Source organism: Centropristis striata, chromosome 4 (assembly GCF_030273125.1).
Source record: "Centropristis striata isolate RG_2023a ecotype Rhode Island chromosome 4, C.striata_1.0, whole genome shotgun sequence".
Taxonomy (NCBI): Eukaryota; Metazoa; Chordata; class Actinopteri; order Perciformes; family Serranidae; genus Centropristis; species Centropristis striata.
The window spans coordinates 32,801,354-33,089,711 of NC_081520.1; the positions used below are offsets into that span (position 1 = coordinate 32,801,354).

Genomic DNA, 288,358 nt, shown 5'->3' on the forward strand with positions numbered 1-288,358 from the left:
TGTAGCACATAAAGCTTATTTTGGCAGTTGACATATAATTGAAATGTCCTTTCAGTCTGTGTGACTGAAGGTCCACCCATGCTAAATTAAATTGCTAAAATTAGCAAAATATGTCCACCCTGTCATGACAGGGTGGACATATTTTGCTAATTTTAGCAATTTAATTTAGCATGGGTGGACCTTCAGTTAGCAACATGACTTAGTTAGCTAGTTGACTGTGTACTGTTTAGCAAATATATTTCAGAATTCAGAAAGGTTTTTATATTGATATTTCACTATGACAGGGTACAAGATAGTTCTGCATGTGGTAGTTTTTAGAAAATAAACAAACAAGATATAACTTGTTAATTAGTAAGCTTTCTCTGCAAATTTATAGTCTCTTTTGACAGTCAGGCTAGTGGTTTCCACTGTGCTACATTAAGCTAACTGGCTGTATTCTTACAGGAGTGTGGTGTCAATGTTTTCAGCTAAATCTCGTCAGGAAAGTCAAAATATTCCAATGAGATAGGAATGGCATGTAGGAAGAAATGAGGCTCAGTATGGTAACATTACAGGGATTCCTCACTGATCACTGTTGTGTCAGGGGGGGACCTCAACCTGGAGTCTTATCGAAGGTCTGCCAGGTTTATTAGTGTAGGACCTTTTTCACAGAGAAGGGATTGAGAGTGATTAAAGTGGGCATAGAACTGCATTAAAACCACATTTTGGAGAGTACGAGAAGGAGGAAAAAATAAATTCATCCGGTATAAAATCAAACACAAGTAAGCATACGAAGGTGAGGGATGTTCTGTGGATACTGCAGGTTTAATCCTTTCAATACACAACACTTCAATTAAAGACGTCAAACAAGCTGTAGGGAGTTTTTACCACACATACTGAACCACATTACTGCAGAGTTTATGACCTAACAGTACCGCCATCCTTGTCAGCGCCCTGGTGACCTCCCGTATAGACTTCTGCAATTCCCTCCTTTCTGGTCTACCTCTCAAGCTTCTACATAAACTCCAACTTGTCCAGAACGCTGCCCGGATCATCACCAGAACCCCTTCATTAACCCTTTATCAGGCAAAGAACTATATTTGGTAACTTCAGGTAATATTTCGAGAAAAAAGTTGCAAATTTACTAGATTAAAGTGGCAAATTTACAAAAAAAAAGTTGCAGATTTAAGAGAAAAAATTGGAAAAAAACAACTTTTTTCTCGCAGATTCACCACTTTAAATCTCATAAATCTACGCATTTTTCTTGTAGATTTGCCACTTTAATCTCGTAAACTTTTTCTCAAAATATTATTTTCATATGTTTTCTTTTACACATTCTGGCAGCATGTAATATCCTCCAATATCCTCTAGGGTTGAAATTTGGAATTTGCAAGTATTTCAATAAGTGCCCCATTAAGGGTTAAAGTGGTGAATCTGGGAGAAAAAAGTAGCTTTTTCCCCACTTTTTTCTCGTAAATCTGCGACGCAGATTTGCCACTTTAAATCTCTTAAATCTGCAACTTCTTTTCTTGTAGAATTGCCAATTTAATCTAGTAAATTTGCAACTTTTTTCTGAAAATATTACCTGAAGTTACCAAATATAGTTCTTTGCCTGATAAAGGGTTAACCATATCACTCCTTTCCTCCAACAACTGCCCTGGCTCCCTGTCAAGTACCGCATCGATTACAAGACACTTCTTCTCACTTTCAAGGCTCTTCATCACCTCGCACCTCCAAACCTTTCTGATCTCTTTCATGCCTCCACACCCTCCGGGACCCTCCGATCCTCCTCCTCCATCCTCTGTGATATTACCTCTCTCTCCACCTTCAAATCACAACTCAAAACTCACTTGTTTAGATTAGCCTTTTCTGTTTGACCTTGCCATCCTCACTTCTGCTCTGTCTGTTGTTTTTATGTAGCCGATTGTGTTCTTGTTTTTATTTAATGCTTCTTGCTGTGTTTGTGACCTTGAGTGACGTGAAAGGCGCCCATGAATACAATTTATTGTTATTATTACTCCTTGTCAAAATCTCTGCCTGTCAATTTGAGATATAAAGAAAATTACATTTGAGATATTTTATTTCACATTTTAATGGTTGTGTGAAACGACAAAAAGACAAAACAAAAAACAGAAAAACCTACCAAAGGCAACTAAATTGTTTTGTGAAAACAAATAAAGACAATTGTTTCTGAATCTTTGGAATATTCCCCCAACTGCAGCTGTCTGAGCTACTTTTCACTTTCAACATGACTGGTGTGCACAGGGGATCCACAGATGCTGACAGCAGAGGCAGTGCTGTTCATCAATGTTTAAAAAGCTAATTTATCAAACATGCTAATATTTTCAATCACGCAAACATGAGCTTGGCCAAATTTTTTTTTTACAGCATCCGAGAAGGAGTTCTATGAACAAATCAATGCAGATCCCAATGGAGGTATGCAAATTTTTCCCAAAGGCTTTTAAAGTTTTAACATCTGCAACAAATTCAAAACAACACATCAACTTGTGGGATGAGAACAGTCTTGGGAAATAGAAATATCTGAGGGAATGATGATCACAAGAAAGCTCCGTGCAGCACATAAATAAATAAAAAAAGAAAAAAGAAAACTGAACTTTCTCAGGGGGACAGTGAACTTTAGTGTTAATTCAAAATTGTGAACTATGAACATGAAATACTTCATTTTAATGTGTAAGGTGCAATGTTGTAGTACTCAAGATCGGTCTCGTCTCGTAAACGACTGGATTTTTACTTGGTCTTGTCTTGGTCTCGGACAAAGACCGGTCAAGACCACACTTGTGCATTTCTGGATTTACTTGTTAATATCATTACTGTGATTTTGCATAAATCGTAAGTACAACCAATGACATGACGCATATATCATTTAAAATTGTGGTCACCGTTAACGGCTGTTACCCCTCCCGCCTCCTTTCACACGCCCCCCCACAAAAGTGCATGTGAGTGACAGGAGAAGAGGCTGTGAGAAGATGTCAGCCAGTTCATCTGGATTAAAATTTGGCAACCTGAACCACAAAGATTTTTTGTGCACAACTCCAAAAAACACAGCAACTTTTCTTACAATTCTGCAAAGCAACGCAAATTGAGACGGCTGGGACTGGTCGTGGTCTTGACTCGGTCTCGATACACCCTGGTCTTGGTATTGACTTGGTCTCGGTTTAGGTGGTCTTGACTACAACACTGGGAAGGTGAACTTTGAGCTAGCTCTTGGGAAGTGTGAACTTGGACAACATGGTGGGAAAATTCACCGTAAATGCAACAAAGCCTTCACTCGGAGAACCGTGGTTACAAAGTTAGGTCAGTTCGTTTAAAGCTGACAAACTGCTTTGGTTGTTCTCAGTATTGTATTCTTTCAGTGATGGCATGTGTTTCCTGTCTGTATAATGGTGATCTACAAGAAATACAACTATTACACAACATTATGGGCCAATCTTTTCACAGTTGTTAATGGAATTTTAATCAAAGCTGCATAATGTTGCAGACATTCACACACACACACACACACACACACACACACACACACACACACACACACACACACACAGCTTTCTGCTTTGAAGTGCAGCAGGTTTATTTTAAAAGCAGCTGGGTTGGAGTGGGGTCATTTCTACATCTTTTAATCATACAATAATTGTACAGGTCACTGTATCTATTTACTGCTACATTAGAGGAAGTCATGGCTGTTTTCAGGAATAAAGCAGGGATGAAAGGGGCTATTCACAAAGCATGATTGAAGAATATTGTGCAGCTCTTTATGATTTATAGTTGCTCCTCAAAACACAATAACTTAAAGGTTCCTTCTGTTAATACTTTCTTCTTCAATACAAATATCACGGGTTGTTTTTCTTTTAAACGTTTTGATCAACTTGAATCATGATGTGATCAGATTTTTTTCATTACTCAGAGATCATCCAACAGCCCTCAACAGAAACTAACAATAACATTGTTATGCAAAATTCACATTAAAGCCTCCTGCTTTTCATAAATCAGCGTGTCAACAGGTTCCAAACAGCTTTAATCCAGAGCACGCTCTTCTTTGACCTTTCAGTGAGTGCAAGCATGGACACTGCACAAATAACAGAAGCATTGCCAAGTGTTTATTGTAAATTGTTCCAAATGGACACAGAAAAGACCATGTATTGAAAATAAAATATTTAATGTGTATAAAAAAGAACAGACATCGTACCGAAGCAGTATGGAGACATTCAGAAGAAATGAGTTGGGGATGTGAAGTTACACCGGACAGAAAACCTTCCCATCAAGTCTTCAGACTGGTCATTAAACTCTGCTGCAGAACAGATGGCAGCTGATTGGCAGGAATAAAACTGTTTTAAGCCTCTATTTTTTTTTTTGTGGTAATTTTGTTGTGGTACTTTAAAAGTAAACTTGATTTATAGACGCTGCAAAAAAATGTTATTCTTGCACAAACCAGGGGCCGGATTCACAAAAGTGTTCTCAGGAAGAAAAAAAAAGCTTCATAAGTGCCACTTTTAAACTTTTAACTTTGCTCTTAGGACAAAATTTAAGAAGATTTGATATTTATGAAGAAATTCTTATCTTTCTTTCTTTTTTTAACCCTTTATCAGGCGAAGAACCGTATTTGGTAACTTCAGCGGATATCCAAAATAAAAAAAAGGTTGCAAATTTACTAGATTAAAGTGGCAGATCGACAAGAAGAGGCAGATATGCCACTTTAAATCTCTTAAATCTGCAACTTTTTTTCTTGTAGATTTGCCACTTTAATCTAGTAAATTTGCAACTTTATTCTCGACCGCATTTTGATATTCACTGAAGTTACCAAATATAGCTCTTCGCCTGATAAAGGATTAACTTTCTTCTTAAGTTTTTTCCTAAGATAGAACTTGACAACAAATGCGACAAATTTCTTCACAACTAAGAGAAACCCTCACCAGTCTTAAAACGGCTACAGGGAAAGATTTGTATTTACTTGATCAACTTTGTTCAATGATCAGAGATGGTCAGAGTAGTTTTTTTGTGAATGTATCACATAAATATTATTCTGGCAGTTGACATATCATTGAAATGGCCTTTCAGTCTATATTCCTAGATTACACTACAGTGTACTCTTAGTAAATCACGGAGGCAGTTGTTGTATTTGATACTACCCAATTAATGATCTAGTGATCTTAAGTTAAAAATCTAAGAACGAAGAGGACGTACGAAAATGCTGAAAAGCATGTAAGAACATTCTTAGGAAGATCTTATTTTTTTTCTTAAGAATTTTCCTAAACTTTATCTTAAGAACACTTTTGAAAATCCAGCCCCTGGACTTTTTTTCCCGATGAGCGCATTGTCTATTGATTGATGTTATTCATATGATGTTATGAGACTGCTATCCTGATGCGTTTCAACTACTACCAGGCCACTGCACTTGTTCCCACATGTATCTCATCCACATGCTGACAAGGACTGTTTTTTATTTTAGAGACAATGTGCCAATATGGAAATACAAATGTAAAAAAAAAAAAAAAATCCCTTTTTAAAAGCAGATAAAAGCATAATTCAGTGACAAACCGATTCGAATTCAAACCCAAAAACATGTTCACCTTCATATGAAAATGAGCACAGAATAATAAGAAGACATCAACTGCTAGTAATGGAGTTGACATGCAAGCTTATAGAACAATAACTTTATGCTGTGATGAGTTAAGCTCCACATACCGTTGTTTAAATTTGGTCCAGAGTCTTTTTTTTTTTTTTCAACCTTGTCCAACTGAAAACTTTTCACAAGCATTCAGCAAAGTTCATCCAATGATCAATATCTTAAAAAAAATCAACCATTTTACAGTTGTATTTTGGCTCTTCTCAGGCAGTTCATTCACGTACAACCTGCATGTGGACATAGTCAGTGCCGGCTGCAGTTTTTGCGGGACATTACACACAATATTCACTTCAGTAACACTGCATTAAGCTATCAACAAGTGGAGGTTTGGCAGCAGCTACAACCACAGACAGTCAGTAAAGGGAACAACTAGGGACAAAAACAAAAGCCTCAAAGAAGCGCTGCAGACAAAGAACAAGGTACCATACCAGTATAGCAACACATTAAATCAGTGTTAAAAAAAAAAAAAAGAAAAAAGAAGAAAAGATACAAAAACATTTTCCTAGAAAAATATATTGTTAAATACACAAGACATGCATGTTAGAAATATATGATGGACCAAAGACAAAACAACTTATTTCCACAGGCAAAATAATAATAATTAAAAAAAATAAAAAATACACGGTTAACCCTGTAATATCAGATTTAATGTTCAACTTTTTGTTAAAATAAATTCAAGTTTCTTTTGTATCTTTTCAACACTTCATTGTTCAAATGGGCAAATGATGGAAAGCAAAAAAGAGAAAACCAGGATTGAATAAAATAAAATAAAAAGTTTGATTGTTCATCAGTTTTTCTCCAGCCCCAAAAAAAATGTATTCGGTAAAAATAACAAAAATAAAATCAGTAAAAACGTTAAAAAACTTGCTGGTTGAGGATTTGGCCGTTAGTATCAGTTTCTTATACAGGTGCATCTCAATAAATTAGAATATGATGGAAAAGTCAAGTCAAACAGCCCCAACTAAGTATTGAGTCATATAGATGGACATACTTTTTAGAGGCCAATATTTCCATATTAAACATACTTTTTAAAATTGGTCTTTTGTAATATAAATTTTTTTGGAGACACTGAATTTTAGGTCTTCATTAAATGTAAGCTATCTATATATATCTATAATCTAATTATAATGATTATAATTAGAAGAAATTAAATAAATTAAGACATGAAATGTTTCATTCTGTGTGTAATGGATCTATATAATGTGTTATTTCCACTTTTTCAATTGAATTACTGACATAAATCAACTTTTCTATGATATTCTAATTTATTAAGATGCACCTGTAATTGATTGAATTCTGGTTGAATGACTAGGAAAACATATTTTTTAAGATATAATGTTGGACTCTGATAAGTTTTTGTCATTAACTTTGACAGCTCAGGGAATATTTTCTATTATTGATGGCACTGATCTGATATGAAAGGATAAACATGAGGATATGAGTCACATCAAGAGCATGATAATGTGTATTATCATAATTAAATGTATCTTTTTCTTGTCTAATACAGACTTTTTTGGCAGTGGAGTGCTGCACCTAACTTTTCACTCAAAGCCACAGAGAGCCACATTTTAAACCTGTTCTCTAAAACCAAATAAAACCAAATATATATAATCACAAACAGCTGAAGTGCTAGTTTGAACAATAAAATAATATTTTTGTTGGTTGCGGCGATTGTCTGGATTAATTCAGAGATGCTGTGGGTGATTTTTTATTCTGATTGACTCCTCTTTGCATTTCCTCCATTATTTCTTACATAAGCCACTAACAGATATGTTGCAATGCTCTCAACATGACAGCACAGATCTGATGTACACCGTACCAATACGATTCACAATCACAGGGAAATACAACTCTACTGAACAATCATGTGCTATCAGGACTCCAAACTGAACGCATGCAGTCTGCTTGCCTAAAAAGTAAAAATGATACGAGGAAATCATACACAGAAACCATATATATATATATATATATATATGTATATATATATATATATATAATTTGTCTCCATTTTTAAAACATTTGTATTCAAAATACATTAATTATTTTTTTCTTTTCAAGTCAAACCTATGAAATTGTCTTTGGTCGAGAAAAATATCTTAAAATCTACAGGCTATAAATGTAATTGTACAGGAATGAAACAAAAAATGTACTCAAGATCATGTAACTGATCAAAATGGGGAAAGCGGATACCAAGTATCTAATCATTTCCATTTGGAGTGCTCCAAATATTTAAAGTGCTTCTGCATTTTTTCTCTCAGCATTTAATGTGAAAGAAACATCCATCAGAGTAAGGCAGATTGGTTTCCTCTACTTAACTGTCCTCTGAAAATATATATACACAATTTGTTCAGAAGAAGAAGAAGGACACTAAGAGAGTAGAGAAAGATTAAAAGGGGCACAAATAGAAAGATGATTATTATTAAATCAACTCTAAAGACAGATGTCAGAGCAAAAACCTTAAAAGATTTGGGAGAGCATCATCACAGCTGTTGATATAAAAAAAAATTGGGTGAATAAAAAAATTAGCAGCCTATTCACACACCATCTAATGATGCCTTTTTTTCACACAGCTGTAGACGTCGAAGAGGACATAAATTAAGACGAGGAGAATTGTCTCTTTATACGGGACCAGAGCAGAGGAGGAGATGCCAAAGATAACATCTAAGGGTTCGTTCGAGAAGCTCGATCCGGTTCCCCCCTCTCAGGTGGTCACTCCTGTAGTGGACTCATAATGTCTGGAGGTATCGTTCACTCTTCTTCCGGACACACAGCGGGCGGTCTCGCTGCGACAACTCCATGGGCTCCTTTAGGACTGTTTGTGTGGTGAACTTACACCTGCTGGCATGGCTGTTTCAGTCCACACCTCCACGCCCGGGTTAAGAGGTTTTCCCTACAATGGGGTTGTCCCTGAAACAGAAAGGAGATTCTTTATCTCAATGGGACTCTCCAGGTTAAATAAGGGTGAAAGAAAATAGATATGTTTAACCCTCAATCCCCACCATCCTATCCTGTTTTATAGAAACCAGGCGGCAACCTCCGGGTCTGAGCAGGGAGACAAACCAGGGAGTAACACTATGGTCTCAATCACTAGTAAAAAATTTTCTTCAAGACAATTTGATGTGAATAGTGTAAATAATGGTCCCAGGAAGAAGAAAATGGACGATAAAGAATCATATGATTTGGGGCGTGGCTACCTTTGATTGACAGGTCACTAACAAGGCGAGCTGTCAAAAGGAGAGAAGCAGAACAATGCGTATCCACGGGAACGTGTCAATAAAGTTATACATATAATGTTATATAGATATAAAAAAGGGCATTTAACGATTTGGTCTCATAACTTTGACCCTTTCACTGTATTTTCACTTAACGTTTTGTTCAGTAAAAATGTCTTGTTCAGCGTTTGGTTGGACTAACAGACACTCCAAGGAGTCGCTGTTCATTTTTCTGAGGTAAGTAATGAGGGGTTCAGTGGGTTAATATATATAGATTTCAGTACAAATATAAATATGACTTACAGGCTCCCATACTGCGCCGTGGTGTCGTTCCTGATGTTGTGCTGCCTCTGAAGTTCCTCCATGATGTTTCGGAGCTGCTTGAGTGTCTGAAAGGTCTCTTTGGGTTCCTGAATGGTGAACTTGGAGTACTCCTCCTGCTCCCGCTGAGGGCCCTGGTAAACCGCCATACTGGCACATGCGTCTATGGAGAGGAAGCCATACATCCAAACACATCAGGAATCAAAAGGGTTGCATTTTGTTTTAGCTGGGAATTGTGTTATTTAGTAACTATCCCTTTCCTCCACTTTTAATTTGAGAGTTATGAACAATGTATGACTGTATTTAATTAGTCTGTTCTGGGCTACTGTAGAATCATTGCAGCGCCACACGGCGGACTCTGTGGAGGATATGAAGGGCTCTTTCTAAGCTAACAATGACAATTCTCAGTTTCAGGTGACGGATATACACTAATAAAAACACTTGAATCCTACACACGTCAGTGGTGGAAAGTAACGAAGTACATTCACTCAAGTACTGTATTTAAGTACAGTTTTGAGGTACTTGTACTTGAGTATTACTATTTTATGTAACTTTATAATTCTACTCCATTACATTTTAGGCAAATATTTTACTTTCTACTCCACTACATTTAGCTGACAGCTTTAATTATTTTTTAAGACATGATTTAACATAAAAACATGAAAGTGAAGTGATTAAAGTGACATTTGTTTAAATTAAACCTCATAATAGTAGGTTAAGAAAATAATGCTTTTATGCTTACATAATGCATATGAAATTATCATCCAATAATATATTTGAAATATATATATGTAACAGTGGGTCCATTCTGCATAACAAGTACTTTTACTTTTGATTCTTTAAGTACATTTTGATGCTGATACTTTTGTACTTTTACTTCAGTAAGTTTTGAATGCAGGACTTTTACTTGTAGTGGAGTAATTTCACAGTGTGGCATTAGCACTTTTACTGAAGTAAGTGATCTATATACTTTTCCCACCACTGCACATGGTACCTTTATCACATGAATACATCAAACATTACAGGTCATAATCTCTATTATATTCTTGGAGCATAACATCACTGTTAATATCCAGAGTCAGTTATTGTGACAAAATGAAACAATCAGATCCCGTGAACTCTAACAAACTCAGGATTGCACTGACAAACACTGACCCTCCATGTTCTGGAGCTTGGTGTCGTTGGAGGAGAGGAGGGAGAAAATTCTCTCCGTCTCCCGGTCACAGTCTATGTCCAGCTGCAGGTTGGCCAGCACGGTGCTGAAAACAGGAGAGAACAAAAGGGTAAGAAGATCTAATCCATGAGGGAAGAGAAGGATAAAAACATATGAACTTGTTCAGAATAAAAACCTAAATCCATCTGGAATGTGATCTTAAATGGGGGTGGATGGGGGAAATTACATTTTAATACATTTCTTCCCAAACTATTTGCAACTTCTGCTAAATCTACTCAGTTTTGGCAACAGACAAAACTCATTTAGCAGCTCCTGTAAAACAAATGGTCCAAGTTTTTCGTGTAAGAGAGTTTCTATCTGTGTGTTCTCAAATCTACCCAACACGCTTTTATCAGAGCTGGATCGTTGGAGTAGCATCGGTTAGCGGTCAGATTTACCACCACTGGCAAAATCCCAAAACAGCAGTGAAAGATTTATTAAGTGTTTATTATGATCTTGAACATATGGACCACAGAAGAGCAGCAAATACTTTGAACAGTTTACAGATAACACATTTCTTCTGATGGTGGTGTCGATGTGGGCAAAGACTCACGTTGTGCAGGGCTTACAGCCCGGCGCGTTGGTACTGATGCTTTTGCAGCACTGCCAGGATCCACTGGTGTAATTGGACGGGTGGAAGGTGGTTAGGCGCCCCTCGTTGCAGCGGCAGACGGGGCCCAGGACCTCCAACCACTCACTGGCCTCCACACAGTTTCCTGCTTGTACGTACAGAGGCTTCTCAGAGTGGACCACCTGAAACATCTGACACAAGAGAAACAGAGCAAAGTCACAACCAGCCGCCATTTCAAGTCTGTCCGTGCTTAGAGAGAAGATAAGATATTTATCCTACAGCAGGGGAATTTAGTCATCATTGCAGCTCAAGATACAGACAGGAGAGTTTACAAAGATGTTAAAACCGAATAAAGAATACAAAATAAGACATATACATACATATACACCTTATATACATACAATCCTTCCATGGCTGCTATTTGGCATTTATTATTAGTAAAAAAAATTTGTTTGTTTATTTCCTGAGAGTATTTTGTATTTCACAGATATTGCACATTAGATAAAAATATATTTTAACAGATTGTTGAATATAGTAATACGAATATCAATCAATAACATATACATATATATACAAATATGTATGTGTGTGTATATATATATATATATATACATATATATATATATATATATATAAATACACACACACACACACACACACACACACATATATATACACACACACACATATATATATGTTATTGATTGATATCAATATGTGTAGATATATGTATATATATATATATATATATATATATATATATATATATATATATATAAATAAATAGTATTAGGGGTATAAAAACAGTTATATAATATTGAAAAATATATAGAAGATAGTTATATATAAAGTATGCTGTACAGCAAATATAAAGTATATAATATATATATATATACATATAATATAAAGTAATATAAAATGACAGCATTCTTGATTTGTGATAACATGTCACTTAATTTGGTTTCGCATTACAATTTGACAATTTCCTGGACATTTTGTTTAAATTTGTTGTTTTTTCCACACTTCTCCATGCTTGAGCAGTTTTTGGCTGTGTTCAAGTGTTCAAAACAACTTGTTCCTCTGCCGACACTTAGTCACATAAGTATTTAATTAATTCTGTAAAGGTAAACTCATTTATCAATCAACTTAGGAGCTGGTCCGGGTTAGAGTTTCCATTACACCGGGGTATTACTTAAGAGGTGATGATTGGGTGTCTGATGGGAGTTGGCTTACGTTTTTGCGGTTAAAGGCACTTTCATCCAGTTTCTCCACCGCCTGGATATTTTTGACATTGATGATGCAGAGGGCCTCTTTCCCTGAAAGGCACAAGTCATTTGTGTGTGTCAAAAATATTACACAGTGACAGTCAATCATATCAACAACATAGGTTTTAGGTTCTTAGTTTGTGTAAACTATGTGTTCATTCTAAAAATAGAAAATATAAGAAGGTGCAAGTGGATAACTGCAAAAAAGCCACTTTATTCTGCTGAAATCATCATTTTACAATTGCTTCCCACAATGAAAAAGTATATATCAATGCTCAACAATTGTTAAGTTCAAAAGGCTTATGAAAAATTATATGCTAAATAAGAATAAGTTACAAACTGGATGAGGACATTCTTGTAACTGCCTTCAGTGTTTTGTTTTGTTGTTGTTATTTGCTTGTTCGTTTGTTTTCTTTGCGGGAGTAAAAGAAATTCTCTGATCGAAATAGTTTGAAATACTATGGTTGCCTGAAACAAAAACAAAAAAAAAATTATTTGACATTAAGTGGCTATATATAGAGAAACTTTCTTATTTGAAGTGTGGAGTACCAGGGGATAGGCCTAGAGAAGTATTTTTTACTTCAGCATGTTCTTTTTTTTTGGACCAAAATGAAATGATATAAGGAGATGTGTATTGAATATTAAGTCGACCGGTTCTTATATTTATCTCATTACTTAGACGGGGCAGATGCATGTATATGTATAGGGTTATATATACTGTATGTGTGTATATGTGCAGGGTTATATATACTGTATGTGTGTAAATGTCTATATGTTTATATGTACATCTGTATGACGGTGTGTATGTGAGGATGTGTATGTATAAATGCATCTAGCCTACGTTGTTGTTGTTTACGTTTTTGTTTATTTTCGGTTCGAAAAGAAAATTAATAAATGAAAATGAATGGTTAGGATCAGAGTATGCTCCAAAATATCCAATTTGTTGAGTTCTCACAGACTAAATGGCAGATGAGTAACCCAAAAAAAGCACTGCATGTGGTGTCAACCACGGTCAAAATGTTTATCAAATGGTGCAATCAAAGGACTTCTACAGATCTGACCTGGTCAACATGACATGGATCTTATTCAAAATCAATGATCCATGGTTAAATCTAAAGGACAGTTTGGATGTTTTGAAGTGGGGTTGTTTGAGGTACTTATCCATAGTCAGCATGCCCCAGTAATGAAATCTGAAGGTCTGCATGAAAGTTCAAATACAGTTCTTCTACAAACTTCTCAGGAGGACATCTTAACTGATTGTGATTGCACAAACTGATTTCAGTTATTTTTTTTAATAAATGCTTTATCTCTTCAAGATGTGTTTTTTTGTGAATAGCCAAATAGTGAGACAAATTCAGTCTGATACACGTTTATGCCACGGATAAAGATAAAGATAAAGTCAATCACTCTAGTTTATCATTACATCCTCCCTTTCTAATAAATGATTCTACAGCTCAATCCTTTCATTGGATCCTCTGAGAAGATACAGGTGCATCTCAATACATTAGAATATGATAGAAAAGTCCATTTCCAGTAGTTCAAGTCAAATAACCAAGTATTGAGTCATATAGATGGACATACTTTTCAGAGGCCAACATTTCCATATTAAACATGCTTTTTAAAATTGGTCTTCTGTAATATTCACGTTTTTTGAGACACTGAATTTTAGGTCTTCATTAAATGTAAGCCATAATCATTATAATTAGAAGAAATTAAATACATTTAGACATGACATGTTTCATTCTGTGTGTAATGGGTCTATATAATGTGTTATTTCCACTTTTTGAATTAAATGACTGACATGACTGTCAAACTAAACTGTGTGAAAATATATTATATCTTATAATGACCCAATATCATCGACCAGTCCAGACAACATGTAGTCTGCTGGCTCTCTATTAATAATAATAATAATAATAATAATAATAATAATAGTTTCTGAGGCTTTATGAAGAACAATACATTGTTAAGGTCTCAACTTTTGGCCAAGACATGAAGCATCAGCAAGGTTTTTACATTGGTGCCATCTGGTGGTCGTATGAAGAATGACACAGTGTTAGAAAGCACTGCATGCAGCCATCTCCTCTTACTTTTATCTTAAAAAATGCTGGTCAGCTGTGGCTCAGTTGGTAGAGCTGTGATACAAAGGTCGGTGGTTTGATCCCTGACTACGACAGTCTCCTTGTACAATATCCTCAACCCCAAATTGCTCCTGATGCCGCGACATCGGTGTGTGAATGAATACCGGCACCATGTAGGGTGAATGTGTGTGTGAATGCTGACCTGTAGTGTAAAAGTGCTCATTGTCATTTGTTGCAGAAACTGGTCTCACCTTTATGTTTGTGGTAGGAGAGCTCTCTGTTGGTCACTCTGAGCCATCTCTTTTTAAAGTTTTTCTTGCCGAGGCGTTTTCTCCCCTGGGCACGTTTCTGTACTTCCCTGTAAGGACACACACGAAACAGACATTCACAAACTAACACACATAGTACTGGAGGTAAACAAATTCATTCTTTTTAGCATTTTTTTGTGGTTTTCTTTGAATTACAGTCATGGAAAAAATGATTAGACCACCCTTGTTTTCTCTAATTTCTTATTCATTTTAATGCCTGGTACAACTAAAGGCACATTTGTTTGGACAAATATAATGAAAAACAACAAAAATAGCTCATAAGAGTTTAATTTAAGAGCTGATATCTAGACATTTACCATGGTTTTCTTGATAATGATTTTGGTTATTCTCAATAAAATCATGGAAAATGGTACCTTTAATTGTACCAGGCATTAAAATGAATAAGAAATTGAAGGAAAAGGGTGGTCTAATAATTTTTTCCATGACTGTATACTGTCCAGCTGAATGTGGCTGGTGGTTCATGGTGCTGGTTTAAAATGAATCTTAACTGAATTCAAAGCAATAAAGTTTACAATAACTTCATAGATATTTTGTGTCCAGTGAAAATATTTACTTGATTTTCTTAGTTGATCCAGCATTTTTGGAGCTTTTTTGATCTAGTAATTCATTTATTATTTACTTTATTTATTTCTCAAAGAATCATTGAGGGCAACCCCTCATTAACAATAATGTCGAGAGTACAGAGGAAACACAATGAAGAACAAACAGCACAGACAGAACACATATAAATATTAAAAACAGTTCAAGTGAAAGGCAGAGTTATTGGTTATCATAGTTTTAAACTGGCCCATAGTTATAATTGTGTTGAGTTTGAGTGAATGTTGTAAGTGACGTAAGATGTTCTAGGTAGAACTGAAAGCATGAATTAAAACTTTCTTTAGCCGTGGTCGACAATGACAGTGAAGGAAAAGTGGTTTAAAGAAGCAGCAGCCATGAGATTTACTTCATCTCACATCTCCTTCCTGCTGATCCTGGCTGCTCTCATCATGATCACTCACCCCTCCTTGAGAACCACTGCGTCCTCCAGCCCACTGGACTCCTTGCTGATGTTGGAGGAGATCTCGTCAAGAAACTGAAAAACAGAATTGACTGATTGACTGACTGACAGATTTCAACATTAGCCGTTAAAAGAATAATATAGATAAACATTCACATTCTACACAGCTTCTACAGGTTCATCTCAATACATTAGAATATGACGGAAAAGTCCATTTCCAGTAGTTCAAGTCAAATAGCCCCAACCAAGTATTGAGTCATATAGATGGACATACTTTTCAGAGGCCAACATTTCCATATTAAACATACTTTTTAAAATTGGTCTGACACCTTTAAGTTCACCAGGATCGTTAGAGTCTGCTTTTATTGAGACAAAAACTTTGAATTGTCACCATGATAAAAGCAGCTCAAACTCCTCGTAAAGGGGGTTCAGACAGTATTAATAGTTATATATTAGACACTAATGTATTTCAACACATAACTGATAATTCAAGTATCTACTATTTTTGAATGTTGAACTACTTTTCAGGAGTTTTCATGGTTGTTGAGTAAAACTTGTTAAATGTTGATTCATAAAGCTTTATGAAGCTAATTTCTTTTCCAAAGGTAGCATTATCACAGGAAGAAAAACAATAATCTACAGGTGCACCTCAATAAATTAGAATATGATGGAAAAGTGTCTTTTGTTATTTTAAAATATTTTGAGACACTGAATTTTAGGTCTTCATTAGATGTAAGTCATAATCATTATAATTAGAAGAAATTAATAAACAAATTTAGACATGAAATGTTTAATTCTGTGTGTAATGGATCTATATAATGTGTTATTTTCACTTTTTGAATTGAATTACTGACATAAACTTTCTATGCTGTTCTAATGTATTGAGATGTACCTGTAGTATATATATTTTTTTAAAATACCTTTTTAACTTTTTCGATACACTTGTCCTCTTGGAATGATTTGAAGAAGTCGTACATGTAGGTTTCTTTGAAACTAGACTACAAACAGAACAAATAAAGCAAGAAAGTTAATAAAATACATTTGATACAGTCAAAAACATGAAGTGTTAGTATTGGCCAATCACACTATGGGGGTCAGTGTTCGGTGCATGCAGAGAATTCACATTATGTAGATTAATGCTTACCAGTTTTTTTGACAAACTACCCCAGCTGCCCAGCGTCTGGATTGTTTTTGAGATGAGTGTAAGTGTTCGGGAAATCTCAGGATCCTGGAAAAAAAAGAGAAATGTACAATAACAGTAAAGTACTCTATCGGTCATATGTGATTCTGCTCATCTGCAGTATATTTATGAAATGGTGCAAGGGCTGTGCACTCACAGGGTGGTGTGAACGGAGCTGGAAGGAGTGTGGAGAAAGAACAGCAACAGCAAAGAACCGCAGGAAAACAAAGCTGCTAACGGCTGAGTACTGAACATGCGGGTCAGCTGTGGAGAGAAACAACATTTTAACAACGGATTCTGGCTTTTCAGCACAAACACAATCTGTCCTTTCAATCCCTTAGAAAAATAAAATTAATGAATAATTTATTTTACGTTATTCTTAAAGGCGTATTATGGCCAAGTATGAAAATGAAAAAAAATACGGAACCAGGGTAGGGGGTAATATTTTGAGAAAAAAAAACAAAAAACAAATTTGTAAGATTAAAGTGGCAAATCTGTGAGAAAAAAAGTTGCAGATTTACGAAATTTAAAGTGGCAAATCTGCGAGAAAAAAGTTGCAGATTTACGAGACTAAAAGTAGCAATTCTACGAGAAAAAAGTAGCAGATTTATGGGGAAAAAAAGTCAGAAAAATAGTAATACGGATCCGGGGTGGGGGGTGGGGGGGATTTTTTGCAAGATTATAGTGGCAAATCTACGAGAAAAAAAGTCGCAGATTTACGAGATATAAAGTGGCAAATCTGTGAGAAATTTATGAGATTTAAAGTGGCAAATAGCAGATTTATGAGAAAAAGAATTCAGAAAAAAAGTAATACGGATCCAAGGGAGGGGGGTAATATTTCGAGAAAAAACTCGCAAATTTGCAAGATCAAAGTGGCAAATCTATGAGAAAAAAAGTTGCAGATTTACAAGATTTAAAGTGGCAAATCTGTGAGAAAAAAATTCACAGATTTATGAGAAAAAAAGTGGCAAACCTACGAGAAAAAAAAGACGAAAATTAGTGTTTTTTCTCTGTCAAGGAACCTGAACACACCACAGTCGCCACCCGGAAAACAGGGGGTGGTATACGGACATGTTAGTGAAGAGGTGCAACAGTATGGAACATACGCGTATACATTGCGGTGAGTCTGGACAATCGGCTCCCCAAATAGCTTTTTCTTCAGCCCTTATGGAGCCAGTGAGGCCCAGATCTAGAGGGCTGTGCCTATACTCATAGAATCTGGAGTTACAGTACGTAACTAACGTTCTATTTTGTATAGGCTTCGCCCTCTAAGAGCTATTGCTGTTGGGTTAAGGGCGGAGCAGGATATGGTCCATGTCTCACTGGGTCCGTCCGGGACCACAAGAGTAAGCACAAACACACACACTTCAGAGATGAATAAAGAATCCCTTAACCCAGCCACCATGGCACGCTACATTTTCATGTGGTTTCCGTTTACTAACACTATTTTTCACTGCTCATTTTTGTTTAAGTTTCAGTTTATGATGATAACGCTGGTGTAAATTCCTGTCCTTGGTCCTTTTATTTTGAAGGACAGAGAATCTGACCATATCCTGTGACTCTTCCACAGCGTGAATACTGTGGAACTCAGTGTACTACCACATGAAATACATTCCACAGCACACGGTGGAATTAAAACACCAGAAAAATAAATAGAGAAAATACATAGAGTTTAGCAAACACATTGTAAAGTAATTGAATTTGGTGCCGGGGACTGCCAACATATTTAGTTCCTTTGAAACAATAAACTCTCGACCTGCTGAACAATTTCAGCGCATCAGACGAACCAACAGAGATAGGTTAACACTGATCTTCCCATCCACGTCTGTGGAGGGTCCGAATAATACATTTTTCTGACCCAGTGGCTGCAAAAATACACTTTTTTGCACTTTTTCTGGTATTTACCTGAGAAGCGTTTGCAGGCCAACTGTCTCAGTGACCTGAAGACATCACACATAAGTGGGGGACAGCTGGAACTTGACTGAGTGATGGAGGAAAAGACTTTCTGGACATAACCCTGAAGGTTCTCCTGCAGAGGGAACAGCAACATTAGTACTACTTTACGTATATAGAGACTATCCCAAATCCCAAATCGGACACGTTTACAATGCTGCACTTTCCGGTGTTTTCACGGTCACTTCGAATAAGATCACCGCCACCACCAGTGTAGGTTCAATTGATTTACACATATTTAACAATTTAAGTGTGAAATTTAGTTTATGTACATGGAGATTTACATGTCTAATTACAATATGAAAATAAATCTGATGAGAGAAAGCAGTAAGAATGCTTGGGCGAAGTACATCTTTCTTTTACTGTACTGTATTTTATTGTGAAGGACAGAAGTACGGTCCAGGTGTGTTGATAACGATGATATTTATTTGGCTTACACAGAAACATCCAATTTCCTCTGAAAAACTCAGCAGCCTCCACTGTTTTACAGCGAAGAGATCCAAGTGTCCGATTTGGGATACAGTTAGCACACGGCAAATTCACCAGCGTTAGCGTCCTTTTGGCGACTCTTGTAAACCCGAAAGTATACGGTTAAAACAATACACGGTTCGAAAGATAAGAAGTTAGACTTTAGTTTCACATCATTTAATTAATTGGAAGCATAACATAATCATTTATATGAGCAGTTAATGTGAAATTTTGATAGAATCTTAGTCGAACGGTGTCCGATTTGGGATAAAGTTATGTTAGTTCATAGTAGAGAGGAAAAGAATGTCATGGCCACTAAAACTAAAAGTGTTAAGCAAAACTATACTAATATAGTTCTATTACAGAAGGACTTTAAAAGATGTTCTGCTCGTCTGCAGACAGGGTTGTAAAGGTCGAGAGCATTTACCTTGTTGACCTCCACGTTGTCGCCTTCCTTTAGTTTAACAGGGTCTATCTCACATGTTTTGTTGGATTCACAAATCTATGAAAATTCAAAAAAGGACAAAAAAAAACATAACCAGCAAACAATTAGTCAGGTCTAATGTATTATTGTGAAATTATCATAGAGGGAGATTTTGTGTTAGTATGTAAATGTGATTTATTCCCGTTTTCTTGGCATCTACAGTAGATGATGAGTGAGTACTTCAGGCAGTTTTTCAGATGTGTTAGGGAAATAAAATTAGCATTCAATAAACTATTTAATAAAGAGCAATATTAAGTCACAGATTAAAGACAAAATATGAAGATAAACAAGACTAAGCTATGATAAATACTGAAAATGCAGACAGACCAGTGTCAAAAAGCCACAAATATACCACTCACAAATAACTAAATACAATATCAATTCTTATTAATGCAAGCTATTGAGAGGAAATTATTCAAACAGAAGTAGTCAATAGGGCTGGGCAATATGGACCAAAAGTCATATCCCGATATATTTAGGCTGAATGTCGATATATGATATATATCCTAATATTTGTATTGCAAAGTGAGAGCAAATGTTCAGTTGTTCAGTTGTTTATATCGATATATCACCCAGCCCTAATAGTCAATGCAAAAATCACCCAATTACATCTACTTGTTTGTGGTGGAAACACAGCTGTACAAGGGGACTTTTCCACACTGACCTCAGTGATTCATGGCATCCCTACTCACTGTGTGTGTGTGTGTGTGTGTGTGTGTGTGTGTCCTTATTACTCATACCTCATCTATTACAGGCTTCAGGGTAACAGCCAGGTAATTCTTTCCCACAATCTTCATCATGTCATCGATGCAGCGAGTTGCCAGTGAGTTGCCACGGAATATAGTGTTAGCCTCCCTGTGTGGATACAATTCATATACAGTTTTTAGTTTTGGGACAATCATAAATAAAGAACTGCTCATCTTTTCAGCATCCAAAGGTTTAACACCACCCCAGAAAATAAAAGATCCTGAATTTAGAATAAGGGCACTATTAAACAAATTTTACAAGCGTGTCAGAGTAAAAATAAAGGTAACAGTGGAGTCCCCCTTTAAAAAATCTATTATATTGCAGAGCTGCTGCCTGTTTCAGACTCAACTTTGGTAAAATGATCATAGTCCCAAGGAATAATCACAGAAAGGTTCCTACACCTTTCCCAAAGATTCCCAAAATTCAAGCACTTTTCCAGCATTTTTTCAGCTGTTCCAGCACCTTACAGCTGTGGTAAATCACATATATATATACTTATACAGTGCATACGTTCATTGGCCACTTTATTAAGAACACCTATACTGCCCTACCAAGCCTAACTGCAGTAACTACATTTTTGTTCGAAATTGAGTTATAACTAAAAATGACCTCCTTGACATCTGTTTAATCTTGTGACAAAGTTTAAGATTTCAATTTGCTTTATTTCAGAGAAATACTACTGTAATACAGTGTAGCCTTTTAATTCTTCATTGTGTTGAAAAGTGAAGACAAGAATAGAAATTATAAGTTTATTTGATAGGGAAATTATTATCTAGATAGTAATTAAGTAAAAAAAGTGAGAAAAATTATATTTAGACTAAAATATAACATTACTTTATAATGTTAAGTCTAAAATACACAAAACTTTGAATAGAATTGTTAATCACTTTTAAAACATCATTGTAGTTACTGCACTGTGTTTGTGCATTACTATTCAAACCTTTTACAGCAATGCAAAACCAGAGTGCAATAGCTACATTTTTGGGGTCAAAAGTCAAATAAACCATCATGATTTTTGAGCATAAAAATGACATAATCAATACATGTAGAAATAAGTGTCGTATCAGTTACCTAGCTATAACCCGTTTGGCTGCCCAGTTAAAAACGTAAAAAAACTTTAAGCAGTTTTTCTCAGTTTTACCTTCTGTTAGGCTTTGTAGATCAGTACACAATCTAATGAAATCCAATACAATAGTTTTATGTGGCTCATAAGCGCTGGTGAGCCTGGCTCCAAGCACTTTTCAAAACTTGAAAACACAACATTAAAATTTAATTGTATGAATATTTCCAGCAGATCTGACATCTATCTGTAAACATGCGTCTTAGTAGCCACATGCCACTGTCTGCCCGTCCTGTGTAAGTACTCACTGAGTGTTGTCCAGCTCTAGTGCTGCCACAGCAGAGACAAAAGGCACAAAGCGATTGTGGTGGAGCAGCAGTCGAACCGTGGGCAGAACAGCCTCGTATCGCTCTCTGCAGATTTCCCCCAAGATGTGTGCTGCTGACGCCGAGATGGGCTGAGGGAGAAAAAGGGAAATACATGGATTGATGGCATTGAGAGGGGGGGAGCAATATGCTACTGAACACTTACATGATCATATATTTTGATAATTTAAAAAAAAATAGTTTTGCTGAGGGGGCATTTTGTGGCGTCTTCTCTTCTTTTTGTTGCTTTTTTTTTCAACACAATCCACCGCACACACTAGAGCAGCTGAAGCCAAAAGCTGCTTCTCCTCCATTTTGTAAGTTTTTACTAAGAGCATGATGGGAAAAAATTGCATGGTAGGAAAAAAATGCTAAAAGAATCTAGTGGTAGTCTTGTAAATAGTTACCCTGCAAGATTCAAAGTCTTTGTAAAATCTCAGTCTGAGACTAGGCTGGGACTAAAAACTCTAAACACTTTTCCAAATCTTTTCAAAGTCTTCTGATGTATAGGAAGCATTATTTGAGCTCCTGTCTAACCTTCACTTCTGGGGATTTGAGCAGCAGGTTGCAGAGTGGTGTGTAGTAGGTAGATGGCAGCACCGTGTCTTCTATGTAGGTCAGCTTTAGACGCAAGGATCCCAAATCATCAGACTTGGACTTGCTGCCGTTCCCTTTGGGCTGGAGGAGATACCTGTTCGACCACAGGAAGACAAACACATTAATAAACACTGTGCTGTGATGTTTGGGAAAACAAATACTTTAGTACCGTGTTCAGGAAGGCTGACGGATGGTTGATCACCTGCTCAACACATCAGAAACCAATTATACCAAGTTTTATGCTAACACTAGGGCTTTTACATCTCAATAAATTAGAATATCATAGAAAAGTTTATTTATGTCAGTAATTCAATTAAAAAAGTGGAAATAACACATTATATAGATCCATTACACACATAATGAAACATTTCATGTCTTAATTTATATCATTTCTTCTAATTATAATGATTAAAACCAACTATAAACAGGAAATCATTGTATTATATAACCAGTATGTCAGCCAGTGCCCAAAGTCGTTTTCTATGATTTATGTTTTGGACAAATTCGTTGCTAAAATTAATATTTTTTTCCAGCGTTAGTTACACCTGGCTAAAGTAAACAGCTTGCTGCAGTGGTGGAAGAAGTATTCAAATCTTGTACTTAAATAAAAGTAGAAATACTACAGTGTAAAAATATTCTGTTGAAAGTAAAAGACCTGTAATTTAAATATTACTTAAAGTCCAGGGAAAGTAAAAATCCTGGGGGCATCCAGGGCGTTTTCAGAGCAGAGACTACTGCTCATTATTTCACCATTTTAAAACCAATTTTTTTTACATTTGACGTTTTTTTTAATTATTATTTTTTATTATTTTAAAAAAAAATTCTGATTCAAATTTGGCTGTGTGTTTAATAACACATTTTTCTGTGGTGTGGAAAACTCAGATCACATATATATTTTTTGCTTTACCCGAACTTCAGGGCCAAAGTACAGGTGCATCTAAATAAATTAGAATATCATAGAAAAGTTTATTTATATCAATTAAATTTAAAAAGTGGAAATAACACATTATATAGATCCATTACACACAGAATGAAACATTTCATGTCTTAATTTATTTAATTTCTTCTAATTATAATGAGTATGGCTTACATTTAATGAAGACTTAAAATTCAGTGTCTCAAAAAATTGTAATAAAAACTATGTTTAATATGGAAATATTGGCCTCTGAAAAGTATGTCCCTCTATATGACTCAATACTTGGTTGGGGCTATTTGACTTAAACTACTGGAAATGGACTTGCTGCCTTTGGAAAAAAAATAGCTTTGTAAAGCTTTATAAATCAACCGTTAACAAGTCTTACTCAACAACCATGAAAACTCCTTGTAAAATGGTTCTAAACCAAAAAAGTAGATAATTGAATTATCAGTTATGTGTTGAAATACATTACTGTCTAATATATAACTATAACTATTACTACTGTTGCTCTGAACTGCCTTTACGAAGAGTTTGAGCTATTTTTATCATGGTGACAATTCAAAGTTTGTCTCAATAAAAGCAGACTCTAATGACCCTAGTAGACTTGAAGGTTTCTACTTAAAAACAAATCCAAAAAACTGAATGATGTGTCTTTAAGAGAAGATTTCTGCTGCATGCACGTCTCCCTAGAAGCCAACAGGTGGAGCAAAACACAACATGATTAAATGCAGAGTTGAACTGCAGTGCTTCAAAAAGCTGCAGCTACATACAGAGGGCTTGTCCATAAAAACTGCTGGATCTGTAATCAAGGTACACTGGTACACAGAGACGCTTCTCGGAAATAGTCAACAGATCACCTGTACTGATTTCACAGAGCTGAACAGTCTTTATGTGTGCAACATGGACCATTTCCAGCATAAACACAGGACATGAGGTACTGCCACCATGCAAAAAGCCACCCACGCACTCAACTCACAGCCCTCATGTACTAACAGATTGCTATCTGGCACAATCCCCTATCACCTACACTGACGCAGAGCTAGGAAACACCCACACAAATGGAAAAACTGCTGAACACTGAGAAATCTAGGAAGATTGATCAGATCACCTGGTTTCAAGTTGTCCTAAGGGATGAGCAGAGTGGAGTTTCTTAGCATAAAGAGGCAAAAGCTAGAAGCTCTAAAGACCTGATCTAGTTAAGAAGAAGAAGAAGAAAAAGGTGATCTGGCTGCAGGTCAGAGTGACTTTGTGTGGCCTGGTTTTGCTAAATTTTTTGAATTGCACCCAACATCATAGCAATATGTTCGTCTTCTGTGTCCAGTGCGGCTTCCAGCCATCACTACCAAATTTGTTTTTCTTTTTTTGTTTATTTGCAACAACATACAACAACACCATTTAACAGGAATGTGTGGTGTCTTAAGAGGGGATGGCCCAATAATGTGTTTGACATTTAAATTAAAATATGCATTTTGTCCTGAGTTAATGTAAATAGTCAGTTTTATATAGTAAATACTGAATTTACCAGCAGCAGAAGTGTTTTTTAAGTATTACTTTGTATTATATGGTGGGTTAAACCTGGTTGTAATTTTGGTTAAAAGTTCAGTATTTAGAATTCAATGTGCAGATTTACAAACACAAAAGTTTATCAGTTTGAACATGAAATAAACTGTCTTACAGTGGTGGAAGAAGTATTCAGATCCCTTGTAAAAGTACTAATAACACTGCAGAATTACTCCACTACAAGTAAAAGTCCTGCATTCAAAACTTGAATTGACATGAATGAAAACATGAATATATGTAAGCACCATTTTACTGTTGTCCAAGGTAGAGCTAATTTAAGTAATCAATAGTAGTAAATGTACTGAGTTACAATCCACCAGCGATTACAAGCAATCCAATTAATTTATTCAGAAACATAATCAGGCATTGGCAAGGATAGGACACAAAAAGTGCTGGACTTATTTTCATGATTGTCCCTGATGTTTCCACAGTCCCATAAACTCGACCAGAGAGAGGCTACTCCTGTTTGACCCAATTAATATACAGTCATGGAAGAAATGATTAGACCACCCTTGTTTTCTTCATTGCATTTGTTCATTTTAATGCCTGGTACAACTAAAGGTACATTTGTTTGGACAAATATAATGATAACAACAAAAATTTTCCATGGTTTTCTTCATAATGATTTTGGTTATTATCAAGAAAAATTATTATTATTTATTATTATTATTTATTATATTTGTCCAAACAAATCCACAATTAGTTGTAACAGGCATTAAAATGAACAAGAAATTGAAGAAATCAATGGTTTAATAATTTTTTCCATGACTGTAAATTGAAAAAAAAAAAAAATGAATAACTGGTGGTTGATAAACATGGATCTTCATGTCTTCCATGGAAATCTAAAATGAACCCATTTATTTTCAGCCATGGCAGTACACTAAGCCCTGGAAGGTAGAACAACAGGTCTGTGTATAAAAGACTGCATGGGGCTGACATACATGTGAAGAATTTTAGTGCGAAGAGCAGTTCACAAATCAGACTATACTACAGATTTTTTCAGTAGGTGTTAATGTTGTGGTCTGAGTGGGAAAGACTAGTGGAAACTGGAGGTTTGGGAAAATAAAAGTCAGAAGAGTACATTGAACGTTAAGTACAGTCATGGAAAAATGATTAGACCACCCTTGTTTTCTTCAATTTCTTGTTAATTTTAATGCCTGGTACAACTTAAGGTACATTTGTTTGGATCAATATAATGATAACAACAAAAATTGCTCATAAAAGTTTAATTTAAGTGCAGATAGCCATTTTCCATTGATTTATTGATAATGATTTTTGTTATTATCGAGAAAACCGTGGAAAAAGCTCTTGAATTAAACTCTTATGAGCTATTTTTGTTGTTATCATTATATTTGCCCAAACAGCTGCACCTTTAGTTTTGTGAAGCATTAAAATTAACAAGAAATTGAAGAAAAAAATTGTCAAATTTTTTCCCCGATGACTGTATATTCCCAATGATCTGGAGTTATAAATTGATTTCTAAACTGATTTTTGGATCAGCTTGCACCACCTCAGCAAAGATTGAGTGCAGCAAAATTGTGTGATAGAAAAAAAAAAGCAGATATATGGATGCCGTTAGTGTTTGTTTAGAGCACATCAATGCCTTTACATTTGTTTTCATTTCTACTGGATAATAATGTTAGAAATTAAAAGACATTTTCTTCTGTCTAGTCCTCACCAGGCTTTGTGGATGCTGTCGTTTCGCAGGATCTTGACAGGGACCCGCGTCTCCCCCAGAAACACATCCTGAGCCAGATTCTCATTGTTCCACAAATCAACTCTGCGAAGGTAGAGGACGGGAAGTGAGACAATTATTTCATGTATAAATACGTGGCATTAAACGACATGTACCTCGAGAAAGACACTTTTTTTCGTTGTTGCTGTGTGTGTTCAGCACAAACACATAACCACCAAAAAAAAGGACAAATAAATGTCTCTACTGGAGTGGTGCTTACCTGCTTGGTGCATTAAAAACTAATACAATACCCGTGCAATGACACCACCTCAAATCCAAACCTCAAAACCATGCATGAGTGTTTACCTTTGAATCTGTCTAGTCTTACCCAGTGAGCTATGAGTCCACTGTGACGGAAGCCCCACATATCCTTAACCAGAGACCAAGGCTCTCTATCAGTAGTCAGAACACACCAGATCTAAATTCACTTTTTTGTCCTCAAGTTGTTAAGAAATAATTTTTCTTCTGTCAAGACGATAGAGGGGAAACGAGACAGAGAGAGAGAGAGAGAGAGAGAGAGAGAGAGAGAGAGAGAGAGAGAGAGAGAGAGAGAGTCACAGAAGGTGAAACGCACAGATGAGAGAAAAAACAAACCAACTTACTTGATCTCAAGTTTTTCTATGTCCTCCTCCTCCACTTGGAAATGAGACTTTTTAGAGTAGCTGCTTGACCGTGTGACCTGAGGGTGGACATGTGGAAGATTATTCACATGCTTACTTACTTTGTTTTTTTCAGTTTCTTGTTCATTTTAATGCCTGGTACAACTAAAGGTACATTTGTTCGGACAAATATAATGATAACAACAAAAATAGCTCATAACAGTTTCATTTTAGCGTTTTCTTGATAGTGATTTTGGTTACTATCAAGAAATCCATAGAAAATGTCTAGATATCAGCTCTTAGACAGACAGACAGACAGATGGACAGAAAGACGGATATGACTTTATTGTCCACTGTGGTGTAAATTTGTCTTCTCCAATATATAAAATACAAAAATGACACACATAAAAACAAACAATCACACACATAAAAACATTAAATCTCTGAATAAACATAAATACACATAAGTAATTAATAAACACACTAGCAATACACTATACACAGTAAAAACATACAGGAACAAGCAATTGTGCAAATGGGCAGGAAACAGCAGCAACAGGTTAACACATTTAAATACTGAGGCCTTCATAATTTGGCGTTCAATTTAAAATGTATTTTTTTAATTTAAAGTCTTATGAGCTATTTTTGTTGTTATCATTATATTTGTCCAAACAAATGTACCTTCAGTTGCACCAGACATGAAAATGAACAAGAAATTGAAGAAAAAGGGTGGTCTAATAATGTTTTCCATGACTGTAAATAAATAGTGTTTAAGTAAGCCAAACAGAATTTACCTCGAAGAAGAAGGTCTCTTCAAAATGAGGGTTGCTGGTTTTCTTCTTTACCTTTGTTTTCTTTTGGTCAGACCTGAGGACAGACATGTTACAGGAAGTCACATTTTAAAACTTTCTCTAAATACTAATATTTATGCTTTTACTGTCACTTTTTAAATTCTCTTTTTATTTCTTAGCATCAAGATTACAGCCATTTATTTTTAAACTTTATGCAGGGACATCTGTTACATGTGGTCTTTTCTTATCTCATGCTCTAAACACATGGTTAAAGACTTCCTTGTCTTTCTCAAGATTAGATCATTGCACTGCTGTGTTAGCCTCCGTTTGGTAACTGTAGCAACTACAGTTTGGTGCAAAATGGATAAAAGAGATCACACTGATGTTGGCTACCCTCCATTGGCTTGGTGCATTAGAAAATAAATCACAAAACTATAGTGTTACACCTGCAATAACTGTTTGTTTTTTGTTTGTTTCTTGCAGCTCCCCCCAAACCATCAGTTAAATAGTAGGAAACATGCCGCTTCTAGACCTAGAAAAATACAAAGAATAACATCATATGTGTATATTGTAGAGCTGGGCGATAGATCGATATAAAAAATATATCGATATATTTTTTATTATTATTATTATTATTTTTAAATGTGATATGGAATTAGGTCATATTGCATATATCAATATAGTTCAAATGTTTTCTTTTTATATATATATATATATATATATAAATATATAAATGCTGCCCTTAGTAGGGTTTGTCATATTTAGTTCTTTTGTAGTGTTCGTCATTCCTTTCTCATATAAATATATTTATTTCAGAAAAAGATTATTTTATTTCATAGGCTATTTTTATTTAAGATATTTTTTTATTTAAATGTGCACTTTATGGAGCTTTGATTTTTAAAACTTTTTTTTTTTTTTTTTTAAAGGTACTCCTGTTGTTATACAGTACCGTATTTATGTCCACTTAAAAAAAGGTTTCAATAAAACTACTTGTGACATCATTTGTCATTTGACTTTGACATTAAAATTGCACTAAAATTATCGGGATATACATCATATATCGATATTCAGCCTAAATATATCAGGATATGATTTTTGGTCCATATCGCCCAGCCCTAGTATAATGTAGAACCTTCCACCTTGTGGTTATGAGTGGCAACTATACACTAACAGACAGTAAAAAATATAAAAATTGATAGGATAAAAAGTGAGGATATTGTTGCAAATATTAAAGACACAATTCTCCATTGTCAGCTTTTTGGTTTTGGCTTCCATGTGTAACTTGAAATGCACCGGCAAAAAACAAGCTCTAAATTCCCCAAGCAACCACAATAAAACTCACTGAATAAATGTGAGATAAACAAGATTATAAAAACATTTTGGTTTAGCTATGGGTACCTGGCAGGTCCAACGAGTGACACGGTGGCATAGGGGTCACAGTTCTGCCCACTGATCAGAGGCAGTCCCTGGCACTCGATTATCCTGAGCAGGTCACAAAGAAATCAAGAAGGACACAGTTAATACACTTATTGTTCAGGGACACAACATGGACAACACTTTAGTACCATGTTCATCATCAAACCACTATCATCAGTTGAAATATTAGTCAGAATTGTTTTTCCTTTACATAATTTACGTCAAACAAAAGTTTTAATACATTTCCAGCAATTATGAACTGACAAACTGACTGTAAAGTGACCCAGACCTTGGGAGAGATCAGCTGTTTGAGAGGATACATGGTAAATAACTTATTGTTGGTTCAACAGATGCCTGAGTGGAAATGCTACAGGATTACTATTAACCCTCTGCAGTCTGCATTAGAGTTTAAAAAGAGGTTTACTTAAAACAATCAACAAAATAGTTTAACAAGAGGTGCAGCTCTATTACAACTATATCAGAGATAACAAAGGTTTCCATACATAACTTGATGAATTGACATTTATGGCTTTTAAAAATGACATATAATCTTTAGAAAAGTTTTGTATTGATGTGTTATCCTAAGTTAACATACAACCACGTTTACAAAGTCGGGATGTTGTAAAACATCAGTGTAAAACATCAAAGTGTTGTAAAACATCAAACAACAGACAGCAGTGGTGGAATGTAACTAAGTACATTTACTCGGGATACAATCAATTTAAAATGATTATGCCCTACCTGGACAGCAGTAAAATACTGCTTACATAAAATGCATCAATAACAATAATCCAATAATAAAGTTGATACATACAGGTGCATCTCAATAAATTAGAATCTGACGGAAAAGTACATTTCCAGTAGTTCAATATATAATATAAATATATATATATATATAACAACAATTGAGATACTGAATTTTAGGTTTTTATTAAATGTAAGCCATAATCATCATAATTAGAAGAAATTAAATAAATTAGGACATGAAATGTTTCATTCTGTGTGTAATGGATCTATATAATGTGTTATTTACACTTTTTGAATTGAATTACTGACATAAATAAACTTTTCTATGATATTTTAATTTATTGAGATGCACTTGTATAAAAATCTGAGTGGGTCCATTCTGCATAACGAGTACTTTTACTTTTGATACTTTTAGTACATTTTGATGCTGATACTTTTGTACTTTTACTGAAAAAAAAATTTTGAATACAGGACATTTACTTGTAGTGGAGCAATTTCACAGTGTGTTATTAGTACTTAAGTAAGGGATCTGAATACTTCTTCAACCACTGTAAAACAGTCTATTTAATGTTCAAACTGACAAACTTTTGTGTTTTTAAATCTACACACTTAACTCTAAATACTGAACTTTTAACCAAAATTACAACAAGGTTTAACTCATCCATATAATACAAAGTAATACTTAAAAAATGATAAATGGTTAAATGGACCTGCACTTATATAGCGATTTTGTAGTCGCTTTGCGACTACTCAAAGCGTCTCATACTACAGACTGCGCTCATTCACCCGTTCACACACACATTCATACTGGTGGCAGAGGCTACCCTAAACGGTGCCACCTGCCACCATCGGGAATTCATCCACACACCGATGAACGCAGCATCGGGAGCAATCTGGGGTTCAGTATCTTGCTCAAGGATACTTCGACATGTAGGCTGCCATGGTCAGGGATTGAACCAGCAACCATCCGTTCAGTAGGTGACCGTTCTACCAACTCAGCCACAGCCGCCCTGTGCCACATCTGATGTTGATAAATTCAGTATTTACTATATAAAACTAACTATTTACATTAACTCGGGACAAAATGCATATTTTAATTTAATATGCAAACACATTATTGGGCCATGCCCTCTTGTTACACCACACATTCCTGTACAATAGTGTTGTATGTTGTTTCAAATAAACAAAAAACAAATTTGGTAGTGATGGCTGGAAGCTGCGCTGGACACAGAAGATGAACATATTGCCATGATGTTGGGTGCAATTCAAAAAATGATTTTCTCCTTTTTTAATTCCTATCAGTTCACAGACTTGCTTAATCTGGCATCAATTGTCAAGTTTGCTATTTAAAAATGACATCGCTGCCAAGTCTTCAATTCTCAAACAGACATTTTGTCAACAAAATTAAATAGCTCTATGCACTGACACGGTGGCGATACAGTCTTCATGTGGAGGAGTGCTTTGCCCTCATGTTTGGCTTGTGTCACACAGGGACCACAGCTTTTTTCACAGTTGTTTCAGGTGACAACAAACAGACACTGTAGGCACCCTAAACAGGATGTGGCTGCTAAGCAGGAGCCACCAGAGAATAAGAATGAATTCAGCCCGTCACTAAGTGAGGCCAGAGGGAGAAATCGAGCAGAACGAATGTCAGGATGTTTGTGTATTATCTTCCAGGGTGTCATGACAATATTCCCTATAGGCTCCTTTGCATCTCGCTGTGTTCTTACCGACTCTGGTGACTAATCACACTGCAACAGGAGCTTGGGACCTTTGATTCCACCTTTGCTGCCTTGTCTGGTCAGGCTGATGCAGGTCGAAACCATCTTTACACATGTGAGTGCTGGCAACGAGCAGGTGACAGCTTAAGCAAACAATCTGAGCGACACGCGGCGAATGACGGCAGAAGTAAAACCACATCGGTTGCAGTGTGAGAAGAGCTTCCTGCACAGAAGCCATCACTTCCTCCTCATTACCCCGCTATCCAAGTATGAATGGGGGATGCAAAACAACATACGTAAACAGCCCGAGGTCTGACACACACACACAAACACCTGTATGTATGAGCGTGCGTATATACGTGCTCAACCTAATTCTTCAATGAGAGCTTTCATTCATGCAGACCGTCTTCCCGTGTCGTTATCTGGCAACAGTGACGATGTTTTGATGTCAAACGTTCAGCAGGAAAGTAAAGGTGACAGATAAAGTCATATGTGACACAAGCAGCTAAAAAAAAACCCACTCAAGACTGACAAGTAATATGATTTTATCAGTGATGACTCCTTTTTGATAACCACTTTACAAACTTTTACTTCTCATATTCCTCTGACCAGTGGTGGAAAAAGTCTTCAGATCCCTTAGTTTAGTAAAATTACTAATACCACGCTGTGAAATTACTACAAGAAAAAGTCCTGCATTCAAAACTTACTAAAGTAAAAGTGCAAAAGTATCAGCATCAAAATGCACTTAAAAAGCACTTATTATGCAGAATGGCCCCACTGAATTTGGTTTATACAGGTGCATCTAAATACATTAGAATATGATGGAAAACTCAATTTCCAGTAGTTAAGTCAAATAGTCCCAACCAAGTATTGAGTGCATATAGATGGACATACTTTTCATAAGCCGACATTTTCATATTAAACATACTTTTTAAAATTGGTGTTTTATAATATTAAATATTTTTGAGACACTGAATTTTAGGCCTTCATTAAATGTAAGCCATAATCTTTATAATGAGAAGAAATTAAATAAATTAAGACATGAAATGTTTCATTCTGTGTGTAATGGATCTATATAATGTGTTATTTCCACTTTTTGAATTTAATTACTGACATAAATAAACGTTTCTATGATATTCTAATTTATTAAGATGCACCTGTATATTCCAAATATATTATTAGATTATTATTGATGCATTATGCAATTTTCTCAAAGATACTCATTTTAACTATGTAATATACTGTTATGAGGTTTAATAATAATAAATAAATAAAAAAGTCTAATCACTTTAAATTAATCATGTTTTTCATTTTAAATCTCAACCTGAAAAGTAAGCTCAAGCTGAATGTAGTGGAGTAAAAAGTACAATATCTGCCTCTAAATGCAGTGGAGTAGAAGTATAAAGATACATAAAATGGAAATACTCAAGTAAAGACATACACATACCTTGTACTTAGGTATAGTACTTGAGTTAAGGTACTTAGTCAGAGGCAGTGGTGGAATATAACTAATTACAAAATGTTTCCAAATTGGCTACAGTATCAGGCATTAATTGACCATTTTAAAATGATTTTCCCAACATAAATTTGGACATTGCACGATTTAAATCCATGCCTATGATCCCTGAGAAAATGTACACAATAGGAAAAAATTTGACTGACTCAAAAACTCTTCCTCTTCTCTCCTGTGCTGCAGTGACTACAGCCACTGAGTTTAAGTTATAGTTACTACCTCTGAACAAAAGCTCTGATAGAGTTTTGCATTCACAGTAAATGTAAATATATGTACATGTGGTGCTTTCATGTAAAGCAATTTACGACTTTTATTTTTTTTGTTACAGTTCTGTATAAATAAACCTCCTGTCGAACACCTCCTGCAAAATTCCCAGTTTAAAAGACAATTTAAACAGTTAGTTCAGACGTGGCCTACTCACCGGACTAGTAGGTGTTGACCTACTGAGCCGTTCTCTGTGATCACTTCATTCAACCGCATCTCCAAGTGAACCTTACCCTGTTGAACACGAGGAGAGCAGAGTTATAGTTACGGGAAACATGAAAATGTAATGTTACACTATGGCACAAAAAGTTTCAGGTCGAATCACAAGTTAAGATGATGGTTGTAATATTCATTTATTTTAAATAAAGAGGGGTAGGATTCAGTTCATTTGACTAAATAAACGCCCAAATATTTTAATTCCATTTAGTTATTGCCCATTTCCCCTCATTGTCATTTCTCTCTGTGTGTCATTTTATTCTCTAGGCCTCGTCCTCGGCATGTGGCCCGGTTTGATCTCCTGATTCATGTTGTTTTAAGTTAATGGTGGGACCATGTGTAACAAGAGCCAGAGCAGCTGTGAATTTTGTCATCACTCATAAAAGATCTTTACGGGGTCGGATGTGGTGAAGGCTGCCGGTCTCGCCTTCGGAAGTGTCAGAGAGAGTGAGAGAGGAAGAGAGAGAGAGAGAGAGAGAGAGAGAGAGCCAAACAAAACGCCCACACACTTGCACTCTGTCTCTGCAATTCAGCACTTGGCTGAGATGGCGAGTAGTTCTTTCTGATGCAAGATAGGCCTTTAAGCCAATATAATACTTATTATAATAAAATCAATATCATCCACAAATTAAAGCTCACATTACAACTACCCATCTTCCCTTTTCACGAGCAGATAATACGCTCAAATATGTCTGTATTGTCTGTCAGACCCTTGCAATGAGCAGGTTTAGTCGATTAAAGCTAACTCTCCTCACGTACATACACAGCCTACTGTTTGACTACAAACCAAGCAAGAGAGGCATTGCTTAACACCTCCATCACTTACTGATGTAACTTTGCAGTTGAAAGTGTCTACTTGTGAGTGAATCAGTGTAGCAGCACATACCCAGAATAGTCTGGCGTGGGCTAATGGCAGCTAGAGTCAACACGTTAGCTCCAGCAGCACAGAAGTGGTAGTGTGCTGTAGTTTCAACCAGACCACAAAAACTATCTGATCAAAGAAATCTACAGTTGAAATAGAGCAACCCACATGCATGGCCTAAATGTGCGAGAAACCAGAACTGCACCCTTGAAAAAAAAAAGATCAATAAAATGCTGAAAGGCAAGAAAGAGAAGTTTCGACACATCAGGCAGACACTGGACATTAAACACCTGATAAGTCTCAACTAGGGCTGGGCGATATATCCATATATATTTAAATGTGATAAGGAATTAGACAATATCACATATATTGATAAAGTTCTTTTTTTTTCTTTATGTATAAATGCTGCCCTTACTAGGGTTTGTCATATTTAGTTCTTTTGTAATGCTTGTTGTTCTTTTCTCATACAAATATATTAATTTCAGAAAAAGATTGGCCTGTTTTATTTCAAAGGCTATTTTTATTTATATACAGTATTTATGCTGACTTAGATAAACGGTTTCAATAAAACTACTTGTGACATGTCATATTTGACTTTGACTGAACATTTGCTCTCACATTGCGATAAAAATATGATATATGATATATATATTGTATATCGATATTCAGTCTAAATATATCGAGATGACTTTTGGTCCATATCGCCCAGCCCTAGTCTTAACTATAGTATCGTGATTATTAGAGTGCTACAGCTGCACGCCAGTGCTGGAATATAACCAAGTACTCAAGTACTCACTTAAGGACCTTTCAATTTTAAGCTACCTTATACTTCCAGGCAAATATTGTACTTTTTCCCCACTTACATTTATTTAAAAGCTTTTGGCCTAGTTCCTAGTTTATTTATGTATATTTTGTATCAATAATCTAAATTGGTTATAATACATTATTTGAGGTTATGCCACCCTGCAACATATAAAGTAATTAAAATTAGCTCCACCCTAACCAGCTAAGATGTATGAATGCACCAATAAGTATAATTCAATAATATATGTGTAATTCTGAGCTAGGCCACAGGTTTACTTACTGGCTGTACTGGTACTAATTCTATTTTATTAAGTATATATTGATGTTAATATTTATGTACAGGTGCATCTCAATAAATTGGAATATCATGGAAAAGTCCATTTCCAGGAGTATTGAGTCATATAGATGGACATACTTTTCAGAGGCCAACATTTCCATATTAAACATACTTTTTAAAATTGGTCTTTTGTAATATTAACATTTTTTGAGAGACTGAATTTAGGTCTTCATTAAATGTAAGCCATAATCATTATAATTAGAAGAAATTAAATAAATTAAGACATGAAATGTTTAATTCTGTATGTAATGGATCTATATAATGTGTTATTTACACTTTTTGAATTGAATTACTGACATAAATAAACTTATCTATGATATTTTAATTTATTGAGACCTGTACTTTAACCTAAAGTATGGGAAAAGCAAAAATATATATGTGATGTGAGTTTTCCACACCACAGAAAAATGTCTTATTTAAAGAAAAAAAATCACCAAATGTAAAAAAATTGGTTTTAAAATAGTGAAATAATGAGCAGTAGTCTCTGCTCTGAAAACGCCCTGGACGCCCCCAGCATTTTTACTTTACCCGGACTTTGAGTAAGATTTTAAATACAGGGGTTTTACTTCAATGGAATATTTTTACATTGTAGTATTTCTACTTCGAAGTACAAGATCTGAATACTTCTTCCACCACTGCAGCAAGCTATTTATTTTAGTCAGGTGTAACTAACTCTGGAAAAAAAAAAAATTAAATTTGTCCAAAACATAATCATAGAAAACTCAAGTTGTCAACCAGGCAGTCCTCACAGACTACTGACTTTGGGCACTGGCTGACATACCGGTTGTATAAAACAATGATTTCCTGTTTTAAGGCTGTATGCAAACAATAATTTATGCAGTTGCCAAAAAAGTCACATTTGCATGACAAAAAAGATCGGAGTGAGTTTTTGACAAAGTTTTAACCAGACTTTTGACACACTACAGAAAAGTCCATATTTATTGGTTTTGTTCAAATTTAATTCTGACAGGTAGCAAAAAATTATGAATTTCGTAACAATAACAATCTATCCATTACAGGTTAAAAAAAGACAGCTTGAACATAGACCGCTAAAGCTTATTTGACATGGAAACTGTCTTATCTATATGCAAATTTTAGTCTACCGGTACATGAATGTCCTGCTTGTTGTATTGTGAAAATATCCCTCGAGGCCAAAATAACTTTAGTAGGAACTTATACAATAGGTTGTATTATTCAGGATGGAATATGCTATAAATTAAGTGCCACATTTTCATTCATAGTTTAAAACTTTCCCAAGAAATTACCTGCACTTCTGAGTTAGGATCTACTGGATGAAGGCCAAACCAGTGCTCCTTCCCACTGTTTTTACACAGGTCATCCTTCCTGATTGACACCTTGCCTGAAAAGACACAAAGACACACACACACACACACTTAACTACAACTCGTCCCACTCAGACAAGAAAAATACACTTGTGCAAGCTTCTTACCAACAGGTAGGTCCCTTTGGAAAACGCTCTTGGCATAAACATAGAAGGATAAACACTGGAATGGACGTGGGATCTCAAAGTAAAAGTCCTCTCCGTAGAAAGGGCTGCAAATAAAAGCAGAGGTTTAAATTAGCACACAAGGCTGCACTGTTTGGGGAAAATAAATTAGTGTGTGAGAATGTGAGTGAGAATGTGTGTTGGTGGTGTTATGTGTGATTAACTGTGACCAGATTCATGGTTATAGCCTGATTTAAGCCCTGACACATACATGTAGGCTTAATTAATGATTTGCTAAGCATTGATGCTTGATGTTTGTATGATATCTGATTTAAAGAAGCAAACCAACCACCACATATTTTTTGTAGGCCAACAGGGAAGTAGCATCTCCTGGGGTCTATTGAGAATTGGTCTATGAGATTTTTGCATTGGATTTTGGGATCATTGCAGAAAATAAGCTCTGTGGCAAACACACGTTTCTGATGCTTTAACACATTTTGTTCAGCAGGATAATCTTTACAAATGAATACCACTTTTATGATTTTTTAACTGTAATGCAGCTGACTGAAGTAAGAAGCTAATGTTATGCTATAACAAACTACACCACAGTTGCACGACTTTAACGTCACTCACTACCGTTAGCTTCAGACAGTCTTCAAAAAGCTAACCAGTGGTTTTGACAAGCTAGCGAATCAGAAGCCTAATAAATTGTCTATTTACACAATCTACAATCTACAAGAGTTTGCAAAAGCACTGAAAAACACAACTAGAGGCTGTGAGGCGGACTAGTGAGAGGGTTGCTGTCTGTGTCTGGTGTGATGACGTTTAATGTCCCCGACAACCACTGTAGTCTCATTTAGCCACTTGTTAGCAACCTCCTTCTTAAGGACACGTAAAAACTCCAAAATTCACAAGCTGGGGGTATTTACTAACTAATTTTATGTCGCACAACATAACATGAACATCTCTTCAGCTTGTGTTTACCACAGACCTTATTTCAGGCATCTAACCAAAAACCCATTCAAAATCCTCATTGAGTTTGAGAGGTTAGACCTCATGGTGCTAAAATGCTAACTTATTTCTGGGTTTAAGAACTCATTCCTGTGGCGGCCTATTTGGTCTTTTCTTTTAATGTCTCTCTGATTAATACTACGCTGGAACTAAAGATAAACCCAATACTGATTGGGTTGATGCTGACTCAAATACTTGGATCTGGTATAAATCATTTTAATAGTTTGCATGAGACAAGGAATCTAAATCGTGAGCAACAGGATGATGTTATCAAAACTGACTCCTCTGTATGGTAAAAAATACACACCAAATTAACATTTCTTTCCAAGCTGGCCCTTGACTCATTGGGCAAATAATTGGGAAAGATCCTCTGAGTCACTTCATGTGCTTTGTATTTGTAATTTCCTCAGCTAGATCTTTGCTGTCCACCTGACTTAATTCTATACTGTGACATGTCATCACTAAACTCAAAGTCCTTGAGCAATAAAATGCTGTTGGGTTATAACAATCATGCAATTTCTGTGATACAAGTTTGTGTTTATGGCCTTAGATTTTGTAGAACAGAAACAGACAATTACTGATACAACTTGATGTGGTGCTCAAGCCAAAATGCAATTATCATATTTGAGCACAACTATCACAAACACAGGATTTGTAAATTTCCTGGGAAATGAACTGTCTGAGCAGACGGTGGACAACACAGGGTGCCCTGATGACTTATCAGGGTTGCTGTGGGGAATGTTCTTGCTATGTTGTGGGTTTAAATCTGTCACTTTTGCCGTCCATTCTCTCCAAAACCTTTCTTGTCATTTTCTTGACATGCAGCCATCAGCTATCAGATCCTGTAACAATTATCTGTGAAGACGCCTTTGCATTACATTCCTCTACCCTAACCAAATGACCAAATGAAATGGGAAAATTAAATTAAATCTGCAGGGTGGGAGCTGGGAGGACTAAAATATCTGGAATGTTACAAAAATATCTGGATAATAAAATGACAGGGGGCAAAGTCAGGTTTATAAAAAGCTGAAAAGGGCAATTTGAGTAACGTTTAGATAGATAATAGTAGTTACTAATAACAATATGAATGGATACTAAAACCTTTTTTTACAAAACATAACAGAAAATTATGCTTGGGCAGACTTAGAAATGGTGTCAATGGTGTTAATATTTGTTTATTCCTAAATTAAATCTGTAATGATGTTTATTTTGCCTTTTTTATTATTATTTATTTCCTCAGAGTTCATTTCTAGAATTGGGTGACAAAATACATGGCATGTATAATGTATGACAATGCATAATAATGTTTACTTTCTTTAGTAAAGTTATTTGTACATGTACACATCCTGATAAAAAAAAGATCCTTTTTCATTCCAACTTAAGAATCAACTACACGGTCACCCATAAAGTTTGAATAAAAATATTTTTTTTTACTTCTTTCCATTAACTTATTGTGACAATGTGATTTATTATTGACGGATAAAGTGTATATCTCCCCAAAACCTTATTAATCAATCTCTTCCAAACATATCACAATGAAAATGAAAACACAATTAAAAGAGGATTGTGTCTGAAAACAAAATTATTCCAACTTTATGAGCGGCTTCCATATCTAAATCTGTGTATTTTCCCCTCTAAAATCATTATCAGTGTCACATATATTGACTTTCAGTGATCACATGAAGAGTTTTGTCTGATGGAATTAATTGTCTGATTATTTGACTAGGGGTTTCATGATTTAAAGATCCACAATTTGATTAGGCTTTTCAATTTTGAGGTCACGATGCACTTAAATTTGATTTGAACATGTCTTTTCCCAGCACTGAAGGCTGCACCATTGTTAGACTATGGAGAATTGATTCATGAGGATCAACAGATCATTGCTTTTATGGCCTGATAACTGCCATTTACATTTTCAAATTCTTCTTTAAAAACATAGGCTCCATTGTATCAACAGTGATATGACAGCCATGTTTTTTTGCCAGTCAAATTTTTGATGTCCCTGATCTGGCTTTTGATTTCGATCATTGAAATAAAAAGCTCATTATGATCAATTTCTGACACACAGACCAAACTTTCACACCTACGGGTATATTTAGAGATCCATCCCACCTAACCTGTATGACTTTAGACTGCGGGAGGAAAACTGAGCACCCGGAAGACACCCATGCAGACACAGGGTGAACATGCAAACTCCAATCATTAAAACAGCATGTGCTACAATACTGCATAACTTAGCCTAACCAAAACAGACATTAGATCTCATGGGTTCATCGCGGGACCTACTGCCCTGTAGGAGCTGGCACAAACGCAGAGGGCCCAAGCATCTGTGCCACTCAGTCCTGCCAACATGACTACCTCACGACCAACACGGTGAGCCAGACAGCTTGATTTGACACAGCCGATTGTAGGTTAAGCACTACCTCGATGTACATGCTGCCAGCAGATGGACCACCTGTCCAAAACAGCCTGAACAGTGTTTGACAGTTGTACTGGTTTAACCACTCATGTTTAATTAAAACTGAAGTCTTTTTAAATGTTTCTTACAAGTCATTTACAGCAACGAAGTTCAGAGGTCTCTTAATTTTGGGGATAAAAATAAAAACAAAACAAAGGGTTTAAAAAAACAACCATATATTTAAAAAAAAAAGGTTACTCTTTCCATTAAATGATTGTGACAAAGTGATTTATTCTTGACTGATAAAGTTTATCTTCTCAAAACTTTCCAAACATGTTTAATGTTTAATATTTTTCAATAAAGTTATTTGTACATGCAAAGTCAAAAATCAGTGCACAATCCTGATAAAAAAGGTCCTTTTTCATTCCATCTTAAGAATCAACTACACGGTCGCCAATAAAGTGGGGATAAAAATATTTTTTACTTCTTTCCATGAAATGATTGTGACATTGTGATTTATTATTAACAGATAAAGTGTATATCTTCTCAAAACGTTATTAATCGATCTCTTCCAAACATATCACAATGAAAATGAAACCACAATTAACAAGGATTGTGTCTAAAAACTAAATTATTCCAAATTTATGAGCAACTGTGTATGTCGGCCAGTATAAAAAAAAAAGTTTATGGTTTACGGGTCATGTGCTCACAGTTCCACTTTCATAGCTTTTAAAAATAGAATCATGCCTGTTTACAAGGTTAATTTCCATGTCTCATCTGTATAAATATTCCCTGCTTTATTGAGGGAACGGTCCTGTAACTCTTAAATCCCTGCACTGAAGCCTCCCTCTACAATTTATGCATCTTGGATGGTGAAATATCTTGCCTGACACTTCCGCACTGGGTTTAGCCAACACATCCAGTGTACACCCACACATCCTCCTCAACATCACATGGAATTATGCACTTGCAACCTCCCTATTCTGCACACACTCAAACATACACCCACTATACTACCTTCCTTTCTGTTGTCATCCTAGCTTCTAAACAATATGAGAATGCAAGGTAGAGCCACTTGACCACAACTGTTTGAACATGCCTGCTTTATTCAAGGGATTAGCTGCAATTAGAGCTTCCACATAGCCTTTAAACCATTAGAAACAGAAGTCCGTGCGGCAAGCATGAGTCAAGCACCATCTTTTTTTTTTTTTTTAAAACACAGTGGGCAATATTTGAGTGATTATTAAGATGTGCTAAACAGAGGCTAAGGTAGTCGAGAGTGACACAGAGAAAAAGACAGGCGAGAGCGTGGGAGGACACTCTTCCTCAGAGACTGTAAAATCCTTTTGAACAGCACCGAAATCAGGAGAGAGAAAAAAAAGAGCTGTTGTGAAATACCTAGAGAAGGCAGACCCATGTTTACAGTGAGATTTGCACTGATGTAGATAGAAACCTAAAAAGGTTTCCTGGTGCCCATCTCCCACACCTTTCTCTGAACCGCTTGAAAATGTAGCCACATTGGTAAAATAGCTCTTTTCAGTCTGAATCACTTAATGTTTCCCAGCTAAAATGGTACCTTGCACACACACAGCTCTGAGACACAGATTCACAGTTTGTAAGATGTAATCAAATGACTGTGAGTTTTCAAACCGGACATTTCTCACATGAACGCCCTGCAACAAACACGACTGCTCCAGAGTTTAGTATAACCGTTTCCACGTGAGAGATTTTCTCAACAAGTTATTTTGGTTTTCTTTAAATGTTGCTTTCTTGGAAAGAAGTAAAAAAACAAACTGTAAATTGTACAAAGAATAACACAAGCCAACAGTAATATAATCAATTCATATGAGTATAACCTAATAAACGGCGTTCCTGAAACGGGATGTTGCACATTTTCTTGGTATTTATCTCTGTATTCGTGACATTAGCCCTCCAGTACTGATTTACATAATTCTAGATTGTTGTTACTAGAGATAAAACAAATGGTCCAACAATTAATCCATCAATTATTTAGCATATAACTTAGCAAAAATGACAAATAACTTCCTAAATTCCAACAGATGAATGGTCAACAACTAAAAGGCTTCCAATATATCATTCATTGTTCTTAACTGATTGTCTAAACTTGGGTCGTAGGGCCTGGAGCCACTTGCATTGGGCAAGAGGCAGGGTACACCCTGGACAGGTCACCGGACTATCACAGGGCTGACACGGAGACAAAACAACCATTCACGCTCTCATTCACTCCTACAGGTAATTAAGAGTCACCAATTGAACCTAAGCTGCATGTCTTTGGACTGTGGGAGGAAAGCGGAGAGAGGCTAAAGTGCCAATCACTACAAAACTGTGTAGCACGGCATCTAATATACAATATCAAGAGCACGGCAGCAAATCCTTATATTTATAAAACATTTGATTGACCAGATTATAAGCTACACCTTTACAAAACTTCCACTAGTTAAAACTGTGAGGAGGAAACGGCTAAGATAAAGACACTGAACCTGAAACGTCGCCTGCATATAAACAGAAGGATGTTCGGATTTCTTGTATAGTCAACATTACTTGCTATAGATGATGTGTGCAATGACTGCACATGAACAAACCCAAGACATTGAAAAACTGTACGCTACTGAAATAATTTCTCCTCCTTCTGAATCACTTGAAGCCTCACACTGACCCAGAAATGAATCATTGAGTACTACACATTATATTCAACTACCATTTTGTCTTTTCAACTTCAATCTCCCACTTTTTAAGACTGCTACTATTTTCTGTTAGCAAGTCAGATCTTATTTTACATTGCAATATTTTTCACTCCCCTTTATTTGCCAAATAAAGTAGTATTTAATTCGCCAAATGCTGCCATCGTGGCAATATTAGGAAACATATGGAAAGCTCTCTTTAAAAAAGAAGTGCTTATCTACAATATTTCAACACAAAGACTACAAGGCAGCTACTCCCATGCTCATTATCAATTCAAAGAGTAAATAGGCAAGATATGCTGAATTAAAATAAAAAATAAAAGACCTTTCTTTCTGTTTGGACATCCACCATATTAGGGCTGCAACTAATGATTATTTTCATTATCGATCAATTTGCCAAATATTTTCTAGATTAATCCATTCATTGTTTAGTCTTTAAAATGTCAGAAAATAGAGGAAAAAGTCTAAGATGATGTCTTTAAATCTCTTGTTTTTTAATTGAAAAAACCCAAAGACATTCAGTCAAATACAATATAACAGAGGAGCAAAAAGCAGGAAACCTCCACATGAAAAACAGCATTTTCCTTCTAATTTTGAATGAAAAATGATCTTATAGATTAACTGATCAAATAGTAGGCAACAAAATCGTTTTTAATCATTTTTTGTTGGTCAACTAAATCATTAGTATACTATTACCAGCTGTATACCTGCAGCCCTGACTGGTAATAAGACAGTAAGAAGATCCAGCAAGGTACCATTGCTTACCTGACGCTTTTGTCAATCACCTTGGTGCGGAACACCTCCTCCTGATCCAGACTTATGGTGCAAAAGGTGCAGAGATCCCTTTGTCGATTTGGACCCGAAACTGGACCTAGGTTCTTAGCTTCACCTGCAACACCAAGAGGAAAGCATCATTAGCATCTCGGCTGGCGTCAAAACAACAGCAGTAGGAGAATTTATAGAAAAATGTGCACTCTGTCATCGGCACATCAGTGACAACCCACATCCATAATATTTTGTAATTTTTCTCGATGTCTATAGCTACGTCAAGTCTACAGTTATAATATTATTCTAACAGGTATGCTTGACTTGAGAAGTGAACGACATGTCACATATCAACAGAGATATACTTTATTAAATATGAACATCTGTTATAAATTTCAGATCTTTTCTTTGCTATTGTACTGCAATCAACAAGTGGCAGTCTTAGAGTCTATGTTTGTTTGACAAGAAGAGAAAAAATAAGAAAAGTTTAACCATAAACATTATTATCAAATGATATGGTAATCATACAGAGTTACACTTTTAAAATATGCTTTAACATTCAACATCCTCATGTTCATATAGGAAGAGTGGCTCATGCCAGTTGTTAGGGCAAGCTGCAGAGCGGATGTAGCTGATGTAGACTTGAGGCTCATATGTGGTTAAAAACACGAAACATTGACTTCCTCTGCATAACCAATGGTGACGCTAGAGCGCTGATTCACAAATGACAAACACCTTCGTAACAAACACTGATCACACACACACACCCTTCCAATACAGTGCTGGCAGACCCAGATTACATGTGCACCAACTCAAAGACAGATAAGTTAAAACTGAGCACAAGAGTGTCACTCAAACACAGTGCTATCAATAACTTCACAATTAATCTGATTTCAACTTGTGGATTAAAGGGGTAGCAGTCTAAATTGGTCCTCTAGCTTCGGATAGGTACCCTAAGCCTGGGTGAAGACCTAATTAAGAAAAGCCACCAGTGAGATCAGCTTTTTAACAGACTATTTTTAAAAGTGTATGGCTAATCTTAGGAACGACCAATTAAAAACAGCCAAGTTGCCACTAAGCTTGATCGAGGATGACCTGGTGGGAGTGGAGCACACAAGCACATATGCACGCAGAAACAAACACATACAGTATACTGGCCAACCAACCCTTATGTCATCTCTTCTCTCAATAACATTTCCACTAAAACAGAAGCATGTCACTCTGTGGAAACCATAACTGAAAGGTCAGATAATATACCTAAACAACAACCCAAATTAGCCAAAGACTGCTGAGTCAACAGACCTTTTCCTGATTTTATTCTGACAATAACGCAAACAAGAGCTTACATCGAAAGTATCATCTAAAACCTGCCATAAGAATACATCTTTACAGAGTGCCACCTCCATTGATGTAGGCTAAAGGAAAAAGGACAAAGTGTGAACGAGGAAGAATGGAGTTTCGTAAGACTGCAAAGTGAGTTACATGCCACGATAGTTCCCCTATTTTGTTCTGCTTACCATTTTCTCATTAATTCATAGTAGTGAAACTGACATTTGTCTTCCTATTGTGTGCCTATGCATGCATACAAGCCTAACATACTAGTAAGCCTATATTCAGCTTACAGTAAATACATAGTTAAGCCAGAATCATTGTTAGAAATCACATTTTAAGAATATAAAAATGTCTCCCAGTGTCTTGTCCAACATATGTAACACATTTAAAATAACAATAATCATTATTGTTATTTAAGAAAAAGCTCTGTCCTTAGTGCCAGCTTATTTTAAACTGGTTTCCTCTGAAGATTGATCACACTGAATTTTAACTTTCCCTGTAGAGATGAAGCAATGCCACTGGGGCATATTAATTCTAACCATAATCAATTACCTGAAACACCAACACAGAGAGGGTGGTGGAGCAGCGGGTGTGTAGACTAATGGATGTTTGTTAAAACTGAGAATAATCAAATCTGCTGCCGCATATCTATGAGTAAAGTACATAAAGAGAACCACTACAGCTTGTGTAATCTAAATCTTCAAATCCATACACATCTTGAAGTTGAGTAATTTGGCTTAAAACACATTTTCACATCCAAACAGGCGCACAGCCTCCCTGGCAGGTCCTCAACTGGACCAGCCAAGCCTGCGAGGGAGGATGAGGAAACTGGCTTGTGAGGTATTTGACTGTAAAGCCAACGTTTCCGATTTGGACTCTTTATCACATGCATGACTAGTGTATTACTATACTATTGCTTCAGGCAAGACAACTAAACTCATTCCCACAGGATGCTTTAATCATTCATGTAGTGTCAAATGATGAGACATGATAATTGCGTTTAAGTGTTTCTTGATTAATGCCTCCACATACAGGTCAGAGAGCAAACACTAAAGACTCAGAGACAGACCTGTTGTGTTGAGACAGCACTTGATTTCAAGTCTTTAGGTTGGTCGCTCTGTCAGCCATCAATCAAAACACCACTGTGATATAATGTACAATCACTGACACTAGTAGTAAACAATATATGACGCTGGCGGCTTGTAGATATTAAACGTTAGGTGTCAAAACATGTGTAGCTAACGTTAAGCTCAAATGAGTAAGTGGCCATTTATTCTGAATGGCATTTGATTGAGATCTTATATGATATGCGCTTTGTTTTAACAAGGTTCATACACTTTTTGAGTTGTCAAATTCAAGCTCAAGGTCCATTTTCAAGCTTTTCCAGTACCTTACAACGGTGGTAAACTGCATGTTTTAGATGAGTACTTACATGCTAGAAGGGGTAATTTCACTCAACCATACCGACAGCGATGGTTTTAGGTTTTTAACAACCAAAAGTACAGTTTGCTAATCTCAATATTCAATTTATTATTTTTTTCATTGAACATGTGATTAACTTCAGTCAGATTGCACGAGAAATACAGTAAGAATTTCCAGCATTTTCAAGCCCTTTATCCAAAATCCAAGCACTTTTCAAACCTTGAAAATACAATATTAAAATTTAAGCATTTTCAAGGATTTCAAGCAGCCGTATGAACCCTGTTTTAAGCTTCACGTTATTGTTGTTATCTGTTCTCAGCCTGCAGTGAGTAACGTCAACGTTATAACTGAATGTAACTGTTGGTAGTAAGGTTAGCTAGGCTACTTTGCCACCAACGTTAATTAGCTTTTACAGGGCAGGTCCACACAAAACGCAAAAACACATTTTAAACACGTTACATTTTCTAATAAAAACACCTGATGTGCTAGAAAAGCTTAACTGGTTGTCGCAGAGCCGCGCTCGATGAATGAAATCATTCACAACAAGCGACTAGCTGCTGCTAGCATGCTAGGCTAACTTGACGTTAAGCAGCAGCCAGCAGGCAGCAGAGCGACCAGATGAACTGGTCGGCTGGTGGTGGCACGCCGCGCCGCGCCGCGCCCCTCCGGCTTCCCCTCTCGCCGCTCGGCTTCTTCTACCGACCTCTCTCCCCCTCTGCGGGAGACGGTAAACACCGGATAGCCAGTCACACTTACATATTTTACCCCGCAGGCTCTGTAAAACCCGAACCCTCTTGTCGTCCTCTTCCGCCATGGTCAGAGCTGACTGTTGTCGCTGCTCCGGTGCTTTCAGCGCTGCTTTATCATCATATCCGTTTATGAATGCAGGCAGAGCGGAGGAAAGCCAGCCCCACTGCCGCGTCACGTCAGCTCCCCTACACACCACTGGTGCCTTGAAACGTTTGGAGAAACACCAAGCTTCCTCTAAAGCCGAGCGCCTTTCCGCGGGGCTAGTGCTTCAATCTGGAGATGGTAGGAGTTTTAAAGGGATTTAACCCTCTGAAATCTTGGACTATTATGTCCTTTAAAAAATCTGTTAAAAATCTTTACCGTGCCATGTTGGTATCAGTTGTTGATGTCCTGATAATTAATGTTTAACTTTGCCTTACTTGATAAAAATGTTGAACCCAAAAGAAACAAAGGAAAACATAAAATCTGATCCTATATTGAAATTATATTTCAATACACAGAATTTTAAATATATGGACACAGGTTGCAAACGTATATAACAGGTAAAATTAGGATAATCTCTAGTTCTATATTTTTATACTAAATATATTTGACATTATCTCCGGTTTTACTTGGCTGAATATAATAAAAAAAAAATCTGGTATGGAGTTTCAAGCCAGAAATTTAGAGGGAAGCTGGTGGAGAGGCTCAATGTTGCTTCATTTGTATGTCTTCACGTCATGAAGAAGTAATCTGCAGGTGCTTTCATGGACTCTAGAGGGTCTGCTCATTATGCAACGACAACACACCGAGAACTGATACTTTTGAGCTAGTTAGCTTAGCAGGCTAATCCTAGATACTAGTGCTTAAGGTAAGTTTAACCTGCTCTGTATACGGCATGGCTGCAGAATGTAACTAAAGTACATTTACTCAAGTACTACTGCAGTAACTACGCAAAGGGTAAAACTGAGAAAAACTGCTTTAAAGTTAAACATTTTTTTTAACTTGCCAACCAAATGGGTTATATGTAGGTAAGTGATATGACACTTATTTCTACATGTATTGATGATATAATTTTTATGCTCAAAAATCATGATGATTCATTTGACCTTTGACCCCCAAAATTTAGTCACTGCACTCTGGTTTTGCTGTAAAAGGTCCTAATAGTAATACAGAAACATAATAGCAAAGTCAGAGTGCAGTAACTACAATGTTGTTGTCTTCTTTCAGCTTTTATATTTTGTTTTCAAATTTCAAATTGATTTTGTTAGAAGTGTATTTAAAAGTATTTAACAACTCTATTCAAAGATTTGCGTATTATAGACTTATATTATAAATTAACGCTATATTTTAGTCTTGATATAATTCTAACTAACTTTTTTACTTAATCACTATCTAGATAGTAATTTCCCTATCAAATAAACTTAATAATAACTTAAACATAATTTCTATTATTCTTGTCTTCACTATTCAACACAATGAAGAAATACAATGCTACATTGTATCACAGTCAAAGCAGACCACAGTAAGTTCACTTGGTGTCGTCTGCTTTGGTTTTGAGTTGGATTTTGTAGTTACTGGAATTTTTTAAATCATTATTTCTCTGAAATGAAGCAAAATTTAAATCTAAAACTTTGTTACTTGTTATAACTCAATTTCGATCAAAAGATGTAGTTAATGCAGTTAGGCTTTGTAGGGCAGTGTACTTAAGCAGTTTTGAGGTACTTGTACTTTACCTGAGTATTTCCATTTTATAGAACTTTATACTTCTACTCAACTACATTTTGAGGTAATTATTGTTCTTTTTTACTCCACTACATGTAGCTGCCAGCTTTAGTTACTTTTAAGGTCGAGATTTAACATAAAAACATGATCAATTAAAAGTGATTAGACACTTAATTAAACCTCATAACAGTATATTAAGTAATTAAATAACCCCTGTTTTTTTTTTTTTACAAAATGAAACTGCTTACATTAAGGTATCAATAAAAATAATCTAATAACATATTTGGAATAAATATAAAACAATCTGAGTGGGTTCATTCTGCATAATGAGTACTTTTACTTTTAATAATTTAAGTAAATTCTGATGCTGATTTTGTACTTTTACTTCAGTAAGTTTTGAATACAGGACTTTTACTGATAGTGGAGTAATTTCACAGTGTGGTATTAGTACTTTTACTCAAGTAAGAGATCTGAATACTTCTTCCACCACTGCATGCCTGTGTCAGACAGATGTAGCCTACATTTGTCACTGGGTGTGAATGAATTGCCTCCACCCTAAAAGACACTTCCGAGGAACACAGCTTTAGGAGAGGTGAGAACATTTTCACTTTGAACAAATTTTTGCAAAAAGAAACCCCACAAAGCTCTAAAAACACTGCAAACATACAAAATCGCACATTAAATTACAACTAGATCCTATATTTGTCAAGTAGGCCTACTCTTGGAAAATATAACAGGCTAAATGTTAACCAAAGAGTAAGACAATATACAGTCATGGAAAAAATATTACACCACCCTTGTTTTCTTCAATTTCTTGTTCATTTTAATGCCTGATACATTTGTTTGGACAAATATAATGATAACAACAAAAATAGCTCATAAGAGTTTAATTTAAGAGCTGATATCTAGACATTTTAAATGGTTTTCTTGATAATGATTTTGGTTATTACCAAGAAAACCATTGAAAATGGCTAGATGTCAGCTGTTAAATTAAATGCAAAGGTGGTCTAATCATTTTTACCATGACTGTATTGTAAGACTTTTCATGTTTACGTTTGTATATTTTCATAAGGCAGCATATGTAGCTATTTTTCTACTATATACTTTCATAATGAATAATAAAATATTTCTGATTGTGATTCTGATTTAGGTGGCTCTCAAACCACAGGTTATAGTAGAAATGCTACTATAAAGGGTGTCAGTTTGCGTTGCAAATATCAGCAGCAGTTTCATACATGTTCGTGTAAAGTACATTCTGTGATGTTTTTCTATCAGTGGCATTTTCATTGAACACATTTTTTTTACCTTGGTTACAGTTTTTTTAGGGGAATAATTAATCAGAAAATACCTGCCTAAGTGATAGCCAACCAATAGTACATAGGGGGCACTCTGCGCAATTTGCAATAAATATAAAATTTAAAAAAGTAGAATGAGGGACAATAACATGCTAACAAGAAATTAAATAATAATAATAATAATAATTAATTTTTTTTCATTTGATTTTATTAATTCTTCTTTTCGAACCGAAAAAATAAACAACATAAACTACAACAGCGTAGGCAAGATGCATATACATATTCATACACATACTCACATAGGCACCATTAAACAGATGTACATAAACATATAAACATAAGTAATAAGATAGAAATAAGAACCAGTTAACTTAATATTCACTACACATTTCCTTATATCATTTTGGTTAAAAAAAAATAAGAATAATAAGAGTAGTAGTAGAATAATAATGAGGGGAACAAAAAATCCAATATTGATACATTAAAATAAAATAAAATAAAATAAAATGAAGGTAACAGGCTGCTTAAAGTTATACAATGTTGATTTTTTTTTTTGCAGTGAAAGAGGGACGCCACATTAGATTAAGAGCAGGCAAAATAACATGCCAAGGTGCAGTATGAAGCATGTTTGATTTTGTTAAATTGAGAATTTTTTTAAATATTTACTGGTCTCTCTTTATGTTGAATATATTGTATTTCTGCGGATGATTTCAGCATCATAAAGGTTCTAGACCCATTATTATTTATTATATATTTATTACCCTTATAAAGTTCTTGCAAATTATTTAGTATAATCAGAAATATAAAGTAAGGCTTTTTCTTTATTGTAGCTCTTGTTGAATACAAGACCAGCGGAAAGACTCTGCAGGAAAGCATCCAAGGAGAGATTTCAGGAGACCTGGAGGAGCTGCTACTGGCTGCCAGTACGTACTTTAACTTTTTAACATATTATATTAACACTACAAGACCAAAAGTATATGGACAGAATATGGAGGAAAATCTTCACAGGAGAGAAGCAAAATAATATAAATGTCTTTTTAAAAGTCTAATGTCTAATGTAGTTGAGCAGTATTATGGATGTCCTACCTTTTAATACATGATTGCTTTTTGGAAATGTAAAGCCACTTCAATTTAAAGTATTTGTTTCCGAATTGTGACACTTTTCTGCAGTTTTCTTTTCTAATTTTAAAATTTCAAAACTAAAATATAATGACAATTGTAAAGTACTTATTAAGCTGCTCTTCTGCACATTTGTATCACTTATATTTTCAACTTCCATTTTATGGTTTGACTGCTTTTAATATGTTAATTTTTATGCCTGTTCAATGTGAAGCATTTGGTGCCTGTAGTTTCTTTGTTATAAAACAACTTATGCTCCATTTAATTTATGAAAGGTGGTATACAAATAAAGATTTTATTTTTATGAAGGAACCACAGGTATGCTAGATTAATAATTTCTTAAAATTTTAGATGGTCTAAATTATTTTTTTCCTCATAATTAGTACCAAATGACATAATTCTTTTCACGACACCTCCTGGGGAATTACAGTAAAATATTATTATATTGCTGCCCTCTAAAACAAGCTATATGCACTATATATGAATTGTTATAGAATTCTGATCAAGAAAAATTAATAAAACTGCCAAAGATGTAAAAGTTTAACTCGAGATATTATGAACTAAAAAAAATTAACCTTATTTAGAAAACACACTGTCTGTATTCAGTGTAATTCCAGAGGTTTGTGTGGTATATCACCCACAATGCATCCAAGAAAATACTTCCATGGTTAGATGGAAGTAATTTCCTTAAAGCTCTTTGCTCAACAACTTAAAGGGAGATTAATAATATTAATGGCATTATAAAGTAATATTTATTTTGATTTTATATAACACAGACCTTCTTTTTCTTCTTCTTTTTTGTTGATGCTAATACACAGACTGCTCCTGTGCTAAACATTTGCATGCAAGTTATCATGACAAAACACATACATTTTAGATCCAAACTGTAACTGTAACTGGCTGAAAAAAGTCATTTTAATTTATTTATATCAAACAGCAATACAATGCACAGTTACAAAGAAGAAGAAATGAGTTACAGAAAGATTAACAATGCAATAAAAATAGAAGTAAATATTATTTTAAAAAATAAAATGATAATGATAAAATGATAATGAAATGGAAAACAATGAAACAAAAACAAATATATAAATAATAAAATAAACAGATGCAAGATTACATGTTAAAGACATTAAACACAGTGCATATGTTGGCAGTCTTCACAGCTTTTTTGTTTTGTAGATGGGAGAGAGTTGAGATATACTGTTCAAACTTTGACTTAAAAAAAACAAAACAAAAAAAAACTTATGTTACTTACCTCAGAAAACTGAGCAGCGACTCATTTTTCAATGTCTTGTTCACCAAATGCTGAACAAGACATTTTTACTGAACAAAACATTCAAATCATTAAGTAAAAATACAATGTGAAAGGGTCAAAGTTATGAGACCAAACGATGATGATTGTGATGAAGGAGGAAAACTCAAATTTCTTAATGTTAATATAGATAGGCTGAAACAAAGCTCTGTAGTGTAAAAATAAACAAATATACTCACCTGTTTTTCAGTGGAAGACATCAAATCTTCTTTGTCTTCTTATTTTGATACTTTGACCAAATCCTCTAAAAAGTAAATTATTTCTTAAAAAATATATAAATAAATATAAAAAAATCTTTAAAAAAGAAAGAAAAATAAATCACAGACCCCACTCTCACACTGTGCTAACATATACATGTAAGGTATCAATGGAATCATAAAACTACTGTAATGTAACTGCTATAATGGTGGGAAAAAAAGTCATGAAATTCTAAGTAAATTCTATGTCAATTCTAAGAATTTACATGAAGTAAATTGAAACTGGTCTCTTGACTTGGCGGTACATTAGTCACAAGATAATGTGGATGAGATCATGTGGTTTTTCGGGGGGGGGGGGGGGGGGGGGGGGGGGGGGGGTGATAATTGGGTTTAGCCGTATAGAAAGGCGAATCAGAGCTTTGTATAGTGTAAAAAGTTTTTCAGTTGGAGACATCAATAATCTGCTTATTCTTCTCATTTTTGTTAATCATACTACCAGCTCCTCTGTAAAGTCAGTTCATTAAAAAACAAATAATAATATATATATTTTTTTTAAAACTGCATTTTCACTGAAAACTTAATAGAAAAGCTGAAAGAAGAAAACCACATTGTTGTTACTCCACTCTGTTTTTGCATTCCTATTAGAATCTTTTAGAGCAATGCAGTACATTGTACTACATTGTTGGGGTCAAAGGTCAAGAAAATCATGATTTTTGAGCATAAAAATTACATCATCAATACATGTAGAAATAAGTGTCATATCACTTACCTACCTATAACCCATTTGGCTTGCCAGTTAAAAACATTAAAAAACTTTAAAGCAGTTTTTCTCAGTTTTACCTTTTGCGTAGTTACTGCAGTTAGGCTTTGTAGGGCAGTATACAATGTGCTGATTTTAAATTACAGGAGTTAATCTTTACTTATCTCTAAGTGCATTCATTGGCTCCTGATGCCATTAGCTATGCTTAAGGGTTATGAAGGAAAAGTAACTGAAAATGCTGTTCACATCTAATCTAGAATGCTGTCAGTGTTATTAATAATTTATTAATTAAATTAGTGAAAAATGTTGCCTCCATGGCATAATCAGCGTGTTGAGCAGTGCCTTATACCATAAACTTATGATCCATCTGTTACATCACAATCCCAGTCTTAGAAAGAAGCAAGGAATTTAGGGACATCTGGAAATTGTGTCTTGAGGCCCAACTCTAAATACAGATGCAGTTTGTGTGGAAGAACGAGGGAATGGACTTCTCAGATGGGCTGCAGGTCCCTGAAGAGCCAGGAAGAGCAGATAACCACTATGTGGCTTTATATTTAGGAACCGTTTGCTGTGGAACAGATTTTGTACCAGTATGACTACTACACGGTCGCCCATGAAGTTGGAATATTTTGTTTTCAGACACAATCCTGTTCATTGTGGTTTCATTTTCATTGTGATATGTTTGGAACAAGGTTATAATAGTTTTGGATTATTCATTAATTTTAATTTCGTTGTGATTTTTTGTTTTCAAATTCAGTTAGTTTTCATTCATTTTTAGAGTGAATTTGCTAGTTTTAATTAGTTTTAATTTTTCGGAAAATGCTTATTTGTAGTTCAGTTTTTATTAGTTATAGTGTTAGTTTTAGTTTTTTTGTAATGAGCTATTTGTTGGTTGCCAGATTCAAAAAAGTCACAATAAATGTTGCCTTTATTTCCTTTTATTATCCATCTCAGCCCCAATAAGTGTATTGAGTCATAAAACCAGATAGATTAAATAGATTTCATATCAACCAAAAAGGTTCACTTATGAAAGAAGTTGACGAAAACGAAGGGCATTTTCACTATTATTTAAGTTAGTTTTGTAACCACACAATACAGTTTCAGTTAGTTATGGGTTTTTTTAACTCTCGTTTTTATTTTTATTTCAGTTAACAAAAATGTTTTTTCAATTCTAGTTTTCATTATTTTGTTAGTTTTCGTTAACTATATTAACATTGGTTTGGAAGAGATATATGCTTTATCTGTCAAGAATAAATCACATTGTCACAATACTTTCAATGAAAGCAGTAAAAAATATTTTATTCCAACTTTATAGACAGTCAAGCATTTACCGGATCTCTAACTAAACAGAAGGAGGACAGGAGACAACTGTTTAGAATTTCAACAACATTTATTTAAATAGTTTTACATGTTTTATACATAATAAACACACAAAAGTATTAACTTCAATCTCAATTGTGTTAAATAGAAATTAGAATTATATCAATGGTGCTTAGAATTGAAATATCAAAGTATTTAAGCAACAGATTAGCATAGTCTAACTATAAAGTGCAACTCACCATGGCCAGTTAACTGATTCAGAAATGTGACTGTGTTGTTAAAAAATGTTTTACTGTTTTCCTCCAGACATATTTTAAAAAGTGAAGATGTAACCACATTGGGCAGCTTTTGAGTTTTTTTTAAAACATCCTACTCGTGTTCTGAAATTGCTTACAGTCATGTTACCGAGTCTGCCACATATGCATAGACAATGAACAAAGTACAGTCCGTGTCAGAAGATCCTATATTATCCAAAAAAATATTGTCTACAAAGGTAAAAAAATCACTCAGTCGTTGAGTTTAAAAGGGAGGAAATTTGTTAGATCCTCATGTTCGGTGTTGTCCATTCAAAATATTTTATTGAGCTCAGATGCAACACTACGGTGGCCCTGAGAGCTCACAATGTTGCAACTTAAGAAAACACATGCAAATACACAAAACACAAGCAAATTGAGAAAACATCTTCATCAATTTGACAACACAAGCGCAGCATTTAGAAAACACGCTGCAAAGACCACAACACAACAGAAGTGTTTCCAGAGGACACTTAAAAGTGATGCACACGTCTGGACACGCTTGTGATATTATCACATTATTTCAAGATAATTTCATGATAATGATATTTTCATTTTATAACGTAATATATATCGTTAGCCCGCTAGCGTTAGCCCGCTAGCCTGTATCAATCACATTGCAGTTAACAAATCAAATAAATGCATGATAAACATTTTAGTTGGTCTTCTCAACGGCACCGAGTTGGTCTTGGTCTTGCTCGCCTGCTAACACTAGCATGCTATCGATCGCCAGCTAACGTTATATGATCGTGTATGTTATAACGTGAGATTATAATTATCTTGAAATAACGTGATAATATCACAAGCGTGCCCAGACATTGTGCATCACTTTTAAATGTCCTCTGGAAACACTTCTGTTGTGTTGTGGTCTATTTGCAGCATGTTTTCTTATTGTGTTGTGTTGTGGTCTTTGCAGCACATTTTCTAAATTGATGAAGATGTTTTCTCAATTTTCTTGTTTGTTTTGTTTGTGTATTTGCATGTGTTTTCTTCAGTTGCAGCACTGTGAACTCTCAGGGCCACCGTACAACACTCTTACATTTCCTAACCAAAAGCAGAGGCTTATAGTCAAGTTTCATTCACTTTCTGTTTTGCCAATTGTCGGCCCTTGAAGATCTTTAAAAAAATGGCTCCTCTTTGCACCTCCATTTCGCCGGCTTGTGTAGAGAAATGTGGCTTCCTTTTGTTTCAGAGTCACTTCTCCTAAAGAGCTTACAGGACTTCTCAAGATCATTGTGACTTGTCGTTGTCGGTCCCATCAAAAAGTCCTTGTTGCTGTCGGTGTCTCTGTCACACGCTTGTCTTTTTGAGATGAGATGCATAGAATGCTGGGCGTCGAGCCTTTTTTTCGCCATTTTGTGTTTCACTTTTGAGGGTGTCACGGAGAACAGTGGGTCAATGCAGGGTGATAATGGACTTTTAATGTTGGAATACGGCATGTCTTGATAGGGTGCTAAAGACATAAAGTCAGTTGTATCCTCGATTTTAGGCATAATATTATCAATGGAAAGATGTCCATCCACCATTTCACTTTTTAATTCCACTTGATTGTCACTATCTTCCGTCTTGATGGTGTTTTGTTTATCGTCTTCACTCAGGTGTGACGAGTATTTAGAACAGGGTGTGAAGCTGTCAGAATTGTATCCCTCCTCATTTGTCTCCTGGTGTTTTTTCTCGTGGCTTCTCTTCGTGGCGAGGTAGAGAAAACGCTGGGGACAGAAGGAGCAGCGGTACTTCTTCTCCGGGTTGGGGCTTCGGGGTGTATTGTCGAAACAGGAGCCGTTTTCCATACAGCTGTTGCAGATGTAATCTCCGCCAGCAGGTGCCTCGCCAGGGGGACCTTGTTTACCGCAGGTCCGGCAGAAACACGGGTGGGAACCAATAACGTGAGCTCTCAGACCGGTCTCTGTGATAAAAGAGCTGTCACAGATGTCACAGTTGTAGGTGGCCCTCGGGCTGGAGTTCCTGCTGAGACTACGCTTCACCTCTCCGCTGCCACCGGAAACGCTCTCTTCTGTCGGCCAACTATTTTTATCAGTGTGGGCCTCGCTGGCTGTAGTCCTCTCTACAGATGTTTCGGGATACCTGTGAAACAAAGCCTTCCTGTGCTTGAATCTCAACTTCTTCCGTTTCTTTTTAGCTTTGTACGAATAGTAGGGACGCCAAAGCATATCAGCTGTGTCGCCGTCATTGGGATCGTCGTATGTCTCTGGCTCTGTCGCAGAAGTTGCTTCTGGTCTCAGGCGGAGTCGTGGGCTTTCTGAGTTTTCCCGTGTTGGAGGACTTGGGCTCCTCTCCTCACTCAGTTCTCTCATTCTTCTTTTCTTTCTGGGGAAGAGCTTAGATCCTTTGATTCGGCGGCGGATGATGGCTTCGTTGCCTATTTTCACCGTTATCTGACAGAGCGGCATGGCAGCACCGTCCACAGATGGACCGGGACATGCAGGTTTTGCGATATATGTTTCTGTCTTTGCCCCCACCCTTTTATCGCGTACAAGATTCTCAGTGCTGGATTGAAGTATCTCCTTGGTCATATCCTCAACTCTTTTTGCAGAAGCTGATAGCTCACCTAACTTTTTAACAGTGTTCAAAGAGTTTAAGAATGGCACATTATGACTGATGTGCTCTGAGTTACTAAGTACAGGAGGATCATCTCTGTAGCCCACTGCAGGAGACTCAGCTTGCAAAGAGAAGGGACTCTCATAGTCAATGAAGGGGGAATCTCTATTTTCAGCGTCTTTTCTTGTGCCTCTTTGATTTTCCAAATCATTTTGGTCAACATCTTGGTCAAATGGCTTGTCAAAGCTGATGCGAGGCATTACAGGAGCCACCATCTTTGTCGTTGCCATGAATGTCAAAGGGAATGTGACGGTGTCAGGGCTGATCAGACCGTTTTCTTCAAAAGGAGGAATGAGAGAGCTCTCTGGTGGGGCTTCGTCCCCTCTCTCAGCACTCTCTGAATATGTCTGACTGTATGTCTTGTACTGCCTCTTTCTAAACTTCATAGGCAGAAGCCTGTAGAGTTTGATTGGATAAACACTGGCTTTCAGACCACCGTTGGCAGATTTTTTCCTAACAGCTAGACTGGGATCAATACCGTGAAAAGACTTTTGATGGTTCTTTAAGATATAATATGTCATGAATGTCTCCAGGCAGAAGATGCACTGATAACGCCGTTCACCGGTGTGCCAGATTTCATGTTTTGTACGGTACTCTGCCAATGCAAACACTTTATTACAGTAATGACAGGGGTATGCCCTCTGCCAGGAATGTACGTTCTCGTGCCGCTTCAGACTGGATAGGGTGACGTAGACCCGTTTACACACACTACAGTTGTATCTCCTCTGAATGGCACTCGGCCTCAACACCTTCCCATCCTGTTGAGGCTCAGATTGGTCCACTTCAGGGGTCTCTGGAGAGCAAGGGGTTGGGGGATCATCAGAAGGGATTAAGCTCTCCGTGTTATCATCTATATGGAGTTCAGTGTCTTTGGTTGATGAGCCAGTTGCATCCAGTTTAGGTGGGCCTCTTGCAGCTTTGGGACAGACCTGCTCGTGGTTGCGCAGCCGTTTGAGGTGTATGAACTTTCTGCGACAGAACTTACAAAACAAATGACTGACAAAACGCTTTTTATGCACCTCTGAGTGAATGGTGAGAAGAGCTTTATTTGTGAATATCTCCGGACAGTGGTCACATCCATAGATTGAAATGCTCTCCTCTGTGTGAGGGGAAAGGGTTGGGGGACCTAACTCCATTTGAACATTGTCAATGACTGTAGGTAGCACTGGGTCCGTACTTTTTTCTGTTTCTGCCTCTGAAAACAGCGGTGGTGGTGTCATAACTGCAACAGGTGCTGCAGAAACGGCTAACATGGGGGTTATTGTATTTGGTTTATCTGTTTGTGGTTCAGCTGGTGTTGGAAGTATACTTTGATACGAAGTGCCTCTCAGCCTGTGGCGCTTTTTAAGTGGGCCTGCGTTCCTGTACATGAGTTTTGGCTGAGATATTGCAGGCTTGCAGACCTTCTTGTTGTCCCACTGACTGTTGTCTTTTCCTTCAGTAGATTTGCAGACTGCATACGAGTGCTCTGAAAGGGCTTGGGTTGTCTCATTGTTCACGTTGAGGCAGGAGGTTGTGGGGCAACTTGATGGCAGCTGTCCCACATCTGGTGACTCCTTTTCCCCGTTGGTTTGAGTGAAAAGATTGTTCCCAGGACAAACTTCAGTGATAGAGAAGGCATTTGTTATACGTGGGCCTGTATCAATGTCCTCAGGCCTCGGAGCTTCGTTCTTTGTTTTTTTTGACACTGGGGCTGCGCTGGAGTCCGTGCATTTAACACATTCACCCTGCTTCTCTTGTTCTGCAAGCTTCTCTAAAAAGGGAATTCCAAGTCTTTTCCCAGCTGCCACCAGCCCCACTGTGTCCTCCGCACCAGGTGACGTCACCTTTGAGCAGTAGATGAAGTTGAGGATACTGGCGAACACCTCCGACTTCAGGTCCATCAGCTCCAGCACCTGGCCAGAGCTCCATGTCTCAGGAGTCGTCAGAGCGTTCCTGAAGTACCCGCTGCAGGCTGCCAGGATGTTCTTGTGGGCCCGAAACTTAACATCCTCCACCACAATGGTGACGTCACAGAAGAGGCCTTGTGAGCGCTGCTCATTGAGCTTACTGAGCACAGTGTGAGGGTGAGCACTATCCATCAGGTTCTGAGTGCACGGGGACACCACAGTCATCTAAGAACAAATGAAAAGAGAATAAGAAATCATTTGATCAGATTATTACAAAATGGTGGATCTGACTATTTTGATATTGTTAAAAAAACATGTCTGTACAATTTGTATTTGTTATAGTTTAGCTATTCTAGTGTTTCAACACTAGATGGCAGTAATGTCCTGAGAGATGGGCTCCAGTGCCAACAGTCTGGTCAACAGTTCTCCAGCTATCATCGCCTCCATCCTGTTTCTTTAAAATAAAAAGTTTAACATTAATAAATGGGTCACATACTGAGTTTAAGATGGACTATAAAGCAAAAGATAATCTATTGTAAACTGCAGGAGCTTTTATTGTGGTGAGTCAGGATTGTGCCACTACTGTCTCTTCTGTTCTTTTGTTTCCTTTTTTTTTCTTTATCTTGTTTCCCTTGTGTAAAAGAGATCTTTAATCTCTTCTTAAAGCTAAGGAAGACATTGTTAAAAGACTTGTTTATTATTCTGGGGAAGATCTCATTGATGGGATACTGGAATAAAAATACATTTGTTTTGATATTTCAGTATAGTGAGCTGTAAACCATTTGTCAGTGCTCAGATGTGGGCCAATGATTGTTTTGAGGAAGGAGACAGTTAGGAATTTAAAGATGCCAACATCAGCAGTGTTTTTTCGGGAGTTTATCGATATTTTGCTATACTGAACAGTCACACTGCAAAAAATGGGTGTCTAAAAACAAGATAAAAACACTAAATCTGAGGGAAATTATCTTGCCGCATGGACAGATAATTTCACTTGACAAGATTTCTTGAGTTAAGATAAAAGTGAAATCTAGAAATAAGCATGTTGAACACTTAAAAAAGAAAATAAATGAACTCTTAAAAACAAGATAAATTATCTAACACTTCTAAATCTAAGTTGTTGTTTTTTTTTATCTTGGTAAGAACCAAATCATTTGCAGTGCAGGTTCTGGTACCGGTTCTGAATATCCATCTATGACAATAATATAGAGAGATTATAAAATATTTAGACGTAGTGATCAAAGGTCCTCTTACTGCAATACTTCCTACATTATCTTTTCAATAGTTTTCTTTCTGTTCCATTGCTGACTTGGTTTTTCATGCATGGAATATTCTTGTCAAGAACAACCCAAGTTGGTGAATCTTTCTAAAAACATCAGCAGGACACTAAATGAAAGGGAAGTCCTGGCCTGTGCCTGGTGAAATATGCTGTCTCTCCCTCAGTTATATATTTTCTTTGTCGTTACTGTTTATAATAATTCAATTTGGGTGGTAATCCATTCAGTGTGCTACCACAGGTTAACCCTTTATGGCCCTCAGGCAACATACCCATTTTGGGCCTGTCAGATTTCTACAATGCATGTTTTTGAGTGATGCAATACTTTAAAAAAGAGGGAAGAGTATAGGTAACCAATAGCAATGCTTTAATTTGTCACATGAGGCCATATTGAAACCCCTTTTTGCAGACTTCACCAAAGGAAACAACTTTGCCATTTTGAGCCACAAAAAATCACTCAAAACGTAACTTCCGGGGCCTTTTCCATCTGGAAAAAATATATTTCTACTAACTTTCATTTTTGATAGTTTCATACACTTGGTTCAATGGTAAAACATTCAGACAAGAAACCGGTTAAAAAAGTATCTTTTATAATGTTTTTAAAGTTTAAAATGTTGTGTATTGTACCCTGTTGAAGCTACTGAATCTTTTACACATGTTTATTAAATAAATTATGTTAAAATCAATTTAAAAAAACGTTCTTTTTCACTTGTACACAGTTATGGTACAATGTTGCCTACGGGCAACAAACCCCAAAAACTTCCAAAAAAAAAAAAAAAGAATTATAAAATTTCTTCAGATTTTGTTTATTTAGTCTATTTTAAGACAAAAAACACTCCAAACATTTTTTCCTAACTGGCATCATAATGCGTACCATAGAGGGTTAATATGGAAATGACATACAGACAGTTACACACTGAGGACTTATATGCTCCCTTCTTCAGTTGTCTGTCAATATGCAGTGGAGGCATCCTTTCACTTTTCCCGCATGCATTTTTTTGTCAACTCTAGCAACTAAAGGGCATTGTTAATGAATGCCTCATGAGGGAAACGGCAGCCAGGAAGGACAATAATTACTGCTATTAAAAGTAGAAACATTCTTTGGCCTGTTCAAAGTAGCTGACTTTTCTAATTGCACTGCACTACATGCTATATCTTGACGACACGTTAGTCCTCCAGTTTATACACAAACTACACAGATTTCTGGTTAGACAGGGAATGACAGTTTTGGTTTATTGACAAAGCATCATTCGTGGAGTAGTTTGAGTTTGACAGAGAGTGAACTAAACTGATCTGCAACCCTTAGAGGAAGTCAAAGTTCATTCATTCTCACTTTGGAAAGAGGATGTGTCACCCTGTGTGTTATTCTAACGGTGGCCTACTCATAACAGAGTTATCATGGTTTGAGTCTATACTGAGTCCATTAGCATGTCTCACTTAGCATGCTGACTGCCTCTGCTAAGACACACATAGCTTGCCCAGTAGTGGAAGAATTATTCAGATCCCTTACTTGAGTAAAAGTAGCTACTAATACAACACTGTGAAATTACTCCAGTACAAGTAAAAGTCCTGCATTCAAAACTAACTGAAGCAAAAATACAAAAGTATCAGCATCAAAATGTACTTAAAATATCAAAAGTAAAAGTACTCGTTATGGTGAATGGACCCACTCAGATTGTTTTATATATTCTAAAAATATTATTAGATTATTTTTATTGATGCATTTATGTAAGCAGCGTTTTAATTTTTCTCAAAGTTAGCTCATTTTAACTACTTAATATAATCCAATCCAATCCACTTTATTTATATAGCACGTTTATAGCAAACACAGGGTTTTCAAAGTGCTGCACAAAAAGATAAACACAATAAATAAATAACACAATAAAAACACAATAAAAAAGATAAGTAGACCATAAAATGATAAAATACAATAACATAAAATAGAATAAAATAAAAATAAATAAAATGCACTGCCCGCACAAAATAAAATATGCATGTATACACATAAAATCATTTTTAAAAAAATCATAAAATCAACTGTTATGTGTTTCACTTTAAATTGATCATGTTTTTTTATGTTAAATCTCAACCTGAAAAGTAACTAAAGCTGTCAGCTAAATGTAGTGGAGTAAAAAGTGCAATATTTGCATTTTATTCAAAATGTAGTGGAGTAGAAGTATAAAGTTACATTAAATGGAAATAATCAAGTAAAGTACAAGTACCTCAAAATGGTACTTAAGTACAGCACTTTAGTAAATGTACTTAGTTACCTTCCAACACTGAGCTTGCCTTTGACAATCGTGCATTGAGCATTTAGCACAAGACCATGAGTCTCTTTCTCCGGAGATGTTTTTTGATAGCTGCTACTCTGAATGCATATTAGAAGTGTCTCTGTCGCAAACCTGTTCTTTGTTTTAGATGCTTACTTCATGGAAAACAGGAGAAGTTGATTTTGTTGCGGTATGAGATTTAGCCTGTGCAAATTATACTTTGAAGCTGGCCTCCAGTTATTTTAAATGAACAGGAAGCTCCATTTTTGTGTCGTGTTTGGCAGTACGCACTATTTGAATTTTTCTTTTATTTTAATAATACATTCACAGTATTTTCCATTTACTCCAAAGAGGTTTAGGTAATGTATCAGCGATGTCATTTTATTTTTTTTCCAACACTCATTTCCAATTTTGTGTTCATGCAACAAATGCAATATGGCCGCCGTCCTTTAAAGCCTCTCAGACGACTGAAAACACAACCAGCCTCCTGCCTTCTTTCACAGACAGGCCTCCGTTGTCATGGCAACATGCTATGGCGCAGCACTTATTGGGATTCAGCCGGATGGCAAGTGACTGTATTAGCTGTCCGGGTATTCGGTCCCCTCTCTCCCACAAACATCCTGCCCACTCTGAGAACCTGCAACACACAGCAGTCTACAGAGTAATCGAGGTTTGCCTTTGTCTCTGCTTGAATGTACTTTGTGTATGTGTATCGGTGTGTGTGTCTTTGTCTGCAGCAGAAATGCTACCCGAAGGACTTTCTCATCTGATAACAGCAAGTGATGTGCCACGGCTTTGTACTAATTTCTCAGTTTGTGCTGTTTACGGTTTCATATTCTCTTCTGGGTTGCTGTTTTACTTCATCACTTTCATTTTCCAAAATTTGTACCAATCGTTGTGGTTAAGTGCCACCACATGCTGAGCGGAAATCTTGAAATTGTTCTTAGAGCTTATGATTTTGCCACACCCAACCTTACTTTACCTTCAATGCTTGTGTGATATTAATTTTTAAGCCTGAACCTGAAAAACAAAAATCCCCACCTACCAAACCACAAACCATGAACTGACAGTTCAGAGACACAGACACAATCTTGTCAAACAAAGAGTGAAATGTCAAAGCAAAAGCCACTTTAAGCATCTCTGCAAAGCGTACTTCCGCACAAACGGGTTATGAATTGAGGGAAACCATGCAAAACATACCTTAGTAAATCAGAGAGAACGATGCAGGGCGAACGGGAAACAGTGCCATGCAGAATCCCTGTTCTACAGCCCTCAATATACCCAACTATACATGAAAAACAGTTTCGTGAGAGCAAGGCGAAAGTAGTTTTCTTTCTATGATGGTCGCTGAACAGTGGTGTTGTCAGAAGCAGAGCTTTTTCTGACGTCTTTCTTCCTCTCCCTCCCACTCTGTGTGCAGATGACTCCAGCTCCAACGTCCTTCGCCTCTATCCATGCAGCCCAGGTCCTGGGCTAGATCTGCCCTGCCCTCGTCTCACTGTCCCTCTTCTGTCCTACTACAGCGATAGGAATAACTCACAGTTCATGCAGCATGCTAAACCGGAGCATGGGTCTGCCTTTGTGCTAGCTGGGCAACTGAAGCGTTCATTCTGGAGCCACTGAGCAGGAAGCGGCAACTTTTATTAAGCATGGCAGAGGGCTGTAGGGAGAGCGGAGAGATGCTCGGTGCTACATCACACACCAGCTCTGTGCTCGATGCTACAGCCAGCTGCAATGCTGGTTGCAGCGTGTGTGAAGGGTGCTCTGCTGTACCACAAATGCTGAATGAAATCTCCGCAGCATCACACCAGCTAAATTGCAATGCATTAACGTTATAACAAGAAAAGATGTCTTTTGCATGAGATAAAATCATCTGTATCCTTCATCCACCTTGAATGCATAACGCCACACCATCTGTTTCATGCTTGTGCACACACACTCTGTGCAGCAATATATTACACCAAAGGCTTTCGTCTGTGCTTACGCAGTCACTGTGGTTAGGTAATGCAGAACCCGAGAGAACATGGCAGTGACTACTGTCCTATTGTGTACAATAGCAGACAGGCACAGGACAGATGTTCATCGATGCTTTTTCTCACAATCGCAGTGAGCGTGCAAACTGGAAGCAAGGCTGAGAGGAAGAAAAAAAAAGAGTCCTGCTATCAGCGGGGACTGGTATACCTACATAGAGGCTGCTGATTGATGCAAAAGCAGCAGATGCGTCAGCACTGCAGACGAGGGGGAGGGGAGGAAGCTGAACCCGACATGGCACTGTGAGCCTCTCGCTAGCCCTCTGAGGACGGAAGCAGCTCTTTAATTTACACAACTGAGTGTAGCCAGTAGTATGACTATGTGGGTCTTCTCGGCATGCTGGCTCAGACTTGCTTTAAACCAGTGAGCTGTTTCATCATATACACTGCTGACTTCAAAAGTAGCAGGTGCCATATTATTATGCATGCACTCACTTATTGCCCTAAAAAGGAAGAAAATGTGCAATTCACGGAGGGTTTGTACGTCTATAAATTATACTAAATGATCAGCCTAAATCTAGCTGTTCCCTATATTGAGATCGGTACGTCACTTTATGTTGGTTTCATAAATATACAATTAACCACAGGCTCAGTCTTCTATATTTGGAGCTGACAGCAGGACCAGCTTTCTTGAAAAACCCTTACATTAGGCTGGAGAGCAGCCAGTGAACCATCCAGTCATGTAATTAAACCTACAAGGAGACATATTGACATATTTTTTTCGGGTTCACACTTGGGTTATTGTCTACATGGTTTAATGTTAAAAATGCACATAATTCTCTCATACTGTTTGTCTGAATACACCTGTATTTACTCTGTTTTAGCGCCTGTCTCTTTAAGTCCTACTCCTGAAAAAGCCCAGTCTGCTCTGACTGGTCAGTGTTTCTGGTTCCTCTGCATCTGCGCTCTCTGCGTCTCTGCACCATCACTGCAGACGGGGAATGACTATAATGGCACTGTAGGAGCACTTTCTACCTATATATGCAGTATAGCTGTGACATCAAAAGCTTAAAAAAAGTCCTGAAGACTCATTTCTGAATATTGCTTGTGTGAATTTATCTGCGGATTGAGATTTTTGTAGCTTTCACAGTATTTATATAGCACCTAGACCTGCTTTAAAATAAAAGTCAAATAAAAAGTCAAATAAAATTACACTTGGGAATCTCACTCTATAAAATATGGGACCTTTTAAGACTTCTGCCACACTGGGACATGTTGGATAACAATCCAAGAGATGAGGCAAAAGTAGCTTCAGTGCATAGTCTCTGTAACTGGAGCCATAAAATCTAAATTTGGGGAACAAGAAGGGAGCCTGGCTGGAGTTTAAGTAGGACCCACAGCAGCTGACTGTGATTTACAGAGACTGCTGTCCGTCAAAAGTATCGTGAACTCTCAAGTTCTCAAATTCATAGCGAGGACACATTAGAAGCAGCCAAATTAGCACATAAGTCCCCTCGGTACTTGTGAACAAGGATATTGCCATTATATTTAAAGATCGAAGTTGGAGGAGTTTTTTTAAACTGCAGTATATAAGGAGTTTTCTCTGAGCCAGGCCAAGAAGGTCAGTAGCATTTAAAGAGAATATGCATATGTTTCCTCTTTGTAACATTTTAAGTTTGTGTCCTCAGTGGCTTTTGTCCTTCTAAAATAAAACAACTACTAATTTGTATGTACAATATGTACTTTATACATTATTTTACCATGGTCTAAGTGAAAACTCAATTCTGAAAGTTATAATGCCTTGCAGACAAAGTGTTTCATGAACTGAGCAGACTAGAAATAGCTCAAGTCAAGTTGTATTGGAGGTTTGGCCTTTTCACTGGAGTAGTGAACAACATTTTTGTTGCATAAAAATCTTAAGGGATGGTAATATTGGTCCATCTATATCCAGGCATTAGTCAAAACATTAGGTGTTACTAGGGAAATAAAGTGGCGTGGGAAAAACTGCAGAATGCTTGAAAATATGAATTAATAGTTTCATTTTTTTCCCTTAAAACCCTTAATATTTTCCAGAATCTGGTAAACTAGCCTTGCAGTTTACATTATAGTGAACCATTTTTAATTTGAATTAAAACATTGGGAAACTTCCTGTTATAATTCTATTTATTATTCTAGGGATTTTTTGATATTTTTGATATTTCAGTATAGTGAGCTGTAAACCATTTGTCAGTGCTAAGATGTTGGCCAATGATTGTTTTGAGTAAGGACACAGTTAGGAATTTGAATATGCCAATTAATGTTGCATAAATGCCAATATCAGCAGTGTTTTTTCGTGAGCTTATCGGTATTTCGGTATACTGAACAGTCAGGTTCTGGTACCGGTTCTCAATATCCATAACTACATATGACTCTAATATCGAGAGATTATAAAAGATTATACTCAGATTTAGTGATCAAATGTGGTCTTACTGCAATTACTCCCTACTTAATATCTGCCCAATAGTTTATAGGGAAACTGTCCCTGTTATAAATTCACATACAAAGTAGATCTCAAGCTTAATTGGAATTAAAATGACGAATAATTCACTGCCCTTACATAATATTACTCTGTATAGTGGATGATGTGAAATATTTTGTAAGCGACACATTGTCGCTCCCACTTGTTATCACAGCTATTATGTGTTCAAAACCGCAGGACAAAATATACAGGCCTCTGATGCTCAGTAAGTTCAGCTGTGGCCTGTAGAGACGCCGATCAGCAGGGAGGCACAGACCGCCCTACAAGGCTGAGTAGGCCTCATCCTCATTCTCAAAGCATTCAGACTCTTAGCATACAAAGACACTCATCCCTGGTAGCACTTATGTTGCTGCCGTAACCCCGCACTCACACTTTGAGTTGCCTACCAAAATGTCTCTGTGCGGAAGGTCTCTGCCACTGTGGAAGCCTCTCTGGTGTTTGTTTAGGAGGAGGAAAGGACAGTGACAGCCCGGCTCTTGTTCTTTTCCTTTTTGGCTGAGATTAGGCCTTCACCATCTTCCCTCTTCTCTGCTGTCTGGAAGTTGCCTGTGGACCATGGTTCTGGCAGAGGTCCCCTGTTCCTGCTGTGTATAGTTGTCTTCTGGAGGCTGCTGTCACTGCTGCGTCACTCCCGCTGCATCACTGACCCACAAAGAGGAGCTGTGAAGGAGGGGTGGTGCGGTGAATGTGTGGAGGCAAGGGATAAGCAGGAAACAAACCGGCAACGCTCTACACTGCTCCAGCAAATAAATGGATGAGGCTTCCGCTCTGCCTGGGTTTGGGGCCTAGTTGCTGCTGTGGTATTCAGGAAGTGGGTCTGGGAGACAGATCCTTTATTGTTACGTAATGAATATTTTTCCTCCTAGACCAGACTCAGCTGAGAAGGCGGTATCCAGTGTTCAGAGGCTAATAATAGGCCATAGTAGCTACCAGTCAAGGCTTTATGCAGTTATGTCAGATCATTCCAACACCCAGCTATCATTTGGATGGAAGAATATTTATTATTAAGGGGAGTTTCAAAAAAACTTGCTGGAAAAATACACATTGTTCTCATCCCTTGACGTAGCACAATGGAACGTTTGTGTTCGTCATCCTTTTGTGACAACACTGTCAAGACAATATTTTAGTCTATAGCTGTTTTGCTAACATTAATTGTACCATATGTTGTCTCTGATCCACTAAGATACCTGTGGGAAACAAAAAAAAAAACAGTGCATACCTTTGTCCTACTTTACTGTAGCTTGCTTGTACAGGTTTCAGGTGAGGAGGGACCGGTTTGGCAGATGCCCTTACAGACGTATTTGTACAACGTTTCAATCCAGAAAATGTGTGTTGTGGTCTTTAGGCCTGGATATGGTAACCAGAATTACAGCACTTGTTTTGCACACGTTACCCAAGGGTTTATTTGCTTGATCCTCCTCCTCCCATCATCTGACTCTAGTTTTCATTGCCATGTTGCTCCCTCTGCTGGCTGCACAAGTGAACAGAGCACAGATACCTTATGCAAACCCAGGCTGGCTGCAAGCAGAGACAGCATTGAGTGCCCAGGGTGTTAGGCAGAGGGTGCAAGAACAGTTATCTGGCAAATGTAAACAGGAAGTATGTGTTGAAATTGACCATTGACCTTGATATGATGTCAGCAGGACTCCAGTTGCATAGGTAATCAATCATTTTTATAGATCATGTTTTCTCATTAAGGAAAAATAATGGCACAGCTGTATTACACATAGATGTGCTTCTTTAATTTACTTGTAATATTACACAAATAAACTCTACAACTCTATTTGATAGATGATCTATCCACTGAATACTGGTGGTAACTGTTTCACAAGACATAAAAATACTGATTATTTTTAAAGAATGTTTGGCACTTTTCAACTATTGGAATATACATATCTTTGTTGATCACAAATCCCTATGGTAAATTTAAAATGTAAACACTCATTAAACCTAACTGAAAACACTGGCTGATATTTTACAAAGTACAAAATGATGTATTGCTGTTTTCTTTCAGGACAAAAACAATAATAACAAAACTATTCAGTTGCTTCACTGCTGCTCCTTAGTGCCACTGGTGAGGAAAAAGGTAAAAAACAGCTTCCTCCAGCCCATGGCGTTTGCTATGCCCTCCATGTCACTGGTGAACTCAGCACAGCGTCTCCTCACAGTCTCTTCCCAAAACTTCTCAGAGTTGCAGAGCTGGTACAGTCAAAAAAACAAAACACCAGAGGATTTGCATGTGTGGTTATCAGTGAACAAATACAAATAAGTGCAAAGGTACATGCCAGAGAGAAGCACAAAATAAAAAACAACACACCACCTGAATCATCTACAGTTACATCTCAAAAAATTAGAATATTGTGAAAAAGTTCAATATTTTTTGTCAATCATTTCAGGAAGTGAAACTGGCAAAGGTACCAAAAGCTGGTTCAATGACCATGGTGTTACTGGGCTTGACTGGCCAGCAAACTCTGCGGACCTGAACCCCATAGGAATCTATGGGGTGTTGTCAAGAGGAAGGTGAGAGACGCAGATGAGCTGAAGGCTGCTATAAAAGCAACATGGCGCTGTCGGCTGATCAACTGCATGCCATGCCGTATTAATGCAGTAATTCATGCAAAAGGAGCCCAACCAAGTATTGAGTGTATAGAAATTAACATACTTCTCGGAAGCCTGACATTTGTATTTAAAATATCCTTTTTCTTTATTGAGCTTATGTAATATTGTAATTTTCTGAGTTTTGTGTTTTCATTATATGTAAGCCATAATCATAAATTACAAGAAATACAGGCTTGAAATATTTCACTCTATGTGTACTGAATCTGTATAATATACGAGTTTTACTTTCTGAAATAATTGACAAAAAATATTGAACTTTTTCACAATATTCTAATTGTTTTAGATGTGCCTGTAATATGGAGACTACTGCTGTAAATTTCTCATTTTAAGGGGATCTCACCTTTCTGAATCTCTGTGAAACCTGTGCCACCAGTGTTGTATCTTTTAGCTCTAGGTAGTTCAGGATTTGGAGCAAAATGTCATCAGGTAATCGCTCCAGGTAGTCAAACTTTCCTTGACAAAGTGAAATTGTGTATTCCAGGATCCTCTGCCCAAAAACAGCACCAACTTGTTCTACAGTTTAGAGGTGTAAAGAACAGCCTAAATGGATTTCCATGACAACAAATACTGAGCCCAAATAAAGTACTTTTAACACTTCACCAAACAAAATTAAGAACAAGTAAAAAAAGATTTTCAGAACCACAAGCATAATGTAAGGTTACTGGGCAGTGAAGAGGTTTCCATTGTGATTAAGAACCATACTGCTCCCCTTTTCCAAAAACTCAAGATAATGACAATTTTTCTAGATCAATACATCCCAAATATGCATTTTTATCTTTAAGTATATGTATAGTCCAAATTCCATTCCTAAAGCTTTCAGTGAATATTTCCATATCAACTCACAATTACATAAGTACAATACTAGACAACTGACCAGATTTCACCCTCCTCCCTATCGTACAACTCTTGGTCAATTTTCCTTAAAATACAGAGGTACAATACTCTGGAATGATCAATTTAATAGTTCAATACAGTGTTCCTCTATTAACACATACAAGAGCAGTTTAGTGGCTCTGATTGCTTAGGTCACTAAGTAGTACACACACATGCGCGCGCGCGCACACACACACATTTCTACACTTTTGTTTTATTTTACTTTTTAATATTATTATAATTTTAAATTATTTTATAGTAATTATTATTTTTTTCTATTTCATAGTTACTTGTTGTTAATTTAACTTTAATTAAACAAAAATTATAGATTATATATTAATATAGGTAGAGGCATGTATAAGCTCTATTGGGTTTCTTGCCGCTACCTTGCACCTTCATTTTGTTGTTATTTCTTTATCCTTTTCTTGTTGTCTTATTACTGTGTAAAATTTAAAAAAACTTAAACTTAAAAAACTTACGCTTTAACATTTTCTGATGCAGAAACTCTTGATGGGATGTCTTCAGCTCTTTGGGTGCAGCACCCCGGCTGTCAAGTCGCACTGAAATCTTCCATGAGTTCCATATTACCTTGGTTAGAGTTAGAAAGGAATAAACAGTTATCATAGAGTGAACATATGACTTAAGTTAATTTCAGGAGAACCTTATGGTGCATGTGGGTCAAAACTACAATTTAGTTTATGTATTATTATATCTGTCATTAAAAAAATGACATAAGGGGTGAGGGATATTGATAAACAGCAATATTTATTTGACATTGATTATTTTTTCAAGTTATGTAACTGTATCATTCTGCCATCAATTCACTATTTACCTTAACACTCAATTCAACTTGAAATGTAAATTTTCAGTGAATGGGAAAATCTTTTTTTCTTTAACTTGCCATAAAGTAGTCTACAAAGTATAAAATTGAAAATAAATAAATAGCCCAGCAAGGTATTATTTCATCACACTGTTAAAATAAATCGCCTAAAGTAATTTTTTTGTCAAAATTGTTTTGCTTTTTTTTGCCTAAATCGTCTCCTCATGACGCCGGTCACCTATGGTAAAATCACCTACATCCTCAGTTGATCAGATCATGAGATTTTACCCCTTTAAGATCATCACTTCTTTGACCATTTGCCACATTCATAGGCATCAGATAAGAACCCAGCAAAGAAGAGCTAGAGGGAGATAGTTTAGTTATCAGTTTTTGGTTTATCGGTGTTTTATTGTTGACACTAATATTGGTAACACTTTACTCTAAGGTGTCTACATAAGAGTGATATGAGCGTGTCATAAACATGACATGGGATGTGTCATGAACATTAATGCCACTTTGAAGTAACATTAATGCTCATGATACTTGTCATGTCATGTTTATGACAGGCTTGTGTGACTCTTATGTAGACACCTTCAAAATAAAGTGTTACCATATCTTGCTTAAGTCACAAAGGCATGTTCAAAAAATTGCCCAAGTCATTTATTTCTCTTAAGTTACATAATTTACACACAGTGTTATTACTATGCCAATAGCCATCCTTTGTTACATAATTTTTGAGTGAAATGATCAATAAAGGTCATATGTTACACTTTTGGTGAAGTTTTTTGTGTTTCCTGCAAAACTTGAAAAAATGAGTTAGACGATTATTTTAACAGGGTGACGATTTAACGTTAAAGTAGTAACCGTTAGCTACCGTTAACTAACTTTGTGGGTGAAAATGAAGCTAACTTCAGTTACATGTACAGTTACACGGTGACTTTATCAACTCAAAGTTATTCGTTGAGGCTCTGCTTTATAAATAGAAACTCATACAAATACTCAACCTCATTTCTGGTGATAAGCAGTTGGAAGAAATCTTTAGCAGGAGGTGGACCCTGACCACTAATTTGAAATAGATGCTCTCCAAGTAAGGACGCCATTTTGGACGCAGAACTGTAACCATGGCAACTGAAATAACAGTATTTACTCAGCTGCAAAGGAAACAGTTTGATGGATGTTTTTGTTAGAAAAATAATGTATTGAGAGAACTGTTTGAAAAGGGGGGGTCACGACCCAGCGGATTGATACTCTGTATGTGTGACAAGCTAATGTTACCAATGACTCCAGTGTTGCAGTAATTGTCTCTGATAACCGACAGATTTACTGCTTTTGTCTGAAGACGTTGGAGCCACACATTTAAAGAGCTAAACACCTGGTGTTGTCGGCGGCACCGTTTGCTAAAACAAGCAGATGCCGTCAGCTAAAACCTAAAAGTAGCGTTAACTAGTCCCTGAGCAGATGAATCACGCGGATGTATATTGCAGTTGTCGGCCCCTCAGCTGATGTGAAAGTAGCAGAGAGAGAAAAGAGGAGCTGGTGACTGTCTGTTACAACTACAACACTGGGACAAATAGGTAACAACATTATACAAAAGGTAGACATTATCAGTGACATCTCAGACAACAGGCTCTTGGACCTTCGAGATTATTCACTATCGAGATACATCGGGGGAATAATGATTCAGTGGTGCGAAAATATCTCGAATCCCGTTCCTGCTTTCCTGTTTTTTTGTGTCTAAAAGGTATCAGAGGCCATTTCTTTTTGCTAGCTAGCGTTAACGTGCTAGCTGCTAGCTGGACAACTTGTAAATTTATTAACAAAAACTGGACAATATTGTTCTCAAACGGTCGATTCCGTGAGTTGTACTGAAGCTGTTGTTTGTCAAAGAAATCCCGTTACCGTCTTGTCGAAGTGGCAAAGCGTCAGCCAGCGACAACAAGGCTTGCTAATATTAATTAGCCTGCCTGCCAAGGTTAGCTGGTGATAGCTGTAAGGCTCTTGTTTGGTTTGACAACGCTTAACGTCATCTACGTGACTGCCCTGCAGCAGCTCGTCGGTATCGGTAAGGTCAGTGGTTTTATTGTCAGCCGGACATCTAGCTAAACAAACACCAGCCAGTAACAACAGCCTGTCCAGCTCACCGTCAACTGTTTATTTTTGGTCATTGACGAAACATTCGCTATCTTATTTGGCTAAGCTAGCATTAGCGTGCTAATAATTAGCAACCATACTTGTTATTCCTATCGAGATACTTACCTATACTAGCATATATAAAATAGCTTGACGGTATTACGTGTCTAAATAAATAAGAAATATATATACTTTGTTGACATGTTGCTTGTTAGTGGTTAGTTTGTTTTTGTCTGGCTAACATTAGCTCAAACGCTAGCCACCACTGTAGTGAGAGGCAGCATTGGCCTTAAGTCAGCTTAGAAAACATCCTCACAGCTAGCTCACGTTAGTTAGCTAGACTTGTGTACTCAACATTTGCGTTGATAGTTGCTAAGAGAGTGATACTTTGATCTGCCGGCTACCTTTCGATGTGACAGCTGTGTATTTTTGACTCGATCGTCTCATCAAACAGTAAAGGTGAGCTAACTTGCGGGCGAGACATGTATGTTTTTTTTCTTCTTTAAACTTGATCGTGAGCCAAACACCGTCCAGTGTGTCATGGCAGTCAGAATACCAGGTTAGCCTGCTAGCTGTGTTACATTAAACCGCTTGAGAAAGATGGTCCAGCCGATGCTGCCATTTTCGATGTGTAGCAGATCAGAGGTGGACGTAATCGTTATTTGCCATTTAAAAGGCTCGTCTTCGCCGTTCAGTTAAAATGTCGCCGTTTCATACCACAACAAGGTACAAACGAGGTAGTTAACTGTTGTAATTTACTCCTGGAGCTGAAGAGGTTGACACACCGGTACGCCAACTACGCATTTCCATGTAACTACTGCTACGTTAGCCAGCGTAAGTTTAACTAACGAGTCTCTGCTATGTTCTTACTAGCTTTGTAGCATTTTCTTGTCGTAATATTCAATATTTAGCGGTTACAAGCTTAGCTTCTGGATGTGGAATTATTGTGTATAAATACGAATGCGACTGTCAAAATGTGTATGGGACCTGCTAGAGCAGCTAAACATGCTAGTCGGTGGTGGTAGAGAAGTACGTCAGAAACATAGGCCTCTGTAAATCAGGGGTATAAAAATTGGACACTGACGTGCTTGTTTAGTGGTATAGTATAAAAAACTTTGTACAGGCGAGTGTTTTCCAAGCTGCCGATCATCTGATGTGCTTAACTAATCACATTATACGCGAGTGTGGTGCACCAATTGTCAGAAGGGACGAATAAACAAAGACTAGGATGCACTGTCAGTGCAGGCCTAAAATGGCCCTGTGAGCTTGCCAAGTATGGCGTATTTTTATTATCAATGCTACCATGATTTAAACCATAAATAAATGGCTTAATTGGTAATCTTTCTTTTTTTAGACGGAAAAAAGTATTTAGGCTGCGATTCAGTAGCCTTTGTGTTTCAATTGATAAAATCATCCTGCTGTGTATGCGTGTGTGTGTGTGCGCGTGTGTTCAAAAGATAGCAATCACTCCTGTTGTCAGTAGCCTCTCATTGACTCATGAGAATTACATGTATGTAAAATAAATTTTCTATCACATGCTGACTTAAGTAATTATATCAACTTACCCCAACAACAAGCTCTGTTGGCCAGGTATGTACATGTTATAGTTTAAAAGAATATCAATTACTATTGATTTTCTTTAAAAGGAGTTTAAGTTGGATTTCTCTTTCTTTGTGGTTCATTTGACTTGGAGTCAATGTTAGGTTTCCTTTAGTTTGTCTGCGACCTTGCTCATTATTACTCAAATTAATCTTTGTTTGAATTTATTATGTAAAGCGATATTTTGATTATTATGATTGGGTGAATTAATACCAATTGTCCCTCCTGTCAATGATCCCCACATACAAATGCATATTTTAAAACAACAAAACAAGTTAATTGTACTTGGGGTTAGAAGCATACTTGGTAATAGCTTTGAAGTATAGGCCAAACTGAATTCATGACACAAAACTGTTGAAGTTCTGTATGAAGTGGTGTCTTTTAAAACCAGTACATTATAATTTGATACAGGCAGTAGGAGTTAATGTTTAAAGGTCATTTAGTGGTTTACTGTAAGTGGTTCACATTAGTATACATTATGTTGCAGGCAGGAGAAAGGGAGATGTTGATGGGAACATAATATATATTTTTTAAGGAATCATAGTCCTGACTTGATTCAATATTTTTGATTATTAAATACAATCTACTCTAAATAGAGTTTATAAACTTATTTCAATCTAATTCTAAGCACACAAATCTGTGAATTATCTGGTTTCTCTGCAACCAGACAATTGATGAGACAGTTGCTCCCTTGATCATCTTGAATGGGCTAGAGAGGATAGCTGTATGGTGCAAACACTCCATCAGCTGTCACCTATAGCACAGACACTCATTTTAAACCATGGACAACCCAGTGGTTGTTGTATAGTGTAGCTATAGAGCACTGCAATTTGTCAGTATTCTGATATGGTTTCTTTCTCTTTGATTTCAGTGAATGGTAGTGTCTAGAAAGGGTATGTCCCTTCAGGAGAGAGGTGCCAATGTCCAACCGGCCTAATTCCAATCCAGGGGGGTCACTGCGCCGTTCACAGAGGAACACTGCTGCGGCCCAGCCACAAGACCATACAGTCGCAGGAAGGTGAGTCTACCTGCACATTTAGATTCCAGTTTTGGTTAAAATCTCAATCCAAAGTAAGAGTTGATATGGCTTGTGGGGAACATCAGTTGAGGTTTACTTAAAGAGGGAACAAATGAGGAGTGTATTAGTGAAGGGATATTTGTACTTACTTCATGGTAGGTGTTTGTCTGTAGTTAATTGGATTTCAACTTAATGCATGATGGTTATATTGGCCTCTTTGATCAAAAAAAATCTTATCTTTTGTTCTTTATTATAGTCAAATGCTGATTAACTCTGTTTTAGTGTTTTTCTTGCTACTTCAGAGGTGTTAATGATCAGAGGATATGCAGATGCAGTCAGCCAAAATGATTTGGGGATTGATCAAGTCTCTTTTTCGTGTGGCTTAATTACAGAAATCCACACTATCACATGCTCTTTAATTCCCAACCTTACAGGTTGCAGTCAGAGCAAGTAAAACATAAAGCAAATTCCCCACCTGAAAGTAGAAGACCTAATTCTAAGGCTTCCAAAGCCACAGCCAGCTCAGCCGCTGGCCAGTCCAGAGGGCACAGCTCAAGAAGGTACCACTCCTCTGTACTTGGTGTGTGTTTGTGTGTGTGTGTGTGTGTTATACTAAGTAAAATTCATATTGAAGAACACAGAGTGTTGTACACCTTTTTGGGTTTTGTTCTAAATCTGAATGAGTACAATGAATGTAGCGTTGTAATTTTTACGGTTTCAGTTGTTTATAAGCCGGTGTTTTGTTTCCCTCTTGCTCCTTAGCAGAAGTGGTCTTACTTTGTCAGTGGCTTCATTTGTATTGCAAGACGAACCAGAGGCTGCAGGGACATCTGAACAAGTGCGACCAGGCCACCAGTCAAAGAGTGAAGGCACCCGAGGGGTGAAGCGAAGCGAAGCTCCTGACCAAATTAGTACCTTTGGACCCACCCCTGCCAAGAAGCCCAAATCACTCCCACCACCCAGAGACAATACCTCAGAGACCAAGAAAGGCCCAGCTAAGTCCAAGAAGAGGTCCCTTGCTTCAGAACCACCTGCATCGTCAGGTCGAGGCCAGAGCAAGAAGAGCGGGCCCGCTGGGGCCTCGCCAATCCAGAAACGGAAGAAAGCGGACTCCCTCCCCGGTCTAAGTAGCACCGCTGGGTCCCTCCCCAATCGTACCGAGGGCAGAACTGCAAAACCCACCAAGCTGGCGTCTAAATCGTCCGCCTCAGCCAAAGCTGGGTGTAGCAACGTGACAGACTCCTCTTCCTCGGCCTCCACCTCTTCCTCTTCCTCCACCACAGGCACCAACAGCGCCACCACGCAGGGCGCCCGAGTCAAACAGGGAAAAGACCAGACCAAGGCACGACGCTCTCGCTCGGCTTCAAGCCCCTCTCCACGCCGTTGTACCCGTGACAAGGAGCAGGCCAAAACCGCCAGCTCTTCAAAGTTTGAGTGGGCAGCACGCTTCAACCCCAAAGTCAACCTGCCAAAACCCAAACTGTCCTTGCCCGGATCCTCCAAAACTGAGACCTCCAAACCTGGGCCATCAGGATTTCAAGCTAAACTAGCAAGTGAGTATCATTACCTGTGTATGAATCCCTGCTGTTCATAATAGAAAAACGCTAATTTTCTTTTTTGTATGGAGAGGGATGCATCTTCAAGCATTTGTTTTTATGTTTTTGTAATTGTAGGGGGGTTTATACAGTTTGATTGGGTTGTAGTGGGTCAACACGTTAATCTTGCGTGCTTCAATGGAGGTTACACCTCTGGGATTAAATGTCACAGGGCCTGTGTTATAAGCAAGGTCACAGCATCAGTTGTAAAGCCTCACTCCTAAATACTGGGAGCAAATATATTTGGTTATACTGCTGCCCAGTTGAGGCATATTACAGCACACATCCACCACAGGGATAAACCATATGGATGAATGCTTAACTTCTGATAAAAAATGGCACAGTAGCAATTTGAGCATCTAGAAAATTGTGATTCACTTCATTCTGTGATTGTCAGAAAGAGAAAGTACCTATCTACCTTTATTGTTCCATTGTGGAATATTTGAGGGCGCTCTCAGCTTGATACATTTACAAACTCAGAATTTAGACACTCACATAAAATGGTGGACGGTAAATACACATCACTTTATAGTAAATAAGAAAATTATTTAGGGCACAGCCAAAGCCTTTTATCCAGATAGCTGTGTAAGTCCTGTAATGTACATGCATCATGTACATTATATCGTGTTGGCAACACACTGCAAACAATATAGTGTGTGTGTGTATGTGTGTGTCTTGACTAGCATATCTAGTTTACATGTGGTGAGTGTGGGCTTCACTGAGCTGGTGAACTGGCTCAGATTTCAGGCTTAAGTACCAGTACCCTGAAACTGGAGAAATACTGCTGGTGTGGGGCAACGTATGATGTCACAGGTATGGTAGAAAATTCAGAAAGCCTTTTTTCAGTGAACTACCCTTCATGGTGGTCTTCATATAGTCTTTCACTTGACAATTAATCAGAGGGCTGCACCGATGAATACCAAGAGGGCGGAACTCTGAGGTATAATGTGATGTCATTGCAGTTTGTGTCTTTTGAGGTAGCAAGGTGTTGAAGTGTTTGTACTTCAGCTATATATTGATCTCCTAATGATGTTTTCGGATTATTCTAGTAGCTCTGTTGGTCAGCTGTGTACATGCTATAGTTTTAAAGAACATTAATTACTATTGCTATTTGTGCCTTGCTCTGGTCTGCCAGTACCTAGGCTGTTGCGTTAGCATTGTGTTCAGTTTTTTTATTATATGTGTAAATTTGGCAGGTATTGTTAGAACATTTTAATAACTGCAGCACTATAAAAACTGATACTTGGTACCAGTCAGCCAGTTTGATACCCGATTTAAAAAAAAAAAATTGTATATATGTTTTATAAACGCTTAACATTGTCATTTTTGACAAGGAAACTTTAGATTTGTATCTGCTCTCTGTTGAACAAACTATGTAATGGCTCTCTAATATGTACTCAGTTTTAGTAACAGTTAGGTCCTTTTAGGTGCTTTCCACTCAGTCTGTACTGTACTGTACTGTATACCCTCAGTCTAGGCAGGATTCCCAGCTGATCGCCATAGTACCACAGTGTGAAACTGACATCATCTTCAAGGCAACATTTTCTGAATTCTTTTGTTGGTACTCCCAACAGAGGAACCTCTGCCCATTGTCCATTGTAGGATGTAGTGTAATAAGTAGTTTTGCAGAATGCCATTTTTAAAAATATGGCTTAAGTTAATTAAAAAAGAAAACTGTAGTTGTTGTTGACATTGTCTTTGCTGTTTTAAAGGCTGTCCCACGTTGCTAATGAAGTTTATTGGTCAACCGGTGGTCTGTAGTGTTTTACCAGCACCTTCTCCAACCCTGATTCCAAAAAAGTTGGGACGCTTTAAGAATTGTAATAAAACCAGGAATTCTTCAAATGTATTTACAAAAAACAAAAGTTTCATAGATTTTTACTGTATTCAATTGAATGTAGGTTGCAAAGGATAGTCATTGATTGGTTTTATATCATGTTTTTCCAGCATCCTAACTTTCTTGAGTCAGGGTTGTAGTATGGGCTCAGCTTGCATGAAACATTGACCAAAAAAGTACCCGGTACTACCCACAGCTTTTGTTAATGGAAAATCAAAAAGGTTCATGACAAAGTGTCATGCCATACCATGCAGTGGAGATGTGGCATTAATTACAGAATTACATATGTATCTGTCAAGCTCTTGCCCCAATACCGTAGATACTTTGTCAGATAATAGATTGGCTCAGTAAAAGACTTTTCTGTGGAAAGTAAATAATGGTATTTGACAAAATTTCTCAAATGTAGTACATCATTGTTAAACTTTTCCTTAACACATACAACTCCAAATAAGCCTTTAGTGAAGTACTTTAGATAATCAACTAAACACATTTAAATTTAGGCGATATTTCATCAGTGAACAAAACTAACTTTTAGTATGTGACAATTAAGAATATGCAATGCAACAGCCTCCATTTAGTCAGTGCTTAAGAAGGGTGAATAATAAGTTTGATACCCATCTCTATTAAGAATAGGGGAACAATGCAGGACAGTAGGTCAGATACATGGATATTACAGTAAAAATTTGGTGTGTGTAATGAAGTGAGAGTAAGCTGTTCAGGTCAGCGTGGGGTCAGGCTGTTCTAGGTAGGTGAACGGATAGAAACTGAGGTGGGCTCTGTGCCATTGGCCCCAGGCCCATATGGAGAAACCCCTCCTAAGTTGGCTAAGCTTGTTGGCCCACCAGCTGACCAGGGATATGTTTGAGGGCAGGGAAGGACTCATAAGCTGCTCCTGTCAAGAGGAAAGAACTTCGCCTCTCTCTCTCTCTCTCTCTCCATATCTTCACCTTTCAGCCTCTGATATATTTTAACATGTATAGAGTTTGATGCTTTCAGGTAGAATGGTGAGTAAGCATATATATATAATACAGTTTTCTTTTCGTCCAGTGATTCTGTGTGGCTTTACATTGCACAGTGTTGAAATGATATGTAACAGGAAGGTGAGTGATTTGCATTGTGTGGTTCTCTGTGATTTTAGCTTTATTAAGGAGTCTCTGGGGAACTTTAGATGTGTGTGAGGGATTAATATTTGACATGGTTTCATTCAAAGTCAAGGTCAGATGAAGTTGAAAAAGAAAAAAGAATAGTTATTTTATGTTTAATTCATTTGGTCTTAACTTTCTCAATGTTTATTTTTGTACTGCTGAATTATGAGTCACAGATCTAGCATGAAGGTTTTCCTGTCATAGGGCCATGGGTTGGGTTACTATTAATACCCGTCTAGTCGGTGGTACAGGGCTCACAGTAGAGCCTTTACTATACTGAAAAGTAACACTGCATCAGGCTTTGCTCTAACGGCTATGTTGACAATTTTTTCAGGCATGTCAGCAATAATCATGATATGGAGGAATGTTTGCTATTATGGTCCTACAGCCAAAATAAGCTACTTAAAAGTATAGTTCTTGTGTTTAATGATTCATCTGAAACTTATTGTGGATTGCCTGTGATAGTTATTATACCTAAATGACAAGTGTTTCATATCATCTGGCAGTTAATCACCAAAAATATCACGCTGGTTTTGATTGCCATTTTTTTAAATTTTGATTTATGTTCTGAGAATTCATCCAAAAAGTATTCGATACTGGTGTTGGTGCACAGCAGGTGGGTTATATGTCCCTTTTTTCACTGCAGGTTTGAGGAAATCCACAAAGAAGCGCAGCGAGTCTCCTCCAGCAGAGCTCCCCAGCTTTCGGCGGAGCACACGCCAGAAGACCACGGGCTCCTGTGCCAGCACCAGGTACAGATCACAGTGACTGTAATGTAAATATTGAAGCCTAAAAAAGGAAGTATGTAAAATTTGGGAGTGTTAAGTTCCATGATTAGTGCACACCAGAAAGGGTAGACTTAATATTAGAAACACTGCTCAGTATAATTTAGTATTCAGTTGCTCTGTAAATTATAACCTTCACATTGACCACACCACTGTATCAAACAAAATCTGAAATATGGTGGTGTTGCAGGGCCGGTGTATTAGACTGCATTGGTTAGCTAGGTGTAACTTATAATAAACTGGCATTACAGTGCATGTTTTCAAGAGTTTTAAACAACATCAATCTCAAAGCACTAACTAAGTACTGGTATTTTATATTTCAAGGATATATTTTTTTTATTAAGTCGTCCATCTCAACATCTCTACAAAACAAACTATTGTAACAGTTGTAGTAATGCATTGACCCCAATTATAAATACTACTTCAGGATTTCACAATGGTTTCTTTTTCTCATTTTAAAGATTTTCTATTGATACCAAGTTTGAGCGGATATTTGAAGAAATGCTTATTATCTCGTGCTATTTTAAAGTGATGCTTGAAATTTTGCTATTCAACTAAGCTACTTTATTAGTTAAATAGCAATATTTCAAGCAGCAGTTAAAACTACTTGAATATTACCTTCAGGGTTTCGGCCAAGTTATGCCCACTGCGACTTCAGAGATTGTTTTATTTTTTTAACTCTGTAGCAGTGACCACAGAGGTAGGCTCCGCCGAACAGTCTTCCGCTCTCTCGTGGAGGGGACAAATCGAATGGATCCCTGCCAAGACGTCAAACACTTGATGTCATAACAACCACATCAGCGCGAGCTCTCTGTTAGCATTACTCCAGTTTCTGAGTGAGGTTAGGCTACCTGTTAGAGCAAATGGCTAGCTGACTTTACTGGAAGAGAACATGCTGCGGTCAGTCAGCCTCCACTTGTTTTCCCGGTGCATGTATTTACTAACCGTTATGGTAAAGACCCATCTTTAAAAATAAAAGCGATGTTCCAGTAAACTTTATTTTACTGCATTTTGACAAAATTCACAAATTCATGAGTGCATCACTTATGAATACATGAGTGGAAGCACATAAAGGTTATTCAAAACGTATCCAGGGGAACCACTGCTCTGCTTTCATGTGTTTTTGAGCGGTACCAATGAGCTGTACTTTGGGGTTACTCTGCAGTCACTCATACTGTGAATCTGTTGTCACTTGTATCACAGTCGGCGGGGCTCAGGCCTGGGCAAGCGCGGGGCAGCCGACGCTCGCCGACAGGAGAAAATGGCCGACTCCGACAACAACCAGGATGGGGCCAACTCATCAGCCGCTCGCACTGATGAGGCATCACAAGGGGCTTCAGGTACCTGTCATGCCACTTTTTCAAATCTTGTTTGACAGTAGAGTATCTGTCCTTTTTTAATATGCATTTTAATCTACCGAGGACCAAGAATTTTCTACTAAATTTGTGTGGGAATTAAACCTCTTCATGCCCACGTGGGTTTTTAAGCTTTTCCTTCTGACCCAATTTTGAAAGTGATCAAGCCATCATCTTAAAAGATGGATATTTTTCTTTACTTTTACTAAGTAATTTGATGTGATACTGTTATTGTTTTTTTTGTCTAGCCTCAAGCTCAGTTGCTGGAGCAGTGGGCATGACCACCTCTGGGGAGAGTGAGTCTGATGACTCTGAAATGGGAAGGCTTCAAGGTAAATTTATCCCCCTTTTCAGATTTTCCTGTAAATCCCTGACAAATTTCCCCGTTTCTAGACTGTCACTTCATGCTTCAGGTATGATGACTTCACAAGCATTTGTATCCTTTTGTGAAAGTTGCTCAACCTCTTAACCTGGCTGTTTCTGTCCCTATAGCCCTCCTGGAGGCCAGGGGTCTCCCCCCACATCTTTTTGGGCCCCTGGGCCCCCGCATGTCCCAGCTGTTTCACAGGACGATTGGCAGCGGAGCGAGTGAGTACAAACTTCTTACCTTTTTACGTCAGTGTTTTTCACATTTGGTAAACTCAAAATAAATGTTAAATTCTGCCCCCCTTTTTCCAGGCTCCAAGGCTCAGCAGCTGTTACAGGGCCTGCAGGCCACAGGTGACGAGTCTCAGCAGCTCCAGGCTGCCATTGAGATGTGCCAGCTGCTGGTGATGGGCAATGAGGAAACACTTGGTGGATTCCCCGTCAAAAGTGTGGTGCCCGCTTTGGTATGCCGTATGTAGATTGGCTGTCCTGTATGTTGTATGTCTAAAATAATTTGCAGGGTTTGGCATATTGCATTGTGCAATATGAAAATTAAAAAATGTTTCTTAAAATTCTATACATTTCTGTTGAAATTTGTATGATATTTGACTCCTACTTACTCCACATTAATGATCTCAATGTTTTTCCACAGATTACACTGTTACAGATGGAGCATAACTTTGATATTGTGAGTATGATGAACGTTTATCTGTGTAAATGTTTGAGTCATTCATTTTTGTAATGCCACTACTTATTTGCATGCCTTTGATCCATGCACACAGATGAATCACGCCTCTCGTGCACTCACATATATGATGGAGGCCCTCCCTCGATCATCTGCTGTGGTGGTCGATGCAATCCCTGTCTTCCTGGAGAAGGTCAGACACTGTGCACCCTTTCTCCCTAATCGGTTGTTAATTCGCAGTGGTGTCCTTTTGATATGCTAATGCCTTGTTCCACCTTCTTGTGTGCAGCTTCAGGTGATTCAGTTCATTGACGTAGCAGAGCAGGCCCTGACTGCCCTGGAGATGTTGTCAAGGCGACACAGCAAAGCCATTTTACAGGCTGTAAGTGTTTTTTTGTCATGCCACCCAGAACTTGTCCTCTTTTTATTAGCCACAATTATACACCACAATAATGTTATTTCATCTCTCATCAGGGTGGGCTCGCCTTCTGCCTCCTCTACCTGGAGTTCTTCAGCATCAATGCTCAGAGGAACGCTTTGGCCATTGCAGCCAACTGCTGCCAGAGTATTACTCCAGATGAGTTCCACTTTGTTGCTGATTCTCTGCCTCTGTTGACTCAGAGACTCACACACCAGGTGCGTTTTTGAGACACTGAAGAACTATTCAATTCAAAAACATCCCAGCAGGGGTTTGTTTCAAGTGGGCTTCCTCTTGGATAATATTACAATCCTATTTTTTTTTTATTTCAGTCAGTCAGTTCCTTCCATGTAACCTTTTGTAAAGCTTCACTAATGCCTGTATTCATTATATTCTCTTTCAGGATAAAAAATCAGTAGAAAGCACTTGCCTCTGTTTCGCCAGACTGGTGGACAACTTTCAGCATGAGGAGGTTTGTAAAGTCAGTTGTTTCTATGACCTAACACCATTTTGTTGTTGTTTGTTGCTTGCTATTTCTGTTCGATCTCCTACTATTGACATCCGACTCCTGGGCATAATGTACATGTATGTGTTGAAATAAACAGAACCTGCTGCAGGAGGTGGCGTCACGGGACCTGTTGACCAACATCCAGCAGCTGCTGGTAGTGACCCCCCCTGTGCTCAGCTCCGGGATGTTTATCATGGTTGTGCGCATGTTTTCGCTGATGTGCTCCAACTGCCCCTGTCTGGCAGTCCATCTTATGAAACAGAGTGAGTAACCCTTACACACACACACGCACACACACACACACCAATAGGTCACAACCTTGCCATTCACTTTTGACTTACACCCAGTCATTACTGTTATGCATATTTGAATGACCTAAAATCAGTATCAGGATTAATTGAACATTTTACCATGATTATTCAGTCATGGAAAAAATTATTAGACCATTGTTTTCTTTAATTTCGTGTTCATTTTAATGCCTGGTACAACTTAAGGTACATTTGTTTGGACAAAAAAGATATATATAGATATAGATATAGATATATAGATATAGATATAGATAGAGAGATATAGATAGATAACCAAAATCATTATCAAGAAAACCATGGAAAATGTCTAGATATTAGCTCTTAAATTAAACTCTTATGAGCTATTTTTTTTGTTTTTCATTATATTTGTCCAAACAAATGTACCTTTAGTTGTACCAGGGATTAAAATCAACAAGAAATTGAAGAAAACAAGGGTGCTCTAATATTTTTTTCCTTGACTGTATATACATGGTTCACTGATATGTCTACTGTAAATATGTTCAACTAATAAAGCTTGCATGTTTTTGTGATTTGAAAAAAAATTAAGGAAACGCACACAGATTTTGTATGAATAATGAATAATAAATAACTTTGTGGTTATTTATTGAATATTTTGAAATTGAATCAAAGCATCACTTGAAATCACAACATCACATTTTAGTTTTAAAGTTGAAATTTACTCCAAATAATATAACTTGCATTTCTTGCAAACATTTTTTTTGCAGTGTTTTGTTCCACTTCTTTTTGTTTGGTGTCGTTTTCCCTAAAGTCAAAATGTGTCCAAACAACAGACACAGCATTTTTCTTGGGTATAAGCCACTCGAGTTGCTCAGTCAGGTCGGTGTTTGAGTTCTCCTCCATGTTGCTTCCATGTCATGAATTAGGCAGGGTGGAGTCATGCGAAGTAATCGACGTGGGCTAGATTACGTCAGTTAGAGGTTCTGAATGTCGGTTTTGATTAATTTTCTATTAATGGCCCAACCCTACTCACCACAAAGGGTGCTGTTGTACTTATTTATTGGAATAGTTACTAGTAGATATCGCCTGAGAAATATATTTCAGGTGGAAAAATATTATCATAAAGTTAAATGTAGAGTAGCAAAGAACACACAACTCAAATTCAGCCAGGGAAGACTAGCAGCAGTTCTGGGTCAAACCTGTGTAAGAGCAGCAACAGAAAGTTGCTGAACAGGTGGGGAGTTCCCCCTTGCTGCTTAAAGTATTCTTGAAGAAACTAATAAGGTACATATTTGACACCTTTACAATCCTAGTAAAATGGATTTGCTGTCTGTTTTGAGGAACTTGGACAATACAAAATTTAGCTTGTACCTAACTAACAACACTTAACAACTGTGTGTATTTGTGTGCTATACCTTAGTCATGCTATAACTGAGACGTGCTATATAGCAAACCTACAAATGAAGGCAAACAATTGTCTGCTCAAGTTGAAAAATGTTTTATTGATCTAGACTGAAATCACGTCAGTTTGCATCAACTCACACCTCATTGACTGTGTCTAAACTTTGCATTGCATTCAATTTTAACGGCTGTAGTGAAAGAATATTATGTGTTGAAGGTGCACCTGAAATGTCACCTGACAGAAATGTGTTTGTTACCTTTTCTAAACAGATATAGCAGAAACTCTGCGTTTCCTCTTGTGTGGTGCATCAAACGGCAGCTGCCAGGAGCAGATTGAACTGGTACCCAGGAGCCCCCAGGAGCTCTACGAACTGACTTCCCTCATATGGTAATATCTATTTGCATGACTTCTTTTCAGTACGATATGGGTTAAGATTATGCGAGGCAATATGGCAAAAAAATATTACAATTCATGGAATTACAGTTAGTTGGGGGCACTGACATTTAAAATTGTGTTGCCAGCATGAAAAATTGTGTTTACTGGATTAGAAAATCCTTATAACTGACTTATTACAGGACTTGGAAGCCTGTTAAATGTTCTTACATGGTCCTCTGCACAATTTACAGAAACTGTATCAAACACGCTCTGCCACACAGATGTGGGGACTCGAAATTTTACTCCTGCTTCTGTGCTTCTCACAGACCTTGAAGCGCTGATATCATTGTTGGTTGACTTGCTGTGGCAAAACAATTGCAGTTGTCAGTGCTCCAGACTAACTCATTTTACTGGGAGCACTGGTGCTCCTAACTTGAAATTTTAAGGGACACAAGCAGAAAATTTAGGGGCACACCTTAAATCGACCTGCAACTCAAATTATTCACATTTACCCCATTTTAACTATATAAGGCCTACTAATAAATGCTTCAGTAATGAATAAAAAACTACTTTCAGAATATTACAAATATTTAATTTTATTTTAAGGTCACAAATTAATAGAAATCTCTATCATTCTTTCTCAATGAAGGTGCACAAAATGACAGAGGTTTAAAAAAGTTAAAAACAAAATGGACTAATGAAAGGACTTGTGAAAAAAGTCAAAAGTAAAGTGATGAGTAAAGGAGTAACAAATTCCATCACGATTTAAAGAGGTAACTTGCGAATTATAACCGTAACCACAGAACCTAGTGTTTTTTGTAGGAGCCATAGGATGACGTGTTCCGCACTGTTTATAACATGACTCCTGGATCCTACACACACCAATTGCGAGCATTTGGTCGCAGTCTGGAGCCCTGCTTGTCATTTGACTAAATTGTTTAAAAAAAAAACAACCAATAAAACCCATTCCACTTAATGACGATTAAACTGAATTTAGAATAAGTGTGTTGCAGCTTTCTCAAACCACTCTTCTTCTTCCAGTGAGCTGATGCCCTGCCTGCCTAGAGAGGGCATCTTCGCAGTGGATGTAATGCTGAAGAAGGGCAGTGCCCAGACGACAGAGGGAGCCATCTGGCAGTGGAGGGATGACCGGGGACTGTGGCATCCTTACAACCGCATTGATAGCCGCATCATTGAGGTATGAATACATCACCCACGTTGTGTCATCATCAAAACCTGACAAATGTATGTGGGGCGTATCCGTCTTGGATACTGATGTTGCACGTATCTGGATGTTTTCCTGCCCTGCAGACTGCACACCAGAACGGGGAAGATGAGATCAGCTTGTCGACCCTGGGCCGTGTGTACACAATTGACTTTAACTCTATGCAGCAGATCAATGAAGACACAGGAACAGCACGTGGCATTCAGAGGAAACCAAATCCTCTGGCCAACCCAAACACAGGTAATAAAGATCTTTTCAAATCACAGTTTTGGTGAAAATTATAGTGAATTGTGTATATATAGATATATCCTTTATTTAACCAGGTAAAAGTCTCATTGAGATTAAAAAAAATCTCTTTTCCAAGAGAGACCTGACTAAGAAAACCGCATAAAAAGAGACAAGTTACAAGATTTAAACACAGTTAACATAAACAATTAAATATAAATACAGCCATCACAACAACACTGAAGGAGTCTCAGTAACGACTTATAAGGAGCAGTCACACTGACCAAGGGAAGAGGTTTCATTGTCCTTTTGAATCGATTTTAAATTCACCGATTGTGATCAGTTCAGACAGTTTCAAGTCCTTTTGAAAATTGTTCCATGATAAAGGGGAGTAACTAAAAGCTTTCTTACCTAAGTAAGAAGAGTTCTCACTCTTGGCTCCAGCATCTGTACAATATTTTGAGAGCGTAGACCATGTTGGGTTTGGTTTCGACAAATGTATGCACACAGGTATGAGGGAAGCAGCCCAAGAATAGATTTATAGATAAAAACTAACCAATGAGACTGTCTGCGAACATACAAAGAGGGCATTTGAGCCGTGGCATACACAGTACAATGATGTGTGCGATTTCCCAAACCAGTCATGAAATGCAGAGCACAAATATCTATCAAAAACAAAACAAAACCAGGAACACTCTCTCTCAGTGCCTTATGTTTAATGGCAAGTTCAGATGACATAATATGTTTGTCTGGTCACTGTGGCAGATAAGGCGATATTAAAGTCATAAAATCTTGTTCTACGCCCGATTCAAGATTGCCAAAAAAAAAGTTGAAAACACTCAGTCACACACGTCAAAGACCCAAAGATGGCCAGGTCGGTCAATAATCTGTAAAATGTCTAAGTCTGCTGCCACTGTGTAGGGTTAGGGTTGGCAGCTGTAATCAGCTTGGAGTCAAAGCCGTTACAACTCCTACCCCAGTTGCATGGGGTAGGAGAGGAATAATTATAAGTCCGAATTGTTGACAGTAATTTGTTATTTTATAATCCCACAAATAGTTTTGCATTTACTGATTGCAAGTCAGTGGCATTTTGTCCCTGAGACTTTGGCTACTTCTCCCATTTCTTAAACTTGGATAAGTAACTGAAAGTTTTACAGCTGCTTTTATCTTAGAGTAGGCTGCTGTGTTTTTTCCATGTGTGTATGTGTTTTCCTGGTGTGTATAATGCATCCTCTCCAGTGAGTGACAGCCAATCTGTGACATTCACAATGTGGTTGAGGAAATAAACCTGACCTGTTCACCGTCTGTCTGCAGGGAGTCACCAGGAGGTTCGTAGAGAAGATGCACGAGCCCAGTTGATGAAGGAGGACCCTGAGCTGGCAAAGTGCTTTATCAAAACTCTGTTTGGGGTCTTGTATGAGGTTTACAGCTCATCAGCTGGCCCTGCTGTCAGACACAAGTGCCTTAGAGCCATCCTCAGGATCATCTACTTTGCTGATGCGGAGCTGCTGAAGGATGTGCTGAGGAACCATGCTGTGTCCAGGTAACCATGCCTTAACACTGGCATTAAAGCGGGATCTGAACAACAACAGGGAATTACTGGTGACAGGCTTTGAGTTGAAATAAATTGACTTTTTTCATTTTCTATTTTTTTTGTGTATTTCTACAGTCACATTGCCTCCATGCTATCCAGCCAGGACCTGAAGATTGTAGTGGGTTCTCTGCAGATGGCTGAGATACTCATGCAGAAGCTGCCTGATGTCTTCAGTGTCTATTTCAGAAGAGAAGGTAGTGTATCACCCCGAGATAAACTAAGTTACTACCTTGTCTTTAAACTGTAGGTTATCTACCCTGCTAAGCATCTTCTAAAATGACGTACATGCTTAGCAGATGAACCGTACTGTACAGTCATTATAAGCATTTTTGGGCAATCGTCTGTGGGGAAAATGGAGAGCTTAAATTTCCCCACATGAATATTATTGATGCTCTATTGGTGGACAAAATGGCAAAACCTTTACTGCAGTTTAGCATTCTGTTTTGACAATAAGAAGCATTACCACCAGTCTTTTCATTTGCATTTCTGTTCCTGTTATTCATTGTATTACCTGCTTTTTACATTGATCCACTTTGCCTCTTGCCTAACTAGGAAGAAATTGCTGTGTATTCTGATGTTTTTAAAGGCATTTTCTGACATTTTCTAATGCCAGTCTTTCCCGCCTCTCTTCCAGGTGTGATGCACCAGGTGAAGAACCTGTCAGAGTCTGAGAGCTTTCTAGTCACTAGTCCCCCAAAGGCTTGCAACAGTGGTACTGCCAGTTTGTGCACTACCACTATCAGCACTGCATCCACCACATCTGCTAATAATGCAACTCCTGATCTGGGCTCACCCAGCTTCCAGCACAGCATGGACGACTCACTGGACCTCAGCCCACAGGGGTGAGTGTGTGGCTGTGGTTTTGCTGTTTACAGACTTATTTTAAAAATAAGTTTCTAAAGTGGACCCAGCGCCAGTGGCACACTGGAAACTATCCTTATCAACACAAATTGCATTTGCAATGGACCAAAATCACCTTAAAAGAGAAAGCTATTTTTATTACCTGACAACTAGTCCTACAAATTATCTTGGATATGGATATATGTTTGCTAAATACATAAATAAATGCACTAATAGTGTCTAATATGCCCAGTATATGCTGTATACTGATATATGTATGTGTGTCAAATGTGAAGGTAATGAATGTGCAAACAGATTTTTTGTTTCTTTAACTCCCAAGAGCATTAAAGTAATTATTTTCTCCTCCATTAAGGCGGTTAAGTGATGTCCTAAAAAGGAAACGATTACCTAAAAGAGGCCCCAGAAGGCCCAAATACTCTCCTCCAAGAGATGATGACAAAGTAGACAATCAGGGTAAGTTAAAGTGTTACTGTCACTGTGTGTGTGTGTGTGTGTGTACCAAGGTTATATATAGTTTGGGATTTTTCATTAGTTTTAGTTTTAGTTTCGTTGTGATTTTTTGTTTTCAAATTCAGTTAGTTTTAATTTGTTTTTAGAGTGAGTTTAGTAGTTTTAATTAGTTTCTATTTTTTGGAAAATGCCTTCTTTTAGTTTAGTTTTTATTAGTTTTATTTTTTTTTTGTAATGGGGTATTTGTTGGGTGCCAGATTTTTTTTTTTTAAAAAGTCACAATAAATGTTCCCTTTATTTCCTTTGTCTTATCCATCTCAGCCCCAATAAGTTCATGAAGTCATAAAACCAGATAGATGAAATAGATTTCATATTAATCAAAAAGGTTTACCTATTAAAAAAGTTGAAGGACATTTTCACTATAATTTTAATTAGTTTTAGTTTTGTAACCACACAAAACAGTTTCAGTTAATTATTGTTTTTTTTTAAATCTCTCATTTTTATTTAATTTTAGTTAACAAAAATGTTTTTTCAATTCTAGTTTCCGTTATTTTGTTAGTTTTCGTTAACTATAATAACCTTGGTGTGTACATGGGTTGTTTAAAAGAGCAGCTAAATTATTGCTGCCAGTTTTGTTTTGTTTTTTTATATTACTGTTGAATATAATTTACAACACTGATCTACTATGCTACTATATCCAATTTTACCAGCCAGCTAACACCAGCCTTAGTAATGAGTCACTTCAGATGTTGAAGCACATTTGAGTGGTCATGGATTGAAATGGCATTTTGTGGTTTTTGTAATTTCAAGCCATAGATAAACGTCCTAATCTACCGCTTGGTTCTTTACAGCTAAGAGTCCTACCAGTACTCAGTCACCCAAATCATCCTTCTTGGCCAGTCTTAATCCCAAAACTTGGGGCAAGCTGGGTGCCCAGACCAACAATGCCAACTCAGAGCCGTCACGCACAGCGGGGGTGAGTGGCCTGGCGAGGGCCCCTCCCAAGGACTCAATTTCAAATAACAGGTACGACGATGAGAGCGAATGATTCCAGCTCCCTGTTTTCATCTCCTGTAATATCCAAAATCAAGTTGTTTTTTCTTTTGGTTGATAAGTGTTAAATGCAGAATGATTAGTCACTGATTGTGGGGTAATGTGTGCATCATCATCATCATCATCATCTGTAATCAGGAAAATGTTTTTTATATTGGTTTACAGAGAAAAAATAAAAGCCTGGATTAAAGAACAGGCAAGTAAGTTTGTGGAGCGCTACTTCAATTCTGAAAATGTGGATGGCAGCAACCCTGCACTGAATGTACTCCAGAGACTTTGCACAGCCACCGAGGAGCTCAACCTGCAGGTAAAACATTATTGAACAGCAAGCATAACCGACAAACGACAAACCTAAGGACAGAATTGCTGTTTTCTAGATGTTTTAATGAAAATTCCTTAAAGTTTATAGCGTAACTGTATCCCAAATCGGACACCATTCGGCTGAGATTCTATCAAAATTTCACATTAACTACTAATTTAAATGATCATGTTATGTTTCCAATTAATTAAATAGTGTTAAACTAAAGTCTAACTTATCTTTCGAACCGTATATTGTTTTAACCATGTGCATTAGCCAAAAGGACGCTAACACTGGTGAATAAACCGTGCACTAACTGTATTCCAAGTCAGACACTTGGATCTCCTCTCTGTAAATCAATGGGTATTGCTGAGTTTTTTTGGGATAAATTGGATGTTTCTGGGTAAGCCAACTGAATAACACCATCGTTGTCAACACACCCGGACCATACTTCTGTCCTTCACAATAAAATACAGTACAGTAAAAATACAGATGTGCTTTTAAGATCGTTGCCCGAGCGTTCTTACTGTTTTCTCTCATCAGATTTACTTTCGAATTGTAATTAGACATGTAAATCTCCATGTACACAAATTAAATTGCACACGTTAAAAAATGTATAAATCAACTATACCTACACTGGTGGTGGCGATCTTATTCGAAATGACCGTGAAAACACCAGAAATTGTGCCATTGCAGATGTCTGATTTGGGATACAGTCTCTAAAAACACAGAAACATGAATTGAGATATGGATACTAGAATTGACTGAATCAAACATCAGCATTGAGTCATTGTTTTGATGATGTGTTCTTATTTCCCAGGTGGACGGAGGTATGGAGTGCCTGGTGGAGATCTCCAGTATTGTATCAGAATCTGATGTGTCGTCTTTCGAGATCCAGCACAGTGGGCTTGTGAAGCAGCTCCTGGTCTACCTGACCTCCAACACGGACAGGGACTTGCTCAGCCGCGACGTACGGCTCAAGAGGTTCCTCCACGTGTTTGCTGGCTGTCCGGTGAGAGACTAGAACATTTTATATTACTGTATATTATCGAAATATTCAGAATTTAGTTTGAGTATTTTTTCCCCCTCCTGTTTTGTTTGCAGGTTCCAGGAATGGAGCCCGTAGGTCGCCTGGACCCAACAGAGAACGGTCCATACCTGGCACTGGTGCACAAAATGAACAGCTGCCTGAGTCAAATGGAGCAGTTCCCTGTCAAAGTGCATGATTTCCCAAGTGGGAACGGCAATGGCAGCAGGTCAGTGGCTTTAAGAGTTATTTTTTTATCACAATAAGTTAATATTCTAACTAGGGGTGTTCCATATCGAATCGTTCACAATTATATCGGTATAATTTTTTGGAGTAAAAAAAAAAAGCTACTATTACTTCCTGTCGCTAAACAATGCAGCTTTCAAAATAAGAGCACAGTGTGTTAACACCACAGAATTTACAAGACTGTCAAAATAAGATGCCTTAAATTAAACATACAAGAACTCTTATTCCCCTTTACAATAATTCATTAAAATAGGCAATGACTAAGATCAGTGTATATGATGGAAATTGGCATTAGAATGTGTGGAAGGCCACCAAATGTTGTGAATAAAATTCTCCAGATTGGGGGATGCCCCCGGATCCTCCAAGCCAGCTATTTTTCAACACTGTCTGGCTGCTCCATGTCCAAGTGGAAAAGTGGACGAGATTGATGCATTTTACTTAAAAATTCCCCTAGATGTTTATTTTTTATTATTTGCTAATACTCAAGAGTCAAGAGTAAATCTTTTGTATTTGGCTACTGTTGAGATTTGCACTTTACACTACATTTTAGATTTATGATTGTATAAATAATAAAAAAAACGTACAACAAACTAAAAATCTGACAAAAAAATCATTTTCTATTTATTTTTCAGTATTTTATAATATCGCCAAGAGTATCATTATCGCAAAAATACCCTGAAATATCGTGATATTCTTTTTAAGGCCATATCGCCCACCCCTAACTGAAACAATTAGGATCAATTATGAATTAGTATAGATTGATATACATCGTTAAAAGTGTGTTGTTGTTTTTTTTATTGTGTTTCTGCAGGGGCTCTCAGGCACTGAAGTTCTTCAACACGCATCAGCTCAAGTGTCAGCTGCAGAGACACCCAGATTGCACTAATGTTAAACAGTGGAAAGGCGGCCCTGTGAAGATTGACCCCCTGGCCCTGGTGCAAGCCATAGAGAGATATCTTGTTGTCAGAGGTGAGGGACTGTTGTAGACCCTCATGTGCCTCCTTTTAATACAGATGGGGCCCCCAGCAGCTCCTTGAAACAATTGTTTTAACTATCATTTAGCTGGATTGGATTGCTGACTTAAAATCTTGTTTGTACAGGGTACGGCCGAATCAGAGAGGAGGATGAAGACAGTGATGACGATGGCTCAGATGATGAAATCGACGAATCACTGGTATGTGATACTGATCATGCCAAATAAGGCTATTTTTTTTAACTATACACACTTAATCCTGAGTTGATGCGTACTGAGAGCCAAGTCCTATCATTTCAGTGTCATCACTTACCTGTATCTGTAATTTATTGGTTACCCAGGCGGCGCAGTTCCTGAACTCTGGCAGTGTGCGTCACAGACTACAGTTCTACATTGGTGACCACCTGCTGCCATACAACATGACGGTGTACCAGGCTGTACGGCAGTACAGTCTGCAGGCGGAGGAAGAGAGGGAGTCCACTGACGATGAGGCAAACCCACTTGGGCGAGCTGGCATCTGGACCAAAACGCACACGATATGGTACAAATTATTTATAATTATTTTGTTTTTTTAAATTCATTTAACTATTATTTTTTATATTTATACTTTCTTTTATCTGAGAAAAGGTCTGGTGTCTCTAAACTGATCTCAAGTCAACTTTATTTATCAAATGCAGCCATATGTACAGGACATACAGAGAATTGAAATCGTGTTTCCCTCTTATCCCCAGTGCAAACAGCAATAAACATGAAATATAAAATATAAGTAAAAGATATAAAATGTAAACGTAAAAACATATATACAAGCAACAAGACATTGAAGAAAAGATGGTGGCAATCTGGGAGATGTGAATAGTAAATATGACGGTATGAACAGAATAATGGTATAAATATGGCAAATCGTATCAGTATGGCAATATGGCACAGTATAAACAGATATTACCAGTATGAATTCTGCATCTTGAAACTTGAAACAAAAGAACCATTTTTGAGCTTGCTTGTTTGAATCTCATCAGCCAGTCCTTGAAGGGTCAGACAAATCCATAAAAAATATATATATATCAAAGTCAGTTACTCAAGCAGTGTCTAACCATGCTGATTTATTTTTCACCACTACTTGAAATTGCTAAATATTTTTGACCTTAGTGCAGTTACTCCCAAAGTCTTGTCACAAAGGTGAAGAGTTAAAAAAAAAAAAGCTTTGTTTCTGATGTAAAAACTGATGTACATGCTTATCAAATGCCCCGTCATGTGTCCTGACAGGTATAAGCCTGTGAGAGAGGACGAGGACGGCAGCAAAGATGCTGTGGGAGGAAAGAGGGGCAGAGCCCAGACCGCTCCCACCAAGACCTCACCTCGCAACGCCAAGAAGCAGGATGAGCTGTGGCATGGTGAGAATCCTAAATATTTCAGGAGGACTTCTTTAACCAGGAATAACATGCAGCATCCGCTTCTTTCTTTTACTTTACTTAAATAAACTTTTGTACTTGAACTGTTAAATTTGCTGAGCCCATGCCCTGACACTCTAAGTTTAACTTGGGGAATTCCAGGCTACGATATTTACAAATAAAAAGGAGTTAAATGACCAGAAACTGAAGCACATTATCAGTGTTTTAGTCACACAGCTTTTCCTTTTTTATTTTTCTTACAAGCCTGTCTCTGTACAGTCAATTTAAGATAAGATATAACTTTATTGGATTTAGTCGTCTGTCACAGCAGCTCAAGATACAGACACATAGATATAAGAACAGAATAAGAATATATAAAATGACTTATACATACATTCTATATGCATTTTATACATACATTTCTGCTATTATTGCGTTACTATTAATATATATTGTTTTGTTTGTTTTCCTGAGAGTACTTTGCCCTACTTCATTACTACTGTTGATTTCCATCACTTCCAGATGGTGTGTGCCCCAGTGTCATCAATCCCTTAGAGACATACCTCACTTCGGAGCCACCAGAGACCATAACCTTTGATGACCCCTCTTTAGAGGTCAACCTGCTGCTGAGGGTCCTGCACTCCATCAGTAGATACTGGTTCTACTTGTATGATGTAAGTCTCCTTCCTAAAGAATAAGGCAGTAACTTGCAGTCGATTTGTTTGTAAGTCAGTACCTTGTTATCTCATCTTTAACATTTCTGACGGGGTTTAGGTGTGAACATAGTGAAACTTTAGGGGCAAGGCAAGTTTATTTGTATAGCACCTTTCAACAACAGGGCAATTCAAAGTTCTTTATACAAAACATTAAAAGAATTTAAAAAGACATATATAAAATGACATTCAAATATAAGACTAAAAACAAGCAGATAAAATATTTGGGAAAAAATATAAAAGTACATTCAAATATAACATTTTGAAATTGAAAGCACATCTTAGATCTGAATGAATGAAATATTCTTATTAAATACTTTGTTCTTTACATAGTTGCATGTACTGACAACAAAATCACACAAAAATTATCAATGGAAATCAAATTTATTAACCCATGGAGGTCTGGATTTGGAGTCACACTCAAAATTAAAGTGTAAAAACACACTACAGGCTGATCCAACTTTGATGTAATGTCCTTAAAACAAATCAAAATGAGGCTCAGCAGTGTGTGTGGCCTCCAAGTGCCTGTATGACCTCCCTACAATGCCTTGGCACGCTCCTGATGAGGTGGTGAATGGTCTCCTGAGGGATTTCCTCCCAGACCTGGACTAAAGCATCCGCCAACTCCTGGACAGTCTGTGGTGCAACGTGGCGTTGGTGGATGGAGCGAGACATGATGTCCCACATGTGCTCAGTGTGATTCAGGTCTGGGGAAGGGGCGGGCCGGTCCATAGCATCAATGCCTTCATCTTGCAGGAACTGCTGACACACTCCAGCCACATGGAGTCTAGCATTGTCTTGCATTAGGAGGAACCCAGGGCCAACCGCACCAGCATATGGTCTCACAATGGGTCTGAGGATCTCATCTGGGTACCTAATGGCAGTCAGACTACCTCTGGCGAGCACATGGAGGTCTGTGTGGTCCCCCAAAGAAATGCCACCCCACACCATTACTGACCCACTGCCAAACCGGCAGCAGAACGTTCTCCACGGCGTCTCCAGACTCTGTCACGTCTGTCACATTTGCTCAGTGTGAACCTGCTTTAATCTGTGTAGAGCACAGGGCGCCAGTGGCGAATTTGGCATTTGCCAGAGATATAAACAAAACAACCCCACCTGTGGACTTTGGGCCCTCATACCACCCTCATGGAGTCTGTTTCTGACCGTTGGAGCAGACACATGCACATTTGTTTTAAGACTGGTGGGAGATTCTCTTAAAGTTGTGAAGAAATCCAAGAACTTTGTTTCCAAGAATCTTACTTGTTCTCAAGTTCTATCTTAGGAAAAAACTTAAGAAGAAAGTCATGAAAAAAAACTAAAGAAAAGATAAGAATTTCTTCATGAATACCAAATCTTCTTAAATTTTGTCTTAAGAGCAAAGTTAAGAAAAAAGTGTCACTTAAGAAGCATTTTTCTTAAGAATACTTTGTGAATCCGGCTCCTGAAATGTATAAAATATAAAAGTATATTCAACTACAACATTTTAGTTTTTTTTTTAGTTATTTTTTGAAAGTGAAAAAGTGCAGTAAAGGTAGTGGCAAACAGAAAAGTCTTTAGTCTTGATTTAAAAGAGTTGAGAGTTGCAGCAGATCTGCAGATTTCTGGGAGTTTTATTCCAGATATGTGGGGTATAAAAACTGAACGCTGCCTCTCCATGTTTAGCTCTGACTCTGGGAACACAGAACAGTAGTTTCAAGGCATAAAATATACCAGTAACATGAATGTTTTTTGGTTGTTTTGCAGAATGCTGTGTGTAAGGAAATCATCCCGACCAGTGAGTTCATCAACAGTAAGCTGACAGCCAAAGCTAACCGTCAGTTACAAGACCCGCTGGTCATCATGACGGGGAACATCCCCACTTGGCTCATTGAGCTCGGAAAGACCTGGTAAGTGTTTCATACTTTAGAACACAATGTGGAATTTGAGCTTTCACCTGCACTGCACATCCTGACTACTGATTTTGATTTTGGTGTTTCTGTTTGGTTGCTATGACTTTGTTCTCACCTACATTATTCTCTCTCCCTCCCCAGTCCTTTCTTCTTCCCCTTTGACACCCGGCAGATGTTATTCTATGTTACTGCCTTTGATCGGGACAGAGCCATGCAACGCCTACTGGACACAAACCCTGAGATCAACCAATCAGACTCTCAGGACAGCAGAGTTGCACCACGTCTTGACAGGAAGAAGGTACAATGTGTTCCCATTACATTTTTTTTCTTTTCATTTGAATTGCGTTCTGCATTTTATTTTAATATAATTTATTTTTTGTAATTTAAGTTTTTATTCATAAACATGGTACATAGCCCATAGGGTACAGTTTACATAACAAAGGTCAGACTACAAAATAAGAAATTGGTTAGGTGTTCCTGGTTAAAAGAAAGAAAATAGAAAAATAAACAATACAGAGGTACAGGGTCACAAACAAACAGCCTTTTAGTTAGAGGTCAGGTAGTCCATAAAGATATCTCAACTTCCTAAAACCACAGGGATTTACTATTGTTTATAATTTTAGTACCTATTTTAGTTTTTTAATAAGTCTATAAACCTACTCTTCATCTGACTTAAACCTAATTTCTCTCCTCCCTCGTCTTGTGTTTCCAGAGGACGATAAACCGCGACGAGCTGCTAAAACAGGCAGAGTCTGTGATGCAGGACCTCGGCAGCTCCAGGGCAATGTTGGAGATTCAGTATGAGAACGAGGTACCTGTAGTATCTGATTGGTTAAAACTGAATCTTGACACCTGCATTTTGGTGCAATTAAAATGTCGTCCAAGCTTTTTTATTTTTTTTTTTTGCAAAAGTGATTCTAATTTAAATTTTTCTTCTAGGTCGGCACAGGTCTTGGCCCAACTCTGGAGTTCTACGCTTTGGTGTCTCAGGAGCTCCAGCGGGCAGATCTTGGCCTTTGGAGGGGCGAAGAGGTCACACTGGCCAATCCTAAAGGTATAAACACACACACACACACACACACACACACACACACACAGGATATGATGAAAAGCATGATGCCAAACATTAACAAAAAGAGACAAACTGGTTTATTGGGCAAATGTACAAACAACTTAAACTAACAGCCACTATTATACATTTTATTTTACTGCACTTTTATACTTAGAAATGTATGCAGAACAGGATTTACTAAGTAGTAATATGTATTTTAATTAAATAAAGGGGTATAAAGGTGCATCGCAATACATTAGAATATGATGGAAAAGTCAATTTCCAGTAGTTCAAGTCAAATAGCCCCAACCAAGTATTAAGTCATATAGATGGACATACTTATCAGAGGCCGACATTTCCATTTTAAACATACTATTTAAAATTGGTATTTTGTAATATTAAAATATTTTTGAGATACTGAATTTTAGGTTTTCATTAAATGTAAGTCATAATTAGAAGAAATTAAATAAATTAAGAGATGAAATGTGATTTATGTTATTTCCACTTTTTGAATTGAATTACTGACATAAATAAACTTTCTATGACATTCTAATTTATTGAGATGCACCTGTATATGTTGCCTTTAAGTTGATTGTTACTCTTTATAATGTGAGCTTCCATGGCTGTTTCCATGGTTACGTGGCGTCCGGTTGATGGATTTGCTTAAAGTTTACAAGTAGAAACTCTGACTTTGAGTGGCGTTTCATTGTTCTTTTTCTAGTCGGAGGTGTGATGTGAAATGTTTAAGCTCCAAGTTGTAAATATAAATGCATGTGTGAAGGTATATGTAGTTTATAGTGTAGTTTTTACTCTGACAATATTTATGTCTCTTCCCCAACAGGAAGCCAAGAGGGGACGAAGTACATGTTCAGCTCCAGAGGACTGTTTGCTGTTCCCTTTGGCAGGACAACCAAACCAGCACACATAGCCAAAATCAAAATGAAGTTCCGTTTCTTAGGAAAGCTAATGGCCAAAGCCATTATGGACTTCAGATTGGTAACGACCTCTATCTTCTGTGCTCTATCTTTGTTAATAGACTCATATTTTCAACTGAGCTTTGGCTTTCAGGAATGCTCCTCGACCAGAGGAGGATTAATCTTATTTAGACCTGCTGTCATGAGAGCTTTCAGGCACAATTTGGATGTCTGCTATGTGGCAGATACTTTATTTTTACATTTTTACGTACATATGTTGCAAAATGTGTTGTTGTTTTTTTTACTGACTTTGTGAGCCACTTTCTACCTCCTCCTTTCCCAGCTGGACCTGCCCCTGGGGCTGCCGTTTTACAAGTGGATGCTACGGCACGAGTTGTCTATAAGCTCCCATGACCTGGTGAACATTGACCCTGGTGTGGCGAAGTCCATCCAGCACTTGGAGGATATTATCCGCCAGAAGAAGAGGCTGGAACAGGACCGATCACAGGTGAAGCACAGCAGTGAAGTCCTGGGGATGGTTCAGGTTTCATGAAGGCATTCGCCTCTCAAAGTCCATCATCAGTCTCCACTCTAGTCCCCCTCTCTCTATGCTACTTATACATTAGAAGACTTTGAAAAGATTTGGAAAAGACTACCAGCTCACACCTGCTCACATTTAAGACAAGTGTTTAGAGTTTTTAGTCCCAGCCTAGTCTCAAACTGAGGATTTAGACAGGCTGTGTATCTGCAGGGTCACTATTTACAAGACTACAACTAGATTCTTTTAGCATTTTTTTTCTACCGTGCATTTTTTCCCCCATCATTCTCTTAGTAAAATCTTTTGGCTCCAGCTGCTCAAGTGTGCAGTAGTTTATGTTGAAAAACAAAAAGAAGAGAAAACGCCACAAAATGCCCCTCACAAAGTTGAAAAAAGGTTTCTGTTTTTCTGACATGAAAAGTTGACTACATACATTTATGTCCTATTTAATTATAATTTGTTCAATTGAATAATTATATTTATCAGCTCGATCAACTTTCATTTAGTTAATCATACATTAATAATTGATTATTTACTACTTAATTATGTATACATTTATTTATAAATGTTAACTGGGTCTCCTTACTTTTCTCTTTACTAAGAAACAGCTCCCCAAAAAATCACTCTTGTGGCCGTAAATATATGACATCACTATATTTTTTATTTAGGACTGAGCTTCCTAGTATTATTGTGATGTTACTTTTTATTTTCGAAGTGGTTTTACTGGCCGGTCTGGAACCGGGGACCTTTACTCTGCTCATCTATTGGTTGTTGATTGTGTTACGTCACTGCGACTAAACCCAGGACTAGGAAAAAACTGGTATGAAACAGCACAGATTACTACATTAAACTTAATGATGGAGATGACGGGAGCGCGCCGTGACTCCAGTAAAACTCCTAGATTTACTTTCAGTTTTTAGTCTGGGACTGTGGAAATCTTTTGGTGTAAGCCCAGCATTACCTAACCTGCTTTTGCTTGTGTGTGTTTGCACAGACGAGGGAGACCCTACAGCAGGCACTGGAGAGCCTGAACATGAACGGCTGCTCAGTGGAGGACCTGGGTTTGGACTTCACCCTTCCAGGATTCCCCAACATTGAGCTGAAAAAAGGCGGCAAAGACTTCCCAGTCACAATCTACAACCTGGAGGAGTACCTCAGGGTAGGTGTACTCTCATGCTGGTTCACACTTCTTATCTGTCTTTAATTTGTTCCTCTTAAGGTTGATCTTTCTTTTTTCCTCTCCCTCTTTTCTGCCCCTCCAGTTGGTGGTGTACTGGACTCTAAATGAAGGAGTGTCCAGACAGTTTGAGTCATTCAGAGAAGGGTTTGAGTCAGTCTTCCCCTTGCATCACCTGCAGTATTTCTATCCAGAGGAGGTAAGCACATTTTTCTTCTCAGTCCATCAGTTCAACTGACAGTATCATACAGCCATTTAAAACTACGTTAACTCTTCAACAATCACTCTAAATTAGTGCTGAAACTAATGATCAGTTTTCTTACAAGTCAGTTAAATTACCTATAAATGAAAACTTCTACAAATCAAATTTAAACATCTTTTCAAAAGATATATATAAGATGTGAAAGACAGATATTTGCACAGATTTTGACTTTTTAAGGCTATGGTCTTAAACTTTTGATCAGCTGTCAGTTGAAAAGCCTGTTTTTTTTTTTTGTCTCTTGCTCCTGTTTATTCTTTTTGCATTTCAAAGCTCTGCTTACAACCTGGTTATGTTCCACCAACTCGAAATGCGAATACTTGAAATTTTTCAGCATGCCCAGTAGCAGAAGCCGCCATGCATTTTTATTGTCCCTTATTGTTTCTTTAAATGTCGATTGTCTCTCCTCTCTTGCTGTAGCTTGACCAGCTGCTGTGTGGAAGTAAATCAGAGACATGGGACGTCAAGACGCTGATGGAGTGCTGTCGACCGGACCACGGCTACACACATGACAGGTGACACCAAACTCCTTTTTAATTATCATAACTAATCCGGGATTCGGGCTTCATGTCTTTGACTTTGTGAGCAAATCACTGTAAACCTTAGTTTGACACGTTTCATGTGTGATTCCTTTTCCAGCCGCGCCGTACGGTTCCTGTTTGAGGTGTTGAGCAGCTTCGATGCTGAGCAGCAGAGACTCTTCCTGCAGTTTGTCACAGGAAGCCCCAGACTGCCTGTTGGTGGTGAGTCACCGCAGTTACACAAATGCATCAAAGCAGTTCAGACTGCTGAACATGTAATGAGGCTGAAAATGCTCTTTTTTTTAACCATTTTTTTTTTACCATTAGGCCTCCTCACTGTCTCATTTTAAATCTCTTCTTAAAACCCACCTCTTCTCATTGGCTTTTAACACCACGTAGAGTGTTGATTTTATGATTTTATGACTGTATGTATATACATGCATATTTTATTTTGTTATTTTTTGGCAGTACATTTTACATTTTATTTATTTATTTTATCTTATTGTATTTTACTGTTCTATTGTTTACTTCATCTCTTTTTATTGTTTTATGTATTTATTGTTGTGCAGCACTGTGATTAATGTTAAGCGTATGCTCCAATTTGAATATACCTTTAGCAAAACGCAAGTAAAGTCAATATGAACAGCTTGTAAATGAAGAAAGTAATTCTTTCTCATTTTATTTTTAGTTGAATTTATCCTAACAATTTAGAAGCTTCAGGAGTCTTATCTATGTTGTAATGTACCTTGAAAGTGCAAGAATTTTAATAATAGAATAGAATAGCCTTTATTGTCATTGTATATAATACAATGTGAGTGCAACTCCTGTTGGTGCATAAAACAATTAAAAACAACAATACAAAAAAAAAACTTAAGGACTATAAAGGTATAAAAGGTATAAAAATATCACAAACAAGAATAAATAATTGAAATGTCATGAAAATATTGGAATATAGAATAAATAGCTATGTGCATGGAAAAGGAGGAGAATGAGGAGGAGTAGTAGCATACAGAGGTAATGTTATTAGATAATATGAATATAAATATTATTGCACTATAAATATTATTTCACTTAGACAGTCATTACACATGGTGTACAGTAAGTGAACAATATTGCACTGGAGTGGTAATTGCACATAAAAAGTAACAGAACAAGACGTAGCAGATACAGAGAACAGATGGAGGTTCTGTTTGGAGCTACTTGTTTTGAGTATTTATGGTGGTGATAGCTCGAGGAAAGGAGCTAGTTTGCCCGTGCTTTATGTGAACCTAGCTTCTTTAAATTAATAAAACTTGAAGCCGTATCTCCACTTAATCTGACACCTGGTGCTGCTGTTGTTGTGTCTCAGGTTTCCGGAGCCTGAATCCCCCTCTGACGATCGTGAGGAAGACATTCGAGTCGACAGAGAACCCGGATGACTTCCTCCCCTCAGTCATGACCTGTGTCAACTACCTGAAGCTGCCTGACTACTCCAGCATAGAGATAATGAGAGAGAAACTGTTGATTGCGGCCCGCGAGGGCCAGCAGTCCTTCCACCTTTCCTGATCTCTCCACATCTCACATTCAAATGCCTTCTACAGCGACTGATGAAATCATGACTTCCTTCTTAGTTTTTTTGTAACCACATTACATGAAGGCTACATGTACAGCCTTCTTGTTAGAGAAAGCAGCTTGCAGAAAAATTAAGACTTTAAATATATATTTGCTGCCCCGGTCTCTCAACAAAAAAAAAAAATATAAAAAAAAAAAATGGAAAAGTGTTCCATGACTCACAGAACTTAAAATATAAAAAAAGAGAGAGTAAAAACTTATATCAGTAGTTGAGTAATGTTAAAAAAAAAAAGATGAAAACATCTGGGTGACATTTTAAATTGCATTGCTATGTGATATTTAAAAAAAGGGATGTCTCCTCTTCAGAGTGGTGGACAACGTCACTGGGTGTCGGGGAGGAAGGGGCGGGGAGGGAGGGATTGTGGGGGGGGGGGGTCCATCGAGCAAGCTAGGTTTACTTTAGCTCCAAAGATCATTTGTACAGACAAATTTGCAGACTTTGCTCATTCTACACATTTGATAGAATAGCTCTTTGTTCTCATGTCTCTTCCCCTCAGTTTGTCTGTTCGCATTTTGTTCTGTATTATATTGGCCCCAGTTTGTGTGTTGCATTTTGGTTCGGCTTTCCCCCCCTGTGTGTCTTTGCTTCAATTTGTGGAAAAACGAGAGTTGCAGTTGGTTGAATGCGGGTAGTGATGAGCGCATATTATCTTTTTTTTTTTTTTTCTCCCCTCTACCCAAGTTGAGATTGTGTTCTGGCCTCCTTTATTATAGAGAGCTTCAGCAGCTCAGATGAAGAGTTGTAACCAATGTGTTGATCAGGTAAATTTTGTTTTGCTCTTATTTTGATAGAGTTAGTGTCTTTCTGTTGGGCCCTACCTGATGTGTAGGGTTTTATCTTGGTAGACCAAGCTCTGAGCAACCCTCAACACATAATGTAGCTGGGCACAAAATTTGGCTGGTCTCATTTTATCGTTTCATGGCCAGATAGCATTTCAAGTTCATTTTTGGAATAAAGTTTATATGCAGTTTCACACCCTGTTTGAGGTGGGAATGTCTGCTTTACTTTTTTTTTTTTTTTTTTAATTTTCTATATTGTCTTTATTTCTTGCTGTAGTTGATTATTATTTTTTTCTTTGCACTGCTGGCTTGGAACAAACCGTGGTGTGCACCTGCAGTCTGTGGCCAGGGGAGGGCGCCACTGTATGTTCTCCTGGCCCAATCGTTCATGTGCTGGTTTCTAAGATCTGCAATAATTTACTGCATCAGGTTCATGTTTTTACCTGAACATAAATAAAGTAACTGTTTGACTCATTTTTGTTCATTTATTTACCCATCCTTCCATCAGCTTTGCTGTTTTGTGCTCATGAATCCTTCACAGCTAATTTTAGATACAGAGCTCAGGACAAATCTTGATAAGCTATGGTCCACAGGTTTAAGTGGGTTCCCATGGCGATGGCAACAATTTAGATTAATTTGCCTCACCTGGAATGTTGCTCTTTAGATCTCAGCAGGGTTTAAAAACACTCAGACTCAGCTGTAGAATAATCTTTACTCCAAAACTCTGAGAAACCACAGAAAGCTTAGCCTTGGATTTAACAATACATGGTGTGTGTGAAAATTATGATAAAAGCAAGACACTACAAGCAAAATCAGTGTTTTTTTTTTTTTTTCACTGGTTAATTTTGAGATTTGTGGATGATGAAGGTGTTTATTTTAGATCACTGTTGATTTGTGTCTATGGATTTCTTCTAAATTCATCAGTGGTGGAAGAAGTATTCAGATCCCTTACCTAAGTAAAAGTACTAACACCACACTGAAATTACTCCACTACAAGTAAAACTCCTGCATTCAAAACTTAGTAAAAGTACAAAAGTATCAGCATCAAAATGTACTTGAAGTATCAAAAGTAAAAGTACTCGTCATGCAGAACGGACCCACTCATGTTATTATTCTAAATATATTATTGCATTATTATTGATGCATTTATGTAAGCAGCATTTTAATTTTGTTGGTGTAGTGATCATTTTAACTATCTAATATTGTGTTTTGAGATTTAATTAAAAAAGTCATTTATAATTGATCATGTTTTATGTTAAATCTCGACCTGAAAAAATAACTAAAGCTGTCAGCCTAATGTAGTGAAGTAAAAAGTACAATATTTGCTTCAAAATGTAGTGAAGTAGAAGTTACATAAAATGGAAATACTCAAGTATAGTACAAGTACCTCAAAATTGTACTTGAGTAAATGTACTTCCACCACTGAAATTCACCAAGTTGGCATCAGATAATGCCTTATTTGCATATTTTAACATTACATTTCAGAAATGGTATTCAACTTGGGAAGTTTCATTGATGTATGTAAGTTAAATAGTTTTTACCCTATAATCAGTAGTGTCTTCTGTTAATGCAATTCTAGCAATATTTTCCATGTAAAAGCTGTTTATCATCTTTACTGTAAACTTGTGAGAAGCCGAATTGGATTTCTGGTTCAGAATGACTTTATTCCTGTTGACTGTAAACAGAAAACATTTCCAGTCTCTTCACAGCAGAGTCTCAGTGGGCGACATTAGCACAAGCAGCAACAGGCTGTGTGAGTGTGCAGTCTGCAGCTCAATGAGCTAACTGGAGCGCTGTAAGGTGACAGATTCATTGCACCATGGAAGGACTCATTATGGAAATGGAGAAAGTTAAGGCCATAGCGTAAGGCAGACATCTCATTAACCACAGGGGTTTTATATTGATCATAGTGAAAGAACACCACCTCTGAAACATGCAACTACTTTAAATTTAAAAAATGAGGTTGTAAATCTCACAGCAACCTTTGTGAGTCTAATGGAGAAAGAAGAAGAAGAAGAAGACAAGGTCAAGGACAGCAAAAACTTCTGCTTCATATTGAAATGAAGGTAAGATAGTTTTGTTTCTTAACTTGTTCAATGACTTGACTATTTTGTCTCTAATTTAATAATTCATTGTAGGTGGGTGGTAAACACACTCTATATTGATACAATTAACCATTGTTTTAGTGCCTCGTTTGAGCCTTTACTTGTTTTTTAGTTTAATATCTCTGCTTTGTAGCCTGACCGATATGGGATTTTAGAGGGGGAAATTAATTGAAAACCAATATGATGGTCAATATAGTAAGCTTTTTGAGCTGGAATAATAATAGACTTTTTAAAAAAAATATGTATTGTGCACTGATTTCCACCACTGTTCCACACTGTTATATTAGTATATATAATCATACAGTCATGGAAAAAAATATACCATTGTTTTCTTCCTTTTAGTGTTCATTTAAATGCCTGGTACAACTTAAGGTATGTTTGTTTGGACAAATATAATGATAACAGCAAAAATATCTCATAAGAGTTTAATTTAAGAGCTGATCTTGTTCATTGTTCATATGTTTATTTGACATGTTTACCCTCCAACAGGAGAAAAAGGGACAATGCAAGAGAAGTATGAAAATAAGGATAGGAGTGGAAAAAGGTTTCATTTTACTTCACATTTATTCTACTGTAACTTTACTTGAGAATTTGTGTCTAACTATGTTTCTGCTCCGTGGTGGAGAAGTATGGGAATATTCTATACTGTTGCAAAATTGTACAGTAAATGTAAAATGTCGATGGAATATTAATATGTGGAATCAATAAAAAAAAAAAATTAAGAATTTAAGAGCTGATATCTAGACATTTTCCATGGTTTTCTTGAAAATAACCAAAATCATTATCAAGAAAACCATGGGAAATGGCTAGATTTTTTATTAGCTTTTAAATTAAACTCTTATCAGCTAAACTGTAAAAACTACCTCGACCAAGTGTAACATGATTACCCAACATTTTGTTTTTTTGTGTTTTTATTTGTGTTTTTTGTAATTTTTTGTGTCTTTTGATTGTTTTTATGTGTATTTTTGTAATTTTTTGTGTTTTTTTGTGAGTTTTTGTGTTCAAAATGTTGATCCAGGAAGTCAAAATGACAAAATAATAATCAGGTCATATAGGTGAGGTTGTGCTGAAAGAAATTATACCAGCATGGCATGGCACACATTATTTAAGTGGTATATGGCAGAATGAAAAGGAGTCGAAAACCAACAAAATAGCCCCAAACTCCAAAGGTTAAAGGTTAGGCTCACAATTTCAAACTCTGTCATGTTTTTGTATTCCTGTGATCATCCCCATATTCATACTTGTTATTATTATCCGTTTTGAACTTTGGTGAAGTCACCAGTTTGGTGAAAAAAAGGTATATTTCATAGTTAGCGTGTCAAAAGAGTCAGTACGTCCATACTTTACAGTAATGTGTAAATGATATGATCTCCATATTATATTGTATATATTGTACACACATGTGACTGGAGGCACAAGCAGACAGCAGAAAATAATTTTGTGTACCTCTGACTTCTTTTTCTTTCTTTTTGCTGCAATATAGAGTATTTTTTCTTTATATTATTATAATAAATCAACATTTAATCCCTCTATGATACGATGTTGCCCTCAGGCAACATACCCATTTTTGGACTGTCAAATTTCAACACTACACGTTTTTGGGGGATTCGATACTTTAAAAAAGAGGAAGAGTACAGGGAACCACTAGCAATGCTTTAATTTGTCACATGACCTCCAGGAGGCCATATTGAAACCCTATTTTTCAGACTTTTCCAAAGGAAACAGCTTTGCCATTTTGCGCCCCAAAAAATTAGTCAAAATGTAATTTTCTGGCCCTTTTTCATCTGGAAAAAATATATATTCCTACTCATAGGTGAGTAAACCTTAATTTTTGATAGTTTCATACACTTTGACTGTTCAAGACAATCATTTCAATGGGTCGTTGGTTGTTTTTTAAATAAAAAAATAAAAAAAAATAATTTAAATTTAAAATGTTATGTATTGTACCCTGTTGAAGCTTCTGAATCTTTTACACATGTTTATTAAATAAATGATGTTAAAATTAATTTAAAAATCTTTCTATTTCACTTGTGCACTGTTATGGTACAACGTTTTCCCCCCCCCAAAAAAAGAGTTATAAAATTTCTTCAGGTTATGTGTATTTAGTCTATTTTAAGAAAAAAACACTCCAAACATTATTTTCCTAACTGGCATCATAATGCGTGCCATAGAGGGTTAAATTCACCTTCAAACATGCCTGATCCTGTTCAGTACCTTCCAGTTCACAGCATCTTTTCTTAGACTCTCCTTGTCTTTCAAATTTCATACTCCAAGTTTGTAATCCCCGGATAACTCAGGTGATGCCACCTGTCTCAAATAATATCATTTAAAAGTAAATTTATCATGTAAAATCAGTGATCTGCCCCTTTTTAAAGTCCAGTCAGTTAAATTAAAAAGTATGAGACCATTCACTGCAGGATTTCTAACAAAGAAGCATTTAGTCAGATTAGAGATAATCCACCCCAAAACAGAATTCATAATAATGACCTTACCAAAAACATGATAGTGATTTATGTACATAAAAAGGTGTAGAAAGCATGACTATATAATAGACACGTATCCTTTGTTCAACTTTTATGTCAAGGTGTTCACTACCTTGATCTCTGACCTGAGCACCGTCCATCTTCACTCAGCTTTCTGGGGATTGTTTTATGAATGAGTTTGCACATTTTTAGTTTTGAACCACCTTGAGTTCCTTCATCAGCATCATTCTGCTATTTTTGGACTTGGAGTGCATCATCTCTCTTGTGGTAATACCGCCTGTTATCGCTGGAAAGCAGCTAATCTCATGGCAAAGATGATGATGAGGATTTTCTTCAGAAACTCTCTCTTCCTCCTCTGTCTTCCCCAACTACAGCCTCCTCCCTCCCACCTTCAAGTCCCGGCTGCAAGGAGAGGTTATGGATGATGAGACTCTAAATGAGGAGGGTGCAGCGCTTCCCCTGCTACGCTTTACTGTGTGAGAAGCCAGGAAAGAGAGTGTGAAGGTGGTGGTGTGAGTGTGTGTGTGGGGAGAGGAGGGTAGTGTCGTCAGCTATCATCGTCACAGTGACTCGGAGACAGAAAAGAGCCGAGAGCCCTCCCCTTCTCCTCCTGCATCCCCACCGTCTCTCCCTCAGCCTCCACACCGTCAGCCAGTCAGTCTGCCTGCGCACAGCTGAGGCTCCACATCCTCTACCAGCCTCCTCCTCCTCCTCCTCCTCCTCCTCGCTCTCTCTCTCTCTCTCACACACACACACACAGTTGCTCACACACCTCTCAGCTGCTGTTCGAGCTTTAGCTCTGAAGAAAGAGCCACAACAACAAAAAGAAGAAAAAGAAGAAACCAGGGGATGAGGATGAGTGTGTGCAGTGTGCCGGCAGTTCCCGGCTGCCGTCCCACTCAGACCGTACGGAGCTTCACCCCCCCCCTGCTCCTCCTCCTTCTCCTGCTCCTGAGCAGCAGCAGCAGCAGCAGCATCGGAGCCGCCACCTCTGCCTTCCAGCTGGCCCCGGACACCCCGGCCCCGGCCGAGCCCACCCCGACCCAGGCCACACCTCGTCCGGACCCCTGCGAGGGACGACCCTGTCTCAACGGGGGATACTGCCTGGCCCTGCCGTCCGCTGGCAGGCCAGAGGACACCTGGGAGTACACCTGTACGTGCAGCCAGGGCTTCACTGGACGCAACTGTGAGGTATGGACACATTAGTTTTTAATGTCTATATGAACAAAGAATTAATTAACAGTCTGTGTGTGAGCTCATTCTTTAGTTTTTGCTTGCTTGAGACGACTGAGGAGCATATAAGGCTTGCTGCATGTGTTAATTACTTTATAAAGCAGATAATAAGAAGCTGCATTGTTTGTTTTCTCATGAGGATGTGTTTCTTTTCTTCTATTGAGCATATTAGAGCATCCATTATCATTCATTATTCATAGTCATCATCTCTCGGGGTTCACCCTGTTCACCGTGTGTGATATAAAGCCCACAGCCTCTCTGTGTGTTTATTTGCATGTGAGCCTTACAGTAGATGACGGCATGTGAGAGCACGTTCTTGCCGTTCCTCAGATGGTTTTTTAATGGGAGCATGTGCTGTCACTGAGACACGGAGACGAGTGCTGCGTTGCTGTGGCAACAGGAGGGAAGAGAGGCAGCAGAGAGATGCGAGTGAAAAATGTAGATTTGTGTGTGTGTGTGTGTGAGAGAGAGAGAAAGAGTAGTAGAAGAATGCATTGTGTGAGTTGATGAGTACTGTCTTCTGTCTTCTTACAAGTCACAGTAAATCCTGTGGTAATGGTTAAAATATTCCTATGTAGTGCTCCTATGTATGTGATAAAAAGTCAAGTGTGGGTGAATCCATTAACATAAGGACCTGTATCCACACTACATTCATTAATCAAAACATCTGGACAGTCATGAAAGAGATACATTTAAAAAAAAGTTATTGTCTATTTGAATAACATTCTGGAAGATAACATTGTTCAGATATAAGTTTATTGTCGGTCCAATGCAAAATTACAAAATATTATTTAAGCATCAAGTTTGCAAAATGTAGATTTGTACGCAGATTTTCTTTTTTTCCTCTTGGGCATTCAGCTGTTCAAGGTGTTTCTGCACTTTTCTCAATGTCATTTTAGATTGAGAGTAGCTGAGAAAAATGCATAAACATGGCTGAAAATAAAATCTTAGACTTGTTAGATTGTTGGATTGGGTTTGTAGCACGTCCATTGCTGAGAAATGATATGAGAATGATGATCTTCCCTGAATCTACGTACCGCATCGTTGTTTACACCTCTGTCTATTCAAGGACATTTAAAGTTATGGGTATTGTTACATCAGCACTTTCTTGATCTTCACATAAACCTGCTCCTCTGCTGGGCTGCATGTAATTCACTGGAGCTTTACAATAAACTGTGACTGTGGATGAGGCTCGGCAGCATTAGGCTCAATAGGCTGCCAGGCCTCTGAGTCATACTGGGGTGAAAGAGAGCATCCGCCAGCAGCAGAGAGGATAAATGAGTCTGCTGCAGCATCACGGAGAGAAACGGCAAGGTGACTGGGTGAACTTTAGCAGAATCACCAACAGGTGGCAGCCATACCCCCCCATGTGTTTACATGTGGATCTGCATACAGTGCGTTTGCTTGTGTAGTGCATGTGTGCCAGCATATATCTTACAGCAGAAGGCATGCTGGTGGTGTGCAGGCGCTCAGTTGAAGCCATTTAGTGGAGCATTCAGCCAGGGACCTGATCACTGTCTCCTTGTCTGTCCCGGTTTCATGTCTCAGAATAGAAAGCAGCTGCAGTTAGTTACCTCTGCAGGCTGCTCCACTCTGCTGTGCTCTGCTCCGCACAAACCACAGAGGACGATGTTGTCACACGGCCCGCGCTCAGGCTGGACAATACATGCACACAATTTTCATATTTTGCATGCAAAGAGGAAACAAACATTGACACTGAGCCATAGTTCTGCTCCTAAGACATCCACTCCAGTTTTATTATTATCCCTCTTATGCGCCAAATCTCAGGTCCGGCACGGGCCCAAGCCGGGACCCAAGGGGAATCATTGATTTTTAGCTTCTCTCCCCTCCCGCTGCTTGTTTCTTCTCCATGGAAACTGGAGCAGCAGTCAATTGAGATTTGGTAAATGACCTGATTGGCTGAGCGCAATGCTGGTTTGCATCTCCCTGTCCTCTGCATGCGTCACAACACAGATGGTCCAGTGAGGAAGGAGACTGAAGAAAGGGTTCGCAGGAAATTAAGGAAGGAAGGAAGGAAGGAGGAGGAATTAGAAATTGGAAGAGGAGAGGGAGAGGAAGTAGACTGGATCTCTTCTTGAAGAGAGTAGAGTGTTGGTTTTGAAGGTTAGTGAAGAAATGCGGTTGTAAACGAGTGTTATGTACAGGTACATCTCAAAAAATTAGAATATCATGAAAAAGTTCAATATTTGTTGCCAATCATTTCTGAATAGATTAATTACGCATAGAGCAAAATATTTCAAGCCTGTTTTTCTTGTAATTTTGATTATTCTAGCTTAGAGATAATTAAAACCCAAAACTCTATGTGAGTCCACAGTCAGTGGTGTTTTGGGGCCATGTCCTCTGCTGGTGTTGGTCCACTGTGTTTTCTGAAGTTCACAGTCAACATAGCAGCCATCTAGCAGGACATTTTAGAGCTCTTCATGCTTCCACAAGCTCTTTGGAGATGCTGATTTCATTTTCCAGCAGGACTTGGCACCTGCCCACACTGGCAAAGATACCAAAAGCTGGTTCAATGACCATGGTGTTACTGGGCTGGACTGGCCAGCAAACTGGGCTGACCTGAACCCCATAGGAGTCTATGGGCTGTTGTCAAGAGGAAGGTGAGAGACACCAGACGCAGATGACCTGAAGGCTGCTATTTATCTTAAATTCTGTCTCAAACCTTGTGTACCTACACAAAGCGGGATCAAGCAGAATCTGTAAAACTAGACTTGAATGGGGGGTTTAGGATTGAAACCCAGTCATGCCTGTGGATTTCAGGATATTTCACAACATTTTTTTGAAATGAGTGCTAATCCTGCTTTGTGCCTTGCTGTGTTTTATACAATCAAAGCAGCCTGATGCAAACCACAGCAGCGGGCACCAGGGGAAAACCAACCCACTTTACTTGTTAAACTCGCTGAGTTTTAATATCAGCCTGCACCTTTTCTGGACGGCAGCCTGTAAGCTGTCCTGTTGGAATTCACTGGCCTTTCTCTGAGTTATTAGCTTCTCAGCCTCTGGCTTATTCATTATTGAAAGGCCTGTTGTGTGCCCTGATGGATTTGGTAACTTGCTCTACAACACAATAGAGCTGTGGCAGCGCAAAACAGCCATCTGTCATGAAGCAAGTCCAGGGAGCTCTCTCTCGCCGGGCTGCTCAGCCATTCAGCGATATGAAAGCAGTGGCTCATAGCACAATTTGCAGACTTAGGTTCGGTTTACAGCCCCGGCATTATGACCACAGGATGCATTTTTTATTTTGCTGTTATTTGGAGAGGGAATGTGGGACTGAAGGTGGTGGAAGAGGTGATATCTCCGAGGAAGCACAGAAGTAATTTAGCTGTTTCTGCAGCCGATATTTCCGCCTCAACTTAATAAGCTCGCACAGAGCATGTCAGAGCAGTGATGGATTGGAGGCTTTTTGATCCATGTGATGAGGGTTTTTAGATCTCAGCTCATCTCCGTTCCTTCTCTGAACATGTACAGGTGCTTTCTCACTTATTAATGTCTTCAGGCTGTGACTTTCTGATGTTTTCTACCCCCAGTATTTTGTGTTAGAACATATTAAAGGACTGGTTTGATATTCAGAGAGTTGGTTTGGAGAATGAGAGGATTGACACCACTTTCATGTTCTTATGGTAAATATGAAGCTTAGCTCAAACTGGTTACAGCTAGCCCGGCTCAGGCTGTTCTCATCCATTGTTCGTAGGGATATCTATGAAAATGAATGCAGTAAAATTGGTAGAAACCCCACTTAAGTGTGAGCCAGGAGGTGTAAAGGAGCAAAGCAGGCATCAGAGTTGACATAGTAGATATAAATACTGATAAAGTCCATTAAGGCTAGGTGTTTTATGCTAAGCTTAACTAACCATCTCCTGCCTTAAGCTTCAAACAAGTACATTTTTTAACGATTCCTTCAAACTTTATTGTGTCATTTATGATCTGTGCTATCGTCTGTAGGGATAATGTCTATGTTAGTGTTATTGGTGTTGACTCTTTAATTAAAAAAATGCTTACTTTTTGTTGTTTTTTAAATCAATTTGCCTAAAGTGACAGCATGTTGACACATGATGCAACACCTCAGTTTCAAAGAACTGGATGCACTTCATTCAGGTTCTTGAAGTAACATGATTTGCATTGGAAAGTTAAATGTTCTCACACTTGGCAGGTTTTTCTTTCTTTCACAAGATTCAGCTACAGTCTGAAGATGTTAATTAGATGTTTAGATGGGAATGAAGTGAGAAACTTGCTATTTACATCTGAGATCCTTTCCCCTTGCAATTCTGCAGTGGTGGAATGTAACTAAGTACATTTACTCAAGTACAATTTTGATCTACTTGTACTTTACATGAGCATTTCCATTTTATGTAACTTTATACTTCTACTCCACTACATTTTGAGGCAAATATTGTACTTTTTACCCCACTACATTTAGCTGACAGCTTTAGTTACTTTGCATTTTTTTTTATAATTAAATCGCCATAACATTATATAAAGTAGTTAAATGAGTCATATTTTTTACAACATTAAAACACTGTTTACATAAATGCATCAATAATAATAATAATCCAGTAATGTATTAAGAATATATATAACAATCTGAGTGGGTCCATTCTGCATAATGAGTACTTTTACTTATGATATTTTAAGTACATTTTGATACTGATACTTTTGTACTTTTACTTCAGTAAGTTTTGAATGCAGGATTTTTTCTTGTAGTGGAGTAATGTCACAGTGTGGTATTAGTACTTTTACTTAAGTGAGGGATCTGAATACTTTTTTCCACCACTGTAATTCTGCCAGTTCAAAAAGTGTCGAATAGGAAGTGACATTTATTTGGTAAACATAGTTTCTTTTGCGGTTAGGCGAGATGTAACAATTGCTCAACGCACAAATTGTTGCTTTAAAAAAAACCCCCACTTCCTGGCCAGACTGGACGCTGTGAAAATAAACAAAACAAAGCTGAGTCCTGAAGCTGTTTCATTGTGTGTGTGTGTGTGTGTGTGTGTGTGTGTCTCTTTCGCTCTTTCTCGTCTCACAGGGCCATTCACTCTGCTGCTACAGATTCAGCCTGAGCTCCATCTAATTAAGCAGAGCTCAAAGCTCATCACCAGCCTTTGGTCTCTTTGATATCCCTGGCTTGTTAGTGAGCTGGAAGATACAGTGGAAGCTACAAGGAGTTCTGTATAAATAAATAAATAAATAATTATAGGGTAACGCTTTAGAATAAGGTCCTTAATAACCATTAATTAACAAGTAATAAGGCATTGTTCTTGCTTTAGGTCCGGTAGTTGCAAAAAGCATAGTTAACTTATAGTTAACTTATAATAGATGAGCAATAAAGTATATTTTAATATTAATAAGCAAACAAAATAAGATTAATAAAGGCATGGCAAAGACATAATGGGTGGGTCATGGGTGTTTGTAATGCCATTATTAACACTTATATAAGCTTATAAACACACAATAATGTTTGAATCTTGTCAGGACTTACAAGGGCCTTATTACTTGTTAATAAATGGTTATTACAAGGACCGTAATATAAAGCGTTACCCTGAAGCACTTCTGTTGAACTCGATAGTGTTGTTAGTTCAGAGCTCTCGCTACAGTATTTTCTTTTTTTATTGTTGTGTTTTTTTTAGGTAGTTATGAAATCAAGTTCAGCCGCAACAAACTTTTCATTATCATTCACAAATACAAAAAATCTGAAAAAATCTTTACATTTGAGACACTGGGACCAGAGAACATTTGACATTAATTGACTTGACAGTGAATTCATTATACATTTGTTGCTGATTGACCTTCTGCCAATAGACTGATCCATGAACTAATTGTTAATTCAGAAATCAAATGTAATATCAAGACATGAACGCATACATACAGACATGGAAAAAATAATTAGACCACCCTTTTCCTTAAATTTATAATGATTATAATGATTTTGGTTATTATCAAGAATACCATGGAACATTTCTAGATATCAGCTCTTAAATTAAACTCTAATGAGCTATTTTTGTTGTTATCATTGTATTTGTCCAAACAAATGTACCTTTAGTTGTATCCAACAAAATGTGACGACCGCTGTTTTAAACGTTATTACTGTAAAACAGTACAAAGATCACTTCCTTAAGGTTAGGAAAATAAAACCAGATTAGGCTTAAAAAACTCTACTTCTGGACAGAATGTATAACAACAGGAAACCAGCAGCGGTCTCCTTGTTGAAAGTGAGGCTTTTAGCATTACGTAGCTTCATCATTGGTCAAAATTTAACAGGATACCAATGAATTCCAGTTTTTTTTCGTAGGAAATCATAAGATCTGTTCAGGAGTACCGTCTGCTTTAGAACCTCTCTGCTAAAAATTTAAAATATTTAAAGTGACATACAGGCACATCTCAATAAATTAGAATATCATAGAAAAGTTTATTTGTGTCAGTAATTCAATTCAAAATGATAGATTTAGATCTATTACACACATAATGAAACATTTCATGTCTAAATTTATTCAATTTCTCCTAATTATAATGATTATGGCTTACATTAAATTATTTTTTTTTAATATTACAAAAGACCGAAAGCATGTTTAATATGGAAATGTTGGCCTCTGAAAAGTATGTCCATCAATATGACTCAATACTTGGTTGGGGCTATTTGACTATCTGACTTTTCCATCATATTCTAATGTATTGAGATGCACCTGTGGAATCCACATGGAAAATTCTCCTGATCAATCTAACCTGGTCAAATCCATCAAGTGAAACTAAATCTTATTTATGAATTTCTGCTGTCAGATGGACTCAAGCTGACTGCAGTGATCAACATGCAGAGCAAGAGCACTTGGTGATGAGCCGCTCACATCCTCTGCAGACCATCTCCTGTATCATCCATATGTATCAGGCCGCACTAACACATCATACCTCCCCACACACACTTCCCACAGATCAAACGGCCAGGTGACCTGTGATGTGGAAATGACCAAAGTGGTTGGCCACGAGCCCTACTGCTCAAAGGCAGCTTGGTCCGCCTCGTAACATCTGAGGACATCAACATGAATAGTGATAGCTCAGTGATAATAGCTCAAAGGAGTCTCTGCCTCTTCTTTTTTTTTTTTTTTTTTTGCTGATGGGTAGCTGCTGTATCAAAGGTAGCGGCAGGGTTATCAGCAGCCTGTTAACACAGTGACATCCCTGCTTTCATCAAACCATCTGTAACTGATTACATGACGATCTTTGCGCTTTGCAAATGATGCAACCATTTGCAGTTGTTTACCACTGCAAACTACCATATCATAGAAAAGTCCATTTCCAGTAGTTCAAGTCAAATAGCCCCAATCAAGTATTGAGTCATATAGATGGACATACTTTTGAAAGGCCAACATTTCCATATTAAACATACTTTTTAAAATTGGTCTTTTTGTAATATTAAACTTTTTTTGAGACACTGAATTTAGGTCTTCATTAAATGTAAGCCGTAATCATAATAATTAGAAGAAATTAAATGAATTAAGACATGAAATGTTTCATTCTGTGTGTAATGGATCTATATAATGTGTTATTTCCACTTTTTGAATTGAATTACTGACATAAATAAACTTTTCTATGATAATCTAATTATTATAAGATGCACCTGTAGTCAATACTCTCACTGACTGTCTGGTTTGCTTAAGAAGCTCATATAGAAGCATCAGGATTATATTAAAAGCCAGTTAAAAACTCCTTGTAGTATGTTTAGGCAGGTGATTGGAGTACTTCTTTTCCCATCACTGCCTTAATCCCTAAACATGAAAATGTCATATGTATTATTTAATGATGAGATAGTTGAAGATATTAGAAGAATATTATTTACAAGAAACTGGTTAGAGGACAATCCATTTTGAAGGCAGCACGTACACAGAGATACTCTCACCCATTCATTATTAGTTTGCAATTTGGACTGTTTTCAAAATGGAAAAGAGGAGGAAGTCATGTAAGATAACAAACCAGGTGTTGTTGTGTGTGTTTGACTGGATGTGTCTGTCTATCTGTCTGTCTGAAAGTGTGTGTGTGTGTGTGTGTGTGTTTGGGGGGCAGGCTTTGGTAGCTTAGCAACCAGGGCCAGGTGGTAGCCATCAATCAGAGCAGAGCAATCAAATTCTTCCTGGACTTCTACATATGTGTTTTATGAAGAAAAATGAAGAAATTGTCTTTTTAGAGCGATCAGAAGAAACTGGTACCTCTGCTTTCCTCCAGAAATTTTCCTGCCTTTTTTAACATGGCGGTCTATGAGGCTGTGGGTGCGTGTTGGTTGCGCGTCTGTGCGTCCTACGCCCAAACTATTACTATTACTATTACTCTGACAGCTTTAGCAGACGAATGTGAAAGAGAAGACGATTTTTCCTACATTTCTATGTGTAAATTATTTCTGTAGAGTGGCATTTGTGGCCTTGAGCGCAGTTTCCATATTTATTTTTTGACAATTTTTTTTGTCCCTCTGCACTTTAGCGATGATATCATCCACTCCAGCCTTTCCATAAGGTAACATTGGAGGGATTTTTTGGTGTGTTGTTGACGAGTAATTTAAAAACCATTTGCCGAAACCCTTAGAAAAGTCATAGCACACTTGTCATGGCCGAGCCGGTCGATTTGATACCTTTTTAGTGTATGTGCGACCAAAAGTAGTAGTTGATCGAAACCCCCCCCCCCCCCCCCCCCCACAAAATAATATAATAATACTAAAATCTAGGATTAAGCCTGGTGAATAGTATATAGTTTTCTCTATCAAGCACACCCAATAATGATTTCGTATGACTACAGTCACGTTTCATCTCTGCTTCTGTTTTGTTTTGTTTGCTTAAATACAGTCTAATCAGTTGCTTTGTTTTTCAAACACTTTAAACTGCTCATATCTGCAACCCATATTTCTTTTTTCTTTTTTTTATTGCCGCCACTCTTCATGAACAGGCTTCTTATCTCTGTGTCATTGGCTCTTTAATTTTTCTTGAGCCTGGCGGTGAAACGTCCTCCTCTGTCCTGGATAGAAAAGAAGTCATTACATTTCTCCCAGTGGTTTAGTTTTTTTTTATTGCTTTTTGTCTGCCCTCGTTGCTATTTATATCTTTATTGGAGCAGCAAGTTGTGTCACCATCCGCAGTATAATGTAAAAAGGGGCAGAGCAGCTCTTACTCAGCAGCAGTTCAACCCTATAATAACCTCTGCCCTGACACCATCATTGTACTGTCACTTCTGATGATTAGTCTTGTTGTTGTTGTTGCTGCTGTCAACATCATGAGTGTGTGTGTGTGTGTGTGTGTGTGTGTGTGTGTATTTTAATCATTTTATTTTGTTAGGTTCAAAGAGGCATTGACTGTAGTTTGATCACTTTTGTTCAGAGATATAGGCAGTTGACTCACCATTCAGCTTCACTTCAGTATATACGCCAGGAAGTGAACGCATCAGTTAGACTGTATATGTATATGTATATGTATGTGTATATATATATATATATATATATATATATATAAAGATCGCAGATACCTTTCACTGCACAAAAATTAAGCCAAAATATCCCGGATACGGCTATTGCCATCTTTCACTAGTGACATCATTCAGAGCCAGAGTGTGTGCAGTAGTGAGGTCCCGCCCATACCCACCCAACTCAATCGGAGCGCAATGTGAGCTGTCAATCATGACATCACACCACCTTTTTATAGCATCAGATAACTAATTAATCCTCAGGGCAGGTTGAGCGCATTTTATGCGCTTTTCGTTCTTCATTTGTTAATATTTTTGGCTGTGTTTATGCATTTGTATATCAACAACTTTCACAGTCTTTACAGATTTTGAAAAGGAAGAAGCTTGAAAGACTGAGGATCATGTAACAACTGTGGCCGATGAGGGATCACAGACTATAGATGTCTATAAACGAGACCTAAAAACCTTTCTTTTTATGAAATAATTTTGTTAATCATGTTTCTAGTTTCTGCTTTTAACACCTGATTATTTTATTATTGTATAGTGTTTCTCTTATTGTTTTTATTCTCTGTAGCACTTTGAGATTGTTGAAAGACAAATAAAATCTATTATTATTAATATATTATTATTACATGATTTGTCAAACCGACTAAAGCCAACTGAACGCATCAAACTCTTAACAGTTTTAAGGGAAAACAAACATAACAGTGGCTGTTATGCAATTTGTTGTGGTTGTTGTTGTTATTGACACGTTGCCGTGGATACGCATTGTTCTGCTTCTCTTCTGATGACGGCTTATCTTCTGTTTTCCTCTAAACGGGGCCATTATTTACACTATTAACATCAAATCGTCTTGAAGAAGATTTTTTGAGACCATAGTCTTGTCATAAAAAAAATCTCTGAGGTAATAAATCAAGTGAGAAGTTTTCTCATTTTGTATTAAAATGAGTGGACACAAATGCTTTTGCAACCGCCGTCACCGCCCCCCCCCCCCCCGCTGGAATTTCCGGTAGAACGCAGCTTAAGGCACTTCCTGGTTTGCCTCACTGTTCAGACCCGGAGGTTGCCGTCATGGTCATGGTAAAGCATCGTGGTGGTTCGGGTTAGAGGAAACATGAATCTACGGGCAAACAGACAAGTGTGTATCCAGTGTGTTTCAGTGTGTGGTGTGTCTGGCAGCACAGTTAGTGTGTGTGTCATCCTCTGCTCTGTTGCCCTTCTCCTTCCAAAAGACAGTGACTCAGTAACAGATGCAGAACTAACTCCTGCTGTCACACACACACACACACACACACACACACACACACACACACACACACAGACACACACATACAACTTGTCAGTTAAGTTGATCTGACAATATGTTATTTAATGAAGCCAACTGGGAGACAAGCCAGCATGCTGCGGTGTACGTGTGTGTGTGCTGGTGTGTGTGGTGAACATCTTCTCTTAGCTGCAGACACTAAATGCCAGCTTAATCCAAAAAAATCCCTTCAGGACCAGCAGAGCATCTCCGACGGAAAGAAGAGCGAGGCGCAGTCACTAGCCTCGGGCGTTAGACACAGAGATTAGCTCGTATTAACAGCTGAGCCTGTCTGCCAGTTGATAGGAGACGCGCTGTGGAGAAGTTGGCAGCCTGTTGGGGATTGTTCCAGAAATACATTAATCAAATATTCAGCCAGAAATAATGAAGAAATTCACATACAATTGGGTTATTGTATTGGGAGGAGGGTGCTAACACGGACATACTTATCGAACTCACAATGTTCAAATAAAATCAAAATTATTAGCACATAATCAGGTACATTTAACTAACTTAAAATGCAATATTCTACACACAAAAGTTATTAGACTATTGTTTTCTTCAATTTCTTGTTCATTGCCTGGTACAAATAAAGGTACATTTGTTCTGACAAATATAATGATAACAACAGAAATAGCTCATAAGAATTTTTTTTAAGCGCTGATATCTAGACATTTTCCATGGTATTTTTTCAAATGTACCTTTGGTTGTACCAGGCATTAAAATGAACAAGGAATTAGAGAAAACAAGGGTGGTCTAATAATATTTTCCATGACTAGGTACATTAAATTAACTTAAAATGCAATATTCAATTTAAATCTACTTAAAACTGCTTAAAAACTCAACCCCATAACTGCAGTACATTTTACTCACTGTGGTCTTGTATTTCACTGCAATAATTCACTGTTTAAGGAAATTACTAGCCTTTTCGAAAAAATTTTACTATACAATCATGGAAAAAATTATTAGACCATTGTTTTCTTCAATTTCTTGTTCATTTAATGCCTGGTACAACTAAAGGTACATTTGTTTGGACAAATATAATGATAACAACAAAAATAGCTAATACAATTTTGATTTAAGAGCTGATATCTAGACATTTTCCATGGTTTTCTTGATAATGATTTTGGTTACAAGACACTTTTTGATATGATCGTCTAATTTATTGAGATGCACATGTACATAAATCTACTTAAAACATCTTCAAAACTCAACTCCATACCTGTTAAAAATGCAGTACATTTTTTCTGTCTCCATATTCCCCATTATGTAAATTTAGATATTATGGTTTATCTGAACCCAAGTGTTAAAATGTTTATGATGATAATTAATCTTATATTCCGCGTGTGGCTAACTGGTGAGCCGTGACGTGTGTTAAACTTGAGTTTGAGTTGAGGAGGAGCTCTCTGCCAGGAAGAATCGATCCTGTCTGGAGTTTTCGGCGCCTGCTGATTCATGCACCTCCAACAGCTCCGCTCTGATCACATCAATCCTCAGTGATCACACTGCAAAAAAAGAAAAGTTGGGTGAACTCAAAATTTCAAGGCAACAAACTTCGATACAATTTTAAGTTGGACAATTGAACTAAATATTTTAAGTTTTGTTTTTGAGTTTGCTCAACTCTGAATTCAGATTTTTGTCAACTCAACTGTAAGTTGTATAATTTTACATTGTAATAACTTTTAATCCTTACTTCTGCTAACTTCTGCAATGTGCTTAATTGGCACGATTGTAAAGCCACTATGAAATGTCAGCTAATGTTGCGACCACAATTTTGAGTTAGCATTGATACGCTAATGGCTACTCTTGTAGCTGTAACAACAGCTGTAAAGCTGCTTCCTTTGTTGCGCTAACTTACATTATTGCCCTAAATGTCAATAATTTATATTTCCAAGTTTTACCAACTTAAATCACTGTTTTAGGACAAAAAATACAAGTTGGCTTTTTTGCAGTGCAGCAGTCAATCGCTCTTTATCAGTGGGGGTTTTACACATTTATAAAATTGCTGTCATTTAACACCATGTGCTGGGTGATGTTGACAAATTTTGAACTCAGATTAATTAATGTCTTGATATAAACTCAGCAGATCTAACAAGACATGCTGAGTTGTTTTAATGTGTCTTAACTCTCTGAACCCCAAGCTGTATTTTAAGAGCTGATATCTAGACATGTTGCATGATTTTCTTGATAATAACTAAAATCATTATCAAGAAAACCATGGGAAATGGCTAGATCTCAGCTCTTATATTTATAACGATCATCAAATTCATAATATTACCGGTACATATAATGATATCCAAAAATCTTTATTAAGAAAACCATGGAAAATTAAACTCTTATGAGCTATCTTTGTTGTTATCATTATATTTGTCCAAACAAATGTACTAGATCTAAAAAAAAAAAAAAAAACTAAATCTACTCAGTTGTATCAGACATTAAAATGAACAAGAAACTGAAGAATACAAAGGGTGGTCTAATAATTTTTTCCATGACTGTATAAGTGCCACAGACAGAGTAGGAAAGTCAGAGATGGACTAACACTTGTTGTTTTTATAACAACATCCAAACTGAAAAATAATTATAAAGTAAACCAAACATAACTGTGCTCAGGAGGCTTGGATCCTCTGAATCACATTTGTTGATGTGATTCAGATCCTCCCCCCTGCCATCCCTCTCCCTCCCTCTGTCATCCTTGGAACATGTTGGTGTAGGAGGTGCTGCAGGAGATCTGGAGCTCCTTGAAAATAATGAAAAGCTGCGTCTATGCTGTCGTGGCTTCTAAATACATTTTGCTTCCTCTTCAGGGGAACAAAGCCGGTGGGCGGACAGCAGAGATACATGTCCAGTGTCGCCTCCTTCTTACGAGGCTCAGTTTTCATTGCTGTGCCCCCATTCCTCCTTGCGGGATCTCCATGGCAACAGAGCAATGACGAGGGGATCAACAGGTGGAGAGTACATAACACCGAGCAGTAAATGTCAGCTACTTCCTGTGCGCCCTGTTGAGTACTATTTTTTGAAAGAGAAAAGTGGCACACAGAGTAGTCATTAGAAGGTATGACATGTTTCATTAGAAGGTAAGACATGTTTTCTATGTGTCTCCTTCTTACAACAGCCCTCTTGCTGTTATCCAACTCCAGTGACGTGCAGTGAGGTTCATGGCTGGTGAGGCACTGACTTCATCACAATCAGATTTACAACATATGAACCCTACAGAGTAGCTTATTCACCATGTGACTGGCAGCAGTTAACGGGTTATGTTTAAAATCTCATATCAGCTTTCTTTACACATACAAGCTGTTGCACACAGAAAAGCACCTTTAATTTGAAAAAAAACAACAACGTTATTATGGTCTTACCTTTACTTATAAATGAAGTCCATGTGCTGCTCCTTCTCAACAAAAGCATCCATAAGTTAGTAGTTTAAAAAAATAAAATAAACGGATGGCTGCACTTGACTTGCTAACTGTAGATTGTAGCCATAGACTGTATATAAATAATGAACGTAGTGAGCGTGACGTCACCCATTGGTTCGTGGACTGCCCGTTGGAAGCATCGAGTTCAGCGTTACACTTGTCGCCATCTTGTTTCCGATACGGGGAGCAGAGGCAGCATTTGAACTGTGGAGGAGTGAAGGAGATCTGACGACACAGACTACACGCCTCTCTACACCTCAACCTGACTGAGAGAAGTCGCTGCTAATTCATGTTAGCATTAACCGGAGCATTAACTGGGAATTGAGTTTTGGCTAACAAAAAACAAAAACCAAATGTACATTACTTACTTCAGAAAATTAGATTAAATGAAAATACAGTGAAAGGGTCAAAGTTATGAGACCAAACCAGTAAACGTCCTTTTTTATATCTATATAATGTTATCTGTAACTTTATTGACACGTTGCAGTGGATACGCATTGTACTGCTTCTCTCCTGATGACGGATCGCCTTGTTAGTGACCTGTCAATCAAAGATAGCCACGCCCCAAATCATACGATTCTTTATTTTCTATTTTCTTCTAAATGGGGCCATTATTTACACTATTAACATCAAATTGTCTTGAAGAAGATTTTTAACTAGCGATTGAGACCATAGTGTTGTCCTAGAAAATATCTCTGAGGGAATAAATCAAGTGAGAAGTTTTCTCATTTTGCATTGAAATGAAAGGGTCGAAATGTTTTTGCAGCCAAACTTAGCGCCCCCTGCTGGAATTTTCAGTAGAATGCAGCGTAAGGCACTTTGTGGTTTTGTGGTTTGCCTCCCTGCTCAGACCTGGAGGATGCCGCCTGATTGTAGCGTGCTGTCACTCCTGTCTCCCCTGACCGCACGTCACTGTCCCACTCCCTGAGAGGCAGCTGAATTGAACAGTGATAATTTACAGATTTCTAGGTGACAATGGGAACAAGATGTTCCACATCGAGTGTAACAGTGACTAATTCTCTGTGGCAGCAGAACCAGCTCCAGACCCATTATTTTTTTTAAATGAATTTTACACTAAGCAATGAGGGATTTAGCTTATTTTAACATCGGCTACATTCCTATTTAAAACAATAAAACACAACCTGAACATTTTCAAAAGGCCTCAAGACACCTCAGGTCTTTGATTTAGTTCCACAAACTGTTTTGCTTTCATGCCGGCGCCCATTTAATCATGTCAGCAGTAGGTGTCACCTTTTTTTTCATACAGTGGATATCTTGTTTTGCAAGGAACCTTCTGTGTATGTAGGTCAGAGCGAACAGCCAGCTCGTAGATCAGGGCAGAGAATGACATCCATCTCCAGCAGCTGTGGCCTGAGAGAGAGAAAGATGTGTTTTTCTCCTGCACAGAGACATTTATTTACACTATAATTCACCACCTGGACACAAAAACAACACAATCCATAGCCAAACCTGTTACTCTAAATTCACTAAATGCATAATAACCAATGCTCCTCAGTAAGTCGGTTCACAGTGGGTAGTGACTTTTTATGCAGAAAGTAATGATGAAACAGCATGTCATACAGAGAGACAGCTTAAAAGCCAGGAGGAGGGCTTCCATCCAAATCATTAAGTCTTCTGTGTTGCACAGCAGAGTCTGCGTCTGATTTAATGTTTCAGAGAAGGCCAGCAGAGAGAAAATACAGAAAGTACAGCTGCGGAACCGCTAGTGTTATTGCTGCAACGTCCTTGATATATAATGTATGAGTGATATATACACACATGTCTGCTGTCAGACCACGACTGCCTGTAACTGTGAGAGAGATGTACTCTCACTTATTCTTTATAGTCTACTGCAAGCGATAAACCACAACCGTGATTCTGTCTAATAGCCATGCTCGCATAATGCATGCATGCACGCATTTATGATATATTATCTTTCCTTATTCTAATGCTAAACCTAAAGCTCCTATTTAAATAAAGACTGTTATCTGCTGATGTAGCTTTTAAAGGTGTTTCCATTCCTCATGTGATTATGTAGATGCAGGACAGTAGGGGCAGTATACTACCACCTAGTTGACTTTGGTGTTTAAACCGCAGCATGGAGTTGTGATTGTTGGTGTTGTTGCCTGGTGCAGTGAGGGGAAGACAGATGATGGGAAACCATCCTCTGGGTGTCATTCTATTAAAATTTTAATAGCTCCTGAACAGAGAATCGTACCAACTCCGGTGTCCGGCAGTGAAGAGCCGTCATGCCGTTGAGATCGGCTCGGCTTCCAGATTGGCTCAGGGTTGTTCGTCTGCTGATTACGTCATAGAAAACGTTATCTACAGCAACGCCAGTTGGACAAACTAAGTTGCATTCGACTTATAGATGGATGGATGGATAGATAGATATGCCCCCTGCTGGAATTTTCAGTAGAATGCAGCGTAAGGCACTTTGTGGTTTGCCTCCCTGCTCAGACCTGGAGGATGCCACCTGATTGTAGCGAACAGTGATAAATGCAGATTTCTAGGTGACAATGGGAACAAGATGTTCCACATCGAGTTTAACAGTGACTAATTCTCTGTGGCAGCAGAACCAGCTCCAGACCCATTATTTTTTTTAATCAATTTTACACTAAGCAATGACGGATTTAGCTTATTTTAACATCGGCTACATTCCTATTTAAAACAATGAAACACAACCTGAACATTTTCAAAAGGCCTCAAGACACCTCAGGTCTTTGATTTAGTTCCACAAACTGTTTTGCTTTCATGCCGGCGCCCATTTAATCATGTCAGCAGTAGGTGTCACCTTTTTTTTCATACAGTGGATATCTTGTTTTGCAAGGATCTATCTACAGCAACGCCACTTGGACAAACTAAGTTGCATTCGACTTATAGATGGATGGATGGATAGATAGATATTGTCGTGGCAATTTTGACAACTGCACTAAGTTAATGGGTGAGCTGGCCAAACACTAAGCACTCAATACTCTGTTCAGCAAGTTTTTTTAGCACATTCGTATTCCATACACCGCACAATTCCAAATGGCTCTTTTACAGTACAACAAAGTCCCGTACACCGCTCGACTTATATCTGTTGTAGTTCCCAGCATTGATTCTTCAGCAAGCCTCAATGTGGCCCTATCTTCCTGCCCTATACATCACATCAGGACAGAGACCACTGGTCTACATGTTCCCCTCTCTCATGGTGTTATCAGAATTAAGTTCACAGAGTGAGTTCCCACAATGCCTTGCGTCTTAAATATCAAGTAAGTCGCCACCTACTTCATGTCCCACCATGCAGGAAACACCAAATTTCCATCACAATATACACACACATAAATATTTATATATTCATACATAGACATACATACATACATAGATATTTATATATACTTTTAAGCTATGATTCACTTATGTGTGTGTATTTGTGTATACATACACTCATATCAAACAGAAACACAATTCTTCTCATGTTTTGTGTAAATTTTTTACGTAACATGAGGAGTGTGGAGTCCACACACGCTTACAGTCAAAATAACAAGCAGTTTATTGCTGCTTAGCACACAAACAATACACAAAATGTGAACGTTGGCCATAGGCAAGCATTTAAAAAAATGCTCTCTGGTTTGGGGCTAGTGATGGTCAAGGTGTGGTAAACACTATTTTGTAGGAAATACTTTATTTCCTCATAAACGCTCTCCATAGCTGCTCCTGATCACAGCAACACCGTGAAAAACTCTCTGACGTACAGCATCTTGTTGCATCCCTTGTTACGCCAGTTCAAGCGTACAGCCAATCATATTGTGTGACGTAATCAACAGACGAAGGACCACAAGCTGATCTAGTATCTGCGCCGGTGTTTCCCCATAAATCAACTGTTACTAAACATCGGATGACTGACCGTCTTCTGACTTTTAACAATTGTTGCCATTTGTTAATTTTAAACCACTTTGCTTGTGTAAACATGTCATCAGGCTGAGCTTCCTATTTTTATTTTTTATTTTTTTTAAAGATTGTTTTTTTGGCATTTTTATGCTTTATTTAGAGGGGAAGACATGTGGCATAGGGAGCTCAGGACGGATTCGAACCCGGCTCCGCCGCAACAGGACTCAGCCTAAGTGGTAAGCGCTCTACCAGTGTGAGCCACCGGGACGCCCCAGCTTCTTATTTTTAAATTCACATATGAAGATTACTTTCTCCCAAACAATATCACAAAAAAATCCCTCCAACTTTTAGATGGCTGGTCTGAGCCAAAGTATAATGCTATGATTCAGTTAGCTTGCGCATATGTTTTTATTGGGAACTAAAGCATATTAAGCTGAAAAGTAATGAAAACTGGACTGCTAGAGCAGCCATACGTCTTTGTTAGTGACTGTCCAAAAAGTATAATTCGTAATACTCTATCTTCTTCTCCAAGTGAGAGGAGGAATAGTCTGAATACAGATGGAATGTGTCATTCAGCACAAAAGTACCTAATATTTCAAGTGATGCAATCTGTTCCAGCTAGTGACAGCTAAAAATGCTGTAGTCTCCGCACTGACATGGAACTGATATTAAAGTCACAGCTAATCAAGAATAACTGCAGTGTTGTGAAGTATTGAGCAGACAGACTAGCTTGTCATTGTCATGTGGAAAAGCTGCATAGGGGAGATGTAAAACCAAACAAAAAACCCTCGATCTGTCTATCTGTCAGTGCATCTGCTGCAATAACATTTCCTGATGAATTCACAAAGAGCCTGAAAGCTCCTGATCCATTTTAGTCCTTGTCTGATAGAGGAAGAAGACAACTGCGTCCCAGCCCTCGAGAAGTGACGTCCCCTGCAGCCCCAGCTCTCCTTGGATAGGTATAAATAGAGCCTCGCAGCACCTCCTCTCTTAAATCAGTCTCCTCTCACTTAGTATGCTCCTTACTCATCTCCTCCTCCTCTCACTCCTTGCATCAATCCCCGTCTACCTCTCTGTCTAGTTTGGCATTTGGCAGGGCTGGGTAATTGTCTTTTGAGGGATGATTCTGAGCAATCACGGGAGGTTATTTAATGTAATTTATTTGATGACAGCATGGGGATGCTGATGGTCCCCCCTCTCTGTTGGCTTTGACTGACAGAAAACAAAAAAACTCAAAAGAAATATTAAAGCTGCAAGCAGCAATGAACGGGCCAGAGCAGAGTGGAGCCGCCGGGGGAGCCGGCCACACAAGGTCCAGCGATCATTGAAGGGGCGAGGTAATCAAGGACTCTCTGCTGAGTACACTGACCCCTCATGCAAGTGTCTATGACAAATGGTTCATTAGTTGGGAAAAGGGGGCGTGGCTAATCAAAAAGGGGCGGGACATTATGAAATATTGTTATGTAGAACTGGTCAGTGATGGACCATCATCATGCATGACAAGTTTGAGGCAGATTGGACAAGTATGTATGGTCAAGTTATACAGTCTTGTGTTTTATGCCAAAATGCCATGTTTTGCTACCAATGGCGAAAAGCATCTAAAACGCAATATTCGATCCAAGATGGCCGACTTCCTGTTCGTTTTTGGGTATGGCTTCTTCTTCTTCTTCTCTTCTTGAGACTTTTTGGTGCGTCTTCCCATGATACCAGTATGTACCAAATTTTGTGTCTCTATGACGAACCTGTTTTAGGGGCTCAATTCTAGGGGGCGTTATTATGTCATTTTGCCACGCCCATTTCTGACACCAATGAAATACCTACATTTTTGATGGGATTGAATTTTGTCCCAAGTTTGGTGAGTTTTGGAATATGATAAAGCCTTCAAAAACGTGATTCATTTGCCATTATAATAATAAACGGACCAATATCAATAGGGTCCTCGCACTGTTAGTCCTCGGGCCCTAATGATATCAAAACTAAAGGAACGGAATATATATAATATATTATTTAGATGGGAAATGAGGAGCAGGAAGGGCAGGTTCACCTCATTAGCATGATTTTATGTCCATCTTCCCACTGCTCCTACATTTACATCTATTTATGCATCAAGGCGAGATCGAAATTTATCAAGGCGCTCAGCCATGTTTGTGTGGGGCTTCAGAGGTCCACGTTTTAAAAGAGGAGTTCCTCTTTGAAGCCACAGGGCCAGGAAGTGATGGGGAAGTTTGAGAGAGAGGGAGGGACGGCAGAAGCTTTGATGTGCAGAAATAGATAACATTAAAGGCTCGCTGACAAAAACACACTTTCTAGCCACGACGGAAGCACGGCCCTGTGTTATTGGATGCTACTACGACTTGGATGAATATGAAGCAGATGGTTACAGATTGAGGAGTCTTTATCCCAGAATGATTTGGGGTATGATTTTGGAAATTGTAGGCCTACTGTGCATGAGAGGACAATAAAATCCTGGGAGCCAATTTTTTGAGAACAATTATTTATCAGTTTCTTGGAATGAGCCCCTGCATGGTTTCATATTTAGCAGATGATAATGAACAAGTATTGTGTCCTTGCTTGTCTCTCTTGCAGTCGCAGAGATGGCAACTCATCAGGAAGTGTGCTGTCACATGGCTTGGTCTGATACAGTAATGAGGACAGCTACAGCCAGAATATTAAAGACGTTTTACTGGAAAACTAGTTGTGGGGACATAAATCCTTCCTCTCGATGCAGTTAATGTGCACTTTAAGTACCCTTGAGCAAGGCTGTTTAGTGGTATGACCAGGCAGCTCTAAGGAGAGAGTGAATGAGTGTAATCCATCTTTCTCCTGCTGCACTCCCTCAGGCTTTGCTGTGAGTAATAATGTGTTTTTATGAGGCTGCATGAAGGGCCGCACAAACTTTATGGGAGTTTGGCTTGTTGGTCATATTAAGCAATGTAATAGTTTCAACATTTTTTCTATATCTGGTGGAGAGTTCTGTCCAGTCTTCATATAGGGATGGGTGGTTTAAACAAATATAAACAGATGTTTAACTTACAATAATCAAAATTTCAGGTGCATCTCAATACATTAGAATATCATAGAAAGTTTATTTATGTCAGTAATTCAATTCAAAAAGTGGAAATAACATATTATATAGATCCATTGCACACAGAATGAAACATTTCATGTCTTAATTTATTTAATTGTTTCTACTTATAATGATTATGGCTTACATTTAATGAAGACCTAAAATTCAGTGTCTCAAAAAATGTTATATTACAATAACATATTTTAAAAAGTATGTTTAATATGGAAATGTTGGCCTCTGAAAAGTATGTTCATCTGTATGACTCAATACTTGGTTTGGGCTATTTGACTTGAACTAATGGAAATGGACATTTCCATCATATTCTAATTTATTGAGATGCACCTGTAGGTTGTGTGTGCTGGCAGCTCATTAACCCATATTTATGTTTGACTTTTAGTAATTGCTTTTATTTCCATCCTGCAACTTTGCTGTTTTGGTTCTTCTCTGATCAGCAACTTTTTTTTCAGTGAAAGAACTTTGATGAAACTCACTGCCCAGCACCAAACGACAGACACAGTTAGCTACTAGCTGGTTCACATAGCAGCAGTTTTAGCTCCAGATGTATCCCTCGGGAGATGTTGGAGACTAAAAACAGAGCTAAAAGGAGGGTAAAAATTGGATTTACATGAATCAAATGGAGGCTAAAATTCTGTATCTGTTGGATGCATTAATAGACATAAATTTTCATGCATGACGGTTTGTATGATATCTTCTGAAATATTGATATGGATGTTGTGAAACATGACGATCACTGCCTTTTTGATTTGGCATTTTCCAGCTTTTTATTAGACTGAGAGAGAATGGAACAGGAAGACAGAGGGGAAAGACAAGCGGCAAAGGGACCTTGGGTTGGATTTGAAGTGAAACGACAACTCAGCATTAGTGAACATGGTCTCACAGGAATCCATGAAATAGCCATGGATTCGCTTAACTCAAAATCCGTGGAATAGCCACGGAATAACTCAAATTTCCGTGAAACTGACACAGATTTCGCGACAATGCAAGTTAATATTTTTTCCTATTGGTTTGTTCCAAGTCACGTGACTTTTCAGGGTTTTTTTAAGAACTTTTTTTTTTAAGGTTAAGGCAGTCAGAACAAAAAACATGGCGGACAGTTCTCTAATTTTTTGTGAAAAAAATCAATATTTTGACTTAGTTTCTGCATAAAAATGGGTTTTGATCACATTTCTAGCTAGAAATAAATGTTTTATTTTCTAAATATTCACTCAGTGAATGTACATAATCACTTTGTGTGTTGGAATAGCCACGGGATATGACCGTCATTAACTTGCATTGTAGCGAAATCCGTGTCAGTTTCACGGAAATTTGAGTTAAGCGAATCCGTGGCTATTTAACGGATTCCTGTGAGACCAGGTTGCATTAGTGGTATGCAATCTTCCAGTGAGCCACCAGGATGCCCCACGATCACTGCTTTAAACATTACTTGGTTAGGTGTAGGTACCAAATCTACTTGATGAAGTTTAGGGAAAAAATCAGGGTATTGGGTAATTAGATCTTTCCGTACACAGGTACAGAGGAGTCTTTTAGTTCCAAACGGGACACAAGCAGTGGTCTCTTGGGTCAAAATCCTGTGATTGTTTTACCTATCTACAGTCCCCTCATACCTAAGTGAAATTGACTTTATCAGTATTTATATACAGGGGCTGTATCCCAATGTCAAGGAAGGATCCTCAAATGGCTGAATTTGAACGATACTATGTCATCGACAGCTAAAGGACTATCCCGATGTCCAGGATCCTCCAGAGGACAGAGTCCTTCCTTTGCCCAAATTCCAAGGATGCTTGTGTGTATCCTCCGTGCATTCATGAGCTCACCACCTCTTTCTGCTTTAGCTCTGTCAGAGACTCTTCAATCATCTCACAGATAGCAGGACTGACAGCTGACACTCCTATTCCCAGTTTAACTTCACGCCCAAAATGGATAAAACGTGATGAAATACATGTTGAAACGAGCCGGAGAAGACTGCAGCCTCTTGGAGCCACATACAAGCCAAGATACCGGGTAGAAACAGACTTTCTTTTTGTACCGGAGTGAGGAAAACGTGCAGAGTTTGCTGAAGGAGATCAATGAAGCAGAGTAATTGTATTGACAGTTCAGGGTGTTGAAGCTGAAGAGCTGGATTTTTTACAGGAACAGCTGCAGCTAGTGCACTGAAGAAACTGGACCAAAGCCATGAGTACATGTTCTTTGTTGCTGAATATTTCTATGTTGCAAATCATGCTGACAAAAACAGTAACCTAATTTTAAATTTACATATTTTCAGTTTTACTCCAATGTTCCAATGGGATCATTAACTGATCTCATTTGTTACACACGGCATGCAAAACAGGGCACAAGAAAAATCTATTTCTGTTTTGCGTTCAAGGTTTTTCTATTTTACTACAATATTTGTTCATTAAAGCCTTGGTTGTCTTTAAGTATTTTTTTTTTTTTATCAGAACAGCCTTGCAGCTCACATCATCTGACAGCTGCCACTCTCTTCTTAGTTGATGATTTGATTCATCTGTCTGCTCTGCACTAAAAAAGCAAAAGCCTGAGGACTTTTTACACTTTTGTGTTTCCCTCAAATGGGTCACTAGTCTGTTTCTGTTGGGTCTTCATATGACAAGTGTATTAATATAATTTAATGAGCCTGAGTCCCAAGACAAAAACACAATTATTCAGTTTCACTTTCAGGCTGAAAAGATTAAAAAATGTTGTTTAGTTTTGATGATATGAAAAGATGAGATTGTTTTTGCCCTTTTTCTTTGTCCAAAAATAAAGTTCCAATGACTGTGACGGGAAAAAGGCTTTACACACCCAGTAAAAGTTACAAAAAAGTGTAAAAAGTAATAACAATTTTTTTCTGACAGTTTTCTGACAGATGTTCATCCTACCAATCACCTGCTCCTTCATTCATGACCATGATGAAAATGGGAAAAAGTCTCCGGCTGAGCATCTAAAACGGTGTCTTTAAGTTGTGTCTTCGCTGACAGCAGAAGTGACGAGTCTGGATCATGAGGGGTTTCATGCTGGGTAGTTTTCTGACTGACGGGTGTAATAAATCATATCAACAATAATGTCTGCCTAGGATACCGACAGGTTATTGCTTAAATGCTAAACCAGAAGCTCAGAACACTGCAGTACCCTGTCTTTGAGGACAGATAAAAAATAGCTTTTTAGTTGTTCCAGAAACACAAAATCTAATGACTTTCAAGTTATTTCTACTAAAGCCAAACAATGTCAACCAGCCAGTTTTACAGTTCAGGGGTGTTTTCGTGACCCTATTCTAGCAAAAATCAAAGAAATAAAACATCCTGGACAGGTTTCCAGCACATCATTGGGCTAATATAGCCAGAAGAACTTTACATTCACACCTCATTACATTACATTACATGTCATTTAGCTGACTTCTGTCCAAAGCGACTTACAATAAGTGCATTCAACCTTGTGGTACTAGCCTTAGACCACATGAATGAAGTAAGTACATAACTTTAAGAGCCAACTGTAATCGCTACAGGAGTGCTTTAGGCTGAAGAAGAAGACATTTTCTTTTTTTTTTTTAATTTAGGCGACCATGACTTAACCAAGGTATTATTGGAAGAGGTAGGTCAGCCTGCTGTGGTAGATGTCTAGCCTGTCTGAGGTCCTGATGTCGGTAGGGAGCTCGTTCCACCATTTGGGTGCCAGGACAGAGAAAAATCTGGAAGAGGTTTTGAGACGAGTTGACCCACACATGGTGGGAGTCAGCCACAGGTAACCAGTGAAGGGAGCGGAGGAGGGGTGTTGTGTGAGAAAATTTGGGAAGATTGAAGACCAATCGAGCAGCTGCATTCTGGATGAGTTGCAGAGGTCGGATGGCTTTGGCAGGCAGACCTGCCATGAGGGAGTTGCAGTAGTACAGGCGTGAGATGACCAGGACCTGGACCAGGACCTGAGCTGCCTTCTGGGTGAGACACGGGCGGATTCTCCTGATGTTATGCAGCAAGAATCTGCAGGATCTGGTGGTGGCGGTGATGTTTGCATTGAGGGACAGTTGGTTGTCGAGAGTCACACCAAGGTTTTTTATTTGTGTCGTGTTTCAATAGGAACTCAAAGACTCTTTACATGGTAAAAACTGTAGAAAATGTGAAAGCAATAACAGTATAAAAACAACAACAATCCTTTGAAAAATAATCGACCGTTCGATAGAAGGCAACAACTACTGAAGAGGATGAGGGCTAGAAAAATTAGAGGAGATTTTTCTTTCTTTATTCACTTTGAGAATAAAGTAAAAAAAAGACGAGAATGAGGTCAACTTTTTGATTGCAAGCTACAACCTGATTTTCCTCAATATGTCTAATATATGTTTAAAAATTCACTTAAATTACATGAAAGCAGATTTTCCCCAAAACAAAAGTTGTGGTAGCTTACTACCAAGAAAGCTAATTTATGTGTAGGAGGATTTTAGTTCTACCAGCCCTTTAAATATTGAAGTTATTGCTCATTTTATGACATTGATGAAAATCAGGTTGTGTCTTGCAGTCGACTCAACTTTAAAATAGACGCTGTTTCTCTTCCCCTGATGACTTATTGACACAGGAACAACAAATCTGTGAATATCTCTACAACTTTACCAAACTCAAAAAGTTGACTTTTTTCCTCAACATCATATTTCAACTTTTTTCTCGAACTGCATAACAAACAAAAAAAAACTCCACTCATTATTTTTTCACCTACCTGGCCCTAATACTTTTCTGAACAAACCTTACCAGCAGTTGTGTCTAAATGTTTATCCTAGATTTGCAAAAAACTCACACATTTAAGATCAGTGTCTAACCTCAACAATCTTTGACACTTTTGCAAATTAAAGGTTATAATCTCGCCCTTGCAGCTCACAATTTGTTGGTGAAATGTACTTTTCTCTCGGCATGGAGAATGAGCTATATTTGCATTTTTAGACACTGTGCTTGTTTCAAGAAGTTTTGTCGGCTCCTGAGGATAGAAGAGACACTAAATGTCAAATGTCGTCTGAGCTGAAGTGAAATGAGGCCTTGCAGTTACTGTACCCTCCTAAAAATGACCTATTTTTTCTACATTACACCCTTAAAAACTAAGCAATGGGGTTATTCAAAGTGTTTGAAATTAAAACCGTCCACCACCCAGATACTAAAGTATTCACAGTGGCTGTGACTCATCAAGTCTTTACATTTTATTCAACTCTTAGTCAGTCACTCAGCTGGGTTTCCGTCAGACTTTTGTATTATGAAAAGCAGCGGAGATTAGACTCACTTGCGAAAAATGTTGATCCTCTTGCAACCACGGCCTGTGAACAAAAAACGTCACTTTTCTGCAAATTATATAGAATCGTCTGACACAGTCTTGCATCATCGTGAGAGAACTGAGCTTGTTCCTTTGACAAGCTTACAGTCACTTTTACAGTACGACTGTCTACAAAAACAAATCTATATGAAACTGTTCCCCAATTTCAGGCTTTTGTTTCTTTCTTCTGCATATCCATTTGCTTCCCTTGCTTGTATTTTACACAGAGCCCTGCATGTCTCCTAATTTGTTGGCTAAAAAACTTGACTGTTTTGTATCCAGTCGGAACCTCTTCTGTCATCATCACCTACCGTCTGAACCAGTTCTCTGCTGTGCTGATTCCTCACTCTTCTACTTTATTTGTTTTGTCTTATGCCTCATTCGTTGCTCTTCTCCTGCTCTGCTGCATCTGAATCCCTGAGTCACTGTACTCATAAATCAGGGATGCACTGGGGAAAGTGCAACATTTTCCTGGGACTCATACTGTCTGAATCTGAACACAAAGATACAAACTTAAAAGAGTTGTGTACTCAACTTCCACACATCCCTGTGGCTGCATGAAAGCTGATATTTTCACTTGATAAGTACAGTTAATTATGTACTTGAGGCAAGTTTCACACTTTTCTGAATATATTGACTTCATTTCTGGATCTTCTTTGCTTCTTTATATAACCAGATCACATCCCAGAGCTCAAACCTCCTGAGAGCAGACTGGGGAGAATGCTGCGGGGGGAAAATGACTCTATTGAGGGATGATTTCCAAGTATTATTTTGTCACTATCATGAATTAAATATTTTGTTTTAGCAGGATTGCGGGTGCTCATTACGCACTGCACATTCGAGATAAAAATTACTGCTGGCTATATGAAAGTTTAATTTGGTTCATCTAGCTAATTGCTGTGTGATTGATTATATAATTAAACAGTATTTGTTCCCTGGCTGTTATAGTCACACAGTTCTGGTTTGTAAGTGTCTAACTGTAGTGGTGCAGTGTGTCTCGCAGCTGTCGATCGGTGGAGAATAATGTTGTTAGGGCTGTGTGTGTTGTAAGGTACATGGTCTTGTGCCTTCTCTCCAGCTGTATATATCCTGGTATTTGTTCTGCTCCTCTGAGATTACGCAATGCAGAGAGATGCTCCAGTTTCTCTCTGTAGCCTTGAATTCAGCGAATGGCGAATGCTTGACAAATACAGTCGTAAAAAAGACGAAGAGGGATCTAGATCAGATGCATCAATTTTTAACTGAATCTCTCATTAGTAAAACATGGAATATAAGAACGTTGTAGGCACGTCACACAAAGTTTCTGCTGATCGGCAGACTGCAGTGTCATAACCTGAAACGTTTGGAAAGTAATGACTCTCCATTTTGGGCTACACTGTGGGTTGCTGGTTCGACTCCGGCCTGCCACTCTTCTGTGTGGAGTTTGCTTGTTCTCCCAGTGTCAGAGTCGGTTCTCTCCGGCTTCCTCCCACAGTCCAAAGACATGGTGGTAATTAGTGACTCTAAATTACCCATAGGTGTGAATGAGAGCGTGGATGGTTGTCTGTCTCTATGTGTCATCCCTGTGATAGTCTCGCGACCTGTCCAGGGTGTACGCCGCCTCTCGCCCAATGTCAGCTGGGATCGGCGACCCGAGGTTGTATAAGTAGTTAAGGATAATGAATTAATTAATAATTGTCCATTTTCAGTAGATTGACTAACTGTTTTATAAAGCTATATATAAATATATAGTTACACTGGTGATTTAATCCGTGTATCTTCCGTTCAATCCATATCCGTTTGGAAATCACAACATGGATAACGAAAAGTGACCTGTTTTTTCAATAATCAACCTTTCATTTACATAATACACTCTACAAAAGTCCCACGTTTCTCTTTTTTTTTTAAACACAAGGCAGCAGGATATCAAATACGAGAACAAGGGCTCGAATGTTGATTTTGAAAATTTACATTTTGCAATTTAGTGGTCATGTGGTCAGGATTCTATGACCCTGAGGTTCCTGCGGCCACAATCTCTCTCATTAGGTCCATGTGGTACGAGTCTCAGTTGGGGTTTTACCAGCACATGACCTCTAGCTTGTTTACTTTCAGCTCTGTGTATTGCTAAGTTTGTTGTACACAAACCAACAAGCCAACAGTTTGCAAGGCCGTGGTGGAGATACATTTCTGATCAGAGAAAAACACCTACCTTTATTATCAAAGGCTTGGATTTCAATAGGTTTTTCGATATGTGCAAATATCATGCTGACCTTTTCAAGAAGGTGATTGCTGGAATGAAAGAGACAGGCTGTGTTCACACAGTCAAATGAGTCCGCCACCAGTGGAATTCTTAAAAAAAATCCTATTTTGAAAGCAGATAAGCATAAGGTGGCACAAGCAGCTCCAGCTGTTCCTCATTTTTATCGCAAGAAAACTAAGTCAATATGCATCAATATTGCAGTATTGCAGTAAAGAATGCACAGCTGGATGTTAACAGGAATATTCGTGGAATATTTATTTGGATTAGCCATGTCAACAGCTTAGTAGGAATATTGTCTTTCAGAAAAAAAAAATGAGATTTTGTGCACGTAACTGTAGTCAAGTGAATTTTACAATGACTTTTACAATGCCAAATTTTTTTTTGCTGGGGATGGGGCTGAAATGTCCTGAGACATTATTTCAAAGTTTTTTTTGCTGGAGATGATGATGAAAGAAATGCGTCCTGCAGCTAGTTGAAGCAACAGTTGTCGTCACAGTAAACATAGGAAGTCTCGGGTCCAAACTGCAGTTTAAAATGCTTTCTCAAATCAAAGTAAAACAACTTAACTGACATACATGAATTTAAACAATGCACACTATTCTTGAGGGTAATTCTTGTTCAGTGTTGACTCATTTCCAAGCTGCAGAATCACTGCACTCACACAGATACGATGTCATCGAGAGCCAATCTGTGTCCCTTGATCTCTGGAGGGACTTTTTACGAGACAAATTTATCCTCTCTGAACTCCTGCGGAGATATTTTCTTTATTTGTGAGCAAGTGTTTTCATGAGTGAGTGATTAAGCAAATGCTATCTGTATCTATTCTCCCTCCACAGCGGGGGGTGTTATCACTCTGACAGAGGGAGGCAAAATGGTGATAAACAGCCCAGATGAGGGAGTAAGTGGATTATAAGATGAATCGTCTCTCTGCAGCATGATGGGACTCTGGGCAAATATTGATACAGTTTGTGTGTGTGTGTGTGTGTGTGTGTGCGTGCGGGGAACAGGTGCGGTGCAGGCGTGAAAACACACACACTCTCTGTGTGTAGTACTGGGTGCTAATTGCGCTCACGTTACCTAGCTACTGTAGTCATGGCAACACATCTTGATCGTTATAAAGGGGCTGTTGAACAATTTCAGGCAAACTGCTGAGTGACCATATCAGTTTCCCATGATCGTGTGTGTTCATGCACTTGTGCAGATGTCTCTTTCTCTTATTATTTAAAATACTGATGAGCCCAATTTCATTTTTTATTATTTTTGCACTTTAGTGTGAAACTTTGATTTTCTTTGCCTATACGTTTCAGTTGTTTTTGGGTGTGCAGTGTGAGTCATCACTGCCTTTCCAGCTAATTCCACTTGTGTGATTAGCTGAACGATCTGGCCATTAAAGTGAACCCCTGCAGTATTATGACTACCGCTCAAATGAGTCTCCCATAAACAGTAAGTGGTTGATAAACTGGTGAAATGGAGCGCTCAGTTAACTGCTGTTATGAAACAACTGATGGCTCAAGCTCCGTCAGGGTCGTAGCTTCACAGGAACTTGTTGAACCTCACTGCTGATCTGCCTGTTCAGAGCAAAGCCGAATTGATAAAACTTTTTAAACTTAAATTCTTAAGAGCCCGTATTTAAACACATCTGTTCTTTTTGATTGTGTTTCTTCCTAAAGCATGGCCATTATCATGCTTCTATACCCTCTTTCAAACTCAATTTATTTGGGAACCTGGATGTAAAAAATATGTTCACACACTGAATTTTGAAATTTTTAATTGACCACTTGGGAGTAACGTTAATAAGTGTAAACACAGCCCTGACATATCATCACCTTTAAGTTGACAGAAGAAAACAGTTTTAGTTTAAAATGAACTTTGGTGTTTTTCTCATGTTTTTATGTGTAGATGACAAATAGGAACAACAGTTTTTGAAATTGGTTCTGTATTGAGTGACAGCTCTGCAGTCGCCGGGCAGCAGGGACATTTGCGCGGAATCAGTGCAACATTACATCCACTAAAAGTGTTTGGTTTTTGCCTCTGACAGGCTCAGATTGGTATTATAAGTTTCTGACAACATTATGGAAAGGACCCTAAAGAGAAGTAAGACAGGAATAGTCGTGTTGTGAAATCTCAGGAGAGGTAACATGTTGACTGAAGACAAAAGTTAAAATATGAGTGAGAGAGTTAGAGAGTGGAGTTTGTCGTGTTGGAGTACAGAAAAAGTTATATTCTAAATTATTTTCAATGTCATGGCTGAATACCTAGATGATTTTCAACAGTGTGGATGAGGTCTGGATGTTGAATTTGAAAGCAAACAGACAAAGATTTTTTTTTCTTTGTAGGGTCCTTTGCACAATCTCGTCAGACACATAATAGCACTTTTAGTGGCTGTAATGTTGCATTGAAGGTGTTAAATTGCCCTTGCAACTTTGCTTGGTGGCTGCTGTGCTCTCCCTCAATACTTGAGAAATTATAGAAAAAAGGTGTCCCCTTTACTAACTTGGAAAAAATATTGTGAAATAGGGCCTAGTTTGAAAAATAATGAAGTTCCCCTTAAAGGGAACATTGTAATCATGTTTCTTCCTATCTGGCAAATGTCAAAAGTCAAATATTCAATTTCTTTTTAGCTCCATTTTTAGTCTCTAACTGTGTCTGTCTGCTGTTTGGTGCTGAGCAGTTAGTGTGCAGTATACACAACATTGATTGTAGATACTTAAAGCTCTCTTCTCCACCCGTACAAAAGTGGAAACTGAACACAATGCACCTTCTTTGCTCCCATTCAGCCACAGGAGCATTAGTGATTCTGATGTAAGGCGATAAGGTCTGGCTCCCAATCGTTGTTGGGCTCTGTGCAGGTCACGTCTCTCTCCCACACCAAACAGAGACAGCTATTTTATGGACACTGCTTGGTGAATGGGAACAAGAGTAAAAAATCTTCCCCAGATTGTTTATAAAAGACTTACTATTGTCTAAAATATAATTGCATGCTGTAGCATATGTAAAATATAATCTGCACTCTGCACATTCTCCACTTAATTTGCACTAAGTTGTACATAGTATATTATTATTATTGTATATTGTTAAATGTATTTTCTTATATTGTTTTTTTATCTTATCTTAATAATTGTGTGAAATTTTGCGGCTGTAACAAATAAATTAATAAAGTCAAATCTAATCTATCTTATCTAATTAAGATTTTAGTCTAGCCCAAACCTTGAAAACACACCTAGGCAAAATATATATTGTAAGGATTGGCATTTAGAAGAAACCTGCCAACTCGATTATCTATAACATTAACGATCAATTAATCGATTAATCGCTGCATACATACATGGGCAAAATAAAAGATACAGTACTATGCAAAAGCCTGTTTTGATAACGCTTTTATTTTGAAAGGACGAAAATAGACTTGATCCTGTCAATCGTAAAACTAACTTAACTGAGATTAAACTGTAAAGAAAACGTCAAGGAGTCCAATGTTTTATGATGTATCCCCCGAAGAGGCATGAGGTTAGTTTTCACAGTCATCTTGCATATTTAAATGTGTTTTTTGTTTAAATAGGTTTTGGATAAAAAGTAATAATGCTAGCAAGGTTCGATACAGTAAGCTAGTTTTGCTCAATTTAATACTCTTGTATTTCTGTGTGATTTATAATTGTTATTGCAACTTTCAGTTTGCAAACTGTAGCTCCAACTTTCAGCTCATTGGCTAATTCACGTATGGCCGAGAAAGCTCGGCCGTGTTTCAGTTCAGTGAGTACTGATACACAGTGAGAGATAAAATTCAAATAAAAAAATACACAGATCAGTTAAAAATGCCATGTGATCGACCAAATTATTAACGAACATTAAACGATCATCGATTAATTATTCCCATCCCTAATATATTGGCATTGGGCACTCTTGTCTATATACATAAGTCTAATTACTGAAAGTTTTTTAATAAAGCAGGCTCCATTTGGGCTGATACACACAGAAAAAACCCCTCATACCATAACCCCAGCTATTGTTATTTCTTAGCTTTACCTGAAGGATTACATACTGCTCAGTTATAGCCAGGATAAAAAAAAGCTGGTGCCCACAACAACAGTTTGTAGAATCACTGAGTAATGGATAAATCCTTATATGCTGCTTTGTTTTTCCTCCCTCACCGTTTTCTAATAAAGCCCTCTGTTTCTCATCACCACCCACTTACTTTGTAATATCGAGACTTTAAACCTTCTGCAGGCTGCAATATAATTCAGCTCAGCCTCTAGAGAAAGTGATATAAGGAAGCTAGCAGGCAGTTTTGAAATATTTATTAATCTGTGTGGAGAAATTCTCTTTTAACTCCGTCAGAGGTCAGAGGGCAGCGTCAGATCTTCTGAGCTGGTTCAGATTTACTGTAATGACTTGCTCAAGGACACTACTGCCAGTCTTCCTATCTGAGCTTTCTATTAAAGGCTTGCCTCATTAATTACCAACTCTGTAGCCCAACAGACTGCTCTTTAATCCTTTAAACACTTAATCACAGTGGCAAACATCATGTGAATTATGCTGCTGAATAAAAATGGACAAAAAACGTGACACTTTATTTTAGGAGTCTATGATTTCCTAATGATTACTTCAAAGGTTTCTAAGAAAGAAATAGGTCACAGAATTTAAGGAAACCCAAAGAAAGCATTCAATGAAATATATATAAAAAAATGTATTTACTATTGACAACTTTTTTAAAATCCAAATAAGTTGATCTGTTAGTTTTACTTTAGACAAAGTTCCCATTTTTTCCCATTCCATCTATCTATTAATTGAAAGTGTATCATTTGACTGATTCAAAGTCCCACCCTCCCAAACTTATTGGTACTTATTGTCGGACAAGCTTGACAAAAAGAAGCATGGCGATACTGGTTCTGTTTAGTGTATTACATTAATTTCTGGGCCTCAGGCAATATAAAGTCATGGAAAAAATTATTAAACCACCCTTGTTTTCTCTAATTTCTTGTTTATTTTAATACCTGCTACAACTAAAGGTACACAGTAAAAGAAGATAAACAATAGCTACTCAATAAAATTGAGGCAACAGATTGCACGCAGTATTATTAATTAAATCTAACTACGTTACAAGTTGAGTTAATAACAACTTAACAGGAAGTGCCTGTCAATTAAAAACGGACTAATTTTATTGTGTTGGATTCATTAAAAATTCTCTTGATTTAGAATTACATACAAATAAAGATTATATTTAATGTGATCAAAATAAGTAGATTCCATCTCAAACATTTTTATATTAAAGTTACTTAAACAACTGCCTCAAAATCAAGGACACATTTATATTTAATACATTTTATCAAACATATTAAGTAAAATGAAATGACTACAGAATAACTTATTTGGACAAATGTAACAATAACAACAAAAATTGCTAATAAGAGTTTAATTTAAGAGCTGATATCTAGAGGTTTTCCATGGTTTTCTTGATAATGATTTTGGTTACTATCAAGGAAAAGGAACAGAACTTTTTTTCAGCATTGAAGATGTGACAGCGTTGAAACGAAGTTGATGTCAAACGTGAGTGCTCATTCCCTTGCTTTTCTCATAAATAAAACTACAGCTCAGTGACACGGCGCATTAAAACTGCTGGATGCATCATCGGAGCATAAACATTTCCTGTCCTGTCAGGGTGCCAGTGAACTCCTTAATAAAAAGGTGACACCACATCACCATAACATCTTTGTTAATCGTCAGAGGATGTCGGCTGCGCAGATAAACCGCCTCCTAAAGAAAACATTACTCAGTTTGCGTGCTTGATCCTGCACACTCAGCATTTTAGGTGCGGCACAACAAATTTCAGTTTTCAGCTGTTATTATTTAAAAAAAAGGGCATTTCACACTTCATGTAGGTGCACTTTCACCATGCTTAGTCAGCCATTTGTGTGCATCTAACTTCTTCATCTCTTGCATTATTGATTTGTTGCCAGTGTGGAGACTGAGGTGTAATGAAGTGGTCACATGTTTGTTTTACTCTGCTAAATTAAATTATCCATTTGCAGGGTTTCATATTTAATGTTATTTATGATGTTCCAAGTGAATAAAGCTGCTGCTCAGTTTTCCCTCTCAGGTTTCTTTTTGTTTGTCTTTATCATGGAATAATTTGAAAAGGACTTGAATCTGTCTGAGCTGAACACAATCGGGGAATTCAGATCAGTTTTAAAGGACAAAGAAATCGCTTCCCTTGGTCAGTGTGACTGCTCCATGTAAGCCAACTACTGATGCTCACTCAGTGTTGTTGTGATGTGCTGTGTAACTTGTCTCTTTTTTATGCTGCTTTCTTGGCTAGGTCTCTCTTGAAAAAGACATTTTTAATGTCAATTAGGCTTATATTGGTTAAATAAAGGATTTTGGGCATTTTTTGGGCGATATGGACCAAAAGTCATATGCTGATTTATTTTGGCTGAATATCGATATACAATATATATCCCAATACTTTTATCGCAAAGTGAGAGCAAATGTTCAGGAGTACATTTTTCTTAAAATCAAAGCTCCAAAAAGTGCACATTTAAATAAAAAATATATTTCAAAAAATAGCCTATCAAATGAAATAAGCCAATCTTTTTCTTAAACATATAGTATAAAGAAAGGGAAAAAAAACGAACTATATCGATATATGCAATATGGTCTCATTCCATATCACATTTAAAAATGTATCAATATATCGATAGATCGCCCAACCCTAATATATATTCGGGCATATATACATATATATACGTATGTTTCATTCCTTACATCAAGTCAAAATAAATCAATAGCAGAGATGCATATGATTGTGTTCACATTAGGGCTGGGCGATATATCGATATAAAAATATATCGATACATTTTTTAATGTGATATGGAATTAGACCATATCGCATATATCGATATAGTTCAATTTTTTTCATTCTTTATATATAAATGCTACCCTTACTAGGGTAAGTCATATCAAGTCATTTTGTAATTTTTATTATTCTTTTCTCATATAAATTAGTTATTTTAAAAAAAAGATTGGCCTATTTTATTTCATAGGATATTTTTATTATAATCAATATGTTGACCTACCGCGGTGTGTGTGTGTGTGTGTGTGTGTGTGGGTGTGTGTGTGTGGCATGTCCACAGAAACAGACTCATTTCTCCACCAGGTTAGACTGATAATGCCAATTGCTTAAGTGGCGTTGCTGTTTCCGTCCATCCGGCTGTATTGATCCTCCCTCCTCAGGGTGGCCATCCCAAATTAGCAAATAGATCACAGCACCTTGTGAAGCAATTAATTTGGCCCAGGAGGATCTCTTTGTTCTGTTTGTTGCTCCATGTGGTAATATAGATAAAGGCAGTAATGTGAGTTATTATCAGCTGCTTAGAAGAAATTGATTCACATGGTTTGCCAGGGCCCGGGGCATATGAGCTGTTTGGTGCAGGAGAATAACAATCATGTAGGAAGATAGGCCTAAGTATGTGAATACTAATGGCACCAAGCATCCTAGAAACTCCAATATGAACTGAATGACTCTACATTACAAGTCCATCTGCTACTTCAGCACCACAGACAGCGCCATGGATTTATCAATTTACAGCACAGTTATGCTACTGATATATCAGGGCCATATATTCTAAGTTGCACAAACCTAAGTGAGTCATTTTGGTCATTATAACAGGTACAACTTAAAAGAAGAGAGTAAGGAAAAGTCCATCAACATGTCTCTACTGTCCTGGAAAGAAGCCCAATCTGGCAAAAACACATATGTGAGTTATTCATGTATAATGCCTCTGTAATAGGGGTGGGCGATATGGCCCTAAAAGATTATCATGATATTTCAGGGTATTTTCGCGAAACGATATTCTATTCTATTAGAAAATACTGAAAAATATATAGACAATATGTTTTTTTTAGTCTGTATAAATAAATGAAAAAGTTCAACGAAATAAAAATCAATCATAAATCTAAAATGTAGTGTAAAGTGGGCAGTCCATGGCCTAGAGGTTAGTAATCAGGCCACTGGTTCAAATCCCAGACAGGCCAAGTGCCCTTGAGCAAGGCATCTAATCTAACCCTCCCACACAGCTCCCCAGGCGCAGTAATATCCTGGCATGGTGTGTTCACTTGTGTGTAAAAAAGGATGGGTTAAATGCAGAGATTGAATTTCCCCATTGTGGGATTGATAAAAGTAATTAAACGTTAGGTGCAAATCTCAGCAGACCAAATACAAAAAAATAGTCTTGACTCTTGAGTATTTGCAAATAATAAAAAATCCATCTAAATCAAAATCAGTGAATTGAGTAATTCACACTGACATTTTAAATATGCTATGATTGAATTGAGATTAGCCTACTCCTGCAACAAGCAGTTATTTCCAGTTAATATTATGTTTTCGTGTAGTATAAACATTTCTTAGAGCCCAGGGCCAAGGTGACTTCTTCAAATTACTTTACCTAACCTTAAGTTATTTCATTTTAAAGAGATGTGAAACAGAGAAAAGCAGCAAACCTTCACAGTTAAAGTGCTGGAACCAGTGAATGTTTGCCATTTTTAGTTGATGAACAAATAAAAAAATTATTTAAATGCTGCAGATTAATTTTTGACTGTATAGGCAGCACAAGAAAGGGATCATGTGAAAATATATTGAAAAAATAACTGTCATTGTGATAAATGTGCCATATAAATATACAGCACATACAGACCTGTTGTGCTCCTCCTTGTCCTTTCTTGCAGTACATTCTGTGCAGCCTGGATGGAGGTTGTTGGGATGGAAGAGAAATGAGGAGTGACAGATGAAAAAGGTCATGAGCCGGACTCTAATGCTTCCTCGAACCCTGACAAGCCTACGTTGCTGTTCTCTAAAGGTTGATAACCTCAATCCCTGTTGCCTTTTGAGTGGAGATAAGAGCAGCAGACTGTGTAAGGACCGGAGAGTGGCCTGCTGGGACGGTTGGGACAGCTGTGCTTCAGAGCAGAGACAAAGTTTGATAGAGGCATCTCGAGTTAAAACCTGAGAGAGATTAGCACTAATGAGCTGTGACTCGGCTGCGGAGAGAGCGGACTGTTAATGACGCTCTGGTTCTCTGCCTCTCGCTGTTTCTCTCAGACACACATTCGTATGTACATTCACATGCACATCTATATGCACCGAGGGATTTGGAGCGAGCATCATTACCATCCTTCTGTTCACCCTCTCTCCAGCCTTTTTTGTTTTTCTGCTGGTTTTATTAAAACTGTTATCTGAGCACATTTAAATCAGACAGCTGGAGCTGCAGATACCTGAGTTAGTTTCAGTGAATTTGCCCAAAACAAACAAAAAAAAGGCACCAGGATTATAGGCGCTTTTTAAGCCTATAAGAAGGCTCTGAAAACCAAGCAAAAGGCAACACGGTGTCAGGCAGTAAGCTTCGTAAGCTTGGCTTTGTCCTCTCTCACCTTCACGTTCTATACCAGAATGTTTTCCACCAAATGTGATCAATTATTGATGGGGGGAACCAGCATGAAGGAGGCTGTCAGGGTGCATTTTTTTCATTGCTGCATGACAGGGGTTGTGTAGGAAATGCAGGTGTGTGTGCAGGTATGGGCTACATACTGTAGTGTGTGTGTGTGTGTGTGTGTGTGAGAGAGATAGAGAGAGAGAGAAAGAGAGAGAGAGAGTCGGAAAATGGAGCTCGAGAGAGAGAGAAATGCAGACCTGCAACAATTTATCAGGAACACAGACAAAATGTAATAAAATAAAATAAATGAGTGGTGGATGCAAAGAAGGAAGCTGAGTCAGAGAGCCATAAAAGAAGTAGCAGAGCAGCATGAGAGGGGGAAATGATCACTGAGAGTGTGGACTACACTTTCTTGTTCACCACAGTGTTTTTTAAGGATGCACTCCTTGACCCATTTAAAGAAGCTGGATCCAAGATTCTCACACAAAACACAGCTCGATTGTGGAGTTAATTTTTCTTATTATTTATTTTATCTGTTCTTTCAGTTTTTCACAGACCCGTGTGCCAGCAGCCCCTGTCTCCATGGAAACTGCAGCCGGAGCGACGGTGGGGAGGAGGGGGAGCCGGCCTACACCTGCGAGTGCACCGAGGGCTACGAGGGGGAGAGGTGTGATCAGATCCTATTGGACCTGCCGGCTGCTGACTGGGACTCCGCCACCCCCTCCGCTCCCGAGCTGGCCACCCCCGTCGCCCCCACCACCACAGCCGCCACTCAGCCGCCACAGCCAACCACAATCCCCTCCACCACAACACCGCCGCCTCCCACCCTGCAGCCATGGCAACCCAAACCTGGGCAGAGGCTGCTGGTGGTGCCGTGGGAGGCAGATAGGGTGAGATAACTTCCACACTAATTTTAAGCTCCTGTGGGTTTATCTTAGAAATGTCTGACATATGTTGTGTGTGTGTGTGTGTGTGTGTGTGTGTGTGTGTGTGTGTTTCAGGTGACGGAGGGTCTGCACTGTGTGAGTCCTGAGCTATGTGAGCTGACATCAGGAACTCTGACTCTCTCTCTGGAAGTGCCTGAAGAGACGGCTGTAAAGTAAGAGTGACTTTTATGACTGACTGCTATCCTCTTAAAGCCAGATTAACCAGCCGGTGGGCCCCGGGGCAGAGTGTAGCTGTGGCCCCCTGGTTTTGTCCAGTCTCTCCCTCTCTCTTTGCGTTGTGGGTGCGTTCCAATACCAACAGGTGCATCTCAATGAATTAGAATATCATAGAAAGTTTATTTATGTCAGTAATTCAATTCAAAAAGTGGAAATAACACATCAGTGTTTCCCCTATCATTATATTAGAGGTGCGCTTAGCCCCCCCTTGAAGATCAAGGTCATTTTTTTTTTTATAGAGCGCCAGGTCACAACAGAAGTCACACACACACACACACACACACACACACACACACACACACACACTGTAAAACTAAGGGAAACACTGCACATTATATAGATCCATTCCACACAGAATGAAACAATGATTAAAATTTAGTGTCTCAAAAAAAATTCATATTACAAAAGACCAATTTTAAAAAGTATGTTTAATATGGAAATGTTGGCCTCTATATGACTCAATACTTGGTTGGGGCTTTTTGACTTGAACTACTGGAAGTTGCCCAACCAAAAATGACTTCTATTGTTGATTGTTACAGGTTTGTTTGTAATTTTGGGGTCATTTAATTAAATTCACTGAGGATACACGCCATGTAAGCAGTGGTGGAAAAAGTATTCAGATCTCTTATTTAAGTAAAAGTACTAATAACACACTGTGAGATTACTCCACTACAAGTAAAAGTCCTGTATCAAAATGTACTTAAAGTATCAAAAGTAAAAGTACTCGTTATGCTGAATGGCCCCACACAGATTTTTAAAAATATATTCTAAATATACTATTATTTAAATCGATGCATTTATGTAAGCAGCATTTTATTTTTTGTAATCAACTTTTTATTGATTTTAAACATTAAACAAAAAAAAAAAAACACATGAATTGAACATACATAGAACACATAGAACACCCCTACCCATCCCTCCCTTCTACATCCCCCTCCCCAAGGGAGACTCCCTCTCCCCTCCACACCATCCCCCCTATGAAATACACAGAACACCCCCCCATACCCTCCCCTTCCCCACGGAACACACAGTTGTAAAGAGACATGCTTACAAAAACAAAATCAAAATAATCAGATAGGATAAAGTCAGATACAGGATTACAAACACACAGCGTTACAAGTGAGCCTCAGAGGTCATGACAGCAATTTTTTAACATCCTCTGCAGCTTTTTTCCACATTTTGTAAGCAGCATTTTAATTTCCTCGAGGTAGTGCTCAATTTAACGACTTAATAAACTGTTATGAGGTTTGATTTTTTTTTTTTTTAAAACAACACGATCCTATCACTTTAAATCATGATTTTCTAATCATCAGAATGAACCAACTCAGACTATTAGTTATATATTCCAAATATATTTTATTGGAAAAATATTCTAGATGCATTTTTGTAAGGAGCATTTTAATTTTTTAAAGATAGGGCTCATTTTAACTACTTAAAATACTATTAAGAGGCTCAATTTATCCAACCTGAGCGGTGGCAGGATCAGGCAAAGTAAGTAAAAAACAAAAAAACAAACAAACAAACACCTGTGTATGTAGGCCTCTAAAAGAGTATTCTTAGAAGAAGTAATGCTAACACCAAATGGAAATCTTGCATTTCTTGACCTCCAGTTTCTTAAGTTCTTAAATGATGTTGTGTTGTATGTTGACACCTCTGCAGATCTTTTCACCAAGTGGGAGATATATCAGCTGTCAGAGATTCACATTACCTCAGACTGAATTACAACTAGGTTTGCTGGAATTAACAGGGTTTTTTTTTGTCTCGGATTCTTGCAATTACAGTCTGACCTATATAATATAAATGAGGCATTACTTCCCCAGTGGAGAAAAACCCCACTAACATCTGGCTATTGTCATTAGTGGGAAAGGATACAATTAACATGCATTCCCGGGACAAATTACTCTGCAGTAGTCACGGGTATTTATCGGCTCCAGCAGTGATGGAAACATGACATCCGGGTGGACAAGTAAATTTTGTCCCATTTCCAGCGCGATGCTGTGAATCTTTTTGTATTCTTGAACATTATTCCAAATTAGTCAGTACAGAATTTGAAAGAGAAACTGAATAACTAACAGATCTAAAAAAGTATTCACCATAACATTTTCACTGGGCTCTATGTTGCTTTTCTGCTTTTCTGCATTAAAAAAAAATGGAAAATATGCACTTATTTTGGTGAAAAATGGGTATTAGTGATGTAGAAGTGTGATATGTGGTCACAGGCAGTAACTAGGTAAATTTACTCAAGTACTGTACTTAAGTACAATTTTGAGGCACGTGTACTTTACCCTAGTGTTTCCATTTTATTTAACTTTATGTGTCTACTTCACTACATTTAGCTGCCAGCTTTTGTTAGTTTTTTTCAGATCAAGATTTAACATAAAAAACATGATCAATTTAAAGTGATTAGACATTTTTTTCGCAACATTATATTAAGCAGTTAAGTAAGGGATATGATTTGTTTTTCCACCACTCATCACAGGCGACAGATGTGTTTATAGACGACTGTAAATATGCAACTTTAAACCTGCAGTGGTCAGTGATACAGTGGTTTTCTGCTTGGTGTTAAACAAGGACACAAAGTCCCAGAATCTAAGCCACAAACTGCCTAATTAACTAAATTCACTCTGCCTTTTGCATCCCAAGAGCATGCTACACGGGTATATTGTCTGCATAATCACCATACTAATATAAACAAATACAATTAAACTTACTTTGCACAGCATTATGTCTGCAGCAACCTAACATAATATTACAGTGGCTTGTAGCTTTTGTGACTAATAACCTTCCCTTGGATCTCTTCATGACCCACCTCTGGGACCTGAGACACTATGTCACCTGTATTACACCACTCCAGGTGTACTTCATCTCTTCAGAGCATGTTTGCTCATAAACAGAATTACAATTGTTCAGTAAATAGGGGAGGGGGGGTCAATGAATAATGCAGAGGCAATGGTCAAGGTGAATTTTGGATGCCCTTGATGTTACCCCTCATTAGAGATGGTAGGCACGACTCAGGGCCCTGATCACGATCGCAGACTGGGAGCTCCGAGTTAATCAACTGCTGCTGCTTTGTTTTCATACTGTATAATTGCAGATGACACCTGAACGCAGCCAGTGAAGGACACTTATGTACAAACACACATGCAACACTTGGAAACGAAGCAGTGATGCAAAAGACACTTTGATTTAGAGGCTGATAATAATGTAATAAAGCTCTATTCCAAAGGGGCCATGAAGAGTGAGAGGTTGTCAAACCATGACAAGCATTTTGCTGATGCTCCGTATCACTCATGAGAATATTAATAGGTTTAAATAATAGCTTCATAATAACTGTCTGGCCCCTAAATCAAGTTTAATTAGTATAAGAAATTAGATGAAAATAACAACAAAATACCATTAAATATATCCCTCTACTTTCCTAACACACATTAAATATAGAACACCGTTTAAAATCACTGTCCCTTGATATATTAAATACCAAATGGCTTATTTCAGCTTGAAGTAACAGTAGTTCCCCAGATATCTGAACTCTCCCTGAGGGTGATCCCAGACACCCAGCAAAGGAAAAACTCATTTCAGCTGCAAGCGGCCCGTCCAACATCTTATTATTTCGGTCAGCGCTCACAGCTTCACCTTCAGGCTCAGCTCCCTCTTCACCTCAACATTTTTGAGACAGCCGACCCGACTGTGACGCTCCAACTCACCCTCACTCATGAAAACGACCCAAAATATGTCTTTTATATCCTGAGCTGTGCCCCGCAGACCTTATCTGAAGCTCTGAAATCGACTCATGTACAGAGTCATGTCAATATTTCCCTTTTATGGCTCTAAATGGTCACTTTTTACAACTTTTTCGTCTTAAAGTTTGGATTTAGTTTTATTGGTAATGTGTGGTCCTGGTATTTCATTTTCCAATAACAATTCAAACGGCCTACGGCTAACACTCGTGTTTCCAGTTATGTGATGCCAACCATGCATTTCTTTACAGATATAATATGTAACTGTTCCACTTTAAAATGTCTAAATTACACCTAGAAAAATGTTATACTTTCTTTAGTTGTCTACTTAATCTATTCCAAATATTGACATCAATTTCCAAAACTACAGAAATAAGTAATTTTAATCAAGGTATTAGTGTGTATTTGTGGTTTTCTTTTCTTTCTTTTTTTTAACAATCTGTTTATTGGATTTTACATTTTGATAAAACAAACAAACAATACTGTTCTATACACCAGTAATTGCAAGTAAATACAACATACTACAGCAGATAGTTACAACAGATACAACAGATACCACCCCCTCCCCACCCCACCCCACCACCCTCACATAGGCACCTAGCCCCAAGAAATTGGCAAATATAGTTGAAAAGCAACGATAAACAAACAAAAGAAAAACAAAAAAGATGGGTTGTGTTAAAAGAATAGATAAAATGATAAAATAAATAACAATAATAAAAAGAAGTAAATTAATAAACAAATAAATAGATAAATAAAATCAATAAAAAATAACAAATACCTACCTAACTTATTAGATATACATATATATTTAATAAAAATAAAAAATAAAAAATTGTAGTAAAACACATAGATAACAATAAATAAATAAATACAATTAAAGGGAAAACAAACAAACAAAACAAACAAACAAAGGCTCAGCTCATTTCAGTACTCAATTCACAGTCATCTTGTGCCATTGACATAAGATAAAAAGAGATTCCAGGACTTCTCAAATGAGACAGCCTTACCAGTCACAGTCAGTCTAATTTTCTCTAATTTAAGAAAATAAAGCACCTCCTTAACCCAGTGTGAATAGGTAGGTGGGACTGGGGATTTCCATTTTAACAGTATCAACCTCCTGGCCAGCAGAGTAGTGAATGCTATCAAGTCCTTTTTTAACTGGGGAAAGAGTAAGTGGGAAAGGCCATACACCAAACAGGGCAGTTAAAGCATTGGGAGTCACATCCCTTCCAGTTACCTTGGATAAAGTACTAAAGATCTCAGACCAAAATCTAGTCAGAGAAGAACAGCTCCAAAACATGTGTGAATAATTAGCTGTGGCTTGTTGGCATCGATCACATATGGGAGACACTGTATCAAATATTTTTGCAAGCCGCGCTTTAGTGTAGTGAGCTCGATGGAGAATTTCGACACTGTGTCCAGCGCAGATCGAAGACTTATGTACTCTCCGTAAAATCTCCTCCCAAACCTCATCACCTCTCCAAGATCTGTCTCCCAAACTGTTTTAAGTACAGTAGAAGAGCCTTGACACAGGTTATGGATATTTAAATAAATAGAAGAAATTGCCCCCTTTAATGAAGAGAAAGGCTTCAGAAATGTTTAAAAATCTGAAGACTTTAGGAAGAGCAGGGAATTCTGGGAATGAGCTACGGATAAAATTTCGAACCTGAAGATATCTAACAAAATGACCTTTAGGAAGCAAAAATGTATCTTTCAATTGCTGAAAAGAGGCAAAATAGAATCAACATACAGGTCTCTAAAAGTTTTTATGCCCAGCCTAGCCCACATAGAGAAGGAGCTGTCCAATAACGATGGGGCGAAAAAAGGATTAACTGCAAGTGGAGCACCAATAGAAAGTGTTTGCAGTCCAAAATGACGTCTAAATTGAGACCAAATTTTAATACTGGAGGCCACTATCACATTGTTAGTATAACCAGAAGTAGAAAAAGACAGGGGTGAGTACAATAAGGCTTTCAGTGATACCGGATAAACAGAATTTGCTTCCAAGATCAACCATGATGGAGGGACCTCAATATCTCCATAATTAACCCAATAGTTCAAATTTCTAATGTTTGCTGCCCAATAATAGTAAAGGAAGTTTGGTAATACCATTCCACCCAGAGCCTTGGGCCTCTGTAAAACTTGTCGACGCATCCTAGGAGTTTTCTTGTTCCAAAGAAAATCAAAAATAAGACTATCTACTTTACGGAAAAATGAAAGAGGAAGAAAGATTGGAATAAATATTAAAAGCGCGGGAAATTTTTCATGTTCATCAATATTCATCAGCTATAGAAAGGTTTAGTAGCGACCATCGCTCAAAATCTAGTTTAATTTTTGTGAGCAGAGAGACAAAATTTTCCCTACAGAGATGAACCAATGTTTTGGCAACATATACTCCGAGATAGACAAAGCCAGAGTTCACAACTTTAAAAGGTACGTTTGGGAGTTGAAGTGAATTTTCATTTACTTTTCCATTAACAGTAAACATTTTCACATTTCACATTTAATCATTTCATTAAGTTTATATCCAGAGAATCTACTAAATTCGTCTAGAACTAAGAGGACTGCAGGAATAGAACGTGACAGATTAGACAAAAATAATAAAAGATCATCAGCATACAGCGCCACCTTTAGCTCTACACCATTTCTGGTTATACCACAAATATCAGGGTGAGACCGCAGAGCAATTGACAAAGGTTCCATCACAATGGCAAATAAGAGCGGACTTAAAGGGCAACCCTGCCTTGTAGAACGATGTAACTGAAAATATTCATAATTTGTGCCATTTGTCCTGACCAATGCCTGAGGAGAAGCAATTTTATTGAGTGTTCTTACCTGTTTTTATTACCGGGTCCTTTTGTTTTGAAGAGGAGGAGACTTCTGCAAAAAACCTACACACTGATGGAATCCTAGAAGCTGAATGCAATTTTGGCAATGGTGTTGAAGAAACACCTGCAAGGTCCCACACTACTTCTTAGTGTCACCAAGCTCCGTCTTTTGTTATTGCTCTGAAAATTATACATTGTCCCTTACAGTGTTAAACACACTTAATGCATTAACTTCTTTTAATCTTTTATTGTCAGTGAAAAGCCCTTTCAGCTGCAGCCCTTTTTGAGAGGTTATAAAAATACTGTAGAGGTTAAATAATAATTATTGTTTATTTAGCCAGGCAAGCAGTCATTAAAACAGATGCACAAAGGCTGAAAGGACAATCACTGTTTTTTTAAGTGTTAATATGAGAATGATTATTTCAGACGTGAGTGAGGTTAGAGTGCCGTTTAGAAGCATTTAATCAGCGAGCAACCTCATTAAATCTGTTCAGGGTCTCTAACAGCCCTGGTTGACACTCTGCCCGACTGTCTCTCTTTCATGAGTTTGATAACTCAGCTTAGCTCTGGTGTTTGCTGTCTCCTCAGCAGGCTGGCAGCTGTTGGAGCTCAGGGTCTCTGGCAGGAAACACGGCCTGCATTGTTGTTCTCACTCTGCCCGACAGGAAACTGGCTGCTCTGCTCACATATTTACAGATGCAGTCATAATTCTCTGCAAGATCATCCTCTTGGCTCCACGATCCTCAACCACATCCAGATAGAGAGAAACACAACCATTTGGACTGCTGGGATTACTTACTTGTAATGAGCTTAGGGCTGGGCGATATGGACCAAAAGTCATATCCTGATTTATTTAGGCTGAATATCGATATACGATATATATCCCGATATTTTTTATCACAAGGTGAGAGCAAATGTTCAGTCAAAGGCAAAGCCAAATAAGACATGTCACAAATGCTTTTATTGAAACGGTTTATTTAAGTGAACATAAATACTATATAACACGAGTACCTTTTAAAAAAAATCAAAGCTCCATAAAGTCCACATTTAAATAAAAATATGTCCTAAATAAAAATAGCATATGAAATAGAATAGGACAATCTTTTTCTGAAATAAATATATACATATGAGAAAAGAATAATGAACATTAGAAAATAACTAAATATGACAAACCCTAGTAAGAGCAGCATTTATATATAAAGAAAGAAATTTTTTTTAATTATATCAATATATGCGATACGGTCTAATTCACATTACGGTCTATATATCACATTTAAAAATATATTGATATATCTTTTATATTGATATATCGCCAAGCCCTAATATGAGCATTGTTTCTTTACTTTAATGTACCCAGCCATATTACAGGTATTATATCAGAATAAGTAAATACCCTTAATCATCCCTTTGACAACCTGAGAGTTGGTGCTAGAAGAAAGCTCATCTTGTACCCAGAACAGAAAAGATTTTTCAGATGAATAGCTCTCTGCCCATTTGATTTGATTTTGTTATGTCAATGCAGGCTTACATAGGCTGCATTGACGGCGGTTGGAAAAGAACTCCGGCGTCTCAATCTGTACCTTGAAGTCTTCTTCAAGACAATATGGTGTTAATTGTGTAAATAATGGTCCCATTTAGAAAAAAAAAAAGATGACAAAGAAGCTTATTATTTGGGACATGGCTACCTTTGCTTGACAGGTTGCTAACACCGTGAGCTGTCATCAGGATAGTTAGTGAAGCAAAACAATGTATAGACTCTTAATATGGGCTGTAGTAAACTATGTCTCCTGGCTCACAAGCTTAATGCACCACTTTTCATATGAACAGTGAATTAGAACAGCCTGCAACAAACTGAGTCACAATAGGCTTGTTTCCATTAGGGTAAAAAATGGCCAATAGGAAAGCTTCAGGCCACGCCCTCTCAAATGGCAGCTCACTCGGCGTGTTTCCAAGACTCCGGAGGTGACGTATGGCTTTTGATCGTGGCGTAATCGATTATTTATTATTTCGATCGACAGTTTTGACCATGACATCACATACACAAAGGATTTAAAACGTAAGACTGCTCCATCTTCTTCTTCTTCTTGATAATAAATTATTGTTGTGACTACTCGCTACTTCGCCGGCTGTTAAATATGGCGCATGTTGTTGTTGCGTTGAGTAATACATCAAATTCCGCTTAGCGTTCTATCCAATCAGCAACCAGGCTTTTTTCAGTGGAGAAAAATGGCCCTGCTCTTTGACAGGGGCTGGCTAACATTCAAATTAGGGGTGTTTCGGCAAGGGAGACCCGCCTCATTCCAGGTATTTGACTATAGTAGAAACGCAGCTTACTGGGTATCAAAGTTCCCATTAACACTTTTTTTTGCATTCTCTATTTTCTTTTTATCTCTATCCATGTTGAACCTGCTGCTTTCTTAGTTTCTCTGTTGTTTTGTCTTGGGGTTTTTTCACAGTTTTTTTTCAAATTCTCTGAGGTCCTGATTAATGAGCTCCCAACTTCTCTGGCTGTAACTCATGTTCATAAGGGTCCACAGGAAGCAACATCACCCCCACAGAGTCAGAAAACACTGGCAGCCATTACTACAACCCTCTATCAGACAGAGACTTTGAAGGCCAGGGAGAACAGAGGTTTTTAAAAAAGATTTAAAAACAGGCAGTGTAGGGGCCAGTCTGATCTGTAGGGGGAGCTCATTCCAGAGTTTGGGGGCCACAACCATCGATATATATACAAACACGAGATGGCTCACGCACGCTGTTAGCCAATGGAGACTGACGTCCTCGCATGGCGGCCATCTTGCCACAGGCAGCCTACGGTCTACGGTGTCTATGGTGCATGTAACATTGAAATAATGCCATAGATTTTTTAGATAATTTTAAACTGATTTTCAAATGGTTTGGTTTGTTATAAACCTCAGAGTTGTAGTTATGCATACTCAAGAATAATTTTAACCATGGACTTTCATAAATAAACATTAAGCAGATAGGTAAAGCAATAGCTATAGGCCTACACACAAGGTAGTTATATTAAATAATTTATATATAAAACATTTAATCATTCCATGTATGTTATATTAATAATATTTCTATTATAATGATAACAATAATAACACATAGCATTAACATATATGTATTTATTTTCAATACAAATATCTGTCTCATGTTGCCTTTCTGTATATCCGTTCTATATATATATATATATGCTGTTTGGCACAATAGTGGCTTAGAGAAGTGGTTCTCTAACTTTCTTTCTTTTTTTTGCTTTAGTAACCCCTTTTCAGATTTCTCTCTTGTTTTGTCTTGGGTTTCACTGTTTTTTTTACAAATTGTCTGAGTTCCTGATTAATGAGCCCCCAACCTCTCTGGCTGTAACTCATGTTCATAAAGGTCCACAGGAAGCAACATCACCCCCACAGAGTCAGAAAACACTGGCAGCCATTACTCACCAGGCCTGTCCAGGATGCCAGGTTTAGTAACAAACAGGAGAACCATCCTTTAGTTATCAGTCCTGGGTTTAAACAGTAAGACAATAACTGACAGCTTGCTGCTGACCGGCATGAGTGGATGCTGATATTTTCTTAAGCTTCTAATTTTGACTTGAATAAAGATTTGATTAAGTCAGGAAGTTCACATAGAGGATAAGTCCATTTATCTTATCTTTCATGCTGACTTTGTTGCTATTTTAATAATGTTGACTGGCAAGATGATTTAAGTGTTCACTGGATGTAAAAAGTAATAATTTGTGGATTGTGTTTCTTGTATTATGCGCATTCAATATATTTCTTCTGGTGCAATCTATTATTTAAACTGTGAATGTTGCAAATCTGCAGCACAAAAGCAAAAAAAAGCAGCTTAGAGCTGTCACCAATTAAAAAGAGATCAAAACAATTGTATTCAATGTTTAGTTTGGGCCAAATTATAGATAAAACCCACATAAATCATATTCTTTCATCCTCATCCTCCATCCCTCCCTCCCCTGCTTTGTCTCTCCAACCAGGGTGGTGGTGAATGCCAGTGGAGCTCCAGTACTGTGGTGTGTGAATGAAGAGGGTTTCCTCCGTTCCTCCATTTTGAACGGCACTACAATGTGGTTCCTGCAGGCTTCTGATGGATTGGTGGTGCCAGACCACTCGCTGCCACTGGGACAGAACTACTTCCTCAGTAAGATATACAAACAAACAACTATATTGATATCAGTAGGCCTGTCACTATAACACATTTTAGAACGATATATTTTCCACAGAAACTATCACGTTAAACGATAGTATTGTTGTATCATTGTGTCAATTTTTAATCTGGAAAATATTAAACATTGGAATTGAAGTGTGGAAAAGAAATATTAAAATATCCTAGATAAATAAAACATAAAATAAACTACAACCAAAATCAATAAAATAAACTTCCAGGCTCTGTTAACACAATGTGGCACTGAGATAATCATTATGTACCGTATTATATTATTTTATTATTAAAATAACATAAACAGCTGGAATGGCTGCTTGGGAAATATAGTTTTTTTCAGCAATCCGTACTGCCTCTCAAACATTTGCAGCTTTACTTTAAACAATCTCTCAACCGTCTCTCTGTCCTCTCTCCCTCTCCCCCTTCATCCTCTATCTACTCTATTCTACTCTGTTGATCTGTACAACGACATCTATTGCACGTCTGTCCGTCCTGGGAGATGGATCCCTCCTCTGTTTCTCCCTGAGGTTTCTTCTTCTTTTTCCCCTGTTAACAGGGTTTTTGAGGAGTTTTTCCCTGGCTGATGTGAGGGTCTAAGGACAGAGGGTGTCATACCATGTACAGTCTGTAAAGCCCTTTGAGGCAAATTTGTGATTTGTGATTTTGGGCTATATAAATAAAATTGACTTGACTTGACTTTAAACACAATACAAAAAAACACCAAAAGTCAATATATTGAGTCGAAAGATAAGTCGATATAGCAATGATTGTGACAGGCCTAGATATCAGCTCTCCAAACGGGTGAGAGACTGAAGGATTTATAAAAATGTATTAGCGAAACTGAAATTCTGAATCTCACCCACAATTTAAGACTGTAATTATACTTTAATTATCACTGTTTTTATCATTTAATTGGCATGATCGTTCATCCAACAACCATGGAAAAGCTAAAGATTTTTGAAAAACCTCCAAATAGCTCATTTACAACTGAGCCAAAAACATCTGAGGATTAATGAATTTGAATAAATTGTATTTACAGTGTTTATTCCTGACATGACATTGGGGAAAATCGCATAACATTTGCATATATGAGTCAAAATATTATATTTACATACTGAAAAAAACAACAGATATGTATGCTGATATTCCATCTGTATTTTAACACTGAGCTCCACACGCACACACACACACACAAACACACACACACACACACACACACACACACGCTTTTGTGTGAGCTGCAGCGGGGGTAATTGGAGTCTCACTCTTTAACTGAAAGGCTGGTTGACCTCCATGTGTGTGTTCAACATACCTGATGCTGTTTCACTGTGCTGCCTGTCCTCTGACCTTGACATGTCTTCTAACTCTGGCAACACAGCCGCAGCAGCACCTGAGAGAAAGAGAGAGACAGAGGGAGAGAGAGAGAGAGAGAGAGAGAGAGGGAGATGACATTGGGGAGTTAAATCAGAGGGGAGGATGGATAATGGAGGGTGGGAGAGAGGAAGAGTCAGATAAGGAGGGAGAAAGAAGAGATGGCAGGACAGAAAGGGATAAGAGGAGGACGAAGGATGCAGAAGGAGGAAAGAATGAAGGTCAAACTGCAGGAGGAAGAGGGAGAAGCATGCAAAGCATCAGTAGGGAGGGAGGAGCGTTGACTTTGCATTTCCCTCCTCACACGTCACTGTGTCTGAATGATGGCAACGTGCTTTCACAATGTGATGGAGCGGTGACTCTGCAGGTTCAACATCCGATGTCATTGGGCTGATGATTGTTTGGTCAGGGGTGACAGAGAAGCACGAGTTGTTCTGTCGGCCGTCTGGTTGGCTGAGGAGATCAGCATCGTCAAAGACTCGTCATCGGTGGATCCGCAGCTCATTGGCTCAGATCAGCCTCTTAAAAAATGGCAGTTAATATTCACTATGAGGCTATTTTTACCCAAGTGGCCATGTAGCTGTCAGCTTTGATTGAAGATATAATAAGAGATGTTCTGAACTTCTAGACCCAGAGAGACTAGACGGAGCCATGCACTCTATTTTGGTCACAATGAAAAGCAGCCTGCATCCGGTCTTTTCTACACTTTTAGCCACATCTGGGTTGTTGTTTGTTTTCTGTTGCTTTGGTGCATTAATCACATCAATATTAATATTTGCACAACAGTCAGTTCAACCTCCACAACATTTAGTCATTTGTGCTTATCATAGTAGCAGTTTCTCATTCCTTACAACAAATTGCAAATGCTTTTGGACAGTCATCAATTGCTTTCATACAACTCTCTGCTGTTTTATAACATTATCATTGCTTATTTCATGTCAGTCAAAAATAACTAAACTTGTGAATGCTGATTAGTCATTCCATATAAAACTAATAGTCCTCATTTCATTGCTTGAGTCATTACATACAGAAATGTTGAACTAATAACAACTAACAAATTTTATATATTTTTTAAAATCTTTTTTTTTTTTTTTTTTACTGAATATGTCTCCGGAATTGAATACATTTTTCTTGGGTGAACCTCAGCTTTCACTGATGAGAAACGTTGGTTGCAACCAATGATAAGCCACTTCTCTACAATCACTCAGAGCTGAATCCCATAAACCCATAAACCCATAACCCATTATAAGCATATATGAACCGTACTGTACTGTGCACAGCTCTACCCAAATGCTGTGAACAAATAAGAATTGAAAAGAGCATATGCAATAAAAATGTGAAACATACATATTCAGTGTGTTGTACTCAGTTACCTCACTAAATACTGTAATGTGTAACTTTACTGTAGTTTTCAAATGGCTGTGCAAACACTATAGTGCTGTGTTGAGCATTTTCAGGTAATGTCACCAAGATCTGACCAAGATTTGCATTGGAAAACATTTACAGAGTAAATTGTCATAATGAAAACATGACAGAGCCATTTGACTATCTTGTTCATAAACATGGTGTCAGGACTTTTCATCCTGATGACACTGACACTTTCGTTGACATGAATACTTGCTTTTGAGGAACGGGCTATGCATTTTGAGCAAGTGACACACTTTTGTAGGTTATCCACTCGGTTTTGCAGTTTGTAATAATTGTTTTGAGAAATGCATTAACTGTGGTGGAAATGTAAACAGTGATGTGAGAAATGCACCAAAGCGACTGAGAAAAACTGTAAAATCTCTCATAAACATTTGTTGGCAAGAATAAGAATCTACAGCCTTTACCTGTTAGGTGAATACAATACAATACATATTTATTTATTAAAGCGCATTTCAAAACAACAGCTTTGACTAAAGCGCTGCATAACAATAGGCATTGAATTACAAAATACAGAATACGGACCACAAAAGCAACCCTCTATCAGACAGATATATATATATATATATACATGTATATATATATATATATATATATATATATATATATATATATATATTTGAGAAGTGGTTCTCTATAACAACAAGTATGAAACCTAATGTTGGCACGAGAGGAAAATCAGAGGACCACCAAATTAAATAGAATGGGGACTATGAATGTGAAAAATGTACAAAGTATGCAAGCAATAGTTGTTGATATAGTGGTGGACCAAGCTACAGACAGCTACATCCCTAAAGTCACACTGCTAGTCACACATTTCAATTATTCTCATAAACCTCTCAAGCATTACGTCACATTTTCTCTACAAAGACATGGGCATGATTTATTCAAGTACATCATCTCTTCTGTCCTAGGTGTGTTGCGTGTGGGCGCCCCCACGGCCCCAGAGGTCACCCTGCGCCTCAACCTGACGGTGAAGGCCAGCAGCTGTGTGGAGCCCGGCAGCAGCTTCAGCGACCCTCAGTGCTCCGGGAAAGGCAAATGTATCACACAGCCCTCAGAGGTGAGAATCAACAGATGTTTATTCTTATCAAAACAATTGAGATTTCATTTGTGTCGCGGGGTTCTTCTTCTAACCTCGTCACTTATTCAAAAAATTGTTTATTCTCCTCCTCACAAGGTGCAAACAGTGCCAATATGTACAAACCAAAAAATAAAAAAGAAACAAAGAAAATAAAGTAAATGAAGCAACAACAAAAAAAGCATCTTTTTTCTCCCAGATTCACCACTTTAACCCTTAATAGGACACTCATTGAAATACTTGCAAATTCCAAATTTCAACCCTAGAGAATATTGGAGGATATTACATACTGCCAGAATGTGTATAAAAAAACATACGAAAATAATATTTTGAGAAAAAAGTTAATGAGACTAAAGTGGCAAATCTACGAGAAAAAAATGCACAGATTTATGAGATTTAAAGTGGTGAATCTGGGAGAAAAAAGTTGCTTTTTCCCACTTTAAATCTCTTAAATCTGCAATCTTTTTTTCTTGTAGATTTGTCACTTTAATCAAGTAAATTTGCAACTTTTTTCTCGAAATATTACCTGAAGTTACCAAATATAGTTCTTCGCCTGATAAAGGTTTAAAGGTAGAGAGGGACGCCCCTGCTCTGGTCGGAACTGGTAGTGCGTTCCACCAGCGGGGAACAAGAAATGCAAAGAGTCTGGATTGCCTTGGACCAACGGGGGGCAGAGCTAGGCGCCGTTCGTTGGGAGAGCACAACGGTCGTGAGGTAGCATATGTCTGAATCAAATGCTCTATATACAAGCACAAAACAAAAAGAAAGAAAACAAAAACAAGTTCTTCCATGAATTGACTTTACACAATATTCAACAAGCTTCTCAATTCACTGTTACTTCCTGTGTAACCAACCACTCTCTCCCAGATCAGGGCTCTGTCTGCCCCTTATATAGTGGCAGCTCCTCCCACTAGGACTGTTACATTTCTATAAAAATAACATAAACATCTTCTAAACAACATAAACATCAATTTACTTCACAGGTAATCATCACCAACATTATACAAAAATTACCACAGTTTGGTCACAGTTTCTCTTCCATAGAAACTGTCTTCTACACAGACAAATTGACATAATTAATTATATCAAATAACAATTTATGCCGCATCACATGATCAATAATGATGCGTGTCATCCTCCGGGCAGGTAAGTAGGAGCGGGCGCATTTCCAAATGCCTGGTAAGTTATGTTACATATGTTTGTTTCTATGCATTCAAATTAGAGCTGCCAAGTGTGCACCCTTGGCCGTGATATTGTACAGAGAGGGGAAGGGGCATGTGTGCGTTGTAATGTATGTTTAGCATGCACTGCAAAAAAAGAAAAGTTGGGTGAACTCAAAATTTCTAGGCAACAAACTTCGATAAAATTTTAAGTTGGACAATTAAACTAAATATTTTAAGTTTTGTTTTTGAGTTTGCTCAACTCTGAATTCAGATTTTTGTCAACTCAACTGTAAGTTGTAGTAACTTATAATTTTACATTATAAGTAGTAATTTATAATTTTACATTATAAGTTATAATAACTTTTAATCCTTACTTCTGCTAACTTCTGCAATGTGCTGAATTGGCACGATTGTAAAGCCGCTATGAAATGTCAGCTAATGTTGCGACCACAATTTTGAGTTAACATTGATACGCTAATGGCTACTCTTGTAACAAGCAGCGCCGCTAGCATCAGTTAGCCGCTAGCTTTCGCTAATGACAGAATTTCCCCACTTTCCAGCATTTCACAACAAAGAAATAAGAGTTAGCAGAACTATTGTCCCTTGTTGTGAACCCCAACTTAAAGATATAAGTAACAGCAACTCACAAACTTGTTTTTGAGCAGACAACTGGCTTCCTTTGTTGTGCTAACTTACATTATTGCCCTAAATGTCAATAATTTATATTTCCAAGTTTTACCAACTTAAATCACTGTTTTAGGCCAAAAAATACACGTTGGCTTTTTTGCAGTGTGGGGCTGAGAGGAACGATGTGTAGTATGTGTGTCTGTGTGTGTGTGCTGCATGTGTGTGTGTGCCGCCGGGACTGCTCCGTCACAATTTAATTGAAGCTGAAAGGTGTCGAAGAAAAATCCTGCAGTTTTTATTCTATACTTTAATAGAAAATCTCAGAGGCCACGAGGCCTCAAATAGAACTTTGGTAGTGAGGCAACACAAATAAAGTGAAAGTGAGCAGTTATTATTATACAGCATCTTTATCCAGTCATGTTTCTTTTCGCTGGTTGTAAAAACAAGGTTTCAGCACTTCACACCTTAGTAACATAACAATAGTGCTACTGCAAAATAAGCAAAAGCAAAGTTTTCATATTATTATTATAACCCCACATTATCCCTGCAGCTGCAGCGCTGCATTTGCCTTTTGATCATTATTCACAAAAGTGAAGCAGGAAAAAAACTCCCTGGGTTTCACTTAGTGGAGAACAACACAGAGCACAACAGAAAGCAAAAGAACAGAATGGTACAGAACAAATTACAGCAGTGCAACATCATTATTTTTTAATCTCTGGGATTTACAGTTTCATTCATTATATGAAAATCAAAAATGCATGCGGTGTAGGGTCTGGTGCAGCACCCTTAAAGACAAAGAAGAAAAAAATTGCTGCAGCAAAAGCAGAAGAAACCACCTGAGACCCGTTAGTCCCCTCTACATCTATACATTGAAGTAAAGGAGCTGCAGCACTAGTGACTCTCACTGGACGTGATAAAGAATGGTGTAATAAGGAAGGTGTTTCAGAGACCGTTTCATGGTTTCTCTTTTTGAAAACCAGTTTCTCATTATCTCTCCCCTCGTTGTTCGGGATAATCAGACTGTGTCACTGCTGCTTGTTATTGTATTGTTATATTACTGAATTATTTTACAATCTACAATCTCATTATTTCTGTTTCACAAGTCTTTCTCCCTTTTATCGCCATCTCCTGTTGTTTCACCTTCAAGGCTCATTGATTTGACACGTGAAGTTTGTGTGTGTGTGTTTTGCAGAGTACTTTCTTCTGCGAGTGCGAGGACGGCTACACCGGAATCTTCTGTGAGGAATTCGATGCCTGCCACCGCCGACCTTGTCGCAACAACGGCACCTGCACCGACGTTAGACAGGGGGGTGAAGGACGCAACTTCACATGCACCTGCCCACCAGGTGTGTGTGCGTTTGTTTGTGTGTATCCATGTATACATTTTGCTGCTTTTGTTTGTACCAGAGAATATATAATAAGTAGTGGATATGGTCACGACGACATCACCCACAGGTCGTTTTGAAGCCTTCATTTTGGTCTTAGTCATCTTATTTTTTGTTTTGTTTTGTTTTGTTTACTTTTTATTTTAATTATTTTACAAACATAAACATTTTTAAACATTTAAACATTTCCTGACATAGGACTTGTAATAAGGGACTTGATCATAAAAAGTGACACATAAAACATGAGGGGAGAATAGATAATATGTATATATATATATATATACATATATATATATATATAAAATAGATAATAATAACAATTACATAAAAAAGGAGTGAAAATAAGCAGATAAAATAGGATAATAAGAAAAGTATATATTTATTTATTTAAGGTTTATTTGAATAGGGACAGATACAAAAACATAGACAATCTTGACAGTTTATCTGATGTATGCATCATAGTGTTTTTAGCCAAAGCTAATTCACGACACTTGTCCCTAGTAGGGCTTTTGATCAAAAATAATAATACAGATTAACATTATTAAAAATACAAGCATAAAACAACAGCATAATAATAATATACAATTAATACATAAAAAAAAAGGTACAAGATGATTAAATTAAGGAATAGGTAATTTTGAAATAAAAATAGTTCAGGTACAAAAGTATTAATACCAGTAACAACAACAGGCAGAGGAGATGATATCTATCAGTGGTGGCTAAGCAAGACTTTCCAAAGAGGAATTCAAATAGGTATCTCTTTTTAACGGTATTCTATCACATCATCCCATCCATCAAACACCCAGGTATTGTGAAATACAGGTCCATCTTTGCGTAAAAGTGTTCATAGTTAGCTGCAGACTTGCAGTCATTCGCTCTATCATGTAGACATTTTTCAGTCTCTGGATCAATTGACCTATAGAAGGCGGTTTTACATCTCTCCAGTTCACTGTGGTCATTTTCTTTGCTTTCCTTTTTAATATTGTCCCAAAATCCTTGTATTACTGGACAACCCCAAAAAATATGTGTGGTGTCTCCAACATTTCCACAATTTCGCCAATATAATGATACATTAGGATTTTTCACAAATGAAGAGATGATGATTAAAATATAAAATATTAAAATATCTGATTTGGACTTTCCAATCAAATTCCTTCCATAATTGGCTGCTAATTCCCTTATAACAACCTGTACATATGTCTCATCTTGACTTTTTGGAGCTAGAAGTGACCATATTTGGATGAGAGGGTGTAGCTGGGTTGGAGGATGCAGTTTATTTTACTCTATATGAGACCTTAATTTACAAAATAAATAGCATGCTGTGTTGAAGAAGACTCAAAACTAGCGATTGAGACCATAAACTTGGTAGGAAAATGTATTGCGGTAGTAAATCAAGTAAGAATTAAGGTTATTCAATCTCATAGACTTCTAACCAATCTAACTCCTTTTTGCAGCCAGTGTAGTCGCCCCCTGCTGGCCATTAGAACGAATGCAGGTTTAAGGCACTTCTGCATTGGCTTCACTTCTTATAACTGGAGATTCAGACACAGTTTTATGCACATGTATAAAAGCTTCCTGTGTGTTGTTGGTTGTTTTGATTAGCATTGTGCAGGTGTAAAAACTGAAAACTCCTCCCTTCATTTAGAAAATCACTAAGTAAGATCACAGGAGCAGATATTGTATTGAACCATTGACCCTGTCATATTTAACTTAGGACAGGGACTTGAAGCGAGGGCCTCTGGTAGGACGGTAAATGTCAGAGGTGACCACTGATTGCCTGTCACTCCCTATTAGAGAACTGTGCTAACAAGCCCTGTGTGCCATGAGACCGACAATATATGTCAGTTTAGATAAACTAAGTGGCTCAAACTCTGGACTTTAATTACTTATTTACATAGTTCTGTATCAGCTGCTACTATAGTTGTTGCTACTCTGTCTGGGGTTCACAAAGATTCTTTATTATAGACAACAGACACACATTGATAACATGCAAATGATAAAACATCATCATTCACGATTCAAGCCAAGTAAAACAAAATATAAAAAACTAAATTGAGTGTAATTCTAAGTGTTGAATTCTTGTCACTATATGTGCTGGTGCAGTGGTGGAAAGTGCCCAAGTATATTTATTCAAGTACTCTACTTAAGTAAAGAGTATTTCCATTTAATGCTACCTAAACTTCTACTCCACTACATTTTGAAAGCCAATGTTGTACTTTGGTAACTTCAGTGGATATCAAAATGGGGTCGAGAAAAAAGTTGCAGATTTGCCACTTTAAATCTCTTAAATCTGCGACTTTTTTTTCTTGTAGATCTGCCACTTTAATCTAGTAAATTTGCAAATTTTTTCTCTAAATATTTTTACTTTGGATATCCGCTGAAGTTACCAAATACATCGCCTGATAAAGGGTTAAGGTAAAGTATCTGATTACTTCTTCCATTGCTTTTAGCTGCATTTAACCAAATGTAATTACATCAATCAAGTAGTCTGATTATAAGCCGTGTTTCTCAGGTTATGAAGGGGAGCGCTGCCAGTTGCTGGTGGACCACTGTCTCTCTCAGCCCTGCAAGAACGAAGCCACTTGTTTCAGCAGCCTGGCCGGACCCAGGTGTTACTGTTCAGAAGGTAGGGACCCATTTTATTCATAGATATCTACACGGTTGCTCATAAAGTTGTAAAAAATATTTTTTACCTCTTTCCATGAAATGATTGTGACAATGTGATTTATTCTTGACAGATGAAGTGTATTTCTTCTCAAAGTTGTATTAATCAATCTCTTGCACACATATCACAATGAAAATGAAACCATAGTTAACAGAGGATTGTGTCTGAAAACTTAATTTTTCCAACTTTATGGGCAACTATTACTTTCAAAGACAGAATGAACAAAGACACCAGAAACAAAGCTGACACCACATTAACAAGCATGGAAAAAAAACACAATTACCGTCTGAAAAAACAAATGGTATCTACAGCGCAGATGCAAAGACCACGGGGAAGTTGAGGTTAAACAAAATCACGTCTAAAGTTTGAGGCATATTTGTCCATTTTTGTTCATTATATCTTTAAGCTGGGGTTCACAACAAGGGACAATAGTTCTGCTAACTCTTATTTCTTTGTTGTGAAATTCGGTCATTAGCGAAAGCTAGCGGTTAACTGATGCTAGTGGCTAACTGATGCTAGCGGCTAACTGATGCTAGCTGTTAACTAATGCTAGCGGCTAACTGATGCTAGCGGCGCTGCTTGTTACAGCTACAAGAGTAGCCATTAGCGTATCAATGCTAACTCAAAATTGTGGTCGCAACATTAGCTGACATTTCATAGCGGCGTTACAATCGTGCCAGTTCAGCACATTGCAGAAGTTAGCAGAAGTGAGGATTAAAAGTTATTACAATGTAAAATTGTAAGTTAGTACAACTTACAGTTGAGTTGACAAAAATCCGAATTCAGAGTTGAGCAGACTCAAAAACAAAATATATTTAAAAATATTTCGTTTAATTGTCCAACTTAAAATTTTATCGAAGTTTGTTGCCTTGAAATTTTGAGTTCACCCAACTTTTCTTTTTTTGCAGTGTTGGTTATGGATTTCTTATAGGCTACCAGTTTTATTCTCAACAGATATTTATCCTTCTTCCTCCATTCAAGTTCCTCCAGTTTAATCCGCAACATCAAGACAAAACTAAAAGCGATCAGTTAAAAAAGATTTTTATTCCGTAATTGAGCCACTCAATTTGTTGATATTTTATGGTTGTACTATGGTTTTTTTCTCGGGATGAATAAATCTTAACTTCAACAATCACAGCATGTGTTGTTGCGTGGAGGTGAGAGAGCAAGAAATAAGAGCAGAAATGAGAGCTCAGTATTATAATTTCAAAATGTTCATTCTTTAAAAATATTTGATATACATTATATTTGTCTTTTCTCTGTGAAAAAAATACAAAAACAGACAGAAAAACTGTGCTAATCCTTTCATAGTTTTTATATTATTCATAATTTTATATTTATTTTATATTCTGTCTGAATCCAGTTAATACACTCTTGGTGTGTATGCTGTGTGTTCAACAGTATCTGTGCCACTGAGATGCTTAATTTAAACCTTCCTCCTCTATTCTAATTAGTCTTCATAGCCTCAGCGACCTGCATCTGCCTCTCCAGGGAAATCCGTGACCGCAAAACTTATGCCGTAACAGCATTTCTCAACAACTAGTTTGCAATTAACGAACACCATGTACCAGCAACAGTGTAAACAGAGTGTGTTTTCTCACACACACACACAAAACACAGGGAAAACCTTAGGTAAAAATGGACCTCGCCACATAAATAAAGCAACAGCAGCTGGTAAAGCTGGTGGCTGTTTCATTGTTGCAGGTACAGCTCGCAGCACTCACTTCATTTCTCACTCACACTGCTACACCTGACTGTGCTGCTGAACTGTAGCTGCCAAAAACAACCGTGATGAACATAATCCACCACTTGTGTAGTTATTTTCATAAAATGAGAGAATCAGCTGTGAGAACCCTGCCAGCGCATCTTAATAAGTGTAAGGAGATTTTGTTGAAAACTGGCTTTTAAAAATTCACAAGCTTATAATCGTGTGTGTGAGGGAACTTTTGCACAAATGTATCTCTGTGCATTAACTTGCATGTAGCAGCACGGTAAATCAATTGGTAACACAACATTAGACCGCTTTTTTATGCTTAATTATTTGTTGGTTAGCTTATTTTTAAAAAACAGACTGATATAACAATTAAGAAACACATCTATCTTTTTAACCCTTGTGTAGTCCTCCCGTCGACTATGCACTGGTGGTCCTCAGGGGTCAAAAAGGACCCTGTAACGCCCGCAAATGTAATAATGCCCACAAACGTAATACACCACAAACGTAATAAAAAATCTGCAGCTTTTAATGCAATAATCCCAAAATCCACAAACGTAATACATTTTCCACAATAGTAATAGCCGCTGCCTACTACAAACGTTACACAAGATTTCCCACAAATGTAATAACTATTACATTTTCAGGGATTTATTACGTTTGTGGGGAAGGGAAAATTTTCAATTTTCAATATTGTAATAAGTTCCCAAGGTCTGTTGTGTGATAGCGGAGCGGAGAGAGCCAGCAGCTGGATTTTGCACCCACTGTCAGTATTAGTAGTGTGTGTATAGGCAAACAAACAAAAAACAATAACCATAACAACCGTTACTCATTGCGTTATTACATTTGTGGGAACATATTACAATATTGAAAGTTAAAGATCTTCACTTTCCCACAAACATAATAAGTCCCTGCAAATGTAATAGTTATTACATTTTTTGGGTAGTAGGCAGCGGCTATTACTACTGTGGAAAATGTATTACTTTTGTTGGATTATTGCATTAAGAGCTGCAGATTTTTATCACGTTTGTGGGTGTTACAGACCCCATGCCATTAGACTGGTTTTAGGACATGTAGAAAAAAATTAACTTTTTTTTAAAAACATTTTAAGGCAACTCATGACTAGGGATGGGTACCTTTCACATTTGAACCGATACGGTACCAATTTTTGGTACTTTTGCGTTTGTTTATGTGGTAATGAATGTAAATTTGTTTAATAATAAAATCTAATTTTTTCAATTCAACATATTTATTTCTCAAAATATAAACTTTGTATATCTAAAATATATCAAAACAATATTAAATCCAGGATGAGCAGTGCTTTATTGTTGAGTGAACGTGCATTTTGTAACATGAAGGTTGCAGTGTTATCAAAGAATGCAGAGGAGCGCTCTCAGGTGGCAAGTGCACGGAGGAGAAAAAAAAAAAGGTTGCAAGTTCACGTGTGATTTGTTGTGATGACGTCGTAGCTGTGCGGCGCAGCACCGGTCAAACAGTATTGTGGGCACGGCATGGTTGGAATAAACAAAGTTGAGACGGGCTGCTCTGTGCACATATCGAGGATGACGCAGGTGTCCGAGGGATTTAATTTCAGCGAGGCAGTTTGGAGTAAATTGGCAGGTAATATCCCTGAGTTGAAGAGCGGAGTATTAGCGGAGGACCAGAGATGCAGCAGCTAGCTGCTAGCTGTTAATGACTGGTCTACAGAAGAATGGAGAGAGCAAACGGAGTAAGGAAGGTCCAATCTGGAGGCAGACGAAGGCCAAGCCCGGGTAGAGACATTGGAGAGATAGCAGCTGGCGGCTAGCAGGCCGAGAGCCGGCTGTTCGTCTCTGCGCCGGGGTGGAAGAGGGCAGCAGCTAGTGGCTAGTGGCCGCGGTGAGCAGGCAGGACCAGACGACGAGGTAAATAAAAAAAATAAAAAATAGTGCGACCGTCAGCACGCTTGTTAATCAAAGACGTCAAATGAAAACAGGTTGAAATCAATGATCAGTTTAAAGTTAACGCCATTAAGGTACCGAAACATGGTACCATTTGATTTTACATGAATCGGTACTCGGTAGTACCGACGGAATTCGGTCGGTACCTATAAAAGTACCGAATTCAGTACCCATCCCTACTCATGACCAACAAATTGATATATAATTTTAATATTTTTTTCATTAGGATTGGTAATTTTTTGTCAAAGATACAAAATTAGGCCATGTATAAAACATGTAAAAATGTATAAAGAAAGTTGAAATTTATTTTATCAATAAAGGATGCAGAGGGGCACATATGCTTAAAATTTAACTTCTATGAAAGTTAACCTATATTAATCGTATGATGTAAATGATTTGGGGTCAAAAAGGACCCCAGGACCACAGGAGGATTGACATTTTGAGATTTCATAGAAGGAAAAACTAGTGTAAATACTACATTCATTGGGGACTGAATTCCATGTAGCTGCTTCAGTTTGTCTTCCTTGAAATAATTCAGCATAACAACACACGAGAGCATAAACAGATTTTTTTCTCATAAAGAGTCAATAAAGTCAGTGCTGAGATTATTATGCATTTCATGTTAACGTTCATAATATACTAGTCTAGTCAATTTTTATTCATAAAATCTGTAGATTATGATTCTCTCCCTCCTTATGTTCACTCCAAATGGAAGCACACTTCTGTCTTGCAAGGTTGACCACAGGATCATTCACGTTTATTCATGTTCCTCACTTGAGATGTGCAGCACAGGAGTTGTGCTTGTACCAACTTGTTTCTAAAAAAAACTACGTATTCCAATGTCCTCGCTTAACCAAGCAATCTCCTTTTTCATCCAGTGTTTGTATAAATGTTAGGTACTATTATAAAGCTCTGGGTGCCCACCGATGGCTACAATCCTTTTTTCCCTCTTATTTGTGATTCAACAACATCAGGAGAATGTCCAAACTGATAGCCTTTCAAGTCATTTTCTTGCATGACTTAAAAATGTTCCACTCATGAGAATGCCGCTGATTGCACGTATTTACATCATCCGCGTTGCACGACACGAAATTACATCTTTGCATGTAAAATACTGGATGGACAGACATGCAATAAAATGCAATAGATTCAAATTCAATTCAAAATTACTTTATTTATCTCCAAGGGGAAATTCAGTTAGTCTGCTAACTCTGTTAGAATGAGACAGTCTGATGGCTGTAGGAGCGAAGAATCTTTTGAACCTCTCTGTACTGCAGCAGAGAGAGAGGAGCCGTCCACTGCTGTTTTTTTGGTCCATAAAGGTTTAGTCTAGCGGATGATCTGGGTATTTCAAGATGGCCTCAAACATCTTAACAGGTCATCTCTCCACCACCTCCTCCAGTGTGTCCAACATGGCTCCAACCACAGAACCAGCTCTTTAGACCAGTCTGTCCAACCGCCTTCATCTCTGTGTCTGATGCTGCCTCCCCAGCAGACTGCAGCATAAAACAACACACTACCACCACAGACTGATAAAACATCTGCAGCATCTTACTACAGATGACAAGAGATCTGAGCTTCCTTAAGAAAAAGAGGCGGCTCTGCCCCTTTTTGTAGAGAGCGTCTGTGTTTAGGGACCAGTCCAACTTATTATCCAGGTAAACACCTAGATACTTATAACTTGGCACCACCTCGATGTCCACCCCACAGGTATTCACTGTCTGAAGAGGGGGCTTGACCCTGCTGAAATCTCTGATCATTTCCTTCGTCTTTGAGGTGTTCAGTAGGAGATAGTTCTTGTGACTCCAGTCACTGAAGGCTTTTATCAGGTCCCTATATTCCGATTCCTGTCCATTCCTGATACACGCCACAATAACAGTGTCGTCGAAATACTTCTGGATGTGGCAGGACTCAGAGTTGTATTTGAAGTCCGCTTTGTATAGTGTGAACAGGAATGGAGCCAGATGTCAATAGAATTAATAAAAAACTAAAAAAGAAAACTCCAGATGAGAAGGAATTTTAACTGCACAGAAAAAACAAGCTCCTCTCATACAGATTTCAAAATGGGAAATCCATAGAAAAGGTGCTGTTTAACAAATGATCAGTCAATAACTGACTGAGAACGCTGAACAACACTTGCAGGAAAACACACGCCGCATAAAGAAAAATCTCCCTTTTTATTAATCATTCTGTCACAGTGTGCATGTGGGGACTCAGGTTCAGTTTGGGGACAGGTTAGGGTTGGGTTCAAGGAAAGGTTTATATAGCTGATAAGTGACAGCACTGAATGATTTGTGTGTTCTAAGATGAAAATCAGATGAAAAAGTGTTTATGATTGAGGTTGGGGAATAAATGTAAGTCATTTTAATGTCCTCCTTACTGACGAAAACAAGTCTGTGTGTGTTCGAGAAGCGCACAGAGATGAAGAGAGATGTGCGTCCATACTGATGAACACATCAGAGGAGGATGATTTAAATGTCTGTTTGAATACAAAGCCTCCGGGCAAACAGTCACAAGTAGAAGAGATGTTTCATGCAGAATGACATTTTTTTCCCTCCACATTGTTGGATGTAAAGAATCCAAGTATAAGAGAACATTTTATCTTGTATCACAAAAAGATTACATTAACACTCGAAGTCCAGGAATGCTTTACATATCCTTTGTGTGAAACCTTTCAGTATGTAGAGCAGGGAGAGATAACAATGAGAGAGGAGAATAAATCATTTGTGAAAATTAGATTTGTTTATTTTGTTCTTCCTGCATTAATGTGCCTTTGTCTCTTTCTCTGGAGCAAAAGTCACAAGTTCTTTTCAGTTTGCTTGTGTTTCTCAAAATAGAAAGGAGTTTTCAGCATAAAAAATAATGGTAACACTTTATATTAAGGTCCTTGTAATAAACATTAATTAACAAGTAATAAGGCCCTTGTAAGTCCTTACAAGATGCTTATTAACATTATTGTGTGTTTATAAGCTTATATAAGTGTTAATAATGGCATTACAAACACCCATGACCCACCCATTATGTCTTTGCCATGCCTTTATTAATCTTATTTTGTTTGCTTATTGATATTAAAATATACTTTATTGCTCATCTATTATAAGTTAACCTATAAGTTAATTTTGCTTTTTGCAACTACTGGATCTAAAGCGAGAACAATGCCTTATTACTTGTTAATTAATGGTTATTAAGGACCTTGTTATAAAGTGTTACCAAAATAATTAATAATTCAGTACAGTTGTGTCCTTCCACATGGAAATAAAATGTAAGCGAATGTCCAAATGCACAGATACATATCTGCCCTCCCATCCCCCATAAATCACCTCTAGGCTGTCTTGCAAAGTTCCTGCACAGACAGAAGCAATAAATAAAATGATGGATGGCATGACGACTGTAGCAGATGTCATCAGAGATGCATCAACTCTGTGATCACTAGGCCAACGATGAAAGCAAAACTGCATTTTTATTCGCCACATCACAAGGTGAGGCACAGATGTTTAAATAGATTCAGCCTGCAGGGATAGAAGGTAATATTTTCACCCCTGTTTGTTACCCTGACAGCAGCGCCTCTCAAAAACCAACAGATTTCCAGAGAGAAATAACAACTAAATGTACCGTGAGATGTTGCCTCAGAGTGGGCTCACACGACAGGAGTGTTAGGCGGATTTATCCCTAATTCACCCCTCATGACAACCGAGGGAGAGATCTGGTCTGGGGACTTCAATCAGTAACGATATTCAGCCCAGATTAGCTGGTTACATGAGGGATTTACAAATCCAGTCTCAAACCTCCTGAACTGACTGTATCTCATCCACTAGTTAAGCCTTAACCCATTGAGGCCTAAAACGCCTGTAAAAAATGGCTGTAAAACCTCTAGGCGATTTTAAAACAACCCCCTAAAACCTGAAGTTTTTCTGGAAATTCAATAGAAGTGTCAACGTTTCTACTAAATAATAGAATTCAGATAGAAATGAAATTCAAAAAGTATTTGAGAGCTTATACAAATACTACAAAACGACATATCCGCTTTCCCGGCTTTAATGGGTTAATAGGGCACTCATTGAAATACTTGCAAATTCCAAATTTCAACCCTAGAGAATATTGGAGAATATTACATACTGCCAGAATGTGTAAAAAAACATACAGACCCGGGGAGGGAGGTAATATTTTGAGAAAAAAAGTTTACAAGATTAAGGTGTCAAATCTACAAGAAAAAATGTGCAGATTTATGAGATTTAAAGTGGTGAATCTGGGAGAAAAAATTAGTTTTTTTCCCCACTTTTGTCTCGTAAATCTGCGACTTTTTCGAGCAGATTTGCCACTTTAAATCTCTTAAATCTGCACCTTTTTTCTTGTAGATTTGACACTTTAATCTAGTAAATTTGCAACTCCCCAGCCCCCCGTTTGTATTTTTATTTTTATTCATACTTGGCCTTCATAGTCAAGTTCTCCTCCTACAATGTGGTTCTACGACCTCACAGAAAGTATGTTTAATATGGAAGACTTTTCCATGATATTCTAATTTATTGAGATGCACCTGTATTACAGGTTTAGGTTATTTGTAGCTTGGGTTGGGAAACAAAACTACAAGGTTAGTTTAGGTAAACATAGTTTGACTTAACTTAACTACAGCTGAACGTAAGGTAGTTGCAACAGTGATGTAGAGCATGAAGTAGCGAGGCACTTAAGTTTATTTACATAGGCAACTTAAAATAACAGTATTGACTGATATCTCGCCATTTTCCATGGTTTTCTTGATAATGATTTTGGTTATTATCAAGAAAACCATGGAAAATGGCGAGATATCAGCTCTAAATTAAACTCTTATGAGCTATTTTTATTGTTATCATTATATTTGCCTGGTACCTTTCGTTGTACCAGGCATTAAAATTAACAAATGCAATGAAGAAAACAAGAGTGGTCTAATAATTTTTTCCATGACTATATATGGAATGGTTTTAGGACAGTCTCTGATATCCTCTGGTATGTAAGGTTATATTTCACAATATAAGATTTTTGTGGCCAAAATAATTAAAAATTACAATATTAATCCATAATATAATCAGTCAAATTAATCTTTAATCTTCAATCATGTTTTTTTTGTTTTTTTGCATTTTGTCCCATTTTTAACAAATTAATTACACTCAAAATACAAATGTAGGGAGGTAAAGAGAGTCTGTCACTATAAGACAAAGAAGAAACAAAAATGATAAAGCGTGCTGAATTATTTACATAATATTATTATATGTGCATTATTAACATGTTATCAATATTTAATTTTTTCATTTTCATACTTAATGTAAGTACTGGTTTATAGCAACACTCCTAGTAGTGGTTATTTTTAAACCTTGTAAAGTGTTCATGTTTGAGATTAAAGAGAAGAACATCTGTGAAGTTTCTTCGTATCTATGTAATGAAACATTATTTACAAATCAGTTCAGATTTAAAGCTCCTGTAGTCTGAGCCCGGCTTTAATCAGACCTTATTGCTATTTATGTTATGTTTCCAATTTGCTGTGAATGGAAATAAGATGATAAAAAACAACCGTAGAATGAGGCATTGATGAAGGTTTCCACTCTCTGACTGCCTTTCCCGGTTTTTAAGTCTCAGTTCAAAAGCAAAGTGATAAAGAAGTCAAAGCTGAATGAATACCATTAATAATACGAATTTCACAGATGTGCTTAAGTACATTTTGCACTCTGACTCCTCAACAGGGACCGCCACAATCATATTAACTTTCTTTCACTTACACACACGCTCACACTTATACACAGTGACAGAAGAGGAAGTGTGAGTGTCAGTGCCTCCAGTCAGAAGCAGCAGCAGGGCGGGGGAGCGAGCAGGCAGCTAAATATAAACCGTTAACTGCTTTTAATGTTGGCAGGTTTGATTGCCGGCAGCAGGAATGAACAGACTCCTCTATGTCAGCCAGGTCCCATGTCACAATGTGTCTGTGTGTGTGTGTGTGTGTGGGTGGGTGTGGGCATCTTTTGATGCATAGATAAATATTTAGACAAATTAACAGAAAATGTTGAGCTCAAAAGGTGGAAGTTCTTACTTGGAGAGAAGAGAAGAGAGCTGGGAATTAAACCATGATGAAACAAATCATAACATGCGCTTTATGCAGGAGCGTGTTAAACGTGTGTGTGTGTGTGTGGGCTAGCATCTTTGAAAGCAGGGGAAAGGAGGTTGTGAGAAGGCAGAGGAGTGAGAAAGGAACGAGATATTTGGGTGAGATTTGCCTCTCTGCTGCTGAATGATAAATGTCCTCCTCACACGGTGAAATAAAGTCTCGCAGATCAATGGATGCTTGAGAGAGATCTCTTCATTAGCTCAATGGAGTGGGTGCACTCCGGTGCAGTCAGCTCAGGGATTTACTACGGTGTTGCTGTAAATCAGAGAACCCACGCACACTATTTTGCAGAGAGGTGTGTGTGTGTGTGTGCTGTGTACACACACACACACACACAGAGTCTTTCTCTGCTCTGCAGTACAATGGCAGGCTGCTCTCATGAAGAAAGGGGAGACGAAGGGGTGAAGAAAATAGGGAGGAAGTGTATTTTTAGATGAGGCAGATAGGTAAAAGCAGCAGAGGCTCCTACACTAATGAGAGGAGGCGAGGAAGAAACCAGTGGCTTAACTCTCAACCAGTCAGCGGAGTGAAATCATGAAAGAAACCCAACCAGCCTCCTTCAACACAGTAGTTAAGACATTCCTGTCAACAGCAGCAATTCGGTTTTTTTTGTGCGCCTAACAACGAGGAGGAAGGGATAAAAGAAAGCACATTATGTGGTGATTTTGGGTGGTAGATGATGACAGAACAAAACCACTCGCTGTCTTTTCTCTCTGTATATTATCTTTGATCAGTGCTGTCACTCTCCTCACATCTGCTGCTGCAAAACTGGGTAGTCACAAGGCTTAAAGGAATAGCATTCGCTTTTCCCTGAGAGTTAGACGAGAAGATCTATACTGCCCTACAATGCCTAACTGCAGTAACTATGCAAAGGGTAAAAGTGAGAAAAACTGCTTTAAACTTTTTTAACGTTTTTAAACTGGCCAGCCAAATGGGTTATAGGTAGGTAAGTGATATGACACTTATTTCTAAATGTATTGATGATGCAATATTAATGCTCATAAATCATGATGATTTATTTGACCTTTGACCCCAAAAATGTATTTACAGCACTCTGGTTTTGCTGTAAAAGGTTCTAATAGTAATGTTAAGTGCAGTAACTACAAGTGTGTTGTCTTCTTTCAGCTTTTATATTTTGTTTTCAGTGAATAAACATTTGTGTATTTAAAAGTGTTTAACAACTCTATTCAAAGATTTGCATATTTTAGGCTTAATACTACAAAGTAATTTTATATTTTAGTCTTGTTATAATTCTATCTCACTTTTTTACTTAATCACTATGTAGATAATAATTTCCCTATCAAATAAAATTATAATTTATATTATATTCGTCTTCACTATTCAACACAATGAAGAAATACAAGGCTACACTGAACCACTGACAGTCAAAGCAGACTAAGTGCAATTACTGCGCTTTGAGTTGGATTTTGTAGTTACTGCATTTAGGTGTTGTAGGGCAGTGTACCACTCTCATGTCTGTCCCTTTATGAGTATGAATTTTCAGCAAGCAGACTGTAAGCTTAGCTTTCTGTAAATATTGGAAGCATGACCAAACATGTATTACATATTAAGCAGAGGGTCTGGAAACTTTGAGCATTAAAAACTTCATTTTCTGCCTTCCAGTGAGTTTTTCTGCACCGATTTATGACTTTTTGCAACAATTTATGTGGGAAATGTCTTTAATTATATAAAAGAAAACAAAATATTCAGGCTTCAGGTGACAAAATGAATAAACAAATGCAGTGGAATTAAATTCAGCAAGGCTTTCAGACAGTCTGTTCTTTTTCGTTATCCCGGCTGAGTCAACATACATGTAGGCAGGTTTTTCTCTTCTGTCCTCTTTTGTGTCTTCTTTTTGGGAAAGTAATCTTTTTAAATGTGCATGCAACACCTGTTCATGGCAGTTATGCATTAATTAATTTTAAATAATGTATAAACCCCCTGGACTTTAATAACTCATGTGTGTTACAGCAAGATTTCTGCACATCTTCAAAACTCTCTGCACATTCAAAACTTATCCCACACATTTGTGTTCTCTCAGAATTTGAGAATAAAGTTGTAATAATTTGGGAGAAACGTTAGTTATAATTTAATCCACCATCCCAGAAGTCTGCTGTGCTGCTTTTTGGTCACACAAATGTTAACTTCACTACCTCTAATAAAGTGCTGCACAGCCTCTTCATGCTATTTAAGTTAAGACTGTAACACAAAGTTCCTAGTTTCGTAACGTTATGATCACAGCTAGAAAAAGCACCTGCAACATGCATCAAAAACAGGCGGCAACCTCCAGGTCTGAGCATGGAGGCAAACCAGGAAGTGCCTTAAGCTGCATTCTACCAAAAATTCCAGCAGGGGGGTGCTGCAAAAACATTTCGGTCCATTCATTTCAATACAAACTGAGAAAACTTCTCACTTGATTTATTACCTCAGAATTTTTTTTAGGACAACACTATAGTCTCAATCGCTAGTAAAAAATCTTCTTCAAGACAATTTGATGTTAATAGTGTAAATAATGGCCCCATTTAGAAGAAAATAGAAGGTAAAGAATCATATGATTTGGGGCGTGGCTACCTTTGATTGACAGGTCACTAACAAGGCGAGCCGTCATCAGGAGAAAAGCAGAACAATGTGTATCCGTGGCAACAAGTCAATAAAGTTATATATAACGTTCTATACATAAAAAAGGACGTTCAGCGGTTTGGTCTCATATCTTTGACCCTTTCACTGTATTTTCACTTAATGAAAATAAGTTTTTTAAAATAAAATTTTTAATGAACATTTTGTTCATTAAAAATGTCTTGTTCAGCGTTTGGTTGGACTAACAGATACTCCAAGGAGTCGCTGTTCATTTTTCTGAGGTAAGTAACGAACATTTTGGTTTTGCTAGCCAAAACTAACATCCCAGTTAATGTTCCAGTTAATGCTAACATGAATTAGCAGTGACTTCTCTCAGTCAGGTTGAGGTGTAGAGAGGCTGTAGTCAGTGATCAGATCCCTCTCGCTCCTCCACAGTCTAAATATGGTCTTCTCCCCGTATCGGAAACAAGATGGCAACACAAAATGGCGACGAGTGTCACGTTGAACTCGATGCTTCCAACAGGTAGTCCACAAACCAATGGGTGACGTCATGCTCACAACAAATACATGGACTCGACCCTGACACATCCTCTATATCCAAATTATTACCAGGGACAGTTCACTTAATTCTTCTCTCTTGGACACAGCTCACCTAAACTGCAGAAGTAGTATTTTACCATTGGACAAAGCTAGCCATGTGCAGTAAAAGAACCAGGTTAGTGGTTTCCCCCTGCTTTCAAACCTTATGCTAAGCCAAGTGCCTCCTGACTCGAGATTCATACTAAACGTACATTTGACTTGTTAGAGTGGCATTAATATTCTCATCTAACGTTCAGTAAGAATGCACATTAGTGTTTTTCCCAAATAGTCAAACTAATAAGCAAGTTCTAGCAAGACTTGTTAGCTGAAATAATTGCAGAAAAGATCATTTGGTTTAGTCTAAAATGTTACATGATAGTTTTGTGCAAGTCAATGTAATGCACTTTTAATCAATCTGTGTACATAACATAAGATATTATTTTCCTTCTCCAGAATTTTTAAAAATTTTTGCTTCAAGAAAAACATGACATGTCATCCTATGGTTACTTCCTCTCATTTCTAATGACCTGCACTGTACAACTTTGCATCTATGTGGGATAAATTACTGCATTACGGCAGGAAATGTTGTGTCTGAAGTTTGTGCACATATTTTTTTACTCCCTCTTGCAGCGCCATGAGATTTAATTAGTGTAGCCACACTTAATAAAGTGTGCATCACTTTAGTTAAGTGGCTGAAGAGGCTGCAGATGGAACAAACATGATTGCTGCTGCCCTCTCCATGCTCTGAATGCTCTCAAACACATGGTAGGCAGTTGCGAGTGATAAGAGTCACTTGATTCATTAAAGGCATCAAGGTTATATTTTAATGTTAGTTTAGTTTGTGTAAATGATTTCAAAACAGAATAAAAAAGACAAAACTAACCATACATTTAAGTCAAGAGGTTTTTTGCGTGCCCCTCCTGACCACTAAACAAACTTCTTTGTGAGCTTATTTGCATGAAGGTGGTCTTTGTGGGCAGAAGAGTAGGAGCGATTTCATGCCAAAAAAAGATGTCACATATCGCACTGCACCACCTGATTTGCATAAACACAACCCCTGCTGTGCTACTCTGCCTCCCTTGATGGTCACAATGAAACTTGAGAAGACTTTCGTCTGACTTCAGCCTACAGAATTGGCGATAAGCCTGCGCTTGTACCTCAGTTTTTTTGCTCTACATGTTGTTTAATGTTTTCTAGTTAACACTGAGTTGTATTTCCCTCTCTGTCCAACCATTTCCACACCCTCATCTCTGTGTTTCTCCCTCTTGCAGGCTACCAGGGTCCTACCTGTGAGCTGAAGGTGGACCCGTGTGCCTCCAGCCCCTGTCACAATAACGGGACATGCTACGCTCAGGGCCCCGGGCCCCTGGGGTTCGGCTGCAGCTGCACAGCAGGCTTCACGGGCCCTACATGTGCCCAGCTGGTGGACTTCTGTGCCCTAAACCCCTGCGCCCACGGCGTCTGCCGCAGTGTGGGCAACAGCTACAGGTGTCTGTGTGTCCCAGGTGAGCTGCAGTGTCAGTTATCTTAGCGACTGGTGCTTTTAGTAAAGGCTCAGGGTGCTGTTGACTGCTGATGTCATGGCGCTCTGGGCATTAACCCTTTATCGGGCAAAGAACTATATTTGGTAACTTCAGGTAATATTTCGAGAAAAAAGTTGCAAATTTACTAGATTAAAGTGGCAAATCTACAAGAAAAAAAGTCGCAGATTTTAGAGATTTAAAGTGGCAAATTGCGCGAAAAAAGTTGCAGATTCATGAGAAAAAGTGGGAAAAAACAACTTTTTTCTCCAAGATTCACCACTTTAAATCTCATAAATCTGCACATTTTTTTCTCGTAGATTTGCCACTTTAATCTTCAAAACTTTTTTCTCAAAATATTATTTTCGTGTGTTTTTTTACACATTCTGGCAGTATGTAATATCCTCCAATATTCTCTAGGGTTGAAATTTGGAATTTGCAAGTATTTCAATGAGTGCCCTATTAAGGGTTGAGGGCCAAATATAGCTAAAGTCAGTTAGAGGTAGGACACCTCACCTTGTTTTTAATTATATCTATCCGAACAGTTAGGTAGACTGCAAGCTACAACCCGATTTTCATCAATATTTAAAGGTGTAGTAGAACTACACATAAATGAGCTATTCTTGCTAGTAGGCTACCACAACTATTATTTTGGGAAAATCTGCTTTTATGTAATTTATGTGAATTTCTTTGACATACAGTCATGAAAAAAGAATATTTAACCACCCTTGTTTTTTTTTTATTCTTGTTCATTTTAATGCCTGGTACAACTAAAGGTACATTTGTTAGGAAAAATAAAATGGTAACAACAAAAAAGCTGATATCTCATCATTTTTCATGTTGTTCTTGATAATGATTTTGGTTATTATCAAGAAAACCATGGAAAATGTCTAGATATCAGCTCTTAATTTAAACTCGTATGATCTTTTTTTGTTGTAATTATTATATTTGTCTAAACAAATGCACCTTTAGTTGTACCAGGCATTAAAATAAACAAGAAATTGAAGAAAACAACAGACAGGTTTTTTCCCCAATTTTTGGACATACTATAATATGGTGTTTTCTGTCACTTTTTGGAATGATTATACTTTGACATGCATCAACAGACTCTAATAAGGCAACTTCAGGAATTTGGGCATTTTCAAATTTTATGACCTTTTTCTGATTTCCTTCTTTTTTTTGCCATACTATAGTATGCCAGGGTTTTTTTTTTTCAGTTTTTCGAGATCCTAAAATGTGGTGTTTCTCTGCCATTTTTGGAAAGAATATACCATAACATGACTCAACAGACTCTAATAAGGCAATTTTAGATGTACCTTTAGTTGTACCAGGTATTAAAATGAACAAGAAATTGAAGAAAACAATGGACTAATATTTTTTTCCATGACTGTATACGTCTCTTAAAACCTCTTGGGCCTTTGCTTGACACTCCCATTCAAAAATGCATCCATAGCTGTTAGATCACCTTCTCCATCTTGCTGTGCATCTCTCACCACTCTAAATCCAGCTTTACAAGCAGCACATAAAGCTTAGTGATAAGTGAAACGATGGTGACTTTAGCATGGGCTCAGACTCACAGGAGCAGTAAATATCGTCTGGCTGAACGATGAGTTATTTTTAGACAGGACCATTGTGTCGCTTGCACCGATGACTCTGTGATGAAATCAATTAAGTGGAATGATGACTTATCATTATCCATTGTCTTGCAATTACCTTGCTGGGATGGTGAAATGGATGATTTTCCCTGTGGCCCATAAACATAATTTGACACTTTGCCCCCACTGCTTTCTGTTTATACCATCTGTCAGTCTGAATGTATGAACCAATCGCCATCTGGATCTCTTACTTGATGTCCCCATTAATTCTCCTGCATCAGCAGCCTATACTGCAGTATCTACATTTTTGGTAAAAACTGAGTTATAACTAAAAATTAACTTCTTGATGTCTGTTTTATCTGGTGACAAAATTTTAGATTTAAATTGCTTAAATTCAGAGAAATAATGATATAAAAAATTGCTACAAAATCCAACTCGAAACTTAAGCAGACCACAGTAATTGCACTTACCACGGTCTGCTTTGGATATATACGGTATACGAATTTGAACATAAAACTAAAGCAGACGGTCTGCTTTGACAGTAATACAGTGTAGCCTTGTTTTTCTTCATTGTGTTGAATAGTGAAGACAAGAATAATAGAAATTATAAGTTTATTTGATAGGGAAATTATTATCTAGATAGTGATTAAGTAAAAAAAAGTGAGATACAATTATATTTTTTAACATAAAAATGACATCATCAATACATCTTAGAAATAAGTGTCATATCATTTACCTACCTATAACCCACTTGACTGGCCAGTTAAAAATCATTAAAGCAGTTTTTCTCAGTTTTACTCTTTGACTAGTTACTGCAGTTAGGCTTTGTAGGGCAGAATAGCTCTAGCTTCTTTTGTTCTCTCTATTGCAGTATGGCTTCTTTAGTCTCTGCAGGACACAGACAAAGTGCTACACAGCTGTTCTAGCACTTATTGATTTGAATTTGGAATGATGTACAAGCTTATTTTCTCCCTCTTTTTCAAACCAGTTTCCTAAATATTTGAACTAAAAGAGTTGCTTGAGTCGATAATCCCTCCATAAGCCACGTTCTCCGTGCTTTCACTCTTGCTGTGTCTCAGTAATGCGGAGCAGTCGTCCATTGCTTTCCAATTATTCAAATATCTTTTTTTCTTCCACACAGCCTCCGTCCTTTTTTCTTCTATTTTGCATTTCTTTCATATTTTTTTTCTTCTCCTCCTTGTCCCTTTGCCCTTCCTTGTCTTTATCTTCCCACCGCTTACCTCACAACACTCCCCTTTCATCCTCTGTTGTCTGGTTGCCATGGTGAAGCAGTTGCCTTATGTGTGTGTTTGTGTGTGTGTGTGTGTGTGTGTGTGTGTGTGTGTGTGTGTAGCGCCCAAATCAATTGTCTGTGTCTGTGACTGTGCTGGTTGAGCAGATGCTGCCATCCAATCAGATGTCTCCACTCAGACCCCCCTGTCTAACGGGATTGGTGAAATTGGTGATTTGTAATTAGCATCGCAGACATAACAGTAAACACACACACACACACACACACACACACACACACTCACACACACAATGTTTTGAAGCAAAATTGTTGACCTTTTCCCCACCTCATCAGAATGCCAGCTGGTGTCTGAGGTTTGAGCGTGTGTATGCTGTGTACGAACGTTCATATTTGTGTGTGTGTACATGAATACAGTAGATTCTGTGCTTATCTGCTGTCTAAGCGTGTGATTTAGTGTTGCCTAAATGCCTGCTGGCTGTGTGAAAGAAGGCTGCTGGGGAGCCGATATGTAGAAGGATCCATCCTTCAGCTCCCTGTAATCTGGCTCACATGAGAAGCTGCCAGCCCACCAGCCAGCCCACAGAAAGCAGACTGAGTCTTGGAAAAGGCACTTGACATTTCTCTGGCATTTCACAGAGCGGACCCTAGAGGCTCTAACCAGGCTCCTCATTAATTCCCCCTCTCTCCTTCCCCCAAACACACGTTAGCTAAGACCTAAGACCCAGGGAGGGTTTGTTGAAACTTTGTCAGCACTGGGACCTAATCGAGAAATGTAGTCAAAGTGGGAGCGAAGCTAATGAAAACAGATTGCTACACTAGTCGTGTTCGGACTCAGAAGACGTTGGTCGCCTGGTGATTTTGTTTCTTAAGTCGTAGATGGTGGAGCATTTTCTGGTGTATACAAATGATCAGTGCATATACATACATTACAACTATTTGTCAGCCTAATTACTGAAGATTTAAATACACAGCAACTCACTTACAAAACACATACTGACTCTCACTCTATGCTTCAGTCTCTTCCTGTGTTTCTAATGGTTGTCTCTACTAGGGCTCACATTATATCAGATCAGTACACAATTAGAATTCACAATATTAAAGATTAACTGACAATATATTCCAATATATTCTTCTAATATCTACATAACTAACCCACAAACTGCAGTAGTGCACGCTAGGGCTGGGCGATATATCGATATAAAAGATATATCGATATATATTTTTAAATGTGATATGGAATTAGACCATATCAGATATATCGATATAGTTCAAATTTGCGCTGTGATCCTTTCTCCAGGCAAGCTGCGGCCTTTATTTAAGATATTTTTTTATCTAAATGTGCACTTTATGGAGCTTTGATTTTTTTTTTTTAAAAGGTACTCCTGTTGTTATTCAGTATTTATGTTCACTTAAATAAAGAGTTTCAATAAAACTACTTGTGACATGTCATATTTGGCTTTGACTTTGACTGATATATCGTTTATCGATATTCAGCCTAAATATATTGCAATATGAATTTTGGTCCATATCGCCCAGCCCTAGCTTAACAGATACAATCTGTGCATTACACTGTGCATTTTCCTTTTTAGCCTTTGGATATTACTAAAGAAACAGAAGATGAATGTATTGTCTGCTACTCATGCACTGGCCATGTTTTCAGATGTTGCAGGCTTATTCTGCCTCAGTACACAGCTGCCATCCTATGGAAAACACAGTGCACTGCATGTCATTTGACCTTCTGTCCAATGCGATTAAAACTATATGGCAAAATACTCTATTGTCCCTGTATAGTCATATGTTTTCACATGCAATTAATACTTTGATTAGTATCTGTAGTTATTTGATTCTAGGCAGATTAAAATATGTGTCTTCTTGTGCATTTCTGTCTGACTCAGTAGTGAACAAATACATTATAAATTAATGTAGGAAATTCACACACACACCTATGTACACTTTCTCTCTCTTTACAGATTAACAAGGCTACACACACAAGTGTTATCTTATCTTAATTTTCATGATGATTTCAATCCATGGCGGTCCCACATCATTGATAAATGCCACACCACATGCAGATTTTAAAGTTATGTTGAGGGTCAGTATGTGTGACTGACTTATACAGTGGTGGAAAGTAACTAAGTACATTTACTCAAGTACTATACTTATGTACAATTTTGGTACTTGTACTTTACTTGAGTTTTTCCATTCTATGTAACTTTATACTTCTACTCCACTAAATTTTGAGGCAAATATTGTACTTTCTTATCCACTGCATTTAGCTGACAGTCTTAGTTACTTTTCAGGTCAAGATTTATCATAAAAAAACATGATAAATAGTGATCAGGCATTTAAAACAGTATATCAAGTAGTTGAAATGAGCCCTACCTTGAGAAATTAAAATGCTGCTTACACAAATGCAATATTAATCCAATAATATATTTGGAACATACACGTCGCCCATAAAGTTGGATTAAAATATTTTTTACCTCTTTCCATGAAATGATTGTGACAATGTGATTTATTGTCGACAGATGAAGTGTATATCTTCTCAAAACGTTAATAATCAGTCTCTTCCAAACATATCACAATGAAAATGAAACCACAATCAACAGAGGATTGTGCCTGAAAACAAAATTATTCCAACTTCATGGGCGACCGTGTATGTAACAATCTAAGTGTGTCCATTCTGCATAACGAGTACTTTTACTTTTGATACTTTAATTACATGTTGATGCTGATACTTTTGTACTTTTACTTCAGTAAGTTTTGAATGCAGGACTTTTACTTGTAGTGGAGTAATTTCAAAATGTTTTATTAGTACTTTTACTTAAGTAAAGGATCTGAATACTTCTTCCATCACTGGACTTATACTAACTGCATATCACAGCCAAAGAGCACACATTCTCAGCAAAACCCTCTCCTAGATAAAGGTAAATACTTCAAAAAATGACTGATGACTCGAATATTAATATATGCTGTATATGTTTATGTGTCCCATTAAGGCTACCATGGCTTGTACTGTGAAGAGGAGTACAATGAGTGTCTGTCCGCCCCCTGCCAGAACTACGCCACCTGTAGGGATCTTATCAATGCCTATGAGTGTGTCTGCACACCACAGTTTGAAGGTATGTATGTGCTTGCGTGTGATTTTGTTTAGATGCAGGCACCCATCTGTAAGTTGGCTTTTCCTCTGCATATATGTCTGAAAATGTCAAAAAAGTTCATACTTCAGTATGCCTAAAAAATGCTAAAAAGGGCCATATTATAGTATGTTACAAATAAAACATATGCATGGCAAAACATTTCAGGAAGGATGTCATCAAATTTTAAAATGCCCCAAATTCCTATAATTGCTTTATTATTATGTTGAGTCATGTTGTGATATACTCTTTCCAAAAATGACAGAGAAACACTATATTTTAGGATCTCCAAAAACTGAAAAAGAAAAATGCCATATTATAGTATGGCAAGAAAAAAAAATCAGAAAAAGGTCAAAATTTGAAAATGCCCCTAATTCCTGAAGTTACCTTATTAGAGTCTGTTGATGTATATTAGTATTATCTTTCCAAAAATTACAGAAACCAACAAATTATAAGATGTTCAAAAACTGGGAAGAAAAAAAAACGGCATACTAAAGTATGACTTTTTAAAAAATATATAAAATGTAAAAATGCCCCAAATTCCTAAAGTTGCCTTATTAGAGTATATACTATATATACAGTCAGGGAAAAAAGTTTAAGACCATTGTTTTTCAATTTCTTGTTAATTTTAATGCCTGGGAGAACTAAAGGTACATTTGTTTGGAAAAATATAATGATAACAACAAAAATAGCTGATAAGAGTTTAATTTAAGAGCTGACTAGTGCAGTGCCTGTAGGAAGTGTGTATTCATACATTACATGCCACACTACAATGTCTACAACTCCATAAAACACTTACTTTTCATAAGGTATGAACACCATCCAACACATACACATTGAACATTGATATATTTGCTGGAAATATGAATGAATATTATTGTAAAATTGAACCTTGTAGCGCACTTTAAAACTCCGAAAGATGGGTAAGCTAAATAGACTTACAGATGAGATGAGTCAGGCGTGGAAATCCAGAGCAAATTGGGTTACTGACTAGGTCAAGGCCTATCACACGATGGGGCGGAGCTCCACTAAAAGGCGTCCGATCGAAAACAGTGCAATGCGGCAACACGTCCTACGTAAACAATGATATTTTGAAAAATGAATTGAGAAATCTTCAAAATCGAGGATGCAGCCTTTCGTGCAATGCGCAAGCCACATATGGAATCTTAGTTCAGTCTGACAAACGGTCTGCGAGATATGCCCTAGACACACACACACACACACACACACACACACACACACACTTCTTGCTTTTATAGATGGATATTTGTCGAAACAAATGTACCTTTAGTTGTATCAGGCATTACATGAATAAGAAAGCAAGGACAAAACAAGGATGGTCTAATATTTTTTTCCATGACTGTAGACTATCATGTGCTGGTTTTCATGTGTGTGTGTGTGTGTGTGTGTGTGTGTGTGTGTGTGCAGGCAGACACTGTGAAATCTACAAGGATCCATGTCTGAAGATGCACTGCCAGAATGGAGGCCACTGTGAGAGTACAGGGCTCAATGTCTCCTGTGCCTGCCCACCTGGATACCTGGGTGAGCACTGGTGGCGTGATCAGACTGAACAGCAGCAGATTAACTGCCTATTAGTACGAGTCACACGAGGTGGTTATAAGGATTAATGCCAGGATGGCAAATGATGCTTTTAATAGACTGCATTAAAACAACAGCATTCAACCATGATATAGAATAAAATGAGAGTTGCCCCTCCCATGTGGTTTTGAAAACAGCTGCATCAGGAGCAGGGTTGGGGAGCAATAGAAAACAAGTGACAGGATTACAGGGACATCTCAAATTAATTTAATTCAAATTTTCTGAGACACTGAGTTTTGTGTTTTCATTATCTCTAAGCCAGAATCATCAAAATTACAAGAAATAAAGGCTTGAAACTTTTCACTCTATGTGTAATGAATCTATATAATGTATGAGTTTCACTTTCTGAATTGATTGACAAAAATTATTGAGCTTTTTCACGATATTCTAATTTTTTGAGATGTACCTGTACATCTTTAACATACAAAATTGGGCGCTACAGGAATGAATTCTTAAACCCAGAAGTAAGTTAGCATTTTAGCACAATGAAATCTAACCTTGTTGTGCTTCATAAAATATGTCAGTAAATACACCCACTTGTGAGTTTTTATGTGTCCTTAAAAAGGCGGTTGTTAACAAGGGGCTAAATGAGACTACAGAAGTTGTCTGGGACATTAAATGCCATTACACCAGGCACAGACAGGAACTCTCTCACTAGTCTACCTCAAAGCCTCTAGTCGTGTTTTTCAGTGCTCTTGCAAACTCTTGTAGATTGTAGATTAGGTTAAATTAAAACAAATATTAGAAGGATTCACTAGCTTGTCAAAACCGCTGGGTAGCTTGTTGAAGACCGTCTGACGCTAACAGTAGTGAGGTTAAAGTCATGCAGTAGTTTACCAGAGCATAACGTTATCTTTTTATTACGTGGCTGCATTAATGACATAAAAGTGGTGTTCATTGGTGAAGATTATCCTGCTGAACAAAATGCATAAAGATCAGAAACGTGTGTTTGCCACAGAGCTTATTTTCTGCCATGATCCAAAATCCAATGCAAAAATCCCAGAGGTGAATTCTCAATAAACCCCATGGGGATGCTACTTCTGGGTTGGCCTACAATAATACGTAATTTAATTCTCTATAAAGGTCATGCTTTCTGCTGTTCGTCAACAGAATTACAGAAAAACAGCAATTTTAATGACACTTGGTGGAAGAGTGTAGCATGGGTCCGAGGGAGAACCCATTCAATTTTGGAGCAGATCCAAATCACGACGCGGTTACACAAACTATTTTTCACTTTTGTTCACATTGCAAATAGGGCATAACCATGGTGGAGATCTGCCATCTCCCAGCATCTTGACATGAAAAGTAATTAAAGCTGTCAGCTAAATGCAGTGGAGTAAAAGGACAACAGTGGAGTAGAAGCATAAAGTTACAGCAAATAAAAAATACTCAAGTTAAGTACAAGTACCTCAAAATTGTACTTAAGTACAGTACTTGAGTAAATGTAATAATAACTTTATTTATATAGCACTTTTTAAAAACAGCAGTGCTTCGACAGAGAGCAATGAATTACACAGAGAATGATGCCGCAAGGCTAAAAACAATTCTTACGTTAAAAGAAAACAATAAAAGACAGAGCAGGAATAATCACAAAACATTCTCAGATACACAGAAAATAAAAGGTAAAAAAAGTAAAAAAGTAAAATGTAAAAGGAGTGGTGAGATAGAAAGCCTTACATAAATGCAAGTATATAACAATGGTTTTTAAAAAGTGATTTAAAAAGAAAAGACACTTCTTTCTACTTAGTTACATTCCACCACTGAAGACGGTTTATGACCACTTGTGACTTATTCCGAAGGTAATCCAAAGTACTTAGAATATATTACTTGATTTGCGTAATCTAATGAAATTCATTGCCATTTACGCATGATTTCAGTAATCTGCAGTAATATTGTTTTAGTTGTAATGTAATTTTAAGGAAACCCTGCCAACACTGACCCTGGAGTCAGAATACTGTGAGCCTCAGTTTCTGCTCTTGCCTTTGTTGCTCTGCTTGTTTTTAAACCCAACCTTACCTGTCCACCCAGGGGAGAAGTGTGAGGTCGACATTAACGAGTGCGAGTGCAACCCTTGTCACCACGGAGGCACCTGCATTGACCAGTCAAATGGCTTCACCTGCCATTGTCAGCCTGGGTGGGTGGGGCCCAGCTGTGAGATCCGTAAGTCAGCCTGTCAGAAACCTTCTGCTCTGCTATTAATCTCAAACCTGACACGAGGAGAGCTACATCCATGCCTCTGTGTGTGTGTGTGTGTGTGTGTGTGTGTGTGTGTGTATGTGTGTGTGTGTGTGTGTGTGTGTGCGTGTGTGTGTGCATGTGTGTGTTTCAGATCTGCAGTGGAAGCCAGCACACACTGAGGACACCCTGACCAACATGCCCCGCCACTCCCTCTACATCATCATCGGAGCGCTGTGCGTGGCCTTTGTCCTCATGCTCATCATCCTCATCGTGGGCATCTGCCGCATCAGCCGCATCGAGTACCAGGGCTCGTCACGCCACGCCTACCAGGAGTTCTACAACTGTCGCAGCATCGACAGCGAGTTCAGCAACGCCATCGCCTCTATCCGCCACGCCAGGTCAGTGACTGCCAGGATTTGAATATATTGAATCACAACAATTCCAGTAGGGGGTGCTGACAGCGGCTGCAAAAGCATTTGGGTCCATTCATTTCAATACAAAATGAGAAAACTTCTCACTTGATTTATTAGCTCAGAAATTTTTTTCAGGACAACACTATGGTCTCAATCGCTAGTAAAACATCTTCTTAAAGACAATTTGATGTTAATCGTGTAAATAATGGCCCCGTTTAGAAGAAAATAGAAGAAAAATAATCGTATGATAGTATGGTAGAAATTGAAGAAAACAACATGACTGTATATTAGATGTATTGAGGAAAATCAGGTTTTAGCTTGCTGTCTATTTTACCGAAGTCAAAAACTGACTGACTTTATTCTTGTCATTTTGACATAGTGCATAATGATTTTTTTTCTTCCTTACCTGGCCCTAATCCTCTTCCGTATCTAGGTACTATATCATTACTAAAAGTATCAAAACGCTCAATCCACAGAGAAATGCACACTGTCCATATTCAGAAACTGTGCCTTAGAACAAGCAGTATAGTTGTGATGTCATAACTATACTATACTGTATATAGGTAGAAAGTGCCTCTACAGTCATCCCCTGGCTGCGGTGACTGTGCATAGACCATAGACTGTATAAAACTCATAAGAGTTTAATTTAAGAGCTGATATCTAGACATTTTCCATGGTTTTCTTGATAATGGTTTTGGTTATTATGAATAAAACTAGATATCAGCTCTTAAATTAAACTCTTATGAGCTATTTTTTGTTGTTATCATTATATTTGTCCAAACAAATGTACCTTTAGTTGTACCAGCCACTAAAATGAACAATACATTGAAAACAATGGTCTAATATTTTTTTCCATGACTGTATGTAAGTTTCAACCAGCAGTGGTCAGAGATACAGTGGTTTCCTGCTTGGTGTTAACAAGAAAACAAGGTCCCAGACTTAATGAGCGACCATGTATTTATTATATTATATTTATAATATTGATGCACCCTTGTTATTGCTTTCCTATTAGATTTGGCAAGAAGTCCAGGCCCGCCATGTACGATGCCACTCCCATCGCCTATGAAGACTACAGTCCTGATGACAAGCCGTTGGTTACCCTCATCAAGACGAAGGATTTGTAAAACACCACCATCCCAGCACATCACAAGCTGTACAATGCACACATACACACATACAAATACATGAACACACACACATATATATATATATACAGAAAGTCAGTATAAATCTTGAAGTATTTCTTAAGAAAAAAAAATAACAACAGCAAAACAAAATTGAATGTAAAATGGGTTAAAAAAAAAATCCAAAACATACTCTGTAGTTTAAAAAGAACAATATGGAATTTGATACATCTATTTTCCTGTCAAAGTCCACGATAAGGCTTTATTGTAGCATAAGAGCATACTTTGCATTACTTAAGTTATTGATGCTGGGCAACACTACCAGTAACCTCTGCTGTACAGAAGTGATGACTGTAGTCTGCACCAGACTGTCCATCTGTCGGCAGCAACCCACGAGCCTAAATCTCTGTTTAAACTCAGCAGACAGAGCTGACAGCCGTCCTTAAAGGTGTGGTAGAAATAGGTGCACTCCTCTCGGTGCATACACTGTATCTTTTTCTATATCTAAAAAAAAAAAAGAATCTGCAGTAGGTTGCCTTACTTCGTGCATGGTTAGATTAGATGTTCTCTCTGCGTTATTTTAAAAACTATGGGCGGAAATATGTGCCACCAGAAACTGAATTTGAATTATTTATATTTGAATTTGAATTGCTTAACTTGAGTGATTGCATGAAAAAACTGAATTTGAATCACATCATTTGAATTTGTATTGTTCAATTTGAATCATTGCATTGAAAAACTGAATTGTAATTTGAAATTTAATTCATTATTTTGGAACTGAACATTCAGTTCTCACAATTCAAATTCAGTTTGCAAAATAAAATTTCAATTTTCTGCGATGAAGATACACAGATACACAGAGCGCCTCTTTTCGGCCAATCAGCACCTCCGTTTTTTTTTGGTAACATTTGTTGCCACCCAGTTGCCATAGTGCCTGTTCGGCCAATCAGCACCTCCGTTTCCTTTTGTAACATTTGTTGCCACCCGGTTGTCACTCCCCACGAAACGGAGAAAGAAGTTAGACTGGCTTGACCATGGATGAGGCTGGAATGGAACAGAGGTGCTGATTGGCCGAAGAGGCTCTCTGTGTATCTTCGTCGCAGAAAATTGAAATGGAATTTTGCGAACTGAATTTAAATTGTGAGAACTGGATGTTCAGTTCCAAATGAATAAATTAAATTTCAAATTACAATTCAAATTCAGTTTTTCAATGGAATGAATCAAATTTAAGGATACAAATTCAAATGATGTGATTCAAATTCAGTTTTTTAATGCAATTATTCAAGTTAAGCAATTGAAAGTCAAATATAAATAATTCCAATTCACTTTCTGGTTTCACATATTCAGCCCATAAAAAACCTTTGTACTTGGTTGTTGTTGGGGTTTTTTTCATCGCAGGTGTATTTCTCTCTGTCGAGATTGTGCCAAATATTTCCTGGGGGGTAATTTGTGGTTGGTAGATTAAATACACACACGTCTTAAATACTAGTCACACAATTTTTCTTTTGAAAAATTACATATATGTCCTGTTCTCTACATGCAAGTTTCTCAATGGTGTATGAATAGTAAAGAAAAGTGGGTTTACTGGAGTACTGTGACCCTACCATCCTACTGTATGTATTTCAGTGATATTTAGGATAATAGGTAGGTATATTTCTAAATGCACAGAAAAATAGTTGGTTTTACTCAGTGTACCTGTTAATGCCAGTGTACAATTTCACCTCTAGTATTAAAAATGTTGACTAGTTTCTGGCTCTAGGGAGGAGAAGGAGGAGTCTGAGAGGGATGATATCTACTCCAGAGTATATGTGCTTCAGTGTCCCGCCAATGGAAAACTCTCTGTCTGTGCAGCTGTGTTGTTCCTCTCAAGGTCAAGCAATGTTTTACCAATAGGCTCAGCTAATCCTCCGTTGTTGTTTTTTTCTCTCATTTTAAACACAGCGACCACATGATTACCTATTATCTATGTTGAATGATGTAAACAATAAAGATTCACCCCCAGTACTCGCCTGGTGTCTCATGTGAAGTATGTTGTTGTTCTCTGCAGCGATAACAGCAGGTGGTGGTGATTGCCTTTAAATGACCTAAAAATATGTTTGTTTGTTTTTTCTTCAATGTAGAATTCTCCGGTGCTCCATTTTTTTTGCACTGCATGCATCATTTTGGGCAGAGTGTTATCTGAAAGTCAAGTTAAATAGTGGTGCAAATAGAAATTCTTTACAGGTAACATTTTGACATGTCAGAGTACGAAAAGCACAGGTGACTAAGTTCTTTGATAGTTTTATACAGTCTATGGTCTCTGCACAGTCATTGCAGCCAGGGAAAAATTATTAGACCACCCTTTTTCTTCAATTTCTTGTTGATTTTAATGCCTGGTACAACTAAAGGTACATTTGTTTGGAAAAATAGAATGATAACAACAAATATAGCTCATAAGAGTTTAATTTAAGAGCTGATATCTAGACATTTTCCATGGTTTTCTTGATAATAACCAAAATCATTATCAGGAAAACCGTATAATTATTGAGGATAACCTCAATAGATAAATGAGAATACAATATGAGAAAATGTAAGAGATGTCACACTATTCCATAGTTGATGCTGTTGTCTGTTTCCTAAATTTTAGTATTATGCAGAAACAGCAGTTGCATGAATTTAAACCAATGAGTAGATAACTAATTGGATCATTCCAGTTCATTTCAACCTGGTGTATTACACATACAGTCATAGAAAAAAATATTAGACCCCCCTTGTTTTCTGTAATATCTACCAAAGAAAATGTCTGGATATTAGCTCTTAAATTAAACTCTTATGAGCTATTTTTGTTGTTATCATTATATTTGTCCATACAAATATACCTTTAGTTGTACCAGGCATTTATGGGAAAACTCCAGTTTTAAGTAAGAGGAATTTTCTTTAAGTCAGATATTAATAGGTGGCACAATATCATGCAGCAATACGTTTTAGGCTGAAATTATTATATTCAGTGGAGTACATTTACTCAAGTACTGTACTTAAGTACAATTTGGAGGTACTTGTATTTCACTTGAGTATTTCCATTTTATGTAACTTTATACTTCTACTCCACTACATTTTGAGGCAAATATTGTACTTTTTACTCCACTGCATTTAGCTGACAGCTTTAGTTACTTTACAGGTCGCGATTTAACATAAAAAAACATGAGTTTAAACACAGTTTAAAGTTTAAAATGACATTTTCCAAATTAAACCTCACAACAGAATATTAAGTAGTTAATGTGAACCCTACCTTGACAAAATGAAATCCATAAATAATAATCATCAAATAATATATTCAGAATATATAAAACAATCTGAGTGGGTCCATTCTGCATGATGAGTACTTTTACTTTTGATACTTTAAGTACATTTTGATTCTGATACCTATGTACTTTTACTGAATTAAGTTTTGAATGCAGGACTTTTACTTGTAGTGGAGTAATTTCACAGTGTGGTATTAGTACTTTTACTTAAGTTTGGGAACTGGATACTTCTTCCACCACTGATTATATTGTTTTAAAAGCATGGATCCAACATTCTCTACAGCGTCCGTCTTTCTGCAGTATCCCAAGGTCAAACCCACCAGACTGAGCCGTCAGCCGTGGGAAAGCCCTTTTATGGAGTGTTGCTAATGTGAACACCCTCAGTGACCTCAGGCTTTGTCCAGATGTCCCCATGTAAACATCTCTAAATACAGACTGAGACTGCAGAGTCGTGTCGCTCAACACACCTACATATGTTACATGTGCAAACAAACATGCACATACACACACATTGCAGGAACACCAGATGTTATTGATGGCTCTCACCTTTGTTTTCGGTTTGCTTTGGAGGCCTCGTGTTTGCCCTTTGACCTCAGTTTGCCCTGGAGGGTCAGAGTATTCACAGAACACATCGTCTATTACAGAGATTCTCAGTCGCTTTCAAGGCCTCCACCTTGATAAACTGAGATTCCCACACAGGGCCTGAAGCAGTGGTGTGGCTTTACTACAAAACAGTATCGCTTTTCATTAAAAAACACAGAATTATTACCCATTAGTAAAATTATGTACAACATTTAGGCACCAGTTACATTCATTCTTTCAACATTTTCCACCAAATAATGGATGATGCTTCAGTGGATTCCCAGACCGCACTTTTAGAATAACAAGGTTGAAAGAAAAAACAATCCCAGTTCACAGCAGCCAGGCTGAGTGAATGTTTTTGGTACAGCTTGTTTTTTGAGAAGCTTAAGAAGATCAAAATGTGTGGGCATGACTGTGGCATTTCACCGGAGACTTTGTCCTTAGCTGGCTTTGTGAAACTTGGGAATTATGAGAAGAAAATATTTGAGCTAACCACGTTTTTACTACCACAAGCCACTGAAATAATGCCATGTCATTTATATTGAGTTTTTATATGATCATTTCCATTTTAACTGCATTCCTGCTCTGGCTGGCTACTCTGGTCTGGATGACTAATCTTGAAGGCCTTGAAGTCCTCTTAATAATGGTGCATCATTTTTACATTAGATGAATATCGGTACTTGTGCATGTTTTTATCCCAAAATTGTCAGGAGGAGATGAAGCTACTCAATTGTTGTAGCAGCTCATTTTCTGCCACTGTGTTATAAGAGAATTCAGCCGTTTTCTTAAAGTCAGAAATATAAAAAAACAGAGTTAATCACATAGGGCTCCATTTAAAGAATTTAAACCAACTCTTCAGTTGCACTTTGGAAATGTGCAACAATCATTTTACAGATGCACATAAAGCAGTTTTAATTTATTTTTGGCCACTTGTGGGCATGGGAGCAAGACCTAAACACAACACTGACGTTTAAAGCTGACATACCAAATGTGTTAGCAAACAGTTGCCTTTGACATGTCTCAACGTATTTTAGGCAAAATTCTCTCTAAAAAAATTAAATATGTTTTTTGATGTACTTTACGGGAGAAAAATAAATGAACAATTGAAGAGTCAGAACTGTTTGTCTAGATTTGGTTCAGTCAGAGTTACAGTATGGGACATTAAATCATCCACCTTTGCTCCTTTTTTACCCTCAGGTGTGCATAAAATACAGGTAATGAACTGATTCATAAAATCCAAAAAGTATCGGTCAGTAGGAACCATAAAAAAATTGTAGATCATTATTGGTTATCGTTTGAAAACAAAATCAAGATGATACATCCATAGTATTCTGGTACGGAAACAGTGGCTCTTCAGTGGCGGTTCTACACAGGGACCTCCAGGGGCCACTGCCTCTGTGAAGAAGCCATGGGCCCCTGCTGTCTCCCCTGTTTCAAATTAATAATAAAATGATCAATTTATAACGATGATTGACAGAACAATTCTTACCTATTTTTTGTTCAAACAAAATCTCATTGCACACAAAAGGAACCCAGAATGTGTACATTGTATAATAAAAGCGTGTGTGTGTGTATATATATATAAGATCATTCGCACTGTAGTGCACTTGAAAAAATGTAATTGTGCACAAAGATGAGAAATGTCATTGTCATACAAAAATAATTGTATTATAATTATACAAATATTTTTTTTTTTTTAAATAAAGGTTTTGAATGCTTAATAGAATAGAATAGAATAGAATAGAACAGAATAGAATAAAATAGAATAGAATATCTTTATTTGTCATTATGCAATGCATAACGAAATTAAGTGCAATACTCAGTGCAGGAGTATACAAATATGAACTAAAAACACATAGTATAAAACATAAATAAAACTGATAAAAGGGATAAATAAATAAATAAATATCATCTTTGCTCCTCTGATTAAACACTGGCCCCTCCTTGGCCCCCACATTAAAACTGGTCTAGAACCGCCACTGGTTATCTTATATTAAACTTCCAACATGTTATCTTCTAAACTTGTACAATATGGTCTGAAATAGTAAAAAAGACAACAACAACAAAAAACAGTATGGTACTAGCTAGCTAGTAACTAGCATAATTGCACACTAGTTTTTGCTTGAACCTCAAAACCACCATGTCACTGTTTGCCGTCTCTCTGGTGGAAACCTTGATTTCCTAACGCATCTGAACGCAGCATCAACAGCGGAGCCGACCATAGGAGCAGACCCAGAGGGGGCAGGTACCTCCACCTGCTGGCCTCTCTGATAACTGCAGCCTGGCAGGCGGAGCAACACATCCTTCATTACCGACCAGTCCAGATTGAAGGAGGACAGAGAGGCAAGCCGTGAAAGCGAACAGATGTGAACCGGACTACGGAAAGAGAACAAGCTGTAGCTGAAGACGGAAAACCTCTGATCCTGCTAATATGTGGCAACCCGCGTCAGAGCGATTGCAGGTAAGAACGGTGTGTGTGTGTGTGTGTGTGTGTGTGTGTGTGTGTGTGTGTGTCTGTGTGTGCTTGTGTGTGTGTGAAAGGCTTCTTGTCGACAGGGCAGCAGTAAATAAACGGTTCAGCCGTGTTACAGTGACTGAAACCCGCCGTGCTTGGCTCCAGCCTTGAGAGACTTGCAACGGTTTCTGAGCAGCTACAGATGTTTTTCTCTCGCTTTAATGTTGCTTGTCGCCTTTTAAATGTTAGAAATCAGTTTTAGCTATTTGAAACAACCATTTTCCCTTGCTAACCTCTCTTGTCTCTGTGAAACGTTTAAATGCACCTATTCACGTTACGCAAGCCGTGGGTACAGTGCAACAATTTGTGCCTCCGCTGCAATCCTGTGCTAATCCAGCACCGGAGATTTTCTTCAAATGTCAAACCCGAGCATATGCATATTCCTGCAGTGTATAAAACGGCCATTCTAGCCCACAGGCCTGTTTCCCCCAACACGTTACCTCCACACTAAGTGCAAACGCAGGGCCTGCTCCTCCTCTTGTCACTATTTTCCTTCATGTTGTCACATCAGGGTGCTTTACTGTTTCCCCTCTTCATTCCCGTGTGAAATCGTTAAAAAAAAGAGCAGGCTGTGGTCGGTAACCTGCAGCCTGCGACCTGTTATGAAGGGGGGCGGGGGGTGGGGGGGGGGGGACGGCACCGTTAATGACACGTAGTTTGATATCCAGGGGCAAGCCGTGCACCGAGCCTGGCTTCACGTCTCCTGCAGACGTAATGCTCTCCAGATGTCGGCCTGCGGACTGCCTGCCAAGTGAACTTGCACAATCCCTTCTTCTGCCCAGGCGTCAAGAAGATGGAATCACGAATTACTTAAACCCGAGAGTTCCGGTGTTCAGATGTGGAGTTAGACACCGCTGTAAATTATCCCGTAAACACACATCTGCATGACCCCCCCCCCTCCCCCCCCCCGCTCAGTTAATTTAAACACCCTAGTAATGTAGCTGCCTCAGCTGCTAGTGGAGCCCCATTTTCCCCATTCATTCATACGAGATGTTATTGATTAGTCCTGATTGAACACACTGCACTGTGATTTCTTTCTTTCTTCTTCCAGTGTCAAGCTCAACAAGTGTCATTCAGTCGCCGTACATAGCTCACATTTTCCGTGCTTTGCTTCAAAGTGAATCTGGGTATTGCATGTGAGTGAGTGAGTGAATCATTCCATGCCAACGAACCCACACTAAAAGACAAATGAACAGTCATGTGGTTGCAAGGTTGAAATAATTTGCGGTTAACTTATTTTGTTATTTTTCCATCACAGCAGCCGATGTTTTAATCTAATTTATTGGTGGAATTGGTTTATTATTCACAGGTCCTAGTCCAGCCCATTTATAACCATGTGCTGAACAGTAATACCCTGCTCTAAATCTGATATATTCACTCTTAGGTAGGGGTGGGCGATATGGGCAAAAAAAATATCTCAATTCTTTTTTCTTTTTTTTTCTGATAACGATAATCTGACGATATCATTTGAAATGTGATTTATTTACCAAAAAGAAAAGCTGTTTAAATTCTTCTTGCTTACCAGGACATCTATGGATGGACACAATGTTACAGAAAAACAGCTCTTGTTTACTTTCTTTGAACTTAAGCATTCAAGAGACCCCAGGTTAAACTTCAATGTAGAGACATTAAATGGATAAACATCAGTTTGTTTTTCTTTTTGAGATATTATAAATACTCGATAATGTAAAATTGCATATCGTCAAACTACGATCACGATATTATCGTAGAAGACATATATCGCCCACGTCTACTGTTAGGGATGCACCGATCCGATATTGAGTATTGGTATCAGGTCGATATTGGCCCAAATCATTGGATTGGATATCGAAAGAAAAAAAAAAGTATATTCCGATCCATGTTACATAAATGCTTCATTAAACTTTGGGCTGTAGAGAGAGGTGAGCAGCATGTGTCATGTGAACAGTTAGTGTTATATTGAAGTAATGTTGTCAGTGTATTTCTTCCTTTAGGGGAACAGTTTAAAACTGAAGTTAAACTGGCATTTCTTCTCCACCACTTCCACCCTTTTGGTGCTCAAAACCAAGTGACTGACTGTCATGTTAGCAACTGATCTTACCCTTAATATTGTGCATGAGCCGTATACTTATTTTATTAACAGCTTATGATGGTGCCATTACATTATCATGCATCCACTCTGTGTGACTAAACAAATGTGATTTTACTGCTGGGAACCATTTGTATTCAGATTTATGGATATCAAAGTATAATCATCTCTCTTTTTAAAGTGGCACTTCACCAGTCTCACACTTATAGATCAGTTTACCTATCATGGGGGAATATACAGTCATGGAAAAAAAATATTAGACCACCTTTGTTTTCTTCATTTTCTTGTTCATTTTAATGCCTGGTACAACTAAAGGTACATTTGTTTGGACAAATATAATAACAACAAAAATAGCTCATAAGACTTTTATTTAAGAGCAAGATCACAAAAGCACAGGAGAATAGCTACTGTGGTAGAAACAGGTTTAGCAAATATCTACTGGTGGATACATTTCTCGTCGTACATTTACCGTAATATCGCCTAATCCTATTGGAGTCCCAGAAGGGAGCTTAGAGTAATTAACAGAACATCAGGGTTCTCATAGCTTGGCTTTGGAGACCAGGAAAAAACAGAATACTTTACAAACTGGGGGCATGGAGTTTGAAAGACGTGTATCTCAAATTCAAGTTGCATTTTGGGCAATCTAGGCTGCAGTTCTTGCTGGAGGAAAAATGCAGGTTTGCGTGTTCAAAAAAATCATACTTTTGATAAGCATCACTTGGCTCGCACCAGCTTACCTCCTGGAGACCAGCTGTGGCCCAAAGTTGTTTCTGCTGTCCACTTCAAAAATATGAAACACTGAATGGCAATGTTTAACTTGATAGATGACTTTTGAGGCGAATATGGATAAACAAAGTCGGCCCAGCGTGTTCTGTTTCTGGGGTAAACAGCACAAACCCTTATGTCCACATGCACTGCCAGGGTCTTTGGATCACTAAATGCAAGATTATAGTTCAAAGTAACACTGTAAGAATGAAAAAAACCTTTAAACGTATGCTTCACCTCTTTGAAACAGGGCTTTGATGTCAGCTGGCTGATCTAGAATGTTCTATATAAAGTTTATCATCTTCTGTTTTTGTTGTTTTCATTCACTATGGCATCCGTCCATATTATTCTCACTAGTGCTGTCCTCTGTTGCCATAGCAACACCTGATGTCTTGCTGCATTTTTGTCTCACGCTCCAGCAGGGAAGAGGAGGTGGGGGGAAAGAGATAGATGGAGGTGTGGGGGTGAGGAGATGCAGGTCGTGGCGTGAGTTCGGCATCAGCACTGGCAAGCTGCTTTTATATTGACCATCTGAAGCGTTTTGGAACCAAAGTGTGTGTTGCAGTGCCGTGTGTACGTGCTGCATCATGTCACCGTGTTTTTATTCTCTCCCTCTGTCCGTCTTTCTCTCCGTTTCCCCATCCCGCCTACCTCTCCCTGACCACTTCCCTTAGTCAGTTTCGGGGGCCCTTCCTCCCCCAGGCAGAGGCCATGTTAGTTCAGATTGAGCAATATGCAGTGGTTTGGGCACAAATGCACACACACACACGTATATACTTATATGCAAGTTGGCAGGCGGGTTGAGCATGCACGCATACACACACAACAACATGCTTCCTTTTTGAATATCCCTAAGGCTACCAAACATGTTTTTCCCTCTGTCAGCAGCTCTTTCTTTAGTCATGGTTTCCACTTTTGACACTGTAATGTGTGTGACTCTGACAAACAGGGCTTAGCACAGAAAAGATGTGGACCTGACAGTGCAGTAATAGCTGACTGAGGTCAAACACGGTGGGAACCAGCCACTGGCTGTGCATCTTTACTTGTTACTGCGCCACCTCCGCCTGCCTTTATTTGTTTCTGTCCCCTGGTCTGTCTGTCTGTCGGTCTGTTGGTCTGTCTGTCTGAGGTTGCTTTGTGGCCACAGCTATGCTGTTGAGACTGTGGCCTCGGTGGCAGAAAGAATCCACAAGCAGACTGGCACAAAATTCCCATGGTTCCTTCAACACATTGGGTTTTTTTCAGCCAGCACACATTTGCCTCTTGTGAACAAATAGCTTTTGGCTCTTTGTATTTGATGAATGGGCAGAATCTCCTGTTTGCGGAAGTTGTAATTTTCAAGGTTTTCCACAGATTTGCATGTGACAGAGAGTCTTATCCTTCCTGTTGGTCAAAGCTGGACCGTCCTAGCTGTGTAATTTAGTTTTTGTTACTCGTGTTTTGTTCTGAACACTACCACCATTGCAACTTTCAGTGGGTTCAGATCTCCATTTCTTAGATAAGACTTAAGGCTGGAATTATGGTGCTCACAAAATGCACCCAATATGTCCACCAAGAGTGGATAAGTGTAGGTTGCAGAAGCTCGTTCACATCCCCCAAATTAAAAAAAAAAAAAAAGTTGGACCTGAGCGTTAAAGGGATAGTTCAGATTTTTTAAGCAAGGTTGTATGAGGTACATAGTCAGTGTTTTACTACAGAAGATGGCAGTCAGCACGCAACCTGCTTGAAGTGTTTAGTCCTCTAAGCCACCATCAGTTTAACTTTCCTCTTATGTTAGCTTTCTGTTACTATCTCTTATGTTAACACGTCAGTTTTGACCACAGATTTTGGACATTTTGCCACTGCTGTCATTATCAGTTTATTTTTAATTTCTTGTGTGACCCAAAACAACTGATCTGTAGTGTAATACAATGTGTGGGACAGTTGCACACGGCGGTTATACATTCTAAATATTACATACAATTAAATGGAAATGGATGCAGGGCTGGGCAATATGGACCAAAAGTCATATCCCGATATATTTAGGCTGAATATCGATATACGATATATAACCCAATATTTTTATCGCAAAGTGAGATTAAATGTTCAGTCAAAGCCAAAGCCAAATATGACATGTCACAAGTAGTTTTATTGAAACTGTTTATTGAAATGAACATAAATACTGTATAACAACAGGAGTATTTTTTTTAAATCAAAGCTCCATAAAGTGCAAATTCAAAAAAAAAAAAAATCTTAAATAAAAAAAGCCTATGAAATAAAATAGACCAATATTTTTCTGAAGTAAATATATTTATATGAGAAAAGATTAACTAACATTACAATAGAACTAAATATGACAAAAAATATATCGATATGTTTCTTATATTGATATATCGCCCAGCCCTAAATGGATGTGGGTAAGAGTGTACTATCCTCTGGACGTTTGATCCAGCTCGGTGCATGGTAACTGAACGTGTCTCCATTTGAGTTTGCACGATCAGTTAGCAGCATTCTACCTGATGACCTAAAAGGCAGATCCGGTTCATATGTTAGTGCATATTTTGGCCATACCGTTTTAGTAGACGAACATTGGAACACATTGGCTGTTCTTGGCTGTGTTTTTTGTCATTAACAGGTCTTTTTTATGTCCCTGGCACCACGCAGACTGTTTAAGATGTTGCGGTGGGTTCATTGTTTACGTCAAAGACTTGTTGATGTTTTTACTGCCAGCCAGAAATTGCCACCCCCAGGCTCTGAGGTTTGGGTACTTTAATACCCACTTCCTCCTACAGAAGTAACCCACCAATCACAACATCCGATCACTGACCGTCTCCCTCCCATGCGGCCTAGCACGTTGAGAAAAACAGGTTTTCCTTTGCGTAGGAACCTCCCAGTCCATTCTGAGTTGAGCCCGTTCAGACATATTTCCTCTCGTAAACTGTCTGAGGATCAGAGGGGGAGGCTGTAAACACTTAGAGGAACAGCTTAGAAAGTTACACTGCCCAATCCTTACCATGCAATGAACTCGAGGGGGTGCATCCTACTTCTGGCTTTAGGTTGGTTGAACCTCCTCCTCCTGCTCTACCTGCGCACCCACAATGCATTCCTTAAATTGGGATACAGAAGAAATTATGTGTTTGTGTGTCTAAATGTCTGAGAAACAAACAAGGGCAGGATAAAGCTGGTGAACAGTCCAAGTGACGCAGGTTTTGTTCAAAGTAAAGACATTGTTTGGAAAGACAGGATTTGTTGCTTAAACTGTCCCCGCTTTGCTTTAGCAAATTAATGAACAATTCATTTGATGTGTAACTCTAGCCTGTGTGCTGTTTACTTCCTGGAAAATGCCAGTGGTTTGGCACCTGTTTTTTGTAAGCAAATATCTTGCTCCAGCTTTAAAGGCACCCTGTGGAGTTTTGGGCCACTACTGGAGGAATTGGACGACGCTTTTATGAGCATGTCCTCGTTTGGCTTGTGTGTCCTGCACACGCTCAAGGACACATTGAGCTCATGGGTAAGAGGATACACATTCCTGCCAATAATTTCATACTATTCCAAGGATCAACATGCAGCAACATACCAAGAAATGTTAAAAAAAAAAAAAAAAAAAGTGTCAGCAAAAGGCAATAAAGCAAACATGGATGTCATCAGGTTCATAGTTATAATTCATAAAATAACATATTTGTCAGGCCTCAAACAATCTCAGAACCCAGAACTCTGACGATTTGGGTCTGACGAAAATTTAGGCTGTTGTCAGACCAGCCTAATTGGCCTAATTGTGTAATTTAGTGTAGCAAGCGGATATTCGGATGATAGACATCCATGTCAAGAATTCTCTCCATGCACCGGCCATAGTTTACAGTCTACAGTTTGATTGGCAACTTGGAGTTGAAGTTGAGAGACGATGTCTAGCCAGTTTAACTAAGCGAGCTAAGTTATTAAAATGTCAGTTGTCAGGGGCGGCTGTGGCTCAATTGGTAGAGCAGGAGCCCACTGATCGGTGGTTCGATCCCTGACCTTGGCAGCCTATATGTCGAAGTACCCTTGGGCAAGATACTGAACCCCAAATGGCCCAACGATGCTGCGTTCATCGGCAAATGAATGAATTCCCAGCCTCAGCCACCAGTATGAATGTGAGTGTGAACGGATGAATGAGCCCAGTCTGTAGTGTAAAGCAATTTGGATAAAAACACGAAATAAGTGCATTCCATTTACAATTTATGATATTGCATTTCGGTCAAAACGTTCTCTCTCTTTTACTCTCCACAGGGACTGTTTACCAGCATTTAATCATAGCCCGCTCAAATATCATTGGTCAATACTACAAACAGAAACCAGAATGCATCTGATACCAAAATATGGTCTTTGAATTTGCATTAATACGCAGATACCTGTTTAGTGATTTAGTAGTTAGGTAGGTAGTACAGGAGAACCAGTGTGGAGCTCAGAGTGGGATGCTTAATGCTCAGGCTGGGCGATATGGACCAAAAGTCATATCCCGATATATTTAGGCTGAATATGGATATTCGATATATATCCTGATATTTTTTTATCACAAAGTGAGAGCAAATGTTCAGTCAAAGTCAAATATGACATGTCACAAGTAGTTTTATTGAAGCCATTTATTTAAGTGAACATAAATACTGTTCAACAACAGGAATACCTTTTTTTTTTTTTTTTAAATCAAAGCTTCATAAATTGTACATTTAAATAAAAAAATATCTTAAATAAAAATATGAAGTGGCTGTGGCAGGGCCTATGAAATAAGCCAATCTTCATTTATATGAGAAAAGAATAACGAACATTACAAAATAACTAATTATGACAAACCCCAGAAAGGCCATCATTCATATATTAAAAAAAAAAAAAGAACATTATTGATTATATTATATCCGATATGGTCTAATTCCATATCACATTTTGAAATATATCGATATTTTTATATTGCCCAGCCCTAATCTGTTTAGGGATTAAGTAGTTAGGTAGCTAGTACAGGAGAACCAATGTGGAGCTCAAAGTGGGATGCTTGATACTCCTACTTGTTTGTTAAGTTGTTATCTCCATAGAAAGTTTGTACAACTTGATCATTGAGATAACTTGTGAGATTATTTAAACTCTGTCCAACAATTACTGTAATGTTTGGTTTCCTGACCAAGATGTGGTTGTAGGGGCCACACTGATTGCAGGCGTCACGCCTCAATTTAAACCTCAGGCTGGTGCAGGCTGATGACAGAGATATAAGGTTTTATTTTGACCTTTACATTTATTAATTTAAATGTACAGTAAAATAACTACGCCCAGTCTGACTCTACACTGGATTGTATTCCCTAAAAGATGAGCCTGAGAACAGATGACTTGATAACACACAGTGATGTCCTACTGTCAGACAGACCTACAACATCTGGTACAGAGCTCTACACACACTCTTTCATCTACCATCCCGCTATGTGTGTGTGTGTGTGTGTGTATGTGTGTGTGTGTGTGTGTGTGTGTGTGTGTGTGTGTTGGTGTATGCAGATGTGTCTGAGACAGGCTAATGTTGTTGAAAAACTGTTTTGGTCTTGAGGTCTGTGTTAAGCTCCTAACCATACATTACATGACTTACCACATTTTCAGAATGAACCAGTAGCCATTTGTGTGTCTATGGGTTGTATTTTTTCACATTATCATGCTTTTTAGACACGGGGCATCTATCAATTTAGCTTCTGCTGGTTTCTTGACTTTATTTCCAGCTGTTTCTGACAGTTCTGTCATGATCACATTCCTATAACCCCTATTTTGTGTGTCTCAGTAGGCGTGGCAGAGGTCTGTTTTTACCCTGTTATGCAGTGTCTTACCATGGGATTGACCCGAGAACCTCTTTCCTGTAAGAATGCTCCCTCAGGGGGCCAAAAGTTTAACTTACCATCTGTGACCTGCTAAGCTCATCACTGCAGGAGTCAAACTCTCCAAAGGCCTCTCTGCTAGATCTTGTCATGGATGGGAATGTTCAATGTTGTCCTGGACTACATGTTTTTAAATGCACAATTCACATTTATTTAATAGTAGAGACTCTGAGCAGTCAGCATGTGGAAGTTTGTGATTTCCAGCAGAAATCGGGTACATACTTGGTGAGCAATCATTCAGAATGAGATGGCAGCACTAGGTCCGGTCAAATATTAGTACTTCTCTCTGGGAGAAAACTTAGGCACATGTAACATGTCGTGGGATAAAGTTTATTGGACGTTTTTTAAGCAAACAGGTTATATGAGCCCTTAGATCCATAAAATATAAATAACAGAATTTTTGTAAAAGGAGTTTTGGTAATGTTTGGTCAAGTTCCTTTTATTGTGACTTTTTGGGCTATAAATACGTGCTAATCACATGTGCACAGACAGCAGTGAGTCAGCGTGGATGCTATCAGAATTACACTCATGCTGCTAAATATGTAGATCTTTTGATGTTATGACAATGAATGTCATAACTGGCTTACTTATGACCAGATAGTTTGATTACTTTTACAGCCAGTCTAAATATATAAAGAGTGGAAGTGTAAAAAACATGCAAGTGGATTGTCAAAAAAACTCTTATGTAATGATAATAGTTATTAGATGTATCAAAAACGTTTTAATTCATCTGCATGACTTGGAATCTTTTTCTAACAAAATATGTGAATGTGGCAGTTCGCCTTCTGTTATGGAATAATTAGCAGCTGCACTGAGGACAATTAATCTTTGCGACCGTTTGGAAATGGTCTCCCCGAATCCATCAAAATGAGGAACCTGGTTTTGAGGAGAATTCCTGTGCTTCATTGACTCAGGTAAAAAATGCAGATTGACACTGACTCACTGACTGGAGGAAATTCTTGGCAGTTGCTGTAAATATGTTGCCTCGGTCCAGACCTCTGAATCCACCAACTCCACCGAGTTGACTGATTTGTCTGGCATCATGACATGAACTGTTTCCCTGTTCAAAAACAATCGATCCAATGAACTTGGCAGGGGGAATAAGGATTAACCAATCAGCACCACGGGCAGGACTAATGCATTTGTCAAGCTGTTGCTTTATATATATGCATTGGTGGAAAAAGTTACAAAATTAAGATCCTTTACTTAAGTAACTGCAGAATGACTCCACTACAAGTAAAAGTCCTGCATTCAAAACTTAGTAAAAGTACAAAAGTACAAGCAAGAAAATGTACTTAAAGTATCAAAAGGACCCACTCAGATTGTTATATACTACATATTTCAAATATCTTATTGGATTATTATTGATGCACTTAAAATTTCTCAAGGTAGAACTCATTGAACTTCTTAATATACTGTAATAAGGTTTAATTAAAAAAATATATATCTAATCTCTCTTTAAATGTATGATGTTTTTTGTGTTAAATCTCAACCTGTAAAGTAACTAAAGCTGTCAGCTAAATGTAGTGGAGTAAAAAGTACAAGTCCCTCAAAATTGTACTTAAGTACAGTACTTGAGTAAACGTACTTAGTTACATTCCACCACTGCATATATGGAATACCAGCTCAATATTGCCCAACATTTTTGTTGGGCAATATTTGAGTTTGCTTTAACTTTGAGTTTGTTTTAACTTCGCTCTGCTCCACTCTTAAAACCCCAGTATTAGAGAGCAAACGAAATGACGTATTTTTGTAGGCCAACCCGGAAATAGCATCTCCATAGAGTCTATTCAGCATTCTCATATGGGATTTTTGGATCTTTGCAGAAAATAAGCTCTGTGGCAAAAACACATTTCTGATGCTTCCGCATTTTGTTCAGCAGAATAATATTAACAAATTAACACCACTGTTAAGATGTTTGAAGCGTCAATGCAGCTGATGAAAGTAAAAAGCTAACGTGACGTGATGCTATCACAAACTACACCACGGTCGCATGACTTAAAAGACTTAAGATGCTCTCTGACAGGCTAACCAGCAGTTTTGAAAAGCTAGCGAATCCGTAGCCTAATAAATTATTCATTAACATAATTTACTAGATACAAGATCTTGCAAGAGCACTTAAAAACAGGACTAGAGGCTGTGAGGTGGACAAGTGAGAGAGTTCCTGTCCGTGTCCGGCATGATGACGTTTAATGTCCCAGACAACCACTGTAGTCTCATTTAGCCACTTGTTAGCGACCGCTGTTTAAGTAGCGGAATTTACTGATGTTTTTTTTTATCTCATACAACAAAACGCAAATATCTCTTAAGCTTGTGTTAACCACAGACCTTATTTCAGACATTTAAACAAAAAACAATTTAACCCTTTATCAGGCAAAGAACTATATTTGGTAACTTCAGGTAATATTTCGAGAAAAAAGTTGCAAATTTACTAGATTAAAGTGGCAAATCTACAAGATTTAAGAGATTTAAAGTGGCAAATCTGTGCGAAAAAAGTTGCAGATTTATGAGGAAAAAAGTGGGAAAAAAACAATTTTTTTCTCACAGATTCACCACTTTTAATCTCATAAATCTACGCTTTTTTTCTTGTAGATTTGCCCCTTTAATCTCGTAAACTTTTTTCTCAAAATATTATTTTCATATGTTTTTTTACACATTCTGACAGTCTGTAATATCCTCCAATATTCTCTAGGGATAAAATTTGGAATTTGCAAGTATTTCAATGAATGCCCTATTGAGTTTGAGAGGTTAGACCCCAGGGCACTGAAGTGCTAACTTACTTCTGGGCTTAAGAACTCATTCCTCACCGAAGGAATGACCGAAGTTGGATACAGGGTGCAATGAGTTGACAGTAAAAAAACCCTGCCATTTTAAAATTCTTATTCACACACAAATACACTTTAATATCATGTTCATATTTTTGTTTTTATATTGTTATTTTTGTTTTTGTCATTATAACGTATAGTTTATGTTTTACATATGTTTTTTTCTATTATCAGTTTGTTATTACTTTCTTATAACTATGAACATTTAGGTGGAGGCTTTAAATAAGCCCATCTGGATTTTCTGCCTCTCCTTGCACTTTACACTATGTGTTATCTTTGTCATTTTATGTAATTCTAACTTTGCAAATGAATAAATAAGTGCTGTCTGATATCAGCATTACTTCTAAGAAATATTTCACAGTCCAAGTTTAAAATCAATCTAAGGACGTTGGTGAAAATCCCAGTTTGCGCAGGGTATGGTTGAGGACTTGAAGCCAAACAGAATGTTGGGTGTCACTTATCAAACCTTAGCAGAGTTGTAATATAATTAAAGATCCTACAACTAGATTTAGGTTAGAGGGACCTCAGAGAGTTATAGCTAAAGTTAAAAAATTACTAGTTTTCTTGATAATAACCAAAATCATTATCAAGAAAACCATGGAAAATGGTGAGATATCAGCTCTTAAATTAAACTCTTGTGAGCAATTTTTGTTGTTATCATTATATTTGTCCAAACAAATGTATTAGGCATTAAAATGAACAAGAAAGCAAGGAGAAAACAAGTGTGGTCTAATCATTTTTTCCATCACTGTACATGTTGCATTAAGCACATTGTGGGTGTTAGTAGTGAAACATCAAAATGTATTTGAGTGTGTACATCAGATGTACTTACTGGGCTTTCACTGGAATCAAACATTTACTCAGTATGTATGAGGTCAGGCCTCCGAGTGAGTGTCGGGTCTTAAAGCAAAGTTCATAATCCTGAAAGAGGATCATTGTTTGGAGATTTGAGGTTTTTCTTGTGACAGCAGCCATTGTTTAGCACGAGGTCTGAAGTGTAGACAGGACCCTTGTCTTGTAACCGGCTCCAAACCGACCCAGTCCACACCGCCCTGATGGTGGAGACAGAAAACCTGCCCGGGTCCAAGTTAAAGTCAGAAATAGACTGAATAACAGCAGTAACTTGATGAGGAGACTGTTGGGACTTGAGAAATAAAAAAACATTAAAATTCAGTGAAAATATTATGAATAGAATTCCAGCATTACTCCACAAGGCCTTTTGCTCCTGGTGGGGGGTGGAGGAGTCGGGGAGCCCACCACAGCCCCCCCACCACCCCACCCCCCCTCTCTCTCCGTACCGGGGCCAACCGCAGGAATGTGAGCCGCTGTCAGGAAGCTGTAAAGTGCTGACGCGGAGGTCAGCGAACGTTTACACACATGTGGCTTTACTTTCACAACTCCATCTTGCTTTTTTCTCCTTTTCTCCTTCATCTGCTCCTTGTTTTTTTTTCTTGCCTTATCTTCCTCTTTCCTCACAGCCCCCCCCCCTTCTTTTTTCAACATGGAGGTTCACTTGGGTAGGTGGGTAGGTGTGCCCGGGGTTTGTGCTCCAACAGGTTGCATGCTATACTTCATTTATGCCATTTGCACATACAGTTTCAAGTATGTATATTGATAAGAAATATAAAAGAAAAATAATAGATATTTGCAGTCAGATTAATGCTATCAAGTTTGTGTCACAGGCACTGATGCTGGGAAATTCATAAAAATACAAAAAATGTTTTGATTTCAACATATTTATACAAAAATATTCTAGGCAGCAGTGTTGAATTTAGAGTCTGGACACCAAACCAATTCCTTGAAGTTGATTGAGGATGTTCTACTTGGCTTTGTCAAACAAACCAACAGCGATGATTGATGGTAGCCGGTTTTGGCAGGATTGACTGTTTTCATCGCCTGAAAATGTTAGTATCTGTTGCATCCAACATGGAAAACAGCTTTGAAGTGCCAAAGAGAAAAAAAGTGAATGGAAGCATTAGTAAAAAAAATAATCTGCTTTTACCAGAACAGTAGTCATATTCTAAGATTTATACTAGAATACATGTATAGAGACTTTATCCCAAATCAGACACATCTGCAAGCCGCACTTTCTGGTGTTTTCACGGTCATTTCGAATAAGATCGCCACCACCAGTGTAGATATAATTGATTTATACATATTTAACAATCCATGTGTGAAATTTCATTTATGAACATGGAGATTTGCATGTCTAATTACAATACGAAAATAACTCTGATGAGAGAAAGCAGTAAGATGAACGCTCGGGCGACATTCAGGCGACGATCTTAAAAGTACATCCGTATTTTTACTGTACTGTATTTTATTGTGAAGGACAGAAGTACGGTCCGGGTGTGTTGATAACGATGGTTGATAACGTTAATATTTATTTGACTTACCCAGAAACATCCAATTTCCCCTTGAAAAACTCAGCAGCCCACATTGTTTTACAACGAGGAGTGCCAAGTGTCCGAATTGGGATACAGTTAGCGCACGGCTAATTCACCGGCGTTAGCGTCCTTTAGCCCAGCTATTCTCAACCTTGGGGTCGGGACCCCAATTGGGGTCGTAAGATGATTTCTGGGGGTCATTGTGTGACTTTTTTTGTCATTTTGTGTCTGTTTAGGCCATTTTGTGTCTTTTTTTGATCATTTTGTGTCTTTTTTGATCATTTTGTGTCTTTTTTTGATCATTTTGTGGTCAATTTGTGTATTATTTGGTCATTTTGTTTCCTTTTTTGGTCATTTTCTGTCTTTTCTGGTCATTTTGTTTCCTTTTTTGGTCATTTTGTTTCTTCTTTGGATGATCCGAACTGTGCATGTGAGATTCTATTCAGTGAGCGGGGGTCGCGGACAACATACATGTTAAATTGGGGGTCGCGACTCAAAAAGGTTGAGAACTACTGCTTTAGCCGACTCTGGTAAACCCAAGGCTAACGTACACAGTTAAAACAATATATGGTTCGAAAGATAAGAAGTTAGACTTTAGTTTCACACCACTTAATTAATTGGAAGCATAACATGATAATTTATATTAGTAGTTAATATGAATTGAAATGAATGTGAAATTTTGATAGAATCTTAGCTGAACAGTGTCCGATTTGGGTTACAGTAACACTATGTAGCAGAAAGTACAGGTCATCAATATCCATTAAGGTGTTCTGACACAGCTGGAGCATGCTTGGCGCCATCGTTTAGTGATTGTTGGCATTCATCAGTGTGGACGCTCACATCCCTATTGTCGTAGTTATCGTTCTTGTTGTGGACGGGCCTTATTTGCTAGTGCTGGCTGATCTTTGCTAGTAAAGGGAGCTGCAGACACACAGCCCAGCAGACATGCCACATGCCTGTGTGTTTTCCCAAGTTGTGAAAGTCCTGATTTCATTAGCTGCTCAGTTTTGTCTTGACTGTTTAGGAGAAGCCCAGAAATTCCACAGGGCCAGATCCACCATGTGGTTCTGCTCGGCTTCAGGAAACACTGGCCATGGACTGTAGTATGCTCTTGTTTTGACGGAGGCAGCAGCGAGGGCAGAGCTCCCTTCATCTCCTCTTCACATTCCACTTCCAACAGAAAAAAAAAACCTCTCACACCATCTCACTTCTCTATATGTGTGTGTATGCAGATACTTTAAATCTGGAATGCTCTGGCCTTGAATTTCATCGTATTTATTACATGTCAAACAGAAATATCCTGATGTCTTTTGTTGGTATTTTAACCCTTTGAGCCTCATAAAACTTTACTGTAGCCCCAAGCTGAATTCATTTGGTCTACCATCACATTTACACAGTGCTTCGGCCAGTTTTATGTATGGGTTAGGGTTATTTTATTACCAACGCAGAGAACTGTAACCATTGTAGTGGGCTAATTTTTGTATGAACTTCCATATAAGCAAACTTGCGGCAAGTCGCAGACTCACTCATGTTGGGTTTACAGTAACGACCAATCAAGCAGTTTAGTAATAACAAAGCTTCGACTGTAGCATGAAAGCATGGCTAGTTAGCTAGCTAGCTTGGTAATTCCACCATGCTTTACTGCTACACTGGTTATAAAAAAACAAACTGGAAAGTGCGGCATTGCAGATGTATCTGATTTAGGATACAGTCTCTATACTTTGCTGGGAATTGAGCAAACGACAGCGCTGGATAGCTAACTAGTCAGCTAACTAGCTAGTCAACTAGCTAGCCGCCTGTCTGCCGATAAACTTTCATTCCAACAGATTTGTGTCGTCGCCATAACAACTAACAACAATCGTCATTTTTTGAACTGGAATGAAAGTAGACCTTTTTTATGTGGGTTGTGCTTGTGAAAGTCATTAACAAGAAAACCATGGAAAATGGCTAGATATCTGTACTGGCCTTTGATAGGCCAATATCGGCCAATAATATCTGTCAGGCTCTAGTCCCTTCTACCCTTACTCTATTTTTGTGGTGGCGAAGCTCATCTCTAAATCTGTAAATAATAAAACTAAAATGCTGATGTTGTCGAGGTTGCAATTTTTCCAGCCTCCAGCAGTGTCGACAAGGAAACTACAAAAGTTACCTGCAGGCTTCTAGTCGTCTGGTTACTGGTTATTACGTTGCCTAAAGCGCAGTGTGTGTCTCTCTTTTCTCCATCAGCACTTTCAGACCATGCTGAAGACCAAGCTAAATGTGCTGACGCTGAGGAAGGAGCCGTTGCCCACGGTGATCTTCCACGAGCCCGAGGCCATCGAGCTGTGCTCCACCACACCGCTCACAAAGAGCAGGACCCATGCTGGATACAAGGTAGGGTCACATGCACCTGATAATCCCTAAATCCAGCCCAGTTCCTGAACAGTAAATCTATAATAGCATTATTAGAACCATAATCCAACTGTTTTTCCTTTTGTTTTTGGACACACACGTGCAACTCATTAGCACAGGACAGTGAAGTTTTTGTGTCTGAATCACATCCTTTAATTATTAATATTAAATGTGTTTGTGTGTGGGCACATGGGTATGAGTGTGTGTGTGTGCATGTGTTTTGGCATGGGTGCGTTTGTTTTCCTCGTCTCCCTGGCTCTGCTTAGTGTCAGATGTAGAGTTTGATCCAATGAGCTGTTTGACTCGCAGCGTTTTCTCTTTTTCTCTGTCCTCGAAACAGAAAACAAACAAGGCTGCAGATTAAAATAGCAGCCACGCTATGTTATTATACATAACACTTCCAATCCAAAGTAACTGAGTGTGTCTTTCTGGAGTTGCCTGCTTTGCGCCACAGCATTGTAAGCCTAACAAATAAACTGAGGACTGTGGCCACATGTGAGACAGCTTCAAGTGGCTGTGTGGGTTTTGTTTTTGTGCGTTAAATGTTGTTTTTGGTCACTTACGCTGTGCCATTTACAAGCATGTCGGAAAAGGAGCTGAAACTGCTCCAACTAACTAAACGGTTCATTTCTGGCTGTTGGGATTATTTTTTCCCCAAAAATTGTAAGGCGTCTTGAAATTATAGCCAAGAAACACACACATGGAACACACAGTCCCCAATGCTTGTTGTTGATAACTGTCTGTGTTTTGTTTGTTGGATGAAGAGTTAACGCGCACACAGACAGACACACTATCGTGTGAAAGCAGTCACTTATACAGCCATATACATCTTGAGAAAGACATTCCCATGGCAGCTTAGAGGCCAAAAAAGTGCTGAGTCGTCGTCAGCACTTCCCAAAAGCTCCTCAAGTTCAAATGTGAACATGAAGTGAAAGTCAAAGCAGAGAAGTTTGGTCTGGCTGGGAGAGATACACAAACACACACACACACACACACACACACACACACACACACACACACACACATACACACACACACACACACACACGCCTTAAAATCTAATAAAGGTTTTGTTAAAATAGTTATTTTACGTTGAATAAGAATACAATTTATAAATTAAAGCTGGAAGCAGTGATGAACGGGCCCGAGCTGTCGGGGGAGCCAGCCGGCCCGGGTCCAGTGATCGTTGAAGGGGCGAGGTAATCAAGGACTCTCTGCTGAGTACACTGACACCTCATGCAAGTCTCTACGCCAACAAATGGTTCATTAGTTAGAAAAAGGGGGTGTGGTAATCAAAAAGGGCAGAACTTTATGAAATATTGTTAAGTTTGAGGCAGATTGAACAATGTACGGTGAAGTCATACAGTCTCGTGTTTTATGCCAAAACGCCATATTTTGCTGCCATGCGATGTCCACATAGTTTGATGGTCTGCAAAGCTTTAATAACTTTTTATGTCAAAGGCCTTTTGATGGTACTGAACAAGCCCGAAGACGATCGGATGAAATCTGTAGGAGGAGTTTGTTTAAGTATGCGGCGTGGAAATGGCGAAAACATCTAAAACTTCCTGTTCATTTTTGGGTATGGCTTCTTGAGACTTTTTGGTGCGTCTTCCCATGATACATGTATGTACCAAATTACATGTCTCTACGACGAACCTGTTTTAGGGGCTCAATTCTAGGGGGCGCTAGTAGGTCATTTTGCCACGCCCATTTCTGAAACCAATGAAATACGTACATTTTCTGCGGGATTTAATTTTGTCCCAAGTTTGCTGATTTTTGGAATATGATAAAGCCCTCATTTGCCATTGTAATAATAATAAATGGACCAATTTCAATAGGGTCCTCACACTGTTAGTGCTCGGGCCCTAGATAAGAACTGATGCTGTGGTATTTAAAATTTAATCTTCAACCCAATTAATTAAAATGAGAATAAAACTGAGCAGGTAGTCGGTGGGGAGAGCTGACAGACAACAGCTCTGTTTCAAATAAAAAAAAAACATTCCTGATGATGAGACATTGTTAGGCTGATGCATTGTTTACTACAAAGCTTTGCACCTGTTACGCTGCTCTCCTCTGCTCATCGCTGCGTCTCTTAAAGACAGCTGTTCTCCTGCCAGGCACAATAAAATCAAAGCAAGATTTTATCATCTTGTAAATGCTGCAGTGAAATTGTTTCAAGTATGTTTATTTCCAGTGCTTCTCCAGCTGAAACCACACAGACAGACCAGCAAGAGAACTCTTTCACATTTCCATCCAGTTTGCATGGAGAATGACTAGATGTCAGCTCTTAAATTAAACTCTTATCAGCTATTTTTATTGTTATCACTATATTTGTCCAAACAAATGTACCTTTAGTTGTACCAGGCATGAAAATGAACAAGAAATTGAAGAAAACAAGAGTGGTCTAACTGACTGACTGTAAGCTCAATACCAGTCATGCATTGGGAGCTTACCAGCTGTTTATTCAAACTAAACCATGTGATGATGCAGTTTTTCAGTGAGAATGACTGTAGCAGCGACACATACACACACACACACACACACACACAGGCCTGTCACGATAATTACTATATCAACTTATCGTTTGACACATAAAAATGGACACGATTTTTTTTTTCTGAATAAAAGTCATATATACAATATATGACTTTTTGTGCTTTGATTTTATTTAAAAAAATATAATACATAATGTTTATCTCAGTGCATTTTTTTGTTAACAGAGCCTGAAAGTTTTGTTTTGATATTTTAATATGTCTTTTCCACATTTCAATTCCAATCTTGAATATTCTCGACATTTAAAAATGAATTGCTGTGGAAAAGGATGTACTTATTATGCTCTAATACCGTTAGAACAAAAACGATACAATGATACTATTGTTTATCGTGATAGTTTCTGGGAAAATATATTAAAAAAATGTGTCATCATGACAGGCCTACACACACACACACACACACACACACACACACACTCACACACACTCACACTCACCAGACACAGCAGCAGCCTCTTGCAGCAATCACTGCCATTATAAAAGATAAATATTGATATATCGCCTAGGTGCATGCTGCACCAAGATAGACTTGGTATCCTCTCTGTCTACTGTGAATCCCAGCATCCTTTCGCTGCGCGCTCTCCTTCTGCACTCCCCGCTCTCTCCAGCATTACAGAGAATGCCAGAGCCATGTTGCCATGGAAACCACTACGGCTATTCAGCAGAATATCATCCACACAAAAAAAAAAAAAATCATTTCCCTCTGCATCTGTCTGCGGCATCCTCATATGCACGTCTGTCTGCCTCGCCGCCTGCATCTGTCGGCTAGTGTAACTTCCTGTCTGAGTCACTACCTGCTACCTGCTTCAGCACCTCAGCTTCTCCCGTTAGACTGCAAGGAGACATTATTTTCTTCAGGAGGGGAGAAAACTGAGGAAACAGTGGTCTTTTTTTTGCTCGTCTTGGATTTTATAAGCTACAATACAGTATGATACCACTTATTATCCTCATGTTTTATATTCCCTCTGTTTCATTCCTCACCCCTCTCTCCTTCCTTCCCTCTCCCAGCCCCCGGTTGTGTGTGCTCCCAAGGCTGGCTGAGGGCTGCTGTCTCTTTGCCAAAGCTAACAGCTAGCAGGGATGAAAGGCCACTTCTCATTGCCCTGCCTGGCCTGCTGCTGTCAGAGCAGTCCACTTCACGTCCATTGAGAAAATGTCTTCAATGCACTTTGCAGCCGTGCCAGCTCCACAGTTATACCTCATGACAAATGATGAAATTACTTTGGATTCTGCTCAAAATACAACTCAGCTCCTTATTCTTACATTATGATGTTGTGTTTGAATTTAGTCTGTTCCAGGAGTAAAAAAAAAAGAAAGGACATTTAGTGTATGCTGTCCCTCTTTACGTCTCTCACAAGGGAATAAGCTGTTCGTTTTAACGTTAAATCTATAGCTGTGAGCTATAACCCTGCCTAGCCAAAATACCTTTCATAAATGCATGCTTTTTCATGCAGCCTCTTGGCTATGCATAACACCATGCATGCAGTAAATGAGCACACAAGTGTCTGATTCACATCCACCTTACATTTGTAGCAGCCCAGTGGTGAGACTCGGAGTAATATGGATGCAGAGTGGAAAACCACCATCATTCACGAAAAAACTTGCTGCGCCAAAACACTGCTTAAAGATCACATTTGTTGTTGGCACAAAGACTTTCTCTTCAAAAAGTTCTTGAACTAATACTATAAAGATATAGAAAATTGGGAATGTTTAGCTCAATAGATGTTAACAATGAGTGAGCTCTAACTTTCTTCTATGTTTCTGTATTTAAATGTTCTTAACTTGATTTTTAAAACAGTTTTACTATTGGTTTATCACACAGAGGGGTTGACTTAAAGATGAGAAAAAAAGTCACCAGGCCAATTAGTGTTGACAGAATGTGACTAATAGGCCATTGTCAAAGAAAATGTTACAGTAGGAAAAGCTGGGTCTGGTGTAGCCAGCAGATATTTGTAAAACAGATAATAGATAATCTTCTTTATGTCAGTGGTGGAAAAAGTATTCAGATCCCTAACTTAAGTAAAAGTACTAATATCACACTGTGAAATGACTTCCGCTACAAGTAAAAGTCCTGCATTCAAAACTTACTGAAGTAAAAGTACAAAAGTATCAGCATCAAAATGTACTTTAAGTATTAAAAGTAAAAGTACTCATATACTATCGTTTCTCGTGATAGTTTCTGGGAAAATATATCGTCCTAAAGAATGTGTTATGGTGACAGACCTAGTTATTAGTGATTAGTGTTATGTGTTAAAACTTGGCACTGAGTCTGATACTCCTGCAAGGCGTCATTCCACTCCTATACAGTTGAATCAAACCAGTGACAGTGAGTGATTCTCCCACACTGACGTCACTCACACCACCATGTCTTTATCTGATCCGTCAGGCAGAGAGGCTTTTTGTCTTCTGTACTTGGTATTCTGATGTCAGTCAGTGAGCTGTACGTACCGCCACTTCTCGGTGAACAGAGAACAGAACGCACAGTGACGACATTCAGATGACGAGCAGCCGTGGCGAGATGATCGCTGCTCCTGGTTCCCTGCTCAGTGTGTGTACGTCTGTGTGTCTTTGTCTAATGAAGCCTTTGCATCAGTGTTTTTCTCTTTGTGTGTGTGTGTGTGATTTTTTTATAGTGTTTAAGGGAAGAATTGTTGACATACTAGTTATGGACTTTAGCTTGCTTCCTCTTCTGTCCTTTCTTGATTATTCCCTACTTATGCTGCGATTCACAACTCAAAACAAAACAGACCACTTAAAGTTTGAGTCCTACTTGTGAACTTCGGCAAATCCATCTTCTCTGACATCACACGACAAGGAAGTGCATGTTATACAGGTGCATCTCAATAAATTAAAATATGATGGAAAAGTCCATTTCCATAGTTCAAGTCAAACAGCCCCAACCAAGTATTGAGTCATACAGATGGACAAACTTTTCAGAGACCAACATTTCTATATTAAACATACTTTTAAAATTGGTCTTTTATAATATTTAAATTTTTTGAGACACTGAATTTTAGGTCTTCATTAAATGTAAGCCATAATCATTATAATTAGAGGAAATTAAATAAATTCAAACATGAAATGTTTCATTCTGTGTGTAATGGATCTATATAATGTGTTATTTCCACTTTTTGAGTTGAATTACTGACATAAATAAACTTTTCTATGATATTGTAATTTATTGAGATGCACCTGTAAATGGCGACATGAGGTATATTTGCCTGTATTTATTTATTTATTTATTTATTTAAAAACTCTCTTATAATTAAACCTGCTTTTCCAAGTAAAACAGCCCTGCAAAATTAAATGCATAATGGCGTCTGATAGCTCATGCTTCGTTTTTTTCTCCACTGTTTTGTAATGATATGCAAGGAGGTTGATAACTTAATGTCCTCTTCCCCAGCTTCGAGAAACAAATCGCAAATTTACAAGATTTAAGTGGCAAATCTAGAAAAAAAGGTGCAGATTTACAAAATTTAGAGGGGCAAAGTTGTGACAAAAAAGGTTGCAGATTTATGAGAAAAAAGTCGCAAACCTACGAGAAAAAAGTAGCAGGATCTGTGACTTTTTTTCCTCATAGATTTGCCACTTTAAGCTTGTAAATCTGCGATTTTTTCTTGAAATATTACCCCCCCCCCCCGATCCATATTTTTTTTTTTTGTCATACTTGGCCCTAATATGCCGTCGTAGAAGACTACAAGAAAGCAATCTAGGGGTGTAGAGCAATAAGTGAGCTTGACATAAAACATGACAAGATAATCAAACATTAGACATGCACTGTTTACGTCTGTTATTTGTATGTACTGCAAGCATCATTTTTGTTTGTTTTTATGGAAACTAGAAGGGGAGAGGTGTTGAAAGGCCGCCTGGATTCAGGTTGAGGTTAAATAGTGTGTTGTCTCTGCTGGCACTGTGATATGTCAGTGAAGGAGCCAGACTGGGCAGCAGTTCAGGGCTTCCACTGACTGACCCAAGCTGTTTAACTCTTCCCAGATGAAAGACTGTACATGCCGGACAATGAGACCAAGTACTAAAGTTAAGTTGTCATTTCTGTCTTTGTCTCTTCCTCTTTTTTCTGATAGGTGTCAGCAATCTAAAAAAAGTTTTTATTAATTTTAGCCCCTGGGCAGAGTAAACTTCTCTTTGACCAGACTCCAGAGGAAAACCGTTTTTTTCTAACTTAGAATCTGCCCGGTGCGACTAAAATAGGCAGGTGCAAATATGGTTTAACCCTAAAAAAATCTAACAAAAGGTTTCTCAGTGGTTTACAGTAGTATCAGATGTACTAAAAAAAACATACTAAAAGTTTACCAATTTTTCACTGTGTCTTTAAAATGACCATTACTTGTTTTAGTCAGGCAGCTGAGCTAAATAAAGGGAACTCGCCGGACAAAAGCTTCACATTTTTTCCACATGCTCTCTATCACCAAGTTTTAATTTTTGATGGAAGCCACCTCATCAAGATTGTGGATCAGAGATGGCAGCCAGATAAAATCTATAGATAGATAGATAGATAGATAGATAGATAGATAGATAGATAGATAGATAGATAGATAGATAGATAGATAGATAGATAGATAGATAGATAGATAGGTAGGTAGGTAGGTAGGTAGGTAGGTAGGTAGGTAGGTAGGTAGACAGACAGACAGACAGACAGACAGACAGACAGACAGACAGACAGACAGACAGACAGACAGACAGACAGACAGACAGACAGACAGACAGACAGACAGACTTTATTCATCCCAAGCTGGGAAATTACAGTATGACAACTATGAGAACCAATCTTCCAAGCCACTTAGAAGGTCACTGTGGTGTCAAAATATACATTTTCTGGGTGAATCATTTAAAGCAGGCATGTCCAAACTATTCCACAAAGGGCCGTGTGGCTGCAGGTTTTCGTTCCAACCAAGCAGCAGCACACCAGACTTGACTCAGTTAATCAACTGATCTCAGTCTCCAGACAGTTGATTGGTCAAACTGTGTGCTTTTGCTTGGTTGAAACGAAAACCTGCAGCCACACGGCCCTTTGTGAAATAGTTTGGACATGCCTGATTTAAAGCTATTGAGAATATCACTAGATGATTATTTGCTAATAGATATGTTCATTTTGGCCATGTGTTTATGTAATTTCGAACTCATTAATATAGGTCATATACGGTACATATAAATAACATAAATGACACCTTTCTAGTGGGTAGATTTTGGTAAATTTATAAATTAGTATGTTATTAAGGACATCTAATACTACAACTTTTTTAAGGTTCTGTGTTTTTTTTCATATATGCACCCGCCTAAAAAAGTGTTTACACTAGTGTGACTTAAATCACGATGGCCTAATAAACACATGACGTCTCTGCTGTGAGTATGTATGCTCTGCCTTCTAAAACATCTTCGTAATGTTGCACAAAACATTCTCTGTCTGGACTAGACTAACCACAGCTTGCTCTGTAGGCTGATCCTGATGGGAACAGCAGTTACTGTATTTGTAGAGAAAAGGTCTTTAATACCCCCCTTTTGTATTTGCATTACAAATTTGTGTGGGTGAGACCATATTTGTGGCCGGGAATTGAAAAAGGGCAACTCCCCCAGTTGACACCGGTGACACTAAAGTGGAAAAAGTTAATGTGTAAGCTTAGACACATTTTATTACCATCATTGGAGTATGGAGGATCTTACCATATGCATGGAAGGGGCTGGGAATGTGAAAGCTTCTTTCATACTCTGAGGTGCTCCTGTCTTGACTTACATCGAAACACTCAGGCTCTGTTTTGTACTCACACACACACACACACACACACACACACACACACACACACAAACACACACACACACACACAGCATCGTCTTCACACCGCACAACACAAACAGGCAAACACACACACAGCACAAGCTCATCCATCTTTGCATGCTGTGGCAAGCGGAGCCAGCTGCACTGTCCTGATTCAATAAGTTTGGAGGAATGTTAACAACCTCTTCAGGAATGCTGCATTCCCAAGCAGTGGATTCCCAGTCATGTTGGGGGATCCAGACACAGGGGCCTACTGAGGGAGAGAGCGCCAGGATAACCTCCGTCTCTGAAAGGGGAAAGTTGTTTTTTTTTAATCTATAAACATGCTGTAGCATTTTTAATATTGAGCTTAGCGGAGACTAGTCCAGAGTAGGCCTGTCAAGATAACACATTTTTTAGGACGATATATTTTCCCAGGAACTGTCACGATAAACGATAGCATCGTTGTATCGATGTTGTTTTAGTTTTATAATGATATTAGAGCATAATAAGTATAAGTATCCTTTTCCACAGCAATTAATTTTTAAATCTTGAATATTAAACATTGGAATTAAAATGTGGAAAATAAATATTTAAATATCCTAGATATATAAAACTTAAATAAATAAACTACAACCAGAACAAATAAAATAGACTTTCAGGCTCTGTTAACAAAACATTGCAATAAGATAATCATTATGTATTATATTATTTTCTTATTAAAATAACATATAAATAGCTGGAATGGCTGCTTAGGAAAAATATTGTTTTTTTTCGGCAATTCGCACTGCCTGTCAAACATTTGCTGCATTACTTTAAACACAAAAAAGCACAAAAAGTCACGCATGTAAACGACACTATATATTGAGTCCAGAAAAAAAATATCGTATCCATTTTTATATATTGAACGATAAGTCGATACAGTAATTATCGTGACAGGCCTAGGCCAGAGGTTCCCTTTTTTATTAATTCATTATTTTTAGCCATTAATCCATCCATTCATCAGAACTGTTTATTCAGTACTTTTAACCAAATCGTTTAGACTTGGTAATTACTGGCACACTTTATATAGCGTATGAACACCACATACAGTCATGGAAAAAACTATTATATTACTATTATTAAACTATTATTTTCTTCAATTTCTTGTTCATTTTACTGTCTGGTACAACTAAATCTAAATTTGTTTCGACAAATATGATGATAACAACAAAAATAGCTCATAAGAGTCTAATTTAAGAACTGGTATCTTGACATTTTCCATGGTTTTCTTGATAATGATTTTGGTTATTATCAAGGAAACCATGGAAAATGGCTTGATATCAGCAACTCTTATGAGCTATTATTTGTTATTATATTTGTCCAAACAAATGTACCTTTAGTTGTACCAGGCATTAAAATAAACAATAAAAGTGAAGAAAACAAGGGGTAGTCTAATATTTTTTCTGTGACTGTAAGTATTACAGCTGATTTAGTATGTGTATGTTTATATATATATATATATATATATATATATATATATATATATATATATAAACATACACATATATATATATATATATATATATATATATATATATATATATATTTAGTCTAATCGTATTTTCTTTTTGTCAAATTTGTTGATCTCTTCTTTGAATTTTTCCAAGTGCCGTCTAGCACCTGCAAAAGTACAACCATGGGGTACAAGTACCCCTGTTTGGGATCACTGGACTTGCTGATGCTGAATTTTTAGGCCAATGCTTTGCAGATATGAATATTTTATATAATAAGATTAAAAAAATTGAATATTGGTAGATTTTAGTCTATAACACGCACATTTTTAAAAATAGAAAAAATCTACAAATTATCACGCATAGTAAGAGGGATATGTTAAAGTTGAAATAAATCAATTTGCAAGCAATCTCTGGAGGAAAAACTATGTAATGTTGGCATTATTCTAAGTTACCTAAAAAAAAAATCTTTTTGAAATCCATGATTTTTAATTTTTGGGTAGGTTCAATGAAAAATAGATTTTTGTTGTGGCCAAGTAAGTCTTTTCACACTCCTGTTTTTGTAGCAAATAAACTTTAAAGTTGCTTGTAGGCAGATTTTGTTTCCTTTTGACAGAGCCAGGATAGCTGTTTCTACCCGTTTCCAGTGTTTGTGCTAAGCTAACTGACTGACTGACTGTAGCATCATATTTACTGTACAAACATGAGAGTGACATCAGTTTTCTCAAGAAAATTAATGAGTGCGTTTCCTAAATTATGTAATATTCCTTTTAAAATAAGCTTGTAGTAGGCCTTATGAATGCATTGATAAGCTGAAATGTCCATCAGCATTAGTTTGTCATTTTGCTATTGATACTAACTTTCTTCTCTCCTCAATTATCTGAAAGGATGACTTTTTGGAAGTAACAGGTTTTCCTCCAGACACTGATTATATGAGATATTTTTCTTACTTTTGGCAAACAACACAAGATCACCCCTGCCAGATACAACTGACATCTTTCCAAACAGTCAGCTATTGAGGCTTGAACAGTTACAATCGTTATTTCACACCGACATCTCATCTTGTGCCATCTGGAAAAGAACACAAACTTTAACTGGTTGGAACAAAATGTGACCATGGGGGGGGGCAAAAAGAAAAACAGACCCAGATTGAGAGATAGGCTGTTTGTTTTGTCTGCAGCTCCACTGTGTCCTTGGATCAGCGTCTGGGAAAAAGCCTGATGCTAAGACGATGAAAGTTTCAGAGGTGTAACTGACTGTTTGTCCCTTCACATCACAGTCTGTTCCAAGACCTGATCCAACAGGACCAAACTGCTCTCCTTGACAACTGTCTCCTTGTTCTGCTCTCAGTCCCCCTTCCTGTCATCTCAGCCCCCTTTCTTCTTCTTCCCAAGGCCTCTCCGTAGGGACGGGTCTCTCCTCATTGATTCCTCCCAGTATCTTTTCCCAAACCTCCTCCTCTTTTCTTCTCATCCCCTCTGGTCCTTTTCTCTGTTGATAGCCGAACCAGCTGTGGCTCCAGCAGCAACAGCTGCCCAAGCTCTGCACCTCTCATACACATATGCATGCCTGTGTGCTTACACACAAATACAGACTCATACCGACACAGACAGACACACAGACAGTGTGTGCTGTGTGCGAGTGGACCAGGATGTTCCCTTCTCTCTTCCCACCGGCTGGCTTGCTGGGCTGCGGATGTTTTTTCTGTCTCCCCCTGTGTATCCCTCACTTTCTTCTGTCCTTTTTTTGCATTCAGTTACTTTTTATTAGTCCGGTGCAAATATGGTTTAACTTACTTAAAAACTTACTTAAAAACATACTAAAAGTTTACCAATTTTTGACTCCAAGAAATGCCTCATTTTCAAAATGACCTGGTCTTAAAAATGACCATTACTCCTTCTAGTCAGGAGGCTGAGCTAAATAAAGGGAACACGTTGGACAAAAGCACCACATTTTTTCCACATGCTCTCCATTACCACACGTTTCAATTTTTGATGGGAGCCACTTCATCAAGATGGCGGATCTAGGTTGGCTGCCATATAAAGTCTATGAGAACCAATATATCTTCCAAGCCACTCAGAAGGTCAATCTTGGTGTCAAAATCTACATTTTCTGGGTCAAAGAATCATTTAAAGCTATTGAGAATATCACTCGATGATTATTTGATCTAACAGATATGTTCATTTTGGCATTATGTATTGACGTAATTTCGAACTCATTAATATAGGTCATATACAGTACATCAGTGGTGGGCCGTCAGGGCCAGCAAGGCCTTCTCTGCTGGCCTAACATAACCAGAAATCATGATCATGATTATGATAAAGGTTAATTTAATTTTTCATTTACTTTCCCTAAATATCTAAAAGTATTCATATTCTCCTCATGTCATATTATGCTCCTTCCAGTGCTGTTGTTTTTAGGTTAGAGTTTTTATCCAATCAGAATTCAGCTATCTTATGTTGCCAGGCTGTATGAAATCTGCCCGGGCCTTCAGAATCAACAATGCGGGCGTCTGTGCACTGTAAGTGAACGGGCAAATACAGTTGATAGATAGTTGCGATAGCCAATCAGATCACGAGTTGTGTCAGTAAGGCCCTCTAGCTGGCCTCACGTTGAATGTGACATTTACGCGTCCTGTGATTGGATATGGATACTTACTAGTTTGAGCCACGGCAGCGCTATGCAGATCAACAGAGTCACACCCGGGACTGTTAACGGTATGTAAATAATCTGGCGCATTGGCGCAGCTGTGTGGTTGTACTCAAAGCAACAGGTCACAGAGAGTTGTGATATGTCACGTTTTGACATGAAAAAGTTTTTTCACAAAGAGACTCGTTTATTGTGTCGCTGTCGCCGTCTTGTTAGTGTCTTTCTGATATTAAACTGCGATTTTGCAATTTATTGTACAATCTTGTTAAAGCTTGCATATTCTTTGTGGACTCATTTAATAAAACTTTTTGGAAAGATCATTTTAAAGACCCTTTTATTTTTAAGTTTTGACAGTAGCATATCATATATGTTTTAATTGCTAATGCGGTATTGTTGATTTTTAAAATGCGCCGGATAATAGCCCATTTTGTAAACAACTGAGGTGATGCAATGCCTAGTAGTGCTTAAGTGTGTTTCTAACTACTCTCCAGTCCTGGTGTTATAAATGCTGGCAAAATGAAAGGTATTTATTGACTAAGTTGGACATCACTGAAGGCCTAAGTGTGAAATGCACCGCCCGCCACTGCAGTACATATATTCTGAAAATGGTAACATGCATAAATTTAATTGAACTTTATTAGCTTTACTCATATTATTTATTACATTTACAACCTCACAGATCTGTGCATTTCCAGTGAGCCGTCCTGCATGAGCACCTTACACCACAGACGCTTACAGTTTCCCTTCAGTAATTGCAGATTTCTCTTTTCTCATATGGCTTTGCTTAGTGTTGGTGGCTTCTTTCCCCTTGAAAATGACACCTTTCTAGTGGTCAGATTTTGGTAAAATTTTAGTATGTTATTAAGGACATCTAATACTACAAAAACAGCTGAGAAACCTTTTGTTAGTTTTTTTTTAGGGTTGGGTGGGTTTTTTTCATATACTATGCACCCACCTTTATCAGCCTTGCTCTCCTTTTTACAACATGTTTCTCTCTCTCTGTCTCTCTCTCCCCGCACGTCTGTCACGTTTCTCCTTTGTCTTGCCAAAATTGTGGTTTTTCCAGCATTGTTTGCCTCGCAAGTGATTCATCAAAAAATGTTAAATGTTAAAATCTGTTCGCCTCATTTGTCACATATAAACACGAAAGCATTGTTACTTAAAAGAAAGTGCTGAAAAGAAATGGTGGTAGAGTGACAGTGTCCACATGAATGTGCTGCAGTTAACTGTATGTTTTTAATAAGTAATAGTTGTTGAGACTTTTACTGAGTTGTAAACATGCAGAGGAGAATTTAATAAGCCAGCATGGGCTCTATGAATTTGCACAGTTTCTCCGATAAATTCTATGCATGCACGATGGAGCCAGACCTCAGGAAGTAGAGCGGCTCACAACTTTTTTGTTTTGGCCCTTAAAATCTTGCAATATCTACTCATAACCCCCAAGAACACGCTATGTACTATACAGTCATGAAAAACAACCACCCTTGTTTTCTTCAATTTCTTCTTCATGTTAATGCCTGGTACAACTAAAGGTACATTTGTTTGGACAAGTACAAATGATAACAACAAAAGTAGTTCATAAAAGTTTAATTTAAGAGCTGATATCTAGACATTTTCCATGGTTTTCTTGTTGATGATTTTGGTTATTATCAAGAAAACTATTGAAAATGTCTAGATATCTGCTCTTAATTTAAGCTGTTTCCAGTCTTTGTGCTAAGCTAAGTTAGCTAGCTGCTGGCTAGTAGCTTCAGCTTATTTCCCAAAATTTCAACCATCTTTTAACTTTTCACACTACAAGTACACAAGCTACACTGTAAAAAATGTTTGTAGAAATTACAGTAAAACACTGTCATTTGCATGAGAAATAGAGCTTGAAATTAAAAATTGCATATCGCCGTATTAGACACGTTTAATTACCATAAATCAAGGAATAGTACAAAACTTTTGAAAAACTGTAGGAAACACAAATACAATTTTCATGTAAAATTAATGGAGAAATACCATATTTTCACAATTACCCTGAAAATAAAAGGGACTTTTCATTTAAGTAGTTTACAGTAGAAAACCCACTCACTGTAATTTTTACAGTGAAGTTCTGGCAAGTGTACTAATGATACCAAAACCTAACCTTGACTTCAGCTCTCAGGCCATACAGTCTTGTGATGTAGAAGAGAGAGAGAATAGAATAGGACAATGTCCTCCATAAACAAGACTCAGTAATGGTGGCCACATGTCTCACCACACATGCAAATGTTTAACCATGCTCCTCCCCTCTCTGTCTCACTCTTACAAACACTTGCACCCCATTTCTTTGTTTTTGTCTCTGTCCTACGGAGCAGATATCCATACACTAGTTTCTTGTCTGCAGCAGCAATCCACTGAATAGTTTGAATTTCAGCTTCCCTCAGCCTGCCTGTCTGCAGTAGTGGAAAAAGTATTCAGATCTCTTACTTGAGTAAAGGTACTGATACCACACTGTGAAATTATTCCACTACAAGTAAAAGTCCTGTATTGAAAAAACTTACTGAAGTAAAAGTACAAAAGTATCAAGATCAAAATGTACTTATATTATCAAAGGTAAAAGTACTCATTATGCAGAATGGACCCACTCAAATTGTTATATATATTATTATATTATTATGATCGCTGCATTTGTGTAAGCAGCATTTTTACTTACTCAAGGTAGGGCTCATTTTAACTACTTAATATACTGTTATGATGTTTAATTAAAAAAAAATGTCTAATCGCTTTAAATTGATCATGTTTTTCGTGTTAAATCTTCACCTAAAAAGTAACTAAAGCTGCCAGCTAAATGTAGTGGAGTAAAAAGTACAATATTTGCCTAAAAATGTAGTGGAGTAGAAGTATAAAGTTACATAAAATGGAAATACTCAAGTAAAGTACAAGTACCTCAAAATTGTACTGAAGCACAATTCTTGAGTAAATGTACTTAGTTACATTCCACCACTGTCTGTCTGTCTGTCTGCCTGTCTGTCCGCCTGTCTGTCTGTCTGTCTGTCTGTCTGTCTGTCTGTCTGTCTGTCTGTCTGTCTGTCTGCCTGTCTGCCTGTCTGTCTGTCTGTCTGTCTGTCTATCTGCCTGTCTGTCTGTCTGTTGTTCTGTCAGTGTTTGCTCCATTTCTCTTCGTAGCATTCCTTCCTTGCAGCCCCCAAGGCCGTCGTTCCTGTAACTGATCTTTATTTCTGTCTCCGTATCGCTTCATATGGAATCAATATTTTCTGTTTGGCAGTACAGTAATGTTAAGAGCGAGCTGTAGGAGGGAATGTGAGGATAGAGGAGAGGTGAAGGGGGGGAGGGAGAGAAACAGATGATGGGGGTGAAAGACAGAGTGGAGAGTGGAGGCAGGATAAGACAACAGAGTTTCAGGAGAAAGAAGAGAAACACATGGAAAGTTGAAACAAAGGGGAGGACTCTGTAGATCTCTGGAATGATTTAAGCTGCCTGCCTGACTTGCCAGCACTGAGACGACTGGTGAGCAGGCTGCCAGAGCGGAGAACAGCAGATGTGTTCTGGTCTGGGATGGATAGATTGATGTATCAATTTTTACCCGGAGCTTGATGTGTAGGAAGCTGGAGCTCGAGTGGTTTGCTCCACGCGCTGCACAAACACTGACTCATGCAGGCGTCTGTAGTTTGGCTCGGAGATCCTGACAGCAGCTCATTTCTGCACCGTCAGTGAGTCCAACCTGAATCACGACTCCTCTCGGTCTGCAGGATTTACGATGATTTGAGTCAGTGTGTCTCTTCATTGTTCCAATCATAACTAATGATTTGTTCCCTTGGAAAAAGCCCTCATACACACACTGTAGCTGTTAAAAGTCAGTCACTAACTTGTCACAGGTCCACCTCTGCAGTTTTCTACACTGTAAAAAGTGTTTGTAGAAATTACAGTAAAACACTGTCAAATTGCATGAGAAATAGGGCATAAAATTAAAAATTGCATATCACTGTAATAGACACTTTTAATTACCATAAAACAAGGAATAGTACAAAACTTTTGAAAAACTGTAGAAAACATGCAGTTTTATTTTAAAAATATAACATTTTCATGTAAAATGATTGCCACAAGGACACAATTACCCTAAAAATAAAGGGACTTTTCAGTTTAAATTACAGTTTTTGCTGATATTTACATTTAAATTTACAGTAGAAAATCCACTCGCTGTAATTTTTTCCGGTGAAGTTCTGGCAACCACAGCTGCTGGCATTTTACCGTAAATTAAACCGATTTTTTTTTACAGTGTAGTTTCCAGACACACAGATTGTGCACAGAACCCCTGATGCTTCTGTTTGCAATCAAATGCTGCTTGAGTCAGATGCTAGATAAAAATGTGTGCTTTTAATTTGAATATGATTGTCCACATTTCTTATGGCTTCTTTCCATATTTTTTAGGGCAATTTTCACAATGTCTATACCAGTACGTCCTTATCGATACCAATAGAGTACTCAATTTGACATAATTCTATTTCTTTTTTTTTCATTCAATAACTATCATGTTAATTATTATTTCTGCCCTCATATCAAAACAAGATTTAGACAATAAACTGTACAGCTCAGGCTATAATAATGTTTTTTCCAGTATTATTCTGTCGGAGGGTTTGGTTTCAAGTCTGAACTTTATTTTTAAGAAAGGAAGGGTTTTTTTTTTAGAAGGAAGTATCAAAGCAACTTCTCCATTTTGAGACGGATTCCTTATTATGTGTCATGTCTGCTTGGCCATATTACTGTTGTTGTCTGCCAGATTATCTGCCTTTCAACTTTGTGGCTCGGTCTGAAAGGATTTTTTTTTTCTTGGAGGTAGTGGGAACTTTACTGTTTCCATGTGTATTCTCTGCAAATTAAAAATATCCCTCATTCACAAAATTGGCAGGTATTTGCAGTAATCAAGGTAAACACAGAGTGTCTCTGCTATGCACAGACTTTTAATAGATCCTGTTGGGGAGGAAGTGCTACCTGTGCCCGCCTGTGTTTTAATTGGTTCCCAACGTGAATGCCCCATGGCGCCTTCATTTTCACACATTAAACCTTTTGGTTTCAACAGCTCTGATTGTTGCTGAAAAGCTAGAAAACCATGTGAAGGACTGTCCAGTCGGTCACTTACTAAGCCAAGTCTGAAACTTCCTGACAGCAACTCATGTTAAGCGTGGCGGATTTCCTTTTGGCAATAGATAGCATGAACACTGCATTTGTAAGGTTTCCTTTACTTGTATCCAATCCAATCCAATCCAATCCACTTTATTTATATAGCACAATTTTAGCAAACACAAGGTTTCCAAAGTGCTGCACAAACAATAAATAGATAACACAATACAAAGAGATGTAGTAAACAATAGAACAGTACGATGCAATAACATAAAATAGATATAGATATAAAATAAAAGTTAAAAATGGGATAAAAAAATAAATAAAATAAAATGTAAAATGTACTGCCTGCACAAAATAAAATATGCATGTATACAAATAAAAACAAAAAGCAAGACCATTCAAAGCTTTAAAAGCAAATAAAATAATTTTAAAATGAATCCTAAAATGAACGGGCAGCCAGTGCAGTGAAGCTAAAACAGGTGAAATGTGCTCATACTTTCTTGTGCCAGTTAAAAGACGTGCAGCAGCATTTTGTACAAGTTGTATGTGGTCTAACTGACTAAATAATGTCGAGTGGAACTGGACAAGTTTATCCTAGCTTCAATTATCCTGCGAGGGTCCCAACTGTCTGTTGTTGTTGTTGTTGTTTTTTTGCATTTTCAGTTAAGAAGGCAACTTCTCAACAAAAACAGAAATTATTGTCATTTGTCTTCTATGATTCTCATTTGGAGACAGTGGTGGAAAAAGTATTCAGATCCCTTATTTAAGTAAAAGTACTAATACCACACTGTGAAATTACTCCACTACAAGTAAAAGTCCTGCATTCAAAACTTACTGAAGTAAAAGTACACAAGTATCAGCAACAAAATCAAGTATCAAAAGTAAAAGTACTTGTTATGCAGAATGAACCCACTCAGATTGTTTTATATATATTCCAAATATATTATTAGATTATTTGTACTGATGCATTTATGTAAGCAGCATTTTAATTTTGTAAAGATAGGGCTCATTTTAAATATTTAATACTTTTATGAGTTTTAATTTTTTTTTAAATGTCTCATGACTTTAAATGTATCATGTTTTTTATGTTAAATCTTGACTTGAAAAGTAACTAAAGCTGTCAGCTAAATGTAGTGGAGTAAAAAGTACAATATTTTCCTCAAAATGTAGTGGAGTAGAAGTATTAAGTTACATAAAATGAAAAATACTCAAGTAAAGTACAAGTACCTTAAAATTGTACTTAAGTACAGTACTTGAATAAATATACTTAGTTACTTTCCACCACTGCTTGGAGGCGAAATCGTAAATGTGTGTATTCCAGTGGCACCTGTCTAGTTTTACAGCACTAATGAGTGCCTTCGTGGCTCCAGGCAGCACAATTCTCTAGTTTATGTCCAATATTCTAACAGTGATATTTCTGCCAACAGGGATGTTGGTTTTGCCCAACGGCCAAATAGTTTCAGTGTTCTACATAGATTGGATACACCAAGCTTTGCTTCCTTCAGCAAATTAATGCACAGCAACCACCAGCCAGAGATGTTATTTGTGTCAAGTCTATCAGAATTTCCACATGACAACTACAAATACATTTTAATGTTTATTTCTGGGATGACGGCAATATACCCGTTCTTATTTGGCATAATAGTTTAACCTGTTCACATTTTTCTCTCGCCATTAATCAGCAGGCAAACCTAATAAACATTCAGTTTCACATTCAGTGTGTCTGTGAGTTAATGAGTCCTTTAACTTTTTGTGTACTGCCCTACAAAGCCTAACTGCGGTAACTACGCAAAAGGTAAAACTGAGAAAAACTGCTTTAAATTTTTTAAATGTGTTTTAACTGGCCAGCCAAATGGGTTATATGTAGATGAATGATATGACACTTTTTTCTACATGTATTGATGATGTCATTTTTATGCTAAAAAATCATGATGATTTATTTGACCTTTGACCCCAAAACCATAGTTACAGCATTGCTGTAAAAGGTTCTAATAGTAATGCAAAAACAGTGCAGTGCAGTTCTTTCAGCTTTTATATTTAGTTTTCAGTGAATAAACTTTTTCAAATTGATTTTGTTATCAGTGTATTTAAAAGTGTTTAACAACTCTATAAAAAGATGTGCATATTTTAGACTTAATATTATAAAGAAATGTTATATTTTCGTCTTAATATAATTTAATCTAACTTTTTTACTTAATCAGTATCTAGATAATAATTTCGCTTTCAAATAAACTTATAATTTCTGTTATTTTTATGTTTAAATTAGTATATATATATATAGAAAGCAGACCGTGGTAAGTGCAATTACTGCTTGGTTTTGAGTTGAATTTTGTAGTTACTGCAATTTCTTTATAATTATTTCTCTGAAATAAAGCAAAATTGAAATCTAAAACTTTGTCATAAGATAAAACAGACATCAAGGAGTTCATTTTTAGTTATAACTCAATTTCGACCAAAATGTAGTTACTGCAGTTAGGCTGCGTAAGGCAGTATACTGTTGCTATGTTTACTACAGACCGCAGGTTAATACCAGGTGTAAATGGGTTCAGTGTTGTTTTAGCCCTGAAGGAAAAATATCAGTGCAGTATTGCAAGTAATGCAAACCCAAAAAAAAATTCAACTTCAGCATTTTAGTGGCCTGATCTGTTTTTAGTCTTATTCTTTTTTATATGAACATAGCATTCTTTATATATATTTCTTACTGTCCCTCATCTTTCTGCTTGAGCAATGTAACAATTTCCTCTTCAGCTGCATGTTTGCTTTGATCCTTGAGGAAACAAACTCATGTTTGCTCAGTCTGGTGACCTCCTCACCTCACACACTCCTCACTTATCTTTCCCTCCAGCTCACACACACATACACACATAACTGTTTTATACTAGTTTATTTAGTTGTCGTGCTTGTCTGGAAAGTTATGTTTAACATTAAGCAAAAACAGTTCAAACTGAACAAATGTGCCCACTCAGATTAGTGTGTTTTGTCTTGTATCGAAGGACTACCTTTTTATTTTGGACTCCACCCCAAAGCTACTGAAGACAATTTTGGTGTTTTTTTTCCCCTGCTGCCCTCATCTTGCCACCATCTTCCCTCTTCAGTTTTTCCTTCCTTAACTCGTCTCAACACTAACTTTAATTCTCAAAAAGGAATCCAGAAGGTCACCGGTTGCTTGTTCATCTGTTTACGCCACCTCTGTGCTGATTCCCACCACAGATCCACTGCCCCTTCAGCAATGAAGTCTTTCATTGTGGGTTGCTCATATGATAGCACTACAACTTTTCCATCCTCTCATATTATATTATTTGTTTTGGGCGGCACACTTTGCTGTTCGCTGTCCCTATTTCTGTATATGTTAAAAAGCAGTTACAGTGGCCCTGAGAGCTCACAGCACTGCAACTTAAGAAAACAAAAGCAAATACAGAAAACACAAGCAAACTGAGAAAACATCTTCATCAATTTGACAACACAAGCGCAGCATTTAGAAAACGCACTGCAAAGACCACAACACAACAGAAGTGTTTCCAGAGGACACTTAGAAGTGATGCACGCGTCTGGACACGCTTGTGATATTCTCACGTTATTTCATGATAATGATAGTATATATATATAACGATCATAGCGTGCTAGCATTACCGGCCGATCGATAGCATTCTAACGTTAGCAGCTAATCTTAGCTAGTCGGCGATCGATAGCGTGCTAGCATTAGCATTCTAGCAAGACCAAGACCAACTCTGTGCCTTTGAGAGAGACCAACTAAAACGTGTATCATTCATTTATTTGATTTGTTTAACTGCAGTGTGATTGATACAGGCTAGCGGGCTAATGCTATATATCACGTTATAATGTGAAAATATCATTATCTTGAAATAACATGATAATATCACAAGCGTGTCCAGACATGTGCATCACTTTTAAGTGTCTTTTCGAAACACTTCTGTTGTGTTGTGGTCTTTGCAGTGTTATTTATAAATGCTGCACTTGTGTTGTCAAATTGATGAAGATGTTTTCTCAATTTGCTTGTGTTTTGTGTATTTGCATGTGTTTTCTTAAGTTGCAGGGCCACCGTAAGTTGCCGATGTTGGCAACCTAAGGCCAAAATAGTCAAAACCATTGCCAGTGCTAACCACTCAGTACTGTCAAAACCACCTAACACATGCTTTGAATGATCAGAGGAAGCTTTCTACCTTTCTGTGCTGATTATACAGTTTAAAACCACCTTTCTATAGCAGATACATCAGTCAATATTGATTGGTTTGGGAAAATGTAATCTTTCCCGAAGAGAAAGACGACAACCTCAGACTTAATTCAGTCTGAATATCAAGCGCCTGCAACTCTTCTCTTGGTCTCTTGGCTCTTTTTCCCAAGTTGTGAACATTATTTAATCAGGGGCATTAACTAAATCACTTCCGGATTTTCTAACACCAGAGACAGTAGGGCAGACATATATAGATTGAAGGAAAACATTAACTGTCTTTTTGTGTTTTGGCCTCCTCCCAGCTGCTGTAAGAAAATGAACCCTGGCAAAGCAGCCAGCCTTCATTCAACAAGGAAGCAAGCAATCAGTAGAAATGATCGCAGTTTAAACAAGTAACTCGATATCAAAATAGGAGAGACAGAGAAAAGAAGTGCACAATGACTCTTTATTGCTGTTTGACATACAAACAGTGCATTGTGGATGGTTGATGTATCTTGGCATAGTCTTTGGATTTGTTGGCTGGCTGAGTGACTGACCGCCTTTTGGCTGCGGGAGGGTGTCAGTGTGGTCGACGAGCAAACCGCCCTGCCTCCAGGCTGCTCCTGCAGACCTGTGGTACTGGGGTGAATGATGGATCGGGTGTAAAGGCTGTATGTCCCACCCCTGTGGTCACCGCTAATGAAAACCAGGCATGAAGAGGCAGCTGCTTTCACTTCCTGAATCTCTTACTGTTGCCTATATGAAACTGGGAATCAATGTAATGTTGTGCTGCAATCAGGGCTTTTGGGGGACTAATCCACCACAGTGGTAGCATGCCAGTGTTTGTTTATATATGGGGCAGATAGCATTTATCTAGACATTTTCCATGATTTTCTTGATAATAACCAAAATCATTATCATGAAAACCATGGAAAATGTCTAGATATCAGCTCTTAAATTAAACTCTTATAAGCTATTTTTGTTGTTATCATTATATTTGTCCAAACAAATGTACCTTTAGTTGTACCAGGCATTAAAGTTAACAATAAAGTGAAGAAAACAAAGGTGGTCTAATCATTTTTTGATGACTGTATGTCGAAAAAATTCAAATAAATTATATAAAAGCAGATTTTCCTACCTGGTCCCAGTCCTCTTCTGTACATGTATGTGTTAGTAATTAAGGGTTTGTGTGCGTGTGTTTTTAGATTTGAAAAACAGTTGTTGGCTCCACAGCTTTGTGGAATGCGTCATTTTCTAAAATACTTGGCAAGGCACTGCATTTTACTTTCATTTAAGCGTACCTTACCAGAGATACTGGTGCCTGCATCGGTTTTTACATTCTGCAGCTCTATGGTAAATGCTCCACCTGCCTTACATAAGATCTAACTGTCTGTCTCACAGAGAGGCAGCTCTGAGTGACTGGCTGACTGTTCTACATGCTAAGTCTGAAAGATCCCATTCAGTGAAAATCATAGCAGAGAATGAGGGCAGGTAGACCTGACGGTTGCAGACTAAACAAAACTTGTGAAAGAAGAGAGGCAGTCAGATCACATGTTGCATAAAACAGGACCTGGGCCTCTTCCTGCTTTGTGTCATTTTCTTGTGCTTGATATCAGTCTGGCATTGGTATCTGTTGAGGGACCTTTTGCTGTTGTCAGATAATAAAATGTAAGGCCTAAAGGTAATAGTTTGCTTACATTTCTAAAGGGAATAGTGTTATCGAAACCACAGACTGGCTCGACATTGACAGATGTGCATTGAGCCGTGAATGCAAGCCAAATCTTCCATAAATGTTCCAGACTGTTATATGATACACATCTCTCCTTTTAGTATTCACACATTCGCTCATGTTATCTTCAGCCATGTGTGCTGCATGTAAGCCAGCTGTAATGAACTCTTGAGAGACAGGAGTATTCCCCTGCCCCAGTATAAACACAGACAGGAGTGAAAACTATGTGAGTGTTTGACTCGTAACAGGCTCCTCCTCTGTGTATTTTTATAAAGCTATAAAGAACACCATGTAGAGAAAGCGCACAAGTCAGCCATTATTCCTGGACCGCTCTCCAATTGGCCACATTCCCATAGAAAACTCCAGCTTTGTTCACTTCTTAACTCTCTCTCTCCTCCTATCCCTCTCCATCTCCTCAGTCTATCGCTCTGCTGGTATGCAGTGTCATTACTATGGTATTCTATGGTCCTTGTTGCAGCCACAGCTCAACATGTTTTTTTCTTTCTTTGGGAAATAGCCCACACACATCCTTCAGCATGTCAGCACAGTTACCACAGAAAATTAGAAAAGCCTCTCATCACCACTACAGAGAGACTTAACGCAGCCCAGTTTTGATGTACAGATGTACATGAACATGGAATTAATGACCACCTGGCTGATTTTAAAAGGAAATGGCTCCACTCTTCATAAAGATAGACATTTTTGTAGTGATTTTAACTCTGATAACAGCTGTTATGTATCATGGCAGTGACTCGGCATCTAGAGCATCTTGGTGAACCGGCAGACAGGTTCAAGGTTCATTGGTGAATGTGGGTTTCTATATTTACAGGTGCATCTCAATAAATTAGAATATAATGGAAAAGTCCATTTCCAGTAGTTCAAGTCAAAAAACCCCAACCAAGTACTGAGTCATACAGATGGACATACTTTTCAGAGGCCAACATTTCCATATTAAACATACTTTTAAAATTTGTCGTTTTTTTTTGAGACACTGAATTTTAGGTCTTCATTAAATGTAAGCCATTATCATTATAATTAGAAGAAATTAAATAAATGAAGACTTTCTAAGAATTGAGAAATGTTTCATTCTGTGTGTAATGGATCTATATAATGTGTTATTTCCACTTTTTGAATTGAATTACTGACTTTCTATGATATTCTAATTTATTGAGATGCACCTGTACTAACTAATCTGGAGGTCAGGTCACTTGTATTCTTTTAACTGCAAGTCAAAGTGGTGCATTTGTAGCAACCTGCATATTTATGTTGGTATTAAGGTGGCATTGTTGAAAGGATCAGTCTAATAGTGTCTGTATGTGTCCTCCTACAGGTGGCCTACCTGGGTAAGGTGACTATCTCTGGGACCCAGTTCCTGTCTGGCTGCACAGAGTCGGCGGTGGTGGGTCTGGTGGATCGCCGCGACCTCTCCCAGCAGCAGGGCATCTGCCCCGAAGGCAATTCACTGCTGGAGATCCGGCCCTTCCAGGTGCGCCTTCACCACCTGGACGAGCACGGCGAGGCCTCAGTAACCATGGACACATACCAGGTGGCGCGGATCGCTTATTGCACAGCCGACCACAGCGTCAGACCCAACGTGTTCGCCTGGATCTACCGGGAGATCAACGACGACCTGTCCTTCCAGATGGACTGCCACGCCGTGGAGTGCGAGAGCAAGCTGGAGGCCAAGAAGCTGGCGCACTCGATGATGGAGGCCTTCCGCAAGACTTTCCACAGCATGCGCAGCGACGGTCGCATCCACAAGAGCGGCTCGTCGGACGACTTTGCTGAGGACTCATCCACCCCCGAAGACTCGACCCCGGATGACGGTTGAACTGAAACTCGCCTAAACTCCTGATCCCCATCCTGACAAAGCAAGGGGTGACTGGAAGGATGGACAGATTATCTGCTCTCTCTCATTCTCCCCCTACTATCTCATTCTGTCATCGATTTGGAACAAAATTAACCGACCCTGCGAACCAACACGCCCAGGATAAAGAAGTAGCTTTTAAATACTGTAAAGGGAAGGTAGACGAAAATGGAGTTTCAAAAGACCTACATTTACATACAGGGATAGCAAAGTGCTGCCACTTTGAATAAATGGCCCTCAAAGACCCACAGGGTTTTTCCAAGCACCGCTGTAAACACCCTCAAGAGATTGACTCGACACTTCCGTCTCCATTTCCAAACCACTGTCACTCCTGCACTCAGCAGAGACTCTGTTTGTGGTTCTTAAGCTTTTTCACCCAGGATATAACAAAGTTTAGTCCCTGTTCTTCTGACCCCAGCTCATGACAACCTATTGCTACTCTTGCCATGTAGGGACCCAGCAGAAATAGGCCTGCGACCTGTTTTGGGTCCCAACCCAGAGTTTATGAGACTGTTGGAGCACATAAATTCTTTAAATGTTTAATTATGTGGATCTCTGTTCCAATGCCTTCGACCTTGGTAATAGCAAATGAGGATGTGAAAGAAAAGCTAAGCCTTTAAGCACTATTCATATCATCACTACGGTACCTTAGTCCGACCCCGAAATTATTTGCCGGCATGGCTGTTAATCATGTGGACGATGGAGCCACAGCTTCCTCCGCTGTCTCCGCTACAGCGGATAAGTAATAGGTACTTTAAGATTCAGAGTACGGCACCTGGGAGGGTAAAGGTGCTACATAGATGTTACATTTTAGAAGTTCTCACCGGGCTTAAAGCCTGGGTCTGTCTGCGACACCTTAATCATTCACTTCTGTTTTGAGTATACCAAATTTCAGGCTGGATTTTGCCTGTCAGATTATGTGCCTCACTTTCCTCTCACATTAGTTTGCTCTCTTACCCAGGTCCCTGTTTGTTTGTTTGTTTGTTTGTTTGTTTGTGTGGCCATGTGTGCGTGCAACGTTTTTTTGTTTTTGTGTGTGTAGATGTACTTGCTGACTTCTGTACTTTGTGTATATGAATGTACACGTGAGTGCTTGCATCTCTGTGTGTGTGAAAGAGAGGAAGAAGATTAGGGGTTGGTGGTGGGGGGGTTATCGAACGATAAGTTGGAAGTGAAGACTTCTCATCGCCCCGGAAGCATCCGTTTTTGATGCTTAAAGAGGCGTTTTAAAATCAAGACATGGTACTGTGACCATTTGCCACGTTTTCTTACTTTTATCTTGTATGAAATGAACAACATGAGAGTCTGAATGTGCCAGTCACAGAGGTTGTAGGACCCTGAGAACACAGCCGTCCACGATAACGACCGACACCTCCTGGCCTCTGCTGAATGTATGACGAGTCCAACGTGCTGTGAGCGCCTCACACCATCCGGTCACTTCAGTCTCCCATAATAATCTCATGCTATCACAGACAAGCTGTAAGGGACAGCCAGTGAGCAGGTTCACTCCGCTCTGCTGCCCTGCTGCATCGAGGCATCGATTGTGGGCCAAAAACTCCGAGCTCCACGCCACTTTCTTCTTCTTTTTTTAACTGGACTGTATGGAACAGACTGGACGCTATCAGTGGAAATAGTCAGTGACTCGAACAGAACGATCAGGTGGCTCTGGTCAACACACAAATATACACACCTACATACGATTATACATATGTACACACACATTGTATTTGAATCTTGCTCAATAAGCTTCTGTAAATACAAATGTATCACTTTCCAAATATTACAGCATAAATGTTGATAGCTATTTTAAATAATAATAAAAAAAATGTTGAGAACCATCATACGATACAGAAACAGTGTTATAAAGCCTACTGTGAATAATAAGTGGAGAGCCTGATAGCGGTGGCTGTGTGTGCGTGTGTGTGTGTGTGTGTGTGTGTGTGTGTTTGGAAGGGATTGTATGTGGTGGGTTAAGTGTAGTGAGGGGTGTGTATGGACAGGCCAGAGGGGGGGGAGAATGTTTATAAAGCTGTAGATTACTGTGTCATGTCTGTCTGAAAGCTCAGACACGCTTTAAATGTTTGAAAAATGTTACCTTAAGTGTTTTCTATACAGTGTTTGCAAAGATCAAGAAACAATTGCATATAAAGTATTTACCAAGACCGAGCGTGTGACGGTGTGGTCTGTTTTTGGACATCTCATGTCTCACTCTTCTCTGTCACCAGATCTTGTCTAAAAGAAGTTTCTATTCTTTAAACTCTGCTTGATTTAAACTCGCTGGATTCCCTGTTGCGGCTGCATGTGGGAGGATAAATAACAAAGCATGTTCAGTTTCAGAACAAACAGAACGGGTAACCAGATGATGCTCTGACAGGCTGCCAGGACAGATGTAAAGCATAACCACACACACACTGGAAACTTTCCTTAAACTTTTCAGGGTATGAAATCTGTTTTGGTTTGAAGAAATGTTTGGACTTAAAGCCATAATCAAACACAAAGGCTATTCATGCTCTGCGGAAGTGTAGGTGGGGTTGAAATACTGTGACCAGGTTTGAGCGTCTCACACTTCTAGCACCATCACTCCTCTGCTGCGTGTGGTCACAAGTGCCCTGAACACACTCATAAACATAACTTTATGGTATTTCCAAGCACGTTTCAGGTTTAAGTGTGACACTGCCTTCGTCCTTCCTCTGAAGGAGGTTTTTACTCTCCCATTCTTCACATTCCTCCGTCTTCTCAGATCTTTGTTTTATTGTGTTGTTGTGCTGCGGCCTCTCGTCTGCCAGAAAGTGGCAGCCCTTGTCTCTTCAAAGTGCCCACATCAATAACAAGATAACTAGCTGCTCTCTGCTTCTGTGGCTGGCGATCATTTTGCAGCTTAAGAGCTGCAGAGAATTGGAGGCAAAATGGATGCTGTGAAGAATGTTAATGTGCGTTGAATGAGAACACTGCCTCCCTCTGGCAAGAAGAGCTACAGCCTCTTGCTTTAAACACTTTTCTTTTTTCAAAGAGGCTTTTTCATGTTGTCATAAACACTCTTTACACATTGCATTGCATATGGCAGAAGGAAACACATTGTTTTGCTGTTACATCACTTGCTTATTCAGGGGGAAAGGTAAAAAGTGGGAATATTGTGCACACTGATGCACCATAGGACCATTAATGTGCAGACATTAAACAGATGCAACATTTAATCAGCTACAATCACATGACATAATCCGACCACAATGCTGATAATCATCTCCGCACTAGAAATTTCATAACAGTGTCAACAAAGCTTTCCAGCTCACTGTACACAAGCGCCACTGTTTAGATGCCTCTTTGTCTTGGTTCTCTGCTGAGCGTACACTCTGCGATCACTCTCCACTGTGCTCTTGTGTCTGACCCACTTCCAGCAGTGCATCAGCACAGAGGGGCCCCTGTGGGGCCCAGAAAGAGGCCACCCCGGCAGCCTGCGTCTCTGCTCCACTGAGGCGTCAGTCAGTCACTCAGCTCACAATACCACTCTGTTACCGCTCCAGCTGGCTGCTCTTCCTCCTCCAAGTCCCAGAACCGCCGGTCTATCCGCCCGCCAAGGGCCCACACGCTTGAGGTCCGGTCGGGGCGGGGAGCGGTGCCAATACTGGCTCCTGATCAGACTCCTCTTATTCGCTCACTATCTCTGCCTTTTTTTCTCCCTCGGTTGCCGCTCCCAAAGCGGGGGGCCTGGGCCTCTTGGAGAGAATACTGTAAACATATGTGTGTAACATATGTGTGAAATGGACCAGGACCTGTACACATTCTTTCTGCCTCTGGCTTCACTGATAAAGCAGGCTGTACATTATGTGGTTCAACATGGTGAAACAATATTTAACGATTCAAACATTTAAAAAAAAAAAAAAAAACAACCTTTGTGGCAGAGTAAGTATTCTATAGCAGCCAGGCAGAAACAGTAGTAATCTAAAATAAAATCTGTGCTGAGTTATAAAAATAACCAATGCTGATTCAGTACAGGCATTATGTGCAATTTTGTGCACACAAAGGACACATTTTCAGTCTTACCCCCCTATAAAAAATTAGAGGGATCTATTGGGACATTATTAGAGAAATACAGGCATATAAAATAAAGGTTCAAAATCCAAAGTACTGAAGGTAATGCATCCTCCAGACCTGAGCATGGATGATAAAGGGGACATCCTCAGTTAGACCATTTCTTTCTGAAACACAAACCATTTCCTCTGATCATGTCCAGATCCCTTAAAGCCCTCATGTGATTTAAGATTCCTGTCATAATGAAACATGGACTGGAATGAAGAGGAGGGAGGGGACAACCTGAGACTCCTGACTCTCGCTTAACCAAAGCTCTGAGGATTCAGTGCACATCGCTCGTGTAATACCCTTACAGATGAGATGCTGCCCTGGATCCCTGGGGGACAGGAAATGTCTGGATTGAGATCCAGGAGGAGCTGCTTTGTCAGGAACAAGGGATCAGAGTCTGAAAGAACAACAAACTAAAACAGATCCTGGAGCACAATTGTCAGTGGCTCTGTCTGTAAAGTCCTACTGTGGACTGTTTTTGATATTATTCAAAGCAGTATCCGCACACCTGCAACTGGTCAGAGTTTAATATAAGAAAACATGGCTGAAAAAGTAAACAACTTGCTGAAGATACCATGTTTTCTGAAGCCTGTTGTGTTCATATCTGGAACTTCTGGATATTAATTAAACTTGCACTGCAGAACTTTTCTTGTCTTCCAATGCAAATAAAGAAATCAGCAATCACCACTTTCCAAACAGATACGTCTCAAACTGTCACTGCACTAGCATTCTACACATATCAACATGTCCAAGAGCAGTAACATGACATCCAGTCAAATCAAAAGTTGTCAACAAACAAATAAAATAGCTCAAGGTAGAGAAGAATAATTGTAACTAGGACTGCAAGCAGTACTGAACGGGCCCTCGCAGTACACGCGTGTCGGGGCATGCTGCCGTCGGGGTGTGTTCGTTACAGGGGCCAGTCTATACTACCCCTATGAATTTCATTGCCTTAAGTGTTATAGTGTGGCCACGGTACCAAATATGAAATTAGACTGCCACCACACTGTCACCTTGGGGCCGATCAATAAAACCTTAAAGGGTTATCCTCAGGAGGGCATTGACAATAATTGTACCAAGTTTTGTATAATAATGCACAAACTATCCCTTTAATCCTCATACAGTGTCTGAAGGAGGACTCTTAACTGATATGTATAAGTTAGAAGAGGCAGGTAGCAATGGTGGAAAGTAACTATGTACATTTACTCAAGTACTGGACTTAAAATACAATTTTGAGGTACTTTTATGTACATTTTATGTAACTTTATACTTCTACTCCACTACATTTTGGGGCAAATATTGTACTTTTTACTCCTCTACATTTAGCTGACAGCTTGAATTACATTTCAGGTCAAGATTTAAAACGCTGCTTCCAAAAAGCATCAATACAAATAATCTACCATATGTAGAATGTATAAAACAATCTGAGTGGGTCCATTCTGCATAATAAGTACTTTTACTTTAAGTACATTTTGATGCTGATACTTTTGTACTTTTACTAAAGTAAGTTTTGAATGCAGGACTTTTACTTATAGTGGAGTCATTTCACAGTGTGGTATTAGTACTTTTACTTAAGTAAGGGATCTGAATACTTCTTCCATCACTGCTTCTTGTTGATGATGGACGAAGGAATGGACTGTAAGCTGTAAATAATGAACATAATGACTGTTCTCCCAGTCCCAGACCAACCACAGACAGACAGTGAACCACGAAAACCATGAAATAATCATTCAACCGCACACATTGTCATCAAGTTAATCAACCACTGAAAGTGTATGCCTTAGTCCCTTTGCTTGCTTCAGTATTCACCAACAAGGAAAAGCTACACTAATGGTCCATGCTTGCCCTTAATTTTGATTGCTTTCTTCTTCTTCTTTTTTTTTTTTTTTTTTTGAGAGTTTCCCTTGCAGCATCCACTCCTGAAACTTTTCTTGGAGGCCTCTTAGGATATTCCAGCTGCATATAGTCCATGCTGCATCATTATGGTCTCTCCTCCCTTTCTTCCAGCTAAATTACAAATCTTTCCATGGCAAAGGCCATCTTCTGACCCTAATCTGCCTTTGATTGGTGTTGGTTGGATTGGTTAGATTTTGGCATGAGGAGTGATTGTTAAGGTTAGGGTAAAATAAGAAATCTGGGTTCGTCAATCGAGGCAGATTAGGGCGGGTCAGGTCTTTAAATGTCCAAAAACACAAACAAAACTTTTAGTTCTGGCTCGTTGATTTAAAATGCATCACTTCCAGATCACCATTGTGGAAAAGTTGCAACAGACACCAGACAACAGAGAGCTTTCCCTGCTAGCAAGAGGCTTAATCAATGTGATTCCAGCTTCAAGGTAAAGTTAGCATTAGATGTGTGGGAGTGTAACACTAATGAGCTGCTGTTTGACAAGCAACACGTCATATGGTATTATTTTTTCCCACAGTAAAGGCATAGCTAGATGTTTAGGGAAGAAGGCTTACTTGCTTTTCTGCCAAAAGTTTGATGAGATGATCAACATCACTCAGCCTAAACCAAGACATGGTTTGACATGAAAACCAACAAACTACACCATGTCATTTTACACCATGCTATGCTTACTGCTGCTTGTAGTTTCATTTAAAGAAGCCTACAACACAGAAGAGTGGTGTTGACTTCCTCCTCTAGCTCTCAGCAGGAAAGCAAATGGTTGTATTTACCAAAACGTCAAACTATTAAGAAAATCAGTTAGTGTATGTTTTCATGTAGGGTTGCAATTTATGATCATTTTTACTATCGATTCAGATGCAAACTTAATCGTTTGGTCTTTGAAATGTCAGAACATAATGAAAAATGTCCATCCCAGATTCTCAAAGTCCAATTGATGTCTTTAAATACCTTCTTTTGTTGGGCCAAAACCCAAAGATATTTAGTTTAATATTATATACAACAGGGAAAAGCAGTACCCATATGTGAGAGGCTGACAAGAGCATTTTCTGTTACTTGGGCACGAAAATTTAAGTTATAACCTGTTAAAATTTCCCTGATCCGGCTATAGATAGTAGAAGATCTGAATACATTGGTATTTCTGGAGGGTTTTTGACATTTTTTATCCATTCTTGAATTGAAAAAAAAAAAGCCAATTTCAGCACCAATGCGTGTAAACAAATGATATAAACCAAAAATATTGCTGCAACAATTTATGGGACATATTTGAGCTGGAAATGGACTTCAGAAATCCAAACAATAATGTTCTGAACTATATACTTTAGATTCCCAGTTTTCCGATGCTGTACACCACTTCTATGTTGCATATATTGTTGACCTGCTATCTCCCCCTAAAAATCCACGGCCACCACCCACAATTCTCTATCAAGGAGGCAGAATGATAAGGGTTTAATGACTGATAAATTGTCATTTTATTTATTTTCCTGTATATTGTTCAACTTATTGCTGTAGGTCTAGCTTTCTCCCTGTGCTATACTGAACTAAGCAGTTTTAATTATTCTTATGTTTTATATTATTTATCCCCCTCTTGAGCAGCACCAGGTACTGTATTTGTCTGAAAAGTTATTTTGACAGTTCGATGCCAAAGTAGAGATGAAGTATCAGGAGAGAAGCAGCAAGGAGACTACTTTAGAGATAGTAGAGGAAAGTGGAAAAGAGTGCATGTGGAGGGGGGAAAAGGTGACAGGAGTAAAGACATGGCTCATCTGGTCGGGCATCTTGCACCCAGATGTTGAGAGAAGAGTTGGGCAATCCAGCTCTGTCACATCCTGCCGGCCCGCCCGAAATAACAGCTCAGAAAATAAACAACTGAAACAAACTATCTCATCGGTTGAGAATGAGGTCACAGACACAAATAGATAGGAAAGAAAAAAAAACACTTTTTCTTAATAATCCCAAGATTCAAGACAGATCCTCCTGCAGCTGTTTTTACCTTCTTTGTCCACTTGGGGTCGCCATAGCTCTACATTTAAAGCAGAGCGCACTGCATCACTGTAATGAGACACAAATAATAGATGCTGGTTATAACAGCTATTTCAAATTCCAGCATTGGCTTAAGTTGTATTATGTGTTGCATTAATTATAGTTGGCTACTGAACCTACAGTCATGGGAAAAAATATTAGACCACCCTTGTTTTCTCCCTGCTTTCTTGTTCATTTTAATGCCTGGTACAACTAAAAGTACATTTGTTTGGACAAATATAATGATAACAACAAAAATAGCTCATGAGAGTTTATTTAAGAGCTGATATGTCAATGATGCTGAAAATGTCTAGATATTAGCTCTTAAATTAAACTCTCATGAGCTATTTTTGTTGTTATCATTATATTTGTCCAAACAAATGTACCTTTAGTTTTACCAGGCATTAAAATGAACAAGACATTGAAGAAAACAATGGATTAATATTTTTTTCCATGTTTACTAAGAAATAACTGTATTGATATTGCTATGAGTGTGAGGGGAAGCTGGATTAAAAAGGTTGTACGTTTCTCTGTTTTTAGCCCCTTACCTTGTTAAAATGTGACCTCCTTGTGCATCCCTAAAGTGGGAGACTTCAAAATGAAATTACTGAGGTAAAACAGAGATGACCTGCTTGAACAGCAAAATCTCGAGATGCCAAGAGGAAGGTGGAGATTATTTAGTCTCTTCTCAGCCACTACTGGCTTTCCTTATTGGAAATGTCATGACTTCTGGATGGATGCCCCTTCACATTTGCCTCCCTTCCCACATGTCAGAGCCTCTGAGAGGAAAACAAAGATGAGATCACTGAACATTGAACGGAGATCACGAAACCACACATGATCCTGTTTTCTTTTCTTTTTTTATCCAGAAATTCAGCAAACAGTCAGACCTGACCTGGATAAAACCTGAAGTGAAGCGATACAAATATATAGTCATGTAAAAAATGATTAGACCACCCTTGTTTTCTTCAGTTTCTTGTTCATTTTAATGCCTGGTACAACTAAAGGTACATTTATTTGGATAAATATAATGATAACAAAAATAGCTCATAAGAGTTTAATTTAAGAGCTGATATCAAGACATTTTCCATGGTTTTCTTGATAATAACCAAATCATCATCATATTTTTGTTGTTATCATTATATTTGTCCAAACAAATGTACCTTTAGTTGTACCAGGCATTAAAACAAACTGTTAGTGTGGCTCCGTCTAGTTTTACTTGAAACGCACACTTCAATTATGGAGTGTGAGGATGTAGTTGACGCGTGTTTTAAGCCGAAAAAAAATCCCCCAGTTTCTTTCTTATGGTTTTTTGAAAACCTTTCGTTTGAGCATTACAAACAATAACCTGCAGCAATCCAAAAAATAACAATAATTATGAGCACGGTCAAAAACTATTGTGCTCTCCTCGTCTCCATAATCCTAATTAAAACAAAGTATGCAATTATGACGTTACACACATCTCAGCCAATAAGAAGAATGCAATTCCTACGAACCAATAGGCATTCCTACAACCTCAATGAAGAACTATGAACTATGAAATACAAATCTAAATTATTTATCAGCTTCTCCACAATGTACAAAATGGCTTTAGCACAAACAATGAACAATTCTTGATTGGATTGAATTAATTTAAGAAAACATGGGTGTTCTAATCATTTTTCCATGTTTCCTGTAAATGTCAGTTTGGAGGCCGTGCAATTGATTTTTTTAAAAATCAGCGTTATGCCTTAGCATGATGAAACTGAAGAAAGGAGCTTCAGCCATGACATTTCGCTTTGCCTTCTGAAGTGGTCGGCTACCTGCGTGGCTCAGCTGGTTTCATCCTGATGCCTCAAAGCTCTGCAGGTTGTTGGGAAGATAGAAGATATAAGATGGAACTTACTGCTCATCTTCAAAACATCTTCTGAACACAGGAGCGATCTCACACCACCGTGTTATCTAAAATGATTCATAATCTTAATCCAAGACAGAAAATGGATTTGGCATCTGTGATAGGATCGACATATTTAATGCATACAGTCGATATTAAGCACTGTGTGACACACATTTCAAAGACAGGAAGGCTTCGAGCAGAGCTGGCCATACTGACAGTAAGATCATGTTGTGGCTTTATGTGGTTTTTAGATGGTGACTTGAAATCGCTCCCATGGTTATTTGTAGATAATAATGCAGAATAATAGAGAAAAACAATCTGCTTGTATTTGCTGACATTTAGTCGAGCTGAAGCAAACAATCTTGACTTGGCTTATAAATAAAACAAATGATAATGTCACAGCAAGAAATTCTATTCTAAAAGCAACAGGAAACCAGGTTGAGAGCTGAAGTGTCTTCTCAAGGTCTGCTGCTTTTCATACTCGAGTAATGAATGAGAAATACACATGACAAGAGGCAGAAATGATTCCCAAATAGTCAAAATTCAAAGTAAACTTAATTCTGTTAGAAGAGTTTTGTTCAAATGAACAAAAACTGAACAACTGCCCGATTATCATAATCAGACCAGGACACAAAAGGATTTACAAATCACTGGCACTGGTTCTGTATCAGCTGCCAGTTGTTGTGGGTTTGCTGTGAATGTTGCATTAATTACAGCACTGTCACTATTGTGCCACAGAATATTTGGGCGACTCAACAATTATTTTAGTTGTTTTATGCCCTCAAATTATTCACATTAAGTGACAAGAAATATGTTTTAAAAAGCACCAGAAATACATTAAAGACCATAGGCTACTGTAGCAGATCAGAAGCTAACCAAGTGCTCCATATTTACCAGGGAAATTAAATGTAGCTGACAAAAGATTTGCAAACCATTGCCTTCTGTTTTTAACAACACTGCCCTACAAAGCCTAACTGCAGTAACTAAATTTTTGGTCAAAATTGAGTTATAACTAAAAATGAACACCTTGATATGTCTTTTATCTTTTAGATGTCAATTTTGCTTCATTTCAGAGAAATAATTATATAAAAAACACAAAATCCAACTCAAAACCAAGCAGTAATTGCAATTACCACAGTCTGCTTTGGATATATATACTATTTTAAACATAAAAACTAGAAAATTTCCTCTGGAGAAATTCTGAAAGGGCCACGGTGGCTACGTGTGACATGTCATATTTGACTTTGACTGAACATTTGCTCTCTAACTTTGCGATAAAAATTTCGGGATATATATCGTATATATCGATATTCAGCCCAAATATATCAGGATATCAGGACGGCTCCTCTCTCTCCGTTACAGGACGGAGAGATTCAAAAGATCCTTCGCTCCTAAAGCCATCAGGCCTTCTCATTCTAACAGAGCTAACAGACTAACTGAATTTCCCCTCAGGGATAAATTAAGTAATTTTGAATTGAATTAGAATTTTTGAATTGAACAGTAACTGAAGATTAATTTGGGGATATTAGTGGTGATTAATGTGATTTCTCAGTATTTGGATGCTTTGAGCAAATACCAATACATGACAGAAGTGGCTGACACTGATGCAGTCTCTGTGTGACTGTTTTCATTCTCTGTGACTGAGTGGTCCTTCAGGTGATTGGTCAGAGTACCTCAGAGTGCACCTTGAATACAGTGGACACACTCACAGTCCTGTGTGAGGACATCCGTCTGATCAGCATGAGTACACGATGCTTCTCCCTCAGCTGTAATCAGGTACAGGATGTCTGCTGTCAGAGCGTACGGCTGAGCATCGCAGCGCTGTCATGTGTAATAATGTTACCCATCGTCTGTCAGCACACTTTATTAAAGATAATCACCACGTCTCCTCTCCTCACTGTGTAGGGACTGGAGAGGTCAGAGGTCACGCTGTCTAAATGAGAGAGGACGACTCAAACTCTGCTACTGAAATGAGAAACAACCTCAGGACCCTCGCTCCTGTCAGTCTCGATGTGCTGTACAGTCTGACTTCAAGCCTTTCCTGTAATTGCTGGTTACATAACGTCCGATTAGTCGTACACGCTAAAGATGCATTAATATGTGATTACAGCAGTTAAACTACACTGACAGCGATGAGTCACTGCAGTTTTTGATTTATTAATAAATCTTTTGAGGCAAGGCACTACAGGCAAATACATTGTTTTTTTCATGCACTGGTCAAGGTGAAATTAGTAGAAGGAAAATGTTAAAAATGAACATTTAAGTGTTCATTATACTCATAATTTTTGTTTATTTGTGTCTGTTGATTTCTCCTAAATTCACAAATCTGTGAGTTTATTAATTTTTAAACTTTTCTGTTACACATTCTCAATGATTACATTTCGTTACACAATGGTTTTATTTTTATTTTATTTATTTATTTAATCTTTTTCTTATATTAATGTTAAACCTCTTAACCTCCTTTTTTTCAGAATTGGGGGTTGTGGGGAGTGGATGTTTAGGGGGAAATAGCAGGTCAACAATAAATGCCACATAATAGTGTACATCATCATTGAATCCACAAGAGTCTCAGCTTTCCAGTGATACCCAGTTTATGTCATTCAAAGCTTGTATAGGGATACTAGGGAGTAAGCACAAATATTCAAATACAGTAGGTGGAAATAGCACATTTTAATGCATGAGAACATAAAAGGGTCAAAGTTATGAGACCAAACCGCTAAACGTCCTTTTTTTTATAGGTATGTAACGTTATATATACTTTATTGACACGTTGCCGTGGATAGACATTGGTCTGCTTCTCTCCTTGTTAGTGACCTTTCAATCAAAGGTAGCCACGCCACAAATCATATTATTCTTTATCTTCTATTTTCTTCTAAATGGGGCCATTATTTACACTATTAACACAAATTGTCTTGAAGAAGATCTTTAACTAGCGATTGAGACCATAGTGTTTAGTGTAAAAAAAAAAAAGTGTTTTCTAATTTTGTATTGAAATGAATGGACCGAAATGGTTTTGCAACCGCCATCAGCGCCCCCGTTGGAATTTTCGGTAGAATGCAGCTTAAGGCACTTCCTGGTTTGCCTCCTTGCTCAGACCCAGAGGTTGCCGCCTGGTGTAAACCCAGAGAGCCCATTTTCATTCAGATAGCATGACGTCAGACGTCACATAACTGCTTTGAAAATCGGCATGCCAAGTCAAAAAATGTAATTAATTTGCTGCGTTATCATATTCTGATATATTTGGTACCAATGGATTCCTTAGATCTTCTAGTTTTCATATGATACCAGTATCTCCCTAAAATTGGGCCCGCTACAGCCCAATAAATTCAGGCATAAATTCAGATGTTGGAATGCTAACGAATCTTTTTTTCAGTCACTATGCCAAAGGTGGGAGTTTTGTCACATTCTAACTGATATTCTTTGCAGTTAATCAATTAATGAAATCAAACCGGCGACAGCTTTCAGCTAATGCAATAACTTTGGAATGAACAAAAAAATAAAAAAATAAATCATCTTTATGAAGCAGAACAATTGTGCAGCCTGAAATATTATCTTCAGTCTTCAGATGCTCGTGCTGCAGGAGCTCCTTGCAGGTTGATCTTGTAAAAGCGCTGCACATCGTCAACATTCACAGTCTCAATGATACAAAGCTCAGTGTTGCCTCACAGACGTTTGAAAACTGAAGAGCTGCAGTCTTTGAAAAGCCTCAGAGAACACTGGGAGCTGAAGTGAGGCTCACATTACTGAAATCCTTCTGGCTCAGAATGACGCAGCTCACAGTATTGGCCGGTTTGTCTTTCTTAGACTTGTCCAGGGATTCTCCCTTCAAAGAAACAATAGATGTCCACTTTCAGTAAATAAAACACCCTGCTCCGCACTGTGGGAAGCTTAGCCCACTGTGAGAAAAACAGATTTAGTTGAACCAGAGAAACACGATGAGAAGTTTACACACTCCGTGAGAAGAGGGTCACAGGTGGGTGGACAGGCTGTTGGTCCAGTGTATTGATGATAACCTGTACATGTATTTTCAACCATGTAGATCTTTGAGAATTGCTACAGTAGCTTATTCCTATTTATGTTTATTGTTAGTAGTGATGGGAATCTCGGCTCTTTTTAGTGAGCCGGATGATTTGGCTCAGCTCACCAAGAAGATCCGGCTCTTTCAGCTCCCGAATGGCTCTTCATTTTACCACTTATACCTTTTATAATTCAGCCAAATTTATATGGGCTTAAATTTGTCTCAATAATACCTGCAAACGCACTGAGGGTGATCTACAAATAGTCCTTGATTTACACACATGTTTTGCTATCCACAAATACAAATTTCTAATTTGTAACTTGTATTTTGGTTTTGTAAATATATTGTGAATTTGTAAATACCCAATTTTCCATTTGTAAAAACAAAAAGACAAATTTAAGCCCATAAATTTAGCGCTGACTTGTGATTTGTATTTGAACACACATCGCTGTAGCCAATTTCATTTACAGTTGTAAATTCCCTTGTTAACTGTCTAACTTGCTTGAAAAACCACTCTGCTATACAAAGCAGATAAAACAAGGCCTATAAAAACATAAACACAAAAAGCATAAAAATTAAAAAAAGGACAGCTATTGACATTTTAATGTCAGGAGCAACAGGTGGAGTCATGGCAGAAGCAGGCGACTAGACTCCTTTTTTTCTTCCAACTGAACTGTTGGATGTACAGTTCTCTAATGCCTGTGTAAGTTATTAGTGGACCCTGCTCGATAGGAGACACTTTACAAATCCTACACTGTGCTTCCATGTTGTCATAAGTGTCATAATTCATCCAAATGCTACTTCTTTTGCGACTTTCACTCATCTTTGCACCACACTCCTCTCTCGTCTTCACTCCTCTCTCTCCTCATGATGATGATGTACACCATTATGTGGCATTTATTGTTGACCTGCTACCTCCCCCTAAACATCCACTACCCACAACCCCCAATTCTAAAAAAAAGGAGGTTAAGAGGTTTAACATCAATATAAGAAAAAGATTTTTAAAAAATTAAAAAAATTAAATGAAAAAAAAAAACATTGTGTAACGAAATGTAATCATTGAGAATGTGTAACAGAAAAGTTTAAAAATTAATAAACTCACAGATTTGTGATTTAGGAGAAATCTGACACAAATAAACCAAAATTATGAGTATAATGAACACCTAAATGTTCATTTTTAACATTTTCCTTCTACTAATTTCACCTTGACCAGTGCATGAAAAAAACAATGTATTTGCCTGTAGTGTAGTAGTGCATTGCTCCCCCTCCTGTCACCGTCTCAGCGCTGTTACCCGCCCCTCCCTGCTAGGTTTTATGATCCTTGTCAATCCTCACATGATTAGTTCGCACAGCATGCACGTGACACCCGTAGTCAGTGTCCGCAGCACCCACAGGTACTTTTCCTAACGAGAAAAAAAAAGAAAAAAGATCGGCTCGCTGATGGATGTGGGCCAGCTCTTTGAATTGTTGAGAAATGCATCGAGGAAACCTTTAAAATTAAATTATCTGACTCCAACAGTAAATCCTCATCTATTTCTCTGCGCAGATCGTTTGATGGGGAATGATGAGCAGGAGACATCCAAGTTCTCAGTTTAACATAATTTTATTACAATACATCAAGAAATGTGCAGTTACAGAGTCTCTGGGTTCAAACATCACTTCCATGATCTACACAAAAAAGGTGGATCAGTTCATGAAGTCTAGACCCCCTCAATTTTCCCTGAACCCTTTTTTATATCCTAACAGAGTTTAATAAAAAATGTGGGTTGAACTCTCCAGAAGGTGCGTCCCTCTCAAACGGTTGATTTGTCAGTTTTAATCAATATCAGGACACGTCATGTCACCAAGCAGAGAAGACCGTTATCTCTTCTGCTCAGCATAACATGTCCGTGACCTGACCTGTTACCAAAGCATTCAACACAACCTCCTGCCTTGTTGTGACTTGCGGAGATATTAGTGGGGACACAGATTTTGCAATGTTCACATAAAATACAAAACATAAAATATATCTTTTTCTGTGATGATAGAATCTTACTCTAAATAGGACCCAGAAAGTTTAGGCAGATAAAGGAAAATCTAATCTAATCTAAAGTAATGATAGTTTTAAAACAATATTAGTACATGATCATTGTATCAAAAGCATCTTACATGATTAATCTATAAATGCATAGAGAGAAGACACACACACGGTTAGTGAATTACGTATGCATAGATAGTGACCTAGTCAATCAGATAGTGATCCCCATGCACAGAGACAAAAAACAGAGACAGAATAACAGATTATTTCTAACAGAATCTTAAACAGTAAAATACGAGTCATATTTTTGTGTCTGTCCTCCGACGGCATCTTGTTGACGTAGTAGTAATGACTGACGGACATGCAGAGTTTAAAGGGCAGATGTCTCACTCGGGGTGGGAGGGAGGGGAGGTGGATGTGTCGAACAGTGTATTTTTTTTTATAACTTCTGTGGCACACATCACACGGTTTGTAGGCTAAACTAAATGAAACAGCAGCCTTTATACATACCCTATGTGTATGTATAATGACGTGTCTGCTATTTTTAAAAACACTCTGCTGTACTGTGAGCCGCGAAATGCTCATTTTCGATAAACGCTCATACAGTCATGGAAAAAATTATTCGACCACCCTTGTTTTCTTCAATGTATTGTTCATTTAATGCCTGGTACAACTAAAGGTACATTTGTTTGGACAAATATAATGATAATAACCAAAATCATTATCAAGAAAACCATGGTAAATGTCCAGGTATCAGCTCTTAAGTTAAACTTTTAGACTTGTTATCATTATATGGCATTAAATGAACAATACATTGAAGAAAACAAGGGTGGTCTAATTTTTTCCAGGACTGTATGTGTCGATCAATATGGATACTATTTAAAAATATATAAATATGTATATTCTGTCGTTCTTCAACTTACTTGTGAGTGCAGTGCTATAATGTTCTTTCCGGTTTCTGCTAGCATTGTAAGTAAACAGTTACTAGGGCCGAACAAACACAGAAAAGATAGCTGAAACTTCAAAAACAAGTTTTGTGTTAATCCGACCAACCGATCTGGAGATTAAAAAATACTTCAATTTAAAGAGCGCCACCTTGTGGTCATCGCCCAGAATTTTGCACAGAGCTTCAGGGGCTCATGGGAAAGTAGTAACCTGAGTTTCATGTCATTCAGTCACACCAATGTGGAGATATGCAACACTTCTTGTTTTGAACAAAATCTGCAGGAAGTTGTTATTTAATAACTAGAGTATTGTCTGAGTTATCAAAATTATTTTAATAACTTTTTGTTATGAGGGTCCATAGATGCCGTGTGCAAAGTTTGGTGCAAAACGATGAAATTGCCTAGGAGGAGTCCAAAAAGTAAGTTTGCGACATTTCGCGAATTTGCGAAAAACAAAACAAAACGGTAGGCAAACATGGGCGTGGCCTATATCACGAGATTCAGCACAACTATCGGAGTTAGCCACTTCCTTTATTATAGCACCACCTAGTGTTGGAAATTCAGGATGACAATAGATTATAAAAGTCATGGAAAAAATGATTAGACTATTGTTTTCTTCAATTTCTTGTTAATTTTAATGCCTGGTACAACTAAAGGTACATTTATTTGGACACATTTAATGATAACAACAAAAATAGCTGTTAACAGTTTAATTTAAGAGCTGATATCTAGACATTTTCGATGGTTTTCTTGATAATAACCAAAACCATTATCAAGAAAACCATAGAAAATGTCTAGATATTAGCTCTTAAATTAAACTCAGATGAGCTATTTCTGTTGTTATCATTATATTTGTCCAAACAAATGTACCTTTAATTGTACCAGGCATTAAAATTAACATTACATTGAACAAGGGTGGTCTAATAATTTTTCCATGACTGTACACCCATGATTATGACTTGTCGATTCTGCCAAAGAGAATAAAAAAAGATAATTCAGATTGTAACATTAAACTTCGACCACCATGACAGCAACATTAACCACCTCACTGTGAAGATCTTTGACATCTGTGTGGCTGCAGACGGTTTCTCCTGGAAGAAAATGCACTTTGTATTCAGGAATGGAGCCAGTGACAGAGAGACACCTAATCAGTTTGGACAATGTCCTCAGCCACAGACAAGTCCATCACCGGTAATAACTATTCAGCTTGAGACACCTGACACAACTAATCACACTGCAAAGTGCTTTTTTGTTTAGTTTTTTTTGTTGCTGCTGCTGCTCAACATTACGGTCATGTTTATGTTTCAGTCCATTTACTACAATTATTACTATTATCAGCCTAGGTTTAAAAGCTTCACTTAGTGGGTTTTTTTTAACTCTGCGAATGTAATTTCTACACCTACTAATATGAAAATGATCAAAGATATAATGATATACTCCCTACTGTACAGTATGTAAACTTAACTTTATACTAGGTTATTTAAATGGTGTGATATGATTTTGTACTATTTCACACAACTAAAGGCTCATTTTACACAATGTAAGAAAACACAATATGGTGATGACACTGATTAATTTCTTTAATTTGTAACTGGTATTGATTTTGTTTTTTCATTAGCTCCGTCTCTGTTTTCCCTGAAGGAACCTTAAAATTTTATTGGATATGTTTTCATAAGTAGGCCTTTTGCATTCCCAATTTTTCTCTATTAAAAGAAATGTTATAAAACATTGAGTTCTGACTGAATGAACGTAATGACAGTTTACCCCCTCATCCATCATTTCCGTCTTTATTGACATCATGACATTTTGGCCCTTTACCTATAAAGCAAAGTGTAATTAACCAAAGTGGAGTTAATAAACCTCTGACTTCAAGATTTTTAATATTCTCAGTCATAAGTGTTTGGAAGTTTTAAGGGGGCCTGCTGAGCCCGGGAGCTACTGTAGATCCTTGCCAAAGTTTTCATCATCACTAAATACTATTATAGGTGAAAATTACCATGGTATTTAATCACTTGTGAATTTTTAACTTGCACAGCCCCCAGAAGTCTCAAAGGAGGAGAGCTTTTCTAAGGAGGTTGGGAGAGCTGTCACCAGAAAGGACATTCTGTTGGTCAGTAACTGGACACCCCGTCAGTTGTATTTATCCTTTATTCAAGGACATTCCTCTCTTGCATGTGTCTTAAATAGTCCCAGGACTGCCCCCCCCCCCCCCCCCCCCCCCCCCCCCCCCCCTCTGGGTCTTCTTGACTTGCCTGTCAACATGTCACATACCACCACAGCTCTGTTGACGGAGAGGCCGAGCTGCAGGAGGTGCTGAGGGACGAGCTTTCCAAGGTGTGTTTGTTCGAGTTTGCATATGTGCATGTGTGATATAGGAATCTTAAAGGGACAGTTCACCCTGAAATAAACAAATGCATATTTATATATAGAGACATGGAAAAAATGATTAGACCACCCTTTTTTCCCCTTCACTTTATTGTTCATTTTAATGTCTGGTACAACTAAAGGTACATTTGTTTGGACAAATATAATGATAACAGCTCATAAGAGTTTAATTTAAGAGCTGATAAAGATTTTTGTTATAATCAAGAAAACCATGAAAAATGTATTCACACTGAGTTTTTGTATTATCTCTAAGCCAGAATCATCAAAATTACAAGAAAAACCGTCTTGAAATAGTTCACTCTATGTGTAATGAATCTATATAATGTATGAGTTTCACTTTCTGAAATGATTGACAAAAAATATTTTTTTATGATGTACCTGTACACATGCCTTATATTGATGTTTATTGTAGCAGTGTGGCATTCAATCAGTGAGGTCATCAATTTTGTGAAAAAATAGGTGTGAATCAGGTGGCCCCTATTTAAGGATGAAGCCAGCATTTGTTGAACATGCATTTCTCTTTGAAAGCCTGAGGAAAATGGGTCATTCAAGACATTGTTCAGAAGAACAGCATACTTTGATTAAAAAGCTGATTGGAGAGGAGAAAACGTATAAAGAGGTGCAAACAATTATTTTATTTAATTCTTCAGCTAAAATGATCTCCAATGCTTTAAAATGGAGAGCAAAACCAGAGACACGTGGCAGAAAACAGAAGACAGCCATCAAAATGGATGGAAGAATAAGCAGAATGGCAAAGGCTCAGCCAATGATCAGCTCCAGGATGATCACAGACAGTCTGGAGTTACCTGTAAGTGCTGTGACAGTTAGAAGACATCTGTGTGAAGCTAATCTATTTACAAGAATCCCCCGCAAAGTCCCTCTGTTAAAAAAGGCATGTGCAGAAGAAGTTACAATTTGCCAAAGAACACATCAACTGGCCTAAAGAGAAATGGAGGAACATTTTGTGGACTGATAAGAGTAAAATTGTTCTTTTTGGGTCCAAGGGCTGCAGACAGTTTGTGAGTAGGAGAAACATGCCCATATCATGATGCTTGCACCACCATGCTTCACTGTCATCACACAGTGATGACAGTGAAGCATGGTGGTGCAAGCATCATGATATGGGCATGTTTCTCCTACTATGGTGTTGGGCCTATTTATCACATACCAGGGATCATGGATCAGTTTGCATATGTCAAAATACTTGAAGAGGTCATGTTGCCTTATGCTGAAGAGGACATGCCCTTGAAATCTGTGTTTCAACAAGACAATGACCCCAAACACACTAGTAAACGAGCAAAATCTTGGTTCCAAACCAACAACATTGATGTTATGGAGTGGCCAGCCCAATCCCCGGACCTTAATCCAATTGAGAACTTGTGGGGTGACATCAAAAATGCTGTTTCTGAAGCAAAACCAAGAAATGTAAATTAATTGTGGAATGTTGTTAAAGAATCTTGGAGTGGAATAACAGCTGAAAGGTGCCACAAGTTGGTTGACTCCATGCCACACAGATGTGAAGCAGTTATAAAAAAAACTGTGGTCATACAACTAAATATTAGTTTAGTGGTTCACAGGATTGCTAAATCCTAGAAACAAAAAAGTTTGTACAAAATAGTTTTGAGTTTGTAAAGTCAACGGCAGACACTGCTATTTTTTAACACACCCCTTTCAACTAATTGCCCAATTGCACAGCCTTAAGAGCGTGCATATCACGAATGCTGGGTCTTGTTGGTTTTCTGAGAATCTACTGCACCTACTTGTACCTTGTTTGCCATGTAGTCATAAAAAATATACTAAACCTGGATTAATCTGGTTAGTCACATTGGACTGCTATTATTTTGAACACTACTGTATATACAGCTTTTCTCATCTCTTGCTCCTCCGTCACGGATCAACAGATTGTATTGTTCGACTTTTGTCCTAAAACTGCCGGTGTCCTTGAGGAACTGCAGTTGTTCCTCTTGACGTCTCATATGACTATTTAATGAGACATTGTCCTTGGACTCATCTCCAGGTGTCACAGCTCGCTCAATACATGAATAAATAAGGCATGGAAAGTGCTTCAGGGGAGGAGACAATGACATGAAAATATAGAGGTAGCACTTGAACCAAATGGACTTTTCTCATGAATATAAAAATATGTCTATGTAGTCGATCATTTACGGCGTAAAGGGAAAGACAAATCTCCCATCAAACAGGGAAGCCTTCTTCACCTCTAGTGGTTAATGAGCGGCGTCCACAGATTCAAGGGAAGCTAATCCACATCCTCTAGTGAAAGCAGTTAAACCACTGCAGGATTTTTTTATCTGCTTGTTTGGGATTCAAGCTAGATTTTCCCTCCTCCAGATCGGCTGTTGAGTTCATCTTTAACGTGCAGATTTTAGTGAGAAGTGAGAGGAGAGACATGACTGAGATCCCTAGTTTAAACCTGTCAGGCCATTGATGCCTGGTCAATAATTAAAACAGATTTTACTTGTTTCATCCTTCTTGCGTCGATCTGAGACTCCAGGAAGTTGAGATTAGAGAACTCAGACAAAACACGTTAATAAGTGAGCCTTAGGGGTACAGGTAGGTGGATTTTGCTGCCTTTAGACAGAACCAGACTAACTTTTTTTGTTGTTGCTCTGTATCCATCAAGCAGAAAGCTTGCTGATGTGCTTTAAACCTGCATTTTTTTCAATGGCCAACAGGGGGCGACTCCACAAGTTGCAAAAATAAATCTGATTCTATTGCAGCCAGTATATGACCAATCCCACTTCTGTTGATTGATTTTCTTAATAAACATTTTCCTAATGAGTTCATGGACTTAACTTATAGTTTCAAGTCTTCTTCAGTACAGCATGAGGTTTGAGTTTATTTTGTAAATTCTGGTCCCATTTATTAGCCAAAACACCAATCTTGAGGCATCATAACTGGAGTCTCAATATCAGTGGGTGATGTCACAGTACCTACATCTTTTATTTTCATATTTTCATTATTTTCAGTTTATGGTATCCATTTTTAATGCTAAGATAACTGCATGCTGATTGTAGCCATTACAGATATTAGCGTGGTATCAATCAAAGTCTCTTTAAGAAGGTGAATAAAAGTTCTTTTGAAATTTTTTTTCTTAATTTTAAAAAAGTCGGAAGTTTGGTTTGAAGTCTGCCCATCTCTTCTTCCTCTTATTACCTTCAAAATGTACAACGGCGTATTAGGGCCAAGTATGAAAAACATATATATAATAATAATAAAAAAAATACGGTAACACTTTCTATGAAGACTACATCTATAGTGCATTATGAGCGCATTCATAGTGAATTATAATGCTCATTATAATCAATCATAGTGCATTATGACTGCATTCATAAACACATATAAAGCTTCATGATGCACTATATCAACAGTTATAAATATAGCTTATAATGACTTATAAATCCAAGTGTCTTATGAGTGCTCTTGACTGGTTATAAACTACAGGCTGACTGATGAGGCTTATAATACATTACAACTACTCATACCCCTCTATACACACACCTCAACAATCAATTGTTATAAGGACTCATAGGATGCCATAAGTATAAATAAATGATCAATGTATGCTTTAAGTAAAGTGAGGTTCATATAGACGCATCTATAATGCAGTATAGCTAATCATGATGTTTCATTGTTGGCTTTAAGTAAAGTGTAACACATTTTCATGCATTTAAAAGAAGCTATGCTGCATCATAAGTCCTTTCGTCAGATACCAAATATAGAGAATTACACTAAGATTAGGAATGTAACGGTAAAGCTCAGTTTCAACCTGTAGGGGGCAATCCACGTGCATATTTTGTCCACAAAATGTATATTTTTAAGATTCACAGATTTGGAGCTCAATCAATCACCAACACTACTTAATACGTAGATATAAGGGTTTACATATGAAAACTTTAGCAGTGGTGGCTTTCCATGCCCGTTGCCTATGTTTGCTACAGTAGTTAATTAAGAAAGAAATGAATAAGAATAAGATGAGAAAGAAATTCAAACTTCAAATATTTCCTCACCACCAGATGGTTGATTAAGACTGTTTTAATTGATTGACTATTGAAATAAAGCTTGAAAAATGTACTGTCTTTTTCTCTCTTTTTTTTGTTTTATTCCTTAAACTGTAATTAAATCCGAAACCAAAGTTTTCATATGTAAACCCTTATATCTACGTATTAAGTAGTGTTGGTGATTGATTGAGCTCCAAATCTGTGAATCTTAAAAATATACATTTTGTGGACAAAATATGCACGTGGATTGCCCCCTACAGGTTGAAACTGAGCTTTACCGTTACATTCCTAATCTTAGTGTAATTCTCTATATTTGGTATCTGACGAAATGACTCATGATGCAGCATAGCTTTTTTTAAATGCATGAAAATGTGTTACACTTTACTTAACGCCAACAATGAAACATCATGATTAGCTATACTGCATTATAGATGCGTCTATATGAACCTCACTTTACTTAAAGCATACATTGATCATTTATTTATACTTATGGCATCCTATGAGTCCTTATAACAATTGATTGTTGAAGTGTGTGTATAGAGGGGTATGAGTAGTTGTAATGTATTATAAGCCTCATCAGTCACCCTGTAGTTTATAACCAGTCAAGAGCACTCATAAGACACTTGGATTTATAAGTCATTATAAGCTATATTTATAACTGTTGATATAGTGCATCATGAAGCTTTATATGTGTTTATGAGTGCAGTCATAATGCATTATGATTGATTATAATGAGCATTATAATTCACTATGAATGCGCTCATAATGCACTATAGATGTAGTCTTCATAGAAAGTGTTACCAAACATACTCACCCGGGGGAGGGGGGTGATATTTCAAGAAAAAAGCTGCAAATTTATGAGATTAAAGTGGCAAATCTACGAGAAAAATGTAGCAGATTTATGAGAAAAAAGTGGCAAATCTACGAGAAAAATGTAGCAGACTTGTGAGAAAAAAGTGGCAAATCTACGAGAAAAAGTTGCACATTTATGGGAAAAAGTGGCAAATCTACGAGAAAAAAGTTGCAGATTTATGAGAAAAAAGTAACAAATCTATGAGAAAAAATTTGCAGATTTATGAAGGGGAAAAAAGTAGGAAAAATAGTTTTTTGTCTTTGTCAAGGAGCCTGAACACAAAAATGTCTTATCTTGAAATTAAAAATATGTTGGTTGAAGTGTATCAGCCAGATATAATCTCATAACCTTTTGAGTAGAATATCTGTAATTCTCTCTTTAGGTTCGCTTTGGTTGACAGCCAATCTCCACTCCTCAGTCTCCCTATATTTAATAACATTGGATTCCTTCCCTCCTTCCTCCTTCTGACCTTTCTTTGTGGTTACATCACAATTCCCCATCAGTGCTCTGACATTTCCTTCCCTACCCTCTGTGTTTCATTACAGGCCTTATGGGAGCAAACAGCGAGGCCAGGAAGTTCAGAGGCCGAAGCAGGCAGTTGGCCTGCGTTTCAACGGTGGCGGCATTGAAGGAAAGAGCGGCACACCGTGTGGCTCCCTCGGTCTGAGAAACTCTGATGTCCTCAGTGGACAGAAGGACACAGGATGATAGTAAGACATATACATACAATGACCATATAAATAAAAACAGCCATGTCCAAAAGACTGGTAATGTTAGCAACCGTTTACTGTGTGATTCATTATTAATGTAACATGCAGTCTGTTTACTGAGGTTACTGTTAATGAGCTCTACAAAACAATATCTATGACAGTATCCAATCCACTTGATTTATATAGCACAATTTTTATCAAACACAAGGTTTCCAAAGTGCTGCACAAATCACAAAAAGATAAATACGATAAATAGATCACACAGTAAAAGCACAATAAAAAGGTAAGTAAACAATAGAACGATAAAATAAAATAAAAAATAAAATGCACTGCCTGCACAGAATAAAACCAGGAAGTGCCTTGAGCTGCATTCTACCAAAAATTCCAGCAGGGGGTGCTAGGTGTGGCTGCAAAAACATTTTGGTCCACTCATTTCAATGAAAATGAGAAAACTTCTCACTTGATTTATTACCTTGGTATTTTTTTTTTAGGACAACACTATAGTCTAAATCACTAGTAAAAAGTCTTCTTCAGGACAATTTGATGTTAATAGTGTAAATAATGGCCCCATTTAAAAGAAAATAGAAGATAAAGAATCGTATGATTTGGGGCGTGGCTACCTTTGATTGACAGGTCACTAACAAGGCCGTCATCAGGAGAAAAGCAGAACAATATGTATCCATGGTAACATGTCAGTAAAGTTATATATAAAGTTGTATAGATGTTTAAAAAAAAAACGGTTTACCGGTTTGGTCTCATAACTTTGACCCTTTCACTGTATTTTCACTTAATGATAGTTTATTTGAACGTTTTGTTCATTAAAATGTTTTGTTCAGCGTTTGGTTACTATAGGTAAGCAACATACTTTTTTTTTTTTTGCCAACATAAACATCCCAGTTAATGCTCCAGTTAATGCTAACATGAATTAGCAGCGACTTCTCTCAGTCAGGTTGAGGTGTAGAGAGGTGTGTAGTCAGTGTCGTCAGATCCCTCGCGCTCCTCCACAGTCCAAATATGGTCTGCTCCCCGTATAGGAAACAAGATGGCGACGCAAGATGGCAACGAGTGTAAGGCTGAACTTGATGCTTCCAACGGGCCACAAACCAATGGGTGACGTCACGGTCACTACGTCCATTTTTTATACAGTCTATGTTCTGGCTCAAGTTGAGCCTGTGTGACTGATAGATTTAGGGCAGATAACTTAAATGTCTGCAGAGAAGGTCTGATCACTAAAAAGGATTTTGTTATTTTAGTCCAGGGATTCCCAAAGTGTGGTGCGTGGACCCCTGGGGGTGCGCGAGCTGCCGCTAGGGGGTGCGCGAGATGAAAAATGTAATGGCTGTCTGATAATTACACAATTCCTTTTTTTTCCTCCACACAATAAAGAAGTGTAAATAAACATTTCCTTTGTAAAATGTAAAATCAAAAACTGTAATATTAATTAATAAATAAATGCAGGCTATTCAAAATGCACTTCATCTTAAAATGAAGCGTAGAAGAAGTTATCGTCTTCCATTTTTATAAATATTATAACATTTTCCCAACTTATGTGCTTTCTGCCTCTGATCCTGAGCCTGGCATCATCCTCTTTGCTCTTAAAAGTGGAAGCTTGTTCATAACTTTGTTGCATTACATTGAAACTGTGTTCCAGATTAATTCAAATGCGAGAGCGCATTGTTGTGATTGTGATTATTTCATTATATGTGTGTTCTGGTCATTTGAGCATGATTAAACATGCTGCCTTTAATATTGCGATAAAAAAACTTGTTGCATATTGTTTTTTTTGAAGGTGTGGGGGATTGGGGGTGCGTCAACCCGGTTGGGACATAGAAGGGGGTGCACGGCTAAAAAGGTTTGGGAAACGCTGCTCTATATGACTATATTCATGCTTGTTTAACTACCCTGAGATGTTTTTCATGTATAGGGGGCGATGTTGCCCACGGCTCTCGGGCTTAAGCCAACAAATTAATGAAAATGAATAAAATTAAACGTGTAGTTGTCTTTAAAACACGCTCCAAAACCAACGCATTGTTTGAAATCAGCCTCCCAAAACTTTTAATGTTATCTGCTGCCTCTGTTCCACATTGACATTTATTGCTCACCTCAATAATAAACAATTAACTGAAAGGGGTAATAGTAGTGGTAATGTACTTTACATATGTATTTGGGGTGTGGTTTCTGAAATTGCTGCGCTAAATATATCAACAGGAAATGCTAACTGTTGTAGAATTTTAATTTTGCATGTCTAAGGTATTGTATTGTATTGTATCAAAGGTTCTCAATCTGGCTTGAGGGGAATCCCTACTGTCTAAACTCTACCTGGAAGCAAGGCAAGAGGCTCTTACAGAGGGTCTACCAGGTACTGTTTTTAAATAATAAAAATAATGCTGCCTAATCTTAAGGACATTTGAATGTGCCTTGTATTTACTTAAGATAAATCTGGTTAAATAATTGAGCATATTCTAATTGCAGTGGACCAAATGCATAGTTTACAGAGTTACAGCTGACCTGTACCTCTCCTTTTGAATCAGAAAAAATGTTAGAAATAGAATAAATGCTGTTTATTTTAAGTACCGTAATCAAGTTATCAAGTATGTCCAAATGCAAAGTACCTCATCCAGTTGGCTGGGAAGCCCTCTTTATTTGAAATATTGCTAACGCCGTATAATTTATTGCAGGAACAATGGGAGATTGACATGGTTATGGACATAGATTTGAATAATATTAATGATAATTTAACTAAAAATCATATTTTAACCGTCTATGATTTTTTTGACCTTATATGGTAAAATTCTTATTGACTGCAGGGTTCTAATTTATTACTATTCCATCGCCTTGATGTTATAATTCTAGAACGGACAGCATTCTGAAGCCTTTAGGAGTCTCACATCTGTTAGCTCACTTTTGGAAAGACCTTGGATATAACAGCCAGATATAGAAGAGCTTTCCAAATATTTTCAGTTATTTAGATAATTATCAAGACCTGCAGACATGTTTTCTTGCTTTTGCAGACGCCGGAAGGTATGAACTTAATTTTCTTTTGTCTAAACTGTTGTGTAATGAGATGATTATTACTGGATTTTGACATTATTCATGTTTTTTGATAATTCAATGTAATATTTGTGTGTGAAGCAGCTGATTATGTGTCTGGCATATTTGCTAATGTACGGTTTTGTATATTTTTTAACAGAGAAACTGTCAAGATGGCCCACAAAAGAGGTAAGATAATGGCTTCATATTAATATTCTTGTTGTTAATTTGAATATATTTTATTGTATATGGTATCATGAATGTTATTTTACTCAATTTGTGTGTCTTTTTGTGTGATAATTCTATAAACATTTTCCTAAATGTAAAACTTTTAACCCTCTGGAGTCCATCTATTTTTTGAAAATAAACATGTTTTATTTACAGTGATAACTTTATTTATATATGATATGTAGACAAGCTGAGAAAGCCAGTTGAAAGTTCAATCAAAGCAGCTTTCACAGTGTGACATTTATGTTTCTAGACCATTTTTAAAATGTGAATTTTCTTTCTACAATGAAAACTATTACTATTTTTAATTTATATGCAAATAGACTGTTTTGCAGTTTTATTAGGGCCTCGGGGCAATCGCACCGAGCACTATTGTTATACTGTGGATTTCTTCTTCTTCCTCTTCCGGACGCAATTTCGTCCCGCTACTAGTCCTAGAACTTGAAGAGTTGCAGGACAAATTATATATCAAAACGTGCGGTTTGATCGGGATCGATATGAATCTGTGAGAAAGAAGTAGTTTTTTCCCCACTTTTGTCTCGTAAATCTGCGACTTTTTTCGAGCAGATTTGCCACTTTAAATCTCTTAAATCTGCACATTTTTTTTTGTAGATTTGGCACTTTAATCTAGTAAATTTGCAACTCTCCCCCGGTTTGTATTTTTATTTCATAGTCAAGTTCTCCTCGTACAAATCTATGTGGTTCTAAGTTCCAAATATAGTTCTTCGCCCGATAAAGGGTTAAAATGAATTCAACTTATACTGTTTATATTCTGCTTCCACAGCCTCTAATATTTTTTTGTAATTTTGTCTCTTTTTTTGGTCATTTTGTCTTTTTTTTGGTAATTTTGTCTTTTTTTTGGTAATTTTGTCTCTTTTTTAAGTAATTTCGTTTTTTTTTCTGTAATTTGGTGTCTTTTTTTTGGTCATTTTGATACTGCATCCAGCGGCCCCCAGGTAATTTGAGTTTGAGACCCCTGCCCTAAAGCCTGTTTATGTAACAATAATCGAATCTTGATTGGAGATAAAATGATTAACTGGACACTATGGAAAATGCTGGGATCCTATATGTCTTAGATTTATTCAATAACAATAAAAAAACAGCTCCTGGGTTTCAGTTTTAAAATTACAAATAGACTGTTTTGCAGTTTTATTAGGGTCACGGGGCAATCGCACCGAGCACTACTGTTATACTGTGGATTTCTTCTTCTTCCCCTTCCGGACGCAATTTCGTCCCGCTACTAGTCCTACAACTTGAGGAGTTGCAGGACAAATTATATATCAAAACGTGCGGTTTGATCGGGATCAGTGTGCTATATGGAATACGAATTGTTTACGATGTAAGTTGCGAAAAACTGCCCAAAATTTTGCATTGAAGTGAATGGGAGGGACGAAAAAAATTTGCGAAAAAGAACAATAATTGGAGATTTTTAAACGTCTATTTCTCCAGCATAATTTCACCTAGAGACTCCATTTAAACTTTAAACAGTAGACACAAGTCTTGTGTATCGGTGTATCAATCCACGTTGCGATAGGTCATATAGTTTTTTTATCAATCCCTGTTCAATGACCATGATCATTTTTGGAGAAATTCTGAGATTATAATGGGTGTGTATTGCATGGAATGTTTGTATCACAGTGTGATACGAACATTCCGTGTGTAGAGGGAGAGACAAAAAATTGTCAAAAAATAAATTTGAAAACTGCGCTCCAGGCCGCAAATTCCACTCTACAGAAATAATTTATACATAGAAACGTAGGAAAATTTGTCTTCTCACACACAATCCTCTGGTAAAGCTGTCAGAGTTATAGTTTGGGCGTACGACGCACAGATGTGCCACCAACACCACCAACAGCCTCATTGGCTCCCATATTAAAAACGCAGGAAGATTTCTGAAAATTCCTTCCTGCATAGAAAGTTGACAAATTTGAACCAAAATCTCCTGGACTTCAGAGGTTTAAATGAATTATTATCGTGATTATTGTCTCTCCTAAACATTTCCACAAGGATGTCCACTTCTGAACGACGTTGAGAGCATTGTGAACGCAGTACACATTTGACTAATTATCTGGATTTCTTTATTACAGTGTCATTGTTGAAAAGGAGCCAAAACAACGCACTGTGGTCCCCGACACCAAAAAGTCCTGGTGGCGTAGGTTGTTCTGTCGTAAGAAGGTATGTTTGTCTTGCAACATAATCACTGACCAAACTGGTGCAGTCATTTGTGTCACTCAGCTGTATTTAACTGGTTTTATGTTTTTTTTAAATACCAAACAAGCAGCAGACTCCTGTGGAAGATGTGAAAGACGACGCACAGACTACATCTACTGCCACAGAAATAAGGTATGTTATTATTTTACTGTTGTTGTTGCAATTTTAGTTAATTAGGGCCACGGGGCAATTGTGGATTTTTTCTTCTTCCTCTTCCGGACACAATTTCGTCCCGCTACTAGTCCAAATTATACATCAAAACGTCAATTGTTCGGGATCGGTTTGCTATTACTTTTCTCTACAGAATACGAATTTTTGAAAACTGCCCAAAATTTAGCATTGAAGTGAATGGGACGGCCGTAAAAAAATGAGCGAAAAAGAACACTAATTGGATATTTCAGATCGCTCTTACAAAACTGTTTCTTAATTTTTCTTCATAAAAAACAACTAAAACTAACTAAAATTATAGTGGAAATGTCTTTGGTTTTCCTCTTTGTCAACTTTTTTCATACGTAAACCTTTTTGGTTGATACCCCATTACAAAAAACTAAAACTAATAAAAACTAAACTAAAACTAAGCATTTTCCAAAAAATAAAAACTAATTAAAACTAGCAAACTCACTCTAAAAACTAACTAAAACTAACTGAATTTGAAAACAAAATTGACAACGAAATCAAAACTAAAACTAATGAAAAATCCAAAACTATTATAACCTTGTTTCTTTCATGTTCACCTTCATTATCCTCATAACTGTGAGTGGACCATTTAGTAGAATAACCATCTTTCTTCCCTTTTATCAGCAGTATCAACACCAGCGAGGAGTCTCAGCATGAAGATGGTGTCCAGGAGGTTTCATCCGCCCCTGAAACTTTAGCCTCAGCTGCAACTGAGGATGAAGAAGAAGACATGGAGTTGTTGTCTTCTTCTATGTGTTTTTTTTCTTTCATCAGCAGCATCAATGCTGACGAGGAGTCCGAGGAAGGAGCTGGTGTTCAGGAGGCTGAAGATGAAGAAGCAGCTAGTGCTAACCCCAGCATCCAGTCTGAAGATGGTGAAGCTGTGGAGAAGGCTTCATCCACCGCTGTGATTCTGGTCTCAACTGAGGATGAAGACGTACCAGAAGACATGGAGTTGTTGTCTTCTTCTATGTGTTTTTTTTCTTTTATCAGCAGCATCAACGCTGACGAGGAGTCCGAGGAAGGAGCTGGTGTCCCTGAAGATGAAGAAGCAGCTAGTGCTAACCCCAGCATCCAGTCTGAAGATGGTGAACCTGTGGAGAAGGCTTCATCCTCCGCTGACATTCTGGTCTCAACTGAGGATAAAGACGTATCAGAAGACACAGAGTTGTTGTCTTCTGCCCCAGAAGATAAGTATATGTCCTTTTCTTTTATCAGCAGCACCAACAAGGAGTCCAAGGAAGAAGCTGGTGTTCAGGAGGCTTCACCCACCGCTGAAGATGAAGAAGCAACCAGTGTCAACACCACCATTGAGCCGGATCACGATGAGCCTGTCGAGAAGGCTTCCAGTTGGCTTCACTGGCTGGTGCCTCGCCGTAAGGTATGTACCACCAAATGTTGCTTATCAAACTGTTATTATGGATCCCGCTGCAGTTAACAACAAGACACGACCTGTGACACTAGGATTGGTCAGGGCCAGTGGTGTAGTCTACATGATACACAGGTATACACCGTATACCAGACCTGGGCAATGGGCGGCCCGCAGGCCACATCCGGCCCGTTGACTGTCCTTGTCCAGCCCGTGTGAGGTTATCCAGAAATTAGAAATCAATATAAGGCACTGCCCTAACCGTTCATAGCACCGTAGGAAGGGTCTTGTTGTGAACTGCAGTGGGATCCATAATAATGTGATCCTGTAACATATTCATTCTGCATGCTGTGTATTATGTGCTCTTATTTGTTGTGTTAAACTTTTCTTTTTGTTCTGACAACCAACAGAAACAGAGGGTGGAGACAGAACCTCCATCTGAGACAGCAGAGATGGACACAGATTGCACTGAGGCCCAGCCATTTATCATTCACAGTAAAAAACCCAACCCAATAGGTCAGGGTGGGAGTATAGATGTTGAAACTCTCAATGCCGATATATATAGAAAAGTGTTCCTTCGGCAAAAGAATTTGTTGCAGGAAAAAACCTCAGCCAGCACAGACGTCATTCCCAGAGAGGAGCTGGTCTGCCTCGGGTAAGAACAGTACAAAGAGACTCACATACACACTGAATTCTCATATTTTGTTCATATAAAGTTATTTTAGTTTAACCCATAAGAACCCATGGTGACACCCGTCTATCAAACACTAAAAAAAATCTTCTATAATCTCCCATATTCAGCTTTATTCTTCACATTAACTCATTAAATCCTTGAGTGACACATACTCAACACCCTGGTGGGGTGGTCATGTGACTTCTCCAAAATATGGCTGTGACTGGAAACAGAAATGTAAAAAAAGTAGCTAATTTCAAAGTTTATTTTTGCCCGTCGCCAAATACTGTTAAATTGAAAGAGCTCCAAAGTCCCGTCCCATGGCAGATGGATCAGGGACATTATGTTTCACCTTAAGTTGGAAAAGATTAAATTCACCCTGAGAGGTAATAAGGACAAGTTTAATAAGGTCTGGATGCCTTTTCTGACTTATTTCGATAAACTGACTGATGTTACAAACTGGGATTAGTAGAGGATATTGTTACATATGTAGGTGAAAACTGGTAACTCAAACCATTGCTGTCTTTTTTTTTTTTCTCCCCCATTTTATTTTATTTTAGCAGTCCATTCAGCTGTTACTTTTTTAAAAAATATTTTTTTTTTCCTATCTTCCTTATTGCACTACTTTCTGCCAATGTATCCCAATAAAAAGATTTTTTTTTAAAGTTCATTTTTAGTGATTTTTAGGCTAAATTTAAACCCATCTATACAACAATAAGGAGAAGAGAAAGAAAGAAAGAAAGAAAGAAAAGAGAAAAAAGGATTATACAATTGTAATACAAAGGATAAAAAGAAAAACATTGCAACCAAATCCAAAATAACTACTTAGACTATAACACTTTAAGAATGAATACAGCTCTGGTTTGCTTTAAGCCAACACTTAGTGTTTTTTGTGAATGTTTCAAGATTAGTCATTGATTTTATTTCAGTTGGTAATGTATTCCAGATGTTACAACCTTTAAGTGAGAGAGCTGAATGTCCAAAAGTGGTTCTACGGAGTTGAATTCTGCAGTTTTCCTCCACTGTGTTTCTTGTTACTAAGAAGATGATGGGTTAAGTTAGGGTTAGGTTATGTTGAGCTCCAGTCTGACTTTGATCTTGTTGTGTTAAAGGTTCCCCAACCTGGCGCAGACCTGCTACATGAACTCCACCCTGCAAGGCCTCCTGACGCTGAGACCTTTTGTTCACGACATCATCAAGCAGAAGAAGGTGTGGATGTCTCACCCCGGATCTAAAGTCCTCAGGTACAGCACCTCCTCACACACTCTCACTCTTTAGTTTGCTTTCTAGCTTTGCAGGTCATCGTTATGTGACAATAACTAATGAAGTATATCTTTTGTCTTTGTTTTTTCAGACGGTTTGTAGATGTGGGACACAGCCACTTTAACGGCAACAAGAGAGAGACAAAAAGTGTCCTGGCTGCTTTTAAAGATGCTGTCGCTGAGTTTAACTCAGAGTTTAAGGACCATCAGCAGAAAGTAAGTACCCTTTTTTTTTTACACAGGGTTCATACAGATGCTTGAACTCCTTGAAAATCCTCCTTAAATTTTAATGTTGTATTTTCAAGGTTTGAAAAGTGCTTGGATTTTGGATAAAGTGCTTGAAAATGCTTATTCTTACTGTATTTATCTTGCAATCTGTAGATTTGGCACTTTCATCTAGTAAATTTGCGCGGTTTGTATTTTTATTTTTATTCATACTTGGCCTTAATGTGCCGTCATAGTCAAGTTCTCCTCGTACAAATCCACGTGGTTCTACGACCAAACAGAGAGACATGGGGACCCCATTTAGATATCTACTGAAGTTACCAAATATAGTTCTTCGCCCGATAAAGGGTTAAATATCAGTTTCTCATGTAGTGCATTACTTTGTGATTGTTTGTTATTATGTGTTCTCAGTTTTGTCTGTAAATTGAATCATTCGTTCCAAGTAATATTCACGAGTTAATTGGCTTAATTAGTTGATATTTCAAAATAAAATGTAATTGAGGGACATCGGTGAATCTGCGATTTACTTGTGTATTCTCATAAAAATATAAGTTGTTCTATTAAATAAATATTACTTAGAAACAGCTTGAGTAAAGATTTAAGAGATTTAAAGTGGCAAATCTGCTCGAAAAAAGTTGCAGATTTACGAGACAAAAGTGGGGTAAAAAAACAACTTTTGTCTTGCAGATTCACCACTTTAAACCTCATAAATGTGAAAATTTTTCATGTTCAATGAAAAAAATAATAAATTGAATATTGAGATTAGCAAACTGAGGGAAATTACCCCTTTTAGCATGTAAGTACTCATCTAAAACATGCAACATAGAACCGTTGTAAAGTCCTGGAAAAGCTTGAAAATGGACCTTAAAAGTCCTAGCAAAGTGCTTGAATTTGACCACTGAAAAAGTGTATGAACCTTGTTTACAGCACAGCACCACAGTTATCTCTATTGAACAACTTCTACACTTTTAAAATGTCCATCTTCCATCTTCAATTGTTTTTCTTTGTTTCTGTGCAGGATGCCCATGAGTTCCTCAGCTCCTTGTTGAATCAGATGAAGTCTCTGAACTTTGACCTGCAGGAATCAGCAGTTAACATGGGCTTCAATTACACCTGCCCTGTTGATGCTCACATCACCTTCCAGATGTTGAGCACCAGGACCTGCAAAGGGTATGAATACACAGCCACACTTATATTCACAGTGCATTTTTTTCTTCTTCAAGGAAAGGTTTTGGAAGAAAAACTCTCAACCAAAGTGTATAATCTGTGCTATATTTTCATTTCAATTGTCTCTTTATTCTATAGATGCGGTAAACAATCCATGAGGGAGGAGGACTACATCAACCTGTCCCTAGACCTGGTGCATGGCGGCTCAGTAAACCAGTGTCTAAAGGACTACCTTAAAGTAAGCAAGACACCCATTTTATGTCTTTTTTTGGTCATTTTGTGTCTTTTTTTAGTAATGTTGTGTCTTCTGTGGGGTTTTTTGGTCATTTTGTGTCTTTTTTTAGTCATTTTGTGTCTTTTTTTAGTCATTTTGTCTTTTTTTTTAGCAATGCTGTGTCTTCTGAGGGTTTTTTTGGTCATTTTGTCTCTGTTTTTAGTCATTTTGTGTCTTTTTGTGTCTTTTTTTAGTCTTTTTGTATCTTTTTATGGTCATTTTGTGTCACATAAAATGTGATATTGATTTTTTTTTGTTCCTTTCAAAACACTATCATGCTCAATAAAGAATTCTAAATGTTGCAAATGTGAACAAAGGTTGCAAATATAACATTTTAAATGTGTTATGTCCCCCTGCAGTTGGACCAGTTGGAGTATCGGTGTGAGTGTGGTGCAGAGCAGTCAACGCAGCGGCCGTCCTTCTTGACCCTGCCAAAGTGAGTATTACCGTCCACCATAGACATCTTATATATTATTATATATCATTTTAAAACATCTTCAAATGAATACACAACAGGCAAAGCAGTTTCACTTTCTTTTGTCTTCATCTATCAGTGTGTGATCTGACCCCTTTCCCTCCATCTCTTCCTCTCCCTTTGTCAACAGTGTACTTATCCTGCAGCTGAAGAGATTCAGCTTCACCAAAACCTACGACCTGGTGAAGGTGCAGAGCCCGGTTGTTTTATCAAGAGAGCTGCTGGTGAATCCAGAATCTAGCGTTGCCGAACAGGTAAGACTACTAAGAAGTTTTTTTTTTTGAAAAAACAGGGAGAAATCATCCTTTAAAATGTACAGTCCCTGTAGTCAAAGTGTCTGCATGTGTAGCTAATTGTTGGTATCTCTTTGTTTTTTTCTAGACAACAACTCGCTACTCTCTGGTGAGCATCGTCAGCCATTTAGGATCCACAGCCAACTCTGGTAAGTGTTTGGTTGCAAACACACATTAGTCTAGACGGAATTGTCCAAATCGTCTAGACCAGTAGTTCTCAACCTTTTTGAGTCGCAACCCCCAATTTAACATGCATGTTGTCCGTGACCCCCGCTCACTCAACACAATCTCACACACACAGTTCAGATCACCCAAAAAAGAAACAAAATGACCAAAAAAGACAAAAAATGACCACAAAATGATTAAAAAAAGACACAAAATGACCTAAAAAGACACAAAATGACCAAAAAAAGAAACAAAATGACCAAAATAGACACAAATTGACTACAAAATGATCAAAAAAGACACAAAATGACCTAAAAAGACACAAAATGACCAAAAAAAGAAACAAAATGACCAAAAAAGACAAAAATTTACCACAAAATGATCAAAAAAGACACAAAATGACCTAAAAAGACACAAAATGACCAAAAAGAAGACACAAAATGACCAAAAAAAGAAACAAAATGACCAAAATAGACGCAAATTGACTACAAAATGATCAAAAAAGACACAAAATGACCTAAAAAGACACAAAATGACCAAAAAAAGAAACAAAATGACCAAAAAAGACAAAAATTTACCACAAAATGATCAAAAAAGACACAAAATGACCTAAAAAGACACAAAATGACCAAAAAGAAGACACAAAATGACCAAAAAAAGAAACAAAATGACCAAAATAGACGCAAATTGACTACAAAATGATCAAAAAAGACACAAAATGACCTAAAAAGACACAAAATGACCAAAAAAAAGACACAAAATGAACAAAAAAAGAAACAAAATTACCAAAATAGACGCATATTGACTACAAAATGATCAAAAAAGACACAAAATGACCTAAAAAGACACAAAATGACCAAAAAAGACACACAATGACCAAAAAAAAAACCAAAATGACCAAAAAAAGACATTAAGTGACCAAAAAGAATAAAACACATTAACACACACTGACTTCCAAAATGATTTGGCGACCCCCAGAAATCATCTCGCGACCCCAATTGGGGTCCCGACCCCAAGGTTGAGAATAGCTGCTCTAGACTACATGTTGAAAATTAGTCAAATTTTATCATTTACAAATCGACTTCCCCTCCAGCTGTATAAAAACGTGTCCCCTCCTCTTCTCTCAGGACATTATATTTGTGACGGAGCCTACAGACCGGGAGATAATAAAGACCGATGGCTAACTTACAATGACAAACACGTCAGTGAGACGACCGGCGCGTCTGTCTGCCACAATCGCCAACAGACAGCCTACCTCCTGTTCTACGTGAAGCAGGTAAGGCAACAGCTCTTCTCTATGGACAGAAATATGTGTCTTTCTGAAGAAGCGGATAGACACACACACTAGGGTTGTCAAAAGTAATCGGTACTCAAAAAAGTATCGATACTAAACGTTGTATCCGGATACGATTCTCATTTTCAAAAGTATCGATACCCCCCAAACTTTCGTTTCAAACTGACCTATTACTGATGTTATCGTAGCATTAATGTTAGCCGTGTTATTATTAGCCATTAGCCGCAGCTAGCAATTAAAGGCTGACGTCACTTCCTGCTACTTATGTCGTTTGTGAGTAAAATGGGCGGTTTTAGCAATGTTTGAAAGAAACTGATAACTTTAGTTAGCTAGCTAGATAGCTGGCTAACATTTTCATATTTTTTCTGTTGCTTAGATAATACCAAAGAGCTGCTTTTGGAACACCAAAAAAACTAAAATCAGCCTTTCTGGCTAATTTATCAACTTTAACCCATTTAATTACACCATATTTCTTAGTTATGTATAAGGCTCTGAAAATGTAATTAATGATGTATCAATGTATTTCAAGCAAATATTGAAACAATAAAGGGTCTCAATGAAATATGTGCAGAGTATATATGTATATATATATGGCACCCTCACTTGAAGTGGCCCTCAGTACAACTACATGCATTTGAGCATGAAATCTTAAAAGTGCAGTGTAGAAATGCACAACATTACTTCTTGCAATTAATGTTGGTCTGCCGTTATTGTACTGGGAAAAAATGGAAAAAAACGGATAGACACACACACTAGGGTTGTCAAAAGTAATCGGTACTCAAAAAAGTATCGATGCTAAAACGTTGTATCCGGATACGATTCTCATTTTCAAAAGTATCGATACCGCCCAAACTTTCGTTTCAAACTGATCTGTTACTGATGTTATCATAGCATTAATGTTAGCCGTGTTATTATTAGCCATTAGCCGCAGCTAGCAATTAAAGGCTGATGTCACGTTAATGATTATAAACAACGTAAATAAATAAATAAATAAATCAGGCACGTAGTATGCCCATATTACGTTAATTGACACAGTGTCAGTATACACAAGCATAGAGTTAATAAGTTTATATAAATGTTGGTGACTGAAAAGTGTTATTTTCTGAATGAAGCAGAGAAAAGTCGACTTATCAAGCTTGCCTAATATTGTGCACAGCATACAACCTCAAAATATTGTTCTAGTTGTTATTGTTTATTGTATTTTTTTTTTTTCTGCACGACCTCAGACCTGAAGCTTGGTAACATAGTTGCAGTTTCTTTTTGCACAACTGTTTTTCATTATAAATATTTAACCTGTGGTTCTGTTAATTTTTACATGTTGCATTTTTCTTGTTAATAATTTTGGGGTCTTTGTTTTTATCCTGGTGGTATCGGAAATGGAATCGAGTATCGGTATCGAGTTGAAAATTTTAGTATCGTGACAACCCTAACACACACACACACACACACACACACACACACACACACACATTCACGACAACAGAGGAGATAAATGAGCAACATGGTATTAATGAAATGTGTGTTTTTTTGTCTTCTCAGCAGTAGAAAAGAATCATCGTTGGAGGACCAAAATTCAAACAGTGTTTTGTATATTTTATATATATTTTTTTCTCTTTTATATATTTGTTTATTGGTATATAGTTTTATGTATATATATGTATATATATATATATATATATATATATATACATATCTATATATTTTTATATGTGTATATTTATATGTGTTTGTTCTTCTCTGTCTCTCTCTTGAGGTAAGTATTGTTTTTTTAGCAATTGTTGTTGTTTTCTCGTGTCATTTAATGCTTTTATTTTATTTTTCTCTCTCTCTCTCCCCCCATCTCCCCTCTCACATTATATCTACGTATTTTTCTCTATTGATCTGTTGCTCTCCCTGAGGTTTCTCCTCGTTTTTATCACCCGTTAAAGAGTTTTTTGAGGAGTTTTTCCTGGTCCACTGTGACGTCAAAGGACAGAAGGTGTTGTTTTCTGCACAGTCTGGAAAAAAAGTTTCTTTCTTTCTTTCTCTCTTTCTTTGAGGTTTCTCCTCGTTTTTATCACCTGTTAAAGGGTTTTTTGAGGAGTTTTTCCTGGTCCACTGTGACGTCAAAGGACAGAAGGTGTTGTTTTCTGCACAGTCTGGAAAAAAAAGTTTCTTTCTTTGTTTCTTTGTTTCTTTCTTTCTTTCTTTCTCTCTTTCTTTGAGGTTTCTCCTCTTTTTTATCACCCGTTAAAGGGTTTTTTGAGGAGTTTTTCCTGGTCCACTGTGAGGGTCAAAAGACAGAAGGTTTTGCACTCTGCACAGTCTGGAAAAAAAGTTTCTTTCTTTCTTTCTTTCTTTCTTTCTTTCTTTCTTTCTTTCAAAAACGACATCCATTTCTTTCTTTCTTTCTCTCTTTCTTTGAGGTTTCTCCTCGTTTTTATCACCTGTTAAAGGGTTTTTTGAGGAGTTTTTCCTGGTCCACTGTGACGTCAAAGGACAGAAGGTGTTGTTCTCTGCACAGTCTGGAAAAAAAAGTTTCTTTCTTTCTTTCTTTCTTTTTGAGGAGTTTTTCCTGGTCCACTGTGAGGGTCAAAAGACAGAAGGTTTTGCACTCTGCACAGTCTGGAAAAAAAGTTTCTTTCTTTCTTTCAAAAACGACATCCATTTCTTTCTTTCTTTCTCTGTTTCTTTGAGGTTTCTCCTCGTTTTTATCACCTGTTAAAGGGTTTTTTGAGGAGTTTTTCCTGGTCCACTGTGACGTCAAAGGACAGAAGGTGTTGTTCTCTGCACAGTCTGGAAAAAAAAGTTTCTTTCTTTCTTTCTTTCTTTCTTTCTTTCTCTCTTTGAGGTTTCTCCTCTTTTTTATCACCCGTTAAAGGGTTTTTTGAGGAGTTTTTCCTGGTCCACTGTGAGGGTCAAAAGACAGAAGGTGTTGTACTCTGCACAGTCTGGAAAAAAAAGTTTCTTCCTTTCTTTCTCTCTTTCTTTGAGGTTTCTCCTCGTTTTTATCACCTGTTAAAGGGTTTTTTGAGGAGTTTTTCCTGGTCCACTGTGAGGGTCAAAAGACAGAAGGTTTTGCACTCTGCACAGTTCTTTCTTTCTTTCTTTCTTTCTTTCTTTCAAAAACGACATCCATTGCACATCTGTCCGTCCTGTGAGGGATCCCTCTTCTGTTGCTCTCCCTGAGGTTTCTCCTCTTTTTTATCACCCGTTAAAGGGTTTTTTGAGGAGTTTTTCCTGGTCCACTGTGAGGGTCAAAAGACAGAAGGTGTTGTACTCTGCACAGTCTGGAAAAAAAAGTTTCTTCCTTTCTTTCTCTCTTTCTTTGAGGTTTCTCCTCGTTTTTATCACCTGTTAAAGGGTTTTTTGAGGAGTTTTTCCTGGTCCACTGTGAGGGTCAAAAGACAGAAGGTTTTGCACTCTGCACAGTTCTTTCTTTCTTTCTTTCTTTCAAAAACGACATCCATTGCACATCTGTCCGTCCTGTGAGGGATCCCTCTTCTGTTGCTCTCCCTGAGGTTTCTCCTCTTTTTTATCACCCGTTAAAGGGTTTTTTGAGGAGTTTTTCCTGGTCCACTGTGAGGGTCAAAAGACAGAAGGTGTCTGTAAAAACATGTGTTTCCATCAAGCCAATTTCATGCAAATCCTCTAAATTCGCATTGAAAACTGTTCATGGGAACACCACTGTTCTTCTTGTTCCTTTCTTTCTTTCTTTCTTTCTTTCTCTCTTTCTTTCTCTCAAACAACATCCAAAAAAAATTGTGAAAAAATAAAACTATGGATATAAAAACTATGGATTTTAATAATTTAATTAATAGAAGTTAGCTAATTTAAAATATTTTGCTAGAAGTAATGGATAAACAGTTGAACTGATTAGCTAAAAGTAACTGATAAACAGTTGAAATGGTTAGCTAAAACTATCAGATAAACAGTTGAAATGGTTAGCTAAAACTATCAGATAAACAGTTGAAATGGTTAGCTAAAACTATCAGATAAACAGTTGAAATGGTTAGCTAAAACTATCAGATAAACAGTTGAAATGGTTAGCTAAAACTATCAGATAAACAATTTAAATGGCTAGCTAAAACTATCAGATAAACAATTGAAATGGTTAGCTAAAACTATCAGATAAACAGTTGAAATGGTTAGCTAAAAGTAACTGATAAACAGTTGAAGTGGTTAGCTAAAACTATCAGATAAACAGTTGAAATGGTTAGCTAAAACTACAATTGAAAATGTTAGCTCAAAGTAATGGATAAACAGTTCAACTGATTAGCTAAAAGTAACTGATAAACAGTTGAAATGGTTAGCTTAAACTATCAGATAAACAGTTGAAATGGTTAGCTAAAACTATCAGATAAACAGTTGAAATGGTTAGCTAAAACTATCAGATGAACAATTGAAATGGTTAGCTAAAACTACCAGATAAACAGTTGAAATGGTTAGCTAAAACTACAATTGAAAATGTTAGCTAAAAGTAATGGATAAACAGTTCAACTAATTAGCTAAAAGTAACTGATAAACAGTT

At 37.8% G+C, this 288,358-nt stretch overlaps 7 protein-coding genes across 15 annotated transcripts; 4 read left to right on the forward strand and 3 right to left on the reverse strand.

Annotated features, from left to right (window-relative positions):
- Nucleotides 1-7,598: 7,598 nt before the first annotated feature.
- rasa2 (RAS p21 protein activator 2) lies at nt 7,599-47,942 on the reverse strand. Of its 2 annotated transcripts, none has more exons than XM_059331736.1 (24): nt 47,787-47,942; nt 44,268-44,391; nt 37,395-37,498; nt 37,210-37,304; nt 33,883-33,959; nt 29,463-29,546; nt 28,068-28,140; nt 27,277-27,353; nt 26,618-26,719; nt 22,404-22,557; nt 21,810-21,958; nt 20,435-20,549; nt 19,638-19,712; nt 18,695-18,818; nt 16,947-17,053; nt 16,754-16,837; nt 16,530-16,607; nt 15,611-15,684; nt 14,535-14,641; nt 12,171-12,253; nt 10,920-11,128; nt 10,309-10,412; nt 9,136-9,316; nt 7,599-8,527 (listed from the first exon to the last, which is right to left on the reverse strand). In XM_059331736.1, the coding sequence occupies exons 1-24, from the start codon at nt 47,833-47,835 to the stop codon at nt 8,497-8,499; spliced, it is 2,460 nt and encodes an 819-aa protein (XP_059187719.1). In that variant the 5' UTR covers nt 47,836-47,942; the 3' UTR covers nt 7,599-8,496. The 2 variants fall into 2 exon arrangements, with proteins under 2 accessions (XP_059187719.1, XP_059187718.1); XM_059331735.1 differs by having other exon boundaries at nt 47,778-47,942.
- A 7,665-nt stretch (nt 47,943-55,607) lies between these two features.
- Nucleotides 55,608-69,693, reverse strand: zbtb38 (zinc finger and BTB domain containing 38). 3 transcript variants are annotated; one of them, XM_059331732.1, is made up of 3 exons: nt 69,530-69,692; nt 68,697-68,970; nt 55,608-60,504 (listed from the first exon to the last, which is right to left on the reverse strand). In XM_059331732.1, the coding sequence occupies exon 3, from the start codon at nt 60,502-60,504 to the stop codon at nt 56,890-56,892; it is 3,615 nt and encodes a 1,204-aa protein (XP_059187715.1). In that variant the 5' UTR covers nt 68,697-68,970; nt 69,530-69,692; the 3' UTR covers nt 55,608-56,889. The 3 variants fall into 3 exon arrangements, with proteins under 3 accessions (XP_059187715.1, XP_059187717.1, XP_059187714.1); XM_059331734.1 differs by lacking the exon at nt 68,697-68,970 and having other exon boundaries at nt 69,530-69,693; XM_059331731.1 differs by lacking the exons at nt 68,697-68,970; nt 69,530-69,692 and adding an exon at nt 65,023-65,223.
- A 96-nt stretch (nt 69,694-69,789) lies between these two features.
- On the reverse strand, nt 69,790-73,773 carry fbxo36a (F-box protein 36a). Its single transcript, XM_059331737.1, has 4 exons — nt 73,627-73,773; nt 72,282-72,390; nt 71,270-71,442; nt 69,790-70,509 (listed from the first exon to the last, which is right to left on the reverse strand). Exons 1-4 carry the CDS (start codon nt 73,720-73,722, stop codon nt 70,360-70,362), a joined length of 528 nt encoding a protein of 175 aa, XP_059187720.1. The 5' UTR covers nt 73,723-73,773; the 3' UTR covers nt 69,790-70,359.
- Nucleotides 73,774-73,860: 87 nt separating this feature from the next.
- Nucleotides 73,861-107,373, forward strand: trip12 (thyroid hormone receptor interactor 12). Of its 4 annotated transcripts, none has more exons than XM_059331727.1 (42): nt 73,861-74,196; nt 77,223-77,369; nt 77,762-77,929; nt 78,132-78,922; nt 82,593-82,698; nt 83,935-84,071; nt 84,335-84,418; nt 84,579-84,674; nt 84,765-84,916; nt 85,105-85,140; nt 85,235-85,330; nt 85,427-85,519; nt 85,612-85,773; nt 85,959-86,027; nt 86,161-86,326; nt 88,001-88,118; nt 89,148-89,304; nt 89,418-89,571; nt 90,871-91,099; nt 91,226-91,344; nt 91,785-91,992; nt 92,364-92,464; nt 93,313-93,487; nt 93,680-93,821; nt 94,633-94,824; nt 94,917-95,068; nt 95,897-96,054; nt 96,186-96,259; nt 96,400-96,599; nt 97,322-97,449; nt 97,969-98,120; nt 99,903-100,045; nt 100,190-100,346; nt 100,761-100,859; nt 100,988-101,102; nt 101,941-102,095; nt 102,357-102,521; nt 103,546-103,710; nt 103,814-103,927; nt 104,408-104,502; nt 104,627-104,730; nt 105,857-107,373. In XM_059331727.1, exons 2-42 carry the CDS (start codon nt 77,272-77,274, stop codon nt 106,051-106,053), a joined length of 6,222 nt encoding a protein of 2,073 aa, XP_059187710.1. In that variant the 5' UTR covers nt 73,861-74,196; nt 77,223-77,271; the 3' UTR covers nt 106,054-107,373. The 4 variants fall into 4 exon arrangements, with proteins under 4 accessions (XP_059187710.1, XP_059187711.1, XP_059187712.1 ...); XM_059331728.1 differs by having other exon boundaries at nt 74,196-75,586; nt 77,804-77,929; XM_059331729.1 differs by having other exon boundaries at nt 74,196-75,586; nt 77,804-77,929; nt 78,135-78,922.
- A 4,851-nt stretch (nt 107,374-112,224) lies between these two features.
- dner (delta/notch-like EGF repeat containing) lies at nt 112,225-198,724 on the forward strand. The gene is made up of 13 exons (XM_059331255.1): nt 112,225-112,678; nt 151,331-151,675; nt 151,787-151,884; nt 162,511-162,674; nt 166,406-166,554; nt 169,555-169,708; nt 172,260-172,373; nt 186,621-186,854; nt 192,716-192,838; nt 194,282-194,395; nt 196,481-196,612; nt 196,782-197,028; nt 198,056-198,724. The coding sequence occupies exons 1-13, from the start codon at nt 112,337-112,339 to the stop codon at nt 198,165-198,167; spliced, it is 2,328 nt and encodes a 775-aa protein (XP_059187238.1). The 5' UTR covers nt 112,225-112,336; the 3' UTR covers nt 198,168-198,724.
- Nucleotides 198,725-204,333: 5,609 nt separating this feature from the next.
- pid1 (phosphotyrosine interaction domain containing 1) lies at nt 204,334-248,341 on the forward strand. The gene is made up of 3 exons (XM_059331382.1): nt 204,334-204,491; nt 220,678-220,824; nt 245,643-248,341. The coding sequence occupies exons 1-3, from the start codon at nt 204,462-204,464 to the stop codon at nt 246,141-246,143; spliced, it is 678 nt and encodes a 225-aa protein (XP_059187365.1). The 5' UTR covers nt 204,334-204,461; the 3' UTR covers nt 246,144-248,341.
- Nucleotides 248,342-276,231: 27,890 nt separating this feature from the next.
- Nucleotides 276,232-285,505, forward strand: LOC131969515 (ubiquitin carboxyl-terminal hydrolase 29-like). 3 transcript variants are annotated; one of them, XM_059330562.1, is made up of 13 exons: nt 276,232-276,438; nt 276,545-276,606; nt 277,276-278,032; nt 278,431-278,675; nt 279,806-279,937; nt 280,048-280,171; nt 281,199-281,350; nt 281,486-281,585; nt 281,981-282,057; nt 282,227-282,350; nt 282,478-282,538; nt 283,682-283,830; nt 285,388-285,505. In XM_059330562.1, the coding sequence occupies exons 3-13, from the start codon at nt 277,382-277,384 to the stop codon at nt 285,391-285,393; spliced, it is 1,821 nt and encodes a 606-aa protein (XP_059186545.1). In that variant the 5' UTR covers nt 276,232-276,438; nt 276,545-276,606; nt 277,276-277,381; the 3' UTR covers nt 285,394-285,505. The 3 variants fall into 3 exon arrangements, with proteins under 3 accessions (XP_059186545.1, XP_059186543.1, XP_059186544.1); XM_059330560.1 differs by lacking the exon at nt 285,388-285,505 and having other exon boundaries at nt 283,682-284,349; XM_059330561.1 differs by lacking the exon at nt 285,388-285,505 and having other exon boundaries at nt 277,279-278,032; nt 283,682-284,349.
- Nucleotides 285,506-288,358: the final 2,853 nt, after the last annotated feature.

Coding starts and splice junctions, on each gene's coding strand:
- rasa2 (XM_059331735.1), bottom strand. CDS start 47,835: ATGGCGGAAGAGGACGACAAGAGGGTTCGGGTTTTACAGAGCCTGCGG. Junction 19,713..20,434: donor TGAAGCCTGTAATAGATGAG/GTATGAGTAATA, acceptor GAATTTTCATAG/ATTTGTGAATCCAACAAAAC. Junction 9,317..10,308: donor CAAGCTCCAGAACATGGAGG/GTCAGTGTTTGT, acceptor TCCTCTCCATAG/ACGCATGTGCCAGTATGGCG.
- zbtb38 (XM_059331734.1), bottom strand. CDS start 60,504: ATGACTGTGGTGTCCCCGTGCACTCAGAACCTGATGGATAGTGCTCAC.
- fbxo36a (XM_059331737.1), bottom strand. CDS start 73,722: ATGGCGTCCTTACTTGGAGAGCATCTATTTCAAATTAGTGGTCAGGGT. Junction 72,391..73,626: donor TGCTTATCACCAGAAATGAG/GTTGAGTATTTG, acceptor ACTCTAACCAAG/GTAATATGGAACTCATGGAA. Junction 70,510..71,269: donor TTTCACAGAGATTCAGAAAG/GTGAGATCCCCT, acceptor TGACTGTACCAG/CTCTGCAACTCTGAGAAGTT.
- trip12 (XM_059331727.1), top strand. CDS start 77,272: ATGTCCAACCGGCCTAATTCCAATCCAGGGGGGTCACTGCGCCGTTCA. Junction 78,923..82,592: donor ATTTCAAGCTAAACTAGCAA/GTGAGTATCATT, acceptor TTTTCACTGCAG/GTTTGAGGAAATCCACAAAG. Junction 100,860..100,987: donor AGATTCAGTATGAGAACGAG/GTACCTGTAGTA, acceptor TTTTTCTTCTAG/GTCGGCACAGGTCTTGGCCC.
- dner (XM_059331255.1), top strand. CDS start 112,337: ATGAGGATGAGTGTGTGCAGTGTGCCGGCAGTTCCCGGCTGCCGTCCC. Junction 112,679..151,330: donor TCACTGGACGCAACTGTGAG/GTATGGACACAT, acceptor CTGTTCTTTCAG/TTTTTCACAGACCCGTGTGC. Junction 162,675..166,405: donor GGGACAGAACTACTTCCTCA/GTAAGATATACA, acceptor CTTCTGTCCTAG/GTGTGTTGCGTGTGGGCGCC.
- pid1 (XM_059331382.1), top strand. CDS start 204,462: ATGTGGCAACCCGCGTCAGAGCGATTGCAG. Junction 204,492..220,677: donor CCGCGTCAGAGCGATTGCAG/GTAAGAACGGTG, acceptor TTTCTCCATCAG/CACTTTCAGACCATGCTGAA. Junction 220,825..245,642: donor GGACCCATGCTGGATACAAG/GTAGGGTCACAT, acceptor GTCCTCCTACAG/GTGGCCTACCTGGGTAAGGT.
- LOC131969515 (XM_059330560.1), top strand. CDS start 277,382: ATGGAGTTGTTGTCTTCTTCTATGTGTTTTTTTTCTTTCATCAGCAGC. Junction 279,938..280,047: donor CCCGGATCTAAAGTCCTCAG/GTACAGCACCTC, acceptor TTGTTTTTTCAG/ACGGTTTGTAGATGTGGGAC. Junction 282,058..282,226: donor TCCTTCTTGACCCTGCCAAA/GTGAGTATTACC, acceptor CTTTGTCAACAG/TGTACTTATCCTGCAGCTGA.